Here is a 288358-nt window from a genome sequence, read left to right on the forward strand (position 1 = left end):
ATCTTTACCAGCTTAGGTCAAAACTTCCCCTAGGTACAAAATATTCCACCCTTTGTCCTTGGATTGGCCGCTACCACCACCAAACAAATACTGGTTACTGGGGAAGAGCTGTTTGGAAACGTCTTTACCCCCAAAATACTTCCCAAAACCTTGCACCCCACTTCCCGGACAAGGTTTGGTAAAAAGCCTCACCAATTTGCCTAGGTGACTACAGACCCAGACCCTTGGATCTTAAGAACAATGAACAATCCTCCCAACACTTGTACCCCCCACCCCTTTCCTGGGGAATGTTGGATAAAAAGCCTCACCAATTTGCACAGGTGACCACAGACCCAAACCCTTGGATCTGAGAACAATGAAAAAGCATTCAGTTTTCTTACAAGAAGACTTTTAATAGAGATAGAAGTAAATAGAAGTAAAGAAATCCCCCCGGTAACATCAGGATGGTAGATACCTTACAGGGTAATTAGATTCAAAACAGAGAACCCCTCTAGGCAAAACCTTAATTTATAAAAAGATACACAGACAGAAATAGTTATTCTATTCAGCACAATTCTTTTCTCAGCCATTTAAAGAAATCATAATCTAACGCATACCTAGCTAGATTACTTAGTAAAAGTTCTAAGACTCCATTCCGGTCTATCCCCGGTAAAGCAGCATATAGACAGACAGACCAGACCCTCTGTTTCTCTCCCTCCTCCCAGCTTCTGAAAGTATCTTGTCTCCTCATTGGTCATTTTGGTCAGGTGCCAGCGAGGTTACCTTTAGCTTCTTAACCCTTTACAGGTGAGAGGATTTTTTTCTCTGGCCAGGAGGGATTTTAAAGGGGTTTACCCTTCCCTTTATATTTATGACAGTCCCGTTGGACTTGAGACCTGGAGCAGCCTTTGACCAGCCAGTTGTTGAGATACGGGTATATTTGAATACCTTGATGCCTGAGGTAAGCTGCTACCACCGACATGCATTCGGTAAACACCCTTGGTGCTGTCGCTAGGCTGAAAGGGAGGACCAGTAACTGGTAGTGGTCCGATCCCACCATGAAAAACAGGAAGCGTCTGTGTCCTTGGAAGATTGCTATAGGACAGTACGCATCCTTCAAGTTGAGGGCAGCATACCAGTCTACCAGATCCAGGAAGAGGATGATGGAGGCCAGCGCTGACATCTCCTACGATGGAGAGCAGTGCTGCTGAGATGGGGGCCTATAGAAAAGCCCCAAGGCGGGTTTACCCCTAGACTGGGGTACCGTTGTAGGTGGTGTGGGTGGTACCAGTAGCACCAGGATATCCTGTGCTGCCTGCAGGGCCTCAGGTGTCGACAGGACCTCTAACTGATGAAGGCCCTCGTCCCTGTCTGGTGTGGCTGGCATGCGTCGGGGTGGGCTGGACCACTCGACCTGAGCTGGGACCCGACTCCTGGTAGGAGGTATTGAACCGCCCTCCTCAGGGCCTTGGCTCCCCTCCTGCCCTCTCCTTCCCCTTGCAGGATGCAGGAGATCTTTCTCTCCAAGTTTTCTTTTGCTGCTTGGCAGGTTCCGGGGAGGGGGATCGGCGCCAGTCCATCAACAGCACCGGTGGGGCACTCCACACAAACGCTGCAGTGCTCGGGTCAGAGTTGGATCTCGACTGCTCTGCCAGAGTTACAGCCGACTCCATTAGGAGCACTTTGAGATGGAAGTTTCTCTCCTTCTTAGTCTGAGGTTTGAAGGACTTGCAAATACAGCACGTCGCTTAGATGCGACTCGCCGAGACACCTTAAACAACTATTATGCAGATCGCTGATGGACATCAGTTTCTTGCAGCGATCACAGGGCTTAAAGCCTGGGGACCGGGACATGCCCCATCCCTAAGCTAAGTCCTGTTCGGGATCAAGTAAAACACTAACACACTAAGGGAAACTTAACTATGTACAACTATTTTACAAGAAAAGTTCAAAACACTGAACAAAGCGAAAAAAGCTAGCCAAAGCAGCAGACGTTCCAGCACCATCTGATGGCAAGAAGGAACTGAGGGTGGGGGGGAGTTAGCGGTGCCTCTTATACCACAGCATGTGCATACCACTCCAGAAGGCGCCAGAGCCGGTCCACTATGGATACCACTGAGGGAAAAACTTCCGGCACCAGTGCATGTGGTGAGCGCACACACCTAATATGGAATAGACATGAGCAAGCATTCCCCATGTTGGTCATTTGGGGCCCAGGTGTGGGAAAGTCCTTGATCAGGATGCTGGAGGTTTCAGGGATGATGATCCCAATTCAATCAAAGCAGCATTCTAATATTATTCATGCACTCCCTCTCACTGACTATATACACACACAATTCCTCCCAGTTACTGCTGGTTGGGCCCTCCCAAGGAGTAGAGAGGCCTGTGAGAGGAAGAGAGCTACCCAGGTGCCAACAGGAGATTGAAGGTAGATAAGGAAAGGTGGGAACAAAATTGATAACATTTTCACAGGAAGGGAAAAAAGGGATCAGAAAGAGAGCAACAGCTAAGGACCAGTTCCTGAGAAAGTGGTATTGGCTCCATTCTGTTTCATTTCTCCCCTGCTTGAAACCTCCTGGCAGTTCATCATCTTCCCTCACAAGCTCTCTCTCTTCCACTCTCTTCCTCTTTCCCAACCAAAAAAAAAAGGGAGGAGAATTTCATCTCCCTCCACCTACCCAATACAATGTGGTATGTACTGCATAATGCAGTACAGTTAAGAACTATAAGCAAAATGAAAGGTGCTTGTGATATAGTTATTCTTTACAAGCTGCCAGCAGATTGTACTGCATCAGTGCTACCTGAGTTCCTGCTACTGTACTGCCTAGTATAAATGTTTTCCTATTATAAAGAATTTTTTAATTGCCATTGTTCTTGGAGATGGTCAATATTTGTTTTATTTACTCCTTTTTTACTTTGTTTACTGTAATGATCATTTATCTTGGAGCATTTTAGGATGAGAGAAGGGTGGCCTTGATGTCTTATCATCCTTAATATGCGTAATCTTGGCTCAGGCTTGTTCTCTTGTCCCTTCATTACTTATCCTTTTCTTTGGTAAAGATTGTCGTGGGGTTGGGAGACAACTACAGTTGTCAAAATAACAAACAAGGTACATTTTGTGATGTGATGTCCTTGCTTTTTAATGTCTTCACTTACAGATTCATTAGATTCAGAATTTGCAGTGGGAGGCACAGTCATTCATTAGTGCAAATGAATAAGGTTCAATTTTACTATACTTAACTCTCTTAGATGTCATTTAGGCAAATCACACATACTTAGTTCTCCAGCCTCTGAAATAATTTTTAGCTCCCTCCAATTTAATTGGCATAAATCACTTATAATTTAGGTGAACTCAAACCTTTAATTTATTAATGTACCACATAAATTCATGAAAATAGCTCATGTTACTTTGTGTAGAGTGGCAGAGTAACTTAAGTGATGAAAAGTCCTGATTCACGTAGGAGTAGTAAATAATATATGATAGAAGTACATTGAGCCAATCAGATCACAGCTTTTATCAAAGCCATTTACAATTAACAGCTCCCCAGTAAATTGTGCATTTTGAATAACAAAGCATAACACAATCCAATATATAGAAAAATAAAATTTTGGTAGAATTCAATTGCTATATTGATAACATACAAGAACAGATATAGCAATATTTTTCTGCTTTTACCAGTGCAATACGATAGATATGTTACAGAAATGTTTAAATCACATTTTAAGAAATCGGTTTTGTGTGTGTACAAAATTTTGTATAAGTTAAATTTAATGGAATTTACAGTGAATATTGAAAGCATGATACAAATGGTAATTTTTAAAATGTTCTTACTCTATAATAAGGAAGCACAGTTTGCTAAAAGTAGCATTTAATATAATTCACATCAATAAGATTTTATAATTTGTTACATCTTTGCAGTTCAGAAAATGCCCTCAATACTGGAAAAAAAATAAAAATCATTTTATATTATTGTGCATTTAGAACAAAAAAATCCAAAACGTTGCCTATGAAAAAGAATGACAAGATCTAGGTATACTTATTTAATTCATGTACACATGAATTTTTACATGAACTTAAAGGGGATGAAAATATTTAATACTAATAGAAAATTATTAGTTTAATGTGCAAAGCTTATGTAACTGTCATTCCATTTGGGTTCTCTAGATCCATAACTAAAACTGAACATGAACATAAAAGCAGCAAAAATTCACATTACCTTTCATGTATTCTTAAATCTCAAATTACATTAGTTTACCTTATGAAATTTTAAAATACACAGATTAAAACAAAACAAAACTGTAAGACACCAGACCAAGAGAGAATGTGTTAGAGTTTCTCTTTTATTCTTTAAAGATTACCCAACATTCTCTTGGTAATAATCCAAGATATTATGTAAACAAATTTCAATGCTGCTCACGAATTAAAATATTCTGTTCAGTTCCTACAATAAGTCAGAATAGTGGCACCAACTGTTTTAACATTAATCACATTCATCTTACTGTACATGACTCTTGTGCAAGTAATCAAGGCATTATTCATGACCTTGGCTACATCAATGTAGTAGTGAGGATATCAGCTATTGTAAGTATTTAAAAAACAAAACAAAAACCTGAACAGACAGAATTTGGCATTCTGTCATCTCAAAAAGCCAGCAGCATTTTTCTACATACTTAGGATACATTTGGCCTAAGCTTGTAACACCTTTTAGAACAGCCATGCAATAAAACAATCTTGGAGATGTTGCATAAAGTGAGAAGACAGAGCAATTTGTACATTTTTCTCTATAATAAAGCCAAGATAAAGCAAATTCCAAGGTCCTTTTGAATGACTGCTATGTTTCATACACTTATAGCTCTATAAAACTAGAGCCCACTAGAGAGAGAGAGTGAGTGTGTGTGTGTGTATATATATTTTATATATATATATATATTTAATATATTTTTAAATAAAGTCATTTGTCTGCTTTCAAAATTTATGGTTTGTTTGTTTTTTCCTGGTCAGTCTTTTGAAGGGGCAATAAATAAACTAGACACGGCTGAACTGTTTTGCATATCTCTGTGGAAGAACGGAGAACATTTATACTTTAGAGTTCCAGAAACATGACTGTACAGAACAAACAGCTTATATACAACTCAGTGTGCAATTTTAGTTGGCTGGGCATTTTAATAATGCAATATATCCTCTTGACAAGAAGCCACTTCTACTCTTGACCAAATCCCTCTGTTTCTTCAATTGCGAAGAGGAGCTTCTCTTTTAGCTGTTCATAGCTTTTATATGGAGGCAGATCCAAACGATTAAAACTGAACAAAACAGAAGAGGTGGTGGGGGAAGAGGAGGAAAAATAACATTTTTATAAATTTGTCTAAATCCCATTTACAATATTTTGTGTAATTACATTTTTGCTTTTAAGAATATTGCAAAACTAAACTGTTACAGACAGAAGTTTTACATACTCTGATCTATGGGTCAGAACACAGGAATGGGAATCAGGAGTTTGGCTCTCACTGACTGTGTAATATTGGGCAAGTCACTTACACACTCTGCTTTACTAGGGATTATTCGTTTTTAAGTGCTTTTGGATACTTGATGAAACCCCCCTACAGATGCAATGATTATATTTCCCCAAAAATTATCTTCACCTTTATAAAGGGTATATGGTTCAAGTGCATACAACCCCAGTTTGGTTAATGAAACCAAATGAGTTAATGAGTATATTTAGAGCACAGTATATACTCATGTGAACCATTCTTCCTGAAAAGGGGTGATTTATTTAGTCATGGGGGGTTCTTTGAAAGCTAAACTATACCCATAGCTATATTATAGAATTAAAAGTATCTGGAAGCTTTTATTCAATCTTTTTGCAACGTCTGAAGTTAAACTGTTAGCTAATCCTCATGTCACCCTAATGTTCTTTCAATGGAGAAATTATAATCTGATCAAATACTTCCTATTTCATATAACATATAGAAAAGCTCATAAGAAAATATGTATAATTACAGCCATATGCCCATTTCTACTGTACAGTCTTGTGCAGACTATGTGAAGGATTCTCACATTTTTTGGATAGAGAAGGTTCACTAAAAAGTGGATAAAAGAATGATTTTAAGATAATCAAGTCTGAAAAGTAAAATGGATGAGTCTACACTGAAAATCCCAAGTGCCATAGCTATGCCGACCTAGCCCCTGATGTAGATGCAGCTAAATCAACAGGAGAATGCTTCTGTTGGCCTGGCTACCATTGCTCAGGGAGGTGGTGTTCCTACAGTAACAGATAAAACCCTTCTTTCGCTGTAGGCTGCGTCTACGCTACGGAGGTATGATGGCATAGCTACAGCATGGTGATAATTCCCCTATTATCCTCATAGTGTAGACAGGGCCTTACTGAACCTTTGGAGAAGAAAAAGGGAAGACGATAGAGGGACTCTAATAAATCCATTTAAAACATCTGTTATGAAAAGCTGATGTCTTCTTCATCTGATATCTCTATTAATAATTCTGGCATAAGTGGGAAAAACTCCTATTTTCCTCCTCTATTTCATGTAGTTGCACCTGGAAACACTTCTCCTGAAATTCTCACCTCTGATCATTAGAGACTGTTGCTGGCAATGCTAAGACTGCTTCTTCTGCTCTACTTCAGGGACCCTGTTGGCTACCACAAGCAGGGAGGAAACATCTTCAACTTCAGCACAGATCCATTCAAGGAAATAATACCACACAGGGAAAAATAATAGGATGGGGGAGCCTCACAACAAGTGACAGAAAAAACTGGATATGCTCCCACCAAGATGCCAGAAGAAGAAACAATCCTACTGGCTGCCCACAATCACTCTCTCTACCGCAGAAGTATAACAGGTACAGGGAGCCTGGGTCCGCATGGGGTAGAGCAGTGAGGACTGAAGAGAGCCATTTGGATAGGCAATTCAGATTCTAGGATGCTATTTGAAGTTCTGAATGTTTGTGGGGGTTCCAATCACTTTATAAGGTTCTTGGTGGCATTTTGCACACATATTTTCAGAAAGTTACACTGTAATGAAATATCACATGACAACTGACTCCAATACTAACTTAGCTGTGTAGCAGAAACAATGACTTGCTCTTTGAAGCAAAAATAGCCTGGGTGCATGTAAAATAAGGGATTTTATCTTACAACTCTAGAGTATCTGACACTATCCAAAATAAAAACAATATAAATACAGATAGAATACAAAACTGAAATTAAAAAGAAGGGAAAATAGAGACCTTTTCAGTAATGGGAAAGTCACTAGCCCAGCCATTCTAAATCAAGCAACAGGTGGGAGTCAGGGACAGAAATTGTAGGTTGAGACAAGTAACCCAAACTAGCTTACAACTGAATCAACTGTTATGGTATAACTTAGGTGCAAGACAGATGGTCTAAAACTACATTAATGAAGATCAACAACAGATACAAAGTTAGTTTACATTTACTCACTGTTTCAATATTAAAACTTACCAAGTATGACTTCTCGGTAACCAGGTTTCCTTGCCAACTTTTTCAATGCAGAATTTCTGAGGACCGTTACTTCCTGAATCAAGAAAACATACAAGATTAAATTAAATGTTGTTTTTAAACCAGTAATAGTGTAGTGTATTTATTAATGTATGCTTATGCTAGATGAAACGTAGGATTAAGAAATGAGCAAAAGATTGCCACTTGTTCAGAATAAACATAATACCTATAGATTGCGGTAGTATACTTCAGGGGCATTATACTTACCCATGAGCTCAGCAAAACCTCCCAGTGGTAACCGACAAGTACCAGTGACAAATTGCAGCAGTCGCATACGAACCTCATTGTCTGTGTCTTTTACAAACTAGGCAACAGAAATTCAGAATTACTTTAAAACAAAACTGAATACTACTATGCTAATACGGCTAGAGAAAAATAATACAAAACATGTAGGAACAAGATACTTGGAAAGCTGTGATTCCATAACAAACCTGAAGAGAATAACTTACAGTAAATTATATATGATCTTGCACAGTGATATGGTGGCAAACATAAAAGCACTGATTTTGGGCTGCATGCACAAAGGTATCACATCACACTATGCACTGAAGGCTGGCAACACTTGTGAGTAGACAGGCTAATACATTAGATCAATTTATACCACATTTTAAAAAAATCTCAAAGGACAGGTTATTTATCATGTACAGTAACTGGATTCTCAGAGATGTTTGTCCCTGTGGGTGCTCCACTTCAGGTGCATATACGCCCTGTGCGCCTTTGATTGGGCGCTTTCGGTAGCAGTGCCTGTTTGATCCGCATATATGTCCTAGCTATCCTGATGCCCTGCGTATAGCACAGTGTTGGGCAAACCACCTTCAGCAGTTCCTTCTCTATCACCAAGTCTAGACTCCAAAATGGAAGGGAAGAAAGGTGGGTAGTGGAACACTACAGAGACAAACATCTTGAAGAACTCCAGTTACTGTACAAGACAGGTAACCTCTCCTACTTCAAAGTCTGATCTAAAACTGTTTGCAGAACTGTTTGCAATACCACCAAGGCAGTGTCTTCGCTAGAGGTGTGTACCCTAAGGCATAGTGTTTTGAGAAGGTGTGTACCGAAGCCCATGTGGCAGCTTTGAATATTTCCATAATAGGAAAATTCTTCAGCAGGGTGATGGAAACAGACTGAGTTCTGAAAGAATGGGCTATCATCCTAGCAGGTTGAGTATTTGCAGCCTTATATCAGGAATGGATACAACTGGAAACCCATTCGGAGAGTCTTTGGGTAGAAAGAGAGGCCCCTTTAATTCTGTCTGTGAAAGAGAACAAACAGCCTGAGGGTCCCTAAAAGGTTTAGCCCTTTCCAAACAAAAAGCCAATGCCCTCTTAAAGTCTAAGATGTGAAGGGCAACTTCCTCCCTAGTCAGATGAAGTTAAGAGTGAAAAACTGGCCCAAGTTATATGAAAGTCCGAGTTCACCTTGGGTAAAAGCTTGGGTGAAACAGCCAGAGAGATCTTCTCTTTATAGAAAACTGGAAGGGGGACTTGGCCATTGCAGTACCTAGCTCACCAATTCACCTAGCAGAGGTGACAGCCACTAAAATGCAGTCTTCATAGACAAGTAGAAGGGAACACTTTGTTAGTGGCTCAAAGGGAGGCTTCATCAGAAAGTTGAAGACCAAATTAAAGTCCCACACAGGAGTGGGTTCTCTGACTTGGAAAAAGTTAGCTAACCCTTTGATGAATCTGGAAGTGGTGGGGTCAGCAGGGAAATGGAAATCTGTGATAGCTGCTAAATTAACATCTATGGAACTCGGAGAGATCTGAATTCTTTAAACCCAACAGATAATCTAAAACATCCAAAAGGGAAAAATTGAAGGGACAGTGTCACTGGATATACCAATGGTGGAATCTCTTCCATTTCTATGGGTAGGTTTTTGTAGTCGATGCTTTTCTGCTATTCAACAAAACCTCTCACACAGGAGACCTCTACCGCAGACACACATCTAGAAAACAAGACTTGAGCTGCAGTGTGAAGCTCAGATGAAGAATGTATCCTGAATTTTGAGTTAAGGGATCAGGAATAGTTGGCAGGTGCAGTGCTGGACAAGATGGCAGGAAAAATCAGGCAGGGGAACCAAATTTGCATTGGCCCAAGTCAGTGCAATTAGAATGACCATGGCTCTATTCTGCTGATTTTGTTTAGGACTCTGAGGCTCAGCTGTGTCAGAAGATAGGAGTAGAGGACATGAGTAAGGCTACATTTTAGTCACGGGTATTTTTAGTAGAAGTCATGGACAGGTCATGGGCAGTAAAAAAATGATTACTCACTTTCTCGTAACTGTTGTTCTTCGAGATGTGTTGTTCACGTCCATTCCAAGCAGGTGTGTGTGCGCCTCGTGCACACCAGCCGGAAGATTTTTCCCCTAGCAGCGTCCATAGGGTGGGCCTGGGCGCCCCCTGGGCGGGGCCCCAATATCGGGCCCCACCGACTCCCCACCCCCTCAGTTCCTTCTTGTCGACTATTCTGACAGAGGGGTAGGAGGGTGGGTATTGGAATGGACATGAACAACACATCTCGAAGAACAGTTACGAGAAAGTGAGTAACCGTTTTTTCTTCGAGTGATTGTTCATGTCCATTCCAAGCAGGTGATTCACAAGCTAGAGCTCAGGAGGTGGGGTTGGAGTTATCCACAGAAAGGAGCATGGCTTGCCCAAAAGCTGCATCGTCCCTGGACTGTTGCATAATTGCATAGTGAGACGTAAATGTATGTATCGAGGACCACGTAGCTGCCCTGCACATTTCCTGAATAGTGACTTGAGCCAGGAACGCCGCAGAGGAAGCCTGGGCCCTGGTAGAGAGGGCAGTGATCTGCGGAGTGGGCTCCTTTGCCAGGGTGTAGCACTCCCTAATGCAGGACGTGATCCATGATGATAATGCATTGAGAGGATACCGGGAGGCCCTTCATTCTGTCCGCCATGGCTACAAGGAGTTGGACGGACTTCCGGAACAACTTAGTTCTCTCTATGTAGAACTACGCATGTCCAGTGAGTGCAGCCTGCACTCCCTATCAGAGGAGTGTGGCTTGGGATAAAACACTGGGAGGAAGATGTCCTGGGTCATGTGAAAATGGGAGACGACCTTTGGGAGAAAAGCCGGATGAGGCCTGAGCTGGATCTTATCCTTATGAAAAACTGTGTAAGGGGGCTCAGACGTGAGGGCCCTGAGCTCCGAAACCCGTTGAGTTGAGGTAATTTCCACGAGGAAAGCAACCTTGAACGAAAGATATAACAGGGAGCAGGTGGCCAGAGGTTCAAATGGTGGGCCTGTAACCCTGAAGAGGACTAAATTGAGGTCCCAGGCAGGGACAGGCTGACGCATGTGTGGGAAGAGCCTGTCCAAACCCTTGAGAAAACGACTGACTATAGGGTTTCCAAAGACCGAGAGACCATCGGAGCCCAGATGGAAGGCAGAGATAGTGGCTAAGGGGACCCTTATTGATGACCGGGACAAGTCTTGATATTTTAGGTGAAGGAGGTAGTCCAGTATAAATGGTATGGAGGCGAGGAGCGGTGACTGACTACGTTGCTCTGCCCAGATAGAAAACCTTTTCCACTTGGCCAGGTAAGTAGCCCTGGTGGAGGGCTTTCTACTACACCCAGGAGGACTTGTCTGACCTGGTCCGAACAAGACAACTCTGCGGCACTTAACCATGGAACATCCAGGCCGTAATGTGGAGCGATTCCAGATTCGGGTGCCGGAGTCGGCCCTGGTCCTGCATGATAAGGTCGGTGACCAGCGGTAAGGTGAGTGGGGCTGCTATGGACATTTCCAGGAGCGAGGTGAACCAGTGCTGACGTGGCCACGCCGGCGCTATTAGTATAACTTGGGCACAGTCCCTGCGGATCTTGAGGAGCACCCTGTGGACTAGCGGGATGGGTGGGAAAGCATATAAGCAGGTAGCCCTCCCAAGAAAGAAGGAACGCGTCCCCGATGGACCCTGAGCTGTGGCTCCCAAGGGAACAAAATGTCTGACATTTCCTGTTGCCCGGAGTGGCAAACAGGTCTATCTGGGATGAGCCCCAGAACCGGAAGATTGAGCTCACCGCGTCTAGCCGAAGGGACCACTTGTGGCCATTGAAGGTCTGGCTGAGGCTGTCCGTCAGCATGTTTCGCACCCCTGGGAGGTATGAAGCCTGCAGATGGATCGAGTGGTCTATGCATAAGTCCCACAGAACAAGAACTTCTTGGCACAGGGGAGAGGAGCGTGCACCCCCCCCGTTTGTTGCTATAAAACATCACTGAGGTGTTGTCCATGAGGATTGAAACACATCTGCCCATTATGTGCGTTTTGAAAGCGTAGCATGCCAGACGCACTGCCCTCAGCTCTTTGACATTGATGTGAAGAACGAGGTCCACCGGAGACCTTGGGTCTTGAGGTCCCCCAGGTGAGCCCCCCAACCCAGATCCGAGGCATCTGACACCAAGGTGAGTGAGGGCTGAGGGCTGGCAAAAGGCACCCCTGCGCAAACCATTCGAGGGTCGAGCCATCATAGGAGGGAGTCCAGCACCAGGCGGGGCACGGTTACGATCCTGTCCAACGCATCTTGGGCTGGTCAGTACACCGACACTAGCCAAGACTGCAGTGGGCGCAGCCTGAGCCTGGCATGCTGCACCACATATGTGCAGGAAGCCACGTGTCCCAGCAGCTTTAGATAGTTTCTTGCCAACATCGTGGGGAACTGTCTGAGGCTCTGTATGATGTCCTGGAGTGAGTGAAACCTGGCCTCCAGGAGGTACGCCCTGGCTTGGGTAGAGTCCAGGATCGTGCCTATGAACTCCTACTCTGTCACCGGTGACAGAGTAGATTTTTCCTCGTTCAGGAGGAGACTTAAGTTGAGGATGGTCCTCCTTATAAACTCGATCTGAGCCTCCACCTGGGCTCTTGAGCGACCTTTGATCAGCCAGTCGTCAAGGTATGGAAAAACCTGTATCTGGTGCTTGCACAGGAACGCTGCGACGACTGCCATGCATTTTGTGAATACTCGACAGTCCGAACGGGAGGACGGCAAACTGGTACTCTGTTCACCACAAATCTGAGGTAGCGTCTGTGGTGTGTGACTATTGCGATATGAAAATACGCATCCTTCAAGTTGAGGGCAGCGTACCAGTCTCCTGGATCCAATGAGGCGATAATGGAGGTTAGTGAGACCATGCAAAACTTGAGTTTCTTTACGTATTTGTTCAGCTGTCGCAGGTCCAGTATGGGTCTGAGGTCCCCTCTTGGCCTTCAGTATTAGGAAATACCAGGAGTAGAAACCCTTGCCCCTTAGGTCCTTAGTAACCTCCTCCGCTGCCCCTACCGAGAGGAGGGACTGAACCTCTTGAATTAGAAGTTGCTCGTGAGAGGGGTCCCTGAAGAGGGACGGGCAAAGGAGTTGGGGGGGGCGGGAGGGTACAGAATTGGATGGAATTGGACTCTCTACTGTGTGGAGCACCCATCGGTCTGAAGTAATTTGAGACCAGGCATGGTTGAAAGGGGATAGATAGGACGAGAAAGTAAGATGGGAAGGATCCAAAGGTCGTACTGGCAAGCCGTCCTTGACTGTACTCTCAAAAGGGTGGTCTAGAGTCCGGTGGGGCCCTGGGCTGGCCAGAGCTTTGTCCAGAGGGAGGTTGTTGCCTCCTCCGAGTGCTCCTGTTCCGCCTACATGGAGCGTCCTGGCGGTTTTGGGGTTGGTAAAGATGAGGGGCAGGTTGAGGCCTAAAATATCTGCGCTGGGTAGCAGGCATGTGAAGCCCCAGCGAACGAAGGGTAGCCCTCGAGTCCTTCAAGCTGTGAAGTCTCTTATCCGTCTTACCGGAGAAGAGAACTACACCCTCGAAGGGAAGGTCTTGAATGGTCTGCTGGACCTCGTGGGGAAGATCAGATACCTGTAGCCAGGAGCCTCTCCTCATAACCACCCCTGTGGCCTAAGTGCAGGAGGCCGCATCCGCCGCAGTCCAAGGCAGCTTGCGAAGACGCTTGGGAGACCAATTTTTCCTCCTCCATGAGCACAGAGAACTCCCCCCGAGCTTCCTGGGGCAGAAGTTCTGTAAACTTAGCCATAGACGAGCAGGTGTTATGCCCGTAGTGGCTTACTATGGCCTGCTGGTTGGCTATACGAAGTTGCAGGCCTCCTGTCGAGTAGACCTTTCGGCCAAATAGGTCCAGTTTCTTGGCATCCCTGTTTTTACGGGTGGATCATTGAAACCCTTGACGTTCTCTCTGATTGGCCGTGTTGACCACAAAGAGTCCGGAGGAGGGTGGGTGTAAAGATGTTCATACCCTCTAGAGGGAACAAAGTAGCAGTGCTCTAATTTCTTGGCCGTATGTGCCAGAGAAGCAGGGGTTTGCCACAAGTTTTTAGATGTTTCTGTTATCGACTTGATAAATGGCAATGCAACCCTGGATGGGCCAGAGGGAGCCAGGATGTCTATGACAGGGTCTAAATCCTCTTCCACTTCCTCTGACTGAATCCCCAGGCTTTGGGCAGCCCAACTCAAAAGCTATTGAAGAACCCGGTTGTCCTCCAAAGCTGGGGCCGTCGAAGTCCCCACGACCGCTTCATCAGGTGAGGATGAGGATTGAGAACAGGAGGTGGGCCCAGTTCACTGACCTCAGCCCCCCTGGGGTCCCTTGGCATGCAGTACTCAGACTGTGGAGCCAGTACTGATGAAGAACTCTGCACTGCAACTGGTGCTGGGGCAGACAAATCTGGCGGGACCGAGACTGTCGGGGTCAGTAGGGACGGAGCTGAGGCTTCCACCAGTGCCGTCACCTGGAGAGCCTGTGCCGGAGCTGGCTGAGGTACTGGTGCCGAAACCATGTGAGTTGGCGGAACCACTCCCCCCAAGGGCGGTGCCATCATCAGCGGCGATTGTGGCACGAACGATGCTCAAGACACCAACACCGTTCTGGAGCATGGGCCGTAGACTTGACCCTGGCTCTGATGGTAAGCGTAGGGAGTCCAGAAAGGCCATTGAGCAAGTGGTTGCTACTGTTGCTGCCACGGTGCCAGGTATGGTTGGTGACTGCACCAGAACCTGGACCTTCTGCTCCGCGATCTCCTAGATCGAGCTGAGTCCACCTCCGACTCCGAGGTCTCCGAATAAGATGACCACGGAGGAGCAGTCCCCTGGGTCACCAACGAATGACGACTTGACTCCAGGGAGCAGTGTGCTTCCTGCGTCTGTGCAGGCGATGCTGGAGATGGAGACTGACGGGCCATCATGGTTGGCTTATCCTTGGAGTGGAACAGGGGGAGTGCGGTCACTGGGGATTTGTCCCTCCTTTGGGGGGAGGGCGGCACTGGGAGGTGCATCAGGTCCATTGCCACCTCAAACACCTCCGGCGTTGACGGTGGTTGTATGTCCACCAGATGGTCCGGGGACCGAGGAGGGTTCGGACTTGACGAAACCCTGGGTGAAAGCGAGGCAGAGGCGGTCTGCCCTGAGCCACTCGCACATGCCGCTGGCCCCTTAGCTTTCAAGGGAGGTGATCGGTCCCTCACCGGCCTCTCTTCTTTACCGGCACTGGAGACGGACAGCAGTGCTGAACTGAGGCCGACGCCCTATGTCCCGAGCAGTGGCAGTGCTGGTGGGCTTTAGAGTCTTTAGCTGAGCCCATTTCGCGTGCCGTTGGCGCTGGAGTCCTATACACCGAAGAGGATGTGCTTGGTGCCGGGTCGTTAGGTCCCGGGTCAGATTGCAGTCTCAATGCTGCCTCCATGAGCAGGAGTTTGAGTCTCTGCTCTCTGTCCTTATGGGTTCTTGGGCGGAAACCCTTGCAAATGCGGCACTTGTCCTCTTGGTGAGTCTCACCAAGGCACCGCAAGCAAGACGAGTGAGGATCACTCTTGGGCATAAACTTTCCACAGGACACTCAGAGTTTAAATCCCGGAAACCCAGGCATACCCCTGAAGGGAAACAAACTATTTAACAAACCACTAGTAACTATATGAAAAAAGCATAACTATAGAGAACAACTATTGAACTATGAACAAAAGACACTGTTAAGGCACTTGCTGTAAGAGTGAACAAAGTTCCAGCTTGCCGTCCTGGGCGGTAAGAAGGAACTGAGGGGGTGGGGTGTCAGTGGGACCCTATATTGGGCGCCATGAAGGCGCCTATACACGACTTGTACTATATACCCATGACTAAATCTTGAGGGGAAAGGGGCAGCTTGGAGGTGTCGCAGGTGCTCGGGAGGTAAGTGGGGGCAGGGCTAGCAGGCTCCCTACCTGGCTCCACGCCTCCCTGGAAGGGCAGGGCTAGCGGCCCCTCCCTCAGCTCCTAGGCAGAGGCGCGGCCAGGCAGCTCTGCACACTGCCTCTGCCCTGAGTGCAGGCTCCGCAGCTCCCATTGGCCAGGAACTGTGGCTAATGAGAGCTGTGGGGGCAGTGCCTGCAGGCAAAGGAAAGTCCCAGAAAGTCAGGTGACTTCCATGACCTCCCTGAAAAAATCACAGCCTTAGACATGAGGAAAGAATCTCCCAGAGACTGATGCCCTAGACTCCCTCTTGAGCAGAACTTTCAACTCTTTCTGTTGATGGTGGTAGCAAACAGATCTATTTCTGGAAAACCTAATGTGCGGAATGTATGCTTGAGAATCAGGTTGTTGATTTTCTACTTGTGGTCCTGGCAGAAGTATCTGCTCGAACTATTGGCTATGGTGTTCTACAGACCTGTTAAGCATGAGGCAAAATGAAAATCTGATGAGCTATGAACCAGTTCCATAGTTATATTGCTTCTTCCCAAAGGGTGACTCTTGTATCATCAAGGAGAAGCATATAGTACACATTGACTCTTGACCATAGCAAGGAAACTGCTGCAGACAACTCTGACTGCCCTGAGTTCCAGGAGGTTGATATGGAGAATGGACTCTTTGCAGTCCATTTGCCTTGTATGGTATACAATCAAAAGATTGTGCAGAATCCTTACTATTCTTAGCACCAAGATTGTGACTGGGTGGTACCAAGGCCGGTTTCAGGACTGAGTGATGCTAGTACCACAGGACTCAAATTCCTGAAGCCTTAGCTGAGGGGTTCTTGGTATTGGCAGAGCTTGGAGTCTCTTTCTGGGACAGGAGCTCTCCAAAACAGCATGTCACTGTGGTGACCTAGGTTTCTTGGCACTGACTTCTTAAAAGGATCTGGAGTTTCTCTTTCTGCAAGTCTTTCTCTCACATGACTATCTGGGGGTGGCTGCACAGGTCAATGGGGCACTGTGCTCCTTGGAAGACCGCTGTACAGGGGCGGGGCGTATCAGGGCCTGGGTGTGACGCAGATTGACCGGAGCACTAATGAGGAGCCTAAGATTAATCTCCCTGTTTTTTCTGGACCTACTCTTAAACCCTGAACAAATTTTACACTTTGATGGCACATGGGTATCCCCTAAGTAGTGGATACAGTGAGAATGACCATTGCTAACTGGGACAGAATCCCAGCAAGTGAGGCAATGTTTAGATCCAGAGGATCTAGGCATAACTTGAGAATAAAATCTTTCAAAGAAGGAAAGGCCCCTGGCGGATTGTGGGGAGGGAAATAATGAGTCGCTCAAAAAAGTCCCCTCAAAAACATTACTCTAACTAGTAAAAACTAAAAAGGGGACTAATACCTAAACAACAAAGTAAAACCTTGAAGCTATTCCCTAAGGGAAAAAAAAACCAACTAAGTATGAAGTAGCCAGTGCAAGATATTTTAAGGATCCGGGGACTAGAGCCTGGGTCTGCGGAGCCTGGGACAGCTGACGTTCCCACAGTGCCACCAGCAGGACATTCAGAGCCAGAGTCAGGGAGCACTGTGATTAGGAGGCGCCCCAGGAAGTACTGCCCAAGAAACCCAGACTGAAAGCACCTTGAAGCCCTCTGATTGGCCAAGCACTGTATTTAACCTTGGAGGGTGCCCCAGGAAGTTGTCTGGACAACAGGACAGACTTTGGACCTGCTACAACTCCAGACCTCACCTCATCTCCTGATCTCTGGCCTCTGATCCCTGCCAGACTCTGCTCCTGCCTCCTGATTCTATCCTGGTATGGTACTACCTCTGATCTAGTCTCCGACCACAGTCTGACTTTCACCCTGACTCGCGCTCATTGAACCTGGCTCCAGCGATTATTCTGACCCCTGCTCACTGACTACCATTCTGATGTGTAGACCCCCAGCCCAGTTATGACTGCTAGGCCAGGCTACCTATGCTCCAGCTTCCCTACAGATGCTCAGTCTCAAACGCAAGGTGGTTGAGAAGGAAACGAAGGTGGTTTGTTCAACACTGCTCTATATACCTTTGGTTCAGGGTACAAGGATAGCTAGGGTGCACGTGTGGACCAAATGGGCAATGCTACAAAAAGTGTCTGATCAAAGGGGCAGTTGAAATGGAGTACGCATAGGACATTACATGCATAGGGCATGTCCCTCAGAATATTTTTGCTATTTTGATTGAGTGTGGTAATAATCTTTTAAATACCAATCAAGGCAGAGTAGTTATAGTTTTTAAAGGCTGCACTTTTATCCTAATATAACAGGATGTGCTGAGTCAGCTCCTGACTTGGCACCCAGTCACTCAAATCCTCACCAATATAGATTAAGTAGGACCTAACTGAAAGACCATTTATCTTCATCATTCTTATTGGAGCTATGAAGGCTTCTACCATGAAAATACTGAGCATGTGTCGTGCTGAAGGCAACATATTAACTAAATGTAGTTCATAGACCATCCCAGATTGGGCTACTTGTCAAAGTCTAAATCATAATGGTGAAAATTATCCACTCTGCCTGCACGAAGCTCAACTGCAGTCAAGAGGTGAGTTGCAGTGATGCAGTCGCATGTACATAATCTTTAGCCACTAATCTCTGACACAAGTTAGATCTCCACAGGAGAAGCTTTCTCTGACACTACTGCATACAGTCCCTTAGGATTGTCACAACAGTGAAGGATCAGGTGTAGTAGAGCTTCGCTCCACCATGCTCCTTCTCCCTCTCCATCCTGTCCACAGAATGCCCCAACATGCTTCCTATCACCTATTATGACCATAGAAGGAAAGATGGGGTACAGCTTGTGTAGAAGCACTTCCACCACCTTTCCTCCCAATGGAAAGTTCCCTTGAAGGATGACAATTTTCTGCTGGCCATCTCTGGTCACTTTAAGGCTTACATGATACAAAGTGGCCTTAGTAGACTGGCGAATCCAAGCCAAGAAGCCTTTATTAGTTAGAAGGGGGATAAAGTAAAAGTAACTTTTTTCTTGTATGAGTGAGATAGCATAGGCATTACTTTAATCTTGTCTTTCTTAGAGACATGTGCAACTGAAAGACATCAGTGCTCTGTAAATGTTGAAACACTATTCAGTTATTTTACCATTTGCTAGGAATCTTTCAATAATTAGTTTCTTGTAAATTGACAAAGTTGTAGCATATGAATCAATGGCCCTTGAAATAGTTCAAATAGTTCACACTAAATAGTTCAAATCAGTCTTAGAGGATTGGGGATGTCTGACTTTTCCTGCTGGCATTCTTAAGCAGATCACTAAGCCAAAGTGACATAGAACACAGTAGAAAATGTACTGGCTGTGACTGCTGGTTTTAATCTCCTGGGTGAATTCTTGGTACATTTTTGGAGAGTATAGGATATTTCTCTTCTCTTCACATTCTAAGACAGGCTCAAACCTGAAAATAACTTTACAGCAGTCATTATTACAAATGTCAATATTTTTCAACAGTTACCACTATCTAAAAAACCCCACAGTTTATCATATTCTTAACATAGGAAGTAACTGTGTCAGATAAATGTCTACATTTAACAGAACAATGTAACGAAGACTACTGTTAACTAATGCTAAAAATACAAGCTCTTCAGTCTTAACTACAGTGTAACAATCAAACCTAAAAAGTAAAATATAATACAGAAAATAAGAACAAACTATTAAACCCAAAAAGCTATGTGCTATGTGGATAACTCCCCAAACAATTTATAAAAGTAACTAGTAGTCCCTCTTTTGACACTGGGGGATGGTGGGGAGTGGGACGAACAGAAAACTGGAAGCCTGGACACAGCTTATGTTCCCTCACCCCAGCCATATAACTACTATCTAAAGTAGAGAATTAGACAGAAATTACTAGAGGTTTAAAAAAACCTCTTAGGCATATACCAGAAGTAAAACAGTCTAAAATGGAGATTAATACATTACAATAGTATACCAAGAAAGTCTCTGAAAATAAGTATTCCTTTTCTAACAATAAAAAAAAAGGCCAGATTTTTTAACAGGTTTTGAACAGGAATATAACTGTTTCCATAACTTTTGTCTAAAAGAGAACAGGAAAATAAAAAAATTTATGAGCATCATACCTGCCAGAACCATATGATCTGCTTGCTATTTCTTGTATAATGACGATAAACGGTGTTCCTTTGCCAATCTGCTAAATCAACCTCTTGCATGCCACAGAGCATAACCTGGAAAATAAACAACCATTTAACTACTTCTCCATCATATCATTATAGATGCACTGTACTAACTTTTAATTATTATGTACTCTAGATGAAAGACATCTGCACAATGAAGAGGAGTCAAAAAGTTTGGTCTGAACACAGAACCAAGAACTCCTGCATTCTAATCCAACTCTTCTCTACTCTTTACTTACCTCATAGGGCACCATGAAGCTTTATTAGTTCTTGTTTGTTAAGTGCTCTGAAGAGTACTCTCACCCGGGGCCCAATCCTGTGAGGTGTTCAGCACACAATACTATCACTAAATTCAACGGAAGTCTATGGTGCTCAGGTATGTTAGCAACAAGGAGGTGGTCAGGGAAAGTGTGGAACTCTTACTGAATGGGGGAGGCAACCTAGTGACAGATGATGTGGAAAAAGCTGAAGTACTCAATGCTTTTTTTGCCTCAGTCTTCACAGACAAGGTCAGCTCCCAGACTGCTGCACTGGACAGCACAGTATGGGGAGGAGGTGAGCAGCCCTCAGTGGTGAAAGAACAGGTTAAGGACTATTTAGAAAAGCTGGACATGGACAAGTCCATGGCGCTGGATCTAATGCATCTGAGGGCGCTGAGGGAGTTGGCTGATTGCAGAGCCATTGGCCATTATCTTTGAAAACTTGTGATGATCGGGGGAGGTCCCAGACGATGGGAAAAAAGCAAATATAGTGCCCATCTCTTAAAAATGGAAGGAGAATCCGGGGAAACTACAGACTGGTGAGCATCAGCTCAGTCCCTGAAAAAATCATGGAACAGGTCCTCAAGGAATCTATTTTGAAGCACTTGGAGAAGAGGAAGGTGATCAGGAACAGTCAATATGGATTCACCAAGAGCAAGTCATGCCTGACCAACCTGACTGCCTTCTATGATAAGATAACTGGCTCTATGGATATGGGGAAAGCGGTGGACGTGATGTATCTTGTTTGATACGGTCTCCCATAGTATTCTTGCCAGCAAGTTAAAAAAGTATGGATTGGTTGAATGGACTATAATGTGGATAGAAAGCTGGCTAGATTGTCAGGATCAACAGGTAGGGAACAACGGCTCCATGTCCAGATGGCAGCCAATATCAAGCGGAGTGCCCCAGTGGTCTGTCCTGGGGCTGGTTTTGTTCAACATCTTCATTAATGATCTGAATGATGGGCTGGATTGTACCCTAAGCAAGTTCGCAGATGACACTAAGCTAGGGGAAGAGGTATATACGCGGAAGGGTAGGGATAGGGTCCAGAGTGACCTAAACAAATTGGAGGATTGGGCTAAAAGAGATCTGATGAGGTTCAACAAGAACAAATGCAGAGTCCAGCACTTAGGACAGAAGAATCCCATGCACTCCTAGAGGCTGGGGACTGACTGGCTAAGTGGCAGTTCTGGGGATTACAGTGGACAAGAAACTGGATATGAGTCAACAGTGTGCCCTTGTTAACTAGAAGGCTAATGGCATTTTGGGCTGCATTAGTAGGAGCATTGCCAGGAGATTGAGGGAATTGATTATTCCCCTCTATTCAGCACTGGTGAGGCCACATCTGGAGTATTGTGTACAGTTTTGGGCCCCCCACTACAGAAAGGATGTGGACAAATTGGAGAGAGTCCAGTGGAGGGCAACGAAAATTATCAGGGGGCTGGGGCACATGACTTATGAGGAGAGGCTGAGGGAACTGGGCTTATTTAGTCTGCAGAAGAGAAGAGTGAGGAGAGATTTGATAGCAGCCTTCAACTACCTGAAGGGGGGTTCCAAAGAGGATGGAGCTAGGCTGTTCTCAGTGGTGGCAGATGACCAAACAAGGAGTAATGGTCTCAAGTTGCAGTGGGGGAGGTCTAGGTTGGATATTAGGGAAAAACTATTTCACTAGGAAGGTAGTGAAGCACTGGAATGGGTTACCTAGGAAAGTAGTGGAATCTCCATCCCTAGAGGTTTTTAAGGCCTGGCTTGACAAAGCCCTGGCTGGGATGATTTAGTTGGGGTTGGTCCTGCTTTGTGCAGGGCGTTGGACTAGATGACCTCCTGAGGTCTCTTCCAACCCTAATCTTCTATGATTTCACCAGAAGCAGTTAGCAGTCTGTAGAAATGAGCACTATATAAGGACCCAATTCAGAAGTCCTTACTCAGACAAAAATGAAGATTACTTACCTGTAACCAGAGTTCAAGATCATTCTGAATAGTCACACTTGTGGGATACTGCACCACCTTGTGGTGCCTTGCAGTAGAACTCTCTTCCAGGAGCATCAGCTAAAGCAGGGTTTATTTCGGGTACCGTCAGAGCTGGGCTGACAAGTCCAGGTAGGCCAAATTTGAATGAGTGGCACTGCATTCCCATGAGCCAGGTCACAACAACTCCACTCACACAGAGGAACTGGCTCTTTGACTGGAGAATGGAGACAAAGAAGCCCTTTTAAGAATCTTGTTACCTTGACATTGGAAAAAAGTGATCTTCCATGAATGGGGGGATGAAATGCTGAAAATCGCCACTAGGAGCACACTCATTGAGCTAAAGGCCCGATGACTGAAGATGCAGCAAGTACTCCAAGATGTCCTGGATAGAGGTCAGCATCAGCTGAACTCTGCAGGCCAATCCATTTTGCCGAATAGGTGATTCTGGTAGAGGGCTTTCTGCTTTTGAGTAGTACCTGTTGAATGCCCACTGATAACACACTTCCTCCTCATTCAACCAAGCAACCACCCGGTGAGATGCAGGGAGCTGAATGCAAGATGCAAGGTGCAACCGTGATTCTACATGAGGTCTGGATGGTGAGGAAGGGATATTGGAGGCTGAACTGACAGCGTGAGAAGGTCAGAACCAATACTGCCTCAGTCACGTCTGGGGAATGAGGTAAGCTTGTCTCGACCCACTTTCAGCTTTGGAGGAATTCAGCTTCAGAACTGGAGGAAAAGGGTACAGAAGAACTGACTGCCACCTGAGATGGAAGGTGTTGGTCAGGGAGTCTGGACTGAGCAGGACAGCCTTTCTTGTTGTCCCTTGTAGCAAACAGGTCGATCGTCAGAATACCCCACGCTGCAAAGACGACCTGCAAGACTCTCCTCTTCGGGGACCACTCGTGATTCAGGGAACAATTCTTGCAAGATGATTTTGGGCCCCAGACAAGTGATCAGCCGTCAGGGTGATACTCTCCTCAAGGCAGAACTCACACAACCTGATCGCCTCTTGGCAGAGCATCCTGAAGTGAGTCACCCCTGGCCTGTTCACATAATATATTGGAGTGATATTGTTGGTAAGTACGTGAACAACTCAGCCCCTGATGTGGTTCAGAGAGGCCAGGCAAGCCTCATAGATGGCCTGAAACTCCATTTATGTTAATATGCAGTGAGGACTCCTGCTCAGACCATAGATCCTGAACTTTCAGCAACCCCAGATGTGCTCCCCAGCCCATCAGGGAGATGTCAGTGACCAAAAGGCAGCACCATGTACTGAAAATGGCACTTCGCCACAATGAATTGGAGGAATTTTTTGTGGCTCAGCAAAATCGCCACATGAAAACAGGCATTCTGAAGGTCCAGGGCACCAAAACAGTCATTCTGAGACAATGTGGGGAGGTCAGTTGATAGGGTGACCATTCAGAACCTCACGTACCTGATATATTTGTTGAGGTTGTGAAGGCCAAGAATGGGTCTTACCCCCCCTTTGGATTTGGGAACCAGAAAGTACTGGGAATAGTAGCCCTGAAGCCAGTGTTCTGGAGGAACATCCTCCACCAAAGCCAGTAGAGAGTGGACCTGCTCGAGGAGTATCTTGTGAGGGGGTCCCTGAAGAGGGATGGAGAGGGAAAGTGGGAATGAGGAGTGGAGAGGAACTGGATAGCATAGCCTGATCTGATAATGCTTAAGACGCAGCTGTTGGTTGTGATCGAGCCCCACAAGGCCAACACCCATAAAAGCAAGCCAACCTGTCTCTGAACAGAAGTGGTGTAAAGAGTGATGACTGGACCACTGCTCTGAATAAAGGAGTCAAAATGGGCACTCAGAAGATACTGTGGGAAGGTGTGTTGATTGGCCAAACCCCGACTAAAATGCCTCCTACTCTGGGACCTATGTATCTTTCTGGGTTCCCGCTGACTTGCAGGAGGAAAAGGCTGTCCAAAGATGTATTGCGGACAGTACTGCTACTGCTATTGGCCACCATGTGGTGCCTTTGCACTGTCAGTATATACACTCCCAAAGGACGTAAGGCAGCCTAGAATCCTTGAAGGAATGCAGCCGAGACTCTGCATTGTCTGAAAATAGCATCCAGCCTTCAAAGAGCAAATCCTCTATAGCATGGTGCATATCAGGAGCAATGCCTGATTTCTGCCACCAGGGTGCCTTCTTCATGGTCCCCATAGAGGCCATAACTCTGGCCAAAGTGTCCACAACGTCTTGTGCAGATTGCAATAATGTCTTGGAGTGGACTTAAATTTGCCTTGCTGGGCTCTATCATTCATCATGATTATAATCAGAGAATTTGGGACCAGATGGGAGTAAAAGCCTTCAAATCCCTGCACCAGGACAAAACAGCATTTCCTCCACATGCTTTGCAGTATGTGGTACTGAAGCCAACATGCTACAAAGAAACTTTGAAGGCTCTAGGAGCCCATCATTAATAGAAAGGGACATTCTCCCAGGAGCTGATAGTTGCAGGACATCCAACAACTTATGGGTATTCTCCTTCAGAAACTCTGTCTGAATGCCCACAGACATGCTGCAACAGGTCCTGGTAGGCTTTGAAATCCTCAGGCACTGAAAGAGAGGAAGAATTGGGCACTGCTGAATCATCTGGGGACGACGAAGAGGTGGTTAACTGGGCCAAAGCCCAATCTTGCTCCTCGACAGTTGGAAGTGGAAAGGACAACTCCATCGGCCGCACAGGGGGAAGACTCACTGTTGCCTTAGCCTGCGGTGGATCATCAGTCCCCACCACTGACCTGCCTGATGATCTCACCTTAGAACAAGATGAAGAGTGCAAACTCTGTGACAGATTCCATAGAGGTCACTGGGCATAAGGACAGCATTGGTGACCAGTAGGCGCCAGGCCAGGGCCCCCCCGTCCTGACTGCAAGATGAATGCTAATCTTGATATCCAGGGTGCTCCATAAATGGCCCCTGATGTGAGCCAGGTGATGGAGAGTGGGAGGAGGAAGATCCCGATCTCGACACCGAGGAGCCTCGGGTTTCCGGGGATAAAGGTGGAGCTAGTCCTGAGGGGACGAGTAAAGAATCTGATTTATCCATTGCCCAGAATGAACAAGGGACTGGCACCAATGGTGGAAACAGTAGCGCCGGCACTCACTATGCCCCCCATTTTTCCCGGAGCCAGGTACCGAAGTAGCTAACGGTGCCAAAGTGGAGAGCAGTGAGCTGCCATGGTAACATCGGCGGAGCTGAATGCAATGGTGCCTTGGAGTTTCCCAGGGCCAAGGAAGTCCCTTATGCCAAGGCCAACACCCATCCCACTTCTGCAAACTGCGGAAGGAGAACACTGGGGTGTGGTGCAGACAGACCCAAGGGTTCAGCAGCCCACCCAGCCAATATCACTATAAATGATGTAGCCCTCGCAAAGTCCTGGACCAACAGGTGTTGGGATGGAAAAACAGTGGAGGTCCATTGCTGCCAGCGTGGAAACAGCTGGTGCTGGCATCACCATCATTGGTACCAGACTCAACAGACGTCCAGGGCCAAAACTGGAGTTGATGATGCAGGGTCTCTGACAACCCTGAGTAGTACTGGAGAGCGGTCAGAGGCACCTGTACCATCCCATGCGACAGCGCTAGCACTGTGCAGGTCCATGTTCTCTCTGGAGGAGAGAAAAGTCCCTGTGAGAACTGGAGTGGTCTCAACTGGTCTTATGTAACCTTTTCCTTGGTGCACTCGACAGGGAACAGCTCCTCCATCTCTTAAGAGAGTCACCAGCCCTAGAGCACAAAACAGCAGCACTCTCAGAACTCAAGGGCGACCTCTGAAGTGACAAGGACCTTGGTGCTGAAGCAGGCTGAATCACCTGTTCAAGCAGGTGCTGCTTTAGGTGAAGGTCCCTAGCCACCTGAGTCCGTTGTGTGAACAATCTACAAATCGAACACTGCTCCTTGATGTGGGCCTCACCCAAGCACAGCAAACACCACACGGGGGATCTTTGTCTCCCCCACGATGGACAATGTTTAAACCATGGTGAGGTAAATACTTATGTAAGTCTAACACTAAATCTAACTAATACTAAGGGTACTAACTAAATTATATACAACTAGAAAAAACACTAAGAGATAGAGAGAGATTGTGAAGAACCACACAGATCTCTGACTCTAGCCACAGGCAATGAGAAGGAACTAAGGAGGGTTGAGGTGGCGCTCCCTCAGATAGCCAGTGGTAGGGCAATGAGCATGAGATGCAAGTGCCACCTCCTAGGGGTACAGCTCGGCAAAATTCTCCAGCTCTGGTGCACTGGGCGTACACACGCATAAATGGAATACACGGCTGCATCTACTCAAAGAACAACATGTCACTCCTTCCTCCATCTAAAACCATTAGCCTATTGACTAATAATGTCATGTCCATCTGTTATTTGTACTGCAATAGCTTTTGGGAACACTATTCAAGAATCAGGGGCCCACTATGCTAGGTGCTGTGAAGAAACAGTCCCCCTCCTGAACAGCTCTCAAGGTAGGTTCTTGTTATCCAATTCCCACAATCTTTTTATACCACAACCCCAATTCCTTTGTGGCTGCAGAGGACTGTTTGACTGGAATCAAGGAAAGTAACCATGACTGGTTTGGGTGGAGGTGCTGTTTGAGAGATGCCTGATGGCAGTAGTTTCTGGTGGTGGGTGGGTGGGTGCTCTGTGCTAGATGGGTTGAAGTGGCACCTGGTAAAGGAGTGAGGGGGCGAGGAGGCAGCAGCTGAGGACTGCTGGCCAAGTGGAATTAAGGGTGGTGTTTTAGCTCCTACTCTCTACCCTGACATCACAGTCCACTACAAGAAAATGCCACTTAACTATGGTGAAAAACTAGCTGAATTCTGTGACTGGCAGGGTCCAGGTAGCCAGCTCCTTTTCATCTTCAAATATTGCTTCATTGGAGAATAGCTTTGTGCGTGTAGACTGGGGAGAACGTAAAAAAAATAATAGCTGTACATGGGACTCAGTAGTAGGGAGTAGAGCTTTTCATTACATCCTCTTAATACACTGCCCCTGGATCTAGCAGTCACCATGTTTTGGCAATTTGCTATGACACCCCCCTCATCAGACTATCTAATGGCAGTAGCTGGAGGTCCTGACCCCGTTTGATAGAAATTATATTTCTATTTTAACAGTACATTATAGATATCGGATTCATAATGACCTTTTCATTAATCAAGCCATATACCAGATAGTCAATCTTCCTTAGAATATCAAAATGTTAACATAAAAAATAAAGATATAAAACAAAATAAATCCTCACCTCCAACTCCTTTTCATCAAAATACTGTAGCCACTGAAGGGGAACAACTTCATTAAAACCATCAAGGAAAGCTTTGGTTTGTTCTCTTACTCCCCGAGAAAAACGCCATTCTGCCATTAGGCTGGAAAAAAAGAAATTTTAGAGAAAAGAATTAATGTGTTGGGAAGGTTACCCCTTTTATACATATTAGGGCCTGATTCTACTCTCTTTTACACTGGTGCAACTCCACAAACTACAATGGCGTTACTACTGATTTAAACCAGTATAGAGCAGAATCAGGTCCACAATGTTGTAAACACTAACTTCAGAGCAGTATCTTGATCTTGAGTTCCTTTCCCTATCCAGAGTTATACTCTTTATTACTGCTAGTCTGCAATCTGAACTATCAATTTTTCAAGTGCTGTGATGCCATCCTTCAGGATGAAAACTCTTAATTGAAAGGAACACTATCAATCTGTTTAGGAACAACATTTGAGCTACATCAAAATTACTATAATCTTGGTGTGCAGATGGTGTCCATTAATTCTGAAAAAATACTTGCCCCTCCAAAAAAGTATTATAGGCAGATCTGATCGTTCCCCAGAAGTTCAGCCTGCCCAACACTTCCCATTATAAGACCCTGTTTTCAGTTGCTTTTAACTTAGTCAAACTGCAGACATCTTCCATTCAGGATGTCTGCCTCATGCTGTTTTATTTTTGTGCGGGGGGGGGGGGGGAAGAGGAGGAGGAGAAGGAGGAGGAGACGAGATTTCAGCTGAAATAGTCTATCTTTTCTAAATGCAAAGATTAGGGGAAAATACATTGTTTAGCAAATGTTAATAAAAAAAACATACAATCATTTAACTAAGAAACTTCAAGCTTTGGAGCAGCGATTTTATATCTAGCAGGAGCGGGGGGAGGGGAATCATTCTAGTGTCAGAGGTGACTTTTGTTATCCCCATGAAAATTTGCTAAATTAAGCCAAGTTAAGAACCTCAAAAAAAAAATCTCAATTCACACATGCTCAGAGACTTGTTAGTTTGACAGACAAAAATCTCTGAAGACTGTCTGCCTGAATGTGCTCCAGAACTTCTAAGCTCCAATGTGCTGACTGACTACGCATATGTCATCCCCACAAAGCAACTCGCCATGCTCCAGCCCAGGACTGCAGAACTGAGCACACAGGAACTGAGCAGGTGACGCTGTGCTGTGCTCTTAGTGGTCCCCGTGTTGGCATCCAGGTAATGAGAGGGAGAATGAGGAACAGCTACATTGGAACGCACAATTTGGGGAGTAGGGGGGATGTATAGATGGACAGACAAGGAGAGAAGGAGCTGCAGGACCTGGGTGGCACAGCATCAGAGGAAGGAGAACACTAGCCTGTCGGTGGGAACAGATAGGGCAAATAGGTGTAGAGGAGGAAAGGGATGTTAGTTAAGGTAGGGGAGGTTTAATAGAAGCAGGTGGAAGAGGGCTTGGATAGGATCAGAGGGGGAAAAGGGCAAAAGCTTGGGTGGGTAGCTAAGAATAGAGGGACAGAGACAGGAAGGGGTTACAGGGGCAGAAGAGCCTACAAATAGGGCTCTGTGTTTGTCACAGAGATTGTGGAAGTCATGGATTCTGTGACGTTCTGTGACCTCCGTGACTTCTGCAGAGGCCAATGTGGCTGACCCCAGGGCCACCCAATCAGCTGGCTCCGAGGCCTGCTGCTCAGGTGGCCCTGGGGACAGCCACACCAGTCGCTGCTGGAGTGGCTCTGCAGCAAGCTGCTAGGGCAGCCCCAGGGCCAGTCACACCAGCTGCTAGTCAGGTCCCGCTGGCCCCCCGGGTTGCCCCACCCCCCAGCAGCAGGTCCCCCAGATTGTCCGCCCCCAAGATTTAGTGAGGGGTATTTATAGTATAAGTCATGGACAGGTCACAGGCTGTGATTTTTTGTTTTTTGCCTGTGATCTGTCTGTGACTTTTACTAAAAATACCCGGGACTAACCCATAGCCTTACCTGTAATCACTGAAGCATATTGCTCTATTAAACCTGGATTTGAATCCAGGAGTGCTCAAGTCTTTACATTTCTTTACTGTCAGAGAACAGCTGTGAACCCATTGTCAAAATGTCTCTCTCCCCCCTACACACACACTTGAATTTGAAACCCTAAAATGTTTTTAAACTTGTATACAGTTCATATTATACACCCAGACACTCTATACACTACTCAGGTCATGAGTACCTAGGAAATTAAAAACAAAACAAAAAATATGCTATTTGGTAAGATATACAAAGTTATCATGTGTGAACTCTCCATTCAGTAAAGCTCTCCAAGACTATATAAGGAAGAAGGGGGAGAAAGCAAACAGGTTGGCTTCTGCTTCTTAAATATGTAGGGAAAAATATTCATAAATTTGCCAAATAAAGACTGACTAAAGCAACAGAAGAAAATTAAAAAATATTTGGCATTCTTTTAAACTCCTGTAATTGCCTACCCAATGTATTCTTCTTTGTTGTCCTCAGTTACCAAGATATTTGAGCCTCCTGATTTCAGTTCATGAGAAGTAACTTTTCCCAAAAGTTCCATGTCAACACAAAAGTACATTTCTAAATTACACTCTTCAATGTTGTTGTCCCTGTGGAAAGAAACAAGCAAAAGAAAAATCAAACAAATATAAACATTTAACTATTTTTTAAAACTATAAACATCTGAAAAAAATCTACAAACCTTATCCAAATTAGGGAATTATAAAATTCAGTATCAATAGATTCCAAATCTTTAATAGTAAGTTTCTTACTTAGCATGCGCTTGTAGAATGGCAGAGAAAAACCCGTGTCAATAAATTTGCCATGAAACAATGCCTGTAGAGGGGAGGAAGAAAAAAGTTTAAATGACAATTTCTTCAACTCATTTTTGCATGGCTCAAGTAATCTTTGGGAAAAGAAGTTATGAAAATAGCAGATGAAAAAAAATTGTCCACCAAGAGTAGCACTTAGATGTCTCAAAAAACCGCAACAGAAACAAAACAAAACAAAACAACCCCCGCCCCATAAAATGGCAAGTATAAAGAAACGAATATAAATTTTTGATAGATATTTGGTTTGGCAATGATTCTTTATAATTACATAAGTTGTAAAATCTTAGGTATATTATTTTTCTATGTAACAGTAAGCCTGACAGAAAACATCTAACATGTCTTCCTAAGCTGTATTGGCATGTGTGCTTAAAAGCAATGGTCACTTGATGCTCCTAACGTACTACTGCTCTATCTAGAAAAAAAAAAAATTAGTATTACAGCATGTAAAAAAGATTTTTAAAAGTCAATCATTGAAATACTTCTGAAAGAGATTCCTCATGGGTCAATTAAATAGACTTTGGAAATGTGACCCTTTGATTGAAATATTTTTACTGTCATCCCTATTTTCTGAGTGTGTGCGCAGACATATGCATATGCACACACACAGGATCTGTTCTGGTTATTAATTTTATTTGTTCTTTACATAGCAGTAACACTAACTATGCGCCAAGCACTTGACAAACATAAAAGAACACAATCTCTCTTCTGTGAGACCCTTAGCTTTGCTCAGTTCTGATCCACTGCATTTTACTCACTAAGGGGATTAATTTCCCCCCTTTTAGATTAAAGTCTATGTTGTATGTCACTTTCTAGATATTTAATACTACTTTTTATTTTTAGTGAATTTTTCCTATCTTATGTGTATAGTCTTTTTATAAGAAAATCCCAAATTGCATTGACCATCAATCTCTTTTTTGTTCATTTCTCTGATCTTTGTTCTACAATAGGATTGTAAACTGTGTTGCTTATATTTACTTGGCACTGAGAGAACGCTCTTAAAAAACAAAAAAAATAGTTGGGATTTCATTACTGATAAAAATATGTATGACCAAAAGTTAAGAAGCTCTCTGGACCTGCCAGATGGCTAAAAGCTACATTTCAACTTATGCAGGCTTTTAAAAAGTACTCATCCTATTATTACATGCCTGAGAAGTAAAGTTTTGATGAACATTTCACTACTCACTTTTGATTACAAATTACTTGCCTTTCAATATCCGTCAGCTCTTACCTTTCACCTTGTTTCTTTTTATTTTCTGCGCCTAGTCTGCCAATGATCCCCGCCTTATTATCCCTAACATCTCTTCTCACAAATGTCTGCATTTCTTTCAGAATGACTCTTACGTGTGGAGTGACCTTCAAAAATGGTATGCTCTACCGTTACCTCATTCAAAATCACTTCTAACAAACTACTTTTGCACCACAACCTACCAAGCCAGAAATGTTTAATTTCAGAAAAAAAACCCCCTAACAATTAAGTAGACTGCCATCTTGGATTAGTATCTATATATTACAGTTGGGACTGGTAGCGCTACCTATTAAGGTTGCCTCACATTTCCCACTATAAGACACTGTTTTCAGTTGCATTTACTTTGTCAAGCAAGCACCTCACAGGCTGCTTACTTGGCTTTGTGTAGGTATGCATTGTTCAGATTTCTCAAGCAGCAGGATTGATCAAGAGTGTCCACATTGTGGTCATCAGTGATTCCAAACCTTTATCTTTGGTTTGAACTTAGTTTGATTCTTGCACGCAAGATAATACACTCTGAATCAGAGTTATGAGGAATTACAAGGATTGCTTTCATTACCCTAATCAGAACATTGTATGCTGTAGTTGGTCACATCTGGTGCACTTCAGAACATATAGTGGCATGTAGAGGGAGACAAACTGACAGGGAGCCCAATCCTGAAGAGTGGAGACTGAGATGGTGTGGGAAATGAAAATGGGACTGGGACCAGGAGACAATGATAGGGAAAAGACAGAACAGGGACTTTAATGAGATGGGACAGACGGGTTCCAGCATAGGGGGAGCGTACACATAGGTCTGTGACTACTAGGACTTACTCCCCTTCACAGTCTAGAATGGAAGCCAAGTTTTTTGAGTCTCACCATTCCTCTGCTGTCAGCAAATACTTGTGAATTCTACTGGCACATGTCTCTCTCTCTAATGCATTCCATGTAGAGGATGATAACCTACTATTGCTATCAGTTATATCATTAGCTCAAGTAGCAGAGGTCTTTACGGTGAACCTAAAGATTCCAGATTTGCTGATGACTCATGCAGGTGTCAGTATGATGCCAGATGGAATTTGCTTTTTTGAAAATCTATGAAATTACACAACCACCGCTGCCAGCTAAAAAAATCATCTTATGTTGAAACAACATTAAGGTTGCAAAGTCAAGCCCTCAAAATTTAGGAAATGACAGAGTTAAGATTGCCTGTGCAAACTTAATTCAGCCATATGTATTATGACACAGTTTTTAAAAACACATATTACGTTTTTCCACAGCATCCCTGCCTCATTTATGGAATGGGTAGTTATTCAATCATTCTTTTTACCCTTCACATGTGTTGCGTGGCCCTAAGCCTTATTTACCTAACGCTATTCAAACCATGTACGGAATACAAAATTGTTAATTTCCTCCAATATATTTTTATGGTGCCCTCACCAAAGTATCAGAGTGCTTCAAAGCACTAATGAACTTATCTACACAAAACCCGTGTGAAAGTAGATGATGATTTTCCCATTTTATGCCTAGAGAATTGAGGGACAGATGGATTAAAACCCAAATTGTCAAACACGTCCACTAATTTTGGGTGCTTAACTTCAGACACCTAGAGCCCGATTTTTTTAAGAGTATGTTTTAAATATTCAAAGCAGAGCTCTACTTGACTTTAGTTGCTGTTGTGAGTGCTCAACATTTCTGCAAATCTGGTCCCAGATGTCTTGCACTTGACACCCAAAACATGAACACCACACTATTAGTGACCACCTGTGAAAATTCTGGTTTTAAGCAACTTTCCATCCATTACAAAGGAACTTCAAGACATAGTCAGGAGTAGAATCTGTTCTCCAGGGTGGCATTTAACTGCCTTCACCAGGAGACCACTGTGACAGAGGTCCATTGGTACCAACTGGCAAAGGATTGATTGTTATTTACAAGCCTGTCTCAGACATGACAAATTCACTACACCTAATGAACTGCTTTCATGTATTTATTCATAAAGGGTAGCGTGTGAAAGCTTGTAACTTACTCATAATCATTGGGAAGTGTGTGTACAGGTCATATTTAAGGAATAATGTAACTACACTGAAAATTATGCCCATATGATCTTGGAGTGAAAGTGAATCACCAGGGAATAATGTGTCTTGATGATGGCCCATTTACATAGAAGGGAGTTGTCATGACTCTCTGCCTAATCCATTATGTAACATATTGCTTCAATTGTCTACCTTTGCACCAACTCAGAAAAGCCAATGGAAAACCATCAAAGACAAAATATAGCAAGGGGATTGCTCTGTCTATGAATAAAGACAAAAGACTGATTTAATATACTACATGGTGGAGAAAAAGACACTCTGGATCCATTCACTGAGGAGGTACCTTGATGATTGGGATTGCTTCGTGAAAGACTGCGTCCTATCTCCTTCGGGCTATCAAGCACTGCAAAAAACTGAACTTTGCAGTGAGAATCTACTTTAAGAGATAGAAAAGGTAACTATTAATAAGCATGGGCCCTAGTTCGCATTTTATGATTTTGTTTTATATGTAATCATCTGTTTACATCACTTGCACTTGTTTCTATTTGAAACTATTCTTTCCTAAATCAATTTTCTTTTGTTTGCTATCACTGAACTCAAGTGCTGTGTGTAATACAGGAGCAGTGGGGTAAAGCAAATCTGGTAAACTGGGGTACACTTCTTCCTTTGGGAACAAAGGATCTGGGATTTCTTTGGGTATCCAGTAATCAGTGGCTGGATACCACAGGGTGACACTGTGAAGGGACTCTGGGCTTGAGCAAAGGCAGGGCTGGTATAGCCCAGAGAAGAGTACTGAGTGGCTGACAGGCTGCTTGCTTTAGGGAGCTAACACCCAGCTAGTACAAACAGGACTCCCTCACGCTGGAGGTAGGTGGCAACAAGGTAATTCACAGCGCTAAAAGCTTCAAGAAGCATCACCATCATCTTTTCTTTTCCTGAAATCCCCTATCTTCAAACTTCTGCAGCAAATGAATCAGGGTCCTACAGACAACAGCCTCATTCACTATACAACCCTGATTCAGCCCCACAGCACTGTCCCACCCTCTGTCCTGAATGAGGCAAGGATCATGTAGAAAAAAAGTAGCATGTGATCATGTAATTATAATACATATGTACAAGGGTACTGAATTAGACATTTTAAAATCAGCAGGTCTGGATAATTTGCATCAAAAAGTTTTAAATGAGCTGGCTGAAGAGCTTGCTAGATCACAAATGCTAGCTTTCAATAAGTCTTGGAACACTGGATACATTCCAGAAGACTGGAAGAAAGCTAAAGTTGTGCAACTATTTAAAAAGAGTAAATGGGATTACCTGGATAATTATATGCCTCTCAGTCTGACAATGAACCTGAGCAAGATAATGAAGCAGCTGATACCTGACTTGATTAATAAAGAATTCAAAGAGGGCAAATATAATTAATGCCATCAACCTAGGTCTATGGAAAACAGATTGTGTCAAACTAACTTGATTTTTTAAAAATAAGATTACAAGTTTAGCTGATAAAGGTAATAGAGTTGATGCAATATACTTAGATTCCTGTAAAGCATTTGACTTGGTACCACATAACCATTTAATTAAAAAACTGGAATGATAGAAAATTAATATTGCACATATTTAATGGATTAAAAGCTGGCTAAGTGATCTCAAAGCCCTGGTCTACACTAGGACTTTAGGTCGAATTTAGCAGCGTTAAATTGATTTAAACCTGCACCCGTCCACACAATGAAGCCCTTTATTTCGACTTAAAGGGCTCTTAAAATCGATTTCCTTACTCCACCCCTGACAAGTGGATTAGCGCTTAAATCGACGTTGCCGGCTCGAATTTGGGGTACTGTGGACACAATTCGATGGTATTGGCCTCCGGGAGCTATCCCAGAGTGCTCCATTCTGACCGCTCTGGACAGCACTCTCAACTCAGATGCACTGGCCAGGTAGACAGGAAAAGAACCGCGAACTTTTGAATCTCATTTCCTGTTTGGCCAGCGTGGCAAGCTGCAGGTGACCATGCAGAGCTCATCAGCACAGGTGACCATGATGGAGTCCCAGAATCGCAAAAGAGCTCCAGCATGGACCGAATGGGAGGTACGGGATCTGATCGCTGTTTGGGGAGAGGAATCCGTGCTATCAGAACTCCGTTCCAGTTTTCGAAATGCCAAAACCTTTGTCAAAATCTCCCAGGGCATGAAGGACAGAGGCCATAACAGGGACCCGAAGCAGTGCCGCGTGAAACTGAAGGAGCTGAGGCAAGCCTACCAGAAAACCAGAGAGGCGAACAGCCGCTCTGGGTCAGAGCTCCAAACATGCCGCTTCTATGATGAGCTGCATGCCATTTTAGGGGGTTCAGCCACCACTACCCCAGCCGTGTTGTTTGACTCCTTCAATGGAGATGGAGGCAATACGGAAGTAGGTTTTGGGGACGAAGAAGATGATGATGAGGAGGAGGTTGTAGATAGCTCACAGCAAGCAAGCGGAGAAACCGGTTTTCCCGACAGCCAGGAACTGTTTCTCACCCTAGACCTGGAGCCACTACCCCCCGAACCCACCCAAGGCTGCCTCCTGGACCCAGCAGGCGGAGAAGGGACCTCTGGTGAGTGTACCTTTTAAAATGCTATACATGGTTTAAAAGCAAGCATGTGAAAGGATTACTTTGCCCTGGCATTTGCGGTTCTCCTAGATGTAGTCCTAAAGCCTTTGCAAAAGGTTTCTGGGGAGGGCAGCCTTATTTCGTCCTTCATGGTAGGACACTTTACCACTCCAGGCCAGTAACACGTACTCGGGAATCACTGTAGAACAAAGCATTGCAGTGTATGTTTGCTGGCATTCAACCAAAATCCGTTCTTTCTCTCTCTGTGTTATCCTCAGGAGAGTGAGATATAATTCATCGTCACCTGGTTGAAATAGAGTGCTTTTCTTCAGGGGACACTCAGAGGAGCCCGTTCCTGCTGGGCTGTTTGCCTGTGGCTAAACAGAAATGTTCCCCGCTGTTAGCCACAGGGAGGGGGGAAGGTTGAGGGGGTAGTCACGCGGTGGGAGGAGGCAAAATGCGACCTTGTAACGAAAGCACATGTGCTATGTATGTAATGTTAACAGCAAGGTTTACCCTGAAAGAGTGTAGCCACTGTTTTATAAAATGTGTCTTTTTAAATACCGCTGTCCCTTTTTTTTTCTCCACCAGCTGCATGTGTTTCAATGATCACAGGATCTTCTCCTTCCCAGAGGCTAGTGAAGCTTAGAAAGAAAAAAAACGCACTCGCGATGAAATGTTCTCCGAGCTCATGCTGTCCTCCCACACTGACAGAGCACAGACGAATGCGTGGAGGCAAATAATGTCAGAGTGCAGGAAAGCACAAAATGACCGGGAGGAGAGGTGGAGGGCTGAAGAGAGTAAGTGGCGGGCTGAAGAGAGTAAGTGGCGGGCTGAAGACAGGGCTGAAGCTCAAATGTGGCGGCAGCGTGATGAGAGGAGGCAGGATTCAATGCTGAGGCTGCTGCAGGACCAAACCAGTATGCTCCAGTGTATGGTTGAGCTGCAGCAAAGGCAGCTGGAGCACAGACTGCCACTGCTGCCCCTTTGTAACCAACCGCCCTCCTCCCCAAGTTCCATAGCCTCCACACCCAGACGCCCAAGAACGTGGTGGGGGGGCCTCCGGCCACCCAGCCACTCCACCACAGAGGATTGCCCAAAAAAAAGAAGGCTGTCATTCAATAAATTTTAAAGTTGTAAACTTTTAAAGTGCTGTGCTTAAAGTGCTGTGTGGCATTTTCCTTCCCTCCTCCACCACCCCTCCTGGGATACCTTGGTAGTCATCTCCCTATTTGTGTGATGAATGAATAACGAATGCATGACTGTGAAGCAGCAATGACTTTATTGCCTCTGCAAGCAATGATTAAAGGGAGGAGGGGAGGGTGGTTAGCTTACAGGGAAGTAGAGTGAACCAAGGGGCGGGGGGTTTCATCAAGGAGAAACAAACAGAACTTTCACACCGTAGCCTGGCCAGTCATGAAACTGGTTTTCAAAGCTTCTCTGATGCGTACCGCGCCCTCCTGTGCTCTTCTAACCGCCCTGGTGTCTGGCTGCGCGTAACCAGCAGCTAGGCGATTTGCCTCAGCCTCCCACCCCGCCATAAACGTCTCCCCCTTACTCTCACAGATATTGTGGAGCACACAGCAAGCAGTAATAACAGTGGGAATATTGGTTTCGCTGAGGTCTAAGCGAGTCAGTAAACTGCACCAGCGCGCCTTTAAACGTCCAAATGCACATTCTACCACCATTCTGCACTTGCTCAGCCTGTAGTTGAACAGCTCCTGACTACTGTCCAGGCTGCCTGTGTACGGCTTCATGAGCCATGGCATTAAGGGGTAGGCTGGGTCCCCAAGGATACATATAGGCATTTCAACATCCCCAACAGTTATTTTCTGGTCTAGGAATAAAGTCCCTTCCTGCAGCTTTTGAAACAGACCAGAGTTCCTGAAGATGCGAGCATCATGCACCTTTCCCGGCCATCCCACGTTGATGTTGGTGAAACGTCCCTTGTGATCCACCAGAGCTTGCAGCACTATCGAAAAGTACCCCTTGCGGTTTATGTACTCGGCGGCTTGGTGCTCCGGTGCCAAGATAGGGATATGGGTTCCGTCTATAGCCCCACCACAGTTAGGGAATCCCATTGCAGCAAAGCCATCCACTATGACCTGCACATTTCCCAGGGTCACTACCCTTGATATCAGCATATCTTTGATTGCGTGAGCTACTTGCATCACAGCAGCCCACACAGTAGATTTGCCCACTCCAAATTGATTCCCAACTGACCGGTAGCTGTCTGGCGTTGCAAGCTTCCACAGGGCTATCGTCACTCGCTTCTCAACTGTGAGGGCTGCTCTCATCTTGGTATTCATGCGCTTCAGGGCAGGGGAAAGCAAGTCACAAAGTTCCATGAAAGTGCCCTTACGCATGCGAAAGTTTCGCAGCCACTGGGAATCGTCCCAGACCTGCAACACTATGCGGTCCCACCAGTCTGTGCTTGTTTCCCGAGCCCAGAATCGGCGTTCCACAGCATGAACCTGCCCCATTAGCATCATGATGCATGCATTGTCAGGGCCCATGCTTTCAGAGAAATCTGTGTCCATGTCCTGATCACTCACGGGACCGCGCTGACGTCGCCTCCTCGCCCGGTATCGCGTTGCCATGTTCTGGTGCTGCATATACTGCTGGATAATGCGTGTGGTGGTTGATGTGCTCCTAATTGCCAAAATGAGCTCAGCGGCCTCCATGCTTGCCTTGGTATGGCGTCCGCACAGAAAAAAGGCGCGGAACGATCGTCTGCCGTTGCTCTGACGGAGGGAGGGGCAACTGACGACACGGCTTACAGGGTTGGCTTCAGGGAGCTAAAATCAACAAAGGGTGTGCCTGTACATCAAGGAGTATTTCAGGCAGGACTGCACGGAGGGTTCCAATAAGAAATGGTGCACCTAAGTTATCGTTGTTATTGGAACAAGGAGGTTAGCCTGGCCTCTGATTGATACATGGCTAGATTTACCTCGCTGCACCTTCTCTGTGAGTGACTGCAGTGTGATCTAGACAGGGGAGGAGGCAAATGAGTACAAAACAAATCTGGTCTATTTCTTGTTCTGACCCACTCCATCTATCTTTTACATCTTTGGCTGGCAGCAGACGGTGCAGAAGGACTGCATGCCATCCACATCTCATGGCTGCTCGGCAGAAGATGGTACAGTACGACTGCTAGCCATCTTCATCTCTTGCCTGCCTGGCATAAGATGGTACAATACGACTGCTAGCAATCCTCATCTCTTGCCTGCCTGGCAGAAGATGGTACAGTACGACTGCTAGCAGTCCGTATCGCCTGCCCGCTCACCATAAGACGGTTCAATAGGACTGCAGGACTAAAGAGAATGACCTGGTCAAGTCACTCCAAATTTAGTCCCTGCGCCCATGTCTGCCCAGGCGCTCCCAGCCGACGTGGCCAGGAGCACCTCGGACACGACGAGGACGACTACCAATCGTATTGCACCGTCTGCTGCCAGAATTCAATGGGTTGCTGCTACTGTGCAGCAAAGCCGTACCGCATCTGCCAGCGCCCAGGAGACATAGGGTGACGGTTACCTGAGCTGGCTCCATGCTTGCCGTGGTATGGCGTCTGCACAGGTAACTCATGAAAAAAGGCGCGAAACGATTGTCTGCCCTTGCTTTCACGGAGGGAGGGAGGCAGGGAACGGGGGGGGCCTGACGACATGTACCCAGAACCACCCGCGACAATGTTTTAGCCCCATCAGAGTGCTCCATTGTGAGTGCTCTGGACAGCACTCTCAGATGCCCGATTGTTTGCCATTGCTCTGACGCTGGGAGGGGCGCTTACAGGGTTGGCTTCAGGGAGCTAAAATCAACAAAGGGGGTGGCTTTACATCAAGGAGTATTTCAGGCAGGACTTCACGGAGGGTTCCAATAAGAAATGGTGCACCTAAGTTATTGTCCTTATTGGAACAAGAAGGTTAGCCTGGCCTCTGATTGATACATGGCTAGATTTACCTCGCTGCACCTTCTCTGTAAGTGACTGCAGTGTGATCTAGAAGAATGAGTCCCCTAGACAGCGGAGGGGGGGAAGCAAATGAGTACAAAACAAATCTGGTCTATTTCTTGTTTTGATCCACTCCATCTATCTTTTACATCTTTGGCTGGCAGCAGATGGTGCAGAAGGACTGCATGCCATCCACATCTCATGGCTGCTCGGCAGAAGATGGTACAGTACGACTGCTAGCAGTCCGTATCGCCTGCCCGCTCACCATAAGACGGTTCAATAGGACTGACTGCAGGACTACACGACCTCACAGAGGCGACCAGGAGCACCTCAGACATGACGATGACGGCTACCAGTCGTACTGTACCGTCTGCTGCCACAAGGCAAGGGGTTGCTGCTACTGTGTAGCAATGCCGTACCGCGTCTGCCAGCACCCAGGAGACATAGGGTGACGGTTACCTGAACGGGCTCCATGCTTGCCGTGGTATGGCGTCTGCACAGGTAACTCAGGAAAAAAGGCACGAAATGATTGTCTGCCCTTGCTTTCACGGGGGGAGGGAGGGAACGGGGCCCTGACGATATGTACCCAGAACCACCCGCGACGATGTTTTAGCCCCATCAGGCATTGGGATCTCAACCCAGAATTCCAATGGGCAGCGGAGACTGCGGGAACTGTGGGATAGCTACCCACAGTGCAATGCTCTGGAAGTCGACGCTTGCCTCGGTACTGTGGAAGCGCTCCGCCGAGTTAATGCACTTAGAGCATTTTCTGTGGGGACACACACACTCGAATATATAAAACCGATTTCTAAAAAACCGACTTCTATAAATTCGACCTAATTTCGTAGTGTAGACATACCCAAAGTGTAATTGTAAATGAGCAATCATTGAACCGGTGTGTTCCTGGGGAGAGCCAACTGTGCTTGGTCTTATGCTATTTGACATAGTTATCAATGACCTGGAAGAAAAAATTACTACTGATAAAATTTGCAGATGACATAAAAATTGGGAGAGTGGGAAAGAATGAGGACAGGCCACTAATACAGAGTACTCTGGATCGCTTGGTAAGTGGGGAGTAAACAAGTAATATATATTTTAATACTGCCAAATGTAAATGTATACATCTAGGAACAAAGAATATAGACCATATTTACAGGATGAGGGACTCTATTCTGGGAAGCACTGACTGAAAAAGATTTGTGGGCTCTGGTGGATAATCAGCTGAACACGCGCTCCTGTGGCTAAAAGGGTTAATGTGATCCTTGGATGAATAAACAGGAGAATCACAAGTAGGAGTAGAGAGATTATTTTAGCTCTATATTGGCACTGGAATACTGAGTCCAGCTCTGATGTCCACAATTCAAGAAGGATGTTGATAAATTGAAGAGGGTTCAGAGAAGAGCCATGAAAGTGATTAAATGTTTAGAAAGCCTCCACTATAGTGATAAACACAAGGAGCTCAATTATTTAGCTTAACAACAAGAAGATTAAGTGTTGACTTGATTAAAGCCTTTAAGTACCTACATGGTGAATAAATATTTAAACTATGGGCTCTTCAGTCTAGCAGACAAAGGTATAACACAATTCAATGGCTGGAAGTTGAAGCTAGATAAATTCAGACTGGAAATATGGCACACATTTTTAATAGTGAGGGTAATTAACCACTGGAACAATTTATCACAGGTCGTGATGGATTCTCCAACAGCAGCAATTTTTAAATCAAGATAGGCTTTAAACATTATTTTGGGGAAGTGCTATGGCTGTGCTACACAGAAGGTCAGATCACATGATCACAATCGTCCCATCTTGCCTTGGAAACTATGAAACCATGAAAACTAAGGTTGCACAGCCAATCTTAATTTTCACATTTTCTAATTTTTTTGAATGCTTGACTCTGCAACCATAACATTTTACTAGTGTTTTTGGATGGAATTTAAAAAAAAAAAAACCAAACACCCTAAACTAAAAAGAACACAACAAAAATTCTTTCATGTGGAATCATATTAAGCTCCATGTCAGTTCACCAGTTGGGTTCAGACCTGTAGATCAATAGCAGACCTCTACTGCTTGAGCTAAAGGAATAAACAGCTGCTTACTACTACATGGACCAATACACACAGTTTGCCTGAGGGTTTCCCAGGTATTTGCTAATAGCAAGGAAATGTATGACTCAGGACTCTTGGTTCAGTTCAAGGATCTGTAGGGCATTGCATCTAGTATTATAGAGCCTTCCTCCCATGTGCTCCACCCTGTTCTTCCCAGCAGAAGGCATGATGGTGATGTGGAAAGGAGGGCATGTCAATAGAGGAAGGGAAGGAGCATGGCAGAGTAGAACTCCATTACAGCCAAATTTTAAGACATTAGGTGCATAAGGGACCTTATGCCAGCAGCATATGTTAAAATGACCCTTTTAATTTAAGGAGGGTGTGGGTGACTGAGAATCAAGGAATGGTGTGATCAGCTCCCTGTCATCCTCCATTACACCTAAGCTCCGTCCAGGTTCAGTGAGAATCAAGCTCGAGATGATTTACAGTGTACAGTAAACAATATTTCAGTAGTTTTTGACTAGTCTTTTGTAAAAATTAAATTAATGTATACTTTTGCTGTAGCCTACATAGTTTGGAGAGTCTTCCTATGAAGATTGTGGATAGATTTTTAAGAAGATACTAATTTAGACAGCCAAATGAGGTATATGAAAAAAATCAAATCAACATTCTGTATCAAGTACCTGTATCAAACTTAGACTAACATTTTGACACTTCTTTTCTGCTCACAAACTTTATCATCCTCCTCAGGAATCTTATGAATGTAAGAGACTTTTATTGTTAATGAATTATCCTGGATAAACTGCCGTACATACTTAAATCTCCTATTTAGCAAGAGCTGAACTAATCTTGGGGAAAAAATGTAAGCAGGTAAATATATTTTATTGTTTCTGTAACATATTTAAAACTAACCATAACAACAAAAAAATAACACTTTTAGAATTCAACTTACCATAGCAATAAAGCGCCCAATGAAACAGAAATATGAAAGATGATCTGGATTAATCGTTGATGCTGGATTTATCTGCAGACAGTAGTTGCTCTTGCCAGCATACTCAAATAGACAGTACATAGGGTTTAGAACTTCATGGGAAAGCAAGAAAAACCATTCTCTAAACAAAACAAAACACAGAGATAATCCATAACAAACACAGATTTTTATCACAGCTTCCTACAAATGGATGAGCAAAATAGTTTAAACATGGGTAAACCAACAAAAATATTGTTCACACAACTGTGAAAGAAAGAACATGATACATGGCATTGTATATGTACTACAAAAAAAAAAGCAATAAAAAAATTAAGTCTAGAAAGTCAAGTTCTCAAAAGGTAGGAAATGTCAGAATTAAAGTTCCTGTGCAGCCTTAACTCAGCTCACTTCTGAGTCTGCATTATGATATAATCTTTAACTATATGACTACATATTATATTTTTTTCCCCACAGGACCGTTGCCTCAATCAGCGCACAGGATAGACAGTGTTCATCAAATGAGCAAGTATTCAATACTTCATTTTTCCTCATCATTCAACGTGTGGCCCCATGCCTTATTTACTGCACACCATTCACACCCTATGCTGAAGAGGAATAAGACACGCACTTTGCCTGTGAGTTTCACAGCTATTGAGACTCAGGAAACCTCAGTTGTATTCCATGCTTTAGAAGGGTGTGTAGGGTTACAGACCTTTTTGCCCGTCCCTTCTGTTCCTTTCTGCCCTGCTCCTATCAACTCCCAGCCTGTTGCTCTAATTCCTCTGCTCCTAATCTCCATGCATTTAAGTAGTGCTGCTTCTTCTTCTTCCTCCTCCTCCATATTGCCTGAATATATGCAGCAAGTGGAGCACTGAGAGCACAAGCAAAACACATTCTGTTCTCATTTAAGGGTCCTGGCATCATAGTAGCACCCAGCTGTCAGGACAAGGAATTGCAGGGAAAGGAGAGGTTACTCACCTTGTGCAGTAACTAGAGTTCTTTTAAAATATGTGTCTGTGGTTGTTCCACTTTAGGGACACGTGCCCCTGGGCCTCTGATTAGAGATTTTTAGTAGCAGTGCCCGTTCTGGTCACACACGCGCCCTGCACATCCTTGTGCCCTGTACCAAGTCTATATAGGGCTACAAGGGCAAACTGCCCTCAGTTCCTTCTCTACCGCAAAACCCACAGAGGCAGTTCTGAAGCAGGGGAGGAGGGTGGGTTGCAGAGCACCCACAGGGATACACATCTCAAAGAACTCCAGTTACTGCACAAGTTGAATCACTGCTCCTTGTTTGAGTAGTGTCCCTGTGGGTACTCCACTTTAGGTGACTTCTTAGCAGTAACCCTTTAAGGAGGTGGGAGTTTTGGAACAGAGTCTATCACTGAAGAAAGAACTGCATTGCCTACTGCATCTGATCTTGCAGCATAAATTAGGGCATAGTGGTCAGAAAATGTGTGCACAAAGGACCATGTTGCTGCCCTGCAGATTTCAGTAACTGGAACGTCTTTGAATATAGATACAGATATAGCAGTAGAGTATCCAGTCACTCTTAGGAGATATGTAACGTCAGTGAAACCATAGTAGGCAATAATATTCAGAGAGCTACTTAAAAAGACTGAGGGAGATAGGTTTAAAGGAGTGCTTATCTGCGGTAGAAACAACGTCTAGGGGTTTTCCTAAATGGTCTTGTCCTGTCCAAATAAAAGGTTAAGACCCTCTTAACATCTAGTATATGAAAAGCAGACATTTGTGAAAACTGATGTGGCTTTGGAAAAATAAACAAAAGGTGAATAGTTTGGCTGACTTAAATTTCAGAGTACACTCTAGCTAAGAACTTAGGATGAAGTCATAAAGACACTTTCTCCTTGGAGAACAAAGTAAAGGGAAGATCTGCCATTTAGAGCCCTTTAAGCAGAAGTGATTGTCCCCAAGAAGGCCATCTTCATAGACAGAAGTAGCAGTGAACACATAACTAATGGCTTAGACAGTTGTTCTGTGAGATAGTTAAGACCCAGGTTAAGATCCCAAAGCCACATAGGGGGTATACAATCTGCGGTAAAATCCTTCTAGGAATCTTGTTGTCATCAGATAAGAACCAAAAAAAAAAGGGTCAGAAAAAAAACGGGTCAGACCAAAGGTCCATCTAGCCCAGCATCCTGTTTTCCAACAGTGGCCAATGTCAGGAGCTCCAGAGGGAATGAACAGAACAGGTAATCATCAAGTGATCCATCCCCTGTTGCCCATTCCCAGCTTCTGGCAAACAGAGGTTAGGGACACCATCCTTGCCCATCCTGGCTAATAGCCATTAATGAACCTATCCTCAATGAATTTATCTAGTTCTTTTTTGAACCATGTTGTAGACTTGACTTTCACAACATCCTCTGGCAAAGAGTTCCAGGGGTTGACTGTGCATTGTGTGAAGAAATACTTCCTTTTGTTTGTTTTAAACCTGATGCCTACTAATTTCATTTGGTGGCCCCTAGTTCTTGTGTTATGAGAAGGAGTAAACAACACTTCCTTATTTACTTTCTCCACACTGGTCATGATTTTATAGATCTCTATTGTATCGCCCCTTAGTCGTCTATTTTCCATGATGAAAAGTCCCAATTTTATTAATCTCTCCTCATATGAAAGCAGTTCCATACCCCTAATCATTTTTGTTGCTCTTTTCTGAACCTTTTCCAATTCCAATACATCTTTTTTGAGATGGGGTGACCACATCTGCACACAGTATTCAAGATGTGGGCATACCATAGATTTATATAGAGGCAATATGATATTTTCTGTTACCTAGCTATATTATCTATCCCTTTCTAATGAGCAAACACCAAGAAATATTCTACTGGCACACAGAAAGCTGTTATTGCCACTAAAGAAACCCTAATAGAAATCATAGAAAAGCCTGCATTTTTCAATTCCAACAGGTAATCCAAGACTGAGGAAAGAGATGACTGGATCGGAGAAAGGGCGCCAGTTACACCAAAGGTTATATCGTCCTCAGAACATAAGAACGGCCATACTGGGTCAGACCAAAGGTCCATCCAGCCCAGTATCCTGTCCACCTACAGAGTCAATGTCAGATGCCCCAGAGGGAGTAAACTTTACAGGTAATGATCAAATGATCTCTCTCCTGCCATCCTTCTCTACCCTCTGACAAACAGAGGTTAGGGACACCATTCCTTATTTCATTTCTGAAGGTATGTTTACTAGATTCCTTTCTGTTATTTAACAGTATCTCTTGTACTTCTCATGAATATGTTGTGTCTATTCCAGAGAACCATTCAGAACTAAACTTGTAGTTATAGGACATTCAGATGGGGGTGAAGCATTTGATACACATCCTGAGAGAACAATCGAGATCTGATCGGAGCCGCCATGGAGGACAAGAGGTGAGTTTAATGAGGTAAGGTTTAATGTCAAGTTGGTGCAATCAATCTCACTTTGGCTTGGTCCTTTCTAATCTTGATAAAGACCTTAAAGAGCAATGGAGCTGGAGAATATGCATAGAAGAGATCCCTTGTCCATGTAATGAGGAAAGCATCTCCTAGAGATTAGGGATCAAGCCCACCTCAGGACCAAAACTTCCTGCAGTTTGTGTTGGTTGCTGTGGCAAAAAGGTCGATCTCTGGAAATCCCCAAGTTCTGAATATTTTGTTGAGGACTCAGGAATCCAACTCCCATTTATAGTTTAGGGAGAGATGTCTGCTCAGGTCATCTGCCATGGTGTTTTGTCCATCTAGGAGGTAAGAAGCTAAGATGACTATCTGATTAGCTATGCACCAGTTCCAAAGCTTTATCACTTCAGTGCAATGAGGTGAAAAGCGCTCCACCACCACGACAGATATAATACATGTACGCTATGTTATTTGTCATGATCTTGATGGACTTGTTTTTGAGTAGGAGAAAAAAGTGGAGGCAAGCATTTCTGACTGCACTTAATTCCAACAGTTTGATGTGCCAGTGCTGTTCCTCTTGTGACCATTTGCCTTGGACTGTGAGAGGACCTAAACATGCTCCCCATCCCAGGAGGGAAGCATCCTTTGTTAATATGACTGTATGGGGATTCTGTTAAAATGACTGTAGGATTCCTGCACAAACTTTAGATGGATTAATTCACCAGGTGAGTGACTGTAGGACCAGACTGGGTAAAATACCTGCTTGTTGAGACTATTTACTGGGTAGATAAACAATCCTGAGCCACCTCTGGAGACATTGAAGATACAACCTGGTGTTTTGTGTCACAAAAATGCAGCTCAGTCCTCAAGTTCCAGAAGCTGCAGACATGTCCTTGCTGGAACTTGAGGACTGAGCCGCACCTTTTGTATAAGGTTCTTCAGACAAATGAACCTGTCAAGAGGGAAATAAGTTCTGCCCATTATCAAATCCAGAAGCATTCCTATGAAGAAAATTTGTTGTATAGGGATCAAGATTGATTTCTCAAGAATTATCTGCAGGGCTAGACTTTGAAATAGTGAAGCTGTTGTTTGAACTGCCAACCATACTCCCAAAATGACTGCCCTTGAAGAGCCAGACGTCCAGGTACGGAAAGAGAGTTATTCCCAGACAACAGAGGCAGGTAGCTATGACCACCATGATTTCTGAGAATACCCTTGGGGCGGATGACAAGCCGAAAGGTAGGACCCAGTACTGATAACATTTGTGATTAAAATTGAAACAAAGAAATCTTTTGTGAGAAGGCTGAAGTCAGCATCTTTGAGGTTGAGGGTTGCAAACCAGTCTCCTAATTCCAGGGAGGATATTGTAGCTCATAGAGACACCATCTTGAATTTCAGATATCTGACATGCTTGTTCAGTTGTCTGAGAGCTAGCATCAGCATCCAACCCGTTTTCCCTGAATATCATAAAAAAAACTTGTATAGATATTTTTCCCCTGTAATGTAGTGGGACTGGCCATATGACTCTTAGATTTAGGAATGACGAGATCTCCTGTGTCAGCAATTGCTCATGAGAGGGGTCCTGTGAGAAGGTTTGGCACAAGCGGAACAGTGCGTAGTGTACATACCGTCATCCGCAACAGGTACAAGTACCAAGTTTGTCTGGGCCATGTGGGGGCTATCAAGATGACTTTGGCCTTGTTGGTTCTTATTTTGTATATAACCCTCGACGGTAAGGGGAACAGGGGAAACGTTTATAGCAGAGATGCATCCCGTTTGAGGAAGAAGGCATCGCCCAGTGATCGGAAACCCAACCCTGCTCTCAAGCAGAATTATGGGCATTTGTAATTCTGGGATCTTGTGAAGAGGTCTATGGATGGGTGACCCCAGTGTTTGAATATGTTCTGTAGGCCTTTGTTGTTTAGGTCCCACTTGTGGTTCTGAGAGAATTCTCTGCTCAGCATATCCACTGTAGTATTCAGACATCCTGGGAGATATGAGGCCGACATGTTGACATTGTGCCAGATATACCAGTTCCATAGTTTCATGGCTTTGGCACATAGGGAGTGTGATCTTGCTCCTCCCTGCCAGTTTATATAAAACATGCAGGTAATGTTGCCCATCATTACCCTTATGGTCTCATTCCTGATCAAGGGCAGGATGTACAAGCACACATCGTGAACCACACTCAGTTCCAGAATGTTTATATGTAAATATGTCTCGGAAGGAGACTGTCTGCCCTGAACTGTGTGGTGCTGTAGGTAAGCACCCCCTCACCCCCCAACCTATCAAGGATGCGTCTGATGTGACTATGATTGAAGGCTAAGTCTGTGTGAACGGGACTCCCAAACACACGTTGTGGGGTTGGATCCACCAGTGTAGAGTGCCTGACTTTGAGCGGCATGGTGAGGCGCTTGTTTAGGCTGTGTCTGTGTGGAATGTAGCTGGCGCTTAGCCAACCTTGGATGCAGAACATTTGAAGTCATGCATGTTGTACCACGAATGTGGTTGCTGCCATATGGCCAAATAGTTGGAGGCAGGTCCATGCTCATATGCATGCGCTGTTCAGTACAGTGGAGATCAGACTGACTATAGTGACAACTCTGTCCAGCGGTAGTGATGTTTTGGCCTCCAGAGCATCGAGATGGGCCCCAATGATGTTTAGTTTCTGCACCGGTATCAGTACTGATTTTTGTATGTTTAGCTGTAATCCCAGTTGCGAAAAAAGGGTGATTTTCTTGTAAGTAATGTCTAAGGTATCTGCCCAGGTGGATGCTTTTAGTAGGAAATGGTTCAAGTAGGTAATCATCAATCCCTGCTTGTGGACGTGTGCCACCAGTACGTCAAGAATTTTAGAAAACACCTGTGGTGCTGTCAAAGTCCAAAAGGTAGAGCTTTGTATTGATATGTTCTGTCCCCACAGTAAATCTGAGGAACCTCCTGTGAGTGGGATATATGGTGAAAATAGGCATCTTAGAGGTTGAGGGCCAAGAATCAGTCCCTCTGTTCCTGTGCTGGTGGTATTGTTGCTAATGTGACCATCCTGCACTGTTGGACCCTTACAAATTTGTTGAGTTTTCTGAGGTCTAGAATAGGTCTTCATCCTCCATTTTCTGGGTTAAGTAGTAGTAGGAATAAAAGCCTTTCCCTCTGTGTTAGGATGGTACCAGTTCCTTAGCGCCCAGACACAGAAGGTGGGTTACTTCTTGCTGTAAAAGTTGTTCATAAGAGGGGTCCCTGAAGTGGGATGGAGAGGGAGGGTGGTGAGGTGGGATGGAGGTTAATGGTATCAAATAGCCTGGGTAGATTATTTCTTGAACCCATTTGACTGTGGTGATGGATTTCCAAGCTGAATAGAAAGGGATCAAACGGTGTCCAAAAAGGGGATGGTCAATGATGGTGTCAGCACTGAGGAATGAGGGAGGTCTCTTGGGTTCTTGACCGAACCCTCAAACTTCTTGTTTTGCTGATGGCTGTTGAGATGCCAATGATTGAGCTGGAGGAGGTGAACACCTTGAAAGTCTCCGTCTGCTTGTGTGTGTCATACTGCCTCTGTTGTTGGACGTATGGGGCAGACCTTGTACACTGAGTGGGATAGTATTTACCCTGTTTTTTCTTGATGCAGGAGTGTATATCCCAAGAGAGCGAAGGGTCACCGAGAGTCCTTCAGTGTGTTGAAGGGACTCATCAGTCTTTGCTGCAAATAGCTTCTGGCCATCAAAGGAGAGGTCCTCCCATAGTGGATTGCACCTCCCTAGGGAAGCCAGACAGGTGAAGCCATGAAGCACTGTATGTAACTATGGCTGTGGAGCGTGCTGCTGTGTCTGCTGCATCTAAAGACACCTGTAAGGTGGTTCTAGCTTGGAGATAGCCCTCTGAGATGATGGCTTTAATTTCGTTCCTTATGTTCTCTGGTTTGTGGTCATTAAAGTCTGTCAATTTGAAATAATTAGTGTGGTGGTATTTCGCCCACAGTGCGGCATAAGTGGCAATACAAAATTGCAGAATGGCTGATGAATAGGCCTTCCCAAAAATCTCTAACCATTTCCACTCTTTGTCATATGGGGCGTATCTGGGTTGGTGTTCTCTGCCTTATTGATTGACGGCATCTCTTCTTCACTGTCTTGGCAGTGGGAGGCAGAGACGAAGAGGTCTCCTATGAAATCTTGACAGGATCCAGGATAGCCTCATTAATAGGGAGAGCTACCCTAGAGGGTCCCGCAGAGGCTAAAATGCCTACAAGCCTACGTGTCCTTTCCTGTACCTCTTCTGACTGGATATCTAGAGCTACAGCCACCTCCTCAACAAGTCTTCATGAGCTCTAAAATCATTATGAAGGGGAGAAGTAGATTCAATCACTACTGCCTCATCAAGTGACAATGAAGAAGAGGCCAAAGATTGTTGAGAAGTTCCCTCCTCCAATGCCTCTACAAGGGAATCCTAAGCATGCAGCTCTGCCTGCACTGTACAGAGCCTGGTACCAGAGGAAGGAAGATGGTGACCTTCCTGCAGATACTCCAGGTGTCTGGCTGAGGTAGAAGTGCAAGAAAGGAGCAGAGAGGTTTGGGAAGTCCTAAAGAGTAGAGGATGGTCACTGGTATGGAGGTTGGACCCAGTATTGCATAGGCCCCTTGCTCTAAGGACGCTGAGACCGTGGATGGTACCACTGCTGGCAGGTACCCCACTGGGGCTAGTGGGCAGGGGTCAGCAACGTGTCCATACATGGACACAAGTGTCCGTGGTAAAAATTTTGAGGTCCGTGGTAATTTTTCAAAAAACTGAATGACTGAATGACAACTCCCCCCACCCATGTCCATCACTAAGTATGGAAATTTTGTCAAATGTCCGTTGCACAACATGGTGGTGCTGACCTCTACTGGTGGCATGCTCAGGTCAAGACACAACAGATCCGACTTCTGAGTCCACTGCAAAGTCTGTTTCCTCCGACCACGGGGGGAGCTGAATGTGTCAGTACCAGGGACAGAGGTTCCAACCGTGGTGAAGAGGGCATCAGTGAAATCATTGCTGCCTTACCTCTGGGTGCAATCCTACAAAAAGGTGCTGCAAGAGTGGAAGTGGCTGGTACCAAGTAGTGCTCTGGGGCTGGGTCCAACCTCCATACCAGTGACCATCCTCTACTCTTTAGGGCTTCCCAAACCTCTCTGCTCCTTTCTTGCACTTCTACATCAGCCAGACACCTGGAGCATCTGCAGGAAAGTCACCATCTTCCTTCCTCTGGTACCAGGCCCATAGGAGTACATGGTTCCAATACTGTTACTATACAAGGCTCTTGAATCACAGGAGAAGTTGGTACCAAGTTAAGCAACTCTCTGGCTGCCTTGAAAGCCACAGGTGTCAATGTCACCGGAAAGGGCTCCTTGAGCCTGCAATAGTGAAAGGTATGCCAATTCTTCAGGGTTTGGTCCTAATAGACCCTTCCTGGGTTCCAGAGTCAGCAGTCCCTCCTGGCTCACAGACTGCTTGAAGGGGTGTGACTTTTTTGAGTGCCCCGAGGCCTTTTGAACACTCAGTGCCTTCTTTTTAGAAGGTCTTGGTACCAAGTTTTTAGCAGACTTATGCAGTCTGTTAGGCACCAGCGACAAAGTTCAGCCTGAGGACGCTGTCAGAACAGGAAGAGAACTCCTAACAGACTCAGAATTGCTTGGTACCCATTTGAAGCAGGAGGGTTCCGATGGCAGAAGAACCACAGACACCATGAGCAAGTACTTGAGTCTGGCAGCCCTGTCGTTTTTCAAGCAGGGTTGAACCCTCTACAAATGTGACATCTGTCACTAACATGCACCTCTCCCAGACACTTAAGGAGCTGTGGTGTGGGTCACTCACTGTCATAGATCGGTAACATGAATGACAGGCCTTGAATCCAGGAGAACAGGGTATCAGTCCGGTAACGAGCCCAGTACCCAACCGAGACACCAGTAACCCTACACTAAAAAGGTACTATACTTAACGTAATCCTATAACTAACTCTTCAGATATACTATAAGAGACTAAAAACTAATGCTACAGGTACTATTTACACTAAGGAATGGAAGATATGAACAAAGAAAGATGGCAGCTCCAACCACCACCGTCATTGGTACTAGGAAACAACTGAGTGGAGTCAGGGGCAGAGTGGTCCCCTTTATGGCTGCATGAAATGTCATGAAGCAAAAGAGAATGCTCACGATGCCCTGACAAGTACTGCTAAGGAAAAAATCTCCAACAACTGTGCACGAGATGCACACGCCCACCTACAGTAGAAAGGACGTGTAATCACTCAAAGAAGAACTCTGTTTTGCTCTTCTTATCCTCTTCCTTATCCCTGGAATGGGAAGCTCTCGTTATTGGCAGTGCGGTTGTTGGTATGTCAGTCAAGGAGAAAATTTTGGGAATCGCAGTTTTGGTACCGTCTTCCCCTTGGAAGCTATCAGTGACTGTGATCTCATTGACAACAGGGCATTGACAGATATGAAGGGTCCCCATACGGGGGATAGGGAAGTGTCTCTATACTCAGGTCTGAAGCCAGTTTTAAAGCTTGCTCCATCATTAATAGCCTATACTCAATATCCTTGTTTTTATGGGCTCATCCCTTTAAAAAAGAGTGGATTTTACACTTGCTGGGAACGTGAGAGTCTTCCAGGCAACAAGTTATTTATTGGAGGGAGGGATAGCTCAGTGGTTTGAGCATTGGCCTGCTAACCCTAGGGTTCTGAGTTCAATCTTTGAGGGGGCCATTTAGGGATCTGGGGCAAAAATTGGGGATTGGTCCTGCTTTGAGCAGGGGGTTGGACTAGATGATCTCCTGAGGTCCCTTTCAACCCTGATATTCTATGAGGGCAGCAACTATGCTGTAAGAAGCTTTGGGCCAGGTATGAAATCATTCTAAGTCAAGTCACAGTGCTAGTCACTAAAAGGGACTGCTTCTCGACAAGAGAAGTACCTGTTAAATCCTGATGAGGCCATCATCCCTGACAAGAAAAAGTTTTTCAAGCCCTCATTAGTGGAAAAAGAAAACCGAGAGAGAGAGAGAGAGAGTGTGTGTGTGTGTATGGTTTTTGTTGTTGTTGTTAGAAAAGGAAAGGGGAACACATGTTCCAATTATAAGGTACTAAACCTACTACTACTCGGAACTCACTACAAAGCTAAAACACTAATACAAGGGGGAAAACAGATACACAGTAAACAGGCATGCAGTAGACTCCATCTCTGGCCAAAGGCAGTTGAGAAGGAATTGAGGGCGATTTGCTCACATAGCCCTATAAAGTTTCAATCCAGAACATGAGGATGTGTAGGGCACATGTGCAGGCACTGCTACCAAAAATCTGCGATCAAAGGTGCACATGTGCTCCTCAGACGGAACACCCGTGAGGACACTAATCAAAGTAGTCACCCTGCTTGGCCCCTCAGAATGTTGGAAGAATTTTCCTGCCAGCCTCTAACAAACCTCTACAGAACACGTGCAAACTGCAATTTTTAGAGGCTTATAACTGAGCCTTATTTGGGTTGACTTTCAGAGAGACCGTAAAAACCTCTTGGGTCTCAGGCCGACCTACTGAAAGTGGCTAAAAAGGTTACCTAGGTCACAACAATAGAATATGCAAAGTGAGTGGGCCTCTTTCCACAAGTTACAACCCTATTTTGCTAAGAGTGCAATCTTCTAATTTAAAAATAAAATCTACAAGTATTTGAAACAAGATTTATAAGGAATTTCCTTTACCTTGCCAAACCACCATAATCCAATCCTTCTTCACCTCTGAATATAACATATAATCGCCTCCTTAAGTCATAGGGTTTTAAAGCCATGATCTATGAAACAATTTTAAACACAAATTTAAAAAAATACAAAGGCTAATTTAATTTACTTTCAACCTATTAAACAAACTGATTGTTTCACATTCAGACTTATTATTATTAATTATATGCATTATGGAAACATCTAAGGACCCAGTTGGGGATCACGACATTTTACCTTAAACAGAGGTACAAATATTCATTTAATAGCTTTGTTAAATGATTTTAGTTTACAAATTTTGTATTGAACAGGGAAAGTATTGAACAAATTATTTCAATATATTAGGCAACTCCTCTTTAATGGGTAAGTATAATTTTGGCCCAAACTAATTGATATTTTTCCTGATGCCTCTGAAGTGGTATTTTTGGTGGGATGAGAGGAAGCAGTTTTAGACTGGGAATATTTTTTAACACAGAAGACAGCATATTCATCTGTGAAGTATAGAATGCTATAGGTTAAGAATTGTAAATCCTAGTTAATGGTTTAATCTTTGAAGGGGAGAAGTTTAATGGTTTAATCTTTGAAGTAGTAGTTATGGTAGAACAATAGATTTTTAAAATCAAGGTTTTCCCTATTAACGATTGCATAGTCATATAAACTAGAGCAGCATATTGTAACACTGTCATACTTCAATGTACGTATTTAATACAGCAGATATCATAGCCTTACTTGTTGGAAGGAATCCTCAAACAGTGTCTGTCTGGATACATTAATCTTTACATGGCTCGGCAATGCATTTGACTGTAAGCATAAAAACAACAACATATAAGTGGTAGCACACACTAAATGAACACTGTAATGAGGTCTACAAATCCCATATAGTAAAGACGGGGTTAAGCAGCTGTGCTGATCCTAGGTGGCCCCAATCCCTGCTACATTCACAAAGCATGCATGGATTGGAGGAGTCACTCAAAAGGAGACAAGACCAACTCATTAGGCATGCAAGCAGCAGAAGTGAACTGACCTATACTCAGAGCTCCTGGGAAGGAGCACTGTAGGAGCTCCTTCTGCCCGGGGCCAGGCTGCAGTCACTTTCCCAAACCCACAGAGAAGAGACTCAAGACACTCAGAAGGTCTGACATATCTTTGATTTCAATTATTTAATGTCTTTATTTTCTCCTTTGGGGAAGAGGGGACTGGTAGGAAATGATCCAGGGAGGTAGCAAACAGCACTTTAATGCGGAGGATGTAGCCGCCTATCACTGGGCCCTGGATCAGAACCTGGTGGAAAGAGTGGTCTTCTGTTTCCCCCACCAGCTGCTAGAGAATACAGAAGGCAGAAAGCCTACTCCTGAGATAGGAAATCTAGCCGAGAGAGTGCCTTGAAGACAGAAGGATCAGACTCCGACATCTCTGTTCAGGAGAGGCCTAGACCCCCTCATCTAACCACCAGAGCCATCCGTTGCTGAACTCTTTATATATCCCAAAAGAGGTGGACATAAATGCATGACCTGGCCAGAGGGCCAAGTTATGTGAGGGTTGAAGCAACTGTCAACAAAGGGTGCCAGGAAAAATGAGCAGGCTATGCCCAAACCCAGCCACAAGGGGGCGTCTAAGTCAGTGAAACCCCAGCACAAACACAAATTCAAATTTTCAAAGATAGATTTAATTACTACTACAGTACCTGACACAAGTAACGGAAATGAGCAAGTTTCCACCTAAAGCTACGTTCATAAGCAATTTGTGGGCCTTTATTTCTGTAAAACAATATATTTGAAGTTTTAAATAAATACAACATATAACGAACAGTAAAATCAGCTCCCAGTATTTTAACCACTAGACCAAGTTTGTGCATTTCAATAAAAAAACCAATTCGAGCTCACAAGAAATGGCCACATAAAAAGACTAACATATACTCCAGTTTTATTTTCTGGTGTTGGTTCAAAATCTCCCAGCCAACTTTCAAATGTAACCTAATTTTTGTAACCTGTTAACTCCTTGAATTAATGAAAGACCACCTACAATGTCATCAGAAGTCAGTCTTAACTCTTTATGTAAATTGCTGTTCAGAGCACTATCAACATGTGGGCGTCTATATTCACTGACCTATAAAAAAGTATTCATTGATCTGTAAATTGTTTTGAAACACTGGGTATCAAGAGTTACTTTGTTTAGCTACCAATATATTTGATATAGCAATATTTTAAGCTAAAAGAATACTTTATTACCAGTGTTTGAATATTCTTTATTTTCTTCAAACTTTGTATTAATAATTATGATCTAGCGAATATTCAAATTTTACTGCTCTTCCTCAATCTATTTCTACTGCATTTATAGACATGGTATAAGAGCACTTGACAATAATTATATCAAATGAACAAAGAAGGGCTGTCAAACAATTAAAAAAATTAATCGCAATTAATTGTGAAATTAAAAAAATAGACACGATTAATTACAGTGTTAATTTAATCACTGTTAAACAATAGATACCATTTATTTAAATCTTTTTTGGATGTTTGTCTACATTCTCAAATATATTGATTTCAGTTACAACACAGAATACAAGGTGTACAGTGCTCAGTTTATATTATTTTTTATTACAAATATCTGCACTGTAAAAAAGATAAACAAAAGATATAGTATTTTTCATTTCACCTCATACAAGTACTGTATTGCAATCACTTTATCGTGAAAGTGTAATTTACAAATGTAGACTTCAGACAGCATGGTCCATATCTCGGCCCTCTCAGATTTTGAAAGGCACTTCAGATTCTTAAACCTTGGGTTGAGTGCTGTACCTATCTTTAGAAATCTCCTATTGGTACCTTCTTGGCATTTTGTCAAATATGCAGTGAAAGTGTCCTTAAATCGAACAACATATGCTGGGTCATCATCCAAGACTGCTATAACATGACATATATGGCAGAATGCAGGTAAAATACAGCAGGAGACATACAATTCTCCCCCAAGGAGTTCAGTCACAAATTTAATTAATGCATTATTTTTGTAAGGAGCATCATCAGCATGAAAGCATGTCCTCTGGAATGGTGGTCGAAGCATGAAGGGGCTTACGAATGGTTAGCATACCTGGCACATAAATACCTTGCAACATCGGCTACATCAGTGCCATGCGAATACCTGTTCTCACTTTCAAGCGACAGTGTAAATAAGAAGCGAGCAGCATTATCTCCCATAAATGTAAAGAAACTTGTTTGTCTGAGCAATTGGCTGAAAAAAATAGGACTGAGTGGACTTGTAGGTTCTAAAGTTTCACATTGTTTTATTTTTGAGTACAGTTACGTAAAAAAAAAAATTCTACATTTGTAAGTTGCACCCACATGATAAAGAGATTGTACTACAGTACTTGTACGAGGAGAATTGAAAAATACAATTTCTGTTTATATTTTTACAGTGTAAATATTTGTAATAAAAATAATATAAAGTGAGCACTGTACACTTTGTTTTCTGTGTTGTAACTGAAATAAATATCTTTGAAAAAGTAGACAAACATCCAAAATATTTATGAATTTAAATTGATATTTTATTAAACAGTGCAATTAAAACAATTAATTGTGACAAATTTTTTTAATCTAGTTCATTTGTTTTTGCTTGAGTTAACTGTGATTAATTGAGAGCCCTAGAACAAAGTTATATCACTGAACGTTTCAATGAGAAAGGTAAGGTTGGTAGTTACATCTCCAAAATAGAAAATACTTACAAGGCAGCAACTTGTTCTGCACTTAATGTTGAGATCCCAGATAAAATATTAACCATTCATTAATATGTGGAATACTATTCACTATTAAACAGTGAATAATCAACATCTTTTAAAAAAACAAACTATTAGCTGCACACTTACACAGAGGATTTTCCAGTACGAGGATCATTGAAGGTTGTTGTCCTTGTGTTATGATCAACAAAATATCTGACACCTTCTCTAGTGTACCTGATTTCCCAGCCCTCAGGAAGTGGGTCCTCATTTTGTAAACTGTAAAACAATTGAAAACAGTACACTTTTTTCACATGAAGAAACGTACAACAATGTTTAAGCATGATCATTTGATCTGCACACATCAATATAGACATTATATACACCAACCCTTGAGTTCGGGGGTCTTCCCACTGTGTTGTCTTGGTGTTGTGATTCACAAAGTACACCCTATCATTTGAATCCACTCTCCTTTCTGAAAAGAACAAAAATTATTAAAGAACAAATTTCAATTACAGTCACATTACTAAATTAATAGCTTATCATCTTACCCCAGCCTGGTGGTAAAGGCCCAAGTGGATCATTTTCTGCTGACAACATAGAAGCCTAGTTATAAAGAACAAACCAGACACACATTTATATTAAACAACAAATATAGATAAATAATTCTATCTAATGAAGATACTTTTTAAAATACACAAGTTATGTGTTCTGTCAATTCTTATAAACAAGATCATGTTCTGTCAAATCTTATAAACAAGATCATGTCTTTTTCTATAAAGATAGTCTCCATCAAAGAATCAACATATGAATTGCTTAGACTGTCCTCTCCAGCATCCCTTGAACAATAGTTTTGCTAACAACAGTACAGGAAAACGTAAGGTATAGTAACATCTGAAAGATCTGCATCAAAAATACATTATCCTGATGCCCAAGGAAAAATAAAAATTCAATACTAAGTATACAGTATTAGTTTTTTTACGTTACCCCTGGTAAGTAATACCATCTAACTAAATGAAGAATGAAGTATGTTATCAATCATTACCAAGTCCTTTTGATATTTTTCTCTTCATTGCCATTTGGATTTCAAAGCCATTTATCTTACTTGAAAGGACCTTTAAGCACATGAATAAACTCTTTAGACATACTAGTGTTTTAAAGTTAGTCAATCCTAAAATTTCTATACAACTGGCTTCAACCTTACATTTAAAACCATTAAATCAGGCACCATTTATGGCAAATGCATTTTTGATTGAGTTACTGATTCTTTATTTCGAGAATATGGTTCTTTGACGACACTATTTCAACACAAAATTTACATAGCTTAATAATTATATAATTTAGTGTTATGTTAAAGTAATATTGTAGTTTAGGCAAAACTAAAAAAAGTAAGGAGAATTTAAAGTCTGTGTCCTTAGATCTTTGTACTAAATTTATAGTTAGTCATTATAAAACATCTATAGTTTTCAACATCGTTTACACCCTCTTAGATTTAAGACATTCTGTCAGTTATCTTGCTTTAATTTATATCAAAGTAAAATGAAAGTTCCATGTATCCTAACATCTTCAAAGTATTGTAATTTGCACACTGGTCAGAGGGGAAATGAAAGAGCAATTAAAATCATCTTTAATATAGTCAACTGCTTCCTTTAAGGCTTTGTACTAGGGATACTAGGTGCTTCAAAATATTATTATTAATAGTGTCAATGGAGGCCCTAATCAGCATGCAAATACCAGTCATACTTAAAAGGGCTTTAAGGTTACCGTGTACTATACTACCATCTTGTCTTATAGAACCATTACAAAAATATAGAAGAAATACTGAAACAGTTGTTTGTACAGTAGTGTCAAACCTCATAACAAGGCTCATAATAGAAATGTTCTCACAATCCTTTCTTAACAGAATATGTCTAATCTTTACAGAAGTATCTTGGTGAGCTTATTGCTAAAAAGAAACAAAATTAAGTTGTGGGAAAATGCATCCTTGGAAGAATATAGTAATTTTTACCTTTAAATTTTGTTTCTAGGTCTTAAATATATCAATCTGAATTGATGGAGTTACCCACTTTATAGTCTGTAAACGGGAAAGCGGGATTTGTGCCACCTTGGGTCATCATTATATATCCTTCCAACTGCTTGCCCATGTCACTCAGCTATAAATAAAAATGAGAGTGACACACCTTATGGTCACCTGTTTCTGAACTAAATACCAGGCCCCAACCCGTGCTATACACAGCCTTTTAAAATAGTTATTAAGCACAGTTCTCTTTCTTGTGGCTTGATCCATGTGCAAGCCAGTGGGAAGCACAAATGAGCTGAAGCATCCAAAAAACATGTGGTTGAGTTTGGATGTGGTTGGGTGTGTGGAGCACATTTTGACATGGGATCCTCAAGATAGGATTTTTTTTATTTCCGCTGTACAAACGATGTAGTTTGCCTAGGTTTGGGGCCATTGGCAGAACCATTTTGTGAACACGTTCCTTCCCTGAAGAACTGGACAAACACCCATGTTTCATTAAAATGGTTACACTTACTCTATGCTAGCTACTATGCAGAGCTATACCAAGGTTGTAACAAAATTTGTAACAATATTGGCTGTTGTTACTAGGCATATTAGTAATTGCACTGGCTACTGTTACTAACTGTTTTAGATCTGGACTAGGTTGCAAACTTTAATAAATGGGTTTGAAAAATTAGATTAAACTCTCATATAGACAGCACCTAAAAGTGAAGAGAGGGCAATAGTCTCCAGACTGGTGGATCTGAGACTCTGAATCTTAATTCACAAGTGAAAAAAATTACTATTTCAGATCTTAAAATCCACCAATCCAGTCTGTATTCCAATCTGTTTGTATACACAATGAGATTTGTATACACAATGAGATTTTGAGGGATGGGAACCAATGTAGGAGTATCTACCACTTTATCTATCCAAAGGATCATATTAATGATAAAACTTCCCTACTAGTGCAAAGTATTGATACTAAGATCTCAAATCCACTTATTTTACAGATGGGGAAACCAAGACACAGAAATGTTAAAAATATTTTCCCACATTCACACAGTGAGCCAGAGGCAGAACAAGGACCAAAACATGTGAACCCTGACTCCTATTCTCTAACTGCTTACATATCTGGCTTCCAGGCAACAAAATACTGCCTTTTCTGAGATGGACATACACAAAATGATAGTTGTGTTGCTAAAGCGTTAGCTTTCCTAGAATGACTTGAGGAGTTTTAAGTATCTTCCACCCTGACCATTAAAAATACAGCTCCTTCCTTATGATGACAGCCTTTCCCTTTTTCTGTTTAGGTGAGAGAACAAATGTAAATTTATGCCCTGATAAGAACTGCTTGACTATTTAACAATTCTCTGAAGTAACAAGAGACTTTGCTTAATTACTTTATGATTTAGAGAACATGAGTGGTCACTTTATTTTTATTCCCAAAATAAGTTTTTTCAGAAAGCATTAATCTAACAGAAACTGAATAAATTTAACTCTGGAGACAATTAATAACTAGAATTAGAATTGTTGATCCAATATATCCTAAATGTAAAAGTGCTGAAAAGGATGAACAATACCCTAAGAACTGGATGTATGACTGGCATCAGTAAACGGAGAAAAGCCCTCAATTTCTTGGCTAAGATCACCTTAAGTTTCTGAATTTTGAGAAACACTGCTAATGTACTTATTATCTGGTGAAAACTGTATTTGCCACCAAGGTGTCACAAAAGATCTTATAAATGTAACTCCTGTGACCAAGAAAGGACAATCTTTAGTACAAAATCAAGTTGAGAATTTTTTAAAAACTGCAACACCGTGGCCACCAGGTCTTGAACAGAGGTAACTGTAACTATACATAGTAACAGGCTTCAGAGTAGCAGCCGTCTTAGTCTGTATTCGCAAAAAGAAAAGGAGGACTTGTGGCACCTTAGAGACTAACAAATTTATTTGAGCATAAGGTTTTGTGAGCTACAGCTCACTTCATCGGATGCTATAGCTCACGAAAGCTTATGCTCAAATAAATTTGTTAGTCTCTAAGGTGCCACAAGTCCTCCTTTTCTTTTTATATAATCACAATCATCCCGTCAGACAACAATGCCAGTAGGATGGTGAGAGTAAAGGAGAACAGTTGGCAACGGACATAAAACATGCCAAAAATTAGACATCAAAAGGTGATTGAGAGGTCCACAGAGTCTTCTGAATCAACAGATAGTAGAATCTAGGATTTATGGTTGATATACTTTATCAACAGAAAGAGGTGATTCTACAGATGAAAATGTTGAGCCAATTAAGGTATAAAACAAATTTGATCCGATTTAGCAACAAGCCTAAATCCTTTCAAATATTTAGAGAAGACTTTCTGAATTGTTCTTACAGATACCAAGGGCTGAACTGTCTAAATCATGAAATATTCTTTGCAGGGACACTGTGACTCTTCACCTAGTCAAGTGCTGCTATTTTCATCCAGGGTTGTTGTTTTTTTACGAGTCATGTTAGAAACATGTTAGGTAACATGTTTTAGCAAACACATTGTTAAACATCACTTGGCACGCAGTACAGAGTAAGTATAGTGTTTAAAAATCCATTAGTTGGTCATTGTCAACCTAACACATTTTTAAATACAACAGTCTACTCTACATTGGGTGCAAAGTAGTGTAACTTGCATTTCTAACATGACTCATTTTCCCAGTGTAGACAAACAGCAAGATGCACAGATACAGATTGAGATAGTTTTTCTATTTTCTGACTGCATCTTTGAGTGCACAATGTTGAAGTGAGCAAACTACATCTAATGAAGAACTGGATTGTCCAAGAACATTCAATGGCAGTTGAACTGTAAAACAGAAGTTAAATGGATTAAGAGGTATTCTGAAGATCAGTAAGACAAATATGCAAAAACAAACAAGAAATTCTTTAAGTATGTCAGAAGCAGGAAGCTGCAAAAGAATCAGTGGTTCTTTAGACTACAAAGGTATGAAGGGAACAATTAAGGAGAATAAAGAACACTGAAGAGAAGTGAAGCCCCTGATCCCGCAAAAGTGTGTTTAACTTTATAACATGAATGAAGTTAATGCAATTACTCACATGCATAAAAAATTAAGCACATGACCTTGCAGGATGAGGGCCTAAATGATTACTTTCCCTAGATCTCCTCTTTTTAGGTAATAAAGAGGAGACACAATCAGAGATTAAGATGTTTGTAAAAAGACATGCTGGAACAAACTGATGATACAAAACCACTACAGATCTCCAGACTGGATGGCATGTATGCAGCCAAGATTTTTGAAGGAACATAAGAATGAAGTGTCTGAGCTGATAACAAAAACATGCAACCTCTCCTTAAAATCAGCTACAAACCTGGAGGAGCAAATATTGTAAATAGCTTTAAAAAGGCACTAAAGATGATCCTGGAAGTTACAAATTAGAGAGCTTTATTTCAGTTCAAGGCAAAATAGGTGAAATGATAAACAGAGCCTTAAAACATCTATGACACAGACAAACCAACATAGCTTGTGTAAAAGAAAACTGTGCATCTCCCGCCCGGGCTTCTAACTAACATATATAATTATGTATATATCATAATGTATATCATAGTTCTCCATTATCTACTATTTTGTTGAGTCTCAAACAATTAACAGACTGGGGAGGCTCAATTTTCTTTCACAGAAGCTGCATTGGATTGTCTTTTTTGTTATTTTTTATATAATTTTTTGTTACAGAGATGATGTAATAATTCCAAAACCAACCACTACAAACGCAGCAAATTCAGTTAAGGTTACATTTAAAGGAAATCCAAACCTGTTAAGCTAAGAAATGCAGAGTTAAGGCACCTAAACCACCTTAACTCTGGTCTATACTAATGTTATGCAATAACCATATGGAAAAAAGAAAAGGAGTACTTGTGGCACCTTAGAGACTAACCAATTTATTTGAGCATAGTTCAATAAAATGCTCAAATAAATTGGTTCGTCTCTAAGGTGCCACAAGTCCTCCTTTTCTTTTTGCGAATACAGACTAACACGGCTGTTACTCTGAAAAAAATAACCATATGATTATGACTAACACATGTTAGTGTTAGTGGTCCCAGAATAGAGTAAACTGATTTTTTTTTAATGAGATCTATTTTTTCTTCTCATGGTATCACTACAAGGAGGAGTTAAAATTGTTTGGTTACCCTGACTGCACTTCTTATCTTAAGATGATGTCGTTTTGGCCACTCAGTCAACAGATAGGTTCTTTTACCACTAAGGGAGAGTTAATCCAATCCTTTGGGTAACAAAATCCACCATCAAACATCTCACTTCAGCTTTTCTATAATTTATCTGCAAATAGCTTCCTCTTCCTTTCAGAGGCAAACTCAGAGCACTAAATTGTTCTAATCTGTATGTAGATTAATTGTACTTACTCTGTAATAGAAAAACATACAGCAGCGCTGTAGCCAACAAATGTGTGCTCCTTAATATTTTTTCTTGTTTTATTATCATTCTTCAATGTTTTTGTTTTACTATTAATGGGAACTGTAGCTAATGCCACTGAACTATCTACCAAACATGACAAATATATGGAAAGCAGTTGTAAAGAGAAGCAAGTAAACCATCAAACACCCAATTTCTCTTTCCTTTTTGAATATTGGTGTCTGACTGACCAATCATAAAGTGGGTCACCAAATTAGGACTGGTGAATATAAGGTCAGAGAGGACACATTGTAACAGTTGTCTAATGCATTCTGAAGAGAAAAAAGTAAACATGTTTCAAGTTGGCCTGAAAATCAGTGATAATGGTAAAAGATATCATTAAAGCAAAGGCAGGCCATATTTTAGATGAAGGTGGTATAATTCCATGAACACAGAGCACAAATATTGTACTTTGATTAGTAAACAGAAAAGTGCAATTACGTATAATTATACTGTTTTCCTATTTCTGTTTTAAGAAATAATTGCACCTGTTATAAAAATTTGAAATACATTGTACTTACAACAGACAATCCTGCCAACTTAACATTTTCTACATTTCTCTTCTCTCTCTTTTTTTGAGCACTAAGATTAATGGCTTTCAAACAGTATCTTTGTTTCCTAAGAGTGCATCAGTATTTTTAATTATATACTACTTGAAATCATAATTATGCTGATCACATTTTGGTATTATAAACAATGATTTTTGCCTCAGATGAACCCCTAGAACCTATCAACTCTTAAGGATTCTGCATATAAGCAGACATCTTTAGCAATAAAGAATACAGAGCAAAAAGTGATAGATGAACATATTTGTTTGAAAATAGAATGTTTTTTCAAAGTGTCTCAAAGCATCAGCTGCTATTAGGATCACGAAGAGAAAAATTACTTGCTGTATATTTCTGCTTCTCTGATATATTGCAAGATTCTCATTCCTGAGACTCCACAGCTCTCATAGCACAAAACAAGCAGAACACCCCAAGTTCTTAAGACATTTTGGTACCTAAGTACATCCTTAGCATAGGAAAGTACCAGATCACTCCCTTAGAGATGACTGCACACCATTGCTGCACATCAAGAAAGACTGAAAAAAGAATGGGGTCCTTTTCCTTAAAAGGGGGATGAGCAAAAGAGGACATGATAAAAAAATATACAAAATAAGGAATGGTTACTTACCTTATGCAGGAAATGGAATTCTTTTAGATGCATATTCGTCTGGGTGCTCTATTTCAAGGGAGCACGTGCCCCATGTGCCTTCAATTCGATTTTTTGGTAACAGTGCCCATATGGCCCACACAGGAGCCCTACACATCCTTATGCCCCGCACTGAGACTATATAGGGCTATATGGGCAAACCACCCTCAGTTCCTTCTCCACCGCATAGCCCCGGAGAGGAAATTCTGAAGAGGGGAAAGAGAGTGGGTAATGGAGTAGCCATAGGGGACACATCTCAAAACTCCAGTTACTGCACAAGGTGAGTAACCTCTCATTCTTCAAGTAGTGTTTCACTGGGTACTCACTTCAGGTAATTACAAAGCATTATCCCCAGCTGGAAAGAGGATCTTCAGAGTCGAGTCAAAGACTAAAGACAAGACTGCATTTCTAAGGGCAGCATCCAATCTAGAAGACCGGACCACCGCAAGTTTGGACCGAGTTGGGAGTGGAGTGAGAAAACAAAAATTCTGTCCCTTTGGCTGGCACAAAGTAACCCCCATCCTCTGGGTGGGAATGCAAGTGGACAGTTTGGCACACCCCTAACTGTCTCCAGTATGGCTTCATTAACAGGAACCAATTCAAGATACATCTGTAGTTCTCCAGAAACTCTGTGAAGAAGGTCCTGGATCCGTCTGAAGTCATCAGGGGGAGACGGAGACATAGGATTCTCCATTTCGTTTGGAGATGAAGATGGCAGTCTTACTGGTTACGGCAGAACTGCCAGATCCATGTGTAATGTACCTCCTCCACTGTAGGATCCAGGGGCAGATCTGAGTGATCCCTTAAAAGGGGAGGCAAGGGATGACTCCCTAGCAGATCAGACCAACTCTGCAAGGAGGTGCTGGTCCCCACAATCCCAATATATCCAGTAAGAGGGATCAACAAGTGGTTGTAGAGGCCTCCAAGGAATGGAGTACCAATAGATCTGAGTTAGATGAGGCAGAGGTTAATCCCAAACTGATGTAGGTCTTTTGGGTGTTGGAAGATATGTAGGATGGGATTCATCAGCTGGTTCAGAATCTCCTTATGAAGTGAAGGCCGATTCCGGCTCCAGAGGCAGTACTGTCGGTGCATCTGGAGGAGAGTTGACAAAGACACTGTGTGTTGCTTCTGTCCAATCCAGAGGTCGTCTCCCTTGATGGTGTTATCTCTCTGGAAACAGAGAGGCCTTATGGAGGGAATTCCGGATCCAGAAAAGCAAAAACATCCTGTGGAACAGCAACAGATTTAGATCTCCCCAGTGAGAGAAAGGTTCTACTTATCTGAGCCGCTGGAATCAGAGGAGATTGTGTAGCTGCCAAGGAAGACCGTGCCATGGATAGGAGAAGTTGACCGTGATCAGTCTTTGTCACTGCTGGCAGATCCTGGAGTTTAGGAAGTAATGCAAATGATGGTACTGATGGATAGTGGTTGGGTACTGATGTAGCCCAATGCTTTTGGGCTTTATTGTCTTGTCTCTGGGACTTAAGGACATCCTAAGTCCTCACACACCAAGCTGATGGGCTTGCTCGAGATGAATTTGACTTCTCCGAAGTGAATTTAGAGCAAGACTTAGTCTCATGCTTATGAGAGTGCTTCCTAGATTTCCGACAAGATCCCACTGGGAGGGATCTCTGAGGGTAGATTCTCCTGCACCAGAGGTGGACTTTACAGCAGTAGGTGCACTCCTTGTTGAATCAGACCGATGTATGAGAGGGGAGGGGTTTCCCTGGCCAGGGTCTAATTGAGGCCTCATGGCCTTCTCCATGAGGTATTTCTGGAGATGAAGTTCCCGCCCTTCTCAGGTACGGCTGGGGAACTATTGGCAGATACTGCACCTCGCCATGATGTGGGCTTCCCCAAGGCAGTACAGGCAGAGCTGGTGGTCGTTGCTAACTGACAAGGATCCCGGGCAGGAAACAAAGTGTTTGAAGCCCAGAATCCTGGGCATAGTTCAGTACTCGAACAGGGTATGGGTGTTTCCCCAGACAGAGTACACAAACCGTTAAAATTATTTACAAAGCTAAATCTAAATCTTATTTTGTAGGCTGAAGCTACAGACACTGGAGGTTCTGATCCAAATTGTGTGGCAGTGAAAAGGAACTAGAAAGATTGTCAGTCCACCCTGCCCTTTATCCCTGGATGGAGGCACAAGGTGAGCCAGGGTACACACACAGGCCAGCAGACACTACTTTAAAATTCTCTGGCTTTGGACGTGTGCGTAAACCCACAGTGGAATACAATAGGATTCCCACAATGACAGGTGGGAGAGCTTTATACTGAGATGTGAGAGATTGAGGAAAGGTCCTCTTCAACATCAAAAGGGGCATCTCCACCAGAAAACGATGGAGAATCAGGAGGTACCAAGGAGAGGTGTAATTCTGGTGACCGTATAGATCTCAGTACCAAGAGGTACTCAGTACCCATCAAGAGAGGAGACTTCAGCTCATCCAACACAAACAGGTCTCTGGAATATCTAAATCCCTATGGTATCTGATGAACTAATGGTACTGCAGGTAAAGCTCTACTTAGGTAGGTCCCTTGCAATGGAATTTGATGGTACCAATGATGCTGACTGCTTCAAAGTGATTGTTGGCTGAGGTGTATGGTTGGATTTTTGCAGTACTGAAGGAATCATAATGTTGGGTACCGAAAAAGGTGGTGGGAGGTCCATTGACACCTACCTGCTAGAAGTAGGCTGTTTCTCCCAGCTGCTCTGATCATGCTTTGATAGCACTGAAGCATGCTTCGGGTCATGTCCCGTAGAGGAGCTCAGAGTCTTAGGAGCATGGAGTCTTAACACTACCCAGACTGGTACCTGAGGGCTGGAACACTGTTAATCTTTCCAGAGATTGAGATCTTTTAGATGTAGGTTATTTATGAGAACTAGAACTCTTTTTAGAGAGCTTTCCCAGAACCTTCCAACTTCTTCCCTGAAGGTTTGGGTGACTGCAATGCCAAGGCAGACCGAGCATCGTTCTCAATCAGAGACTGATATATGGCAGTGGGTTGGGAGGGGAGAGCCACCTGACCTGAATCTGAGGCCAGGAAAAGAGATCATTTCATCACAGGAGTTTGAGCTTACTTGCCTGGGATAGAATTTTGGGTTTGATTTTTGATTCTCTTATATCCTTACTAATATATGTGAACAAAGACACTGTGTGTTGCTTCTGCCCAACCAGACGGGTTTGTCAGTATAATGAGAAAAGATAGGAATAGAGCTAAAGTATTACTGTGTATGGTGGGAGTGTAATATATGAGCATACACTGGAAGGCTGCCTGGCTCCTCTCTAGCCAAGGTCAAGCAACCACTAAGAATGTGGGGAAGGTATAAGAAACAGTACAAGCCAAAGAAATGCCCGTCTTTCACCCAAACACAACATCACTCCTTACCCGCCCATGGGATACAAAAGAGGCAGTACAAAGCCCTCAGCCTCATGACCCTCCAAAACGGAACATGACCATAAATTGTAAGGGGTGGGATCAAGGGTGTGCACTACAGCATAATTATGCCTGCTAAGAACGAGGAGTGGGGAACGGAACACTGGGAAAAGGCTCTGTGGTGTCAGAGCTTGCCTGAAACTAACCCCAATAAACATTACATTGCCTGCACTTTGGACTTCTGGTACTCTGCTTTCTGTTTGGGTGACAAGAACGATGGGAAGCAGTGAAGGGAAAAGTCCTTAACACCTGTCTCACCACATAAAAACAAGTTTGATCCTCTATGGGAATACCCATGTTAACCAATGGCCTTAGAATATTCCAGTCAATATCTGAGTTAGCAGGAACTACAGGTTCCTTAAAGAAAAACTGGACATTTGGTTCTCACAAAGGGACTTATGCTACTAAGCCAGAGCGCCCTTGGGACCAACCTTCAATGTGAAAGCAAGGTTTAAGTACAACGTTCCTTTCCCTACACCACAGGTAGGGCCCAGAGGATGGGACTCAGGTACAAAGAACACAGGATGACTGTCAAATCTTTCACTTTCTCTCAAGAGGCCTCCATCTCTTCCTGAAAAAGGTTATTCTTCTGTAGAGTACATGCTCAAGTTCTTCTTTTTAACATTCTGTCAGAAGCTAGAGGCCTGCAGACAAGCTCTGCTCTTACTACTATCTCTCCTGCATCAAAGGCCCCGTACACCTAATGCTGGGACAGGCCCACACACCTTTCCTCTACTCATTTAAGTTCATGATACTTGTCATGAGGAAGGAATCTGATGAGACCAAAGGCCTATTTTCCCTAAGGCTATACCTGCTCTTTGACCGGGCAGGTCACCACATTAATGGCTCCAGCCATTGACTGGTAACCTCTTAGTACAAATGAATTCTAGCATCAGAGTTCAAGTTCTGGGGCACAATACTGTATGTTTCCTTAGTCTTCCCTCTGGCCACATCCAAAGCTAGCATGACCACCAAGCTCATAACAACATAAGAGCGGCCATACTGGGTCAGACCAAAGGTCCATCAAGCCCAGTATCCTGTCCTCTGACAGTGGCCAATGGCAGATGCCCCAAAGGGAATGATCCGACAGGTTATCATCAAGTGATCCATGCCCTGTCACCCAATCCCAGCTTCTGGCAAACAGAGGCTAGGGACACCATTCCTGCCCATCCTGGCTAATAGCCATTGATGGACCTATCATCCATAAATCTATCTAGCTCCCTTTTGAACCCCACGGTTCACATGGGAAAATAGTGGATGACCTTGAAAAGAACGAAACTTTTCCTGAAAAATCTCAGAGACAGGACAGATGAGGTGTCCTGATATATCTTCACGAAATGGTCTGAAATAGGGTGCAATGGTGCAGAAACCTTCTGAGAGTAATTGTGATCTGTGTAGATTGCTGGAGTGACACTATTTCAAAATCTGCCAATTTAGTCAGCTTTTAAAGAAATTAGGGGGAAACAGAAATATATTAGGCATCAGAAGTTTCATCCCAGTCCAAACAACAGCCATCTCCCTGATCATCACCTTGCATCCATTCAGGTGACAATTGATTAGAGTGCCAGAAGCTTCAAGACAGTGTCTCAGAAGGTGTCAGCCCTGGTTGCACTAAGAACTTAGGCACAAGATACCAGGAATACCAGCACCAGGGCCAATGCTTTGTACATCAACAGAGCAAAACGCACTCCAACTGTGTTGAGAAGTCTGATAAGTGTCAAAGATGATACTGCATCCCTCAAGACAGTCTTGGAGATAACCTGGGGCAACTTGGCAAGGTCCCTGAATACACATTGCAGAGAGTCACACTGGTTCTGTCTCCTAATCCTGAAAGCTAAACAGAGCAAAAAAACAGAGGCTTTGATGCAGAGCAGCCAGGAGTCAAGGGCGTCACCAGAGATGCATCTTTCTATGCCTATTCCTGACTCTTCTTATGTGGTGCCTCATCAGGCAAACTGGGGCTGAGTACAGTCAACTTTAAGTGCATAGTTGAATCCTCTGTTTCAGACAGGATGTCACAGGATGCTTTGGTGATGAAAGCTAACCCAGTGAGTTCAGAGCAAAGCTGTACTAATGCAGGAAGTGTCAACCCTGAATCCCAGTGCTCAGAGGCTGAAATTGGCTCAGACTTACACTTCAAAGATTTCTCCTTTGAAGCATCCAGTGCATCCTCATACAGAGACAATGTGTAACTCTTGATGGTGTGGGGACAATATTTAAATGTTGGTGGTGGGGGCAATGTGATCATCTCACGTGTTGCCTCTGAGCTGAAGAGCAGCAGCAAAGTCTTAAGCACCAAGGCAGCAGTGAGCGAGTGCCTCAGGGAGCATCTCATGGCAGCCGGGCCCCACGGGCAGGGACCTACTCTAGGGGGTGTTGCCAGCCAGCGCCGGGCTCCTTTGGGGACGAGGCACGAGCATGTCAGGGGCGTGGCTCGGACCTGTGTCGCCCACCCTGCCTAGGGAACACCCAGCCATGCACCCCACAATTTGAAAACCTCTGTGGTAAATGGAAGGCAGAAATTTGGGGAGGTACATGACCCTGTGTCCCCACCACCACACACACACACACACACACACCCCGCCTCTGGCCTCATACCAACCTTATGAGGGTCTCCAAGAGGGGTCCCTCAGTAAGAGTCTGGACATGATCCCTGTAATATTTGACTGCTTAGGTGGTATACGTAGACAGTTTAACACTCCTGCACACTATTCTTGACTCCCAATTAGAGGATACAGTGAATCTGTTCATTAATGTCTTTCCCCATCTCAGAACTGGCGTTTCTTGAAGCTGATCAGCTATAAAATTGAAGGAATGAATGACAACCTGAGAGAAAACACAGAAACCATGCAAGAAGTTTCACAGTTGAACAAAAGCAGATACTTCAAAACAGGCCCCAAAGTAAGAAAGCCGAACTACCAAAATGTTGACGAAAAGCTGAGTGATTAAAAGAAAATCAAGAGCACCTAAGTACCAAACCAACACCCTAAGACAAGTGTGCCAAAGAACTCAATGCTCAAAGAAGAGGCTGAGCTGCAGAACTGAAGTTTCCCCTAAGGTCAGAAGGTGTACACTTGTACCAGTTACTATTGCCCTTAGGGAACGAAAACCTTAAGTACTTGGGAAGTAGACTGGTCTTGAGCTGGAGAGTGGAGACCCAGCAGTGAGAATCCTGCACCGGTAGTAGCTTTAGAAGTAAAGGTTCTAAAATAGAATCCATTATTCAAGTTAGTGATGCTAACCATCTTTCTAGATGAACATCTCACAATATATACAGTTGTGTAATTTTGAAGCCACTGGGGAACAGTAAAGTTAAAAATATCTGAAAAAATATTTCTTAACATTTCATAGCTTGCTAAAAGTTACCGAATAGAGGTATCGTTGGTTAAATTGTTGCATAGCTCCCTGTAGTTGGTTACGTTGAGACTGCCACTGCTCGAAGTTCCTGACCGATTCCATGGTTGGTCGCTGCCATGTTGTTGTTCTCGTGTTATGATCCACATAGTAAACTCTTCCACGATCATCAACCCTTCTTTCCCAGCTAACAAACAAAAATACTAATGTTAAGAGCTATATAATTTTCAGTAAAAAGTACAAAACTAATTTTCTGTGGTACACTAAATTCTTAGCTAACGTTTCAGTTCCAACATAGAGATGAGAGATAGGCAGAAATTTTAATTTCTGCTGTATATAACACATTGGTGTTCTGTTTCTGAGACTTTATGTAAATTTCTAGAAACAACTATTAGCCTTCCAAAGGAAACAGTCTCAACTATTCTTCTGCACAGCTAGACCAAAAAGGTCATAAAATAAGTACCCTTTAAATTTAAACATTAAATAAAAGGATAAATAATTCAACGTTATTAGCAGCAAAAGATAAGCACAGGCAATAGATGTAACACTAACATTCACATAAAAGTAGCTATGATGATCCTGATCATTATCTGGTAAAGATTTATGCTGTTTTATTTTGTTTTGGGGAAAGAGGGGTGTTGCAATATATGTGTGGTATTGCTTTTATGAACTTCTGATTTCAAAAAATACTACTTGTATAATTATACTTTTTTCATGTAATAACAAAATGTAATAAAAATACTTTTTGGTACTAACGTAAGTAAAACATTCATAGTAGTATATAAACTTTCATTACCCTGGCGGTAAAGGCTGTGGTCTTTCCCATGTCGTAGTTCGTGTGTTGTGATCAACATAATAGGTTCTACCATGAGGATCCTTTCTCTGTTCCCATCTTAAACAAAAGACATGTCTTTAAACAACACAAAAACGTTGTCTTCTGATTAAATTTTCAGACAAGCAAAAAAAAAAAAAATGTCTGGTAGTGAACAAATGGGTTATCCAATCCTAGTCCTTACTCTAAAGGCTAAGGGTCAAATTTGCCCACTCAGAAAAGGCTTGTGTGCCACATTATGTCCTATCTTACGTTAATTCTTTTTACCCTCTACTCCTAGGTGGATTCTGCACCAAAAAGTTAAAAATTATGCAAATTGCTGCATATTTTATTTGTCAAAATAATACAATATAATCGCACCACTTACAATTGTTTTGATAATTTATTTAAACTACAATACAGAAAAAAGTCACAATAACTATTCAGCGTTTCTTAAACACATGGTAACTAATACCCTGCATTCCAGTTATAATCCTGGATTTTAATTTAAATTACATTACAGAACACCAAACAGCGCATGCGTGCACACACACACACACAAAAGTAGAATGTCATTTTAACTTGCTCAGACTTTCACACATGAAAGTCATACAGTTTTGCTAATTATTGTCCTGGACCTGGCTGGGTACTTTGGGAAGTACTTGCTTCTGATTGTCCTGACATTTTATTGATCTTGTAGGTTTTTGTAGAGTCCAGACACACGGATTGTGTGGAAGGTTGGTTTTGTATGAGAGAGTCTCCAGTTTTAAGAGCTCATTCTTGATCTTCTCCTGTTTGCTGTACCTGCTACCCAAGATCCATAAACCTGGAAATCCTGGACGCCCCATCATCTCAGGCATTGTCACTCTTACAGCAGGATTATCTGGCTATTCAGACTCTTTCCTCAGACCCTACACTACCAGAAATCCTAGCTATCTTCGAGACACCACCGACTTCCTGAGGAAACTACAATGCACTGATGATCTTGAAAACACCATCCTGGCCACCATGGATGTAGAAGCTCTTTACACCAATATTCTAAAGAATACTGGCCATACTTACAAAATGTGAGGCTGCATCCTAGAAAGCAGTGACTCTGAAAAGGATTAAGGGGTCATAGTGGACAAACATCATGATGATGTGGCAAAAAAGACTAATGTGATCCCTGGTTGTAAATACAGGGGCTTAGCACAAGTAGGAGTAGAGAGACTATTTTACTTCTGTAAATGGCATTGGTGAGACCGATACTAGAACACTGCATTCAGTACTGGTGAGCATTTTAAAAATTATATTGAAAAAAATGGAGAGGGTACTATAAAGAGCCATAAAAGTGATTTGAGGGCTGGATAAAATGCCTTACAGTGAGAGACCTAAAGAGTAAAATCTGTTTAGATTATCAAAAAAGAAACTGAGAGGCGACTTGATTACAGTATATAAGTACATTCACAGGGAGAACATACCAGGTACCAAAAGGCTCTTTAGCTGAGAAAGATGTAAGAACCACCAATGACTGGAAGCTAAAGTCAGATAAATAAGGCACAAATTTAAAAGTGAAGGTTGATTAACCATTGCAACTAACTAACAATCCAAGCGTTGGATTCGTCAACTCTTGAAGTCTTCAGATCAACACTAGATACTTTTTTGGAAGGCATGCTTTAGTCAACACACAAATTATTAGACTCAATACAGGGCTAACTGGGTGGAATTTAAGGGCCTGTAGTATAAAGGGATCAGATTAGATAATCTCATGGTCTCTTCTGGCCTTAAAATCTATTTATGGAATTCTCACCTCCAACCAGCAGTAGCTAGCATTTAGGCCACTTCAAAACCAATACTAATGCCTTTGTAGATCAGTGGCTGCAGTTATCCTCTTTCTCCCCACCCCACACACACAGAGTGTTTTGGGGCCAGTGGATATGACCAGTGCATTGATCCCCTGGACACATCCCTACCGTTCCACCAGCTCACACAACCCTTCTTTCTCCTACCACTAGTGTGCAAAGCTTCAGTGGAGTTCGATCCCCCTAAACAGGGTCATCCCCAAAACTGTGGCAGTAGTCATACTGCTAGAGAAAGAGCATGAGAATGACTCTGTAGCCTTGTGGTTAGGGTTCTCACCTAAGGTGTGGGAAATGCAAGTTCAAGTCCGTGTTCCAATGACTATTTATTTATAAAATGTGGAACAACTCCAACAGGACAGACTGAAAAAGACCACAACAGAGCATCCCATCCCATCACTCAGCCCAGTAGCTAGGTTTCAGAGTAGCAGCCATGTTAGTCTGTATCCACAAAAAGAACAGGAGTACTTGTGGCACCTTAGAAACTAACAAATTTATTAGAGCATAAGCTTTCATGGGCTACAGCTCACTTCATCGGATGCCTCTAAGGTCCCAGTAGCTAGGACACTATCCTGTAATGTGAGAGACTCACGTTCAAATCCTCTCTCTAGCATTCCATGAGAGTACTCTAACTACTGGGCTAAAGGTTATAAAAGGGAGATCCCCCTCATACCCACTGGCATTTCATGAATCTAGCCCATTGATATTCTGAAAATTGAAACTCAAACTTAAACTAACTCATTTCTCCACATTAAAAAAAGAGTCTAGAGGACCAAGCTGTGGCCATGTTTTTTTAGCCACAGCATTAGAAGTTTTATGTTAACATATATTAAGAAGCGTGGCAGAGGTTCAATTCAGGAGTACAGGAAGAATGTCTTTGAGCACCCAAACCCCTGGGATTTGATGTGCCACCTGTTTCATGTAAAAGTGAAAAAGCGTTAGCTGGAGATGGGGCTTTCAATGGAAGCACCCCCGTCCCAGTGGAAGCATTGTGCAAAGAGGAACAAGTAGTCCCTCTGTAGCTTACTAAAGCACCAAACACAGGAAGCAGGGGATAAGGTAGCAATGAAACTGGCTAAGCGCAAGGGACAGAGTGCCCTTGTAAGTACAAGTCTAAGTTCCACTGAAGCAGTGATCAATAGATCAGGCAACAGTAAATAAACATTGCCACTGAAGTAATGTTTTCCACTCAAGGAGACAACATATTTCCAAAAAAGTTAAAAAGTCCAGTCAACCTATGTTTTAGTATACCCTTAAAATGTGCTTCAGTTTCTGTTAACTTCAGTAAGCACCTCTCAATTCTAGTTTGCAAAGTCATGTGACAGCTAATAGGACAGCTTCAGTGTTAATGCTGTAGTTGCAAGCACCATGACTACCTTGGAATTTTATAATTTCTATCCTTTTTACACACACATGCACCCCCTTTACAATTTCATTTGTATTCAGCACATTTTTGGGACACAACTCCAGATACCCCTGTTAGTGTCAAAGTATTTTCAATACATTTTTACTGCATTCTTCTCCCCCACACAAACACTATTTTTGATCCCTACATATGTAACAAGCTTCAAAAGTAGATGAGCAAGGAACTATGCCCCAAGTATGGAATAAGTTTAAATATCTCAAATGAAGATTCTTTCTGCCCAGAATGTCTTGAGGCTCTTCTATAAGGTCATATCACTGTCTCAGCAAACAAGCAGCCTGTTATTAGTTTCTGGCACCAAAAGCTTCCACCCAGTTAGGACTGCAATACTGCAAAACTATTTTAGATCAAATAACTATGTCTCAGCCAACTGGACTGTATTTGGCAATCCAGAGCCATAATAAAATCTCTGTGTCTATATATAAATGTGTTCAGGCCAGACAGGATTAGAACATATTATTAATTAAAACCAAGCCCACATACCCTGGTGGCAAAGGTTCTGTACTGGTACTACCAGGCTGCTGTCTCACAGGTTCCCCAGATGCACTTGAAGATTCCCTTGGTTTTGCTGCTTCTGCAGTGGTGCTGCTTCTGGTATTAGAGGATGCAGGGTCTGTGGTAGTTACAGCTTCAAGTCCAGCAGACACAATGGGGACTGTAGAAGATGTGCTGTTTTCAGAATAACTAACTGTTTCCGTTGTTGATAGAGGTTCTGTAATTGTGTTAGTGCAATCTGTAGACATGGGGGTTTCTACAGAACCCATAAAAGCCTCAGAGGCAGAATTATCAGCTTCCGGTGCAGTTGACGATGACTCACCATTAACTGGGAAGCACAAAGTAAGAACATTTTATACAACAGATAGCTTTTTGATACAATTTATTTTTTAAATGATAAACATGAAGTAAATTTCATCCACTGAAAGAAGATATACTTTTTAAGATTACACCTTCTAGATTCTAATGAGCTATGTTCCATGTTGCCGAAGACTTACAAGTAAAATGGCACAAGAGGCAGCTTCTTCAATTAAGGCTGTGCTTCCCCTACCTCTATTACAGACCTTTAGCCAATCTCCAATCCATTGTGAACATAAGATAATTTACTTAAACTCTAGTTTATATATGTAAATAAACGAAGGGTGGGTACTTGCAACCAGAGTTCAAGATGACTCTGTATATTCACAATATGGGTAACGCGCCAACGAGTGAAGCGTAATGGTGGAACATTCTCCAACCAGTACCTGTTGGAGTGAGTGCATGTGTATCCTCTACTCCTTCCCTCAGTGTCTTTAAATGTTCTGATGGCAAGGCTATATAAGGAGGCATTGTGCACCCTACCACCTCAGTTTCTTCCAACTGCTGACCAGGAGAAAGCAAAATAGGAACGAGGAAGAAGGGAGGGTGAGCAGGAAGTGTGAATGTGCAGAGTCATCTGAAAGAAATAACGGTTACCTGCCTTTTGTAACTGTTGTTCTTCGAGATGTGTTGCTCATGTCCATTCCAAGTAAGATGTGTGGGCACGCCGGACTTGGAATGGATATGAGCAAGCACTCGAAGAACAACTCTGGTTAGAAGTAACCTTCATTTCTTCTTTGAGTGACTCTACATATTCCCACTTAGGAACAGTTTCGTAAGGAGTGCTGAAAAACTCAGGAGGAGGGAACAGACTTGAGCAGGGGGTTGGACTAGATGACCTCCTGAGGTCTCTTCCAACCCTAATCTTCTATGATTATTAAAAACAATTGAAGTGCTACTCCACCAAATCTAGCATCCACTCTTGAAGCCAAATCCAAAGCATAATGTTTAGTAAACATAAAGTGACTTCCAAGTAGCAGCCTTACAGATTTCCCCAACAGGAACATGTTTAAGACGAGCAAAAGATCCTGCCATGGCCCTTGTTGAATGAGATGTCACAACTTTAGGCACAGTGACTACTGCTAACTTGTGGCATTCAAGGAAACACTGTTTTACCCAACTGGAAATCTGTATTTTAGCATATAAATTATAACCCATATGATTCTTAGTAGAATAAACAAATAACCAGAAGACCTCCTAAAATCTTTAGTTCTATTTAAACAACATGCTAATACCCTTCTAGCATCTGAAGTACATATAGCAGATTGCCCTTTATTAAAACATGGCTTTTGGAAAAAGCAGTGGCAAATTAATTGTATGTTGTGAAACTCTGATAATATTATTGGTAAAAACGTGGGATCAGGTCTAAGACCACCATGTCTTTTTGAAAAATAGTAAATGGAGGGTTTGTCATCAAGGTGTGTAACTTGCTCACCCTTCTCCCCAATGTGATAACAACAATAAACTAATAATAGATAAATAAAGAACACTCACCAAGGAATCAAAGGACAGCATTGTAAGCCTAGCCTCCACAATTCCCTCGCTTTCAATTATGGACTGGTTCCTAACCCTTAGTTTAAAAGATGCATATTTCCATATTTTTATCTGGCCAAATCATCAGAAGCACCTCCATATAGTGGCAGCACGAAGATATTATCAGTACAAGGTCTTGCAATTTGGCCTTTCTACAGAGCCAAGTGTTTTTACGAAGTGCCGTCCTGCAGTAGTGAGACAACTTAGAAGACAGGGTATTTTTGTTTATACATACTTAGACACTGACTGCTGAAGCCTTATTCACAAGAAGTTCTGCTAGATTGTACAGATTTAGGATTGCTTCTGAATATCACATTCAACAAAAAGTGTCCTCTCTTCAGTTCAGGAGCAGGAAACAACAGCCCCCCAGTACAGTCCAGCTTTTACCTCAAAGGGACTTGTCATTTCAGAAAATGTTCGGATCACTGTTTTAAATTCTCAGACACAACATATTTCCTCAGCACTGGTATGAGCATCCTTCCAGCCACTTAACTATATGTCTTTTCTAAATCTACAAAAACTCAGAAACTATCCTGTTAATACTCTAGCCACAAGGGCCACATGAGGACTAGTAGATTGACCCGAGGGCCGCATCACTGACCCCCACCCCCGCTGCCCCGGCCCCACCCCCACTCCCCCCCTTCCATGAGGCCCTACCCCGCCCCACCTCTTCCCACCCCTTCCCTGCCCTCATTCCAACCCCTTCCCCAAAATCCCCAACTCATCTCCGCCTCCTCCCTGCCCCCAAGGGGTACAGGAGGGGTGCAGGGTGCTCAGGGCAGGGGTTTGGGGTGCAGGAGTGTGGGATACAGCAGGGGGCTCAGGAGGGGTGCGGTGGGGTTCAGCAGGGGGCTCAGGGCAGGGGGTTGAGGTGCAGGAGGGGTGCAGCAGGGGGCTCAAGGCAGGGGGGTCTGGGTGCCGGGTGCAGCGGGTCGAGGTGAAGGAGGGGTGCGGCGGGGGCTCAGGGCAGGGGGTCCAGGTGAAGGAGGGGTGCGGCGGGGGCTCAGGGCAGGGGGTCCAGGTGAAGGAGCGGTGCGGCGGAGGCTCAGGGCAGGGGGTCCAGGTGAAGGAGGACCAGTCGAGTTGTAGGAGCAGGATTTTATAATTCTACTATAAGAATTGATGTAAACTTTGATTTCATTCTGCCAGCCACCCTTTTTGAATAACAGAAAGGAATGACTGTCTGAGCCTGGGATCCTGTTTCCCATATGTATTACAATTAGGACCTGTTATAAAGTTTAGTTAGTAAAAGACCGGATTTTGTATTGTGTCTATGATAAATAGATTAGAGAAATGTTGAGGGCCTAAAGCCCCGATGTGAATTGTTTTAGTTATAAGATTTAGCAAGACTTAATTTACAATGTATTCTGTATACCTTTGAAGGTTTCTGTGAGAGACTGTTTGTGTGAATGAGGAATGCATGCATCAGGAAAAGATAAGGTGTGAAAGCCATCACAAATGTTCAGATGGTCAAGAAAAAGTGAGAGACTTGGAAACACCAGGAGACAATCAGAAAATATCCTTTGTATCCAAGGCTAAACATGTTAGCAGCATTGATGACCTCAGAGGAGAAGCAGGCACCCCTGAAGGCGAGACAACAAATAGGATATAACGATGGAAAGCCCAACAATAACCATCAAATGATAACAGCAGAAAACCCCAAGATTAACACTACTTAAGGACTAATGATTACAGGATGACACTGCAAAATGCATGGACTCAAATGGGAATTTACAACTATAAAGCTGGGGTGTTTTGCCATGGAACTCTGGGTTCAGCACTGCAAAGCCTCACAGCATCGGATCGTGACCGACAGAGCCTAGCTCCTCACTCGTGCTCAATCTAACTGGCCATTAGATTAACTTCAGCTACAACAGGATTGGTAACTATAAAGACCACCTGCAGGACTTGTGTGTATGTTGTGTGACTGAAAAACATATGCTAACTGCTGTATTTTCAATAAATATGGCCTATTTGCCTTCTCTCTTATAAAAGATCCCGTGTGCTTTGTATAGCATAACAGAGTGGGGCAAGTGATGGAGTGGGCCTGGATGATAAGTGGGTGGGCCACGGCCCACCCGTGGCTACGCCCCTGGTGCAGCATTTATCAAGAGAGCATCACAGTGTTTGAAGAGTAAAATTTTAATCGCCGTTTTTCAATGCAACATCCTAATTATGGCAGCAATTTAACAACTGAGGAAAGGGCAAGAAACGCTGAGAAATTCACCATAAACTTAAAAGCTCAGCAAAATATTTATGTACGACAATCTACAGTTCCGGAAGCCACTACAAAAGCAAGTTATGTTCTAGCATTTAAAATCGCTAAACAAAATAAGCCTTTTGCTGAAGGGGAGTTTTTGAAAGAATGCATGGTTGATGTTGCTGGCATGCTGTGCCCGGAATACCAAAACAAAATTGAGAACATTCGTTTGTCATGAAGAACAGTTACTCATCGAGTAGAAGTGATTCATGAACATTTAGCTTCTGTGTTGAACAAGAAAGCACAGGGCTTTATGTTGTTTTCAGTAGCTCTCGATGACAGCATTAACATTAAGGTCACAGCACAGTTATTGATTTTTGTCAGAGGAATTGAGGACAAATTTGAAACCACAGAGGAATTTTTATCAATGGAATCAATCAAATGCACAACTAAGGGACTGGATTTATACGACACAGTGTCTGGCTGCCTTGAACAGCTGAAGCTCCCCTGGAGTAAACTGGCAAACGTAACCAAAGATGGATCTCCAAATTTAACTGGGAAAAACGTAGGACTTTTAAAAAGAATTCAGGACAAAGTAAAAAGACGATGTTGATAAAGAGGTGATTTTTCTGCATTGTATCATACATCAGGAGGCCCTCTGCAAAAATGTCCTGGACATCGATCCTGTTGTTCGCACTGTAGTGAAAATAGTGAACTACATAAGAGAGAGGGGACTTAATCATTGGCCATTCATTTCTCTTCTTGAAGACACTGTTGCTGAACACCAGGACTTAATCATACAAATATCTGCTGACTCAGCTTAGGAAAGGTATTGCAATGAGTGTGGGAGTTCAGAGATGAAATTTGCACTTTTCTGGAGATGCAGGAGAAAGAAAATGATTTCCCTGAATTAAAGAATTCAAACTGTGCGTGTGACCTCGCTTTTGGTGCGGATATGTTGGCACATTTAAATGAACTTAATGTGAAGCTGCAAGGAAAGAATGTGTTTGTACACTAATTGTATTCTAGTGTGACAACTTTCGAAGTCAAGTTAGTCTTGTTTTCAAAGTGTTTGCTCATTTTCCAACACTGAAATACCTGAAAGTGTCACCAGAGCAGAGAGAAAAGTACAGCAAAATTTTGAGTGACTTGCAGGGAGAATTTTCTCACCAATTCTTTAACTGAGAAGATAGAGAAGACACTGGAGCTGGTGTCATGCCCACTGTCATTTGACTACGAGAAAGCCCCACAAGAATTACAACTGATCAATTACACTGATCTCCAGTGCAATTCCACCTTGAAGTAAAAGTACAATTCAGAAAAACTGGACAAGTTTTATGCCTCCTTGAGTGAAACAAAGTCCCAAATATCTGTAAGGTAGCACAGAAAATCCTGGTTTTGTTCAGCTCCACCTATGTGTGTGAACAAACTTTTTCCCTACTGAATTACAACAAATCTCAATACAGATCCCAGTTAACTGACCAGCATCTCAGCTCGGTATTGTGGATTTCCACAATGAGAATGACATCAGACTTTGATGCCATTGTAAAGAAGGGCGAGCAGCTGTATTGTTCACATTAATCAAAGAAGGAGTGGAAAGGAGGTAAGTTTGGTTTAAATATTGTAGTACATTGTTATGATGGTATATTTATACCATAAAATAGTAAGTAAGGTTTTATGTTTATTTCCACTAAACTGTATCTTTATGAAATAAAATTTTATTTTAATAAGTCTTCTTCAGAGTTAAATTGTTTAACAACAACATTGCTTAATTGGTGTGGATATGTTGGCACATGTTGCTACTTTGAAGCTAAAATAGTTTGAATATATTTTGGTTATTGCCACGGTCAAATGGAGAAACACTGATGATTCAACAAAGCTAATTACAGATCGTAAAGAAGTCAGCAATAAACATGAAAACTACCAGACTTTTATGTAGTGCAGTACACTGAAAAGTTTTAGCTAACATACAATTTGTGTTCAAACAGGAGCAAAATTGTGTGGTAAAATCAGCAAACAGCTCGGTAATGTATTTTTCTAACAGCGTATTGTTCAACAGAATTATTTTAATTGTGCTGATTCTGAAACAAACTTGTGTTGTTCCTGTTTGAACATGAATTGTTAATTTTGTGAGCATTCATGGCCTGCCATACAATTTCCACCCAGATGTTGCCCTCAGGCCAAAAAGTTTGCCCACCCCTGCTATAGGATGAGGAAGCACAAACTGTCCAAAAGACTGAGGACAGTCAAATTTAAGTAGCATAAATCTGGACAATTCAGGTCTTTCGACTCCTCCTCTAACCTTGTCTAACTGTGGATCCAACCCTGGATCGGCTATGGATCTCACCAGAGGATGTTGAGACAAGAAAGGTAAGAAGGATCTGCCTGGAAGTCCTGTTGGAGTCTTAGGAAGAGGGGGTAAAGATGGATCTGGAAAAAGACTCACAATATCTTCTATTCTACTCCTCTTTCTAGGTGAAGGGGATTTAAAACTCTGAACAGATGAAATCTTTCTCTTCCTCTCCCCCAATGATCTCTCACTCAGGTCTGATGATCAGATGCTGAACAGTGAACATCTGCCATGACAGTAATGGTCTTCAGATTAAACATCAGCATTGGAATAGGAATGGGCAATAGTGGCAGTTTTATAGGCTTAGGCATCACTGGATCCAGAGAGAGGTTCAATTCCATAACCCTTGAACATGGAGTCTAATGCAGAGCTGACTAAGGTCTGCAGACGCCATATCCTAATCAGACAGATACATTAAATCAGACGCACAGGATCTGGCACTTCTAAACAGTGGCCATCTTCTCCCTCGCTTTTTTCCTTTGGAACCTAGGCAGTGAGAACTGATGGCTTAATCACAGAGTCCTTAGCGGCCAACTGAAAAGATGGCATCTTTGACACCCTAGCAGCAGGAGCTGATGAAAGCAGGAACAGGAGCTGAAACCAAAAAATACACAGATCCCCAGGATCCTTTAGGCACCTTAGCCTTACAAGTCAAGGCACTCAGAGCTGAAACAGGCCCCTAGTCTTTGGATCTGATGATCTTCTGAAGCCAGACGGTTTAGCAGCAAGAACTTTCTTAAGCAGGAGCACCTGCAGTCTATTCTGTATCTCCTTGCGTACTGGGTGAGAAACTCCAACAAACAGAACACCGAGAAGGAGAGACTGACCTTCACCAAGGCACTTAAGGTGCCTAATGTGGGGTCATCTGATACCAGGAAGATGGCTGGCAGAAGCGCATCCCTTAATGCTGGTTTTTACTTTTTCTTCAGTTCCACCATCACTCAGAACTGAACTTAAAATTAAACTAACTATAACTACAAACTCTCAAACTAAACTAACTCTACATGCTACAACAACAATTATCTAAGGCACTAGTACAGGAGAAAAAAATCCTAACCTGAACGACCAAGGCAGTTCACTTTGACCTGGTGCAGGTTGTGGAAGAACTGAAGCAGTAGGGGATGCAGCGCGCCTTTATACAGCCTTTCGCTCAGCATGTTTGAAGACGCTGAGGAGAGGAGTAGGATGAGATACATATGCGCTCTAACAGGCATTGCTTGGAGAAGGTTCTGTTAAGACTGCACTGGTTGTTTTTTTGCTCACAAGTGGGAATATGAAGAGCCACTTGAAGTAGTAGTAACTTTTCAGTTTACTGGCAGGTTGTAATAGACGTGGGATAGTAAGATGTGCTCTGTAAGCTAGCAGAGGGTGGGCATCTTGCTTCCAGTCCGCAAAGGAACATACGCATGATTTGCTCTTGAAACTTCCAAGTGGCATTGGTTTTAAAAGAGAATCTTTAACACTGTGAGACTGTAAGAGAATTTTAAAGGAAGAATAAAAGAAGGCTGAGTATGAAAGATACAATTGATAACAGCGTTTAATGTACACTTGGATAATCTTCCGGGCTCATTCCGCTTGCTTTGTGGCCAAAAAATATTTAAAAATTTTTTTAAATTACTAACTCGGCAATTAAACAAAAATCCACTCTTCGAAGGATTTAATAATGAAAACACAAGCCTTTAAAAATATATTAAGTTAAATGTGTATTTACCTGACAAACACAAGCTACATAGAACAAGAATCATATTTTTTACAGTTGCTGTTAGACGTATACATATTTTTGCCTGTGTAGAAACTACATGGAAATGTCCTATCAGGTAAACAAGCAGAAGCTAATATAATGGTTACAGACACCACTTTTTCTTTTATCAATTAGTTAGCCCAGCAGAGCACATTAAATGCAAAATATATAAGCAAAAATTTACTACTGCAATAAGATCTTCCTGACCTCCCCTTACTGAATCTGCATTTCTGGTAACAGAACCTCCTGTCTCCTTTCCTTACTAAAGGAAAGCATTGCCAAAAGGAAAAAGGTAATGTGGTCTGGTAGAAGCGAATAGCACCAACAGTTCTTGTAAAACTTTTAAGTAGAAAAACTATTTCAAAACTGCCCTTGCCGCAAGTGAGAAAACAGGAAAGGAAACTTGAGAAAACCTAATTATGGTAGACCTAAAAATTACTTGTGAATCCTTCCAGTTCAAATAAGAAGTTCATTAAATATTTGGCTGAGGATAAGACTACAAAAATAATTGCTGATTTCTTATAGTGGTTTCGAAGTAAAATATTAAGAGCTGCACCGATACACAACTTAAATTAAATTAACCTTGCCTTCCTCCACCCAAAATCATAATGAAATCTGACTACATCCACCTTACAATTTTGGGTTTATATAGTTTAATGTTATAAAATAAAAATAGTAATTTATATCCTTGAGACTAATGTAATTTTTTGTTCTGTTCAGTTACACATAAATGTGACATCGTATTCTGCTACAGTATGTCGTATTTCAATAAGTCATTTTTAACCAGAAAATTTAAAAAATCTTATCAAGCTCATGTACAAGGCAATGCTGGTGTAGCTAAGCCAAAGGATCTCAATAGAAATTATAGATATTGACTTCATAAATCAATACAGACGTTTTCTTTGGCATATTTTTTATTCATGTTGGTAGATCTGTTACAGAGACAAAGTTACTATTCACAAGAGAAATCCAGTGATCTAGTAATTATGCATCACATACATAATAAAATGCAACATCAAAATATTGTATCATTTCTGGATTATTGCCATGTTAGAGCAATCTATCACATCAATGGGAATTTTGATTTAAGATCTTCAATTTATAAGCTCTCTAGAACAGGAAGTATATTTTTGTGTGTTTGTACAGTGACTAGCGCAAAAGGATAGTCTATGAAGACCTGATTCAGAAAATTCTAAGTTTAATGGACACTATTAGGTTAAAATTCATATATAATTTTAAAATATTCCTTCATCTCTGCTACTAAAACCTTAGATTATTCAAAAAAAGAATTTGTTTTACTTTTCACCATTTGTGCTGTCTGTTAATTTTCTGCACTATGTGTAAGCTTAGACAATAAAAACAGACAAGACAATTTTACTTTTGCTTATAGTCACTTTCTAGTCAATTTCACACTATGGTTCACTACCATAATTCTGCAACATCTGGATCACAAACACTGCATGGGAATGGTATGCTTTTGAATTCAAATCTATTGTGTGTAGGGTTTTAAAAATTTCATTAACATGTTTCTACTTAGGTTAAATTTTATGCAAGTTTATTTACAGGAAATTTGAGGTTCAGATACTACAAATAATTATGCCTATAACCTTACTCACATGCATATGTGTAGGATTGAGTTTTAAATTGGGGTCTAAAATGAGGTGACAGCACCTCTTTAAGAAACCAGCATTCACTTTAATGCTTTACATCTGTTTGTCCTTAAATTATCAGTCAGAATCTGCCCTCTACTTCTTATATCTAACTTATGCCAGTCTATCTTCCCAAGAAGGCTAGAAATACAGGCCAGGAAAGTGGGAAGTTATTACATTACGAAACAAAGAACTTAGCAGGAGTGCATATGCACAAGGGAACACAGCTAATGTGTAGAGGGACTAATTAAGCTGGCCCATATGTAAAGCCTGGGTAGAGAAATGAGGGGCTCAGGTTGCTTTTGGAACACCTTTTTGCTTGTTCACTGTGCCACAATGTATAGCATGCAGGGAGTCAAAGGCGTTTCAGAATAACTACACTCCCCTACTTGGACAGGAGTGAGAAGGGGGCTTCAACCCTCTCAATGCACCTGGCAGCATACCTACAACTGCAGTACTGGGGTTTGTATCCTGCAAAGGTATAGACGAGGCACAGCATACTTTCTCCCTGGCGCAACAGGAAAACTGGGAAGGGGACTGTGATCGGGGAAGTCAATCTCCCTTTCAGGCTTCTCCAAAGGCAGCACAATGAGCTGCCCCTAACACAGGGCTTGTAATAATGCCACAATTGACCCACAAGGAATCAGGAAAGGAACTGATGTCAGATGAGATATAATTATTTATATACCCTAATATCAAACATTTGGATCTGCAAAGACACAAGAGTATAGCTGCAATGATCACAAATATCCTAATGGTTATGAGCTCACAGCTGCTGTGATGCATGCTGCACAAGAGAATTAGATCTGCAGAATTCAGATAGCATATTTATCTTTCACATCATCAGACAATTTCACCAATTTCCTTCACACTTGCCAATTTTTTTTAAAATTACCTTTTTCTTAAAAGTAGCCCAACTAATTAACTAAAGAGGAATTTCAACCCCCACAAAAATAGTTGAATGGGATGAGAAAAGGGAGCTCTAAGTAGTAAAATAATTGGGGCAGATGTTCAGCTGGTGTCAGCTATCATAGCTCCACAATAGAGCTATGAAAGTTTACATCAGCCGAGAATCTGCCTCAATGAGAATTTTGGCAGCATCTCTATGGAATTATTATCCAACACTGTCTAAGAGTGACAAAATGTTACCTTTTATATTGTAATAACACTTGTAATTAATTTTATACCACAAGCAGTAAGGACCTCCATTTTATGTCTAACTCAGGAAAAGTCACATCCAGCAAAACTGCATCTTCTACCACTATGCTAGAATATGACTCACTACAGACGTGAGAGATTTCTACCAACTCCACTTCCTGTATCAACTAAGCACTCTTTAGAGGTTCCTTATCTCATTTAGCAACAACAGCACAAGAAAGCAAATGAAATTTTATAGTATCTATGACATTTGGACCTCAGCTTAAAGGTACAGAGTCAACTTGGATTTTCTTTATTTTTTTAAGATCTGTTTTCTAATAGAGGACCCTTTACATAGTATACCCCTTAAATACTAAGTCCTGAATGGTTTTGTTTTTTTTAATAACTTTAAAAAACCGAGGGTTTTTCTGTTCCCCTGTGATGTTTATAAAGGTCTTTTGGGAAAGCCCGAGAATAACACCGCTGCTTTCTGTCGGTTCACCTTCACTTGTTCCTGTTACTCAGACACACTTTCATGGGACTTGAGGAAGGGCATGCACCATTGACAAAATGGAAACACTGATTATATGTAAAATTCATTCAAATGCACGAAGTAAATAAAATGAAAAAAAAATCTCTAATATCTTTCCACTATATTACTCTTAGGGGTTACTTGCAACAATAGTCAGTACAACAACATTTCTAGATGGAAATCAGATTTAAAAATTAATGTCCCTTTAGAAATAATTAGCACTTTTAAGTGATCCTGGGCTGAGAATTCTAAAATATATTTCATCCCAGAGCAGATTCGTTACCTGATTTGCATATCACTGGAAAATAGGTTATATAAATGGCAACAGAAATGCTGAACTACAGTGACACAAGCAGGTCCTGCTACTAGAGAAATGTAAAGTCCTCAAACATTGTTTCTATCTTTGCAGATTTTTGTTGGAAAGCACTTCTTGTAGGGAAACGTACTTCCAATTCTTTGCAGTCAGGAAATCCACTTACTATCTCCCACCTCCACTAGAAAAGCATTTTTGAAATGAGCCAGTAAAGGAAGTCAGACTCTTTCCTCTAGACTATCTATGTTATGATTCAATGGTCTGGTTCAGGCATAGAGGCCTTACTTGATGACAAGATGTCTCTTAAGAAAAATAAAACAGGTAAAATATTGTTCTCCAAATTGATGTGTTCTGGAATGACTCAAGGAAGTGGAGAAATTCTAAGATTTATATTCATCATGCAGAAGTGAAAATATTACAGGTTTTATCTCAGATGTATATAGTAAAAGGCAGATAAACAATCAGAAGTTGGACTACATGATTTTAATTAACTAGAAAGTCCTTATCGAACAGCATTTTATAACATGCTCATTCTTACCACTGTTGTTGGCAGGCTGGGTTGAAAGTGGTTTTGGTACTGGTGTATTTTTGGGACTGGCTGCAACATGAGAAGGAGATGAAGTGCTGTCTCCATTAACAGCATGTATACAGAATGCATTCTGTATTACAGAGTTTGAAGGAGCTTGATTGTCTATTCCATTAGACATGTCACAGGTAGATCTTGGCAAAATAAAGAGGATTTTGATTAATACAAACAGTATGTTAAACAGAACTATAGAAAACAAAGGCCTACACTGAAACATGCTTAAAGATCTAAATCAAAAGACAACAAAGTAAACTCAGTGGCAAGGTTTCAATATTATTCCGTTGGTGAGTGAAGATAACTGTTCATATAAGTAAAACTAAACCAATTATGGGGACATGGGGGCTTATTTTTGTAATTTTAATTCAGATACTTATCAACTGGATTTTTAAGTTCCATTTATTTGTCCCCCAATATGGCATTATAACTGAGTTGGGCAGGCTAGTTTGGCTACTAGAGTTCCCAAAAAATGGCCGCAGCTGCTTCTCTGGAGAGAACCCCATCTTGTCAGATGAGCTTCTTTCCTCCTCTAGGCATGCTGAACAGCTGCTTTTGTCAGTCACATCTCTAGAAATTACTTCAGAGTAGTTACCGTCTAACAAATGAGGTAGCAAAGATTTCTCTTAGTAAGAGGCAAATAAATACTTAAGGACCCCTACAGGAAAACACCATATGTTGAGATGCTGTTCCACTCTTCCTGACCCCTAAATATTGTTTTAGCCTTTTCTGCTCAAGTGACAAATGGCAGTCACAGAGGTCACCTTCATGCATGCTGCGCTGAAGCAGAAATCAAGCAGATGAGGGAGCCCTAGAGACAGAAAAATGCTGGACAAGGTGGTTAATCATCCTGCCTACTAGGGTTAGGCAGGAAGACCCAAAGTGCCTGTGCTGTCACAGACCAAGTCACAGAAAAGTAGGCTTAGCAGAGAATAGTTAAAACACACATTTCTTTGTTATAAAACAGCAAACATCAATTCACTTAAGTTACTGATAAACCAAACAACAACAGAGACAGCTTTTGTTTTTGGTTATTTTTTATTCTAACCTAGAAATCTTATTTGATTTTGCTGGCATCAACAGAATACAGCTAAACCAAGGTCAAAAGAATTGGTTTGTTTTTAAATCAGTGAAGCTAAGCTGTATTTATTTTTCAGTGAAGAGCTTTGTAATCAGAATGTTATTTTTAAAATTATGTTAGAATTTTTTTTTCAAGTGTTATTAGCAATTTTCCTTTTTAATGTAAGCTAAGTTAATACATCAACAGGGTATGGCCAGGTACAAAAGCAGCATCAGGGACAAAATGAATTGTTTGAAGAGAAGGGAATACTGCTGCCGCAAAGATCAAACATCCAGAGAGATCAGGACGGAGGACTGTGAAGGTATAGCTGACCCATCTTCAAAAAATCTGGGGCAATATTTTGTGGAAAGGAAGGAGGAGGAAGAAAATTATAGTCCCCAAGATGTTAGAGAAAACTGGGGAATAATATTTTGAGTGTTCACCCCAATAATATTTAGTGGCCAAGGGGATCCAGAAGCAAACCTCCACATATAAAGAGGACAGTACCTGGGATGGGCAGGGAAGAACGACTTGTGTCCATCCCCCAGATCTGTAGCAGCTGAGAGGGAGCAAAACCATACACATGGAAGGAAAGTAGCAGGGTAAGGAAAGCACTGCAAGGTTGCTGGGTGGTCCAGTAACAATAAAGCTAGTTTTAGTAATGAACTCCTTGCTTCTCTTCTACTGCTGTTTGAGGACCAGGTGTGCCCTGTTTCTATTATTCTTCTGGCAACCCTTTGTTCTCCTACATAATAAATAGAGAGATGAAGCTTGTGGGTCTCTGTACATTAAACTCAAGGCTCTCTTCCCCATTTCAGGTTTAGGTGGGCAAGTTCTTTGATTTGAAGGCTTGATTCAATAACCATTGAAATCAGTGGGAGTCCTTCCATTGATTTCAATGTGCACGAGATCAGGCTTTGAAAGAGAGCTAATGGAGGTGGGGGGGGGGCAGAGAAGAGAAGACAGGATGGGGGACACAGGCCCTTTTCTTCCCTCCTCTCTTGCAATAGCATTTTAAAGGAGGAAGGTAGTAGAGAGACACTATGCCTGGCTCTTACAGAGCAGCAGTAGGTAGCAAGGAGCTCAGCACTCAATACCACATTCACAGTTCCTGGTCCACTGAGCTCCACTGCAGTACTTCACAGATTTCAAGGCCAGGTGGACTCTATGTTTGGTCTGATGGACTTATACGTTTATCCAGAAGACAAAACTAAACCATCAAGAGGTTGACCACTTACCTGGAGAACAAGGCACAAGCTACCCGACTACCAGCAGAAGAAAAGAGATGTAAGCTGAACACCTACATTCCCCTAACCTAAGTAATCCACATGAACGCAATGGAACACCTGCATGAATAAACTTACTCGTGCAAATTTACAGCACTGGGCCCTTGGTGCTGCAATCCTTCCTTACTCAAGCAACACAGTAAGCAGAGTCCATGGGAATGTAGGCCTGAAGTAGTTAAGGCCTGAAAGTCAAAACTGATCACCTGTGCAAAATTCAATTATCTAATTGTAAATGAAACAATGGCCATTACACTTCAAATACTGCAAAAAGTAAAAAATAATAATTCCAACCTCGATGTAGTTCTTGCCAAAATCTCTCTGTTTTCGTGTACAGCATCACCATTTTGCTGGACTTCTACTAAATAACAAGAAATACATTAAATAGATTTTTCCTTCTTTTAAAATGTTAACAAAAACATGTGGGGTTTATTTTACTAATTGAACTTACTGGCTGCTGGTGAACTGCAGTTTGTAAGAGATTCTTGTTCAACAACCAGACCATCGAGCACAACTGTCAGTTCACCTGTTTGCACCATGCCACTCTTGTTTTCTAAGGAGAGTTTCAATTGTTCTTTCACCCCCTCCACTACAAGGGGAAAAAGAATAAATTCAGCATTAAATAGTTTCTCCCACAAAAACATACTAAAAATATTTTGTACAAAATTATATTACATATAAAAATGCTACATAGTTGATATATATATACACATACAGTTTTCTCTCCTACTTAAAGAAAGAAGTTCTATAAAGATTTATTCCAATATATATGACGGATACATCTATTTTCTTCTAAGTCTTCAGGTTTTGCTAATTTGTATTTTTAGAACTAGCTTGTTGAATAAAGTAATTGATTAACATTTTATTTAAATAAGCCGTATTTCTATTATTTTGCTGCTTTCTATTCCCTCAGAGCAGGGAACCCTAAAATCTCACGGGTTACAACATCATCATGTTTGATTATGTACACTGTTTAGTATGTAGAGTCCATAAATAGGAGTCCAGCTTTACATACAACTTTTGCTAATATGAGCCATGCTGTAAATTGCTAGGACGGGGATAGGTCAGCAAAAGACATCTGGAATATGGCAAACGTTTATGGAACTCTGCTGTTGCAACCTCAGGACAGATTGATGACAGATAAATGGTGAAATCCTGGCCTCACTGAGTCAATGGCAAAACTCCCATTCACTTCAACAGAGCCAGGATTTTACTCCAAGAATCTCCATGTGTCAGTGCAACTTCAGAGTAGGTAGTGGACAGCTAAACATTTGCATGGTTTGACAGAAAATCAGGGATTCTAATTAAGGGTGTGTGAGGTTTTGAACAACTATGTAGTTCAGAGGTGGGCAAACTACGACCCGCAGGACCATTCTGCCTGGCCCCTGAGCTCCTGGCCCGGGAGGCTAGCTCCCCTTCCCTGCAGGCAGCGCTCTGGGCAGTGGGGCTGTGCACTCATGCAGGGCAGCGTAGTAGCATGTCTGGCTCCGGCGCAGCGGCCAGACATGCTGCTCTGAGCAGCATGGTAAAGGGGCCGGGGCATTGGATAAGGGGCAAAGGGTCCCGGAGGGCAGTCAGGGGACAGTTGGATGGGGCAGAGGTTGTGGGGGGGGGCTGTCAGGGGACGGGGAGGGGGGGCGTTAGGCAGGGGGTAGGGTCCTGGGGGGCGGTTAGGGGCGGGGGTCCCAGGAGAGGGTGGTTGGATGGGTCGGGGGTTTTGAAGGGGGCAGGCAGGGGGTGGGAAGTGGGAGGGGGTGGATAGGAGGCAGGGGCCAGGCTGTTTGGGAAGGCACAGCCTTCCCTATCCGGCCCTCCATACAGTTTCACACCCTATGTGGCCCTCAGGCCAAAAAGTTTGCCCACCCCGATGTACTTTGTTGGAGAAGAAACATAAGGCCAGATCCTCAGCTGGTTATCAATCAGCAGAGCACCCACTCAAGTCAATGGATTTATATCAATTTACACTGAGGTTACAGATTCCTAACACCTACTGCAAAAGAAATGGTTAGATTAGGTAGTTTCTAGAACATATACTATTGGCTCCATACAGGTTTAGTGCTTCAGACAGATTATTTACTTGGATTTCTCCAAGCTTATTGTTCCCATGGCGCATTTTTGGAATCTTGTGCCAGTTTTAGAAACCCAAAATGTTTAAAGCAGCTAGAACTAAATTCTGGATTGTGAATCCTGAAACATGCTTTACAAGGTACAGGGAGGTAAAACTATTAGATACACAAAACTTGTGTGCTCAATTCTTGACTATCTCCCAAAATCACTAAATTCCAAAGACCAGTAGGAAGGAGGAAAAATGTGGATCTAACTAGGTAGTAAATACAAAACAATAAATAAAAAAAATAAAGTCCCTGCTAATTTTCTGTCACTAACATAAAGATCCCAACTCTGAAGATTATTAAGTAGTAAGAGTATTACTAGACTAGTTAAAAAGAAACAAAACCAAAAAACCCTGCCCTACATTTTGACCCATTTATCAGAGTCTAAAAAATAATTCCAATTAAACATCTGCATTGAACTCAATATGACTGTCAGGCATATCAGAAAAAAGATTGAGCAAAAGTATGTTTCAGTAAATGACATCACTAGTGGGATATATAGGTATTTTTTCAAAAAAAGGCTGGCCTCTTCATAACAGGTGTATTCTACTATTCCAGTACCAATAACTATATTAAACTGGCATTAAAAATTGAGTGTATGTATCAGTAATTTAGGAGAAAAAACACTAAGGGGATGTTATGATTAAACCGAAAAAGACAGTTACCTTTTTTCGTAACTGATGTTCTTAGTGGTGTGTTGCTAATGGACATTCCACGGTAGGCATGTGTGCTCACCACATGCAACAGTGCCAGAAGTTTTTCCGTCAGTAGTATCCATAGGGGACTGGCTCTGGTGCCCTCTGGAGTGGCGTGAGTATGCCACGGTATAAGGAGTGCTGCCGGCTCCCTGCACCGTCAGTTCCTTCTTCCCAGAAACTCCAACAGCGGGGAAGCAGGGCAGGTCATGGAATGGACATGAGCAACAGATCTCAAAGAACACCAGTAGCGAAAAAACGGTAATTGTCTTTTCTTCTTGAGTGCCTGCTGATATCCATTCCATTGTAGGTGACTCCCAAGCAGTACCACCGAAGGCGGGCAGGAGTTCATAGACATGTCGACTGCAACACAGCTCTGCCAAATCCAGCATGGTCTCTTGCCTGCTGGGTGATGACGTAGTGCTCCGTGAATGTGTGCGTACCAAAGACCACATTGTGGCTCTGCAGCTATCTGGGACAGGGACATGCGCCAAGAAGGCTGCCGAGGATGCTTGAGCCCTAGCAGAGTGGGCCATCACTACAGGTGGCAGCTCAACCTAAGTCAGCTCATAACAGGTCCAGATGCAGGTGGTGATCCAATTTGAAATCCTCTGCAAGGACACCAGGAGGCCTGCTACTATCTACTGTTGCCATAAAGAGTAGGGTCAACCTGTGAAAGGCTTTGGTATGTTCCAGGTAGAACACTAGGGTGCCCTGGACATCCAAAGTGTGTAGCCACCTCTCCTCTTTGGTGGAGAGAAGCTTCAGACAGAACATTGGGAGGAAGATATTCTGGTTGACGTGAAAAGGGGACACCACTTTAGGCAGGAAAGCTGGATCGGGTCGCAGCTGGACCTTGTCCTTGTAGAATATCATATACGGAGGCTCCGCCATGAGGGCCTTAATCTAGGATACGCGCCTCACCAAGGTAATGGCTACAAGGAACTCAACTTTCCACAACAGATGGGAGATGGAACAAGAAGCCATAGGCTTGAAGGGCGGGCCCATTAGCCTAGAGAGGAGCAGGTTGAGGTCCCATTGGGGAACCAGATCCCGGATCGGCAGGAAGAACCTTTCAAGGCCCTTTAGGAACCTCATCGACATCCCATGCGAGAAGACTGATTGGCCCTGGACGCGCGGGTGGAAGGCTGATATGGCTGCCCAGTGCACTCTGATGGACGAAAGCGCAATGCCTTGGTGCTTTAGGTGGAGCAGGTAATCCCGGTTGGGAACTAAATTCCCGCCTAAACTGCACGGCTGGGTGGCCATCCAGCAGGCTATCAAGTGCCACACACTTCAGGTGTCCCTCCCCACATTGCCCTACTGCTCCTGCCCTCTGCCTTGGAGCTGTTCTAGGAGCCTCCTTCTTGCTGTGCAAAGGGAGAAAGGGGAACACTGATGTCAGAGTGTCCCTCTCCTCCCGCCCCTGTATCCCATCTCCACAGAGCAGAGGAGGGGGGACACAACAGGGCTCAAGACAGAGGGAGCTTGCTTGCAGCTGCTGTGTCTGAACACGTGCTGATCTACTTTAAAAGGCAGCGTACTTAAAGTGGGGGCAGCATACTTAAAGGAGCAATGCCCCCCACACACACACACGCACACACACTTGTATTGTTGTTGCTGTTGTTACCTCTTGATACTTCTTTCACAGTGTGTTTTAGTTTTTGATTGGTCTATTCATTTCATAATTTTTATTTCTTTCTTACGCTTAAATTTAATTCTTTGAGCAGTGAGTTCTAAAATGACTTTACCTGTCCTGGCTGGAGTAATTATCCCTATGGTAACTTTTAAAAATATATATTATATCTAAGTTTTTGGTTCCTACTGGTGGCGAACATCTGCACGTTACCTTGATATGGTGCACATAACAAAATTAATTCCGCACATGCGTGGAAACAATTAGAAGGAACGCTGATTGGAGACATGCTACATGCCAATGCCCAGCAGGAGAACCTGGTGAGTCACTCTGGTGGAGGGCTTTCTGCTTTCAAGAGAACCTGCTGTACCTGGCTAGAGCAGGCCTGTTCCTCTGGGTTCAGCCACTCAGCAGCCAAGCCGTGAGACGAAGCGAGGGAAGGTTTGGGTGCAGGAGCCGACTGTGGTATCATGCAGCTGGGCAATGACCATGGTGCAGCCATGGCCAGATCCATGAGCATGCCAAACCAGTGCTAGCAAGGCCACGCTGCGGTGATCATAATGACTTGCATCTTTTGATTTTTCAATAGGACCTCGCTGATCAACGGAATCGGCAGGAAAGCATACATCAAATCTCCCGCCCATGACAGGAAAAGGGCATTGGAAAGGACGTCCCTGCCGAGGCATTGGAGAGAGCAGAACTGATGGCACTTCCTGTTCTGTCTGGTGGCAAAACAGGTCCACCCGGGGAGGCCCCTCCCACCCCACTTCTGGAAGAGCACCCAGGTGACCTCCGAGTGGAGCGACCACTCGTGGTGAGAGAAATAGGACCTGCTGAGGAAATCCACCAGCACGTTCCAGACACCAGGGAGATGTGAAGCTTCCAGACAGATCACGCACTGGATGCAAAAGTCCCACAGGCAAAGTGCTTCCTGACAGATGGCCGAGCAGCAAGCTCCCCCCTGCCTGTTGATATAGAACATCGACTTCCTGAGATATTTGTTGAGATCTCGCACGTCCAGGATGGGTCTTAGACTCCCCTTGGCCTTTGGGATTAAAAAAAATAACAGGAGTAAAACCTCTTACCCCTGAAATTTAGGGGGACTTCCTCCACAGCTCCCACCTGCAGAAGGCCGTGCACCTCCTGAGCAAGCAGGTTCTCGTGAGAGGGGTCCCTGAGTAGGGACAGGGAGGAGAGTTGAGTGGGGGGACAGGACAGAAATAAACTGAAGAGTATAACCATAAGCCACAGTTCTAATGACACATTGGTCAGATGTTATAGAGGCCCAGGCAGTGAGGAAAGGGGACAGGTGGTTGGATAAAAAACGGGAAGCAGAATCCAGGACACAGGCTGGAAGGTCACCCTCCAGCGAACCCTCAAAACACCCATTTACCACCCTGTTGATTGCGGGTGGAGCTCGAGTGAACAGAGGACGTCGGGTGGTGGCCCTTCTGGCGCTTATAGGTCTTGCCCTACTTATGGAAGGACTCGGACCGAGGCTGACTGCCCAATCTCTGGAACTGTTGTGGCTTAAATCGCTTCCTTGCCAGCCCTAAGGTGTACAGGCTCAGTGTCCGCAGGGTTTCCCTCAAGTCTTTTAGACTGTGCAACTTGGCATCTGTTTGTTCAGAGAACAGCGCCAGGCCATCGAATGGGAGGTTCTGGATCAACTGCTGAACCTCTGTGGAAAGGCCCAAGGATTGCAACCAGGATGCTCATTGTGACATTGCACTCTATACGATTTTATGAAAATATGTTAATGAGTGTGAATATAATGTAAGTGGAATATGCCTCATGCAAAAGATCTCTTGTAAGGTATCATTACAAAGCTTATAATCTACTGAATGTGGTCATCCTATTTGTATAAATGTATCACTCTTGTATCTGAAACTAGAAATATGAAATATAACCCATAGGTCCAATTGTAGTTATGCAAAGTGTGGGCCATTAGTGGTGGTTTCGAATCTTGATGGCTCCCATCAACCAGGACAATTGAATGTGGATGGCTTTGTTTGCTTGCAGGCCTTCTGTGTATCAGGCTGGGAGGAATGAAGGCTTGGGGTCACACAGGATATGTGACCATGTCACCCGTTACTGAAATCCATCTTAAACCTGGTGCTTTTCCATTTAGAAGGAGGGGTGGGAACCATGAGGGACAAAAGATTCCCGCCTTGTGCCAAAGCTATATAAGGTGGTGAAACAGAACAAAGGGGGCTGCAGTCATGAGAAATCCCCTAGCTACCACCTGAGCTGGAACAAGGACTGTACCAGGAGAAAGAATTGTGCCCAGACTAGGAAGCATCCAGTCTGTGATCGAAGCTTATTGAAACATCTCTGAGGGTAAGATTTTGTCTGTATTCAGCTTTCTTACTGTATTAGGCATAGACTTGCATGTTTTATTTTATTTTGCTTGGTAATTCACTTTGTTCTGTCTGTTACTACTTGGAACCACTTAAACCCTACTTTTTGTATTTAATAAAATCACTTTTTACTTATTGATTAACCCAGAGTATGTATGAATACCTAGGAGGGGCGGGTAAACAGCTGTGCATCTCTCTCTATCAGTGTTATGGAGGGCAAACAATTTATGAGTTTATCCTGTATAAGCTTTATACAGGGTAAAAACAGATTTATTTGGGGTTTGGCCCCCATTGGGAACTGAGCATCTGAGTGTTAGAGACAGAAACACTTCTTAAGCTGTTTTCAGTTAAGCCTGCAGCTGTTGGGGGATGTGGTTCAGACCTGGGTCTGGGTTTGCAGCAGGCTAGTGTGTCCGGCTCAAACCAGGCAGGGCACTGAAGTCCCAAGCTGCCAAAGGAAATAGGCTCAGGGGTAGTCTCAGCACATCAGTTGGCAGTTCCCAAGGAGTTTTCTGTGATCCAACCCGTCACACTCGGCTCAGTGCTATAGCCGAGGCCATGGTTCAGGCTGCAGAGTCCGCTGCATCTGAGACCACTTGGAGGGCTGTCCTCACACCACCTTGCCCTCATCGAGGATCGCCAGGAATTCTTTCCTGGGGTCCTCAGGCTGCGAGTTCGAAGACTTAGCCATGGATGCCAGATGTTAAAGTCATAGAGGCCGAGCAAGTCCTGATGGTTCGCTACTCATAGCTGGAGGCTGGAAGATGAATAAATTTTTCTTCCGAAGAGATCGAGCCTTTTGCCTCTTTATTATTTTTAGGCATCGCACCTAGCTGACCCTACCTTTTGTGCTCATTAAAGGCCGACACCACCAGTGAGCTTGGGGCAGGATGGGTGTAAAGTATTCATAACCTCTAGCCGGCACATAATATTTGCGTATTGCCCACTTGGACATGGGGGGCAGCGACAAGGGCGTCTGCCACAGGGACTGGGTAATTTTTGCCACTCCCTCATGCATTGGCAGTGCCACCATAGCAGGGGCAGCCGAACTCAGCAAGTCAAAGAGGAAGTCTGAGGGCTCCTCCAGCTCATCGGCTTCTAGCTGCTGGTTTGAGGCAACGCTCTTCAGAAGATCTTGATGAACCTTGGCATCAACCTGGGGACCGGGTGAGAAGACCCGTAATTGCCTCATTGAGCGAGGATGAAGAGGTGGTGGATACTGGCAGGTCTGCCACCACCGACGCCTCCTCCACGAGCACCTCCATTAGGACCGAGAGACCCTGAGGGGTCCTCTCCAGTGTCACCTCCATGTCGGGGGCAGGGGGGCGGACGGGGCAGGCAGATCATCACCGACTGCTTATCCAAAGCCCCCGAGGTTGACCTACACCCTTGTGAAGGCTGCAGGAACCCCCCGGGAGGTGCCAGGGGGCAGGCCAGTGGTCTTGTGGGGAATGCCGATACCCCCGATGAGTGACCCTGGCCCGCTGGCAGGGACTCCTTGCTAATGGAGCCCGAGGCGGACGGGTCACGTCCGGTGGGGATCAGGACAGTGCCAAGGCCAACTGTTTACCCTGGTCACGTCGGTGCTGGCCCTGAGGCTCCGCTGGGGATCTGCACAAGGGCAATGACTTTCTGTGCCGTGACACAGGGGATCAGTGGCGGTGTTAGGCAGGTCGGCAACAGGAACTCGGCGATCTACACCTAACACTCAGCAAGCGTTGCCGGTCCGTTGAGCTGGAGCGAGTAGGTCGCCGTGCCAGGGTACATTGGAGTGACCATGACACTCTGTACCGGCGCTCCGGTGACAAGTAATAGGGCTTCCAAGACCAGCAGTGCTGCACACTGGGAGAGCGGCTAGGGCACTCTCGCCACTGGAGGTGCAGGGACGGGCACACCTCTGCTGGTCTGCACTGTTCCACTGGCGATCGCCGCTTCGAGCCTGAAGAGTGCCGCCTGGCATCCAGGGACTGACGCGGGGGACTCTGACGGGTGGGCTGACCTGTGTTCGGGGCATGGTGGCTCTGCACAAGTGAGTGCTGGCGGGACACTCCTTGGGGTGAGGAGCAGTGCCACACTGATGGGGACTGTTGGAAGGATCCCAAGTCAGGTTTATTCCTGCAGCGGGGTACGGCTGTAACCGGCATGGGCGGCACCAGTAGGGACAGGATGTCCTTAGCAGCATGCAGGGCCTCCAGTGTAGATGGCACTGCCAGGTGCCGAATGCCCATGCCACTTTCTAGGGTGGCGGGTGCTTCCTGAAGTGGACTAGCCCACTCGGCGGAAGCTGGGGACCGACCTCCATCCGGAGGCGAAGAGCTGCCCTTCACAGGTCTTTGCTCTCCTCCAGCCCTCTCCTTCCCCTTCAGGATGCAGAAAAAGGTCCCACCCTGGCCTTTCTTTGCCGGTACCAAGGACGGGGATCAGCCACGGTGCTAGAAGCAGAGTCTGATCTGGACAGCTCTTGTGCCGGTGCAAGTGCCGACTCCATAAGGAGTGCTTTGAGACAAATGTCCTGCTCCTTCTTGGTCCGAGGTTTAAAACTCCTACAAATGCGACACTTGTCGCTAACATGAGTGTCCTCCAAGCACCTTAGACAGCTACTGTGGGGGGTCACTGGCATAGGTTTTTTGCAGCAGTCGTAGGGTTTGAAGCCCAGGGACCGGCGCATGCCCCGTCCCTAGGCTAAGTCCCATCTGGGACTATGAACTAACACTAGCTACACTAATGGAACTAAACTAACGACTTTTAACAACAATATGCAGTAAAATAGCTCACAACGAGCAGTTGAGACACAGGTTAGCTGAGGCAAGGAAATGGTCTAGCACCATCACTGGCAGTAAGAAGGAACTGAGGGTGGGGGGAGCCAGCAGTGCCCCTCATACCACGGCATACACACTCCACTGGAGAGGGCGCCAGAGCTGGTCCCCTATGGATATCACTGAGGGAAAAACTTCTGGCATCAGTACATGTAGCAGAATGGAATGGACATGAGCAAGCACTCAAAGAAAAACCAAACACTACCAATCCAGAAAATTTGGACTTATACTTAAGTTATCCTTAAAAAAAAATCCAAACTCATTAAGGATGAAAATAAAGAATTTTAACAGTCATCTGTAGCAAAGTCATGCAATAACAAACTTAAATTGTAGGGATTTTAGTGTTTGTGGTCTCAGATTAGCTGCATCTTTAAAAATAGTTTTCATTAGTTCCCCTCTTACAGGGCAGCTTTAATGTTGTTTGTGTGCCTTAACTACATTTCAAATCTTGCTGTTGTCCTTTTGTCTTAGAATTTCCCTTTTTTTATTACAAAAATGTCATACACAAACACTAAACAAGAAACCCAAAGCAAACGCTCCCATAAGATATTTCTAATTGTTTTAAGATATGTATTATCAGCCTTTTTTAAAATTTTATTTTCTCTATATGGAAAGTTTAAAGATTGTGCTATTATGTTACTAAGATTTGGGACAAAAACAATCTAACATGCTAAATTACTTAAAGAACCCATTTTTAAATTAATTATAACTCAATTCTGAATACACTTGAATTTTCTGAGCTCAAAGTGGAAGCACTAAGTTTTGGAGAGGATATTCTGTATATTTAACACATAAACAAGGTTGAATCTCTGCTCGAAGTGCAGAACAGAAAACATGTCTAACTATGGAGCCACGTCTGGCATCTTCATAATACGAATGAAGACATTCCACTTAGAGGTGGGTTCCCCTTTGGATGTCTTCTAATAAGTAAGAAAAATGTAAAGAAACGTTTTTTACATTCTCAGTTTTCCCTCATTATAAATTCTGAGGTTTTGTATGACATCTATAGATTGGGAAAAATGAGATTGAGCTATTGGTTTAGCTGGGATTTCAATGCCATTTGGGGGTGAAATTTAAAAGTATGAATCACCCCTTTCATGTTCTAATGAAAAAATTAAAAAAGGAGAAGACAACATAAAAATCTTGTAGCTCATTAACTCTTCTGGCAGGGGCAATAGGCATCAGGGAGGTTTCCTTATGCAAGAGAAAATGTAGGTGATAATCACTAATGTACTATGTTATTATGATCTATTAAAATCATTTAAACTAAATACAAAGATATTTAGTATATGTTTACCATAAGTTTTAAAGAAAGTCACACCACTGAACTGGTGGAAGTCACTGGCTAAGCACCTGGAACCAGAATTTGTTGAAGTACTAAACCAGCTTTTGACACCAGTAGCCTCTACTGCTGGTGCAGAGAGAATAATTTCTTCATTACACTTTATTCAACTAGTTAAGCTTAATGACTAATTAATTCGAAGCTAAGAAGCCAACAGGGAGTTGAAAAACCAGGAAAACTTGTTTTCCTCATCCAATGAATAAAAACCAAGTGTGAGAGGATGAGACTTACAAATTTTAAAATCCTAAAGGACACAGTGACCCAAAATAATCTGTTCAATTGACTAACTACAGATACTTTTTTTGTTGAATAAATCAGTTAGTTTTAATGCAAAACATGTTTTGATAAACTTTTGTTAAACTTTCTTATGTAGTCATCACTTTTAAACTCATTATGTACTAAAATAATTTATGATGGTTTTGTTTTTTAATTTAATTTAATTTGAATTTCCATCCAAACAGAGCTTCACACAAGTCACAAATAAAAATAATCTAGTAAATAAGAAATACATCATTCACTGTTTTCTAACGTAATAAAATAATGTAAAAATTAAGAATTTGAATAAACATAATATAAGCTATATAACTGCTTACATAAATGTGTATAACTATAGCGCATCCTCCTCATTAGCAAAGAGAGACACTGAATTTAGTGTGAAGTCTATATTTAGTTGCAAATCTACATGTTTTAATGGTTACCAACAAATGAGAATCAATCATCCTTCAAGAAAATAACTAAGCAGTACAAATGCAAAACATGATTAAAATCAATTATTTAAATCAAGATTTCCAGCATGCGGATTTAAATCATGTTTAAAATCAGTGATTTATAATCAATCCATCCTGAAGGAAGGGTCAATAATTTTGTTCGACATTGGAGTCTAATACTATCTATCACAGTGGTGTGAAAGTTGGCCTGTTAAGTTATTAATCCAGGGAAGACTAGAGAGCCTTGTACATGGCTAAACATTTTTTCATTTGGGGGGTTGCATGAAATGTTTGGCCATTTGGGGGGGTTGCAATAGATCCTGCTACACAATGGAAATTCTGTAACTAATCAGAGAAAAAATATATCCTCATATCTTTATTTAATAGTTTCCTCTCACTTTTTTCAGTAGTTCATAGATTCATAGATATTAAGGTCAGAAGGGACCACTATGATCATCTAGTCTGACCTCCTGCACAACGCAGACCACAGAATCTCACCCACCCACTCCTGCGATAAACCTCTCACCTATGTCTGTGTTACTGAAGTCCTCAAATCGTGGTTTCAAGACTTCAAGGAGCAGACAATCCTCCAGCAACTGACCCGTGCCCCATGCTACAGAGGAAGGCAAAAAAACCTCCAAGGCCTCTTCCAATCTGCCCAAAACTCCTTCCCGACCCCAAATATGGCAATCAGCTAAACCCTGAGCATATGGGCAAGATTCACCAGCCAGATACCCAGGAAAGAATTCTCTGTAGTAACTCAGATCCCAGCCCATCTAACATCCCATCACAGGCCATTGGGCCTATTTACCATGAATATTTAAAGATCAATTAATTGCCAAAACCATGTTATCCCATCATACCATCTCCTCCATAAACTTATCGAGTTTAATCAAAGCCAGATAGGTCTTTTGCCCCCACCGCTTCCCTTGGAAGGCTATTCCAAAACTTCACTCCTCTGATGGTTAGAAACCTTTGTCTAATTTCAAGTCTAAACTTCCCAATGACCAGTTTATATCCATATCATATACTATTATTTGAAATCATTTCTCTCTCACTATAAATTTAAATCTCTCTCTATAACTCAGAGTCAGGCCCTGAAGGTCTGTTTTAAATTACATGACAATTTTTTGTCATTACATCAAAACTACCAAAATTAATATAACTGAAATAATCTATTTTTTTTTCCTTAATCAATAGGCCATCCATGAAAACTTACATTTTCTATTGTGCATTTCCAAAGCTTGTCTTAAGTCTACAGTGGCTCTTCCTAGTAAAGCATCAGCTTTTAAAGTGTGATGGCTCCACACTCGAAATTCCAACGTAGTCTGTGGAGTCACATTCCTGTATATAAAATATTTTTTTTAAAAAAAAATTAAGGTGTAGGTACTCCTCTTTCACTATTATAAATGTATTATCTATTTTAATCAGTTTCCCCATAACTACTGTAATTTTTGGTAGTGAAAAGTTTTGGTTTCTTTTTTAAACTATATCACAAAAGCACTGTGAAACAGAAAAATCAACGTAACATCTTTCAGGCACAGATCAGGACTAAGGTATGTTATTACAATAGTGTGAAAATACTTGGGAACATAACTACTTACATCAAACTCAGATTTCAATTATTGAGATCGTTTTCCCCCATACATAATTTTAAATACAAACTTCCTATTTTTTTCTATTAACAAATATTTGATTTTCAGCTTGTATCATTAGAGAGACCGCTGAATAGCCACCACTGATCAAGAATACTGAAATTAACTGCTCAGATGCCCTCAAACATATTAATTTAAGAATTGCACACACATAGAATATACAATATTAAAAACAATTTTTAAAAATGCTCTTAAAATTAAAACAAAAAAAACCCACGCCAAGTGATGAGACTAAAATACACCACTGGGAGGAAAGAGGCAAGGTAACCAAAATGGAACAAAACAGTGGTTATATTACAAATACTTTTTGGGGAAAAGTTTTCGGTTTTTTTAAGAGTTGGGAAGCAAACTTTGCACTTTAGGGGCTACTGCTACAAAGGCATAATTGCCTGCCAATTAAAGACAATGTAGGAGCCTGAGAATAGGTATCCTTCAAAACAAGATCTCAACTACAGCATGGGCCAACATTGTTCAAAACCTTAAACTATCTCTATTGATTTTCTTTAAAGTAATGTAAATAAGTAATGTAAAGTAATTCTTTAATAGATGACTTTATTATAGGCAGACAACATAGATCATGGTTACTCAAACTAATGAGCAAATATGTTGCTTCATTCACAACAAACTGTAAGTAACACAGATGATCTACTAAAAACCCAGCTAAAAGAAAATGACAACAGTGTAAGCTTGTCATCACAATGGTCTATAGTGTTTACACAAGGCCATATGAGTGAAGCTGCTCTCAACACAAATTGTGAAATTAAAGCACCTTGATATTGTGACCCAAACCACCCTTGGATTCACACCTTGCACATTATTCTAATAATCTTTGTACAAAATATGCCTTGTAAGGTATCATTTGAAAACTAACTCCTCCCTGGTCAATATCATCATGATAAAAAGTATGTTGCAACTTTACATATAAAGTCATGAATTCCCCCTCTATAATGTTATTAGCACAGGTTCAAAACCAGACAGCCCTTCCAGGGAAAAAATTATCAGACAGGACTACCCTAAACAAAGGGGTGTGTGTTTACCCCATTTTACATATAAGTAGTAAACTGACTCATCAAGACAGCAGAGAGAAGAGATGGCAAGAAATAGAACAATTTTCATTTCAGCAAACACAAATGGGGGATGAAAGAGCACAGTGCTTCCTTCTCCACCAGACTCCATATCACTTTCCCAACAGCTAGAATAGCCTTTACTTTGAGGGGTATCCTTCAGAAGAATTCACTTCCAAGATTCACTGGACTATAAAAGAAAGGGGCATAGACCCCCAAATTATCTCTTTTACCTACAAAGACACCAGCACCTTTGGACCTCTGACTAAGGAGAAGGTCGATCACTATCTTGCTGGAAGACTGTGGGAGAGAAAGACCATCTTGAACAAAGTCTTGAACCAAAACTTACTAGATGAAGTTTTAGACTTTTCATGTGTGCTCTTACTTTTATTTGTTTGTAACCATCTATAACTTTATCACTTGTACTTGAACTCACTTAAAATCATACCTTCTTTTGCTAATCAACTTGTTTTACAATTAAACTAACAGTGCTGTGTTGTACCAAAGTTAATGTCAACTCCAGTTAATGTGGCAAACTGGTGTGTTTGGTCTTCTTATTCCTCTGAATATTGCAGGAGAGGGCTGGACATATCAGAGCACACAGGTTTGTGGAAGTTCAGGACTGGAGTTGTGTTGGGATCACCTGCTAACATTAACCATGTCTAATAAAGACAGAAGTGTGTCTATGATAACTGCTGGCTGGCTGTTGGATTCAGATCGGTTGAATCAGAGCTGTACAGCATACAGAACATGAAGTGGATGCTGTCTGTATGTATGTCCCAGACACGGAGCCACAAGTATCAGAAGCATTTTGGGGCATTCAGGGTTGAAATACAAGTGATGACTCTACTTCTCATTGATATTAACTGCACCCTAGAACATGGCAGATACCACATCATTGGCTTTCCATGAAATGTTTGTGGTCAAAAGCAATATCAAGATTCTCAATTTGATGAAGTACCTCTGACTGTACCTCTCGAAGGATAACACAAAGAAAGAATGACCCTCCTCAAAACAATCTCTATCCAGCAACAGGATTTCTGTTTTCCTATGGGTGAGAACAAGATTACTGATGCATCCAGCTGGCAACATCCTGTAAGCATTCCTACACAGCATGGACTGAGCTGAACAGAGTCCACAGTGCAAGAGATATACAGTCGTGCATCAAGCGTATATAAAGATATCCCACTCCTGTTTAGAAATAAACTTGCCAAGACACCTCATATACACACTGAGCAACAATAGTTATTTTAGGGCAAATATTGCCATTAGATACATGCAACTTTCAATGAAGTTAAAGGAAGTTGTGTGTATGCAGCCAACGGCAGAGTTTGGTAACTATTTGTCTCTAATGTTTGATTAATAAATTATATTTTACGAAGTTAGAAAAAGCTTTTCTACTTACAGAGTCAACTGTTCATCCCATTTTGGATTTGAAGAACTATTTGATTTTGCTGTTTTCTTGATTTCTCCATCTGCAACTAATTCTGTATAAATGGCTGTTCCAAACCAGTTCTTTTTCCTTTTCAGTTTGGCACTAGAAACTAACAAACAAACAAAAACAGATTGATTGTTTATAATTACTGGAGCACACTTCTTGCTGAAAAACAACAAAATTACTATCTAAAGGTTTGATTCAGTAGAAATTCCATGGAAGAACAACCTGACTTCTTCTCTTTTTCAACCTCTGCTTAGTGCTGAACAAATCTAGCTGCTCAACTGAACCCTTTAAAGTCTACCCACAGGACACTTTCAGAGAAGTACAGAAAGGACTTGAAGTCATTGCATCCCAACTGTCTACCAAAGCACTAATCATATTTCAAAGATCAAACTCATTTTGGTAGGTAACAGCGATATGGTTTCCAACAATATCCTAGATGTAGCTAAGATAGATGAGGCATGTCCCCTTAACCACAGGAAGGAAATTTTAAGATAGGCATTCTGTGCAACTACTATGAGAGAGAAAAAAAAAATCAGTCTTCTGGGTTTTTCTTTGTTTATTCCCCCCTTTGTACTTTCCTTTTTTCTCTTCCAGCTCTTCTTTTAAGTGCAAACTATTAAGTATGACATGTATCAGTAACTGAATTGACCTGGGCAAGTTTGACACTGTTAGGATATAGATATTCAGGCCTGTCTGCAAAGGCCTATACTTTAAGAATTTAGGTGTATTCTTATCACTTGGCTAGTTAGAGGTATAAAAGAAAGAATCAAAATCACTGTCTGCCAGTGTAAGGTCCTTCTCTTATTGTGACAGTCTGAGGCCCTGTTCTTAGGCTAAGGCCTTTGGCTAAGCAACAGAGGCAGCCATAAGCTGGGAAGCGACCAGTCACATGCTCACATTCCAAACTAGTCCCATTGAAATAAGGTGCTATTGGGCTGTTAGGAATACAATCCTGTCCTGATAATGCCTGTCACTTCCAGAGAAAGGGAAGTGCCTAGAAGATGTAAAAGGAAACTTAGTTTGATAGCATCCTGTCTGGCAAGAACTCACTTATCAATAGCTGGGATGTGAAATCCTCACTTCTGTATTGTTTTGTCATTATAGTTCCCACTTTGCCATTGTTTGTCTGTATAATCTCTGTCTGGTTCTGTGATTGTTTCTGTCTGCTGTATAATTAATTATGCTGGGTGTAAACTAATTAAGGTGCTGGGATATAATTGGTTACATGATCATGTTACAATATGTTAGGACTGGTTAGTTAAATTTCAGGAAAATGACTGGTTAAGGTATAGCTAAGCAGAACTCAAGTTTTACTATATAGAGAATGGGGGAGGGGAAATTGGAATCATGTTTGGCTAAGGGCAGGAATGGGAACAGGGACACAGGTGTAACGCTCTGTGGTGTCAGAGCTGGGAAGGGGGACACTAAGGAAGGAAACTGGAATCATGCTTGCTGGAAGTTCACCCCAATAAACATTTAATTGTTTGCACCTTTGGACTTCGGGTATTGTTGCTCTCTGTTCATGGGAGAAGGACCAGGGAAGTAAGTGGGTGAAGGAATAAGCCCCCTAACGTCTTGGTGCCGGTGACTCAGATGCATCTCATTGGATAGGTGAGTGGCAGCCTGTAAGTTCCCCTCCCCAACAGTCCGCGCAGCTGCTTGGAGGAGGTATCGCGAACTCTCATGATGGTAGTTGCAGGTTCTGGCAAGCCAGGGTAAAGGATTTTTTGGATAAATGGGTAAGGAAGAACTAGGACCCATACCAGGTGCAGGGGTCAACCTGGGATGAGATTAAAAAGGAAATGGAGGAAGTGTTAGGGGACCCAGAGGGACAGGGGGTGGCTGAGGAGCCCACCCTCCTTGGTATATGGGTAGTGGAAGAAGGTCCCTGCCCATGGGGACTGAATGCCTTCCATGGAAAGGAGGCACTTCAGTCTGCTTGTGAGAGGTTTGAAGCAAGGGCAGCATTATGGGAAGCTGCCAGTAATCTTTCAAGTTTGGTGCTGCTTCAGCAAGGGCTGCTGAAGGGTAGTAAATTAAGTAGTGAAAGGTGATTTGGCACAACAGGGTTTAAAGTCAAAAGCAGAGTTAACAGACTACCTTTAGAGACTGGAGCTGGGACTTGGTCCTGGGGGAGTGGAGAGAAAGAAGGGGGGGAAAAAAAGTTTCAAAGTGCAACCTGCCTTTCCACACTCTTTTGTTTTAATGGAGGGTACTTTGGACACTTATGTGAGATGTCAAGAAGAAAGTTTCTGTTTAATGATAAAACCCAGTTATATAAATGTAACTGTATGTGCAACTCTGTGCAGTCACATTGGATGGAAGCTTGGTAATTAAATTTTCCAAGGGGGTCAGGTAGAGTGGCTACTACCACCACTATGCTTCTGTCCCCAGAAGCCTTTACAGCTATTCTGAGGGAAAATGGGCCCTTTTCCCACAGAAATGGTCTATGAGGGACTGCTGCAGGCAGCAGGCAGAGAGAGAATCTGATCAAAATTATTTGACTTTTCGGTAATGTAATCAAAATCAATAAAGGATGTAAGGGGTTTCTATTGGAACTTAACTTGGCTGCCCCTGGTTGTGTCTAGTTGTACAAGATGGAAGTGTAATCGGGGTACAGTTGTGTAAAAGAGAGTAATCACAGTGCAAGAAATGTTAGGCAAAAGAATTTTGTGTGGTAAAAGAAAAGGAAAAGGGGAAGAATGATGGGAACACTGAGCCTTGGGGTGGCTCTGGGGGATCAGATTGTTGCTTTGGTGGGTGTGCATGAAAACTGTGTGGGCATGGGGGAGGCAGTTACACCTTGTGTAAAATTATTATGGCTAATATAATGTTATGGAGGTTAAACTATATGGAAGGAATATGCATTTTCCCAGGACGTGTGCAGTGTATATTGGGGAAGGGGTAAAAGAAATGCAAATAAAACATGGTACTTAATTAAAATCCTATTAGGGCTCCAAAAGGGACCACAATAGGTTGTGCTTTCTTTTTCAGATCTGTGTGTGTTTTGGAGCAGGAGATGAAAGTGGAAAGTAATCAGAACTCTAGTGGAAGTAAAATGTTTCCCTTTTAAGACAGTGTCTGAGCTGCTAAAAGCTTTGGATCCAAAAGCAAGCTAGTAAGCCTCTGTGTGTAAATGCAAATTACCTAGCTGATGGGCACAAAGGAGCTGCAAATAATGAATACATCTGGTCAGCAAACAAGCTACTAGAAGACTCAGATTATGGCCCTCTAGGAAAGGGAGGTGAAAAAACAAGTCAAGCCTGAAAATAAGGGGGACAGGTTAACCTTACGAGGGGGTGTGTGTGTGTGCGCGTGTGTGTGTGCGCGCGCAGTGCTAAAATCTGAAGCTGTGTCTCAGCTATTACCTGAGAATAAACTTAAAGCTTGGTACAGCAGAGAAACTATTGCAAAAATGGTCTGTTGTACAAGAGGGGAAACTGAGGTACGCCACCTCATGAATTTCATAAATGACCAGTGAGTGGGATAATTCACTAGCCTGACTATAGAACAAAATCAGTACAGCCTGGAGGTAATTCTTCTGTTTTTCCTGCAATTAGCAAGGAAATTTGTAAAAGAAAGTGGTATTATTATTAAGCAATAGTCTGTCCCCACCAGGGTTGTAGAGCCTTGATGATGCGTTGGAGAGGTTTTAGTTGGGGGATGAAGATGACGGCTAGTGGCATTCTGTTATTATCTTTGTTGGGCCTGTCCTGTAGTAGGTACTTCTGGGTACTCTTCTGGCTCTGTCAATTTGTTTCTTCACTTCAGCAGGTAGCTATTGTAGTTGTAAGAATGCTTGATAGAGCTCTTGCAGTTGTTTGTCTCTGTCTGAGGGGTTGGAGCAAATGCGGTCGTATCGTAGAGCTTGGCTGTAGACGATGGATCGTGTGGTGTGGTCTGGGTGAAAGCTGGAGGCATGTAGGTAGGAATAGTTGTCAGTAGGTTTCCGGTATAAGGTAGTGTTTATGTGACCATCGCTTATTAGCACCGTAGTCTCCAGGAAATGGATCTCTAGTGTGGACTGGACCAGGCTGAAGTTGATGTTGGGATGGAAATTGTTGAAATCATGGTGGAATTCCTCAAGGGCTTCTTTTCCATGGGTCCAGATGATGAAGATGTCATCAATATAGCGCAAGTAGAGTAGGGACATTAGGGGACGAGAGCTGAGGAAGCGTTGTTCCAAGTCAGCCATAAAAATGTTGGTATACTGTGGGGCCATGCGGGTACCCATAGCAGCGCCGCTGATTTGAAGGTATACATTCTCCTCAAATGTGAAATAGTTATGGGTGAGGACAAAGTCACAAAGTTCAGTCACCAGGTTTGCCGTAACATTATCGGGGATACTGTTCCTGACAGCTTGTAGTCCATCTTTGTGTGGAATGTTGGTGTAGAGGGCTTCTACATCCATAGTGTCCAGGATGGTGTTATCAGAAAGATCACCGATGGATTGTAGTTTCCTCAGGAAGTCAGTGGTGTCTCGAAGATAGCTGGGAGTGCTGGTAGCGTAGGGCCTGATGAGGGAGTCTACACAGCCAGACAAACCTGCTGTCGGGGTGCCAATGCCTGAGATGATGGAGCATCCAGGATTTCCAGGTTTATGGATCTTGGGTAGCAGACAGAATACCCCAGGTCAGGGTTCCAGGGGTGTGTCTATGCGGAATTGACAGAACCAGAAGAGTACCCAGAAGTCACCTACTACAGAACAGGCCCAACAAAGAAAGTAACAGAATGCCACTAGCTGTCACCTTCATCCCCCAACCTCTCCAACGCATCATCAAGGATCTACAACCTATCCTGAAGGACGACCCATCACTCTCACAGATCTTGGGAGACAGGCCAGTCCTTGCTTACAGACAGCCCCCACAACCTGAAGCAAATACTCACCAACAACCACACACCACACAACAGAACCACTAACCCAGGAACCTATCCTTGCAACAAAGCCTGTTGCCAACTGTGTCCACATATCTATTCAGGGGACACCATCATGGGGCCTAATCACATCAGCCACACTATCAGAGGCTCGTTCACCTGCACATCTACCAATGTGATATATGCCATGTGCCAGCAATGCCCCTCTGCCATGTACATTGGTCAAACTGGACAGTCTCTACGTAAAAGAATAAATGGACACAAATCAGATGTCGGGAATTATAACATTCAAAAACCAGTCGGAGAACACTTCAATCTCTCTGGTCACTTGATTACAGACCTAAAGGTCGCAATATTACAACAAAAAGACTTCAAAAACAGACTCCAACGAGAGACTGCTGAATTGGAATTAATTTGAAAACTGGATACAATTAACTTAGGCTTGAATAGAGACTGGGAGTGGATGTGTCATTACACAAAGTAAAACTATTTCCCCATGTTTATCCCCTCCCACCCCCCCACCCCCATTCCTCAGATGTTCCTGTTAACTGCTGGAAATGGCCCACCTTGATTATCACTACAAAAGGTTCGTCCCCTCCCCCTCCTCCTCCCCCCCCCCGCTCTCCTGCTGGTAATAGCTCATCTGAAGTGATCACTCTCCTTACAGTGTGTATGATAACACCCATTTTTTCATGTTGTGTGTATATAAATCTCCTCACTGTATTTTCCACTGAATGCATCCGACGAAGTGGGCTGTAGCCCACGAAAGCTTATGCTCAGATAAATTGGTTAGTCTCTAAGGTGCCACTAGTACTCCTTTTCTTTTTTCTAGTGGATATAGTGTACTTGGACTCTCAGAAAGCCTTTGACAAGATTCCTCACCAAAGGCTCTTAAACTAAGTAAGCCATCATGGCATAAGAGGGAAGGTCTTCTTGTGGATCAGTAACTGGTTAAAAGATAGGAAATAAAGCGTAGGAATAAATGGTCAGTTTTCAGAATGGAGTGAGGTAAATAGCCATGTCCCCGAGGGATCTGTCTTGGGACCAATGCTGTTCAATATATTAATAAATAGTCTGGAAAAAGGGTAAACAGCGAGGTGGCAGAGTTTGCAGATGGCACAAAATTGTTTGAGATAGTTAAATCCAAAGCAGAATCCAAAGCGATATCACAAAAATGGGTGAACTGGGCAACAAAATGGCAAATGAAATTCAATGTTGATAAATGCAAAGTAATGCACATCGGAAAACATAATCCCAACTACACATACACAGTGATGGGGTCTAAATTAGCTGTTACCGCTCAAGAAAGAGATCTTAGAATCATTATGGATAGTTCTCGCAAACCATCCACTCAATGTGCAGCAGTTAAAAAAGCTAACAACGTTAGGATCCATTAGGAAAGGGATACATAATAAAATAGAAAATATCATAATGCCACTATATTAATCCATGGTATTCCCACACTTTGAATACTGCATGCAGTTCTGGTTGCCCCAGCTCAAAAAAGATTATTAGAAATGGAAAAAGTTCAAAGGGCAAAAAATATGATTCAGCATATAAAACAGCTTCCATATGAGGAAAGATTAAAAAGATTGGGATTGTTCAGCATAGAAAAGAGACAACTAAGGTGTTAGGACATAGATATTCAGGCCTGTCTGTAAAGGCCTATACTCTAAGAATTTAGGTGTATTCTTATCACTTGGCTAGTTATAGAGGTATAAAAGAAAGAATAAAAATCACTGTCTGCCGGTGTAAGGTCCTTCTCTTATTGTGACAGTCTGAGGCCCTGTTCTCAGGCTGAGATCTCTGGCTAAGCAACAGAGGCAGCCATAAGCTGGGAAGCGACCAGTCACATGCTCACATTCCAAACTAGTCCCATTGAAATAAGGTGCTATTGGGCTGTTAGGAATACAATCCTGTCCTGATAATGCCTGTCACTTCCAGAGAAAGGGAAGTGCCTAGAAGATGTAAAAGGAAACTTAGTTTGATAGCATCCTGTCTGGCAAGAACTCACTTATCAATAGCTGGGATGTGAAATCCTCACTTCTGTATTGTTTTGTCATTATAGTTCCCACTTTGCCATTGTTTGTCTGTATAATCTCTGTCTGGTTCTGTGATTGTTTCTGTCTGCTGTATAATTAATTATGCTGGGTGTAAACTAATTAAGGTGCTGGGATATAATTGGTTACATGATCATGTTACAATATGTTAGGACTGGTTAGTTAAATTTCAGGAAAATGACTGGTTAAGGTATAGCTAAGCAGAACTCAAGTTTTACTATATAGTCTGCAGTGAATCAGGAAGTGAGTGGGTGGGTGGGTGTGTGTGTGGGGGAAATGGGAACGGAGAATGGGGGAGGGGAAATTGGAATCATGTTTGGCTAAGGGCAGGAATGGGAACAGGGACACAGATGTAAGGCTCTGTGGTGTCAGAGCTGGGAAGGGGGACATTAAAGAAGGAAACTGGAATCATGCTTGCTGGAAGTTCACCCCAATAAACATTGAATTGTTTGCACCTTTGGACTTCGGGTATTGTTGCTCTCTGTTCATGAGAGAAGGACCAGGGAAGCAAGTGGGTGAAGGAATAAGCTCCCTAACATAAGGGAGAATGTGATAGAGGTCTATAAAATTATGAATGGTGTGGAGAAAGTAAGGGTTATTTAACCCTTCACATAGCACAAGAACCAGAGGTCACCGAATGAAATTAACAGGCAACAGGTTTAAAACAAACAAAAGGAAGTACTTCTTTGCACAACACTCAGCTAACCTGTGGCACTCGCTGCCAGGGGATGCTGTGCAGACCAAAACTATAACTGGATTCAAAACAGAATTAGAAAAGTTCATGGAGGATAGCTATTAGCCATGATGATCAGGGATGCAACCCCATGCTGTGGGTGTCCCCAAGACTTTGACTGCCAAATGCCGGGACTGGACAACTGGGGATGGATCACTGGATGATGGCCCTTGTGCTGTTCATTCCCTTTCAAGCATCTTGCATTGGCCACTGTCAGAAGACAGGATAGTGGGCTAGACACGCCATTGGTCTGGCCATTCATATGTTTTTTAGAACTTGCCCAAAATAATTCCTAGAGCATACTGTTTGTTTCTATCCATCTTACCAAGCAATCCAGATCGCTCAGTGATCTGAACTCTTCATTCTTGCACATTCCCCCAATTTTTGTGTCACCTGCAAACTTTATCAGTGATGATTTGATGTTTTTTTCCAAATCATGATAAAAATGTTTAAATAGTCTAGGGCTAAGACCCAATTCCTGCAGGACTTCACTAAAAACACATTCGCTCAATGACGATTCTCCTTTTAAAATTACATTTTGAGACCTACTACTGCAGTTTCCACGGTATGCATCCGATGAAGTGAGCTGTAGTTCACGAAAGCTCATGCTCAAATAAATTGGTTAGTCTCTAAGGTGCCACAAGTACTCCTTTTCTTTTTGCAAAGACAGACTAACACGGCTGTTACTCTGAAACCTGTCATTCTGAGACCTATCAGTTAACCAGCTTTAACCCATTTAATGTGTGCCATGTTAATTTTATATTGTTCTGGGATTTTTTTTTTTAAATCAAAATGTCATGCAGTATCAAGTCAAATCCCTTACAGAATTCTAAGTATATTAGAACACCATTATCACCTTTATCAACTAAACTTGTAATCCCATAAAAAAAAGTATCTAGTTATATCCTGTGAAACTATATTCCATAAACCCAGCTTGACTGGCATTAGTTATATTACTCTACTTTAATTCTTTATTAATTGAGTCCTGTATCAGACACTCCATTATCCTGCCTGAAATTGAGGTCAGACTGACAAGCCTATAATTACCCAGGTCAGGGTCATCCCATTTATCCTTTTTAAACACTGGCACAACTGTAGCTTTTTTCCAGTCTTTTGTAGCGTCCCCAGTGTTCCAAGACGTCCAGCAAGCTCCTCAACCAACTCTAACCTGCTTTAATAGTTGCTGTTTAACATCCTCCTGAGATGCTAGTAGAATCAAAAGAATGTTCTCAGGCGTGACTACATCTGTTCCCCGCACCTCTGATACAGAGCAGAAATATTTATTTTCGTTATCTTTTCTCCCCAATTATGTTTTTGGCCAATACACTTTAATTAATATTGCAAACAGCAGTGGGAAGACAAGATTAATTTGCCAGTTTTCAGTACGGTTTCCTCCTTTTTCATCCTAATAATTATTTCATCATTTTGTGACTTCTGCAATAGGAGGGTATACTACTACAGAAGATTGTATACTACTCACAATCACCTTGTTACTAGAGCTGGGCAAAAAAAATTTTGACAGATTTTTCGCTGAAAAATTCTGTTTTGATACTTGAAAACTACTCACAAATATGGATAACATTAGACAAATAGCCCAGACCAAGGCAAAAATTGAGGAAAAAACAAAAACAAAAAACTTTTTATTTATACTACGTCAAAACATTTAGAAACAGCATTTCAAACTCAAACTTGGCCAATTTTTACACCCTCCCCCCCAAAAAAGATGACCACCACTTGAAAACTGCCTAAATGAACCAAAATGATGAAAAAATGTGTTTTGGACTGACCTGAAACATCTGGGTAAATTTAATTCCCCCCACCCAAATTTTTCAGTTTCAGGAAAAATTTGTTTCAATTCAAATTGAACTTGGTCCCCCCGGCCCGTTTCTTCCCCACTGGATTTTGTGGTTCAGTCCCTCAAGCAAAAAAATCCATTATTTTCTCAGTTCTACTTACCACTATTAGTCTTCCGGTTAAAAAGGAAAAATATCAAAATAATTCAGCCCCAAAATGTCTTAATAAGTAAGCTCATTGTATATGGTTCTCTATAATATTTAATTACGCAAATATTAGGCCTAGCAAACCCAAATACACCACTGCTTGTGATGTTATGGTGTATATATGTGAAAAAACTTCCACAGAAGGAAGAGTTCTCTTGACTCAAACGTATGAGTTTGAAAAACAACTCAAACTTACTTCTGTTAATGTAGGAATTAGAATTCTTATCTATGTGTATGTTCTTCATACAAATCTTTCAGATTGCTCCGCTCTAGACTACAGACTATACAAACAGGATTATGGACATCAGCATATGAAAAAGTCTGTGTTTAATGACCAACTGCAGTCACATGAAAATAAGATTGATTTATTTTTCTGGAATTTAAATCCCAACCCAAAACCCTTAATGCCACAGAAATCACAATTTCATCAATAAAGCTGCATTAAGACAGAGATCCCAAGTTTAGACATAGGTGAAGGAAAGTGTGGGCCCCTTACTGAATGAGGGAGGCAACCTAGTGACAGAGGATGTGGAAAAAGCTAATGTACTCAATGCTTTTTTTGCCTCTGTCTTCACGAACAAGGTCAGCTCCCAGACTGCTGCGCTGGGCATCACAGCATGGGGAGTAGATGGCCAGCCCTCTGTGGAGAAAGAGGTGGTTAGGGACTATTTAGAAAAGCTGGACGTGCACAAGTCCATGGGGCCGGACGTGTTGCATCCGAGAGTGCTAAAGGAATTGGCGGCTGTGATTGCAGAGTCATTGTCCATTATCTTTGAAAACTCATGGCGAACGGGGGAAGTCCCAGATGACTGGAAAAAGGCTAATGTAGTGCCAATCTTTAAAAAAGGGAAGGAGGAGGATCCTGGGAACTACAGGCCAGTCAGCCTCATCTCAGTCCCCGGAAAAATCATGGAGCAGGTCCTCAAAGAATCAATCCTAAAGCACTTACATGAGAGGAAAGTGATCAGGAACAGTCAGCATGGATTCACCAAGGGAAGGTCATGCCTGACTAATCTAATCGCCTTCTATGATGAGATTACTGGTCCTGTGGATGAAGGGAAAGCAGTGGATGTATTGTTTCTTGACTTTAGCAAAGCTTTTGACTCCCAGTCTTCTTGTCAGCAAGTTAAAGAAGTATGGGCTGGATGAATGCACTATAAGGTAGGTAGAAAGTTGGCTAGATTGTCGGGCTCAATGGGTAGTGATCAATGGCTCCATGTCTAGTTGGCAGCCGGTGTCAAGTGGAGTGCCCCAGGGGTCAGTCCTGGGGCCGGTTTTGTTCAATATCTTCATAAATGATCTGGAGGATGGTGTGGATTGCACTCTCAGCAAATTTGCGGATGATACTAAACTGGGAGGAGTGGTAGATACGCTGGAGGGCAGGGATAGGATACGGAGGGACCTAGACAAATTGGAGGATTGGGCCAAAAGAAATCTGATGAGGTTCAAGAAGGATAAGTGCAGGGTCCTGCACTTAGGACGGAAGAACCCAATGCACAGCTACAGACTAGGGACCGAATGGCTAGGCAGCAGTTCTGCGGAAAAGGACCTAGGGGTGACAGTGGACGAGAAGCTGGATATGAGTCAGCAGTGTGACCTTGTTGCCAAGAAGGCTGATGGCATTTTGGGATGTATAAGTAGGGGCATAGCCAGCAGATCGAGGGACATGATCGTCCCCATCTATTTGACATTGGTGAGGCCTCATCTGGAGTATTGTGTCCACTTTTGGGCCCCACACTACAAGAAGGATGTGGATACATTAGAGAGAGTCCAGCGAAGGGCAACAAAAATGATTAGGGGTCTGGAACACATGACTTATGAGGAGAGGCTGAGGGAACTGGGATTGTTTAGTCTGCAGAAGAGAAGAACGAGGGGGGATTTGATAGCTGCTTTCAACTACCTGAGAGCTGGTTCCAGAGAGGATGGTTCTAGACTATTCTCAGTGGTAGAAGAGGACAGAACAAGGAGTAATGGTCTCAAGTTGCAGTGGGGGAGGATTAGGTTGGATATTAGGAAAAACTTTTTCACTAAGAGGGTGGTGAAACACTGGAATGCGTTACCTAGGGAGGTGGTAGAATCTCCTTCTTTAGAAGTTTTTAAGGTCAGGCTTGACAAAGCCCTGGCTGGGATGATTTAATTGGGGATTGGTCCTGCTTTTAGCAAGGGGTTGGACTACATGACCTCCTGAGGTCCCTTCCAACCCTGATATTCTATGATTCTAAGCACAAGGCACTTTTGCAGCTCCTCTACATCCAGCTCTTTTTCTGTGGTTGCTAGCAAGGAATCCTTGCTGGTCTTCCCTTCTCTCTTTTCGGGGCATTTTCAAGCATATGCTACTGACACTCAACCTATTTTGGCCCCATTCAGATCACAAGATTGTGCTGAGTCTTGAGACTCTTGGCTGTAAGGGGGAATCATCATGCCAGGGAACACCTGCTATGTAGATTCTGTGACATTGCACTCCATGTGATTTTACGAAAATATGTTAACGAGTGTGAATATAACATAACTGGAATATGCTTCATGGAAAAGGTCTTTTGTAAGGTATCATTACAAAGCTTATAATCTACTGAGTGTGGCCATCTTATTTGTATAGATGTATCATTCTTGCATCTGAAACTAGAAATATGAAAATATAACTCTGAGGTCCTACTAAAAGAACAGGAGTACTTGTGACACCTTAGAGACTAACAAATTTATTTGAGCATAAGCTTTCATGGGCTACAGCCCACTTCATCGGATGCATGCAGTGGAAAATACAGTAGGACGATTTTATATACACATAGAACATGGAACAATGGGTGTTACCATGCACACTATAAGGAGAGTGATCAGTTAAGGTGAGCTATTACCAGCAGGAGGGGAAAAAAAACCTTTTGTAGTGATAATCAAGATGAGCCATTTCCAGAAGTTGACAAGAACATGTGAGGAACAGTGTGGGGATGGGGGGGAACAAATATGGGGAAGTAGTTTTATTTTGTGTAATGATTACTTGATTACAGACCTAAAAGTCGCAATATTACAACAAAAAAACCTTCAAAAACAGACTCCAACGAGAGACTGCTGAATTAGAATTAATTTGCAAACTGGACACTATTAAATTAGGCTTGAATAAAGACTGGGAGCAGATGTGTCATTACACAAAGTAAAACTATTTCCCCATGTTTATTTTTCCCCCCTACTGTTCCTCACACGTTCTTGTCAACTGCTGGAAATGGCCCATCTTGATTATCACTACAAAAGGTTTTTTTTCCCCTCCTGCTGATAATAGCTCACCTTAACTGATCACTCTCGTTATACTGTGCATGGTAACACCCATTGTTTCATGTTCTTTGTGTATATAAAATCGTTCTACTGCATTTTCCACTGCATGCATCCGATGAAGTGGGCTGTAGCCCACGAAAGCTTATGCTCAAATAAATTTGTTAGTCTCTAAGGTGCCACAAGTACTCCTGTTCTTTTTAAAGATACAGACGAACACGGCTGCTACTCTGAAACCTGAGGTCCTACTGTAATTATGCAAAGTGTAGGCCATTAATGGTGGTTTGGAATCTTGATGGCTTCCATCAACTAGGACAATTGGTTGTCAATGGCTGTTTACTTGCAAGCCTTCCTTTGAGTCAGGCCAGGAAGAATGAAGACCTGGGGTCTCACAGGACACATGACCATGTCACCTGGTACTGGAATCTATCTTAAACCTGGTGCTTTTCCATTTAGGAGGAGGGATGGGAACCCAGAAAGACAAAAGATTCCTGCCTTGTTCCAAAGCTCTATAAGGGGGTGGAACTGAACAAAATGGGTTCCAGCCATGAAAAATGCCCTATTTACTACCAGAGCTGGAGCTAACAAGAACTGTACCAGGGGAAAGGATTGGGCCCAATCTAGGAGGAAGTCCAGTCTGTGAAAGAAGCTTATTGGAACATCCCTGAGGGTGGGATTTTATCTGTAATCAGTTTCTTAATGTATTAGGCTTAGACTTGCATGTTTTGTTTTATTTTGCTTGGTAACTTACTTTGTTCGGTCTGTTATTACTTGAAACCACTTAAAACCTACTTTTTATACTTAATAAAATCACTTTTTCTTATTAATTAACCCAAAGTAATTAATACCTGGGGGAGCAAACAGCTGTGCATATCTCTCTCTGTGTTATAGACGGCGGACAATTCATGAGTTTATCCTGTATAAACTTTATACAGAGTGTAAAGGATTCATTTAGGGTTTGGATCCCATTGGGAGCTGGGTGTCTGGGTGCTGGAAACAGGAGCACTTCTTAAGCTGTTTTCAGTTAAGTCTGCAGCTCTGGGGCGCGTGGTTCAGACTCTGGGTCTGTGTTGGAGCAGACTGGCATGTCTGGCTCAACAAGGCAGGGTTCTGGAGGCCCAAACTGGCAGAGAAAACGGGCTCAGAGGTAGTGTCAGCACATCAGGTGGCAGTCCCAAAGGGGTTTCTGTGATCGAACCCGTCACAGACTCCATAAAGAAACTGATGCAGTGTTGCTATGATAAAACTGGCCCCTTTCCAAGCTTAAATGCTAGATTTAAGAAAGTGGCACCAGTTCGAAGAACTTCTCAAAAGCTGTCTGAAATGACCCTTGCCTTTAGTGGCTCCTGTACTGGCTAAAGTTCTAGAGTGTTTAAGACATCAGAGTTTTCTTCAAGCCTGGAGCCATCTTGACTGCTGGCATCAGATTTGACACATTGGGATTAAGGCCTCAATCACCAAGATCCTCAAATGCTTGGTACTGGGAAAAAAGGCCTTCGTGGCTCCCTCCAACAGTTGCAGTTTGAGGTAGCTCTTGAATTCAACATGTGCATTTGGAAAAAGCCCAACATATGGAGCAGCATTCAGGATCATGCCTCTGCCCCAGCTGAATCAGCAGATACTGCACTCGTTTCAACCAAGACATGGTGACCTCACTGAAAGGACATGGTTTAATACTGGACTTCGTACATGCCTTGAAACAAGAAGGAAGGCCCAACCCTAAGCAGGAGAGGCTCAAAGAAAAAAGGCCTAACAAGGCTCAAGTTGTGGGCACATTTATTGCCATCTTTTAACACTATTAAAATTAGACAAACTAGCTAATTAGTTAAAATGAAAAAGACATACCTAGAAATTCCCTACATGGGACGCAACAGGGTAACTTAACACCACTGAGTTCTTGCTCAAGGTCTATGGTAGTCGGAAGGAACTGAGTGACAGCTGTGGCTAAGCTCCCTAATATAATAAGTTTGGAGGTGGGGCACATGAAATTAAGCAGGGTCTGCACACAATCTTGATGGACACCACTGTCAAAGTTCTGATGGTGTATGCATAACTTACAGAGGAAATGAATACATCCAATGGATGAAGAACAGATTCAGAATCTAACCTTTTATGGAAGGTCATTATTGCTATAATATTTGGGGTGTAGACTACCCCTGCATAGTCTTCCTGTGGACTTTTTTCTCATGTGCAGTGAAATCTCAGTGGTTCTGCTGCTGTTTGAAACTTATATGCCTGTGGAAGACTGATTATGGCTAAGGCTCCGATTCTTTAACGGAGGTAGCAGAAGTTACAGATTCCATGACTTTCTGTGACTTCCGCAGAGGCTGGTGTGGCTGCCTCTAGAGCCACCCGAGCAGTTGGCATGACTGGCAGCCCCCATGGCCAGCCGCACTGATCACTGCTCAGAAGGCTCGGGGCCAACTAGCTCTGGGAACCGCCCGAGCAGTGGCTGGTGCAGCTGGTCCCATCGACCACTCGAGCATTGGTCCTGGGGGCCAAACCAGAACCAGCTGCACTGGCCACTGCTTGGGCAGCCCTGGGCAGTTGGCTGTGGGGACCGCCTGAGCAGCGGCTGGTGCGACTGGCTCCGGGGACCGCCCAAGCAGCGGTCCTTGGGGGAGGCCCCACGGAGCATTTGAGCATTGGTCCCTGGGACTGCCCCGGGCCAGCCGCACCAGCTGCTGCTCGGGCGGCCCCAGGCAGATGGCTCCAGGGACGGCTGGAACAGCAGCCAGTGTGGCTGACTCTGGGAAGCTCCCGAGCAGTGGCCTGGGGGGTGCCTGGGAACCGCCGGAGCAGCAGTGGTTCCAGGGCAGCTGGAGGCCATCTGGAGAGTGGTTCCCCAGGAACCGTGGCCAGGGGCAGTCAACCAGCATTGGAGCAGCCCTCCCCGCCCCCCAGCTGGGGTCCCCAGAAGTAGAGATTTAGTCAGAGATATATTTAGTCAGAGATATTTTTAGTAAAAGTCATGGACGGGTCACGGGCCATGAATTTTTATTTATTGCCCATGACCTGTCCATGACTTTTACCAAAAATACCTGTGACTACATCTTAGCCTTAAGTATGGCTGATTTGTTATTCAAAATAATCTTTTCGTTTAGTTATGCCTTAGCTTGGGAAAGAGTGAGAATGAGAGAGATCAGGGGCCCCCTCACTTTCCTGTGGGCCTCCTAAGGTCTGTATGGAAGTGAGAATCTCCATGTAGCCTTAGGAATTTCACTGGCCCTCCCTGCAAACCTTCTGGTAGGTTTTTGCATAGCATCCTCAGTTTCCATTTTGGACACCTATTTCTGCAAGGAAAAGACTAAAGATTTACTTTGTTTTTAAATGATAGAATAGTCACTTAGCTTACAATAACTGGTTCTTCCAGATGTGGTATCCTTATGTATATATTTTACTTTTGGTGTGCATGTACCCCATGCACTCAGTTGGAACTTTTTGGCCAGATGCATCTGTTGGGGCAGCACTCAATACCTTGAGTGCCTTCATGCCCCGCACCCAAGGGAGTACAAAGTGCAGTAAGGCCAACCAACCCTCAATTCATTGACAACAGAGAATCCATGTGGTACTAGACTCTGCAGTAGAAGAAAAGGAGGGAAGGTAATGGAATATATATGGACAACATCTCTAAAAGCCACAGCTACTGTAAGATCAATAATCCTTCTTTGAGTGCTTACCCAAATACATTCCACTCTACGAGACTCGCAAGCTTTACTTTGATATATCAGAGGTGGGTGATTCGTGTCTATATGAATAAAGATGAAGACAGCTGTACAAAAACAGGCAACTGACCTAGATGCCTCTACAAAAGAATATTTAGTAAAAGTATGTATTGATCCCCAAGCAGCAGCTCTACATGTATTGGAGGTAGGAACATTTCTAAAAGAAGCCTCAGAAGCTGCTTGTGCTCAAGTGGAAAGAGGCTTGATCTGCCCAGAAGGTTCTAAACTAACTAGCCGATAACAGGAGTTTAAAGTAATCCAAGACCCATTTTGATAATCTTTGGGAAGACATCGCTTGAACCTTCATTCTCTTTGCAAAGGCAGTAAATAGTTTCAGGGAAAGAATTTAGTTCTACCCAGGTAGAATGACAAGTATCTGAGTACATCCAAGGTGTGACCTCCTAAATCCCCCTTGGCTAGAGTAGGGCTTAGGAAAGAAAACAGGGTAAGTATAATCAAGTTTAAGTGGAAGTTGGAAATCAGTTTGGGAAGAAATGTAAGCTAGGGTGTGAACATGACCTTGTCTTTACAGAAAATAGTATAAAAAGGGTCCACCATGAGTGCTTATAATTTACCTACCCTGCAGGCTGAAATAACTGTCACTAAGAGGCCTGTTTGCATTGGCAGATATGTAAGAAGCATGATGCCAAAAACTAGAAAAGGGGGACTCAATCAACCCAGCTAGAGCCACACTGTGATTCCATAACAGAGGGGGTTCCTGCACTGGGAATACATACATTAAATCCATAGGGAATCCAACTATGAAAAATACCAAGTGATCTTGGACAGGGGGAGAGTAGACTGATATAATCAGCAGGTGCACTGTTATAGAACTGATCAAAAGTCCTGAATTTTTCAATGACAGGAAGTCATCCAAAATATGAGGAACATCAGACTCTGTGAGAGAGGGGTGACGTTATTCTGCCCAGACGGAGAACCTTTTCCATTTCACTACTCAAATCCTCTTGCAGAAATTTTCCCGCTTTGGATGAGACTGTTCAGAACATTTTAGATCAAAATCTCTCTACTGTAATTAACCAACCAGCATCCAGGCTTTGGATGTTAGAAGGTCCCATTCTGGGAAGTTATGTCTGGAGCCACAAGAAGTGTTACTGGAGATTGAACCAAGAGCCTCAAGAGATTTGGGTACTAGAATTGCCTGGACCAAACTGGTGCTATGAGGATCATTATATCAGCCTCTTGCCTGAATTTCCTAAATTCACGTACATTACTCCAGGTGCCCAAGAGACAAGGAATACATCCGAGGATGATATAGTGCTTAGTCCCGCCCTCTGCCCAAGAATGATAAACAAAAAGTATGTCTGTGGCAAATATTACTTTCGGGTGACTCCACCTATGAAAAACCCTCTGAATAACAGAATCCTTTACTGCCACTTGGAGTTGTATAAAAATTGCCTCCTCAGGTGATTTGTTAATGTGTTCTGCAATCTTAACGGATGTATGGCTTTTGGAGTGATCTGATGACAGATGTACTAATTCCACAGGCATTGCCATGAGCTCTGGGATATTTATGTGCAGACGAGATTCCTCACACAACCTTGAGTTTGATGCTGGTGTAAATGTTGGAGGCATATGTTCCTACGATCTTTGTGGGTAGAATTAGAGAGAATCCTGCATACCTGAACAGCATTCTTCCACCAATTTAATGGCATTAGGGGTTCGAGTAATTTGAGCTCACATGTCAACGTGGAACTTTTTCAGCAGGTATATGGACTTCAGTGACCCCTACATACACCAGAGGTGAAAACTGACATGTTCTGTGGTGAATATGCATGAGGCCAGCTGACCCAGCAACCTTGGATATATCCTCACTATTGTCTGAGAATGACTTTCTAACTGATCTATGAGATCTGCCATAGCCTGGAATCTGGTCTAAATAGAGTATTCTCTTGCTGCCATAAGACTCTAGAAGTGCCCCTATAAATTCCGTCTTCTGGGTTGTCACTAAGGTTTACTTTTTCTTGATGAATTTGAGCCCCAATGTGGTGAAGAGCTATATGATGAATGCTGTCTGTGACCTGCTGAGAAGAGCTCCCTCAAAGAAGTCTGTTGTTTAGGTAAGAGCAAACTTGTATGTCTTGTCTCCTTAAATGTTCTGCCAGTATAGCAAGCCATTATGAAGACTACAGAGGCTACTGATAACTTGAATGGTAGGACTCAGTACTGGAAATATGAAGCCCCGATTATACATCTTTGGAATATCCTGTGGGCTGGGTGGATTGAAATATGCATCCTAGAGATCAACAGATGCAGTCCTGTGGATTTAGAGATAAGATTATTGAGGTAAGGGTTATCATTCTGAACGTGAACTGATGTATGAATGCACTGAATTTCCTCAAGCCCAGAAGAGGTGGTTACTCCCCTGTGCTGTAACGGAGGTTCTTCGAGATGGGTGTCCCTCTGGGTGCTCCACTTCAGGTGAATGTGTGTCCCTGGGCCTTTAATAAGAGAATTTCAGCAGCAGTGCTCGTCTGAGAGAGCACATGCACGACCCAGTCTTGCGCCTCTGTCAGCGTCTATCTAGCACCGTGCAACCAGACCCCCTTCAGTTCCTTCTCTACTGCACAGTCCAGAAATTGAATTCTAAAGTAGAGGCCAAGATGGTGAGTAGTGGAGCACCCACAGGGACACCCATCTCAAAGAACCTCAGTTATTGCTCACGGTTATTGCTTTTCTTCTTTGAGGAGTGTCTCTGTGGGTGCTGCTCCTCAGTGGCAAAAGGGGCTTTGAAGTTGCATGGATAATTGATGACAATATAAGAAGTCATAACAATGCACCCAATCTCAAGCTCTGGTTGATTGTGTAGTGTTCTGCGAAGGTGTGTGCAGATGCCCAGGTGGCCGCTTTGCATATGTCCATGATCAGTACATTGTTTAGAAAGGCTGAGGTTTATAAGAATCTAGTGGAGTGGGTTCAGATCCCCGCTGGGGGTTGTAAATCTTTCTGTCGGTAACAAAGTTGGATGCACCCAGAAATCCATTTAGATTGTCTCTGTTTGGAAATAGCAGAATACTTAGATAGTTCCAAAGTCAAAATAAAAAGCCTCGGTGACTTTCTGAAGGGCTTAGTTCTTTCAAGGTAGAATGCTAGTGTGCGTCAGACGTCCAGAGAGTGTAGTATTGAATCCCATTTGCTCCCATGAGGTTTAAGGAAGAAGGTGGTATTTGGGATAAAAATTTAGGATGAGGTCTTAGGGTGACATTGTCCATGAAAAAGATGATGTATGGTGGGTGTGCCATGAGGACCCCTAGCTCTCCCACTTGGCAGGAAGACATGATAGCGACTAAGAAGACTACCTTCATCGATAGATGTGCCAGAGAACATGTTTCTAACGATTGGAATGGGGCCCCATTAAGGCAGCGTAGTACCAAGTTCAAGTCCCAAGGTGAGGTGGGTACTCGTATTTCAGGATAGACATTTCTGATACGCTTATGAAAGCATTTGGGAAGAGTATGGGCAAATATAGATATCTTGTCCACCTTGCAGTGAAAAGCGGTAATAGCTGCAAGGTGTACTCTGATTGAACTAAGGGATAGTCCAGATTTCTTTAGCTCTAAGATGTAGTCTAATATCATAAGTAAGGGAGCGGTAACAGCCCTGGATTGTTTATTTTGAATCACTTCCATTTGTGCAGATATGTTCCAAGCAGGTCAGTTTGTCATGATGGAACCATGTTCTCAGGTGAAGCCTCTCCAGGTTCGGGTGGTAAACCTGTCTGACATCCTGCAATAGAGGGTTCGATAGTAGAGGAAGAATGCACGGTATACATACTGTCATCTGCAACAGGTACAAGTACCAAGTTTGTCTGGGCCATTGGGGGCTAACGATGACTTTGGCCTTGTTGGTCTTTATTTTGTGTATTACCATAGATAGCAGGGAGATGGGGGGAAACACGTATAGCAGAGGTGCATCCCATTTGATGAGAAAGGCATTGCCTAAGGATCAGGACCCCCAACTCTCGAGCAGAACTGCAGGCATTTGTAATTCTGGAATGTCGCTAAGAGATCTATAGATGGGTGACCCCAGTGCCTAAATATGCTTATCAGGACTGTGTGGTTTAGTTACCACTCGTGGTCTTGAGAGAATTCTCTGCTCAGTGTATCCGCTGTGGGAGATACAAGGCTGCTATGTTGACATAGTGCCGGACACACCAGTTCCATAGTTTCATAGCTTCAGTTCATAGGGAGTAATCTTGCTCCTCCCTGCTGGTTTACACAAACATGTAGGCAATATTATCTGTCATTACCCTTATGGTCTTGTTCCTGATTAAGAGCAGGAAATGAAAGCACTCATAGCAAATTGTACACAGTTCTAGGAGGTTCTCCGTAATAGTGTCTCGGAAGGAGACCATCTGCCCTGAACTGTGTGGTGTCAGAGGTGAGCCCCCAGCCTATCAAGGAGGCATCTGTTGTGAGAATCATGAAGGTGAAGTCTGTGTGAAAGGTACTCCCACACACATACATTATGGAGTTTGACTTTGAGCAGCAAGGTGAGACACTCGTTCAGGCTGTGTCTTTGTAGAATGTAGATGGTTCCTAGCCAACCCTGAATACAGCACATGTGAAATCATACATGTCGTACCATGAATGTGGTTGCTGCCATATGGCCTAATAATTAGAGGCATGTCCATGCCGATATCTGTGCACTGTTCAGTACTATAGAGATCAGAATGACTACAGTGACAAATCTGTTCGTTAGTAGTGATGCTTTGAGATGGGTGCCGATGAAATCCAGTTTCTGTACAGGTGTCACTGTTCATTTTTGTATGTTTAGTTGTAATACCAGTTGTAAAAAGAGGGTGATTGTCCTAAGAGGAGTGTCTAGGGCATCTACCGGGTGGATGACTTTGGGAGGTAATCGTCTAGATAGGGAAAGATTATCACTTCCTGCTGGCGGTGGTGTGCCGCCACTACCGCAAGAATTTTGGAAAACACCAAATTTTGGAATTTTGGTGCTGTCAAAAGGCCAAAAGGTAGAACTTTGTATAGATAATCTTCTGTCCACAAAGTAAATCCGAGGGACCTCCTCAGAGCAGTATGCATGGTTACGTGAAAATAGGTGTCTTAGAGGTCGAGGGCAGAGAACCGGTCCCCCCTATTCCAGTGCTGATATTATTGTTGCTGATGTGACCATCCTGAACCATTGGAGCCTTATGAATGCGTTGAGTTTTCTAAGGTCTAGAATAGGTCTCCATACTCCATTTTTTTTCTGGGTTCAGAAGTAGCTGGAATAAAAACCCTTCTTTCTACGTTGGGATGACACCAGTTCCACAGCACCCAGATGTAGGAGCTGTTTTACTTCTTGCCATATAAGGTTTTTGTGAGAGGAGTCCCTGAAGAGGGATGAGGAGGGATGGTGGTAGGAGGGATGGGGGTTAATGGTATCAAATAGCCTGTGTGGATTATTTCTAGAATCCATTCGTCCATGGTGATGGATTTCCATGCTAAACAGAAAGGGGTCAAATGGTGTCCAAAACTGGGGAGGTCTTTTAGGCCCTTGACCAAACGCTCAAAACTGTTTTGCAGAGGGTTCCTGGGACGGCAACAATTGAGCCAGAGGTGGCTGACGCTTTGGTCTCCGTGCTTTTGTGTCTCATATTGCCTCTGTTGTTGGGTGTATGGAACAGACCTTGTATGCTGGGTGGGATAGTATTTACCGTGGTTTTTTTTTTAATGCAGGTATGTATATTCCAAGGGTATGAAGGGACTCGCCAGTCTTTGCTGCAAACAGCTTCTGGCCATCAAAAGGGAGGTCCTCCATAGTGAATTGTACCTCCCGGCTCATAACTATGGCAGTGGCCATATAGCATGCCGTCGTGTCTGCTGTATCTAAAGACACCAGTAAGGAGCTTCTAGCTAGGAGATGGCCTCTGAGATGATGGTTGTAAATTAATCTCTTTTGTCCTCCGGTATGGGTAGTCAATAGTCTGTCAGTTTGGAATAATGAGTGTGGTCGTATTTCGCAATCAGTGTGGTGTAACTGGCAGTTCAAAATTGCAGAGTGACTGAGGAATAAGGCCTTGAGGCCAAAAAGATGTAACTATTTCCAATCTTTGTCATATGGGGTGGATCTGGTTTGGTGTTATCCGCCTCACTGATTGACAGCATCAACCACTAAGGAGTTTGGTGTGGGTTGAAAAAATAAAAAGTCCATCCCCTTTGAGAGGATGAAATATTTTTTATTCGGTCTCTTTCAAGTGGGCGGCATTGCTGCTGGGGTCTGCCATATGTTTTTAGCCGGCTCCATAACCGCTTCATTTATTGGAAGTGCAATTTTCGACGAAGATGACATTTAGAGAATGTCCAATAATTTGTGTTGGGATTCTAGGACTTCCTCTGGAGCAGGGTTTTCCAAACTTGGTTCGCGGCTTGTTTAGGGTAAGCCCCTGGCGGGCCATGAGACGCTTTGTTTACCTGAGCGTCCGCAGGTACGGCTGTTCGCAGCTCCAAGTTGCCACAGTTTGCCGTTCCCGGCCAATGGGAGCTGTGGCAAGAAGTGCAGGCTGGGCCACCGCTTCCCACAGCTCTCATTGGCTGGGAACGACGAACTGTGGCCACTTGGAGCTCCAAGTGGCCGTACCTGCGGACACTCAGGTAAACAAAGCATCTCACGGCCCGCCAGGGGCTTACCCTGAACAAGCCGTGAACCAAGTTTGGAAACCCCTGCTCTAGAGGGATCTCTAGGGAATCAGCGATTCTTCTGAAGTACTCCTGGAAATGTTTGAAGCCATCTTCAGCTATGAGTGGGGGAAACATTATGGCTTCATCTGGGGAAGAGGAGGAAATGTTGGTTGTTGGTGTAGTTTCCTGTTGCAGGGCCTCCTCCTGTTCTTCAAAGCTTTCCTCAGGGAGTTCTGATGGTGCAGCCCCTGAAGGTGGTGGAGGAAATCTAATTCTCTCCCTGTAGGAGCTCAGAACCCTGGCGTATTGCCTCCTGTATGCCCCCGGGGTCCCAACAGGGCCACTGCAGGGGAATGGCTTAGGCAGTGGCATCCATGGTTGGCCATACCAGGTCTAAATGTCATCCCTGTGGTGAGATTTAGGCTGTACAGGTGGGCTTAATGCTGAAGTAGTTTGGATGAGAGAGGAACGGTGTGATGCAAAAGCGGCCTTCTCCTCATCATCTTCCTCCTCACTGGGAAATTGAGAGGTCAGAGTTGAGGTAGGTAGACATGGTACTGTGAGTACTGGAGATACGTCGGTACTGAAGAGGGTTGATTCCAGCGTCGCTGAGACAAGTCTTTGTGGTGCAGGAAATGCTGCCGTGCTGGTAATTTTAGCATGAAAAGGTTAGTGCCAACGATGCCATTGTAATTCCAGGTGTTGGTGCTGACATGGGAGCACTCTGCGCTATGGGAGCTGAAGGTGGCACCATAGCCCGTGGAGAGTGGAGTGGTGCTGCATCTTTAGGCGGCTCCATCGGTGCCATGGCAGAGGAGGTAGGCTTCTGTTTGCCTCTCGACTCCGAGTCTGCCTGCTTGAGGTCACTGACTTTCATGGTATATGCAGTACCAGAGGATCCCGGTGCCTCATATGTACTCAGCCGTGGTGTGGTTGGTACTGAGGATATAGAATGAGCCAGAGACAGTTTCTTTTTTGGTGGCTCTTTAAGAGGGGAAGTTGATGCTCTTTTTCTCACTGCCTTTTTGGGGGAGTGAGCCTTGCTGTGTGGAGGGTGAAAACTTTCAGAAGGGGTCTTAGGAGACCATTGTCCAGAGAGGGTCTGCTGTTGGGGATTGGATGCCAGGTGCAGTGACTTCTCCATCGGGATAAGTTTAAGACGTAGGGCTCTGTCCTTCCTGGCACGACCCTTTAAGTTGCTGCAATGAGAGCACTTTTGTGAGACGTCTCTCAGCTAGGCACCAGACGCACTGAGGGTGTCAATCAGAGACCAGGATCGCCTCCCAGCAGGAAAGACAGCACTTAACGCCTGGTGAACTGGGCATGGCCCAAACTGTAGAGGTTCAGCCCTAAGGGGTATTCAAACTTGACGGAAAGGAAAGTGAAAAGGGGAGAAAGGGATAACTAAATCTAATTAGCGTATTAAAGACCATTCTAATCCTAAAAGATAACTATCAATTTTAATACTGCGGGGAGCTCTGTCTCAGGCTGAGGATGGTTGAGGGGAGTCTGGTTGCGTGGCCCTAGATAGGCGTCAACAGCAGCACAAGACGGGGAGAGTGTATGCACAACCCAGAAGAGCACTGTGTCTGAAATTCTCCAATCAAAGGCGCAGGGACACACATTCACCTCAAGTGGAGCACCCACAGAGACACTTCTCAAAGAAGAACTGGGTTCCTTCTTCTGGTTCCAGGTTCTTAGCCCTTAGTGACTTCCACCAGTTCAGTAATTTGAATTTCTTTAAAATTTTGTCAGCAAACATGTACTGTTTGATTATTATTTTTATTTAATTTAAATGATTTTAAGAGATTATAAATTAAGGAGAGGTTGTCAATTCAAATTTTATTTTAAAAGAGGTTTATTTCTTGAAAAGAAAAAAAGCATTTAATTTTTTGAAAAGATTGATTTTTATTCACCATGGGAAGTATGAGGGCACTTGGGACACAGAGACAACTCCAACAGACACTGCTGGCCAACATATTCTGAAGTTCATGCACCAAGAATGGAATTTATATGGAAAAAATCACTCAAAGAAGAAAGTTTAGATCTCCAACTCATCTGATGCTCTATGTATTAAATTAATTGGAGATGATGTTCTATAGCAATGTCACAAATTCAGAAGCTATCAACTTTTCAAATTAGACTAAATTATGGTCCTGAGCAGTAGATCACACCTGAGTCCAGGAAAATAAGTTTTTTTTATTTGCTACGTTATGCCTTAATATCCTGCAAATAAATATCACCATGCTACAATCATCATCTCATCCTCCTCACTGCAGTTTCTCCCACCATAATTCTGCATACAACCCAGTTTCCTCCACATTTCTCCCCACATTTGCTCTCCCCACCCCGAACCCAATACAAATAATCCAACTCCATGCCACCATGGCCTCTTCCCCAAGGCCTACGCAACACAAAATATCCTTCTTGCCCAAGACACACACTTCCCACCACACAGTGTCGCCCCATCGAAAACTAGACTACTCCATATTTACGTTATTCACATAATCATGCAACAACCCTTTTTATCCTGCCCAAATCCATGTCCCCCAGAAAACAAAACCTACTGCCTCACAGTTAACACCACACCCATTTAAAAAAAATTGAACTCCCCCATTCAAAACGTGGCTGTGTAAGGGCTAGGATTGCTCAAATGCACTTCCCACTAACTCACTCATTAAAAGTCAGAGTAAACACCAGGTAAGGGAGTATTAATATCTGCAATAATCACAGTCCTTATGGCTTTAACACCTAAACTTCATTACACCCACACATTCGAAGATTACACAGCACCATAACACACTTTCAATGTCAAAGAGAAAAATACAATTCATATACCAAATTATCAATCACAAACAAAAAACCCTGTGATCTATGAACAGCACATTACACACATCTCCATGTTCATCTGGTTGAGATCAGAATTGAGGCTTTTTGTTTGAGCACGAATGTGAAGAATTGGATGTGTGCACTGTGTGTTTGCATATTGAGACTGGAGTACTGTGCAATATGTGAGTGTATGTGGGTGTTAAGACATGTGAATTGCAGTGAATGGTAAGTTACTTCAATTAGTGATTTCCCTGAACCTTTAATAAATAAGGGATGGAAGATAACTTGATCGCCTTAAGGCCTGGTCTGCACTTAAAAGTTAGGTCAAATTCCCTGAGCGCTGTAGCTATGTTGACCTAACTCCCAGAGTAGAAGCTACATCCTGTGGCATCATTTGGGGAGGTGGAGTTCCTACAACGATGGAAAAACCCCTTCTGTTGCTTTAGAAAGTGTATGCGCTACAGCAGCATAGTTATGTCACTGTAGCTGTGCCATTGTATCACCTGTACTGCAGACATGGCTACTTCTTACACAGAAAAGTTTGTGTGGAGGAATATTAGTATACACAAGCACATACTTTTAAAAAGATTCTTGTTTTATGGTTTTAGTTTTGATTTCTGAGGCCAAAATTAGTATGGTCTATGTTCACAAATGAATGTATCAAACCAAACAGTTCATCTAATGTTAGTACTCATATTCCCATGTCCTTATATCTCGTCTAAAAGCAAATGGCCCATTTTAACAGAACAGGGAACCAGTAACTTCCTTATTTCTACTGCTAAAAAAAGCAGATTTTTTTTTTAAATGCAGCTCAATGTGACGTAAGTGCAAAACAAAATCCAGACACATTATTTTACAAAGAAAGAACTGCAACAAGGAAGCATAAACTTAAAAAAAGTTAGTAAATTCTCATGTTTCACCTAGTTTAACTATTAAAGCATTAACCGCTTCTATTGTGAATCTCCATCCTAAAGATTTAGCTGACAATTTGTCAGTACTTTATGTCACACTAGAGACTAATAGCAGCGAACTAACTCTGTATTTAGAGATCCATGATATTCTGCTATTGACTCCACACTTAATTTCTGATGTCCTATAATCTACAGATACACATCAGAAATGTTAAACAATTCAAAGCAAATTCAGTAAAAAAGCACAGAACCCATAAAGATGTCATGTTTGATGAAGATTTCAAGATTTAAATCAGGCATGAGAACCAATTTTAAATTACCTAAGGTGTTTCTGAACATTTGAAACAAAAAGGTGCATGAGGCAGAAAAAAAACCCTCATCTTTCAGAAACATGAATTTAAACTCAAAAGGACATAATTTATATCAATATCAAATTGCAGATTAAAATTCACAGCTAGTTATTCATCAATACAACCATGAAAAGGAACGCAGAACATATGAAGCAAAACATAATTTAAAGTGCCCTGCATTTTCTTTTGAAAAATGTTCTTAAAGGAACAGAAATTGAACATTTTAGGAACAAATAAAATCAGGAGGACAATTTGCTATAGCAGAAACCACAGTGAACACGCTTGTTAATAAGATTACAGCCTTCTCCATGCAACACTCATTCTAAAATGTGCATAAAGTATTCCCTTTTAAAGCAAACCTGCACCCTTAAAACTAGTTATGAGTGGATTAGAAATATGACACATTGTTTCTTTGAGTGGCCACAAACCTGGAATGAGTGTAAAATTATGCTTCACATGAATAAAAAAAACAAAACAAAGGAAGACAAGCCAAACAATAGCCATTCACCCACCTCAGAAAAACCAGCTAATCCATATAAAAAGCACTCTCTCAGGAAACTACAAAATTGCAAGCTTCTGTATCGCCTCATTTTTGCTGACCTTACAAAAAGACAGCACACTTTGAACTTTACAAGTGTGTAATCAAACCCTGCTAAAAATAATCAAAATATCCTGATTTATGTTACAATACTTTATGAAGTGTGTTGCTTTATGCTTTCCTTTTTATCCCCAGTTTTCTTTTTAAACACCTTGGAAATAATACAAATTAGTTTCACAAGATATTTATACAATAGTTGCAAGTTTAAGTAAGAATAAGTTTGAATGACATGGGGTAATATTTTCTGGTACTGCCCTCAAACTCAGTCTATATCAATAAAGGTTACACAGATTTTATGCTACAAAGGATTATTTACCGTGAAAAAGAATACTTTCTGGACTAATGGCCACATATTACTATATGTAATACACAGATTATTACTTACCAGTTACTTGCATCTGTAATCTTCCATTATGGTTGCTACTGGTATCAGATCTTGGTGAGGCTGTGGCCATGTCAGAAGCTACAGCTTTAGCCTATAAAAAAGAAAACGATAAATATGTCTGTACACATATCCATTTAATTTACTTAAAAATATCCAACTTCACATGTTGTCCACAAGTATAAACTACAATAAACTGAGAAACTAAAACAGTGAGTTTCTTTCCGTCACTGAGGTATACCAGAACATGATATATTATTTTATAACCAAATTAAAGTAATGGTTTTACATTTCTATTGTGTCTTCTAGCTGAGGACCTCAAAGCACTTTACAAATGTTAAATGAAGTAGCTTCAGAATACCCATCTGAATTAGGGAAGTATTACCTTCATTTTATAGATGGAGAAAGTGATGTAGAAGACTCATAGAACAATAATAAAACATAGGGCTGGAAGGGACTGCAAAGAGAACACCTAATCCTGCCCAAGATAAGGCAGGATTAACTATACCTAGACCATCCCTTCCAGGTGTTTATCCAACTTGTTATTAAAAACCTCCAATTACGGGGATTTCACAGCCTCCCTAAATAACTTGTTGAAATGCTTATCTATCCTTAAAGTTAGATATTAGGAAATACTTTCTATCCTAAAGTTTCCCTGTGGCAAACTAAGTCGATTACTTCTTGTCCAGCTCTCAGTGGACATGGAGAACAACTAATCACTGTCTTCTTTATACCAACCTTTTACGTATTTGAAGACTTATCATAACCCCTCCACCCCCCCCCCCAACTTCTTTTCTGTAGATGAAACATGCCCAATTCTTTCAACCTTTCCTCAGAGGTTCAGTTTTCTAAATCTCTTACCATTTTTGTTACTTTCCTCTGGACTCTGACTAATTTGTCCACATCTTTAAGTGTTGTACCCAAAACTGGACACATTACTCCAGCTGAGGCTTCACCAGTACTGAGTAGAATGGAACAATTACATCCCTTGTCTTACATACAACGATACTGTTAATACATCCCAGAATGACATTTGCCTTTTTCACAACAGCACCCCCAGTGCTGTTTCAATTTGTGATCCATTATCGTAACTTCCAAGATCCTTTTCTGCAATACTACTGCTTAGACGGTCATTTCCCACTGTGTTTGTGATTTTTCCATCTGTTCCTACTTTGCAGCTGTCTTTATTGAATGTCATCATATTGATTTCATACCAATTATTCAGTTTATCAAGATCATTCTAAATTCTAATTCTGTCCTCAAAGTGCTTGCAATCCCTCAACCTGATGTTATCTGCAAATGTTATAAGCATACTCTCCACTCCATCATCCAAGTCATTAACGAAAATATTTAGTCCCTGCTGAACTCTACTTGATATATGCACTCAGTTTGACAGCTAATTCTTACTAATTATTTTGAGTGCATTTGTTCAACCAGTTATGCACCCACCTTACAATAATTTGAACTAGACTAAGATTCCCTAGTTTGAGAATGTCATGTGGGACCATGTCAAAAACCTTTCTGAAGTCAAGATACATGTCTACTGCTCCCCCCATCCACTGGGCCAGTTGACCTTTTAAAGAAGGAAGTTAGGTTGAAAAAAATTAGGTTGTCTCTTTCTCTTTAGATGATAAGTACTCTGGTGCAGGGACTGTCTCTTCCTGTTTGTTCAGTGCCTACAACAATGAGGTCCTGCTCTCAGATGAGATGTTACAGTACTGTCTGGAAACAAGATAAATAACTTGTCTGCAGAAGAGCCAGAAAAAGAACATAGCTCTGACTCCATGTCCTAGGGTTTAGTCACAAAAATATATAATTTAAAATGTATCTGCCAAAACTTGGATATGTGCATATGTAACTAATTTATGTTTGTAACTTGAACAAGTATGACAACAACAAGTAAGACATTTATATAGGAGCAAAGAGATATACAGGATCCTGTGAAGTCTGCAGGACAGAGAGATCAAATTCTGTGGCAAGCAACTCTAAATTCTATGGTAAGAACTCCTACATTCTCCAGCACTGTTAATTTATTGTAGTTCCATGAAATACTCTTCATTCTAGCCATCCCACCCCCAAACACACAATACTATGGATCAGTTAAAAATATTAATTTACATACAATTTGTAAATAAAGGCTTTCAGCAACTATTTCTGATGAAGTATTTTGTCCACTGCATTCTCCAGATGACCCAACTCAGCGGGGACCAGAAGTTATGACTTTAACTGGGCACTTGAGTTTAGTATCTCCATCTCCCACTTTGTACATGCCAGGGAAGCAAGCCTCAAGCCTCAGCTGTTGCTGTATTCCCTAGGCAGCCTACCTGCCCAGCCTGACTTCTGGTTCCTCCTTCTCCCTGTCTGCAAACAGAACTCTAGCACTTGCTCCCTCTGCACGTATCTTTGCCTTATTCTACAGAACAGTGAAGAGAGAATTTACTGCAATTCAATGAATTTCCCCTTGTGGAGAAAGGTCCAGAGTATGCAGCAGCTCCAGGCAACTAGATAAAACAAAGTGCTGGATACACTGCCGCAATGAAATAATGAATTGTGCAGGAAAAACACTGAATTCTGTGTTATCTTGGAAAAATACCAAATATACCATTGCTGCAGAATCATAGAGTCCATACAGCCCTGTGTAAGGTGGCCTAGGCAATTCACCCTTCTCAGAACTATTGTTTCAGCCTGTTTACAGACTCAAATGGGTATCAGTTATACACAGTTCACATTTTCAAGGTTATCTTTGCAACCATAAGGACTAGTCATTTTTTAAAAAATGAATGCCAAGTTTCTGGACACAATTCTGTAGCAAAGAATACATTGGACTCTGGGAATACAGATACCGCAGACATTGGGAGGCTGGGGGAGTGGGAGAGAGAATGAGTGAAATTACTGCTTCAAACACCTAACCACTATTTTTGTCCCTCAAATCTCAAGCAATTTTGTATACACAATTAAGTCTAACATCCCAAATTAAATGCCTGCAGATTGCTTTTGGGGCAGATATGACCTACGCATGCTGAACAGCTTATATCAAAAATGTAAAAAGCATTATGTTATTTTAAAAGTTTAAAAATAGGCAAGTGCTTTTTTACTCCATGAACACTAGATTTTCCATTATAAGACTGAAAACAATGTAGCCAGTACAATATATTGCCACATTTATAAAGCTTGAATTGATCTCAAATTAAATGTCCTCACACCTCTTGTCTATATAATTAAAAAAGCTGCACCTTTTAGCTCATTAAAATTTGATGGAGGGAGTTATTGATGCAGTTTTTTTTATTTAAAGTATTTGCATATATTATAGTTCGTTTAGGCCTCAGCATATTGTGTTATAGTTTCCAATGTAAAATTAAACAGGTTTACTTTTAAAACGAAAAATGAATTTACATAAGAACATTTTAAACCCACTATACACCTGCCTCATTTACCGCAATTGTTCTATGATGTGTTGTGAAAGGCTGTGCTTCCTCCAAATGTATGTCACCTGCTGTACGTACAGAAGCCATATCCACCTTCATTTATACCATGCAAAAAGCCAGAACTCCCTCTGAACCCTACTCTTCATTATGCATTTGCGCATATCATCTCAGTTTATATTTGAATGCATGTGCATTACTAATAAAACACATAATTTTATCAGATATAAGTCAGTGTACATGCCATGAAGTTTTAAAAAACATATTTCATGAAATTAAATCAAATAAGGTTCTAAGTTGCTGCCACTTTTCTATCTTCACCTAAGGTGCTAGGTCTTACACCCACACCCGACACACTGCACTTTTTTTCATTCCTTCCATGCTCAGAAATAATGGATCAACTATTTGATGAAATTTTATGAAAAAAAAAATCATACTTTGACTCCAAAGTAATCATATCAATTTTCACCTGAAGAGATAAAACTTGGAAATTTATAAGCAACTGAAAACGTCCCTTCTTAAGAGATACACATGGGGAACCTTAGCTATGAGAATTACCAACAATAGAAATAGTAATTACATTTAAAATAATCTGGAATACAGGTGTCCAGTAATCAACACCACACAAAAAAAGTCTGGAGAATTTAGAAGTAAGTTTTCAGATCAAAAGGGGTCATTAATAAAAGTTAACTACTAGCAGGAGAGCCAGAAAATCAGTCATGAAATTCATGGCTTGCAGAATCAACTTGTAAGTGGGAATTCAGCTGGTGAAGTGGGCTTTAATATCAATTTGTGCAAACTTTTAAATTTAAAGTATCTAGTCTTTATAGATACATAAAATATACACCAACATAGTGTTTTCCTGAGTCTGCAGACTGTACTGAATGGCCCTGCTACTTATCGCTTTGACTGACAACAGCCGAGGATGGGGATTGAGTAGAGTAGTAAAAACAACTTTTTTTCCTTCCTCCTACCCCACATCCTAACAGAAGCCAGGACATTGAGACACAGGTCCCCTTCCCCAATGCCCTCTTCATAGTAGCTAAGCATCTAAATAAGGTCCAGGAACAGCATCCTGATTCAAATGTCAATATACTCTCCCTTCTCAGAAGCTTGGGGTAACCAGGGGTCTGGGCTTCTCACTTCAGCATTTCTCCTGGACTGAATAGGAGAATTGAGCCTGTGGTCACAGCTGTATTCATAGTACATATCTACATGAAACAACCTTGGACTGAATCCCAGTGGAAGCAAACAACACATGGACTTTCACATCACACATGGGTCATTTGCACCCTGTGGTCTCTGACAGGGCTATCCAGGGGACAATGCATAGGATAGTGATGAACTTTCAAATTCCTTCCATCCAACTTTTAATGACATTGGATGTGTCCAATATTTTATGAGAGAACAATTCCTTCTGATCTCCACATGCCCCCTCATGGCTGGGCACCCTAAGCCAGGGGGCATGCTGTCCTATTTCCCTCCTCTTGAGCCCCTAACGACTCCACAAAAAAGCTTTATTCCCTCAACAACACTCCTCCTTGGGGCTGGTTATTACAAAAAATGTAGTGCAAACATTAAGTAACAAAAGTCCCACAAAACAGTCCATTTATAACCCCCACGGATATAATCCTTAAAATCCATGACATCTAATCCGTTGATATAAACATACCACACTCCAGCAGCTTTCACTACACCTGGTCTTTTCTTTAATCTTCTTCCATCCTTCTGCCAGAACAGGTACCCCAGCTCTTCCTGCTGGAGTGCAACCCCACTCTTCCCAGCCATAACCCCACCCCGCCTCTCTGCTGGGAATTCATTCTCATCATGGGAGTATTCACTACTCTCCCTTTTCCCTTAACTTCTCATCTCAGACTGGCCAGCAGGTAGGCCCAACTACTGTTCCCTGTCCCTCAGCCTTCTGTTTCTCTGGTTCCAGCTCTCCAGCATGGAGATATCAGCGGGTAAGCCCCTTTGCTGCTCTTGCCTTCAGCCCACTCTGGCCCTCAGCTCCATCTGGGAAATCAGCAGGCAATTAACTCTATTTTCCTGCTTTCACCCCCTCCAGCCTGAGGTCTCTTATAGATTTCTTCAGGGACCTCTCCCCTCTCTAATTCTCCCTCATCCTTTATAGCCCCAGTGTTGCCCCACCCATTTAACTGGCCAAACTTGGAGCACCTGTTCTGGCACAGGGATGCTAGACCTGCTTTACTTAAAGGGGCCAGTCACCCTGTGACAATGAAGGTTTCAGACTTGATTTCTCCAGCATCAGCTGCACGTAATCCAGTGCACATGCGAAGGAAGTTTCCTATACCCTTGTAACGAGTCCAATTCAGATTTCCATTCCCTGGCAGTGCTATATGTACCAAAAACTTTCAAAGCCCTAACATCCCGAAGAGTGACTGTGGTTCAGACAGACATCAGGCCACCATGTTTTCTTTAACAAGCAGGATGGCTCCAGATACTGCCCTTTCTGCCACGAAACATCTGTCCCACATGACATTTCTACTTACCATGTACCTGGCCAGAAAGGACAGACAGACAGACAGACTTGGCCAACTTACGACATATTTTCATGAGTGCTTATCTTTAGATCAGTGAGGCACAGATCACGTCTTTCTCCAGTAATGACCACTAGCTTAGTTCACCAGCAACCTACAAAGGAGTCTTTTGTTTATGGCTCTGAGAACAGATCATATTAGCAAGGGATGCCTTCTCTAGCCACTGGTGAAGGAGGATTCTTTATGACTTTCCTCTGGTAACGAGAGTGCTGGTACAGCTCAGAAGAGAAAGGGTTTATCCTAAAGTCTCCACATTGACCTAGAACAAAAAGGTTCTCAATTTTGTTGCAAACGTCAAAGCTGATCCTATTAGGAGGAGCATCTGGTCTCAGATGACCACTTAGACCCAGGTACTTTGTTTCAACTTGGGAGACCTCTCCACAACAGCTTGGCTTCTGACAAGAAAGAGCTCTTTAGCTATTGTGTCTCCAAGCAGATTGTTCATATTTTCTTGCAACAGCCACTGGAAAGCCTTAAAATAGAAATGGGGGGAAGTGTAGGGGGTGGGGAGAGGAGAGTCTGTGGTGAGTGGTGAATGTTGACTGATTCAGGAATGTTTCTTTCACTGCATAAACTTACAGTGGACTATTTTTGGATGCAGACTCAAGGAAAGACTCCTGATTTGATTTTTGTCATGCAAAATCTGCTTCTGATGCAGGGGAACCCAGACTCTCTTTCCTGCTCCAGGGAGAAAGCATCAGGCTTCTAACGGCAACAAACAGCAGGATTCAGACTCTAATTTGGAGCAAGAATCCAAGAAGTTACCCACCTAGAATTTTCATTCCCCATACATCTTAAGGATACGTTCGTTTTCATCAACATTTCCTATACTCTGCAGTTAAAAACAACCATTCACTTCATAAGACATAAGAACGGCCATACTGGGTCAGACCAAAGGTCCATCTAGCCCAGTACCCTGTCTTCCGACAGTGGCAAATGCCAGGTGCCCCACAGGGAATGAACAGAACAAGTAATCAAGTGATCCATTCCCTGTCGCGCATTCCCAGCTTCTGGCAAACAGAGGCTAGGGACACTATCCCTGCCCATCCGGGCTAACAGCCACTGATGGACCTATCCTTCATTAATTTATTTTATTCTTTCTTGAACCCTGTTATAGTCTTGGCCTTCACAACATCCTCTGGCAAAGAGTTCCACAGGTTGACTGTGCGCTGTGTGAAGAAATACTTCCTTTGGTTTTAAACCTGCTGCCCATTAATTTTATTTGGTGACCCTTAGTTCTTGTGTTATGAGATGGAATAAATAACACTTTCTTATTTATTTTTTCCACACCTTGCATAAGGACAGGTTTCAGAGTAGTAGCCATGTTAGTCTGTATCCCCCAAAAGAAAAGGAGTACTTGTGGCACCTTAGAGACTAACAAATAAGTGAGCTGTAGCTCACAAAAGCTTATGCTCAAATAAATTTGTTAGTCTCTAAGGTGCCACAAGTACTCCTTTTCTTTTTCCACACCATTCATGATTTTATAGACCTCAATCATATCCCCTCTTAGTAGTCTCTATTCCAAGCTGAAAAGTCCCAGTCTTATTAATCTTTCCTTGTATGGAAATCGTTCCATACCCCTAATAATTTTTGTTGCCCTTTTATGAACCTTTTCCAATTCTAATATATCTTTTTTCAGATTGGGCGACTACTACTACTACTATTGGGCAGTATACAGGATGTGGGCGTACCATGGATTTATATAGTGGCAATATATTTTCTGTCTTATTATCTATCCCTTTCCTAATGATTCCCAACATTCTGTTCGCTTTTTTGAACGCCGCTGCACATTGAGTGAATGTTTTCAGAGAACTATCCACAATAACTCCAAGATCTCTTTCTTGAGAGGTAACAGCCAATTTAGACCCCATAATTTTAATGTATAGTTGGAATGTGTGCCAATGTGCATTACTTTGCATTTATCAACATTGAATTTCATCTGCCATTTTGCTGCCCAGTCACCTAGTTTTGAGAGATCCTTTTGTAGCTCTTCGCAGTTTGCCTGGGACTTAACTATCTTAATTAGTTTTGTATCATCTGCAAATTTTGCCACCTCACTGTTTACCCCTTTTTTCAAATCATTTACGAATATGCTGAATAGGACTGGTCCGTCCCCCTGGGGGACACCACTATTTACCTCTCTCCATTCTGAAAACTGACCATATATTCCTACCCTTTGTTTCTTATCTTTTAATCAGTTACCAATCCATGAGAGGACCTTCCCTCTTATCCCATGACAGCTTACTCTGCTTAGGAGCCTTTGGTGAAAGACCTTGTCTAAGGCTTTCTGACAATATAAGTACACTATATCCACTGGATCCCCCTTGTCCACATGCTTGTAGATCCCCTCAAAGAATTCTAGTAGATTGGTGAGGCATGATTTCCCTTTACTAAAACGATGTTGACTCTTCCCCAACAAATTATGTTCATCTATGTGTCTGACAATTTTATTCTTTACTATAGTTTCAACCAGCTTGCCCGGTACTGAAGTCAGGCTTACTGGCTTGTAATTGCCAGGATCATTGCTGGAGCCCTTTTTAAAAATTAGCATCACATTAGTTATCCTCCAGTCATTTGGTACAGAAGCTCATTTAAATGATAGGTTACAGACTATAGTTAGTAGTTCTGCAATTTCACATTTGAATTCCTTCAGAACTCTTGGGTGAATACCGTCTGGTCCTGGTGACTTACTGTTTAGTTTATCAATTTGTTCCAAAACCTCCTCTAACAACATCTCAATCTGGGACAATTCCTCAGATTTGTCACCTAAAAAGAATGGCTCAGTTTTGGGAATCTCCCTCACATCCTCAGCCGTGAAGACAGATGCAAAGAATTCATTTAGTTTCTCTGAAATGACTTTATCGTCCTTGAACGCTCCTTTAGCAACTCGACTGTCCAGTGGCCCCACTGGCTGTTTAGCAGGCTTCCTGCTTCTAGTGTACCTGAAAAAATTTTTGCTATTACTTTTTGCATCTTTGGCTACCTGTCCTTCAAATTCTTTTTTGGCCTTCCTAATTATATGTTCACACTTCATTTGCCAGAGTTTATGCTCCTTTCTATTTTCCTCACTAGGATTTAACTTCCACTTTTTAAAGGATGTCTTTTTGCCTTTCCCTTTGTTGTTAGTGGTAGCAGGTTTTTGGTCATCTTACTATGTTTTTTAATTTGGGGTATACATGTAAGTTGAGCCTCTATTATGGTGTCTTTAAAAAGTTTCTATTCTGCTTGCAGGGATTTCACTTTTTGTGCTGTACCTTTTAATTTCTCAAAAAGAAAAGGAGTACTTGTGGCACCTTAGAGACTAACAAATATATTTGAGCATAAGCTTTTGAGAGCTACAGCTCACAATAAATTCGTTAGTCTCTAAGGTGCCACAAGTACTCCTTTTCTTTTTGTAAATACAGACTAACACGGGTGCTACTCTGAAACCTTTTAATTTCTGTTTCACTAACCTCCTCATTTTTGTGTAGTCCCTCTTTCTGAAATTAAATACTACAGCGTTGGGCTGCTGTGGTGTTTTCCTCACCACGTGGATGTTAAATTTAATTGTATAATGGTCAGTATTACCAAGCAGTCCAGTTATAGTCACCTCTTGGACCAGACCCTGTGCTCCACTTAGGACTAAATCAAGAATTGCCTCTCCTCTTGTGGGTTCCAGGACTAGGTGCTCCAAGAAGCAGTCATTTAAGCTGTCAAACTTGATTTCTGCATCCCATCCTGAGGTGACAGAAATCCCCCATTATTACTGAGCTTTTTATTTTAATAGCCTCTCTAATCTCCCTGAGCATTTCACAGTCACTACAGCCATCCTGGTCAAGTGGTCAGTAATATATCAATACTGCTATATTCTTATTATTAGAGTATGGAATTACTATCCATAGAGATTCTACGATACAGTTTGGTTCATTTAAGATTTTTACTTCATTTGATTCTACTCTTTCACATATAGTGCCACTTCCCCACCAGCATGACCTATTCTTCCATGCAGTGTCTTTTGGCCTGTCATACACACCTCTGGTATGTACAAAGTTGGTAGTTTTCTTGGTGGGTCATCTGAGATAAGAGGGCATATCCAGATTTACCACTGCCTAGATGATATACTACTGAGGATACAGCTGTGATACATGAGACCTAGCTAAATCACTGAGTTGCTGAAACACAATGGCTTCATTAGCAATCAAAGTTTGCTTTTTTTCCCCTTCTCTCAGAATCTCTTACAGAGGGAGCTCAATTTAAAACAGTGGGAGGTATGTGGTGAGTCTGAGGTGAAACTGCATAAAATTCAAGCCTTCATCAAGCAATTCCTCATCAGCATATCAATGACTTCAATTGTACGGAAACAGTTCCCATGGCAATAAGTGATCCATCTCTGCCTCTTCGTAACATAAATGATCTGGCGAAAGAGGTAAACAGTTAAGTGGCAAAGTTTGCAGATGATACTAAACTGCTCAAGATAGTTAAGACCAAAGCAGACTGTGAAGAACTTCAAAAAGATCTCACAAAACTAAGTGATTGGGCAACAAAATGGCAAATGAAATTTAATGTGGATAAATGTAAAGTAATGCACATTGGAAAAAATAACCCCAACTATACATAGAATCTGATGGGGACTAATTTAGCTACAACTAATCAGGAGAAAGATCTTGGTGTCATCGTGGATAGTTCTCTGAAGACATCCACACAGTGTGCAGTGGCAGTCAAAAAAGCGAACAGGGATGTTAGGAATCATTATAAAAGGGACAGAAAATAAGACGGAGAATATTTCATTGCCCTTATATAAATCCTGGTAAGCACTATTCAAGATGTGGGCGTCAGATGTGGTCCCCTCATCTCAAAAAAGATATACTGGCATTAGAAAAGGTTCCGAAAATGATTAGGGGTTTGGAACAGGTCCCATATGAGGAGAGATTAAAGACGCTAGGACTTTTCAGTTTGGAAAAGAGAAGACTACGGGGGATATGACAGAGGTATATAAAATCATGAGTGGTGTTCAGAAAGTGAATAAGGAAAAGTTATTTACTTGTTCCCATAATATAAGAACTAGGGGCCACCAAATGAAATGAATGGGCAGCAGGTTTAAAACAAATAAAAGGAAGTTCTTCTTCACACAGTGCACAGTCAACCTGTGGAACTCCTTGCCTGAGGAGGCTGTAAAAGCTAGGACTATAACAGGGTTTAAAAGAGAACTGGATAAATTCATGGAGATTAAGTACATTAATGGCTATTAGACAGGATGCATAAGGAATGGCGTCCCTAGCCTGTGTGTGTCAGAGGGTGGAGATGGATGGCAGGAGAGAGATTACCTGTTAGGTTCACACCCTGTGGGGCACCTGGAATTGGCCAGTGTCGCTAGACAGGATACTGGGCTGGATGGACCTTTGGTCTGACCCAGTATGGCCATTCTTATGTTCTTAACTTCCACAACAGGCTTTACAACAACCAGACTCAAGATACGGACCACATATTTAACAACTCCTGTGTAGATGTGGTCCATTCAGTGGTTGAGAGCACCCATTACCTATTCAAAGGCACACCTTTGATGGCAGATTTACTCATCTGCCTGACTGATTTCAGTCTTTTGGGAGGGGGAGCTCAGATGGGACCTCATATAGCTTAGGGCAAATGGTTTCTCGCAAAATCACAGCTTGGTATCAAGCTGGAGTTTGGGGGCTATGGAGAATGTAATAAATAGCTGGTCTTCTCTCCCTCCTGGAGTCACAGCCATTCATGCAAAGACAACTGAAGAGAGGATCCCAATGGGTGCTCCATTGTAGGTGTGGTAGCATCCATGTGCCTGGGATCAGAGATCTTCTGTAGCAGTGCCCAATGGGGTAGTGGAGCACTCATAGGGACAGACATCTCAGTTACTGCACAGGGTGAGTAACCCTCTCTTCTTCAAGTAGTGTCCCCATGGTTGCTCCACTGTAGCTAACTATAGAGCAGTGCCCTTAGATGGAAGGCTGGGGCTTTGGAGTGACATCTGCTAAGGAGAATAGGACAGTGCGTCCCAGTAGAGCATCTGATGCCGCGTTGTGTATGATCGCATAATGTTGACTAAAGGTGTCTGTGGACCTCCAGGTGGCTACCTTACAAAAATCAGTAATCAGCACATTACACCTCTACCCCAATATAACAGTCCTCAGAAGCCAAAAAATCTTACCGCGTTATAGGTGAAACCGTGTTATATCGAGCTTGCTTTGGCCTTGAGCATTTCCATTATTAATAGTCACTTCCCGCCCCCTGACCCATCCAACCCCCCCCCCACCGCTTTGTCCCCTGACCATCCCCTCCAGAGAGCCCCCCATCCCTAATCACTCCCCGGACCCCACCCCCTACCCAACACCCCTGCCTGTCCCGACCCCATCCACACCCCTGCCCCGACAGGCCCCCCGGGACTCACACGCCCTATCCAACATCCCTGTTCCCCATCCCTGACCGCCCCGACCCCAGAACCATCTAACCCCCCCTGCTCCCTGTCCCCTGACCGCCACCCCCGGAGATCCTCTGCCCCTTATCCAACCCCTTAGCCCCGGCCCGGCACCCTTAACACGCTGCTCAGAGGAGCGCATCAGAGCCAGACACACTAACGCACTGATCCACAGCAGCGCGCAGCCCCGCCCCCTAGAGTGCTGCTTTACCGCGTTATATCTGAATTAGAGTTATATCGGGTTGCGTTATGTCGGGGTAGAGGTGTATTTAGAAAAGCTATTGAGGCGGACAGCAAGCAAGTGGAATGCATACAAGTTCCAGGTAGGAGCCGAAGTTTGTGGTGTTGGTAGCAAAGTTGGATGCACTCTAACATCCATTTTGACAAACGTTGTTTGGATACAGCGGATTCCTTTGATCTTTCAGCAATAGAGAGGAATAAGCGTAGCAACCCTGTGAACGATTTAGTTCTATAAAGGTAAAAGGATAGTAGTTGTCTTACATCCAAGGTGTGTAGCATGGCCTCATACTGGTTGCCATGTGATTTAGGGAAAAAGGAAGGAAGGTGGATAGGTTGGTTTAGATGGAGAGGAGGATGGTACTTTGGGTGAAAACTTTGGGTGTGGTCGTAACGTGACCTTATCTTTGTAAAAGATTTTGTGCAGAGGATACACCAAGAGGCCACCTATTTCTCCTACCCATTGGGCAGATGTGATGACTATGAGAAAAAAGTTGTTTTCATGGACAGAGGTATGTAAGAGCAAGTCGCCATAGATTCAAATGGTGGGTGGAGTGTAAAATTAGGCTGAGATCCCAAGATGGGGTGGGATCTCGTACCTCAGAGTAAAGATTTTGAAGGACCTTCAGGAAACTTTTTGTCATTGCATGGGTGAATACCGAATGACCTTCTATCTTAGAGCGGAATGCAGTAATGGCGGCCAAACATACACGAATGGAGTTTGCGGATAGTCCTGATCTTTTTAGCTCCAGGGTGTAATTCAGGATGAGTGGCAAAGGAGCTCTCATTGATGAGACATGTTTTGTGCCACACCAAGTCCAGAATCTTTTCCATTTACGTAGGTAAGTATAGCACATTGTTGAACACCAGCTATTTAAAAGAATCTCCTTTACCTCTTCTTAGCAAGTCATCTCCATATCTTGGAACCATGAAGGAGTCATGCTTCAGATGGAGAAGTCCTAGATCTGAGTGGACAATTTGGCCTGCATCCAACTGCAGGGTGGCTGATGGACAGACCACCAGGCGTAAGAGGTAAGGATACCATATTTGTCGTGACCATGTTGGGGCTATGAGAATGACTCTGGCTTGTTCCACTAGTATCCTGTGAAGCTCCTTGAATAGTAGGGGAAATGGTGGAAAGGCATAGAGGAGAGGTGCATCCCATGAAATGAGAAAGGCGGCCCGCAGAGATTCGTGACGTAGACCCACGCTTGAGCAAAATTGTGGGCATCTGGCGTTCTTCAGTGTGGCCAATAGATCTATGTTGGGAAATCCCTAGTGATTGAATATGTGCTGTAGGGTTCTTGTGTCTACCTCCCACTCATATTCTTTGAGAACTTCCTGCTCAGTGAGTCGCTGTGGTGTTCTGGTAGGTATACAGCCGAGATGTTGATACCATGTTGGATGCACCAGTTCCACAATTTTAGTGCTTCTGTAGACAGAAACTGAGACCTCGCTCCCTCCGTCTGTTGATAAAACATGCAAGCGATGTTATCGTTACCTTTATGGTCTTTTATCCGATTATTGGTAGAAAGCATAGGAATGTGTTGCAGACTGCACATAATTCTAGGAGGTTGACATGCAATGTGAATTCCAAAGGGGACCACTTGCCCTGTACCATGTAGGTCTGTAGATGTGCTCCCCAACCTAATAGAGAGGCATCAGTCATACGTATCAAGGATGGTGGAGGAAGGGAACCCTTATGCAGATATTCTGGGGTTGTGTCTACCAGTCTAATAAGTCCTTGACCTTGATTGGTATCAAGAGCAGTTTATTCAGGCTGTGTCAGTGGGGTTTGTACACTGTTCGTAGCCATTCCTGGAGGCAGCGCATATATAATCTGGCATGTTTTACCACAAATGTGATCACTGCCATATGACCAAGCAACAACCGTAGCTAAATTCTGGCCCTCACAATGGAAATGAGATTGACTATTGCGGAAAATCTGTGAGCTGGGAAGGCGGCTCTGGCCTTTATAGCATCTAGTTGGGGCCCAATAAACTCAAGTTGTTGTACTGGTGTCAGTGTTGATTTTTGTATATTTATCTGGAGGACAAGTTTCAAGAAAAGGTCCGTCGTTTTTGTTATGGCTTGGAGTGCATCAACTCTGGATGGAGCCTTGATGAAGCAGTCATCTAGGTATGGGAATATTATAAGCCTTTGTTTGCAGCATCACTGCCAGGACTTTGGAAAAATACTCTTGATGCCATAGAGAGGCCAAACGGTAGTACCTTGCATTGATAATGGTTGAACTCCAGAACAAATCTGAGGAACCTCCTATGGGAAGTGTGTATGGCAATATGAAAGTACACATCTTGGAGACTGAGGCCTGAGAACCAGTCTCCCTGTTCTAGTACTAGGATTATTATTGATAGTGTGACCACCTTGAACTGTTCTAGTTTGACAAACTTGTTGAGGTCCCTCAAGTCTAAGGTAAGTGTGGTGGGTGGAGACCTCTTTTGGATTAGAAAATAGAGGGAATAAAAGCCTTTCCTTCTTTGTTGGAACGGAACCCGCTCTACAGCTCCCACTCGCACAATATGGTTTATTAGAGCTGTCGATTAATTGCAGTTAACTCATGCAATTAACTCAAAAAAATTATTCACGATTAAAAAAAACTGATTTAATTGCACTGTTAAACAATAGAAAAACAACTGAAATCAAATCCCCGTTGCTGATGATTTCCAGTACCCACTTGTCAGAGGTGATCTGCCACCACATCGGGTAGAATGAAATCAAACAGTCACCAAACTGATGGATTAATTCAGGTGGCTACAGCATCTGGACCAGGGGAGGCATCTCGGGGCCTCAACCAAATTTTCAAAATTGTTGTTTGGAGGCAGATGGGTGGGGTGTAAACACCTGTATTGATGTCTGTTTGCATTTGGGAGGTCACTGTTTCCTATGTTGTGCATCATAATGCTGTTGAGGAATGAAATATGGAGGGCAAGATCTCGGAGTAGATTGATATCTCCCCTGTCTTCTCTTTGGTGTATAGATGCCAAGTGAATAGAGTCTCGTTCTGGAATCCTTTAATGAATGAAGGGATTCATCTGTGTACTCAGCAAAACGTTTAGATCCTTCAAATGGGAGATCTTCCACAGTAGTCTGCACCTCCTGGACAACCTTGAAAGGTGAAGCCATGAGACTCGTCTCATTAGCATAGAAGTCGCAATGGACTGGGCCACCGTACTTGTAGCATCCAGAGAGGCTTGCAGCACCATGCACACCAGGAGCAGTTGTTCTGTCACTAGTGCTTGGAACTTCTCTTTTTTATCTGGGAGAGACTGAGTGAATTCACTGAATTTGGAATAGTTCATATGATTATACTTGGATAAAAGTACATTGTAGTTATCTATTCGAAAATGGAGCATGGCTGAAAAATATGTCTTGAGACCGAAGAGGTCTTGTCTCTTCCAGTCCTTGTCATATGGGATTGTCCTGAGGTGGTGTTATCATAATCTCTCGTCGACTGCATTGACCACGAGGGAGTTCGTAGTAGGATAAGAGAATGAGAACTCCATGTCCTTGGTGGGCACATAACGCTTCTTGTCTGCTCGCTTGCTGGTAGATGGTATTGATACAGGGGTCTGCCAGATCACCTTAGCTAGGTCCAACAAGGCCTCATTGATTGGAAGTACCATCATTGCAGATGTGGAGGCCTGCAATATGTCAAGGAACTTGTATTGTTGCTCTCTAACTTCCTCCAGTGGGATCAGGAGAGTCTGCAATGCTACAGAAAAGTTCTTCAAAGTGCTTAAAATTTCTTCCTCATGCTCTTCTAACAATTCTGGCTCTGGTTCAGGAGGCCTAGATACCAATGAGGATGGAGAGCGTATGTGTTTCTGATCGTTGGGCGGTTTGGGTGAGTGTGACCTATATGCAGCCCAAGGGTCTCAACAGTGCACATATGGGGGAATAGGAACATGGGGCTGCATACACAGGTACCCGTACCAAGGATCTGGTTTGCTTTTGCCCTCGATAGCCAAAGACCTGGAGTATGATTCTCTGTGTGGAGCCTCTGGATATGATGGGGGAGTATGAGGTGCAACCAAGTACTTCTCTTTATCTCACTGGAAAAGGGTGGCATGGTCATGGACGGTGAAGGAGAGTGGTGTGGTATAAGTTGCATCTCTGGGGGAGAGGCATGAATCATTGGGAGCAGTGATTCTGGGGGTCAGAAGAGAGTTACTTTTTTTCATTACTGGTGTTCTTTGAGAAGTGTTGCTCATGTCTATTCCATTGTGGTGTGTGTGCTCACCACATGCACCGGTGCCAGAAGTTTTTCCCTCAGTGGTATCCGTATGGGACCGGCTCTGGTGCCCTTTGGAGTGGCGTGCATATGCCACGGTATAAAGGCTCCCCCCACCCTCACTTCCTTCTTGCCGGAAACTCCAACAGTGGGGAAGGAGGGTGGATCAAGGAACGGACATGAGTAACACATCTCGAAGAACACCAGTTGCGAAAAAAAGATAACTGTCTTTTCTTCTTCGAGTGCTTGCTCATGTCCATTCCATTGTAAGTGACTCCCAAGCAGTACCACCGGATGCGAATAGGAGTTCAGGGACGTACCAACTGCAACACAGCTCTGCCAAATCCAGCATTGTCTCTTCCCTGCTGGGTGATGGCATAGTCCATTGTGAACGTGTGTGTATCAAAGACCATGCTGCAGCTCTGCAGATCTCTGGGATAGGGACATGCGCCAAGAAGGCTGCCGAGGATGCTTGAGCCCTAATCGAGTGGGTCTTCACTATAGGTGGCGGCTTGGCCTGAGCCAGCTCATAACAGGTCCAGATGCAGATGGTGATCCAATTCGAAGCCCTTCATCCTATCCGCTGTCGCGATAAAGAGTTGGGTCGACCTGTGAAAGGCTTTGGTATGCTCCAGGTAGAACACTAGGGCATGCCAGACATCCAAAGTGTGTAGCCGCCTCTCCTCATTGGTGGAGTGTGGCTTTGGACAGACCACCAGAAGGAAGATATCCTGGTTGACATGAAAAGGGGACACCACCTTAGGCAGGAAAGCCAGATGGGGTCACAGCTGGACCTTGTCCTTGTAGAATACCATATACGGAGACTCCACGGTGAGAGCCTTAATCTTGGATACGCGCCTCACTGAGGTAATGGCTACAAAGAACTTTCCACCACAGATGGAGATGGAACAAGAAGCCACAGAGTGAAAGAGCAGGCCCGTGAGTCTAGAGGACGAGGTTGAGGGCCCACTGGGGAACCAGGTTCTGGACCAGGGGGAAGAGCCATTCAATGCCCTTTAGGAACCTCATTGACATCTCATGCGAGAATACCAATTGGCCCAGGATGCGTGTATGGAAGGTCAATATAGCTGCCAAGTGCACCTTGATGGACAGAAGTGTGAGGCCTTGGTGCTTTAGGTGGAGCAGGTAATCCAGGATAGACTACAGACAACATATGTGCACACTGTCATGTGACCCAATAATCTAAGGCAGACCCAGGCCATAGTGAGCGGGTGTGCTGAGATGCTGGCAATGAGATTTCACATGGTCTTCAAATTGTCATGTGGTAGAAATGCCTTGGCTTGGGTAGAGTCGAGTACCACTCTGATAAATTCTATCCTTTGGACTGGGATTAACATTGATTTTTGCTCATTTATCAACAGGCCCAGGGCGCAGCACGTAGTTTGCAGCACAGTGACACTGTGCTGGACTTGGGTCCTTGAGCGTCCTTTGATGAGCCAGTTGTCGAGGTATAGGTAAATCTTGATACCCTGACGTCTGAGGTAAGCTGCCATTACCAACATGCACTTGGTAAACACCATTGGGATGGTTGCTAGGCCGAAAGGGAGCATCGCAAACAGGTAGTGGGTGGTCTCCACCATAAAGCACATGAAACGTCTGTGTCCACGGAATATCTATACATGGAAGTAAGCATCCTTTAAATCAAGGGTGCCAGATCAGTCTCCTGGATCCAGGGAAGGGATGATGGAAGCCAGGGAGACCATGCAAAACTTCAAACTTCCTGAGATATTTGCTGAAGTCTTGTAGGTCCAGGATGGGTCTTGGACCCCCCTTTGCCTTTGGGGTTAAAAAAATAACAGGAGTAAACCCCTTGCCCCTGAAATTTAGGAGAACTTCCTCCACAGCTCCCACCTGCAGAAGGCCCCGTACCTCCTGAGCAAGCAGGCTCTCATGAGAGGGATCCCTGAAGAGGGACAGGGAGGGGGAATTAAAGGCTGGGGGGCAGAGAACAGAAATAAACTGAAGGGTATAACCATGAGCCACAGTAGTGAGGACGCATTGGTCTGACGTTATAGATGCTCAGGACAGGGAGGAAAGGGGACAGGCGGTTGGAGAAAAGCCGGAAAGCAGGATCCAGGACACAGGCTGGAAGAAAAGCCGGAAAGCAGGATCCAGGACACAGGCTGGAAGGTCGCCTTTGAGCATACCCTCAAAATGCCAGTTTACCACCCTGCTAATTGCGGGTGGAGCTCGAATGAGCTGAGGACATTGGCTGGTGGCCCTGCCGGCACTTATAGGTCTTGCCCTTCTTGCAGAAGAGCTCTGACTGAGGCTAACTGCTCAACCTCTGGGACTGTTGTGGCTTAAACCGCTTCCTTGCCAGCCCTCAGGGTTTGCAGGGTTGCCCTCGAGTCTGACTGTGTAACTTGACACCTGTTTGTTCAGAGAACAGTGCCAGGCCATCGAATGGGAGGTCCTGGATCGACTGCTGAACCTGCATGGAAAGGCCCGAGGATTGCAACTAGGATGCTCACCTCATGGAGATGGCCGAGGCCATGGTTTGGGCCACAAAGTCCGTCACATCTGAGGCTGCTTAGAGGGCTGCCCTTGCCACTGCCTGGCCCTTGTCGAGAATCACCAGGAATTCCTTCCGGGGGCCCTCAGGCAGCGAGTCCGAGGACTTAGCCATGGACTGCCAGATGTTAAAGTCATAGCAGCCCAGCAAATCCTGATGGTTGGCCACTCGCAGCTGGAGGCTGAATACATTTTTCTTTCAAAGAAATCAAGCATTTTTGCCTCTATTTTTGGGTGTCACACCTACTTTGCACACTCATTAAAGGCCAACACCAGCAGTGAGTTTGGGACAGGGTGTGTGTATAGGTATTCATAACCTCTAGCAAGCACATAATATTTACATTCTGCCCACTTGGAAATGGAGAGCAGTGACAAAGGCATCTGCCACATGGACTTAGTAATTTTTGCCACTCCATCGTGCACTGGCAATGCCATTCTTGCAGGGCCACTGAGTTCAGCATGTCAAAGAGAAAGTGTGAGGGCTCCACCAATTCCTCGTCTTCTAGTCCCAGGTTTGAGGTGACCCTCTTCAAAAGCTCTTGGTGAGCCTGGGCATCATCCTGGGGGACTGGGTGAGGATGAAGAGGAGGTGGGTTCCAGCAGGTCTGCCACAACTGATGCCACCTCCACAGGCACCTCCATTGGGGCCAGGTGACCCTGAGAGATCCTCTCCCGTGTCACCTCCGTGTCAGGGGCGGGGCAGGCACGAGATCGTTGCCGACCATTTGTCTGATGCCCTCAACCGACCTATGCCCTTGTGAAGGGTGAGGGAACCCCCAGGGATTCCAGAAATGCCAGGGGGCAGGCCACTGCCTATGAGGCCACACTGTTCCAGGAGGTGCCACAGGGAATGTTAGCGCCCCCGAAGAGTGACTCTGGCCTGCTGGCAGGGACTCTCCCTCATTAGCGGACCCCAGGGAGGAGGAACCGCCTCCAGGGAACCAGGACGGTGCTGAGGCCAACTATCTACCCCAGTCCTGGCCCCGAGGCTCTGCTGGGGATCTGCACGAGGGTGACGACTTTCTGTGCTGCAATCCCAGAGACGGCATTTGGCTGATTGGCGATGGGAACCTGGCAATCTACGCCTAACACTCAGCAAGCGGTGTTGGTCCATCAAGCAGGAGGGAGTAGGCCGCCATGCAGTGAACATCGGCGTGCCTGTGGTGATCCGTACCGGCACTCCGGTGACCAGTAACGGGGCTCCCGGGTCCGGCACTTGAATTGCTGGAGCGGTGCTGTATGCTGGGAGAGCCGATAGGGTGCTTCCGGCACTGGGGCTGCAGGAACGGGTGCACCTCTGCAGGTCTGTTCCAATTCACTGGCGATCGCCGCTTCTAGCCCAAAGAGCGCCAGCTGGAGTCGGGACTGATGCCAGAGACTCTGACCATATTAATCCAAGAAATGTAGGATAATCTGTAGGACTGTATTAAAGTTTCTGACTATATTTGGTGGTGTCAGACCACAGGCTGACCCATGTCCAAGGCATGGTGGCTCTACACAGGTGAGCGCTGGCGGGACACTCCTTCTGGTGAGGAGTGATGCCACACTGATGGGGACTGTTGGAAGGGTCCCAAGGCAGGTTTACCCCTGGAGTAGGGTACCGGCGTGGGTGGTACTGGTAGGGACAAGATGTCCTTTGTGGCCTGCAGGGCCTACAGTGTAGACAATACCATCACGTACCGAATGCCCGTGCTACTTTTCAGGGTGGCAGGCAGGTCCTGGAGTGGGATAGCCCGCTCTGCAGGAGCTGGGGCCCAACCTCCGTCTGGAGGTGAAGAGCCACCCTGCATGGGTTATTGCTCTCCTCTGGTCCTCACCTTCCATTTATGGGATGCAGGAGAAAATCCCCTCTTGGGCTTTCTTTGTTTTCTAGCTGGTGCTGGGGATCGACGCCGATCCGCAGCCGGTGCAAGCGGCATGCTCCACACTGAGGCCATGGTGCTAAGAGCAGAGTCCGATCTGGACAGCTCTTGTGCTGGTGTAAGTGCTGACTCCATAAGGAGTGCTCAGAGACAAATGTCCCACTGCTTTTTGGTTCAAGGTTTGAAACTCTTACAAATGCAACATTTGTTGCTAACATGGGTTTCCCCCAAGCACCTCTGACAGCTACTATGGTGGTCGCTGACTGGCACAGGCTTTTTGCAGCAGTCACGGGGTTTGAAGCCCAGGGACCGGGGCATACTCCGTCCCTAGGCTAAGTCCCATCCAGGACTACAAACTACATTACGTGAACTAAACTAAACTATATAGAGTAAAAAGTTCACAACGAGCAGTTGAGAGAGTAAACTTGCCGAGGCAAAGGGACGTTCCAGCACTGTCACTGGCGGTAAGAATGAGCTGAGGGTGGGGGGAGCCAGCAGTGCCCCTTATACTGCAGCATACATGCGCCACTCCAGAGGGTACCAGAGTTGGTCCCCTACGGGTACCACTGAGAGAAAAACTTCCGGCACCAGTGCACGTGTCGAGCACACACATTTACAATAGAATGGACATAAGCAAGCGCTCAAAGAAGAAACTAGTCCCTTAGAAAGTGGAACTATTGAAGTACCGGCATGACCATCATCAGTACCCGTGGTTGCATGTTTACCAGTGCAGACAGTTTGAATGTTGACAGTGCCAAAGTTAGAGTGCATTCCATCAAATGACCAGTAGATGGCACCAAGGTCTGTGTCGGTGCCAAAGGCTTCACTAATGCCAATACACTCTAAATCGTGTGTTTCACTGAGGCAGTCAGTACAGATTTTGAGATCTTTGATTTGTCCTTATCAGCGCCAAGCAACGGTGTCCCCTTATGTGGTCCTGCCCTGTTAGGGTCCTTGGACTTCTCAACAGTGCCAGTACCGGAGGTACCCAGATGGTCAAAGGAGTTAAGTCCCCCTCGAAAAGATGTTGAGGCTACCAACCTCACAGGGAATGCCCTTTTTTGAGGTGGCTACTTGGTGGGTGAGCTCAGTGCCCATTTCTTGTCATCTTGACAAGAGTGTAGATTTTCTCTTCATGGTGCATGGCCAGCTGGGATCAGCAAATGACAGTGCTGATGGACTTTAATGAGTGTGAAAAGTAGGGTCAACCACTGCAGAGGAGAGGTATCAGGGTCAGGGTCTGAGGCTGGTCGCAATGAGCTCTCTATTAGTAAAAGTTTTAGTCTCAATTCACAATCCTTTCTAACTCATGCCTACAATTTGAGACAGTGAGTGCACTTCTATGACATGAGTCTCTCCCCTAAACAGCATATGCACCGTCAGTGGCTGTCGCTCATGAGGATGGCCTCATGACAAGAGAGGCAGTGCTTAAACCCAGGGGATCCGAGCATAACCCTGAGTAGGGAAAATTTCCCAGTAGGGAAAGGCTTAGATAAGTGTACCTGAGCTAAACTAAAGAGTAACAGAGAGGCAAGAGTAAAGAAAAAAACATTTTTTAAAGGGGTAAAGGGAAAAAAAATATAAAGGAAAGAGATACTAACTAAGAACTTGCCACAGAAGTACTAATATTACTAAAGGCACTACAGGCATACGAAGGGCTCCGCAAGGGATTCTAACCCAGACAAAGAGTGGTTGAGAAGGAACTGAGGGTTGTTAGACCGCACAATACTATATAGCCACTGCTCACAGCGTGAGACGGGGAGGAGTGCATGTGCGGCACAACGGACACTGGGATCTCCAATCCCAGGTGCAGGGGAGCTACCACACCCAGTGGAGCACCCAGAGGGACTCTACTCGAAAGAAGAACCTTTGGTTTGTCTCATATCAAGATAGGGGAGGGAAGCAAAAGCCTGAATGAAGGCCAAAAATATTCTTTTCCACATCTGTCCCTCAGAGCCACATGCATCCAGAGCAAGACAAATGGTCAGGCCAACTCACTCAAACACTGTCAGCTGAATGTGGGAGAACGGGGGCTAAACCAGCAAGTCTTCAGATTGCACCGAGATGATTCCTTCCATAAGTGAAACTGTTTGCAACTTAGTCCAAGAGCAAACCAAATTTTATTCCTGTCCTCAGCACCCACAGGCCTGGAAAACATGGACCTCCACAGGCTGGGTCTTTAGGAATATGCCTTTCACCTCTTTCTCTACAAGTCCATGGAGGCCTCTTAGACCATCCCAGAATTGAATTTAAGTAATCCTAACCACCCTTTTCTGACCCAGATTTCAGGATATACCGCATTGATTTGAATGTCAGGATGCTGAGGGTGGATACCACCAATTTCCCATGACATTCATCAGGGCTCCTCAACACACACCCAAGACAGAATTCTGAGGGTTCACCAAATGGTGATACCTCCTACAACATGATCATTCTTGAGCTGGTGAAATTCCTTCTTAAATACAAAAATATCTTTCTTCAGATGAGTTTATATCGTCATTGGAGAATATGGTATTCATGATATAAGAGAAGGAAGGTAAATTAATTACATTTCACACAGGTATGTCTTGGTCGACTTCTCTAAACTACTGTGTAGTTTAAGGGCTTTTCTACACTAGAAACGCTTCAGTGGCACCTCCCCAAAAGGCAGTAGCTAGATCGATGGAAGAATTCTTCCATCAAAGCAGTACTGTTTACCCAGGAACTTGGGTCAGTTTACCTACATCGCTCAGGGGTGTGGATTTTTCATACAGCTGAGCAATGTAGCTGGGTTGATTTAATTTTCCCATATAGACCAGCCCTAAGCTATTCCTGGTCAGCAGCCTTTTAAGTAGGAAGAACTATACAAATGTTTCTAACAACTCCTTTCCCCAAAATACCCTACAAAACCATCACGTGAGACATAAAAGAAGCCAGCAAAACGTCTTCTACTCAGCAACCTCATGAAAAACCAATCAGTATATTCAACTTTCCAGATCCATTCTCTGTACCAATATTATATATGTCCTCTACCCCTTACCTAGTCAAACCAAGATATCTTCTAAAACTTCATCTGTTTTCTTAGTATTATTTTTAAAAATTTCCAAATATTACTCTGGCAAACAAGCCTATCAGCAGCCATTTCACTTGTGGTATTTGTGGCAAGGTTTACTCTTAGCTGAAAGATTTTTTAAAAAATATTTAAATTACACAGACTGCATTTATACCATTTTAAATATTTAAATGAGTTAATCTTTTAAATTCATAAGTCTAGAGGGTTTCAAGTAAAATGTTACTCTATTTTTAAAAGTTAGTCTGTAAATGTGGTTCCATATCAAATCTGCTCAATTTACAATCTTTTGCCTTGCAGACGAAACCAGGATTCCTTTTTCTCCATATAACACCAGCAACAAAGATACTGCAGGCCAGATAAGCTTCTCAATTAAAGGTGTGCTGACCTGAAATGCCATTTTAGTCACCCTCCTGAGCAGAACTACTCTTTAAAGGCACAATTGTCCATAATCATTTACACCTATGCAAAGTGAATGAAAAATGCTAACATTTCAGAAGGGTGGTATTTTACACTCACTTTGCACATGGATAAAGCACTACACAATGTGCAAGTCAGCGGCCGATCAGATTTTCTAAGCGCTTGTCTACACTGGCAATTTACAGCACTGCAACTTTCTCGCTCAGGGGTGTGAAAAAACACCCGAGTGCAGCAAGTTTCAGTGCTGTAAAGCACCAGTGTAAACAGTGCGCCAGGGCTGGGAGCCGTGCTCCCAGAGCTGGTAGTTATGCCCCTTGTGTAGGTGGGTTTTTTTTAAAAGCGCTGGGAGAGCTCTCTCCCAGTACTCTGCCGCAAGCACACAAGCCACGTTAAAGCGCTGCCGTGGTCGCACTTTAGCATTGCCAGTGTAGACTAGCCCTAAGTCTCTCTTAGGAGTGAATGGCAGTGAACTAAAGTAGGAATTTGTTTGCCATAGTTCATATCAGAAAAATAATAGCCAGGGAAGCCTGGCTGTTTAAAAATAGCCAGAGCTCCGCTAACCAACTGAGCGGGGGCGAACCAGCTGAGCAGTGGGGAACAGCAGAGCAGCACACAGCAGGAGTTTGCCTGGGAGTTCGCCTGGAGTGAGCCCAGTGAGGCTTACATCTTGCCAACTTCTCTGAGGAAGCTCATAGTAGGAAGGTGATATGGAAGAGGGCGGGGGGGGGTCAGCTATTGTGACCTGCACTGGATGTGCCATGTTTGTCTTTCTTCCACAGGACAGAAGCGACTTTGTCTGTACAAAGTGCAAGCTAGTATCCATATTGGAAGAGAAGATCGAAGGTCTGGAGCTACAGATATCAACCCTGCGTTGCATACGAGAATCTGAGGATTTTCTGGATAAAAGTCAGGATATGCTTCTACGGGCACAAAGCTCTAAAGATTTAGAGCAGGTTGCACAGCGGAGCCAAGAGGCCAGTGAGGAAGCTTGGCAACATGTGACCTCCAGAAGAAGAAGGGGGAATGTCCGGGTACCAGCAACGCGGATACAGGTAAGTAACCGTTTTCATGTTCTTTCCACAGGTACCATTGCGGAGAATGGACCAGATGATACATCTGGGGGGAGGAAGCAGAAGGAGACTCCGCTGGTTGGAAGGCATGAGATGCGCTGTCCTGAGGTTGGGAGTTTCACGACCACCACTCCCAAGAGAAGGAGGCGGTTGGTGGTGGTCGGGGACACTCTCCTCAGGGGGACTGAGTCATCTATCTGCCGCCCTGACCGGGAAAACAGAGAAGACTGCCGCTTGCCAGGGGCTAAGATTCGTGATGTGACGGAGAGACTGCCGAGACTCATCAAGCCCTCGGATCGCTACCCCTTCCTGCTTCTCCACGTGGGCACCAATGATACTGCCAAGAATGACCTTGAGCGGATCACTGCGGACTACGTGGCTCTCAGAAGAAGGATAAAGAAGTTTGAGGCGCAAGTGGTGTTCTCGTCCATCCTCCCCATGGAAGGGAAAGGCTGGAGTAGGGACCGTCGAATCGTGGAAGTCAACGAATGGCTACGCATGTGGTGTCGGAGAGAAGGCTTTGGATTCTTTGACCATGGGATGGTGTTCCATGAAGGAGGAGTGCTGGGCAGAGACGGGCTCCACCTAACGAAGAGAGGGAAGAGCATCTTTGCGAGCAGGCTGGCTAACCTAGTGAGGAGGGCTTTAAACTAGGTTCACCGGGGGAAGGAGACCAAAGCCCTGAGGTAAGTGAGCAAGCGGGATACCGGGAGGAAGCACAGGCAGGAACGTCTGTGAGGGGAGGGCTCCTACCTCATACTGAGAATGAGGTGCGATCAGCAGGTTATCTCAAGTGCCTATATACAAATGCACAAAGCCTTGAAACAAGCAGGGAGAACTGGAGGTCCTGGTGATGTCAAGGAATTATGACATGATTGGAATAACAGAGACTTGGTGGGATAACTCACATGACTGGAGTACTGTCATGGATGGTTATAAACTGTTCAGGAAGCAGAGGCAGGGCAGAAAAGGTGGGGGAGTAGCACTGTATGTAAGGGAGCAGTATGACTGCTCAGAGCTCCAGTATGAAACTGCAGAAAAATCTGAGTGTCTCTGGATTAAATTTAGAAGCGTGAGCAACAAGGGTGATGTAGTGGTGGGAGTCTGCTATAGACCACCGTATCGGGGGATGAGGTGGATGAGGCTTTCTTCCGGCAACTCGCAGAAGCTACTAGATCGCACGCCCTGGTTCTCATGGGCGACTCTGATCTTCCTGATATCTGCTGGGAGAGCAATACAGCGGTGCATAGACAATCCAGGAAGTTTTTGGAAAATGTAGGACAATTTCCTGGTGCAAGTGCTGGAGGAGCCAACTAGGGGGGGAGCTTTTCTTGACCTGCTGCTCACAAACTGGGAAGAATTAGTGGGGGAAGCAAAAGTGGATGGGAATCTGGGAGGCAGTGACCATGAGTTGGTTGAGTTCAGGATCCCGACACAGGGAAGAAAGGTAAGCAGCAGAATACGGACCCTGGACTTCAGGAAAGCAGACTTCGACTCCCTCAGGGAACTGATGGGTAGGATCCCCTGGGGGACTAACATGAAGGGGAAAGGAGTCCAGGAGAGCTGGCTGTATTTCAAGGAATCCCTATTGAGGTTAGAAGGACAAACCATCCCGATGTGTCGAAAGAATAGTAAATAAGGCAGGCGACCAGCTTGGCTTAACAGGTGAAATCCTTGCAGATCTTAAACATAAAAAAGAAGCTCACAAGAAGTGGAAGGTTGGACATATGACCAGGGAAGAGTATAAAAATATTGCTCGGGCATGTAGGAATGAAATCAGGAGGGCCAAATTGCACCTGGAGCTGCAGCTAGCGAGAGATGTCAAGAGTAACAAGAAGGGTTTCTTCAGGTATGTTGGCAACAAGAAGAAAGCCAAGGAAAGTGTGGGCCCCTTACTGAATGAGGGAGGCAACCTAGTGACAGAGGATGTGGAAAAAGCTAATGTACTCAATGCTTTTTTTGCCTCTGTCTTCATGAACAAGGTCAGCTCCCAGACTGCTGCGCTGGGCAACACAGCATGGGGTGTAGGTGGCCAGCCCTCTGTGGAGAAAGAGGTGGTTAGGGACTATTTAGAAAAGCTGGACGTGCACAAATCCATGGGGCCGGACGCGTTGCATCCGAGAGTGCTAAAGGAATTGGCGGCTGTGATTGCAGAGCCATTGGCCATTATCTTTGAAAACTCATGGCAAACGGGGGAAGTCCCGGATGACTGGAAAAAGTCTAATGTAGTGCCCATCTTTAAAGGGAAGGAGGATGATCCTGGGAACTACAGGCCAGTCAGTCTCACCTCAGTCCCCGGAAAAATCATGGAGCAGGTCCTCAAAGAATCAATCCTAAAGCACTTACATGAGAGGAAAGTGATCAGGAACAGTCAGCATGGATTCACCAAGGGAACGTCATGCCTGACTAATTTAATTGCCTTCTATGATGAGATTACTGGTTCTGTGGATGAAGGGAAAGCAGTGGATGTATTGTTTCTTGACTTTAGCAAAGCTTTTGACACGGTCTCCCACAGTATTCTTGTCAGCAAGTTAAAGAAGTATGGGCTGGATGAATACACTGTAAGGTGGGTAGAAAGTTGGCTAGATTGTCAGGCTCAATGGGTAGTGATCAATGGCTCCATGTCTAGTTGGCAGCCGGTGTCAAGTGGAGTGCCCCAAGGGTCGGTCCTGAGGCCGGTTTTGTTCAATATCTTCATAAATGATCTGGAGGATGGTGTGGATTGCACTCTCAGCAAATTTGCGGATGATACTAAACTAGGAGGAGTGGTAGATACACTGGAGGGCAGGGATAGGATACAGAGGGCCCTGGACAAATTGGAGGATTGGGCCAAAAGAAATCTGGTGAGGTTCAACAATGGTAAGTGCAGGGTCCTGCACTTAGGACGGAAGAACCCAATGCACCGCTACAGACTAGGGACCGAATGGCTAGGCAGCAGTTCTGCAGATAAGGACCTAGGGGTGACAGTGGACGAGAGGCTGGATATGAGTTAACAGTGTGCCCTTGTTTCCAAGAAGGCCAATGGCATTTTGGGATATATAAGTAGGGGCATAGCCAGCAGATCGAGGGATGCGATCGTTCCCCTCTGTTCAACATTGGTGAGGCCTCATCTGGAGTACTGTGTCCAGTTTTGGGCCCCGCACTACAAGAAGGATGTGGATAAATTGGAGAGAGTCCAGCAAAAGGCAACAAAAATGATTAGGGGTCTAGAACACATGACTTATGAGGAGAGGCTGAGGGAACTGGGATTGTTTAGTCTGCAGAAGAGAAGAATGAGGGGGGATTTGATAGCTGCTTTCAACTACCTGAGAGGTGGTTCCAGAGAGGATGGTTCTTGACTATTCTCATTGGTAGAAGAGGACAGGACAAGGAGTAATAGTCTCAAGTTGCAGTGGGGGAGGTTTAGGTTGGATATCAGGAAAAACTTTTTCACTAGGAGGGTGGTGAAACACTGGAATGCGTTACCTAGGGAGGTGGTGGAATCTCCTTCGTTAGAGGTTTTTAAGGTCAGGCTTGACAGAGCTCTGGCTGGGATGATTTAGTTGGGGATTGGTCCTGCTTTGAGCAGGGGGTTGGACTACATGACCTCCTGAGGTCCCTTCCAACCCTGATATTCTATGATTCCATGAACCCACTACAGCCCACAATGGGATTAATATGAATTTTGAAACTAAAAAAAAAACAAAAAATAAGAACATTCATGTCATTCTTTCACTTCCTTAATTTTATTAATTAAAAATATTTAAACAAGTCTTTATGGAAGAAAAACAGATTGGAACTCACTGCTGCCTTGATATTAGAAGAAGAAAAATACCTATGGAACTAGCACTTAATGCTAGTCTGTGTAAGAGCTCATTATATCTAATCTCAGAGCTGTACTAGAGTTTGTTTTTTATACTGGAAATTTAGCATTTCAAAAATTTTTTTTACAACCATCTGCATAGTTGTATTTATTTACAACTGTTTCAGAAAAATGGTGCATCTCCAATACACAAAACGTTGCTTTTGAAGAAATGAAAGTATTTATGCAATGATATTGACTTCATTGGTAACTGTTCATTTTACATATTTCAGTTCTGTTTAACTTTGTACCAGTATTGCATATTTACCACACTTTGCCAGTTGACCACATCTCCTTGGGAAAGACCTAGATTGCAATAGCAGAAGAGTGGCAATTCAGAATGAAGGAACACTCACTTGTTCTCACTGCTACTCTATCCAATGCTAAAATACTTAGTCTCAAGAAAATACCAAAAAAGTGTGTGGGGGTAGGTGGGGCGGGAGGGAGGGTTGTGAATGCCTTAAATAACTGGAGTAAGGATACCTGGCATGTTTTCATCTGCTTTTAAATTTTAATTTATTTTTTTAAACCATAAATCTGTTTGTATTAACCAAAACACCTTGCCATTCCTACTTCATATACTTTTAATGTTAAAAATGATAATATTCTGAACCTTGCCATTCTTGTATAGGTTTTACTTGGAGACTAGAGAATTACCTGGCCTTGAAATTATTTGTACTGGAAGTTAAAAAAACATTCTTGAATTGGATAGTATTAGGATTCCTGGTGAATTTCTGCCCTAAACGGTGAAGTTGTTAGCTAAATTTCTATTAGTATGTGTAAGTGTGTTCATTCAAATTAATAGTTTTGTTACTGAATCTAGTTTTTGTAACTAGCCTGCTGTTACTGTAATTAGACAATCTTGCTATCAGACAGGATTGTAACAACTTCAGGGCTGTCACTTCTAAGATATGACACCACAAAATATAGTCAGGGACTTTAATACAGTCCTACAGATTATCCTACATCTCTTGGATTAATACTCCAATTATATTTTTCCCTATTTCAAGTTCATAAACTCTAATTTTTTTAGATAATCCAGTTTATGTCCTTGCTGAAGATAAGTACCTTTTTTCTTCTGTTTTACCATGTCCAAGAGATGGAATTTGCAGCACATCACACGGGAAATGGGACCAAAAAAACAGATTTCGCTGTCATAAAATTCTTTTCAATAGTCAGTGCAATTTTTTCCACCATTACTCCTAGTTTTCCCTCATTATACACCTGTTCTATGGTGTTTGCCTATCTAATCAGTTGTCTCTAAATCTCCCTTGCTTGAGTTCTGATTGTTTTCTTAAACAGTTTCACTGTGCATGTTTAAATAACTACAAGTGATGTACCAAAATCATTATCCATGTCCTTACTATTTACCACACCATCTGCCAGCTTTACCAGCAATGTTAAGATGAGCTAATTAAAAAATATTTAACTGTCATTAATGCTGTTAAACATCACCTCTCTTTACTGTTAGAATAAAAAGTATTTCATTATTACTGTAAGAAATGAATACAACATCCACCTTCTTTCCAAATATAGAATAGAAATTAAATAGCAAAATACTTAGTTAACACAGTAAACTTGCCTGGTGATAGCTCATGTTAGTCAATGGGACTACTCAGAGTAGTAATGTGAAGCACATGCACGTTTGCAAGATCAGGTCTGTGATATGTAATAGAAATTGTACAAAGCATGAATTACATTTTTGAAATTCCAATATAACTCTCAGTTATGAGAAATTTAATATCTAAAATTCTCCATTATTGAGAGATGAATTCTTTCAGCAGGATAATCTCTATCTACTTCAGTCTTTGTGTTGCTGGAAGACTGGAAAACACTTGTTTCAACATTTAGGGCTACATTATTGATTATGATTATGAGGGTCTCAATTGTTTGTGCAACTTGTCAGTGTAAGGAGGGCAGGGTGCTAAGCACTTTCTGAAAAAGTAAAAAATTGTTTAAGGTGTCTCAAATTCGACAACCCAAAATTGAGGCACCCCCAAAACAGTAGTCACTTTTGAAAATTTAAGTTGTAAAACTACAGTATATCTGCAATAACTATATAATTGTCATCCCAAACTTCAAAAACAACACTCTTCCAGGTTTACTGCATACATACTTTCTAACTGCAGATTAACCAAAAAAAAAAAAAAATCTTGTTTCATTTGTATACTAGTATTAGTTAAATCTTCTACAGTACTTCTGCTGTGGCATATATTGATCTCAAAAGCATGCTGTAACTGCATTAATTTTTCTTCCACAACTGCAACTTGCATATACCATCATTACTGAAGGCCCTGTGTGCTTTGCAGTAAGTTGGACCTAATTTCTGTGTCATTTTTGTGTGGCAACATACAACTTACGTAGGGTTCAACTAAGATCAAAGGGAGGCTTCCATTGAATTAAATATGGCTACTACCATCACAGTAATATTTTGTTATTACAATCAATTTATTCTATGCTGCTCCAAGTTTTCAAATATTAAACGATAACATTTGCACTGACTATACAAAATTGCACTTATAAGTTTTAATAAGGAAGCTGGAACACTTGGCAGATTAGTGGACAGTTAAGGCCAGGAAACCACTAGAGTGCTCTAGACCAGACAAATTTATCATTTTAGTCAGTCCAATTTGTACATTGAATGAAACAAGGAACTAATGGATAGAGCCCTGCGCGGATACAAATCTATATCAGCAGATGCGGATATAAATCTGAGCCCTGCACCTCTGCGGATACCGCCAGGAACCACAGAGACGAAAGGAGCAGCATGTCAGGCCACCACTCCCAGAAGCCAGCGCCCTGCGCCAGCAGCTCCTCTGGTGTGGCTGTATCACCCACAGCCCTGCCCACTGGGGTTGGGCACCAGGCTTACCAGCAGCTGTCTCTGGTCACGCTTGCGTGTTCAAGCAGCTCGCATGCCCCCAAACAGGAGAGACAGATTGCTGCGTGGAAGGGACTCCTGTCTCAGAGCGTGCAAGCCACTTGAACTCCCACAGAGCACTTTTCAGTGTCTGCCATCTCTCTAGAAGCATGGAGCCTGCAGCACTCAGCACAGTTCTCCTCTGCATTGCTAATACAGGACACACAATTCTCCAGTATTTGCACAGCTTAAGGGAGTACTGATACAACAGGGACTACCAATACAACAGGGACTACCATGCAAAGATGTTTGAGCACAATAACTGAATGCTGATAGTGAAAAAACAATCCCAGATCGTAGCTGGCGTTCATGGAGCAGTATCACATAGCGGAGAGCAAGTACTGGGCCTGACAAATAAGCACTGACTGGTAGGATCGCATTGTAATGCAGAGTTTGGATGATAAGCAGTGGTTGCAGAACTTGCGGATGCAAAAGGCCACATTCCTGGGCCTTCCAGTCTTCCAGCACAGGTGTACCAAAATGGGAGATGCAGTGAGAGTGGAGAAGTGAGTGGCGATCAAGCTCTGGAAACTTGGAACACTGAACTGCTACTGGTCAGCAGGCAATAATTTGGGAGTTGAAAAATCCACAGTGTGGGCCAAGTATGTAAGGCCATTAACTTAGTGAAGTATAGGAAACACTGGACAAACAAGCAGCAATAGGGTTATCTGTGATGGGGAGATAGATGGTATGCATACCCCTATTTTGGCACTGGCTCACCTTACCACAGACTACATCAACAGAAAGGGCTGCTTTTCTTTAGTAATGTAAGCACTAGTGGATCATGTGGGGAGCTTCACTGATATCAATGTAAGCTGGTCAGGGAAGGTATAGGACACTTGCATCTTTAAGAACACAGGACTTTTCAAAAAGCTGTAAACAGAGACAGTCTTTCCCAATTCGTGGATTACCACTGCTGATGTTGAAATGCCAAAAAAGTGATTCTGGGGGAATCACCTGCATATGCATCTGTACACTGGCCACCTCAAAAGAGCCAAAGAAAGGTTTTACTACCAGCTCTGCTGGTGTGAAATGACTGTTGAGTGTACCTTTGGTAAACTGAAGAGACACTGGTGTTGCTTACTTGCTTAATTCAATCTCACTGAGAAAATCATCCCAAGGGTTGTAGCTGCATGTTGTGTACTTTGCATAACATCTATGAGGCAAGGGTGGAAAAACTGCTGCCAGGGTGAAGGAGTTTAGGTTGACCATCTGTCCGCTAAATTTGAACAGCCAGACGACACAAGGGCTACTAGAAGAGCCAACCATGGTGCTGTGTGGCTGAGGGAGCCTTTAAAAGAGCATTTTACTGGTTAGCCACAAGAGAGTTCTCTGTTGCTTTTATGAAATAGTGTCTGTTCTCTGGTTTCAGAGTGGTAGCCGTGTTAGTCTGTATCAGCAAAAAGAACGAGGAGTACTTGTGGCACCTTAGAGACTAACTAGTCTCTAAGGTGCCACAAGTACTCGTTCTTTTTGTCTGTTCTCTGTACTTAGTGTATATTTATGAATTTGACTGGCACTCTGCCTCCCACTACATACTCTAATGCTTGATGTGAACTAATAAAGATAGTCTGGATTTACAAAAATAGAACTTTATTGTGCGCAAAACAGCTGTTAACAAAATTAAAGTGCAAATACACACATAGCATGTTAAATACTTTTGCAACAATCCCAAATGAAAACGAAAGTAAGCAGTAAACATGTATGTCCATATATGTAAATGGTTCAGTGCAGTGCATTGTGGCTACATACACATTGACCTGTGGTTTCAACAGGTTAGTGTAATGTGTATCAGTAGTTCTCCTTGTTGTTCCCCGGCATGGAGTAATAGGGGTAAGAATGTGCAGTACAGCGCCACATGGAATATTGGGAGTTGTAGGAAGCAGCAGCCATGGCATTCTCCAAGGACTGCGAAGATCTTTGGTACTGTAGATCAGCCATACTCTGCAACATTTATGTTTGTTTCCTGAGCAATCCTTTTATGCCTGGTGCATTTCCTGATGCGCCTCTTGGTCCTTTTGCCTGTCCTGCAGTCACGGCTTTCTCCATTCACTTTCTCCTTGTTTGCCTTGTGAAGGGCACCCCAACACCTCTGATCACTGTGAAAGGAAACTGTGGCTTGGAGGATCTCGTGGAACATATCCTCCCTACTTTTCTTCCTTTTCCTGAGGATCAGCATCAGACATTTAGTGGACGCGAAGGGGTGACCCCTTTAGGCCAGCACACAAAAAGTTACTGATAAAAACAAATAGATATACCATTAGATTTAGTCACAGAAGAAAGGAAAAGGTAAGTCTCAAAACTTCCTTGACATTATTCAACAAATACCTTTAATATATGCTTATTGACACGTTAGCTTTAGAGTGCCTCGCTACAGCACCGCTCTCTAGCTCAAACTATAGTGAGTATGGCATCACGGGGGAAGGAGGAGGAGGAAGAGTGTTCCTCTGCACTTTGTTATTAAGTTAGGCACCCTCCCTAGGTATGATATAGGGAAATGGCAATGAACATATTGGCACTATTTTCATAAGCAATGATTTTGCCTGATATCTCACTCCTGAGGGTGACAAAGGCACCGAGAGCCCAGCTGCTACTGGCATCCCGAAGTCACCCAGGCCTAAACACGGACAGGCAGTTTACCACAATGGTGCCTCCCTAACTCATCACAGAGTGGCATGGAAAAGTGTCCTATTGTGATGAAAGAAACAAGGCTGCCATCCCTAGAAATCTCATGGAAATAGTCTGTAAGCCTCTCCTGAAAAGTTTTATCAAGATCTCTCAAGAGGATAAGAGACACATCCCTACTCTGGTAAACAGTATTCTGCACCCCCCTGCCTAGCCCAACATGCCAAAAAAATTGAAAAACAGATCCTGATTCTACCCCATTTATTCTACATCTACCTGAGTACAGGGCACAGATCTGAAATGGACTGTTTAATGGACGGTTGCCATACAACCGTTTTTATTTTTTAACATTATACCAGTAAAGCAATGAAAAGTCAATACCACTTGAATTGTCTGACCCATTCGTATGTTGCCATTTTTAAATAGCAAACAAAAGCATGGGGAGGGGACGTGAAGGAACAGATGAAGTTTGAGTGAAAGGAAAAATAAAAATAATAAAAAAAAACATTGCAAGGAATAAAGTACACACACACTTACCTGAGTTCCCTTCCCTTTTGTCAGTAGGCTCATCTGGCTAGACTCCTGCAGAACGTCAAATAGTTCCTAGCTTGCAGCATGGTTTGAGTCCCCTGCTTACTTCCCTCCACCCACCATCACCACCACCGTTGTTCATGGCAGGGGTCACTCATGATCTTGGGTTCCTCTCAGGTACCCATCATCACTGGTGAATGTTGGTGGGTTAACTGCCAAGTACAGCATGCAGTTCATTGTAAAAGTAGCAGATCTGCAGGGCAGCACCACATTGCTTGTTGCCTTCCCTCGCTTTGCGATATTACTAGCAGACTTCTTTTGCTTTCATGTTGCACTCCTGCTGATCCCTGTTGTGCCCCTTTGTCATCATCCCCTGTACAATCTGCTCATAGATGATGATGTTTCTATGGTTGGTCCATAGCTGTGCTTGCAGAGCCTCTTTTCCCCTCAAGCCAAGCAGATCCAATACTTCTTGCCTATTCCAGGCAGGAGCGCATCTAGTAGCTTTCTGTGTAGGGGGAGCTGGCATGGTCAGTCGGGCAGCTGGATCCACACAACAAAAGGAGAGCTGCTAGATATGCTCACTCAGATGGGCAATGAGAAAAGGCATTTCAAAAGACACAAGAATTTTAAAGGGGTAGGTGGACTTCTGGACTCTGGGGCCCCGGTGGAGTTCAAAATTGTGACCAGAGGAGTCATCGTCTCAGGGACAGGGTCATTGAGGGACAGGTGCTGGAAGATTGTTAGGGTCAACACAACTAAGGCACCACCTACACTCACACTCCTGAGAAGGTCAACCATGGCTCTGTACTGCTTTCGGGGGTAGTGTTAGTGCATCACTGTAATAGGCCGCTTACATGGACAGAAGACAAATTTAAGCATAGACATGTGCATAGCAAGGTTGACACAAGTGGACTTACGTCAACCTAACTTTGTAGTGCAGACCAGGCTTCAGTATTGCATGCCTATAGTTTTCAATCATACCTATTCCCAGCTCCCAGTACTGACCTGCCCCATCATGCCTAGTGTGACATGGCAGGAATTCAGTGAACCTCTCCTGGCATATAACTGATTTGTCTTGTCTGGGACTCTTGCACTAGCCTCTCTGTGGCAGTTAGTCCCTTCCATGACAGCTCATCCCACACAACCATATGAAGTTTCACATCCCAGATAGTACTGCCCAAACTGTCCTAGAGTGCCACTTAGGCAGACAGGTAGATCGTAGAGGGTACTTAACTTTTTCAATATTGCACTCACCACTCACACTTCCAAAAGGAGGCCCTATGTGGCCCTACACCAAGCAAAAAGTCAATGTGAGAGCATTAATGTACACAGCATGCATAATTCCCAAGGAGAGGATTCAGTTCAAGAGTCAATGCCTGTTCCCCTGAGCCACTATATGAATATGTTGCTCAGCAAGCATCACTCAAAAATATTCCAGAGGAAGCAATGGCTCATAGATTGCTTGCAGACATGCACACTGATATAGCAAAGTATTTGTAGTACAGTAACTTTTGAAATATGTGTAAACTGGTTCTAGTTACCACTGCGTATCTAAACTTGGCATAATCCAGCTATTCACTACATGATGATCAGCCACCTTAGGTTTCAGCTCTGCAGTAAGAAAGTTATAGAATCTGAAGATTTTAAAAGCAGCTCAATCTGGGGGGAACCTCTGTCTCAGAAACTCCTTGAACAAATGACAGCAAAATTTAAACCACAATCTCTATCCCAGTCTCTGCTTCAGTATACCAATTTTCAAGGTAATTTATCTATATAAATTAATTTTAAAGCACTCTGAAAATTAAAGACAGTTCATATTGGGGTGAGGAGAAGGAGGGAAGGATGAAGTATCTCAGGAATCCCTTGACGAAGTTATTCCTAATTTATATCACAAGGTCAAACCACCATTTTTGCTGCATGCCATTTTTCAAGACATTCCATATGCAGAAGGGTTTTAGAGCACTCTGAATATTAAAATCAACTACTTACTGTGGATGTGGGGTGTTATTTATGAAGAAATTCTTGACCAAATGATCCCACACTTACTCCTATGTCTGTACCCCAGATCTTATGTGGAGTGAGTTTGGAAAAGAATCTGAATATGCATGTGGATTTTAGAGCATTTTGAATTATCAGCTTTTAAACAAAAAGTTCCAACTTCAGGGCCAAACAGTGACATGCAGGAATCACTATAAGAGATTAGATCAATGCTGTCTGATAGCAGAAATGCAAGATATCCTGTACAACTGTGGAATAACTTGGCGACAGGAAAGATTTTCTTCCTCACCCCATAAGAGGCTGGCCTATCCCGTGAAACAGCAGGGCACTATATTCGTAATTTTTTTAATTATATTTTATGTAACTCACAGGTTCTCATTATCTATATAAAACTCTAATTCTTATTTTTAACCCTAGTAGGTCTATTGAGCTCATTATCTTGTAGCAATAAGTTTCACAGGTTACATAAAACAGTTTTAAGTTAGTTGTCTTTCAATTTCATTGAATATCCCTTTTCATAATTCTATGAGAAAGAGTAAGGAAACATGGACAACGTACTGTCTCCATTCCGCTCATTGTTCTGTATACTTCTATCATGTCCTCTCTTATTTAGCTCCCCCCTAAACTAAAAACTAACAATATTTTCACTCGGGGAAATCTTCATTTTTTTAATCATTTTCTGGGCTACTACTGTTTTTTCCTCTAACTGGAGCCAGGGAAAGGGGCTTAATTCTAGAAGCATTTCTCAAATGCAGCCACCGGGTGCTTTTCTTGCGGCCACAGCCTTCTGAGTTGTGACTGGGGGGCAAAGTGGGAGCAAAGCAGCAGCCCCCTACCCCCACCCCCCATCGCTCCTGGATGCACTGCCTTAGTGTTGATTGCTGGGGCCACCAGCAGGGGTTGGATCCTGCCCGCCTCTGGAGACACCTGGAATACAACTCTGGAGGAGCCAGCAGTCAGTGGGTTCCCCATCTTCCCAGGGGCGTTGGGCCTTAGGCTTTGGACTTCAGCCCTGGGGCAGAGGGATGGCAGGCGCTGGCTGCAGGGCTTCAGGCTCTAGCCCTGGGCTCCGGCTGCATGGCGGTGGGCACCAGGCTCCATCCCGCCACAGGGTTTCAGTCTCCAGCCCCCTACTGCCTCCACCACCCACATAGCCCCTGGCCCCCACTGCCACCCCCGGTCCCCCATCCAGGGCTTAATTTGTCCCCAGGCTTGCCAGGGCTAAGTAATTCTGCTGTGAAAAATTATATTCGTATATTTGGTAATATCACTTTTCACAACAGACTTACTAATTAGCAATAAATAAATTACAATGATTGGGACATATAAGTGCATATTTATGTTTTTTCCTAAAGCTAATTAAATATTTTAGGAAAAAGTGTGAAAGCAGCCACTACCAAGAGTCGGTGGCCACACACCAAATAATTTCTCTTGAGAACCCATAGTAGTGGCTGATCCTGGTACAAGAGGCAAAAGAGTATCAGGATGACATAATTGTTCGGCAGCAATCAACTTCTTCTCTGCTAATAAAGAGGTACCCAGGGTGGTTCAGAAAGAATGTGTCATATTCTGCTTGCTGCCTAGTTAAATTTAACAAGGCCCCAAGTGCTGAACATGGAATACAAGCAATATCAGAAAAGCTGTGTCTCCTGAATACTTTCATGAAAAAAGAAAAATGATAGTAACAGTGGGGGGGGGGGCCTGAGGGGGGACGGACGGACGGGCCACAAAGCAGATAAACAATTTTAGCAAACATATGCTTGACTTCAGGGTTTTTTAAAGTTTTTCTATCAAACGTCTCGGTAAGAGCATCACTGCTATCTTAATAATGGTAGTTGCATCCAGAAAAGTTAAGTCTGAAGAAAAACTCTGCGGCAAAGTGCACATCAGTTCACGTTCTGCAGATTTGATTTTGTTGGCATTTTTATAATTGAAAAAATAGTGCTTTACTCAAACCAAAAAGTGCTTTCACAATTACAGTGCCTCACGATCACTGTTCCCTCTAAGGTGTGTGCACGTGCACACAGATCCTAAACCACGCACATACGGCAAAATACAGCATGCACAGAAGAAATTTTTTGCGCACACAGCCAGTCAAGAATTAGAGGGAACATTGCTCACGATGCAGAGACCAGATGAAGGAGCTTATCTGAAACACGAGTAAGTGGGGGTGAAGAAAGTTGTTATACTTCTATGGTTGCAGGGATCACACTGGTACAGGTGGTCACCTATTCCTGTAATCATTAATTAATGAAGGTCAAATGCCATCTGGCCCTGAGCTTCCTAAAGACTAATTATTCATAAATAACAGGAGGATAAAAGGTTTCTCTTAAGAATCTTTTTCAAAACACTAATTTTTCCTCTTCACTTAATCCTAGCACTTCTCTCCCGGTAGAACAGTAGTGCTCTTATGTATGAGTACAGACAGTTTCCCTGGGATCAGTAGTGCTGTTGTATAGATAAACACTCATGGTTATGACATGGCGATAAACTGAAATATGGTTTAGTTAATTTGTTAGAAATAGCAGTTTCTCCCTTATCTGGCCATAAAAGCAATGATAAACTCTAATTAAGTCATATATTAAAACAGGTCTAAAAAACATGACAGACACCTACTAGCCAGAGACTGATACAGAAAATGAAGGGAATCCTCCACCTAGCAGGGCCAATGGCAAAGTCCTGGAGAGAAGCTCAGTCACTCCTTTCTACTGGGAAGGAGGAAGGTGCAGGGATTCCTATGAGGATGCTCTCAAAGCATACGTATAGGCTCCACCTTTCCTATAGGTCTTTGACTACTAGATGCTGAACACCTCTCCTAGAGCAGGGGTTCTTAACTTTTTTCTTTCTGAGGGCCCCCTCATCATGCTATAAAAACTTCACAACCCACCTGTGCCACAATAACTGGTTTTCTGCATATAAAAGCCAGGGCCAGCATTAGGGGTAGCAAGCAGGGCAACTGCCTGGGGCCCCATGCCACAAAAGCTCCACGAAGCTACATTGCTCAGGCTTCAGCTACAATTCCAGGGCCCTGACAAGTCTCAGGGCCACAGGCTTCAGACCCATGTGGTGGGGCTTTGGCTTTCTGCCCTAGGCCCCAGCGAGTCTAATGCTGGCCCTGCTTGACGGCCCCCCGAAAACCTGCTTGCAGCTCCACAGGGGGCTCCAGGCCACTGGTTGAGAACCATTGTCCTACAGTACCTCTTTTCTGGTAGGAAGAAGGAGCTTTCTTTCCCATTTCTCTCAAGGTGATGTGGTGGAGTGTCCACTACCTGTGCCAGTGCTCCCTTGAAAATGCCACCTCTTTTTATAGCAGGCTTACAAGTCATGACAATTTATTTAAAACAAAAACAAAAAATTGTATCACTTAAGAAAAAAGTTTTGAGATGGGGTGGAGGGGTGGCTTTCCAAATATGAGCTGAGTGTAATTAATGCAGTGCTGCCTTTGAGAGTCTGCAGACACCACAAAATAATGACTGAGATGTGAACTCCCCTGCTGCCATTTGTTACACACAGCAGTTAATGCCAATGCACAATAATCATGGCACTTTAAAAGTCAGCATTAACTAGTCCACTGCTGATCAGCTGAGCTGATAGGAAGAGAAATGGGGTGAGATTTTGAAAGACAGAAGAAAAATGAGGGACGACAGGGAACAGAAAAGGAAAGGAGGACGAAGAAGACAGGAAAAAAAGAACAAGAACAGTGGTAATCCTAAAGGAGAGTATAAAATCGTTCTTACTCAATATGACAATAAAAAAAAAAAACACAGAAGTTTATTTACTACACAGGGCCATATTCCATGGTGGTTCTTTGTAAAAATCTCCCGCAGCCATCTGTGGGAGTTTGGCTGTGGATTTTGGATAATACATAGTCCTAAATTTATATTCTGATTCACTAATCATAATTAAACATGAAATTCAGCCTCCTGAATAGAATGAATTTGGCAGCTCTGGTTTATGGCTTTCACAAAATGCAGCAGAGTAAAAATGACAGTATTCTTGTTAGTTTAATTGCTGCTATTTAGAACACTGTGACCAGCAATGAAACTAGTGAAACTGACCACAGCTCTATTACTTTCATTCCACTGTTTGGAAAAGCTATAAACAGCAGTCATAACACTGGTGCTGCCTGTCGGCAAACTTGGAAAGACTGCACTGCATCAGTTGCATAAGAAAACATAAGGGCTAGAAATTTAATTTTTATTAATAAAAAGGTTACATTTTGCCAAAGCTGATAGGTTAGGATCCCACTTGGCCCAGAAAATGTCCAATATATAACTGGCAACTAGATTTTTCAAGCCCTGTCTTAACTACCCAGTGAAAATCTCTGAATTTCTGAAAACGTCAGTTGTTAAAGAGTGGAGTGGTTAACAGAACACTGAGTAACATGACTGATATTTCTGGAGAACAAGAGAACGGGAAGAGAGACTTTGAAGGAAAGGCATGCAAAGAGTTACACACAGTACAGCTGGGTTTTAAAAGGAGATTTAACTTATAATTTACATACTTTAAGGTAATACGAGTAAAAAATTGTAACAGTATTCCTATTAACAGAGTTCATATTTTGGTGCAATCATTGCTTTGTTTTCAGCTTGAATGGAAAAGTGGAGTACTTGTTTACCAAGTTGGTCAAGTAAAGTACTGAAATTACAACTAAGCAGTTTGGGGTTTTTAAAAGTTTTTTGCCTTTTTTCTGTTGGCTTCATTTTCTGCATCCTAGTTTTAGGATGGATATCTTAAAGGCGCACTCAACACCTAGTTTTGGTTCTAAATTTATATCCATTTTTATTTTGTAAAGTCTGTTTAATTTATTAATTTCTAAATATTAAAACAAGTTTATTAATTTATTGGAGGTGTTATATAACTTGTTATGTAACTGCCATGTGCTATAAAATAGCAACTGTTGGGATTCTGTGGTTCCCAATAGAGGAAAGAGCAAAGAAGTGGGAGGAAAAATCACCTCCTGGCCCCCTGGTTTGGCCATAATAAGAGAAACAGTGGAAAGGTTAAGAGGACCTGTCTCAGCCTCCACCATTTTCTTTTCAGGAGAGAGGGAGGAAGGTGATTGGGAGGGTGTTCCAACTCAGCATTCATGCATGGAACACTGAGAAGGAGGAAGGGGTAACAAGGCAGGTATTTCTCCCTCCTCTTTCAGTGTGTTCCACAGAGCCAGGAAAGCAATTAAGGACAAGGCTAGTGAAGAACAACAGGATCACTACGTCTCCATGACTCTTTCCAGGATCTGGGGAGCAGCAGGTCACCTCTATCTGGGATCCTTCCGCAGTGACCTGCTAGCACAGGCAGCAAAACAGAGTTCATTTTAAGTCTAGTCTCAAATTGGTGTCCAAGTTAGCTGACATTTTGTTTCGTTAACATATTTTTAGTATCAGACTCTAAAAACCATTACTTTTACTACCTCAAAATATCCATTAAACTTCAAAGATACAAACTGAGGCCTACAATCGGCAAGTTGTTCCAAGTGGGCAGACTCTAGATCCTGCAAATTCTTACACATATGAATAACTGCATAATCCTAAAAACATTACAGGGCATAGGAACGACCCTCAAAGCACTACAGTATCCAGTAGCATTTTCAGGATCAGACCATTATAATGAAGTCTAATGTATTGTATACACCACCACATGGGGAAGAGAGGAATTGGCATAAGGGTGCTAAAAATTCAACTTAAAGCAACAGACGTATAACGTATCTTGGTTCTCTCATTTCACTCATGTCTTAGGAACGAGATGAAGTAAGCTATTGTGATTTTGAAAGGTGTTTGCACCTGCCACCTCTTCCCCAAAAATAAATAAAAAACCATGAGAAGCTTTCATTCTGTGCAAACCCTCACACCTCATTTGATCATAAGTTAGTAAAACACTGAAATACATAAACTGAGTTCATATGTAGATTAACCTGAGTGGCTCACATTAGTTTATCAAACTCCATTTAATGAAAATCTCAAGGAGTTTGTGAAAAATTATAACAGGTCATCAACAGTCAATTTATTCCTTCCCTAACTAAAGTGTTAGTATCACAAGAGAAATGTAAGGTTGAATTATTTTTATTGAAAGTGCTATCCATCCATTCATATGTTAACTATACTAAATATATGACAGCAAAATCTAGTGAGCTAATTGTAGTATAATTGTGTAACCTGGATAACTACCCAAGAATACCATTGTGGTGATTTTCTATATGAATACGGGATCACCATTGAAATATGAAAATAACTTTTGGGAGTATTTGTAGAACTTTGTCAAAGATTTAAGCACTCTGTAACAAATTCATGTTCTATTTTTGTCCATATCTTATTTTGATAGATTGTTTTAACTAAATGCCTGTGTAATGGGATATACAGACAGAAAGATGAATGCCTTTACAATGTAGTTCAATTTAGATACCTATTTTTTTTAAATAAAGATAGGTATATAGAAAGGAGTCAGTAAGTGGAACACTGTAGTAGCTCACTATAGCATTTATGCTAAAACCACTTAATTGGTGCATGTTCTGTTAAACGACTGAGATTTTAAAATCAAAATATTCAACGAATTAGACGTTAAACAGCACCACAAAGATTCTCAGGCCAATTCTAACCTGGGCAGTAACTGCAATTAACTCTCTCTTCAGCCCCACCACGCGCTGCACAGGAGCCCTATACCTCCCCTGCCAATGGGGCGCAGGGTGGGGAAGACAGGTTGCAGGGTCACAGTCCTTCGCAGGGGAGGTGTGGGGTGTCCCCTGCCCCGGTTGCGCGGAGGGAAGCCAAACAGACATGTAACAATCACCCTCTCCTCCTCTTTCACCTCTCTAGGTAAAGAAACATGGGCCGCCTCCGCGACTGCCCTACTGCTTCCCATACGCTCAGCACGGACTCGGGTCAGGGCTCAGCCGCATCTACCCCCATGGCCAGGCCCAGGAAAAGAACAAGGTTACGCGCCTGACACAGGATATCACAGCGACCCTCCCCCTGCGCGCCCAGTGGTGCAGGGGCCCTGGGGCCAACGGCCACCCCCGCCGCGCTCCCAGCAGGGGCCAAGGGGGGCAGCCCTGGTACGGCTCCCCTTCGCCATTTTGACCTGAGCCTCCCCACTGAGAGGGGCAGCGCCTGTGGGCCCAGAGACACCCTCTCTCTCCCCCCTCACAGCTGTGGGAGGAGAAAGTGTCCGCTCCGCGTCCCTCTCCCAGAGCGGGCGAGAAGGGGCCCCGCAGCCGCCCGTCTACTCGCCCAGCCGGGCTGGCAGAGCCTGTTTGTGCCCTTACCGTGGCCCGAAAGCCGCCACCGCTGCCCCCTCTCCGCCGAGGCGCCTCACCCCTCCGCCGCACAGAATGATGCCATCTCACGGCGGAGGCATCGGCGGCTCGCGCACAACAACCCCCTCCCCCACGCCAGCCGTCGCGCGCCCCCAACTGCCAGCGCCGACCGAGCCGGACGCTGAGCGCGTGCGTTTCTGCGCGCGCGCCCGCCCGCCCGCCAGGGGAACAGGAACTTGTAGGAGCAGGAGCTTCTGCCTCCTCGGCCTGAACCAACTTCTCTACGGCGGGGGGGGGACTAGGCCAACCGCTCCAGCGAAAGAAAGGGGCAAGGGCTTACGCTGCAAGGGGTTGAACCAACTGAGTGCCCCGAACTGAACCAACCTCTGTAGAGGCGGGAGCTGGAGGTCGGTGGGTTTCCTCCTGATCACCCTGGCGTGCTCCAGTTGGGGAGGGGTGAACGTGGCATGGGGCAGCGATGCCGTTTAGAGGCACTGAACCGAAGCAGCTTCTGTGCTGGGCGAGGCATTAAGCCAGCGGGCCCTGGTACCCTGTACGTGGTTCACCAGGTAATAGCTACCTGCTTCTGCCTTCGCGCTCTTTGGATAAGGTTCAACCCCATCGCCATTTCCACCCACTCAGTGATTCTAGGGCTTGGTTGTTGGAGGAGGGGCTGCAGCGGCTGTGGTGTGTTAGAGAGAGTGAGTGAGAGAGAGTGGGGAGGAGGGTTATATATGAAGGAAAAGTTATTCTGTGCCCTGCAAGTTACTAGTGAACTAGTCACAGCACAGAAGAGTGAAAGCTGAGCCCCAGGGAAGGGCAGGGGCTGGATTTAGCTTAGACCTAGTCTGCACATACATTTTGTATCAGGTTTCCAATTTTGGTTGAGGGGTTTGACTTTTTACCAAGCATTACTGGACTGGCACTTCAGCCCCAGATGACTGTGCTACGTAGGCACTGTAGAAACACAGAATAAAGAGACAGTCCCCATAGTTACACCAGTACAGCCCCTAGCGCAGATGTAGTTATTATGGCATGAGTGCTTACACCAGTACAGCTTATTCCACTTCCCCTAAGGGAAGCAGTTATACTAGTATAAGTACATGTACTGATAGAACTGCACCTGCAGCAGTGAAGACGATTGTACTACTTTAAAAAGAACAGGAGGACTTGTGGCACCTTAGAGACGAACCAATTTATTTGAGCATAAGCTTTCGTGAGCTACAGCTCACTTCATAAGCTCACGAAAGCTTATGCTCAAATAAATTGGTTCGTCTCTAAGGTGCCACAAGTCCTCCTTTTCTTTTTGCGAATACAGACTAACACGGCTGTTATTCTGAAACCTGTACTACTTTAACTTCTGTATTTAGACAAGGCCTTTGGAATGGACTCATTCATTAGAGATTTGACACCCTGCTCTTTAAATTAGGGAACAAGACCCCGGCCCCAGCATTTACCATTAGACATTTGTAACTTCTAATTTTTTTTTAAAAAGACACACACACTTTAAAGCCTTTTTTTAGGCATAATGAAGAATCAATTTGAAAAATAAGCCACAGACTGTTAAAAAAAATCCTTTGCTGGTCACCTTTAAGAAATGTTTTAGACTAAGCTTTTCGAGAAGATAGAACAGAAAAGTAGGGTCTCTCTTAACCAGATACAGTGGTAGGAATTTCTGTAAACTGAAAATAGTGGGTATTTATATGAATTTTAACACAGTAATTGTAGCACAGGAGATGTGGGCTGTAGACTCAAACTCAGAAATCGGTTGTAGGCAGTAAAAAATAGCAAACTTTACTTAAAAATCTAATAAATTGATTTGACTTACAAAGTTCAGCAACTATAGCCACCTTTTTATAAATTCCAGCCTTAAGTTAAAGAAAGTAGCAGGCAACCTTCTGACCTTAAGTTTAAGTATAAAATCCTGTTTTGAATTGACTTCTTTCTTCTTCTTTATGCTTTATGGCAAAGCAGACTCATCTACTGAGTGGTTTCAGAGTAGCAGCCTGTATATTCCCCATACATTCATGCCACTACACTCTCTTACCCTGCATCCGATGAAGTGAGCTGTAGCTCACGAAAGCTTATGCTCAAATAAATTTGTTAGTCTCTAAGGTGCCACAAGTACTCCTTTTCTTTTTTACCCTGCTCTATATCCTTAAAAAAGTAGTAGAGATTTTTTCCAAATAGTGTCACTAAACCCCTCATACTATATTCTATCACCTGAAAGCATCTAAATTCTTCACAAAGAAGTTTCTGTGAACACTCCCTCCATTCCCATATCATGTGATCAGTGGTGCCTTTACATGTGTTACATAACCCATCTTTGTGTCTATTCTGTAAATATAAATTATTATTCAAACCACAGTGACCAGTTAGCAGTCTAAATATGAGTACTTCACTGATTCTTTCATAACTGGAGCAGTGCATTATCCTCTATGTTGGGACATACTTCATAGCATAGTCTTCCTCTTTTCCCCTGGGTCCATAATTCTTGCCATTCCTTTTTTTTAGTTTAATCCTTTTTAACTAAACTTTTAATTCTTGCTTACTCAACGGAATCTTTATATCAATTTCCCCATGCTCTAAAGTGGTTTTTTGCTTCTCTATCTGCCATTTCATTGCCAGATATCCTGGCTTGTGCTGGAATCCCCGTTAGAACTATGTACATGCTTGAACATACTAATTCTGTTGTCAAAAACAATATCTCATTTATTAGATCACTCCTGCTTTCTGAGATAACTCTTTTAATTGCCAATATACTTAATAATCCAAAAAGATAACAGCTAAGGTAGCCCTTATGTCCCAGATCCAGTTTAAAGTTAACATTATTCCCAGCAATTCTGCTGTCGTAATGGCTACAAAATTAGATGTTCTCTTAGATTTCTTAACTCTACTGTCAGGGATGCAAAAGGTTACAACCACTCTTCTTGTTTTTTTCCATCTTTAGATTCACCAGTGCATATTCATATTCCATTTACCATTACGTGAACTCAAACTTTAGCTGTCATATATAGGATGGCTTTCTTTCCCTTTATTTTATTATATAATTCCTGCACACTGCACCCCCTCCCACACCCTGCACTGCCTCCCGCACCCCAACCCCCTGCCCCGGTCCTGCATACAATTTCCCCACCCAGATGTGGCCCTTGGCCCAAAAAGTTTGCCCACCCATGATCTAGTGTAAACAGGCCAAATTGTTCACACACACATAATACACTAAGTAGTACATACAAATAGTATTGTTGGTAGGCTGCCCGTGCTAGCCCTTTGCAACACAGGGTATGTTTAGATTTGGAATAAAACTTTATGCACAGTTCTGGGTATCGCCTGTCTATCCCTTCCCCACTTTCACCTTTCCCAGTTACATAGACATCTGCCGCACTCTGGAGAGTATATACAGCCAAAGTATAGCCCATGTGTGGCCTTTAAAAGTGATGTTTAATGAACTCTTAAAAGGTAGGCTTGTGACATTTTGTTTTCATATGATGTATAAAAAGAACCTGAATACCACTTCTTTTTTCCTATGTGTTTTTGAGACTCTGTGTAGCTAGTGAAGTTAGGTGTGCATGTAAGTGTTTTGCAAGCTGGGAGCCTTACATGTAAAACAAACTAAAAAAAATTCAGGAGTTCATTATGCTTCATACCAATGTAAAATATTGAATATCCCTCATTTTTCCCCCTTTGAAGGTCATCTTTAATTTCTATATTGTTCTGTGACCTACAGAGACTACCAGTTCCAGCATGCAATGCTCCCAGCTGATGGAATGGAGATGAAACACTGTGTGCTGTTGCCTGTACTCTGAGCTGCTTGTGTTTCCTAATTAAAAATGAGAGCAGCTGTAATCTGCTTCATGCAGCTCTCTTGGATGTGAACCTTGAAAACTATTGCTAGGTGAAGCTCTGGTTTTGATCTGCAGGTTCAGTTTTGATTTGCAAGTGTTTTTAAAGTTTCAGTTTGAGTTTGGGGGTTGAACATATACAAAAATCTAATGCTAAACTCAAATAAGTTGTACATATTTAGACATGTAACCATAAATGTACAGCTGTCTCTCAGTTTTATTTGAAATACAACTCAGAAATATAGGTGGATAGGAAAATATATATAACAAAAGTGGCCTCTAGTATACATTATTGACCTTCCAAAGCTTATTTAACCCTATCCAACAAGCTCTGGTTTTGTGTATTAGATTTTTGTACAAAGCTCTATAGCAGTGTTTCCCAAACTTGGGACGCCGCTTGGTCAGGGAAAGCCCCTGGTGGGCCCGGCCAGTTTATCTACCTGCCGCATCCACAGGTTCGGCCGATCGCGGCTCCCACTGGCCATGGTTCGCTGTGCTCGACCAATGGGGTCTGCGGGAAGTGGCGCGGGCCGAGGGATGTACTGGCCGCCGCTTCCCACACCCCCCATTGGCCGGGCACAGCGAACCGCGGCCAGTGGGAGCCGTGATCAGCCGAACCTGCGGACGTGGTAGGTAAACAAACCGGCTGGGCCCGCCAGGGGCTTTCCCTGAACAAGCGGTTTCCCAAGTTTGAGGAACACTGCTCTAAAGGCTTGACAGCCTTGAGGAATTCAAAGTCAAACAAGGAACATACAAAATAGGTACTTAATGTGCTGCTTTTCTTATGGGTTCATAGCGCTCTCCTTGATTGCCAATGGTTGAACAAAATTAGATTATTGAACATTTTTCTGTATCCTTCCAAAAAACTATAATAGCATTCTGCTTTCACACTCAAGGATAACGTATCAAGAGCACAGAGAGAAGAAATGGGATTACCACATTGAAACGACCACCCAGAAGTCCATGGTCAAGGCCCTCTTCCCCATCAGCAAAGCAATTGATATTTTCTGCCCCTAGGCAATTTTGAAATGTCTCTAGAATGGGCATTATGTGACTGTTGCTTGGAACAGAACCGCCCCTTTTCACTTCAGTGAACAATTCAACTCTTCTCTGCATATAGTGATCACCAAGATGAGGGAGTGCTCACATTCTTTTAGCTCAGATTGTGCTATTGATCAGAAACTCTGTTACGGAAATGTCTTCTAGAATTTAATAGAGATTAAACCAGTAGGAGTCTACAGAAATTACTGTAGAAACCTATAGAATTTAATAAAGAATAAAATCCAGTTTCTTAAATTTTTGAACCGTCCCATATAATACTGTGGTAAAGCTATTATCTTCTCATTCTATAGGATGTTTCAAAAATTCTGTACAAGGGATCTCATCTATCCAATTCTGTAGGACTCTTCCAGAAAGAAGAAGCATGACTGCTGAACCTTCTTATTGTGTGCTGTTGTTAATATCAGCAGGCCAAATCTTTCAATATTTAATCAAACAAAATGCAAGCTAAATACATTTCACCTGATTTGAGGATTGCAGAATTAAGACAAGTATCTGTTATGTTTGGTTTTTGGTTGGGGTTTAGGGTCCAGTATAATGAAGTTTTAAGTGCAACTGTCTGTTTGTTGGTTATGTCATGCTGACCTCTTTTTCCAGCTGTGTGAAATTTAATTATAAAAAGCAGAGTTTAACAAAGTTAAAGTGAAGATTTCTCCAGCCAACTTCTATAAAGGTTCATTTCCAGCAGGGGCTTGTTACTCAGAGCTCATAGAATATAAAAGATACAACACCCAGTTCAGTCATTTTGTCTATTCATTGCTTTTCCGCCACCTCATCACATTGCAGACTCATCTGATTTGTTTTGTGCAGTATTGCTTCTTCGGCCTTTTTGCACATACACTTTTCCAAATAGCTCCCTCCCATTGAAAATCTGAGCTTCAGATAATTCTTCCTCAGACATATTGTCCTGCATTTTTCCAGGAAAATGTATATTTGTTGGGTTTTGGCTATATTTCTAAACTCCCCATCAGAGCTTTTTTATTCCCCTCCGCCCCCATCTTCACTGTTGATTGTAACACCTTTCAATATTGTATCTGAATTTCATTAACTTGCTATTTATCTCTTCCAGATTTAACAACTATGGTAACTGAAATCAGACCTATAGAAGTATATACAAGTGCATTACAAATCAGAATGTCTTCTAATGTCTTCTTTCTTACATTAGAAATAAATGGTAGCTTTTTGGTTGCGTGCATTTTTGTGTGTGTTAGTTGAAGTGGAATCCCCCCTCAATCCTCCTCCTATCGGATAAAGTGTAAAATGTTACAAGTTTTACAGTGGTTAGGCAGCTGGTGTACTGTGACTTCTGCATATTACACTAATCCATACTGTTTCATTGTTTGTTACTTTGGGTTTCCCCTCTGCCATCTGTTTAGTGTACCCACCTGTGTGGATCATCCTATGGCTGGACATTAGGTCGTTCAGACAGGGACCATGTTTTTGTTATGCATGCTTTTCCTAGCACAATGATGCCCTTAATTCTTGATTTGGGCTTCTAGGCACCACTGTAATTTAAACAATAGTAAATGCCCAAGGGTATTCCCTGATATTATGTTGTGACCTAGTGAGAATTTGTAACCTAGTGAGTCAAAGTGCATAACTATGATTACATTTTGTGGAGAAATGCATTTGTGACAAACAATGAAGATCTGATTGTGCCCTATAGAAATCAATGAGATTGCCTTAATCTGGTTTTGCCTGGAGTTGTTTGGTTATATTTGTTGTGGGATAATGGTTTCCCATGCTAAAAGTTTGGAAACGAAGGGAGAAACAGCTTCCTTACATGCTTTCCCTCCTTCTCTTCTCTCCCCACCCCACCTTAAAAACCGCAACCTGCTTAATTGGGAATATATATGTTTGGGTGGAGGGTGGGTAAGTGAATGAGAATTGAATTTTATTCATATGTTTACATAAAACCTATGGTCTCTTTTCTTCAAATCTCTCTCCCCCAAATGCTGTCATGCTTAGAGAATACACCAAATTCAAATCCACTGAGTGTTGCAGTCTTTCAGATTTGCTGTTCATGGTGGGTGTACTAATGAAGCAGCAATGAGTTTGCAAGTTTTTTTTGTTTTTTTTTCCCCATGTAAGGCTGGGGGGATTGTGTGCCAGATCTTGAAATAATGTGAAAATGCTTGTGGTTTATGCTTTAGAGGTAGGAGTTTGAGCTGGTAGGATATCTGTTGACAGCAGTAGAAATAAAACTTTATTTTTGTCAAACTAAATCGTGCACAAACCAGTCCATATTCATTAAAGTGAGAGACGGTACAAACATATTTGATTGCTTTTAAATACAGTAGTCCAAGGTATCTTTCTAAATTCAACAGATAGGTCCTTTTATATGACTGTATTTGAAATGCAGACAAAGTCTAACTGAATCTTCTTCCAATAACTTGTTTTCACACTTAAAGTAGCATGGATCAGCTCTCCTTTGGAACTCTGGGAGGTAGACAGTGAGACACTCTTTAAAGCTTAGTACATTCATTTTCTGTCCTAATTCTTAATGATGCTACTTAATGTAGTTCTCACTCTCCTTTTGCTTCTGCTCTTAGTAAGGAGTACTCATTTGTTGGTGAGCCTGGTCAGCCTCTCTCCAAAGGCAAAGAGGTTCCTATAAATACACTTACAACAGTTATTCCAGGACAAAAATTGTTTCCCTCCTCTCATCCGCACCCTGCCGCCCCGTGTTTTCTGATTGGAGCACTAATTACTGGGAGATAAAATTGCCATAGCAAAGAGAGTTCATATCTTTAATAAGTGGTGAGTGTAGGCTGAAAAAGGCCGTTATAATAGTGATGGCACTTTAGGTGACACTGCAGTTTAAAAAAAAAAGAAAAAAAAAAGACACCAAAGGCTCCAATCGGTGAATCACAGTCCTGTTGTTCTGTGCTAGGTTATCTGTCCTTTAACCTACCTTAAGTTGTTTTGGCAATGCAATGCAGCTGAAAACACAGCAGATCTAACCAGCGAAGATTTTTGCAGTACAGGAGCATTCTCCAGATGGCATGGAGGTTGGAAGTCACTCTATGCTACCTCTCACCTTCTGTTCCTTGAGCACGGGGGTATTCTTGGGAGCAAAAGTTAGAGCATCTCTCCTCTCTGGTGATCCTGGTTGCTGGAATGGCCCCTTGGGTCTATGGGCCGCTGAGTATACATTAGAGTAGCCCAGAATTGGAGAGCTGCAAAAAGGTCAAAGTTACTTTTGCCTCCTTCTTTTCGTGGTCCTGTACTCAACAGAAGATCTGGTCCCTTAACTTTTGTATTTTGACTTTTGAATGTTTAAAATAGTTATCTTAACATTACAGTAATGCATATGTTGTATTAAATATCCTAATGATAGGTCACTGTAAAAAGGCTGAGGGCCAGCTCTGCTTTGAATACTGAACACATACACACTAGATTAATGTTCAAAACTCACACCAGGATTTCCCTTTATGCTTAAGAACAATAAGTATAAATCTTAGTGCGTGCTTACTTCTGAGGTGGCTGTTTACAGGGTTTTTCACTGTATGACTTCCTTTCCTAACCCCTAGCCCCTCTCTTGCATTAATAACTCTTCACTTCTTTTCCTTCTGAATTGGAGCTCATGAGACCAACTTAATGTAGCTGCCAGATGAACCAGTAAAATAAACTTTTAGCTCTCTGCAGGGTCCTTCAAGATCTTGATAGCCTATTACAGGCCTTATTCATCAAATATGAAGAAGGTCATGTCATTTTGTCAAAGTGTGGATTATGCATTTTTATGTATAATTTAAATATATATGTAATTCTTAAAATTTATAAATTTAACTAATACCCTTCTTTGCCAATACAGAGTAATCTTGGTGAAAAGATCTTGCTATGTTATCTGAAGCTGTTAATACTAAAAGGGATTAGAGAATGTTTGACTCAGGAATCAGAGTGCAACTTTTGACTTGTTAATTATTGTGTCCTGTTTACTAGTAATCTTGGAAAGATATTGTATAAATGTTTTAGTGAAGGTCACTATTAACTTTATATATGCTTGTAAAGTATATGTAAAGTTTAAATCTTGTTATGTTATAGTTTTTAAAATATTTTATTAGGCAAAATAGACAACCTTAGGAAAATGTTTTGTTATTTTTATTAGTGAAAATAGAACTTTCTTGCTGTGACTTCCACAGAAGCACTGCTCATATATATTTCTCCTCAACTATACAATCTTATGGGTATTCTCTGTTAGATCATGATATTTTCAATCAGGTTTACTTGGGACAATATTTGAACATTCATTAAATCTTTTAGTGTGCTGATACCATTTTTAAAATTTGCCTTCCAAAATTTCTGTTTTAGGTTTAAAATATGTAAGATTCACAATCAGTGCATACCTGCATATATAAATGAGACATAACATTTGAAATAGAGCTGCTCTTCTCTCTCCTGTCTTCTCCCTTCTTCTATATATCACTTAGGGTTGTGCCTTCCTCACTAGTATGGTGATGACATCATAATTAAATCAGCTATCTGCTCTTCTGTCTACCATATGGATTATAATGAGGGAATATTGTCTAGAGGTTAAAGTCCACAACTAGTGGTCAGAAAATCTGAGCTCTATGGTTCTTTCACTGACTTGATGTGATACTTTAGACAAGTGACTTTGCCAAATTTTCAAAAACCTTGCACAAGAGTAAATGTAAATGTATTTTAGGGACACAAATAGCAGGTTATCTTGAATGGGGTGGTTGTTGTTGTTTTTTTAAGGTGAGGTTAGTCATGCACACAGAGTGTGTGTGCATGCCCTCAGGGGACCTCTCCATTGGCTCGCCACGAAGCATGGAGTGAGTCACTGAGTTGCAATGGTGCAAGTACGGCGGTACAGTCCAGTACGCCGTAGCAGTAAGATATTTATAGCCAGTACGCTGTACTGGAAAAAACACAGGAGGAGCAGAACATGTGGCTGCCGGCAGCTCCTCTGGCGCACCTGTACCGCCCCCAGCCCTTCCACGCAGCTGCATCTCCTCTCTGGGGTCTGTACAGCAGCCCTACTGGAGGACAGGGCTGGGGCAGTCCAGCCGCACCGTCCTCCAGCAGGGATGCTGTACAGACGCTAGACAGGACTCGGGAGATGAAGCTGTGTGGAAAAGCTGGGGGCGGTACAGCCGCACCAGAGGAGCTGCTGGTGTGGGGCCGCCCAGCAGCCCACTCTTCTGCTCCTTCTGTTGCTGTGGTTCCAGAGAGTCCTGCGGTTCAGAAGCCTCCGGCACAGCGGGAGGACAGACACCCTGCCCCCAGGTAATGTGAGATGGATCATGGGAAGGGGATGGGGAGAGCGTGGGGGCCCTGGGCTGGGAGGTCACATGCTCCCCCCTTTGTGTCCCTCCCATGAGTGTATCGTACTGGTAAGAAATGAATTATGCTTTTACCACTGCTGATCTGAGTGTGTACTAAGGACTTGATTATGAACCCAGCTTCAGAGATAGGTCTGTACAGCTTATTTGGGGAGGGAAGATAGGAAATAAGGTAGGCAAGGTTAAGGCGAGAAGGAAGGACCACTGGGGACACCAGTGGAGTCAGCAAAGTCATTATCCACATGCCTTTTTCCTGTTACACTTTGCTCAGGGTGCTCTTGAAAGAGGAGTAGCATTTAGCATATGGCAATGACATGAGGAAGAAGCACAACTGAGTGGTGCACAGTTTTTTTTCCAATTTTTCTCTAGAATCTAGAGGCAAGACTTACGCTGGTCTTTGTGAGAAGGAGTGAATGACAATTAAACTCAAAATTAAAATGCGCTATACTACTCCCTCCTCACCAATCCCTTCCAAATGAGAAAAAAAATCCAATTTACCCTGCCATGGCACTCCAGGAGCCAGTTGCTTACTTGAATACTATACAGGCAGGGAATTGGCTGACCCTGCAGGAGTCACTCCATGGCACCTATTCCTGTTCAAAATAAAATCTTAGATTTCTATAGAACAGGGGTCGGCAACCTTTCAGAAGTGGTGTGCCGAGTCTTCATTTATTCACTCTAATTTAAGGTTTCGCATGCCAGTAATACATTTTAATGTTTTTAGAAGGTCTCTTTCTATAAGTCTTTAATATATAACTAAACTATTGTTGTATGTAAAGTAAATAAGGTTTTTAAAATTTTAAAAAGCTTCATTTAAATTTAAATTAAATTGCAGAGTGCCCCCTCCCTCCCTCGACCGGTGGCCAGGACCCAGGCAGTGTGAGTGCCACTGAAAATCAGCTCACATGCCGCAGGTTGCCTACCCCTGCTATAGCAACACATTATTAGACATTCACAATACGTGGTCCTGGATATAATTCATATTTCATCTTTCATTGGCTTTCTTCTCAACTATTGGAAAATTAATCTCCCACATCACTAAAATAAGTGAAAGTGAATTTAGCCTATTCTGAAAATGCTGAAATGTGCCAACTTGTGTTGCATGTCTGTAATGTGGACATGCTCACTAGTGACACTACACTTTCCAATAACATTATATTTGTGACTATGGCTCAGTGAAAATTAGGTTTGGGGTTTTTTAACTTGATTTAACAAAAGGAAAAATCCTTCACTTTGGGTAACTTTTTCCAAGACCTATCACATGGTTATTGAAAATGAGATGTCTATTTTGCCAGTGTTCAGAACTGGAAAATTATAGGCCAATTTTGTTGCTCTCTTGACATATAAGATTCTGATCACTAGACTTAATGTATTATAGTAAAATGAACACTATGCTTAAAAAAAGGGAAGTTAACAGAGTGTGGTAATCAACAAAAGAGAAGTGAAGGAAAAAGGCTGAAGTCAGGAAAACTAAAATCACTGCCACCCATTTCCTGTACACTTTAAAAAGCCTCAGCTTTTTCTGATGTCACATATCTGCTTTTGTCCATACCACCATGTGGTGAGAAGTCATCAGTTTTTGTAAACTGATGAAGGTCAAAAACCGGTCAATATTTGGATGGGAAACCTTCCAGAACAGCTGCAATAAGTGGTGGTTTGTTGGATGGAATGGGTGATATTCTTCTTTGAGTCAGTCCTGCAACCATGTTATAGGGCTCTGTGCTGCTGGAGGGACTGTAAAACTAGGAACCTGACCACTTGGAGTCTTTAAAGATCCCATGGCATTCTACATCAATGTAGGGGAATTAGTCCAACTAAGTTACCCCTTTGGTTATAATCTGATATGGCTTTCTTTTTTTCTATCCTAAATTGTTGTATACCATAGTGCAGTGGTTTTCAATCTTTTTCATTTGCAAACCCCTAAAACATTTCAAATGGAGGTACCAATCCCTTTGGAAATTTTAGACATAGTCTGCAGACCATAGATTGAAAACTACTGCCATAGTGGTACTATGCCTTGTTATATAGTTTCCATGTTCCACATTGTGATGAATACAGGAAGTGAACATGTTGCTTTACCACTGTTTTCTGGGTGTTCTTTTTCTCCTTTCTCATTAACTAATTGTGTTGGGCATCTCTTAGCTGCCCCCGTGTCTGTACAGGCAGCAAACTCAGGCCCTGAACAACAACTTTACTGTTCAAATGGAATCTTCTGTTAATTAGAAATTTTCTGTAATAAGGATGAGAGACCATCTCCTAGAACATCTGGATGAAAAGGTTTCTGCTGTATATGACAGTGGACATAATTATATGAGAAAACACTATAATGCACAAGAATAGTCTGTTCTCCTTTAATGCTACCTTCCCAGTTACTTTAAATTCAACTAAGGTGTATTCTCAAAGGCATTAGTAACCACAATATTATAGTTATGCAGCCCATTGTAAAGCACAGATGAACAGAAGTGCTACATTTGCATCCTGAGCCAACATACCAAATTTAAAATACAAAAAACAAAACAAGTACTGTAATAAGAGGGTCAGCTATACGAGGCAGTGGACCAGAGAAAGTAATAGTAGGGGAGTGTTTCCATTGACTTCAGTGCGTACTAGATCAGTCCCTCAGTGAGGGAAAAGTAAGTGATGAAGAAACTATGACAAAATGTGGCAAAAACCAAAGCCATAGCTTCTTTGTGGCACATTTCTTTGTGAATGTAGTTAATGGAATGGACTGTTGACACTTAAAAGTGATCTATAAGGTTTTTTAAAAAGTGTCTTTTATTGCTGTGTTAGGGTGTATAAAGATGGTGTTTCGCCTTCTTTTAATTTATTTATTTATTTATTGTTTGTCTTTAGTATTAGAAATATTAGGTTCTGGTTTTCTGTTTTTACCAAAGGACTTGTATGTTAGTTAGACTGGGATGATGATACCACAGTGAAGTGAATCTTGAGTTTATAGCTTTCTAAATAGAGTGATCATACATCCCGTTTCAGCCGGGGCAGTCCCTTTTTCAAGGCTGTCAGCCTTGCCCCATAACCTCAGCCATGCGGAACGCAATGCCATCCACAGCCTCAGAAACAACTCTGACATCATAATCAAAAAGGCTGACAAAGGAGGTGCTGTTGTCATCATGAATAGGTCGGAATATGAACAAGAGGCTGCTCGGCAGCTCTCCAACACGAGTTTCTACAAGCCATTACCCTATGATCCCACTGAGAGTTACCAAAAGCAACTACAGCATTTGCTCAAGAAACTTCCTGAAAAAGCACAAGATCAAATCCGCACAGACACACCCCTGGAACCCCGACCTGGGATATTCTATACACTACCCAAGATCCATAAACCTGGAAATCCTGGGCGCCCCATCATCTCAGGCATTGGCACCCTGACAGCAGGATTGTCTGGCTATGTAGACTCCCTCCTCAGGCCCTACGCTACCAGCACTCCCAGCTACCTTCGAGACACCACTGACTTCCATCGGTGATCTTCCTGATAACACCATCCTGGCCACTATGGATGTAGAAGCCCTCTACACCAACATTCCACACAAAGATGGACTACAAGCCGTCAGGAACACTATCCCCGATAATGTCACGGCTAACCTGGTGGCTGAACTTTGTGACTTTGTCCTTACCCATAACTATTTCACATTTGGGGACAATGTATACCTTCAGATCAGCGGCACTGCTATGGGTACCCGCATGGCCCCACAGTATGCCAACATTTTTATGGCTGATTTAGAACAACGCTTCCTCAGCTCTCGTCCCCTAAAGCCCCTACTCTACTTGCGCTATATTGATGACATCTTCATCATCTGGACCCATGGAAAAGAAGCCCTTGAGGAATTCCACCATGATTTCAACAATTTCCATCCCACCACCAACCTCAGCCTGGTCCAGTCCACACAAGAGATCCACTTCCTGGACACTACAGTGCTAATAAACAATGGTCACATAAACACCACCCTATACCGGAAACCTGCTGACCGCTATTCCTACCTGCATGCCTCCAGCTTTCACCCTGACCACACCACACGATCCATCGTCTACAGCCAAGCTCTACGATACAACCGCATTTGCTCCAACCCCTCAGACAGAGACAAACACCTACAAGATCTCTGTCAAGCTTTCTTACAACTACAATACCCACCTGCGGAAGTAAAGAAACAGATTGATAGAGCCAGAAGAGTTCCCAGAAGTTACCTACTACAGGACAGGCCTAACAAAGAAAATAACAGAACGCCACTAGCCGTCACCTTCAGCCCCCAACTAAAACCCCTCCAACGCATTATTAAGGATCTACAACCTATCCTAAAGGATGACCCAACACTCTCACAAATCTTGGGAGACAGGCCAGTCCTTGCCTACAGACAGCTCCGCAACCTGAAGCAAATACTCACCAACAACCACACCACACAACAGAACCACTAACCCAGGAACCTATCCTTGCAACAAAGCCCATTGCCAATTGTGCCCACATATCTATTCAGGGGACACCATCACAGGGCCTAATAACATCAGCCACACTATCAGAGGCTCGTTCACCTGCACATCCACCAATGTGATATATGCCATCATGTGCCAGCAATGCCCCTCTACCATTTACATTGGTCAAACTGGACAGTCTCTACGTAAAGGAATAAATGGACACAAATCAGATGTCAAGAATTATAACATTCATAAACCAGTCGGAGAACACTTCAATCTCTCTGGTCACGCAATCACAGACATGAAGGTCGCTATCTTAAAACAAAAAAACTTCAAATCCAGACTCCAGCGAGAAACTGCTGAATTGGAATTCATTTGCAAATTGGATACTATTAATTTAGGCTTAAATAGAGACTGGGAGTGGCTAAGTCATTATGCAAGGTAGCCTATTTCCCCTTGTTTTTTCCTACCCCCCCCCCCCCGATGTTCTGGTTTAACTTGGATTTAAACTTGGAGAGTGGTCAGTTTGGATGAGCTATTACCAGCAGGAGAGTGAGTTTGTGTGTGTATGGGGGTGGGGCGGGTGTGAGAAAACCTGGATTTGTGCTGGAAATGGCCCACCTTGATTATCATGCACATTGTAGGGAGAGTGGTCACTTTGGATGAGCTATTACCAGCAGGATAGTGAGTTTGTGTGTGTGGTTTTTGGGAGGGGGGTGAGGGGGTGAGAGAACCTGGATTTGTGCAGGAAATGGCCCAACTTGATTATCATGCACATTGTGTAAAGAGTTGTCACTTTGGATGGGCTATCACCAGCAGGAGAGTGAATTTGTGTGAGGGGGTGGAGGGTGAGAAAACCTGGATTTGTGCTGGAAATGGCCCAACCTGATGATCACTTTAGATAAGCTATTACCAGCAGGACAGTGGGATGGGAGGAGGTATTGTTTCATATTCTCTGTGTGTATATAAAGTCTGCTGCAGTTTCCACGGTATGCATCCGATGAAGTGAGCTGTAGCTCACGAAAGCTCATGCTCAAATAAATTGGTTAGTCTCTAAGGTGCCACAAGTGCTCCTTTTCTTTTTGCGAATACAGACTAACACGGCTGTTACTCTGAAACCAATTATTTTTGGCAAAAGTGGGCTTTTCTCCCATTTGCTCCTGCCACTTGATCAGTTGGCAAGAGCAAGTGGGACAAATGCCAATTTTTGTCAAAAAAGGGGGATGCAGAGGAACATGCAGGGGGGTGAGTGGCAATGCCAGCCCCAGACAGGGGGAGAGGCAGGGCTCGAGCTAGCAGTGATGTCAGCCCTAGCTTCACGCAGGAGGGCAGGCAGTGCTTGGGCGAGCAGCAACACCAGCCCTGTACAGGGAAGGGGACTCCCGGGGGCTCAGGCTAGCTACATATGGTGTCCCATTTTCCCTTTGGGAAATATTGTCACCCTATTTCTAAATCTTCAACTGGGGTTGGGATGGTTTAGACTCACCAAGAGTTACGTCCATATTTGTTCACCTGTATTTCTAAATTCACTCATCATTTGTCACTTGTTGCAGGATTTGGCCAAATACGGGATTGTTGAAAGATGCTAAATTAACTTCATGCCTTGTCATCACTTTGTGGAGACCAACTTGAAGAGTCCTTTTCTGTTTTCTTCAGGATTTCAATTGCATCTTGACAAATATATTTTTCCTATAGTTTAGTTATTCTGTTGAGAGTTAATAATATTGTTACTGGCTACCTTTGTTTTTTTTAAAAAGGCTCATATTAGAATATTACCCTCAGTGTTGAGATAAGGTTCAGGGCAGAAGGGGGAGGAGAGAGAGACATTCTTTTTTACCTTCTCTTTCTGGGTCAGATCCTCAGCTGGTATAAATTGTAATAGCTCCATGTACATGTGATATTTTATACCAGCTGAGGATCTGGTCCTTGATTGTCACAAGGAATTGATCAGATGCATGTTACAGAAATGCAGTCGAATTAAGCATTAGACCTTCAGTTGCACAATTAAAAATTGTGGCCAAGCAAATGTACTGGATAGAAAAGACTTTGCTCATATTGCTTATCTTGTTGTCTCTGGTCCTTGAGGTGGTCTTTCAGGGGGAGTGGGGATGGTGGTGGGGGTCTCTACTGCCCCGTGACTGGCCTTTTTTTTTTTTGTTAGCCCCTGGTCAGGACAGCTCTTGGCTGTGGCCTCTACTTAGGCCTAGTGGTCTGTTTAAGTCCCTTTGGGACATTTTTCTGGAGGCAGCCTGGTGCAGGAGCATTGTCCCTTCACTGTCCAAGGCATTTCTGCCTCCCTTCCTTCTCTGAGCTTTCTAATTTTATAGCTGGCCTTGTTTTCCCTATTGGTTGCAGCTGAGAGTGTCTGCCTTCATGATTGGGAGTTGTAGCAGCAGCATAGGGCTGTGGTCAGGCTGCTCACCTGTAGTCAGGAGCGGCACGGCTCCCCTCCTTCTGCTCAGTATGGGGTTTGTAGACCCGATTACGTATCCACCCCCTCAAGGCCGAGGCCCCACCTTGGCTGGCATATACTACCTCTCTGGACAGGAAATCGGCGTTATGGTGCAACCTTCCTGCCCACCGTTGTTGTATCCAAAAGGCACAAGGCTGTAGTGACAGGTACCACCTCATGATCCTTGGGTTTCTCTTCTTCATCACATTTAGCCAGACATGGGGTGCATGGTCTGTAACTAGTGTGAACTTACTTCCTAGGAGATAGAGAACCTATGGTACTATAACCCATTTGGCAGGCAACCACTCTTCTATCATAGAATACAATTTGTCCCAGGGAAAGAGTTTCTGGATGATATATATTATTGTGTGTTCTTTTCCATTGATATCTTGAGAAAGTACTGCCCCTAGCCGAACCTCTAATGCTCCGTTTGTAATATGAACTCTTTCAAAGTTCAGGCTATATAGCACTGGGTGTCTGCAGACTGTGGTCTTGAGTTCTTGGAAGGCCCTTTCACAGGTGGTTGTCCATAACACCCGTCTTGAGGCAGCATCCTTAGTCAAATCTGTTAACGAGGCTGCTACAGTTGCAAAATGAGGTATGAATCTGTGGTAGTAGCCAGCTAAGCCAAGGAAGGCACGCACTTGCCTTTTGGTCATGGTAGTATTGTATCCATGTAAGGCATGAACCTTGTCCATCAAGGGGCGGACTTGTCCTCCACCAACTCTGTGTCCCAGATAACAGGCTTCTTCCTTCCCTATTGCACATTTGTAGGGTGTGCTGTTAATCCAGGTTCTATCAGTGATCAGAGGATAGCAGATACCTTGTCCATATGGCAATCCCAATCTCTGCTGTAGATAACTATGTCATCCAAGTATGCCGCTGCATATTGGCTGTGTTGTTGGAGCACTCGGTCCATCAAATGTTCAAAGGTGGCTGCTGCGCCATGCAACCCGAAGGGCATGGTCTTAAAATGGAATAAACTGAGCATCGTAGAAAAGGCTGTCTTCTCCTGAAACTGGTGTTAAAGGGCCAATACCCCATTGTCAAATCTAAAGTGGTGATCTATTGGGCTTCTCCCAGTTGATCTAAGAGTTCACCCACTTGGGGCATGGTGTAGGCGTCAAATTTAAAACTTGTGTTTACCTTCCTGAAATCTCTGTAGAAATGTAGTGAGCCATCTGGCTTTGGGACCAGCACAATAGGACTCCCCCATTCACTCTGGGACTCTGTCACTCCGAGTTCCAGCATGGTCCTGATCTCTTTCTCGATGGCTCCCCTCAACTTGTTCTTCTCATATTACCTCAATCTCTTCTCGTATTACCTTACCAGCTTCTCTATTAATACAGTGTTGTGTTAGAAACATCTTTCCAGGTAGGGCTGAGAATACTTGTAGGCCACCAGCTGAAGTGCCTGTTCCCTTTGCTTATCATTTAATTTCTTCTCAAGGATCACCAAGCCTTCTTTCAGGCAGTCTTTACCTTGGGGTCCTAGTTCCGGTTCCTCTGGGTGTGAAAAAAGGTTTTTCCTGGCTTTTCAGGGCTTCAATAAGTTTACGTGGCAGATTTTTTTTTTGTTCCTTTTTTCCTGGTTGTCTGAACAAGTAGTCCAGTCCCCACTTCCTTTATTACTTCATAAGGGCCTTGTCACTTGGCCATTAGCTTTGATTCCAAGCTTGGAAGAACCAACAGGACTCGGTCGCTTGGTTGAAAGACATGTATCCCTGCCCCTTAGTTATACTGTCATTGTTGTTCCAGTGCTTCCTTGAGGTTTTCTCTAGCATATGCCTCCATGGCCACCAGTCTGCAATGCAACTTTAACACATACTGTGCCACATTTTCAGCTCTCAGTGTTTTGGCTTTCCCAGGTTTCCCATACCAGGTCGAATATGTCCTTCGGTTGTCATTCTTATAGCAGTTCGAAGGGTGAAAAGCCAGTAGAAGCTTGGGGTGCAACTCAGAGTGAAAAGTAAGGCCAGGAATAGTTGGTCCCAGTATCTGGGGTCCTGGGCAATGAACTTCTTGACCATCCTCTTAACGTCTGGTTGAATTTTTCTACTAAGCCATTTGTTTGAGGGTGGTACATGAATGTGTGCAGGGCCTTGGTTTTTAATAGTTCACATACTTCCTTCATCAGCCAGGATGTGAAATTCATCCCCTGATCTGTCCGGACCTTTCTGGGAAACCTGAATTGTGCAAAGACTTTTAGCAGCTCATAGCTTCGCATTCATAGAATGTAATGGTATGGTCTTTGAGTACCTGGTTGCATAGTCCATAATGATGAGTATGTGCTGATGCCCTGAGGCGCTTTTTTCTAGAGGACCTATGTCAAGGTTCCTTCCCCACTCTGAACTCTAGGGCACAGATGTGGGGACCTGCATGAAAGACCCCCTAAGCTTATTCTTACCAGCTTCAGTTAAAAACTTCCCCAAGGTACAAACTTTGCCTTGTCCTTGAACTGTATGCTGCCACCACCAAGCATGTTAACAAAGAACAGGGAAAGAGCCCACTTGGAGACGTCTTCTCCCAAAATATCCCCCCAAGCCCTACCCCCCCTTTCCTGGGGAAGGCTTGATAAAAATCCTCACCAATTTGTACAGGTGAACACAGACCCAAACCCTTGGATCTTAAGAACAATGAAAAAGCAATCAGGTTCTTAAAAGAAGAATTTTAATTAAAGAAAAGGTAAAAGAATCACCTCTGTAAAAAGCAGGATGGTAAATACCTTACAGGGTAATCAGATTCAAAACATAGAGAATCTTTCTAGGCAAAACTTTAAGTTACAAAAAGACACAAAAACAGGAGTATACCTTCCATTCAGCACAGCCAATTTTACCAGCCATTAAGCAAAAGAAAATCTAACGCATTTTGAGCTAGATTACTTACTAACTTAACAGAGTTTCTGAGACTGAATTCCTGATCTGTTCCCGGCAAAAGCATCACACAGACAGACAGACCCTTTGTTTTCCCCCCTCCAACTTTGAAAGTATCTTGTCTCCTCATTGGTCATTTTGGTCAGGTACCAGCGAGGTTACCTTAGCTCCTTAACCCTTTACAGGTGAAAAGGTTTTGCCTCTGGCCAGGAGATATTTTATAGCACTGTATACAGAAAGGTGGTTACCCTTCCCTTTATTTTTATGACAACCTGTAAGGTCAATTCCCACTCTTTCAAAGCGGGTCTCCACCAAGGGGAGAGATACTAATGAGGCCCATGGGATTCCCTTGGGGACGTCAACTGGCATTCAGGACAGGAGTTGCAGAAATTCTCAACTTACTTTTAGCCAGGAGTCTTCAAGGCTCAGGTCAGGATCCTAGACTGCATCTTTTCTTTCCCTAGATGCCCTGTGCATGGGGTCGTGTCTGCCAGGTGCAGCAAGTCACAGCGATATATGTGAGGTGCTAGCAGTTGCGTCCTTATCTCTTGTGTCTGCTTGTCTTGGTCTATGTGGTATAATAAGCCTGCCTTGAGGGCAAAGTGTGGATACTGCCAGGCATTTAGGGGGTCTACCTCTTCTTCATCCACCATGGCTGTTACCTGGGAAAGCCCACACTGAAAATACCAAGGGCAGGGCAGAATGCAAAAAGGAGAGCAGATTCTCCCAAAACTGGTGGTTAACGCTGAAGTTAGACTCACCAACCAGTCACAAACTGTGCTCCCAATTTCCTATACTGGTTATCAGGAAGCTGAAAAAAGAAATCACATGGCTTCCTTTATTGCATTCCAGTTCTCTGATTCCCAATCAGCACATAGGTCCAGTAAAGTGATAAGTTATTAAAAACTCTGCTCACTATACAAAATGTTCTTCTGACTCCAAAGGACAAACTACATTACCAGATCAGTATTGATTTGGCTCTTAACCAAAATACCATACTGACAACCAATCCTTTAGTATCTAAAACTAAAGGTTTATTATAAAAGAAAAGAACAATAGGGAATTGTTAAATGGTAAAGCAATCAGATACATACATAAGATTTCAGAGTCCATATATCAGATTCTTAGCAGCACTGGTGAGTTTGCTGGGTTGAAAGTCCCCCTGGAACATATTCACAGCTTGGATGGGTCATTCAGTCCTTTTTTCAATGCTTCAGTTTGTAGAGAAGTTGATCCAGAGGTAGGAAGCAGGATTGAAGACAAAATGGAGATGATGCAGCTGCCTTTTTATATCCTTTGTCAGGTGACTTATATTTCCTTTATCCCAAACACAAGGTTTGCAGCACATGGCATGGAAAAGCCTTAGAGTTCTCTGTTGACAAGCATGCCCCTACATGTTTCGCTGACTCATAAAGTGTAGCCCCTGGCTTTTTTCAATGGGTTCATTGTACAGCTGATTTCCCTTGATGGGCCATCAAGCAGGCTTAATGCTGATGCGTGCCACCCAGACACACTGCACAAGTTTGAAATACAAATATACCACACATATTTATAACTTACAATACAAAGATGATGCAAACATATAAACAAGATTATCATACTTGGTAAATCATAACATTTTCACTGATACCTTACATGGCATAACTAGGAAGATTCATTGCAACTTTATAATGTTGGTATCAATAATATCATAAAGCGTCTCACATATTCCGTACAGCATCACAATGGCTACCCGCTTGAAGGTTCAGCACATGGTCTCATAGTTCCTTTGTCCCACTCGGAACTACAAGAATACAGTTAGCTTTTCCGAATCCAATTGCAGTGGGGTCGGTGTGGATGGCCTTTTTCCAGGATCATCAGCATCATTGGTGTCAGCTCCAGCATATGTGGACCTATTACGGCCACAGAGGGGCTCGCCTCTGCCACCTCCCTCCACTCTCTCTCCTAACTACCCATTTTTCCTTCTGAGATTTTCTTTCCTCTGGTTAGGAGGTAGAAAGGTCAGGATCCTTTAAAGGGGAATAGGATGCTTAACACTTCTTCTGGGGTGTCTTCCTTGAGTTCCAGGGCTAGGGGAAGCTTCTGAAAGAGCTCGGGGAAATATGGGCAGTCTCAACCTAATATAATGGGGTACGAGTAGGTCTGTAGAGACGCATACCTTCATCTGGTCTTGGTGCCCATCACACTCAGTCTTATTGTCCTGGTGGGATACCATAAAACATCACCATGGATACATTTAATAGGGCTTTTTCGCTTCTCAGGTTTCCTTGTCACCTCAGCTATCCATTCTCAGACGAATGTCTGGTCACATCCCGAGTCTACAAGTGCTGGAGTCTGTTGGCCCTCTGCTTCAACTGGGATTGTGAGTTTCTCTGAACTTTTCATGCAGGCCCTATTCTTGCCAGTCCAGACCTGCCTGAAGTTAGACTCCATGTAGGGCAGTCTCGAAATAGGTGCCCCTGTGGTCCACAGGAGCAACAAGTTATCACTTCTGCCCCTTGTTTTCTAGTGGCTCTGTCACCTTCTTTCTGGGTTTCGGTGGGTCCTTGCACCTGTGCAGGTATGGGACAAGGAGTTGGCAGGGTATTTAAGGGTGCGGGTTTCTTGTCACAGGGGAATCTTACCCTGAGGTGCACCTCTGTCTCTTTTGCTACCCATTGACCAGCCAGTTGCCTGGGCTTTCCTGGGATTTATCCAAGAGGGACCACCACTTTTGGATCCCTGGCCCATCTCCGTCCCTGGTGTATCTAGAGCTGTCATTTCCTCCATGGCAGGTCCTCTAATGGCTTAAGTAACCATATGGTCTTCCATGAGGCTGGTGGCCTCAGCTAGGGTGACCGGCTGGTGCCTACAAGCCTAATCTTGGCATCGGGCGGAAGGATCTGTATGAATTGTTTTAGGACCGCGAGTTCGGCTATCTGGGGTCCCATGTGGGTTTCTGGTTTTAAGCAATGCCAATAGAAATCCTTAACCCTTTGAGCGACTGTCCGAGGTCGTGCCTTGTGGGGGTAGCTTTCACTGCTAAAACACTGGCAGTAGGCTTCTTTGTCTAGGCCTAGCCTGTTTAATGTGGCTCCCTTCACCTGATTGTAATCTTGGGCTGCTGTGTTGTCGAGTTCCTGTTATGCAGTTTGGGCATCCCTGATGGGTGGGGTGGCAAGGCAAATCACCCACTGAGCCTGGGTCCAGTGTGAAGCTGTGGCCACCCTCTCAAAGGTTATCAGGAATGATTCTGGGTCATTGTTGTCATCTTAGGGATAATCAGGGCTGGAGCACTTCCCTGATTAACGATGACACATTTCCCATAATAGCGGGACTCTGAGGGGTAGTGACTGGTACTAGCCCTGCAACCTGTTGTAACGACTTGCTGATGGGTTGCCATCTGCTCAAACAGCTGTTGTTGCCTCTGTTGTTGGGTTTGTGACTCTGCCAACCATTCCAGTATCTGATTCATCTCCATAGTCATCTGGCATATACAGGAGAAGAAAGAATGAATTTTAAAAAATTATTTTTCTTTCCTTCTCTGCAGGGACAGTCCAGAGCACAAACCCTACTTCTAGTACCACGTTGTCACGGGTTCTTGAGGTTGTCTTTCAGGGGATCTCTACCACCCCCTGACTGGCTATCTTTGGTTAGCCCCTGGTCAGGACAGCTTTTGGTCCCTGGCCTCTAATTAGGTCTGGTGATCTGTTTCAATCTCTTTGGGCCATGCTTCTGGAGACAGCCTGGTGCAGGGACATTTCCCCTTTGCAGTCCTAGGCCTTCCTACCTTCCTTCTCTGAGTGCTCTCCTTTTATAGCAGACCTTGTTTCCCCTATTTGTTGCAGCTGAGGGTGTCTGCCTTCATGATTGGCAACTGGGTGGAGACATGCTCAGGCTGCTTGCCTATAGGCAGGAGAGTCTCCCCTCCCCCTTCTGCCTCTGCTAATTATGGGGTTTGTAGACCCCCACTACCCTGTCAAAATCATCCTTATGCTATCTAGTGCTTGTCCTATGCATATTTGTATGCAACTGCTGATAAGGAGTGTTGTTTTTTTTTAGGGATGGTCAACTTATTTGAAACAAAGAGGATAGTATACAGAAATAAAAAGTTGGACAATTCTAAGTAGGAATATTCAGAGTAGCAATAGGCTATGGCATTTAATTTTTCAGGCTTCATGACCGCTTTCAGGATTTGTGTATATATACCTTTTCTTTGATTCCATGCAGACAGACTGTTTTCTTCCAATGGTATGAGATCATTGTCTCCTTTCTGAATAATATCTGACTTTGCCAGAATAACAGTTTTGTCAGTTTGCTCTTTCTAAGGCTTTTGCCTCTCCAAATGCTATCTTAATAGTACAACAGGCTTTATTCATTGATTTTTAGAGAAAGATATGGAATATGAATTGGTATTCTTTTGAAGCTTTGATCTTCAGAGAGGTTTTCCCCCCACTTTCATGCACTGTACTTGGTAGATGCACAGATTCAGGTTATTTGAAAGGATTTTTAACATTTTTTCATCTTCTTACACACAAGGATCATTTTCCCCTAATACTTTGAGAAAATATGGATAACGAGGCACTGTTGGTCATATAGTTGGGTAATGTCACTGGATTCAAACTTTTGGAAAGAGGGATTTGACTAGGTTTCTCATAGTTTTCTTAGATGCATAGTCTTGTGATTAAGTCATTGGACTGAAAGAAATCTGTGTTCAGTTCTTAGCTCTGTTTTTTTTCTGCTGTAACCTTGTGCATGTCATTTAATCTCTCTATGCCTTGATTCTCCAGCTGTAAAATATATATTATAATTCCTTCCTCCCTCCCTTTCTTGTTTATTTAGCCTGTAAGCTCTTTGGGGCAAAGATTATCTCTTACTTTGCAAATGCACAGTACCTTACACAGTGGGGCACTGATCTCAGATGAGGGCTGTAGACACTACTGTAATACAGGTAAGTAGACTGTGCTATACCTACCTCTCCTATTTTGCAAGTAGAGACAGAGAGTAGAAGAGGTTTCACAGGTGTGTGTGGGTGTTAGGGATGTAAAATATTAAACGGTCAAACGGTTAACTGGTAAGCATCAGTCTTACCAGTTAACGCACCTTAACCATTAACCCTCAGCTCCGGGCATGGCCGGACCAGCCCTGGGATGGCCCACCAACCCCAACCCCAGGCCAGCCGGAGCAGCCCCAGCCCCTCTCCCTTTAATCGGTTAGCCCGTTAAACTATATAATTTTAATCATTTAAGCAGTTAACTTTTTAAACAATATTTACATCCCTAGTGGGTGTGTGTATTTTAAACATCTCCTCATTAACCACTTGTAGTTCTAATCAAGTATCACTTTGTAGGTGTTTTGTCTGTAGTATTGAGCCCATATTATCACCTTGGATTTTGTGCCGGGAGGGGGAGGGGGGCACAAAAGTAGAAAAAGACAAACTTCAGTTGCTCAAATCTGTTAGAGGGAGGAAAGTTGAGCCAACTTCATCCTCTCTCAGCATCCCACCCCTTGTCTACACTACAAAATTAAATCGACTTAAGTTATGCTGACCTACAGTCACCACAGTAATGAAATCGGCTCTTCCTGTCCACACTATGCTCCTTCTGTCGGCAGTATTCATCCTCACCAGGAGGGGTTACAGTAACTTAAGTGGGACATTGTGGACCACTGACAGCCGGAGCCCCACCACCCCAGGGCTGACAGCCCAAGCTGTCAATCTCGTGCAAGGCAGCAGGGCTCAGGCTGTCAAAGCCAGGAATGGGTGATGTAAGCAATGCAGTGTCTACACGGACACTGCATCAACCTAACTACATTGACTTAAGAGCTACACCTCTTGTGGAGGTAGAGTTATTAGGTCAGCATAGCAGGCAATTTAAATCGGCGGGAGGAACATTGTGTAAAGGCTTACACAGTTAGGATGACGTAAGCTGCCTAACGTCCACCAAACCCTGTAATGTAGACCAGGCCCCAGACTCCATCTTGCGATTATCCTATTACCTATGTGAAATCAGCACATGGATGAAGAGGAGTGAAGTTTTGGAATAGCCTTCCAAGGGAAGCAGTGGGGTCAAAAGATCTATCTGGCTTTAAGATTAAACTCGATAAGTTTATGGAGGAGATGGTATGATGGGATAACATGGTTTTGGTAATTAAATATTCATGGTAAATAGGCCCAATGGCCTGTGATGGGATATTAGATGGGGTGGGATCTAAGTTACCCAGGAAAGAATTTTCTGTAGTATCTGGCTGATGAATCTTGCCCATATGCTCAGGGTTTAGCTGATCGCCATGTTTGGGGTCGGGAAGGAATTTTCCTCCAGGGCAGATTGGAAGAGGCCCTGGAGGTTTTTCGCCTTCCTCTGTAGCATGGGGCACGGGTCACTTGCTGGAGGATTCTCTGCTCCTTGAAGTCTTTAAACCACGATTTGAGGACTTCAATAGCACAGACATAGGTGAGAGGTTTTTTGCAGGAATGGTGGGTGAAATTCTGTGGCCTGCGTTGTGCAGGAGGTCAGACTAGATGGTCATAATGGTCCCTTCTGACCTAAATATCTATGAATCTATGAATAGGCTGAAATGGAACTGTACAGGGTGCTCATGATAAGTGTCTAGTGCAGTGGTGCCCAGACTTTTCCTATTGAGCACCCCTTACCAGTAATGGAATCTGTCCACACCCAGTGGGCTCAGCAAAGGAATTTGGGCTGAAGATAGAGCTGTGGGAAGAACTGGGGATGGGTGAGGTGCTGGAGCTAAAGGCAGAGTTGACCTGGGGGCGGAGAGGGAATGAGGGCAGAGCTGGCCTGGGGGCGAGTGCAGCTGGAGCTGGACTGGGGGCGGAACAGGCTGGGTGAAGCTCCCTCCCTGCCCCTCATGGGGCCTGGCCTGGGCCCCCCTCTGAACATTCCTCTGCACCTCCCTAGGGGAGTGCACCCCACAGTTTGAGGACCACTAGTGTAGTAAATCAATTTTTGTATGGATACTGTAACTTTAAGATTCTTGCCCCTCCTTCTGGGACCACCTTTCTTAGGATGTGCAGCCAGAGGTGGGACTGAGAGCAGGAGCAACAGCTCAGAGAACATCTCTTGTTTAGAACATTTTCTGGGCTGTCTGGCAATAACCTCAAGCTGAGATTATTGCACTGAGCTGCCTTTGTACAATTTAAGTGTCTTTCTTCTCATAAGATGAGGTTCACTGACCATTCTGGTGTCCGAGAACCTCAGAAGTTTGGGGCAAGCTTTATCGACCCCTGGGGCTCAAGTATGTAATGTTCTAGCTTTGTGTGAGAACAGGTGATGATGCCTTTAATGGATGGCCCACAGAAAGAACATCGGCCCACTACTAACAATTTAAAGGAGTCTTCCTTCACCTCAAGTGTTAGAGTCTTGTTAAGGAGTTGAAGTCCTAGCTCTCTGTATGGTGATTGCTATAATAACCTTCAATAGCATATGGATTCATTATGAGGGGAAGGCATTTAAGGAACTAGCAAGCACCAGACCATATCCACCATGAGGGAGTTCACCTGCAGATCATCCAATTTGCTTGCAGCCTACTTGTGAATACTATAGATCCAATTAATAATATCCACTGGGAAGGCATTCTTCCTCTTGCAGCTGGCCAGCAGTCTGCACCTACATACTGAACCATGGTAATCTCTGCAGTAATTAAGCCTGAAGATCACAAAAGCAGTGTCCCATACCCACAAATGCATATTCAATCCTTGAAAATGGTCCAAAGTGCAGCAATTTGCCTGCTAAACAACACTGAGAGGAAAAAAATATATCACTTATTCTCTGTGATCTGGTTCTAGGTCATGGTATTAATATTCAAAGCTCTTCATGTGCTGGTTCCAACCAACTTTAAGAACTAGTTTTCTCTGAGCTGGCTTCAGTAATAGTGGAGCTGCCTACAATAAGGATAAGACTTAACAGGTAAAGGGAGAGCTCTTCCAGTGTCCACCTATCTTCAGTAAAATACTTGATTTTGTTTTATTGTGAAGCACTTGGCATTTATTAACATTCAGTCCAAGTATAAATGAGCAAGAATCTCTCTGATTGGAAAGCCAGACTGCAAGGTTTTCTGATCAGTTGGTATAAAGGTTACTCCTGTTTAATTACATATTTACTTATATAAACACAAAATATGGCTTCAGCATTAACCTACAGTATCAAGTCCTGAGAGCTCAAGGCACACCATTAAGTCCAACTGGGTAAGAAATCCATTTGTCATTATTTGATATCTAGGTATGGTCTACACACCATAGGAGAATAAGCTATACCAGTGTAAGCAAATTAATACTGGTACTATTGCTCGCACTAAGGTATGTACTGGAAAACATCGTTAAAAAGTAACACCCCTAACTGACATAGCTATATTAGTACAAAAACTATGTGGACAAGGCCTAGATATCAAATCATGACAAATGAATTTCTTACCCTGTTGTACTTCATGTTATGCCTAAAGGTTCCCAGATGGCTGGAGATGGGACACTAGATGGGGAGGGCTCTGAGTTACTTTGGAGAATTCTTTCCCAGGTATCTGGCTGGTGGGTCTTGCCCACATGCTCAGGAACTAACTGATTGTCATATTTGGGGTTGGGAAGGAATTTTCCCCGAGGTCGAATTGGCAGAGACCCTTGGTGTTTTTCGCCTTCCTCTGCAGCATGGGGCATGGGTCACTTACAGGTTTAAACTAGTGTAAACAATTAATTCTCTGTAACTTGAAGTCTTTAAACCATGATTTGAGTCCTTCAGTAACTCAGCCAGAGGTTGGGGTCTATTTCAGGAGTGGGTGGGGGAGGTTCTGTGGCTGACACTAGAGTTGCCAACTGTCTAATCACAACAAGGAGTCCGGTGGCACTTTAAAGACTAACAGATTTATTTGGGCATAAGCTTTTGTGAGTAAAAAAAACACTTCTACAGATGCATGGAGTGAAAATTACAGATGCAGGCATTATATACTGATGCATGTAGAGAAGGGAGTTACCTGTGAGGCAACTTGTCTCCACTTGTGTGGTAACTCCTTTCTCTTCATGCGTCAGTATATAATGCCTGCATCTGTAATTTTCACTCCATGCATCTGAAGAAGTGGTTTTTTACCCACGAAAGCTTATACCCAAATAAATCTGTTAGTCTTTAAGGTGCCACCGGACTCCTCGTTGTTTTTGCAAAAAAAACCAGGAGTACTTGTGGCACCTTAGAGACTAACAAATTTATTAGAGCATAAGCTTTCGTGGGCTACATCAGATGCATTGAATGGAACATATAGTAAGAAAATATATACACATACAGAAAAGGTGGAATTTGCCATACAAACTCTTACAGTTTTTTTTGCGGATACAGACTAACACGGTTGCTACTCTGAAACTTCTTGTTTTTGTGGATACAGACTAACACGGTTACCCCTGATACTTGTCTAATCATACAAACCCAAAAACCCGTGCCCCTTCCTCGAGCCCCCACCCCTTCTCTGAGGCCATGCCCTGCTCACTCCATCCCCCCTCTCTCCATCGCTTACTCTCCCCCACTCTCTCTCACTTTCATTGGGCTGGAGCAAGGAGTTGGGGTGTGGGAAGGGGTGCAGGCTCTGGGGTGAGGGGTTCGGAGTGTGGAAGCGGGCTCTGGGGTGAGCCTGGGACAGGGGGTTGGGGTGCAGGAGGGGATGTGAGGTGCAAGCTGGGGTAGGGGGGTTGGGGTGCAGGCTCTGAGAAGGAGTTTAGGTGCAGGAGGGGGATCAGGGCTGGGATTGGGGTGCGGGAGGAGGTGAGGGGTACAGACTCTGGGAGAAAGTTTAGGTGTGGAAGGGGGCTCAGGGCTGGGGCAGGGGGTTGGGGTGCAGGAGGGGGTGCAGGGTGCAGGCTCTGGCCGGGGGCGGCTCCCTGGTAGTGGCACAGTGGGGCTAAGGCAGGCTCCTTGCCTGCTGTGGCCCCATGCCACTCCTGGAAGCAACCAGCCTGTCCCTGCAGCCGCTAGGTGCATGGGTGGCCAGGAAGGCTTCGCACACTGCCTACACCTGCAAACGCCACCCCCGCAGTTCCCATTGGCCGCAGTTCCCAGCCAATGGGAGCTACAGAGTTGGCACTCAGGGCAGGGGCAGGGCACGGAGACATTTCCCCCCCACCCTCCCCAGTGGCTGCAGAGACATGCTAGCCACTTCTTGAAGTAGCACGGGGCCAGGGCAAGCTGTGCTGCTAGACTTTTAATGCCTAAAATCTCCTGGTTTGGTGTCAGTAGCCTCTGGGAGATAGGGCCTGATTATAGGAGACTCCAGGCGAAACTGGGAGAGTTGACAACCCTAGGTCAGACTAGATGATCACAATGCTCCCTTCTGACCTTAAAGCCTATGAGTCAATGAGACTTGATTCTATAGGCTGATGGTGAAAGAAGTGTGGAAAACCAAAGTGCTAGCAACTCAGCTTTTGCTGGGTATTTGCAGAAACATTTGTTGCTTAGCAGTATGGGCAAACGACTACCCCCATGCCAAAATGAGCACTTGTAACTAGGGCGAATAGTGAATTAGAAGTGATAAGGTGATAAGGAGGGCTGGCAGCACATAGGTGGCTAAGTGCAGTCCCCTGAATGAAAATTCTAGGTAGCAGCCATTCTTATTTACTCCTCCTGCCAACCAGAAGCTGTTAGGAGCTGCATTAGAAGAAATTGATTACATCAGCCATTGACACTAATATGTCTAAGGGTTATAAGAAAACATTCTGTCTCTTAGCTAGCCGTTCAGTGTTTCATGATATATGCTGGGTCCAGTGAGCTCACTGGCCCACCAGCCTCTACTAGCAGTTCCCCTCCATGTTGGGCTATGTATAGGAGAACACCTTGCTCCGCAGCCCTACCTGAGGTTCAGTTCAGCTGTTAGAGCTCTCTTTTGTACATCCTGCAGGAACACAGCATCGATCTCACAAAGGCCTGCTCCCATTAAAGCCAATGAGAGTTTTGCCCTTTACTTCAATAGGAGCAGGAGTAGAATTTTATCTTGAATAGTTCTTAATTGAGCTTCATTAAAACATTTGTTATGTTTCATCCTATATTACAATTTTTATGACTGGTATTTTACAGCAATTTGCATTTTGTTCATGGTTATCATGCAGTTGCATAAGTCATAATATTTTCCATAAATATACTGCTTCAGCTGTTTCATTTTGGCTCCTACAGAATCACAGTACATTTTAACAATTTTGGTATCTTCCCCACAGGTAATAAAGTGCTTCAGTTGTCCTTTAGTTTTGTGGCAATTGTAATGGTTCAGTCCTGTCTTAGTTTCTCATATCTTTTTAATAATTTCTTTCTAAGCTCTATTATTGGCTTCATAAGGGGAGAAGATTATAAATAAATAAATAAACCTTCTACACCTGACATTATCCACAGGAAGGAGAACGTGCAGCCCGTCGTGTTTCTTTTATTTGGTCTGTCTGACTAACAAAGTTTTGAGTGAAGTTCTATTGTATTTGAATATTTTCTGTTTAATTGCAGTCACATAGTTTGAGTTTTGCTTATATAAGGCCCTATCCAACTCTCTCTGAATTTGGATGCTTTTAAATAAAAGATATGCTTTAGTTCAAACAAGAATTAATCCAGTGAAGTTCTATAGCCTGTTTTATACAGGAGGTCAGACTAGATTATCACAATGGTGCCTTTTGACCTTATAAATCTATGAAATCACTCCACTGGAATCTACTTCAGTGGGAGTTGGATCAGGCCTTTAATTAACAGAGTACTGTTGAGGGCTTTTGTTGTACACAATACAAATTGCCCCAAGGTGTCTATAATCTAAATCATAAGTAGAGTTTTGATCATAACACAAATAATTGAGGGCTTTTTAATATATTTGTCAAAGAATAAAATAAAGCTGGCTTTAGTTCATTAAAGATCTTAAACATTAAGCCTTTTAAAATTTGCAGTTCTGTGATTTTGTGATTCCCATAAAATTCTGAGAATTAATTGTAAAATCATAGATTAGTAAAACCTCTCAACTCTGTACAACTATAAGTGTATTGTACAAATATCTGAACATGTTCATGTTCCCCCACCATGTTACCTCATCTTGTATTGAAAGGGGCCAAGTAAGCACGAACCTATTTTGGTAGCATCCAGAGCAGACATTCTATTAAACAAGGTGAAATTGTACCCCAAATTAGGCATATTGAGATTGTCCATTAATGGATTGTCATTCCTTCATTTTCTAGTAGTACCTAGGTTTGCCAAGGATATTAACATGAATCTTGGTTTATATCCTCTATAATTTCCAAAGTATCTCAAAAAAGGAAAGTTGTTTTTCTAGATATAGAGACACACTAGCTGCAAATAGACATTTTTGCTTTACAAGTCTTTTAGTGCAAAAATATTGTAGAACATTTGTGAATTTGTCCCAAAGTGATACTTCCATTTGATGGCAGAGAAGAGATGTCAAGGCAATGCCTTGGCCCAAAGAAATTCATGAATAGAACTTTTGAGGGCCTTCCCTTCTGTAAGCTCTACGTGTTCACTAGGTGGTTAATAAGTAGACAACTGTCTTGGAGTTTCAGTTGAAAGAACTACATCTTTTACTCCTGAGGGCAGTCTGCAACAAAAAAATAAAAATTCTGCGCACAATATTTTAAAATTCTGCCAATTTTATTTGTAAAATAAACGTGGAGGCTCCAGCATGTCAGTGGGGAGCACAGGCCACTGGCTGCACAGAGATGGGAGATCACTGTGCAGCTAGCCCCCCTCTGGGACACAAACTCAGCGGTGAGGCTGCACCCAACCCTGACACAGCGCAAGGACTGGGCCTGCCCGAGAAACACCCCAGGGCTCTGCCCCTCTGTGTGGGCAGACAGGCTCAGCGAGGCAGGATTGAAGTGTGGAGGGGCTTAATGTGGGTTGAGAGGGTTTTGTGTGGGCAGCTCAGTGGGGGATCTGGGTGCAGGGGAAATCTGGATGCACAGTGGCTTGTTGTGGGGTTCTGGGTGCAGTGGTAATGGGACTCTGCAGGGGGGTCCAGGTGAAGGTGGTTGGGGCTCAGTGGGGGAGAGGGGGTCTGAGTAATACTCAGTGGGAGGGATGCATGGGGGTTGGGCAGATGGGGGTGCAGTTCCCTGTACAGGGATCCCTCTCCATGCAGGTGAGGAGTGATGGGTGCAGGAAGCAGGGAGATGGGGAGTGTGCAGAGCTTCATGAAGCCAGAGGAGAAATCTGGGGTGGGTCTGACCCGGCCCCAAATGCCAGGCAGGGGAACAGGAAGTCCTGTCCTCCCCAACCCAGCCGGGACTAGCAGCTGAGCCCGGCGCAGGGTAGGTGCCACCAGCCAGGTCTTCCCCAGTCCCACCTCCTGCCCCACAATGATTTACCTCTCTGCTAGCTGCTCTGGGCACCATACTGGGAAACATAGTGCTGGGGAGCATCTCATGATGGCTCTTGTGGCTTCCCTTTTCTTCCCCATCAGCAAGTCATTTTTCTGCGGGGGAGCAAAGAAATCTGCAAGGGACATAAAGTCTGCACATATACAGTGAAATAGAATTCCCCCAAATGGTATTTTCCTAATCAGATCTTTTCCCTGCCTTTATTATAATTCCTCACTGCTTACCTTAATGGCAGTTAGTTTTCCTTCTTTTTACTCCTGTTAGCTCTGCAGAACTCCTATAGCTATGGGAGAGTAACATGGATTTTGTTCTGGCTTACATACCTATCAACTGAATCATCAATTAAGTTCCAAATGCAGAATTGTTATTTGATGTCTTCTAACCTGACCGAACAGTTTGACTTTCTGTGGCTCGTAGTAACAAACACTTTTATTTGTAAACTGAGCAAATTTGATCTGAAAGTCACAACAAATATGAAACTCCATAATATTTGTCATGAATATTTCTCAAAGTGTATTCTCAATTTAAGAATTTTAGCTGGTTTCTTTGAGGTTTTTCTTACTCTTCCTGTGGTTCTGCAGTGTGGATTTTTCTTCTTGCTATCAGAGAATGTTCATTCTATCTTACTGAACAACTATTTCTGTCTCTGAAATCAGTTTGTTCCAATGTCCTATCACCTGATCCAAGCTGCCTGTAAGTATTATTGCCATCTTTTTTTTTTTCCGATTTACTTTTCCTCAGTTTCTGCCCACTCCCTGTGCGGAAGATGAAGAACTGGTGGCTTGTGCTTGATCTCAGCTGCTTTTGCTTCTGAAATCATTGCAGAAGAATCTAACTTTTAGTGTTGGAGGCTTCATAATGCTGCTGTAAGGTCAAATGTGTGGCCAGTTACTACCTCCATTCAAACAACATGGATTTGCTAGCTCAGCAAACTTCTCTGCGTTTTAGGTCTTGAATTTGGACATTCTGAGACTGACAAACTCGGCCTATTTAAGCCAGGTAATTCTGCCCTATCTTACAATAATTGTCCAATGGAAAACATCCTTTCAGTTTTAACTATAGTCATAGGTTAGTCTATATGCTTGCCATAAAGATCAGTCCTGCTTTCATTTAGAGATTGCATTAAAAAAGAGAGAGAGAAATACTGATCTTGGAACGGAAGGTGGTTTGATCTCACTTAATTAAAAGTGGACAAATTTAGTCCAAGTACAAAACTACTTATGTAAGCAATATTCAACAGCTGTTATTATTTTAACTCTAGCCCCCACCCAACCCTAAAATAAAAAAAAAATGAGTTAACACAGCTGCATCTATCCATACACTGCTTTAGCAGCTGAGTATTGCCTCTACTGGCACCCAATGGCTTGAAGTAGAGAGGGGATTCTTTCCTCTCCAACCTCCTCAGAGAAACCTTGGCACAAAGCCTGTTCACTCAGTTTGTACAAATAGGGAGGATTTGAGTATTAGTGCAGACTCATTTGCTTTTAGTTCCTGTGTGATGAGCCTGTTAATTTTGTCCTCTGCATTTTTTATCCTTCATTATAAAATGATAAATAAACTCCTTAATTCCCATTAGCAAAAGAGTTTTGAGAGACATTTTAGTCTTCTTTTTTCCTATATTACTTATAATGTAGCTGCAGACTAGAAAGACTAGAAAGTTTTGGTCATAGCATAATGTGGGAAATAGAAATTTAGAAAAACAAGATAGTAAAAATAATGCAAGCAAGCAATTATATATACCAAAAATAGAATAATAATTCTACAAAACCCTAACCTGTCAGTATATTGTCCTTTTATAGTACTAATTTGTTTCCTGATTGAAGGGCTAAAATCCATATGCTGTTTATGTTACAACCTGATATATAGACTGTGTAGGCTCTTTTTACAGGCTCCAAAATCCAGAGTTTGGTCAAGAAGACCAAGGCCTAGCAAATAGTGAATAATATTAGCAAAGAAGCAGAACAAACAAAGGACAACCTTGTTTTTTGCTAAGATAAGCTTGGTCAGCAAGAAGCCAGGTGGAAATTATAATTGGTGGCTTTATCTCAAAGTTACAAACAGACCAAAGGAATGAAACGGGCCCTGTTTCTTCTGTAGAAGAGGTGCCTTCCTACACACCAGCCTTGAGTTTATGGAAGAGGTTAAAACATGTCAGTATGAGATATGATATCCTCCCTCTCACAGATGTACACCTCTCCTCCAAGCCACTGCCAGTGCCTGCCTTAGAAACACAAATGAACAACTAAAAGACTATCCTTATTGCTATATACTTTACATTTGTCCCTTTGCTTTAACTCCTAGGTGTGTACCTGTCGGACAATCAGGGGAGCTACTTCATTCCTATGGATCCCAAATCAGAATTCAACGTATATATTTTATACTAACACACTCTATGTATTGTTTAAAGGAAAACACCTGTGTACTAATTAAGTGTCATGTGTTAACCTGAAACCATGGGCGAAAACATTATGTAATCTTTGACTATTGGCTACTGTGCTTATCTTGTCTTGCTGTTGGACCTATCCAGGGGTCTGGGACTGCCTACCCCGTCATTTCCCTCCGCCCATGGACAATCCATATAATCTATTGTAATCAGTTGTTTGGCAGTGTCTCTGAGCCTAATAAGCAAGGTGACACTCCACCAGTGCTGTGCGTAATAAACCCATGTGCTTGATTCTACATGGTGTCCATATTTTGTTCCTTCACTGATAATGTAGGGTTACAAGATAAGGTGGTTCAGAGATACCAAATAGACTTACAGTGTAGTGAATTTCTTTTAAACAGTGACTTATATTTCCTCATTAATTACAAGCTTTTAAAAAATTCCTAATGCTGTAATATGTTCCTAAAGAAAATTGTCAACTGAAGTTATTACAAAATAATTTAAAGCACTAGTATTCTTCTGTACAATGATTCATGCAGTACATTAACATCTTTGGTTTTCCGTACAATTCATAAGTATCCAAAACAGCATGGGAAGTTCTGGTATTTAACTCATCAGTTACATCTGAAATTTAAGAGATGTTTATCTAAGTTGTGGCTTTCAAAGGAATTTATTTTTTCTGAAGTTTGAATTTATATAATCATCTTGATTCTCCTATGGTACTTAAAACATGGTATCTGAGTGCCTCCCATGGTTACAGTCTCTTGACCTCTACACCACTGGCTCCATGACTATGGAATTTGGTGAAGTTTAGTGCTCACATCCTAGATGTAGGGTTGCCAGGCGTCTGGTTTTCTACCAAAACGCTCGGTCGAAAAAGGACCCTGGCGGCTCTGGTCAGCACCGCTGACCAGTCCATTAAAGGTCCGGTTGGTGGCGCAGTGGGGCTAAGGCAGGCTCTCTGCCTGTTCTGGCCCTGCACAGCTCCCAGAAGTGGCCAGCATGTCCCTGCGGCCCGTAGGTCCAGGGGCAATCAGGGAAGCTCCACATATGCCCTGCACTCTCAGTGCCTGCTCCGCAGCTCCCATTGGCTAACCGTGACCAATGGGAGCTGTGGGGGGCAGCACCTGGGGGTGCAAGCAATGCACCCTGCACAGAGCCACTTGGCCATGCCTCCGCCTAGGGGCCAAACATGCTGGCCACTTCCAGGAGCAGCGCGAAGCTAGGGCAGACCCTAGCCCCACTGCACTGCTGATCAGGAGCTGCCTGAGGCAAGCACCGCGCAGCCAGAGTCCACATCCTGAATCCTCTGCCCTAGGTCGGAACCCCCTTGCGCACCCAAACTGCCTCCCAGACCCTGCACCCCAACCTTCTGCCCCAGGTCGGAACCCCCACCCTCACCCAAACTCCCTCCCAGAGCCCACACTCCCTCCTGCACCCCAATCCTCTACCCCAGCCCTAAGCCCCCTCCCAGAGCCTGCACCCCCTCCCACACCCAAACCCCTGCCACAGCCCTGAGGCCCCTCCTGCACCCCAAACTGCTCATTCCCAGCCCCACCCCAGAGCCCACACCCCCATCTGGAGCCCGCACTGCTACCCCAGCCCAAAGCCCGCTCGCACACCCTGAACCCCTCATGTTTGGTCCCACTCTGGAGCCCTCACCCCCTCCTGCATTTCAGCCCCCTGCCGCAGCCCAATGAAAGTGAGTGAGGGTGGGGGAGAGCAAGTGATGGAGAGAGGGGGGCTGGAGTGAGTGGGGGTGGGGCCTCAGAGAAGAGACAGGGTGAAGTTGTTCAGTTTTGTGCCATTAGAAAGTTGGCAACCCTAGCTAGAAGGAAGAAAGTGGTGGAAGAGCTGCAAGGGGACCGTCACAGGTTTTGTCTGTCTCGCTATTCCCCCAGTTAGTCCTTCTTGTCCCTTGTAACAGCAGCGTTAAGAGATCCTTAACTTTCACTTAACTATGATCTTCTAGGACTGAAATGGTGGTTCTACTGGCATGTATCAAACCATGTCCTTTGAGAAAACTGCTAGTTAGTTTCTCAAATTAAATCTTCTGATGAGACTTCCAAAAACCACTAGTGCAAAACAGACGTGACACTTATATTGGCATGGGAGGCAAAGAAGAAACAAACAGGAACCTGTAGGCAATTTTTATTGACCAACTAAATTAAAATGAGCATTTGAGGGGGGAAAAACAGCTAAAAATAAGATTCAGTCAATTATTATCTGATAAAGGGGAAAATACTTGTATCTATGATCTTAGTTTTTGTTTTGTTTCCATTGTGCTATGTATAAAGGTGACCATTAATACATTTTGTAAAATCTGTGAAAAACTTTTTAAAAATGTTCTTCTTCAGTATTCACAAATTGTTTCTGTTTGTGCACTCTAGAACTATAAATTAACTGAATTAGAAAATAGGAATGTAGTTGTTAATTTTTGTTCTATGTCTCTGGGAAATGCACTCAGCAATCCAGACAATATTTCTGCTTTCTTGTTCCTTCAGCTTGACATAAGCGTAGAACACTCCAAAATGGAACTGGTTATTGAAGGCAAGCACATTCATTTTTACCTAAGGAAAAACATTAAATCAGAACTATCTTTAAAATGATGCATTAAAGAAGAATAGGATTCTTAAGCACTTTACAAATTTAACTAACTATAACGAGGGATCTGCCCACTAAAAGCATGATCAAAATGCAGCAATGTCTGGTTTAATTGCGGCAACTCTTTAACAGATCACAGAAACATCATCCAAGAATTTAGGGCAGGAAATAAATGCTGTCTCCTATGGATATTGCAGAGGAAATTTCAGTAACTGGTTTATAATTGCTTGAGATGGAATTTGGCCATACCATGAGGCTTTAAACCTGCAATCACACACTTTCAAAGGGTGCCCTGGCATTTGTTTTACTTAGAAAGTGAAGCCTTCTGTTTTGTCTCCTCCAAATATACCAATTATAATAGTGCAGTGTGTCCTAACACAATGTTGGGTTATTGGGTCAGTATAGACTCAGAAGAAATAGCACTATCTACTGAATGACGACCACCACTCCCTGTCACAGATGAGTAAAATTGTTTTGATAGTAATACATTTAGAGGTGGAACGTCTTACCTCATGTTCAAAAAATGCATCTTCCAGTGTCTTTTCTCCCGTACCATTTCCTACCCCTTCAAACATAGCCTTGTATTCCTAGAAGCACAAACCATCACCAATGAGAAATAATATGTTAATTCATCCTATTTATCAAAATCAAACAAACCTTCTCTACATTAAGTAATCTTTCTGTAAATAGGAACCCATGCAGACTGTACTTGATTGTCTAGAATGCATGGACCATGCAAATATGCACTGAAGGAGAAAAATAGTGGCATTTGCCCTTGCTTGTCCTCCCCTTTTCCCTCTGAACTTCACAATTTAAATAAGAGAACTGTAAGGGGTTTGCTATTGCATGAGTACAACTACCCCATTTACTTCAGGACTTCTTCAGTGACTTAGAAACACATTTTCAGAAAGGCAGCCTCCATCTTGTGAATGCAGGTCAAGTAGCTAGAAGCACAAAAATCATGCTTGCATTCACAGTTCGTTTAGCAGATGCAAAATATGGGTGCAATCTGTATGTATTAATTTGTGATGCAACTTGTGTTGTAGAAGGGAGGCTGAACCACAAAATTCACTACAAAGATCTGATAGAAAGATCTGATGTTTTTTTTTTTTTTTGTGAAAGGAGGGCACCAATGTAGCGCATCTGGTGAAGATGCATTACATCGACAGGAGAGCGTCTTCTGCTGACATAGCACAGTGTAGACACCGATCAAGACTGCTGCAAGTAGCATTCGCTTAGTCTCTGTTGCTTCACCCTCCTCACAGAGAACGTTTGTGTGTGCATGTGTGACATGCCTCTCCAGTGGCAGTGCAACTTGTGTAGGAGCCATGCTGCCAGTGGACAGGGAGGTCCTATGGGGGCTTGGACCCCTTTTCTGTAAATCCCTATGATCTGTAGGTTTGGAAGAATACAGCCTGCATTTTCATGGCTGCCTAAACCCCTCTTCCCTGAGGTAACAACTGAGAAGCAGCGGTGCCAGTTAGGTGAGGGCTCTAGATGCGGAGGCAGCCCCACACACCAAGGTTTTTGCACTTACTCAAAGTACCATGGGCTGTGGAACTGGAGAGGGATATCCCAATCACTTTTAAGCAGTGATCCTGTGCTAAATCAGTACAGCTGCTGCCGGAGCAGTCTGGAGCATCACTCCAGCTGAGTGGTCACAACACCAGTGAAATTTGTCCCCACCACTGCTCTGTTCAAACAGAGGGGCGACTGGGCTAAATGATGTGGCAGCCCGGCACATGGGGAGCTTGTTTCTGTACAGAGTGCAGAAGAATCTACTGAGAACTTGACTGCTGGCGGTACTGGCTCATGCACTGTGCAGGTAAAAGAGAGGGGAAACTCTCCGGCTGAGGGAGGCCTGGGTCCCAGGGTCCCTACAGGATGGGGGTGGATACATGGGGACCAGAACTACCTTGGGACAAGGGGGAACCATAATCTGCCAAGAAATGTCAGACTTGTCTTCACTGCCAAAAAATGAACCTGAGTTTCTTGGGACCTTTGTGGTATGGGAACAGTTTTGCTTGTAGGAAGGTATGATTTGGCCCTACTTTCATGTCTCTGTGATGGGCATTTGTACTACACTAATGCAATAACTTCAATGTTCTCAATTTCCTGTACTGAAAGCCTTTGATTCAATATACCGTCATTTTGGATCCTTTGAATTTGATACTTGGGTTGGATACTTGACTTTTTAAAAAATGTTTTCATCTTGTAGTGCAGGGCTTTTCTTGGAAGCCAACATCCTGGAATATTGAAAGACATTTGAAACATCTTACATACTGCATAGTAATCTGCCACACACTTCACTTGCTCATAGTCCTCTGCGTTGGCCAGGAGATGTAAGCCTTCTGGATAAAGTTTTCCACAAGTTGGATATAGTTTCTCTCTGTCGTCTTTACTCAGCTCCGTGCCAAATGAATTAATGGTGATGATAAAGGCACGTCGGTCTGCTTCAAACTTAATTCATAAAACAAAACAGGTAACAGACTTAATTAGATGTCTTGATTCTAAAAAACAGCATAATAATGAGTGCTAGTGTTTAATGCCATGAGTAGTCCCATTAAAGTCTAACAGGACTACTCAAATCAGTAAGTGCTACACTTGGTAGAAAGTGTTTGCAAGAAGTAGGCCCTATGATTTTTGATACTACGTATTGGATGACTGCTCTATGTCATCTCAAAAGCTTGTCTCTCTCCCCAACAGAAATTCATCCAATAAAAGATATTACCTCGCTCCCCCTTGTCTCTCTAACGAGAAATTAAGAAAGTTAAGCTTTCATTCTATGACTCTTGCACTGACGTCTCATCCCATCCACTGCCCACCCCCTCATTTCCCTACTTGCTTCTCAAAACATTTAATTCTGCAGACTACTAGGAAATCTTTTCCCTTTCCCCCTTGTAGATTTAAGTAACATTGCTCAACACATTTAAACAAAAAAAAAAAAAAAAAAAGAGAGAGAGAGAGAGATCAAAAGTAGACCGCATTTATTTCAGTAACTTCAGGTCTCTGGAGAGCTGCTATTGAGATTAAAGGTGAAATGGAAAAGTTTAAAAATAATTGCTACATGTGCAGAGGACTTAAAACAACAGATAAGGACGTAGGAGAGGTGAACTGAAACATTTTGCCTGCCAGGTTCTAGCCTCCAGGTTTCTGTGTTTTCTCTGCACTAAATGATTACTAACACCTAAAGCAGAGGGCTATGTTTCTTCTGACAGCTTTAGATGTCAGTTCTATCTACTGCTGCAGGGAAAACTGTAAAATTCATGCCAACATATAGGCCTTGTTTTGTTCCTCTGCACAAGAGAAAATTTCACTTATCACCCTGAGGGATTTAATTCATATTTTAAAGATAAGTGAAAGTTTAAATGATCTTTAAGTTTACCAATTCTTTTAATGACTTGGGACCAAAATAGCTTTTTTTCCTTTCTTCTTTTTTTAAAGCACAGTACCTTTTTAAAAAAAGTTATGGCTCAGCTAATTACTGGGCTTGCTTGAGAATTATCCAGATCAAAATACAGCCAGCATGAGCAGAATTTAAGCAGTGTGAAGTGCTTCCGAGTGTGTGAACTTTCAGAATGCTTTGGTGAGCAGAGAATTACAGTTTTCTATTGAGCAATATAATTTGTTTACATTTTAGCAGTTGCAACATTGTTTTGCAAATTTAAGAACAGATTTACATTCTTAGATTCTGAGCATGGACTAGAACAAGTTCTAACAGTGACCTGATTGCACTGGCATGACTTCAGCATAGGGAAAGAGAATAAACAATGGGGAAATGATTAGAAAATAAGTGTGCATGAAAAGATTTCTGGTTAATAAGTAATAGAGCCAAATCCTACTTGCCTTACTAATGTGAGTAGGCACATCAACTCCAGTAGGTCTACTTTCATAAGTAGAGAAAGCAGGAGGATTTGACCTATAATGTCTATATAGGGTGACGTTTAGCCATTATATCTATAGTATTTTGAGGACAATGTACATTTAAATTATATTTAAATATGGTAACTTCTTTAGTTTGGGGAATGATCATGCAACCCTTTCTTATGGTTATAGTTCCATTGACTGCAGAATGGCTGCACGTTTGAGTAAGGTTTGCAGGGTGAGACCTGAGCATATGTATGAAAGTACGGTATAAATGGCAACTTCTTCTTCATCCGTATAATTAAACTTCTTTATTAGATGTCTTTATAAAAAGACAGACGTTTCAACACATATCCTTAGATTAGTTTAATGTTATGGGGGCTAATGCTTCTATAAAGAACTCTACACTGATAGCCGGCTGATCTATATGCAAAAATGCTTAGCATGGGCATACTCTTGTTCCCACTGAAGTCACTGGTAAAACTCCCATTGACTTCAACTAGAGCCGGTCGAGAATTTTGTATCTGAATTATTTTCTCATGGAAAATGCTATTTCTGCAAAATGGAAACTTTCCACAAGAAAATCTCAGTTTGTGCAGAAAGTGGAAATGAAATATTTTATTTCGGATCAGACCAACCCAAATAGGAATATTTTGTTTTTTATTCTGTTGTTTCATTCTGAATCAGTTCAATAAAACATTAAATTGCATTTCCATATCAACTCATAGGCCTCCATTCTCTCCAATAGTCTGAGCTCCCTGGAGGACTACATCTCCCATAATGACAGGTTTCAGAGTAGCAGCCGTGTTAGTCTGTATTCGCAAAAAGAAAAGGAAGTCTTGTGGCACCTTAGAGACTAACCAATTTATTTGAGCATAAGCTTTCGTGAACTACAGCTCACTTCATCAGATGCATAATGCTGTAGCTCACGAAAGCTTATGCTCAAATAAATTGGTTAGTCTCTAAGGTGCCACAAGTACTCCATCTCCCACAATGCAACACAGATTTCACTCTAACCAAGCTCTGTATGGCACATCATGGGAGATGTAGGGCAGTCTCCCTGCCTGGCCTACCATAGATGAAAATGGGGGCATCAAGCTTCTGAGATGCCTTATGGGAGTTGTAATGTAGTATAATGGGAAATGCAGTTGAAAATTATTTTAAACAAAGCACTTTGCTTCATTACAACAAATGAAACATTTCAGTTTTGTGAATGTCAAACTGTTTCATTTGAAAACTGTCAAAACAAAACATTTCAACATTTCTGAATCAGTTATTCTGGAATTTCTGTTCCACAGAAAAATTCAAAATTTCTACTGTGTGCCAATTTGGGGTGAAAACAAATGTGTTGAAATGTCTGGATTTCCTGCAGGATGGAAATTTCAAAAGTCACTCAGTTCTGACTTGGAGAATTAACTTCAAGGGGACCAGAATTAGACCAACAATAAGCACTTTTGAAAATCAAAGCTCTACGACACTGTATTTCTGCCAGTTAATACCCTTTAAAAATCAGTGATTTGAGACCTTCAATATCAAGACCTAATGTCAGGGGGAAAGGTGTTAGAAAAATCTAAATCAGCTTTTTTCCTTCCTTATACCAAGTGTATTAACAAATGTAAGAGATCTCCGATACTACTGCACAGGTTGGTAACTCTTCTACTGTGGCAGTTATAGAAAAATACTAACTGAGGCTGACTCCTCTCTTGAAATGGAATGGCTACTTTTGTAAGTAATTGTTGAATTTGGACCTGAAACAAGTGTTTTCATCAGATCCTAGTAAACCAGTTGTCACTCAGAGAAAAGTTGAATGTCAGGCAAAGTAGTTTCACAAATCGGGAAAAGAAGGAAGGAGCAGGAAAAGCACTTTAAATAATTGAGCTAGAAAAGCCTCATGGAATACTTAGATGCGTAAGGTCTGCACTCTTCTTACCTCAAGAACAGGGCACATTATTTCTGCTGTGGTGCCTCCTTGTTTTTCACAGAACTTATAAAAAGCCTCGAGATAAGACTAGGAGAAAAGAGGGAGAAAAAGACACATTTTATATAGAACTTCATTAAGGCCCCAGTCCATCAAAGCACATAAGCATGTGGGTATTCCAGTTGAAATTGATGGGATACTTACATACTTAAAGGTAAGCATGCGTTTAAATGCTTTACTAGATTGAGCCTGAAAAATTAAAATGTCTTCCTCTTAAAATGTTAGCCCTGGTCTACACTAGGACTTTAGGTCGAATTTAGCAGCGTTAAATCGATTTAAACCTGCACCCGTCCACACAGTGAAGCCCTTTATTTCGACTTAAAGGGCTCTTAAAATCGATTTCCTTACTCCACCCCTGACAAGTGGATTAGTGCTTAAATCGACGTTCCCAGCTCGAATTTGGGGTACTGTGGACACAATTCGATGTTATTGGCCTCCGGGAGCTATCCCAGAGTGCTCCATTCTGACCGCTCTGGACAGCACTCTCAACTCAGATGCACTGGCCAGGTAGACAGGAAAAGAACTGCGAACTTTTGAATCTCATTTCCTGTTTGGCCAGCGTGGCAAGCTGCAGGTGACCATGCAGAACTCATCAGCACAGGTGACCATGATGGAGTCCCAGAATCGCAAAAGAGCTCCAGCATGGACCGAACGGGAGGTACGGGATCTGATCGCTGTTTGGGGAGAGGAATCCGTGCTATCAGAACTCCGTTCCAGTTTTCGAAATGCCAAAACCTTTGTGAAAATCTCCCAGGGCATGAAGGACAGAGGCCATAACAGGGACCCGAAGCAGTGCCGCGTGAACCTGAAGGAGCTGAGGCAAGCCTACCAGAAAACCAGAGAGGCGAACAGCCGCTCTGGGTCAGAGCCCCAAACATGCCGCTTCTATGATGAGCTGCATGCCATTTTAGGGGGTTCAGCCACCACTACCCCAGCCGTGTTGTTTGACTCCTTCAATGGAGATGGAGGCAATACGAAAGCAGGTTTTGGGGACGAAGAAGATGAGGAGGAGGAGGAGGTTGTAGATAGCTCACAGCAAGCAAGCGGAGAAACCGGTTTTCCCGACAGCCAGGAACTGTTTCTCACCCTAGACCTGGAGCCACTACCCCCCGAACCCACCCAAGGCTGCCTCCTGGACCCAGCAGGCGGAGAAGGGACCTCTGGTGAGTGTACCTTTTAAAATGCTATACATGGTTTAAAAGCAAGCATGTGAAAGGATTACTTTGCCCTGGCATTTGCGGTTCTCCTAGATGTAGTCCTAAAGCCTTTGCAAAAGGTTTCTGGGGAGGGCAGCCTTATTTCGTCCTTCATGGTAGGACACTTTTATCACTCCAGGCCAGTAACACATACTCGGGAATCACTGTAGAACAAAGCATTGCAGTGTATGTTTGCTGGCATTCAACCAAAATCCGTTCTTTCTCTCTCTGTGTTATCCTCAGGAGAGTGAGATATAATTCATGGTCACCTGGTTGAAATAGGGTGCTTTTCTTCAGGGACACATTCCTGCTGTGCTGTTTGCCTGTGGCTGAACAGAAATGTTCCCCGCTGTTAGCCACGGGGAGGGGGGAGGGTTGAGGGGGTAGTCACGCGGTGGGAGGAGGCAAAATGCGACCTTGTAACGAAAGCACATGTGCTATGTATGTAATGTTAACAGCAAGGTTTACCCTGAAAGAGTGTAGCCACTGTTTTATAAAATGTGTCTTTTTAAATACCGCTGTCCCTTTTTTTTTCTCCACCAGCTGCATGTGTTTCAATGATCACAGGATCTTCTCCTTCCCAGAGGCTAGTGAAGCTTAGAAAGAAAAAAAAACGCACTCGAGATGAAATGTTCTCCGAGCTAATGCTGTCCTCCCACACTGACAGAGCACAGACGAATGCGTGGAGGCAAATAATGTCAGAGTGCAGGAAAGCACAAAATGACCGGGAGGAGAGGTGGAGGGCTGAAGAGAGTAAGTGGCGGGCAGAAGACAGGGCTGAAGCTCAAATGTGGCGGCAGCGTGATGAGAGAAGGCAGGATTCAATGCTGAGGCTGCTGCAGGACCAAACCAGAATGCTCCAGTGTATGGTTGAGCTGCAGCAAAGGCAGCTGGAGCACAGACTGCCACTGCTGCCCCTCTGTAACCAACCGCCCTCCTCCCCAAGTTCCATAGCCTCCACACCCAGACGCCCAAGAACGCGGTGGGGGGGCCTCCGGCCAACCAGCGACTCCACAACAGAGGATTGCCCAAAAAAAAGAAGGCTGTCATTCAATAAATTTTAAAGTTGTAAACTTTTAAAGTGCTGTGCTTAAAGTGCTGTGTGGCATTTTCCTTCCCTCCTCCACCACCCCTCCTGGGATACCTTGGTAGTCATCCCCCTATTTGTGTGATGAATGAATAACGAATGCATGACTGTGAAGCAGCAATGACTTTATTGCCTCTGCAAGCGGTGATTAAAGGGAGGAGGGGAGGGTGGTTAGCTTACAGGGAAGTAGAGTGAACCAAGGGGCGGGGGGTTTCAGCAAGGAGAAACAAACAGAACTTTCACACTGTAGCCTGGCCAGTCATGAAACTGGTTTTCAAAGCTTCTCTGATGCGTACCGCGCCCTCCTGAGCTCTTCTAACCGCCCTGGTGTCTGGCTGCGCGTAACCAGCAGCCAGGCGATTTGCCTCAATCTCCCACGCCGCCATAAACGTCTCCCCCTTACTCTCACAGATATTGTGGAGCACACAGCAAGCAGTAATAACAGTGGGAATATTGGTTTCGCTGAGGTCTAAGCGAGTCAGTAAACTGCGCCAGCGCGCCTTTAAACGTCCAAATGCACATTCTACCACCATTCTGCACTTGCTCAGCCTGTAGTTGAACAGCTCCTGACTACTGTCCAGGCTGCCTGTGTACGGCTTCATGAGCCATGGCATTAAGGGGTAGGCTGGGTCCCCAAGGATACATATAGGCATTTCAACATCCCCAACAGTTATTTTCTGGTCTGGGAAGAAAGTCCCTTCCTGCAGCTTTTGAAACAGACCAGAGTTCCTGAAGATGCGAGCGTCATGCACCTTTCCCGGCCATCCCACGTTGATGTTGGTGAAACGTCCCTTGTGATCCACCAGAGCTTGCAGCACTATCGAAAAGTACCCCTTGCGGTTTATGTACTCGCCGGCTTGGTGCTCTGGTGCCAAGATAGGGATATGGGTTCCGTCTATAGCCCCACCACAGTTAGGGAATCCCATTGCAGCAAAGCCATCCACTATGACCTGCACATTTCCCAGGGTCACTACACTTGATATCAGCAGATCTTTGATTGCGTGAGCTACTTGCATCACAGCAGCCCCCACAGTAGATTTGCCCACTCCAAATTGATTCCCAACTGACCGGTAGCTGTCTGGCATTGCAAGCTTCCACAGGGCTATCGCCACTCGCTTCTCAACTGTGAGGGCTGCTCTCATCCTGGTATTCATGCGCTTCAGGGCAGGGGAAAGCAAGTCACAAAGTTCCATGAAAGTGCCCTTACGCATGCAAAAGTTTCGCAGCCACTGGGAATCGTCCCAGACCTGCAACACTATGCGGTCCCACCAGTCTGTGCTTGTTTCCCGAGCCCAGAATCGGCGTTCCACAGCATGAACCTGCCCCATTAGCACCATGATGCATGCATTGGCAGGGCCCATGCTTTCAGAGAAATCTGTGTCCATGTCCTGATCACTCACGGGACCGCGCTGACGTCGCCTCCTCGCCCGGTATCGCTTTGCCATGTTCTGGTGCTGCATATACTGCTGGATAATGCGTGTGGTGGTTGATGTGCTCCTAATTGCCAAAATGAGCTCAGCGGCCTCCATGCTTGCCTTGGTATGGCGTCCGCACAGAAAGAAGGCGCGGAACGATTGTCTGCCGTTGCTCTGACGGAGGGAGGGGCGACTGACGACACGGCTTACAGGGTTGGCTTCAGGGAGCTAAAATCAACAAAGGGTGTGCCTGTACATCAAGGAGTATTTCAGGCAGGACTGCACGGAGGGTTCCAATAAGAAATGGTGCACCAAAGTTATCGTTGTTATTGGAACAAGGAGGTTAGCCTGGCCTCTGATTGATACATGGCTAGATTAACCTCGCTGCGCCTTCTCTGTGACTGACTGCAGTGTGATCTAGACAGGGGAGGAGGAAAATGAGTCCAAAACAAATCTGGTCTATGTCTTGTTCTGACCCACTCCATCGAGCCTTTACATCTTTGGCTGGCAGCAGACAAAAAAGGCGCGAAATGATTGTCTGCCCTTGCTTTCACGGGGGGAGGGAGGGTGGGAATGGGGTCCTGACGATATGTACCCAGAACCACCCGCGACAATGTTTTAGCCCCATCAGGCATTGGGATATCAACCCAGAATTCCAATGGGCAGCAGAGACTGCGGGAACTGTGGGATAGCTACCCACAGTGCAACGCTCCAGAAGTCGACGCTTGCCTCGGTACTGTGGAAGCGCTCCGCCGAGTTAATGCACTTAATGCACTTAGAGCATTTTCTGTGGGGACACACACACTCGAATATATAAAACCGATTTCAAAAAAACCGACTTCTATAAATTCGACCTAATTTCGTAGTGTAGACATACCCTTAGTAACGTCTAAAGGATGTAATGGACAAATACTGCACTCTCCCTGCTCTCCAAAGAGGGTGCTGAAGGCCTCTGGACTCCAGATCCAATGAACTGCCACTGCACAGGAAGCAAATGGCTGAGGGAAACTCAGCAGTCCAATGCAGAGGAGGGGTTTGGGGACAGGTGCTACAGCTGTGAGTCTGTAACTAGGCGGATACATGAGCTAATCTCTGCCCCATGCCTCTCAAAACCCTGAGTTAGGTCACATCAGCCAACAAAGCTACTGCAGCTTGGGGCTGTACAGCACATCCACTGCCACTGTGACCTGGTGAGGAGTCTCACTCCAATTGCCTTGGAACTTTCTCAGCACATGATCTGTTTAGTGAAACCCCTGTGTGCCCGAGAAGTAAACTTTGTGTTAGTAAATATTTTTCTGAGTTACATGCTGTTTTTCCTATGATCCCCTCTGAGGGCATTGTTACTTTTAAGTTGTGGAAAGACATTTGCTACAACATCACAGAATCTTATTAAAGGAAGCAGTCTCTAGCTCCACATAATAAACAGCTAACCATAAATGGAGGCAACCTATTGAGAATCTGTCTGTGGGGTTCCATGATGGACCCAGGACAATACCATCTGGAGGAAGGGCTAAACAATTCATTGATAAAATTCAGAGCTGACATTAATCTGAAGGCAGGGAAAGCGGAAATTCTTAATAATTTAGAAGATATTGAATGATCCCCCAATAATTTGGAGGAGTGAGAAGAGAGGGATATAAAGAGATTTAACAAGGATAATTTAACAAGCATTGCACATAGGATATAAAAATTAAAGCTATATGTTATAAGAAATGAGTGGCTGGACAGTAGTAATGTGGGAGAATAAAAACCCTGGGTGTAATTGTTGATGAAAATGTAAATATGAATGGTAATAATGCACTGAATATTTAAAAAGCAAATGCAGACTTGGGAGGTATAAATAATACTTGTAAGACCAAATGAATAGTTTTTCCCTTTTGCACTATTACAGGAATATTGCATACAATTTGGGGCATCAGCTGTGAAAGGAAGAAAGAAAATAGCTGAACAAATAGGATACTAAAAGGTTTGAAGAGAATGGATTAGGACGAAAATTTATGGGAATGAAATATGTATAGTCTGGAAATAGCCTATGATATGATATGGTCCTATGTACTAATTAATATTCGTAAAGCACTGAGAAGATGTAAATCACTATGCTACAGTATCACTGCATGCTACAGTAAACATCCAATAAGTGCAGAATGAGATACTACAAAGAAGAAATTGTTCTCACAAGCTGCTGTAGCAATGCTACAGACTAGAAAAAGCAGGATTAAAATTAAGCAAAACACTTAGTTTAAATGTAGAGCTGGTTGAAAAAATTAACACACTTCATCAATTTTTCCCTTTTGTCAACATTCAAAAATGTACACTAAAACTTCAAAATTTGAAAAAATTCAATCAACTCTACTGATCATAGACAATGTCAATAATGAACTCTACTAAATGGAATTTAAAGTGGTAGAATCGAAGTAATTAGAAATCTTCAAGTTATTTACCTTTTGTAAATAAGAGAAAGGTTAGTCATGCCAAAAATTGTGGGAGTCTAGAAAACCTATTATGGATGTCTTAAGATCCAACAATGCTGTGATGTTTGGTTGACAACTTAAAATGACTTTTAGTTAATCGTAAGCAAATGGATTAAGACACTAGTTTACACCCACAGCATTTTCATTTTAAAAAATAGAACATGATGATAGTTCTCAAATTCCAGATGTTCTATCATTTTCTTGTGATTTTTTTTCACTTTTATAGGAAGTTTACAGTATAGTATTCTAAGAAGCATTTACCTTGTACAGTTTGTTTCGCATTATTTCAATGTTCATTTCATCCAAGTCATTTTCAGACAAGCAGTCTTGAAAGAAAGGAGCTGAAAGCAGAAATTGTTAAATTACAGAATAAATTCATATGGAGATATGTGAGTATCCCTGACCAGTAGCAATCTACAAACTCTGTGGTAGCGATCAAGGAGTTGTGGTTTCAATAAAAGGTAATTTGAGGGGGAAGTGGGAGGAGAAACAGAAAGGTAAATATGTGAAATCCTCTTAATTTTTCTCTATATGCTGGGATTTTGCTACAAGGGAAATCAATCTAGCTGTCAGTGCCCAAATCTCCAGAGAGCATCAGATGGGGATGCCTAACAGAGTAATTATTTTAAGGCCCTAACCTACTCCCTAGCACTTAGCACAAGTAGTTGGGCTGGGCTTTGGGGAGATTTCCAGAGTGGAATGAAGAGAAGAATCTTCCTTCCCAGGTCATGGAGCTGCTCTGCAGAGGGTACTCCAGCCCAATTGGTGGTGTAGCCTCCCTTCCCTAGCCATACCTCTTCCATGTGTGTTTTTGTATATGGGGAAGGACCAGAGGCTCCATATAACAAAGGATCCTCCAGCCCCAATCTTTCCCCAGTCTATCCCTGCTCTAGCTCCTTTACGCAGGGAATGCCTACAGAGTGGGGCTCAACATAGCACATAGGGTGCACACAAAATCCTATCCCACTTTGCGCAGTTGAATAACTTAAAATTACTGTAAGTGTAACTAACAAAGCTATGCCAATTGTTCACCATATTCTTTTGCTTGTATATTATATCCACAACCTCATTCCTTGGTCTGTTTTATCTTTTGATTGTAAACCATTCAATGCAGGGATCGGCTCTTTCTGTGTTTGCACTGTGCCAAGCACAATGGGTGCCCACACGCAGCTGGGGCTTTTGGGCACTGCCATAAAATAAATATTTAATAATAATAACTGGTGCCATTACCAGGGACCTTGGCGCCTAAAGAGACATGGGCAGGAGTTGTCCTAAATGATTCATTTATGGAAACAGCTGTTGGCATATGTTTACAGTACACTTCTGAAATAAGAATTCAAACATTATCAGAGTCCCTTGATATTTCTGAAAGTAAGCTATAAAAATTTGATCTAGAGTAGCATATTTTCTATATGTGACTTCTATTCGGGTTAAATAAAAATTGTTAATCAACTGACTTATTTTAAAATTGTTTTGTGAAATGCACAAAATACCACTTTAAAAAATGCATCTTGTCCTGCAATTCACTTGCCAATTACTCATAGGTTAAATTATCAAATCATATAATATCTGGTGAAACAACTGCTGGTGTGTTCTGAAATGAAATTATCAGGAATATGTGAAGAGGAGCATCTGCAGACAGATCATTACATTTTCATACCTAATGGTGTGTCAACCAAAATTGCATTGAATAGCTCTGCAGGGTTTGGGGCAATGCTGACTGCTTCCATTTGCTCAAAACTGCCCAAAGGGTGGCACTTGGGAACAAGTTCAGCTATGGGTCGCTGATGCAGTGTACCAGTTATCAACAGAATCACGTTGTCAATCATATAGCTGTACCTGAGTTTGAAAAAAAGGTTACAAAACAACATTATTTATTTCTTAAATATAAAAAAAACCCCTACAGACCATAAACCACCAAAGGACTTGCTCTGTTTTCATCTATTCAAATATCAACATCTCACAGACAGAAAAATGGCTGCTAGATAACCTTAATTTTGAATGCTGGTGTTGCTTTGACATATAAGTGCTTTTGGACTTGTTCTAAAGAAAGGAGTAAGCATGAATGTATGGTAAGTCTTCTTATGCAGCATTGCAGCCTCAGGATGTGATTCTGATTTAAGATCTACTAATATATTGCATCAAAAGTACATCTGATGAACTAGAAGCTGTTGCTATTTGGGGATACTGCTGTTTCCCATGGGGAACATAAGGATAACTGCAAGTATCTAACGTGCCTGTATTCAAAGTTCCTCTAGAACCACTTCTGCTGATGGAGTTATTCTTTTAAGTGAGCTATCATGACTGGTGGACACTATAACTACAGAGCTCAGGGGAAGATCCTGGCCTCCTGCAGATCCCTCAGCATCCTTGAGACCAGCCCCATGGCTATAGGGATCCTCACAGAGATTTCTTCCCTCTTAGCAGTCTTCTGTGGGTTTACTATGAGAGTGAATGATCTGGACCTTTTCAGTAACTCTGAAATTGAAATGCAAAACCTATCATTCATGGACATCATGTTGCTATGACCCTGAGGAACTTTGGGGCTGTAACACATGTGGACAGAATAGATTTCCATAGTGTTTTACCTGTGACATTTAAAGAATGGATATTACTCTTCAGTTTTGTTTCGCTGATTCTGAATTTCCTATGCAAATTTTGAAAGGAGATTAAAGGATTTTGGACATGTAGCTTAGTGAAGTGAAAGGTATGTGATGTACTACGAAAGTACTATCCCTACTGCAAAACACCACAGTGTATGCTGATGGGGGAGGGGAATGTGTGCATGCAAAACTGTGAAATGAAAACAGCAATAATTTTTGAATGAAATTCTGTAAAATAAGAATTGTGAATTTTGCATGGTTCTAGTGCATAACTGTCCTAGTGCGGTCTTTCAGAATCACCATGTTTATTAGTCCATGCACAAAATTAACTCAGCAATCTTTATGATGATACTGAGGAAAAAATTAATGATACTTTACTTTTGTGTCAGGAAAAAATATTACTACCCCAAACTAAGCTGGGAAGTAAAGTCTTGCAAGTTTGTCACAGTCACCATGTATTAAAAGATAAGATAAGAATGTGTACTGAAGTGTTTACTACAGAGAAGAGGTGATTTTGCTAAAGCATCCAAACCAACATAAATCAGGTCTATGTTCTCTCAGTAATATGTTGTTAAAGTCAAGACCAGATCAAATAGCACTTAGATCTTTCAAAAATAAAGCTACTAGGATCTAAACATCTCACTAAAGACCACAGAAATTCATATTTAGATTGCCACCTTGAAACAAGATGCAGAGTTTGCTATCTGGATGGAAATATAGAGTATGTACTCTGCATTAGAACTCCTATCTTCTATATCATTAGTTTCTTCATCTTGCCCCAAAAATCCAAACCCTAATTTAAAAACAATTATCTTTTGAAAAATGTAAATTTCTCCTCCCCATCTCACCTCCTCCACGCCAAACAAGTAATACAACTTTGAAACTGTTAGTTCATGATGTAACAAATAAGAACAGACTTTTATTTAGATTTCTAAACACTGAGTTACACTTTTTAAAAATGGTACAGTATTAAATAAATTTCACTTATTGGCCAGCTGTGTGTAAATTGCGAGAACAAGAAATTTACCCTGACTTACTTTGAATAATGTGGCAATTGAAATAAAGAGGTAACTTAACTTACGTGATAAAGTTCAGAAACATGGCAAGTGGCTCAAAGGCATGGTTTCTAAAGTATTGAAATTCTGTGAGTAATTTGTCTTTCAGTTTGTCATCAATGGTGGAAATGGTGAGAGGGCCAGTTTCATTGGCCAAGAAGTTGCCATAGTCTGTGGTCTGTAGATGTAACTTCAAGTCTACAAATAGATTCAGAAGAGACCATGAGGATAAACTGTCACAACACTAGAAATAGATCCAACTGGAATAACTTTACATATTTCGGTGTTTTTACCCTATATTTCCATATTAAGACTTGATCATCTTCCAGTGAAGTCAAAGGGAATTTTGTCATTATCTTCATTTAGAGCAAGTGCAGGGCTAGCACAGATTTGCACCTTCCTTTCCTAACCAGGCTTTTTTACATATTATAGGAGATGCAAATTGTACGTAGCTCCTCAGAGGTTGTCTTAGGGCAGGGCTGCCGTAATCTCCATAGAGTCCCACCAGTGACACTGCAGTGGTGATGGGGTGAAACAGCACATTCTCCCACCTGCTCTATCTCACCTCTTCTCCAGTCAGCTTTATTCACTACCCACATCCTAAGCGTGCGGTTGCACCACCGTAACCTGCCTCCAGTTGACTATCTGTCCCCAGAGCTCCTGATTTATGTGGGTAGAAGCTGGGATAAATCAGGAGTGAATCTGGCCCTATAACTTTATTAGAGAATTCTTCCATTGTTCAGATTGATTATTTATATCTCCAGGAGGACTATGGTCTTATATATATGAAGATATATCAGCACTCAGATGTATACTTGTAATGGTACTGCTTAGCCCAGAAACAGGCTCCAGCCAAGTTCTGTACAGCACAGCTCAAGAAAAGTCACTCTGATGCTCTTCTGACATTTGGGCCCTGACATTTGGACTTTTCTAACTTCTGCTGTTAGCAACTCCAAAGGGCTATTCTAGAAGCTGGGTCATAGACATAGGAAAATCCTGTCCATGCTTCCTGCACTGGGAGGGTCTGCGGAAGTCACTACAGAAACCCTATGCCACCAAAGGATTCCCAATATGAGTTCCCTTAACTATTGTCCCCTGGCTTTATGACCATTTTCCAATACTGATGGTAGAACAAGGGATTTGGATTTATTTTTAGTATTCAGACCTGTTCAGCATTCATTCCCTTTTAAAAAAAAAAGCCACTGACATATTCTAAAATAATAGCTTCATATGCTCTAGTGGCACTATTGTAAGTGATAGGGTTTGGGATAATATCTTTTTTGTGATTCACAATTATTACATTTACAAATGAATTCCAAAGTGGCAGTTAGCAAAAAGTAGTAGACTTGCTATAGTGCCTTGATAACAAAGACTTTCTGAATACTGTACAAATGTTCTGTTGCGCTCAATAACATACACAGAGTAACCACCCGACTGGGCCCATTATAGTGATTGCATTCAACACACTCCTTTTGTCAAACTAACTCACTCCAGTTAGTACCTGTGCATCTGCTAGTGTTTCTCTAGGTCTTCCTGCACCAGACTGAATGCTGCCAGTATTAACTAATTCCTTATGAAGGAAATCATGTTAAACAAGTCTTTACAATATTAAACACAAGATTCTGTTGACAAAACATTTGTAAAGGTTATGTCCTTTCAAGCACATAGACAATGGAGTCAGATAACTGGAAGTATCCAGAGTGGTGCAGTACAGGTTTCTTTTCTAACTGAAAAAATACTCAGCTTAATCTCGCTAGATCAAGGAAAAATATAAGCACGATAAAACAATCCAACATAAATATAATTATGCTTAAAAACAAGTCTAAATATATTAAAAATCTTTTTATACTCACCCATATTTTGTATCACATACGTACATTTTCTATGAAGATGAAAAGTGATAATTTAGCTTTTTTTTTTTTTTAAATATATCAAACTAATATGTAGAGGTTAGAGTACATTACTGCGTCATCAGAGAGGAATAGGAGTCAAGCTTCCTGTGATCTATTTCCAACTGTGCCACTGACTCATTTGCCTTGATTTACTCCTCACAAATGCACTCCTAGCATCTTGGGATACAGCTACTCTACATTGTATTCCACTGAATGCATCTGATGACATGAGCTGTAGCTCACGAAAGCTTACGCTCAAATAAATTGGTTAGTCTCTAAGGTGCCACTAGTACTCCTTTTCTTTTTGCGAATACAGACTAACACGGCTGCTACTCTGAAACCAGACACTCTTAAGGGGCCTTCCTCTCTGGAGTGAGGTGGCTAGTCAATCCATACTGCATAATCCAGACACCAGTCTCAAGTATCAAGCTCTGCAAAGAGCTGTTAACATGCTCCCCTGATAAGATCATCAAAATATGTATTGTATGCAGTGTTGTAGCCATGTTAGTCCCAGGATATTAAAGAGACAAGGTGAGTGAAGTAATATTTTTTATTGGACCAACTTATGTTGGTGAGAGAGACAAGCTTTTGAGCTTACACAGAGCTCTTCAGGTCTGGGAAACTAAGAAGTGTCAGTGCTAAATACAAGGTTTGAACAGAATGTTTAGCGTAAGTAATTATCACATATTTCAAGGTGAAGTGGCCTCTTAACACCCCATCAGTCATAGGGAGGAAAGGGGAGGGGAGAAGCTGCTGGGGGAGTTGTTAGTGGGTTACAGATTGCTGCAATAAACCATAAATCCAGTGTTTCTAATTAGTCCATGATTTTCAGTGTCTAGCAAAGTTATGAATGTAAGCTCTCAGGCTTGTCTTTTGAAAGTGTTGTGAAGGTTTCCTTTGAGGAGCAGGACTGATAGGTCAGATATAGAGTGATCACTTTTGCTACAAGTGTTCGCCTACAGGCGATAGTGTGTTTTTGGCTATGACTACACTAGAGACCTAATAGCAGCACAGCTGTACTGCTGCAGCTGCACCACTGTAAGGTCTCCCATGTAGCCGCTCTATGTCAACAGCAGAGAGCTCTCCTGTCAGCATAATTAAACTACCCCAATGAGTGGCGGTAGTTATGCTGGTGGGAGAGTGTCTCCTGCTGACATAGCACTGTCCACACGGGCATTGCTGTCAGTGAAACTTACGTCTGTCTGGGTTTTTTTAACCACACCCCGACCAACAAGTTTTACTGACAAAAGTACTAGTGTAGACATAGTCTTTGCCTTCTATCATTTTCCTGTAAGAGTTCATTAAAGAGTGTAGTGATTGTCTGGTTTCTCTCACATCATTGCTATTGGAGCATTTAGTGCATTGGATAAGGTACATCACAGGTTGTGACAAGGATGGTTAGGACTCATGGATTGTCAAAGGTGTGTTGTGGTGGGAGGGTGTTGCAGTGAAGATATGTTTGCAGGTTTTGCATCTGTTGTTCTGGCAGGGTTTGGTGCTGCTTTTGAGGTAGTGTGTTCTGGTCTACGGGGAGCTTGCTTCTGATGATTAGCTTGGAGAGGCAAGGGAGTTGTTTGAAGGGCAGAAAAACTTTTTTCAGGATGTGGTCCCTGTCAAGTAATGGTTGTAGTTGTAGAATATGTATTGAGCTAACTGGGAAAGAAAATTCCACCTGTGACCAGCTTGTATTATCTGCCCCATCACTGCTGACTGAGTTTGGCCTCATCACACATGCCAAAGATGAAGAAACTCTGAAAAATTATTAAAGTAACAAACCTATTAAATAGATCCCTGCTCCTCTTGCTGGTAAAAGCCAGAGAACAGTAGCTATGCCCACTACTAATGGAAATAGTGACTCCTTCAGAGAAGCACATTAACCAAATTACTTGAAAAAATTACATCGTTCATCCAGTCCTCAAGAAGCCAACGCTTGACCCTGAGGAGCTCTCCACTATTGTCCAGTCTCCAACTTCCAGTTCCTGGTCAAAATAATTGAGCAAGTAGTAACCACCAAGCTCCAACAACATGTGACATCAGCCAACATCTTTGTTGCCTCACAATCAATGTTTAGACTGGGGAGAGCAAGGAGACTGCTCTCACAACATTAAAAAACTGTCTCCTCATGGCCATGGACACAAGGTAAGATCTCAGTGCCCATACTGCTGGACATCCCTTCAGCTTTGACACAGTGGACCCAAAGTATTACTAATACACCTACATGATATAACAGGAGTAAATGGCCCATCACTACAGAGACGCCAATCATTCCACTCCAGCAGAACTCAGAGTGATGATGAGTAACTGCTCCTTCTTCTAAAACCCCTTACCTGCAGGATCTCATGGGAACCCACATCATTTATTCCTTTCAGTATCTACATGAGACCGTTGGGGGAGAGAGAGAGAGGGAGATGCCATGCCTTTAGCTGCCAATAAGTTTCCACCATAAGTGATGCTCACAGTTCAAACACCTGTTTTTATTTTCATACCTCTTGCAACCTCCCACCTCCCCCCAAAAACCTGTGCCTCAAGCAGAGTTTAACCCCGTAAAGAAAGAAGTGTCAGACTCCACAAAGTCCACAAGGGACTTTGCTATTGCTATTGATTTTTATGCTGAAGGCACTCATATGCTATGGTGATGGTGAGCAGTATAAAACTCTAAGATAGCTAGGGACAGCAAAGGCAGTAGCATTTCCTTCCTATGGAGGTCTACCTTCAGCTGCAGCTGGGACTCCATCGAAGAGGATTCCCTGGGAACTGCTCCCAAAAAGCACTGAATCAGCCCATCTGTTTATCTTCTGTATTTTATATTGCCCCCACTACTGTAGCATCTGAGCACCTCACACTCTTGAATGTGTTTGTTGTCCCAACTCCCTTGTGAGATCGGAAAGTGCTATTATCCCTATTTTACAGATGGGGAACTGAGGTACATACTGAGTGATATGCTCAAGGTCACACAGGAAGTCTGTGGTGGAGCAAGAAATTGAACCAGGTCTCCTGAGTCCTAGGATAGCAATCTAACCACTGAAACACCCTTCATCTCTCTACCATATCCCCCAGTGCTTTGTCCCTGCATCATGCCTTATGGACATCATCTAGCTCTGGCTGGACTTTCCACTGCTAGGGTCACAGCCTATATTGGGACAGGTAAGGGCCTACTTAGAGGGCCTACTCTCACTGATGTTAATGGTAGCAGAATTGGGCCTCTAATTCTTCTGTGACTTAGCTACCTACCTAAGAAATAAGAAATTAGTACTATCCTCTTTGCACATTGGTGTTATGAGGGTAAAATATTGAGGGTGAGACCCTCACCAATGTGCCAGCTCCTAACTTTGTGTAAAAGGGCCAGAATGGCATAAGGGGACCCTAAAAGCCCCAGCTGAGGCTGAAAGAGGATTTCCCTCAGCACACGTACTGTGGAGACAACCATAAGGCTTCCTTTCAATAACCCCATCACAGGTCCTGATGTATGGACTGTGTTGTGGGCAGGGAAGCAGTACACTGATGCAGAGATTCCTGGCTGTGTGGCAGCCCCTCAAAAATTGCAGTAACTTAGACAGGAGGCCTCTCCTGCACTTGGAGCAGCCCATGACCCCCCATATTAGCCCCTTCTCCCTCTGGGCTGAGTATTCACTGCCACTCTTGACTCATCCTAAGATTTTCAAGGAAGTGCAAAGTTCTAACCTACAGTCTTGTAGTTATTATTATTAGGATATAGTGCATGTAAATCAGGGGTGGGCAAAATACAGCTCACGGGCCGGATCCAGCCCATCTAACATTTCTGTCCAGCCCGCCAGGTTCTTTGGCTGCCCCCTCGCAATCTCTGGGCCACTAAAAGTTCCGCAGTGCAGCGGGGCACTCAGGCAGGCTGCGTGCCTGCCGTGGCCCCACACAACTCCCGGAAGTGACTGGCTACTACTGGCATGTCTCTGCGTGCCCCTGGCTGGGGGGAAGGGGGAGACAGCTCTGCGCACTGCCCCCGCCCCCAGCACCATCCTCACAGCTCCCATTGGCTGGAAACCAGCGAATGGGAACTGTGGGGGTGGTGCTTGCAGGCGCAGGCACAGGCAGCGCACAGAGACCTGCTACCCCCTCCCCACAAGGGGCACGCAGAGACTGCCAGCAGCAGATAGCTGCAGCTGCTTCCAGGAGGGGACACAGTAGGCAAGTAAGCAGTCTGTCTGAGCCCTGCTGCACTGCCGGCCAGGAGCCACCTGTGGTACGTGCCTCCCGGCCAGAGCCTCCACCTCGCACCACCTCCTGCACCCCAACCCCCTTCCCCAGGTCAGAACCCCCTCCTGCAACCTCCCAGACCCTACACCACAACCCCCTGCCCCAGCCCAGAGCCCTCTCCTGCACCAAACTTCCTCCCAGACCCCACACCTCCTCCATTAATATAGTAGAAATGTGCGGCCTGTGACAATTTACCAAAATTTGTGGAGTGGCGAAAATTATTGCCCACACCTAATGTAAATAGTAATGGGTGTAATTCTGACACTCTGGTTTTGGTTGTCACTGTTAAATTTGGGGTATATGAGGGAATCTAGTATTATTTTTTTAAACTGCCAAATGCTACTAAGGAAGAAAACACTGAAGAGTTAAATGGGGAGAATACAATTATACAAAAGCCCATGACAGAAGGGGGATTGCTACAGACTACGGCTCTAATGTGTGTGGATTCTAAAGTAAAGTTAAGATTAGGAAGCAAGATTTAAAAAAAAAATCCTCATTAGAATTAATTTATACTGCAAAGCTCATTTAGAGAAGGATCTTGGCTTCTTACACTTATCTGTCTGTAAAACATCATGAACACATACAGTACTTTTGAAAGGCAGATACATTTTTAATAATTGTTTTCTCTTTAACAATATCTTAATTTTTAAATGAACCAGAATTTCTTTAGTGTTGTTTCTGTTTTTCCAGAACCCCATTAAGTATTTTCTTGAATGATCACTTTTTGAAAAGATGGGGTATTTTTTTAAATGTATGAAAAATAAGATTTTTCTCAAAGTGAGGAATTTCTTCACTCTTTGAGAAAACAGCTATGGAGCTAATTTATACTCTGAGGAGACTCAGGGAACATCACCTGTTTGTCTCCTGGAGAGCACAGAAGACATAAAGGAAGAAAGATCACTGTGTTTAATAACTCAGTCACTCTGTCAGTTATTTCTCTCAGCATTTTGAAGTAGAGCTTGTACATTCATTGAGCAGGAGATATTTGTTTCATGGAAATTACCTGCTGTAGCTGGAATATATCTGTAGAATTGATAAGTTCCTTAGGCCATATTCACTAGTACAGAAAGGTTACAGGAACTGGTCACACTTCCAAGCTATTGTAAGATCCACTAGTCCAGCCTTGTAAGGAGGGAGGGATGAGTGTTGTGGGCAAGTTTCAGCTTCCTACCGATTCTGCTACCATCACTGCAGAAGCAAAGCTGCTAATTTTCCAGACACAATGAACTTGCATTTCTAGTCATTATGCTGATAATTTTACCTAATACAATTCCTAAGTGTAAAAGATTTTGGTTAAATAATTGCTGTTATTACTCTCAGATACAGAAGAAAGTCTGTGTTCATTTACTTGCAAAAGAAGGTTTCTGCTTGTAAGTTGTTTTTTCAGAAATGCCTGGAGAAGGATCATCTCCTTATCTATTCTCACAAATCTGCATGATCTAGTCTGTGGCCAGTCTGACCCGCAGAAAAGCTGCTTTGGAAACAACTGCATGTTCCCGTCTCCTCTGCAACAAAGTCACCTTCACAAAAGCCTTTCTTCGTTTAATAGTAATACAACTTTATCTCCCTAAAACCCAGTTTTTCCCTCACTTTAAATGGAAACTCTCTTAATGATCTAAAAACCATGCAGTAACACAGTCCTAAATCCTATGGGAAAATCCTATGGATTTAGTACCAAATGATAAGCTTTTTCCAGGTTTTTGTGAACCATCCTATACAGATATATAATTCTGTGTAGTATGGTGAAAAAACTGTAAGTAGGGTATCAATCCCTTTGAAAATCTCAGCCTATAGATTCATTGAGTAACTTCTATAGAACCATATTGACTTCACTCCTATTAAATAGGATGAGGAGTAATGGTCTCAAGTTGCAGTGGGGGAGGTTTAGGTTGGATATTTGGAAAAACTTTTTCACTAGGAGGGTGGTGAAACACTGGAATGCGTTACCTAGGGAGGTGGTGGAATCTCCTTCCTTAGAAGTTTTTAAGGTCAGGCTTGACAAAGCCCTGGCTGGGATGATTTTGCTGGGGATTGGTCCTGCTTTGAGCAGGGGGTTGGACTAGATGACCTCCTGAGGTCCCTTCCAACCCTGATATTCTATGATTCTATATTCTCTAGCATGTTTCCAAAAGGGAAAAACAGGATTACTACTTGTTTTCAATTACATTATCCCTTATCATCTTTCTTTTTCTCACCTTTCTCTTTTTTAACTTTCATCAGTGATCTAGCCAACAGTATTTGTCTCTCGATAAGGTAAACGAACAGACTCACCTTCCAGTGTTTCACACTGCACTAGGTTGATGTAGTCTGCATTCGTCAAGATCCCAGCTTTAAAACCTCGGACCAGCCCCTCCAGGTAGCCATGGTCCACATTGAAGTAAAACTCTGAGTACCCCAGCATGGTGATGAAAAGGGCTTAATCTCTGTGCTGTTCTGTGGAAGTGACAGCCTTGAGTACTAAGTCTTGTGCTTCTCTTTTGAAGGTGATGACGAATAGTCACTAATTTCCAGTCAGCTCGTGGTTGGGTTTTCTGACTTGTTTCTTCCTGTTTATTGCTCCCAGTGTAGTTTGGCTATACTTTGCTTGATGCTTACAAAACACCAGCTAATCAGCCAGACAACAAATATAACTCCTTCCTGTCAGAATCAGAGCTGGGATCTGCTATGGGCTAAGGAGAGACAGAAGAAGGGGCAAAGGATTTAACCACTTTTTACATAAAGTGATTTGGAGCTGGACTTAGAATGTACAATTAAACTTGAATTGGATTTTCATACTTCTTGAATATATTAGGGTCAGGTTTTTTTAGGTCATCTCTGATCAGATATTGAAGAATGATTGCACTCAATTGCCTGAATGCAGATGCTGCTATTCAAGAAACTCATATAATTTGTAAATGTCTGGTTTTTACAAAAGAAAAAATTGTCTTTTGCACTCCTGTGTAGAAAGCAATGTGTAAAAAATGCAAGATTACTACCCTGATGTCCTACCTCATCCTGAAGTGTGATGGGGTATACAAAGCCTGCATTGGTGAGGAAAGGGTTAATGACCTTCTTTGGGCTTAATCAGTCCTGCCCTGCTACACCTGCCGTAGGTTTCAGGCTTGGAGAGAGTAGTTAAAAGGGAAGAACACAACTTAGCTGGGGGCTGACTGGGAAGAAGATCAAATCTCCAGCTCTCACTCAGAGAGAGAAGCCTGTCTGGGTTCAGGAAATGTGAGAGACACTGCTGCCTTCCAGAGCCTCCCTAAAGGAAGTAAGGCCTGGCATGTCATTATTGTCTCTTACCTGTGCCTGGCTTGTTCATGTGTGGTAAGACTGTGACAGCCAGATAAACACTATCTGCCCAAGACCTTGGTAGTTGTTTGTCCCGACACCTGGAGTGACTTACCTTACAATACTTCTTGATTTTTTTCCCCATCAGTCCTTCCCTCTGGCTGATTCTGTCACAGTCCAGGAGAACAGAATGCAAAAATTGAGACAAATACTGAATACTTCTGGTGTGTACTAAGAGATGGAGTCAGCACCTCATCCCTCTTTGTGTCAGGCCTGATCCAGAACACACTGACTTCAATGAGAATCTTTCCATTGATTTCAATGGGCATTGGATCAGGCCCAAACATTCCAGCCAAGAAAGGATCCTCAGCGAAGTTCCTGACCTTCATAGGCCTTGGGAATGAGCATCTAGAGGTCACCTCCAAGATACGACTTCCCCAAAACTGTGTCAGGATACTCAAGCTCTGGTCATTCAAATGTCAAAGTACCTTATTAAAATACAGATCTTACAAGAACAATCTCATTGATGTAAATTCAATGGTCTTTTTAGGCTTCCCCCTTTTGATTTGGACTCAAAATAAAATTTCAACTTGTGTGAACTTGATCAGTAATGTGTTAAGCTTAATTGATATAAGAATGATGACTGTCTGACTTGGTCATTTCCTGTGGTGTTTCACAGCTGCTGTTGAAAGGCATTTTCTAAAATTAAAATGTGTATGTGCTAATTATCATCAAATTGATCTCTTGGATCAGAAGTGGCTGCACACTTGGCCTTAAGCTAAAAAAGGGGAGGAAAAGGACTTTAATGCCTGTTAGATGAGACTTGTGTGTATACTTGATTAGTGCTCAGCTGCATTGAGATCAGGTGCATAGCACCTCCCTTGTGGTGTCAGGGAGAGGGTTAAGCCAACAGCAAAAACTACAATAGCTGTCTGCCCTCTGCATTTAAACACTCAGCTTCATTTTCAGCGCTTTGAATGGCTTCAATGTAGTATATAAATGGAACATAGGCTGTGATCAATTACATTGAAATGTGGCTGTAGTCAGAAAAGTAACTATCTAAGATGGCACTCTCTTGGGCAGCACCTCTTCCCTGTGAGCCAGATGCTAAAGGGCCTCAATCTGATCTCCAATTTTGTGTCTATAACAGGGATCGGCAAATGATTATATTTACATCTCTACCACCTAATATGTTTGATGTTTAAATGGTGTGTCCTTTCACCTGCAATTGGTTGTAGACCAGGGATCTGCAATCTTTGGCACGCAGCCTGTCAGGGAAATCCACTGGCAGGATGGGGCGGTTTGTTTACCTACAGCGTCCACACGTTCAGCCGATCGCAGCTCCCACTGTCCGCGGTTCACCGTTCCAGGCCAATGGGGGCTGCGGGAAGCGGCAGCCAGCACATCCCTCGGTCCGTGCTGCTTCCCGTAGCCCCCATTGGACTCGAATGGCGATTTCTTGAAAATCAAAATGTGTTTTGGGTCAAGTTTGTAAGCAGAGCTCATCCAACTATGGAAGAGAGAGATAGATTCTGTTCTGTCTTGTACATATTAAAAAAACAACCCCCACATCCACCCACAGGCAAATTGAGAAAAGTGGATATGTCACTGAAAGAAAATACTTGTCCTTCCCGCTATCATCCTTACAGCACTTTAAATTTAACCTTTCAAAGGAGAGCTGTCACAGAAAAGCCGCTTTGAGGTGCAATGTGAGATGCAGGGTAACTAGGTGCTACCTATCTATTGCGGGATGTTCTGTAGTGCTCTCACCACTGTATCTAATCACTTACAGGTATTGCAGTGGCTGTCTAAACAATACTCTTCACTTAGGCAAATACAATGAGTTTCTAATACTTACTACAGGACAGCCTGCCTTTCATTTTTATAGGCAATGTCTGTACAGATGCAAATCTCTTTAGTGTCCCTGGAAACCACGTGTAACATTTTGTCAGTCCTTTTTCGCTCTGTCCTAAACTTCCTTTAGGTTGAACATCATTATATGTCTAAAGCATAGATGCCAGCTTCCTCATTTCCCCAGGGGTGCTCGACCCCCTCCCTGCCCCAGGCCCTGCCCCCACTTCACCCTTTCCCCAAAGGCCCCTCCGACACTCCACCCCCACTCCATCTCTTTCTGCCCCATTCCACCCCTCCCCAAGTGCATCCTGCGCTCGCACCACCCCTTACCCCCAGCGCCTCTTACAAGCCACTGAACAGCTGATCTGCAGCAGGCAGGAGGCACTGGGAAAGAGGGGGAGGAGCTGATCCATGGGGCCATTGGTGGGTGCTGAGCACCCACTATTTTTTTTCCATGGATGCTCCAGCCCTGGAGCACCCACGGAGTCGGCGCGTATGGTCTAAAGGAGTGGGAAATCACTTGGCAAATCTTTCAATGCTAATTCCACAAAACAAAATAAAACTCACAAACTTCGTGAAGGCTTGGCTTTCTATCATGTATGCTTATGTATGTGATAGTGCTGTGCAAATATATTATCATACTATCAGTGTTGAAGGGTCACTTTCTCATGTGATACTTCTTACTGAATTATATCCAAGGGACCTTGTGTGAGTAAATGAGCAGGATTTGGCCATTTAATAAGTTCCTCGACACATCCTCTTTCCTGCAGTGTAAAATGCTAACACCTCTGGTGCTTCTATAGGGCCACTCTGTGAACTCCTTACTCCTGCTGTTGACTAGTTATTGCCAAGTGTAGCACTTTGAACTAGATGTGTCTGTCTATTTGCGTAACTCTGATTAAGGGATTCACAGTGTAGAGCATAATAAGTAAGGAAAAAAGAACTTGTGCTCTTGGTATCCACATAGTCATTGCCTTGATATGCTGCCCTACTGCTAAAAGACACACACAAACCCCCATTTTAACTTAAACCTGCTATTTTTTGTTTGGCTCAACAGACAATGACATTTTTTAAGAAAAACAAATAGAGAAAAAAATACAAACATGAGATTCCACCATTGCTTTCACCAAAAGCAAGTATTTTTGTTACATACATCTCTGAGGTTGTATTATATCAACAAGTAATACCTCAGAGCAGGTAAACTCTGGTCTACCCCAGTCACATTAGTACTTGAATAGGGAACAAATCTAACTTGTGGCCACAGAAGGTTATATTGCTGAGGCTCTTTCAAAACTCTGTGAAGAGAAAGCCTGTGCAGAAGTGTTTTTTGCAAAATGTCCTTACGGTAGTAAGGTTTGGGCTCATATGGATCCTTGACTGAAGCAAATTCCACAATCAAGGATCCTCCACTGAAAAACTTCTGCCCCTTATCCCCACAAGCTCTACTGTGGGGACTATAAGCCAAAAGTGTCCTCACTGATCTTGGATGTTGTGGTGGTGTAGAGAGAAGCAGTCTCTTGAGATATATATGGGTCCCATATTGGGCTCAAAATGGCCTTAAAAAATAAGGGCTAGGATCTTGAATTGGACCATACAATACATGTAGATGAATTACATTCAGCAAAAGACTTAATTGATTTTTGGTACAAGGAACATTTATAAAAAGAGACTGCCTTGGCAATGGGTCAGAATGGATTTATGTCACAATTTAGCTAATTAACAAACATTTTTAGTATTGCCTTTATAAATAGAAGACTTTTTTTCTAATTAAATGAAAGTTGCCAAAACACTGCAGCAGTCAGCTAAAACAGTGACTTGATTGTTCCCTCATTTTGGTTAACTTGTCTTTTTATAGAAACGTCTTTTTGGTCTACACCCAAAAGAATGGCCTTGCTCAATACCTACTGTTGCAACTTCTGGGTAGTAGTGGCTAGAATAGTACATGTCTCTTATATTTTGTGGTTGACTAGAAGTATATGTAAAATTCTATGAGTATGTACTCTGGTTATTTATACACAGATGTCATTCAGCATAAACAAGTTTCCATGAAAGAAAATGACACTGTTGCCTATTAACTTTGTTGGGGGTATAAGGGTAAAGGTTGAGATTTTTCAAAAGAACGTATAGCCAGACAGCTTCCTAGTGGTGAAACAAATACAGATAGCATGTAGATCATGTTTATGAGGGTAAGTTAGTTGAGGCCAAACAGAATTAACATGAAAAGATAGTGCAGATCTAAGGTCAGAATTTAGCCTTTGACATAAAAAGGTTCAGAGTAACTCTTTATGAAACAGCATATTTAGTTTTTACCACAAGGGGTCATCATAACACTGCAATAAACTACCGTTAGTCCAATCTACCAACTTCCATAGCCAGAAATAAATACACAAAGGAAAGACAATTTTTTTCCTTTTTTAAAAAAGAACTAAGTGAACTAAAGTTAAAAATGAAAAGAAAAATGAAAATAGGAGTACAAGATACTGTATATCCATTCAAGTAAACAGTTCTATTTTCCTTGTACGTGCATATTAGTCTTCCTCCCATGTTGTTGTCCTTTAAATATTTTCCTTTCTCTTATTTTCCTCTCTTGTTATAATGTCTGTAACCCCAATAAGAGCTAGTATTACAAAGCCTGAATAACAGATGACAAAGAATCAGCTGATAGGAAGCACTGAGTAATTGGTTCTCTTTCACTTAAACTGATCTTAAAGAATATGAATTCAAAGCATTTTATTTAGATGGAAATAATTAAAGGTACCATTTTTACAGAGCTCTATTTATCACTCTTTATTCATGCAGGCAAAACTCTGTCTAACTTGTACTTTGCTAAACCAGAAATGAAATAATTCACAAAAGCCCTGTTCCTGCAAGCACTTAGGGATGTGGCTAACTTTGCGCACGTCAGAGTCTCACTAATGTCATGACATACAGTTGCTTTCTAATGTATAGGATACATATCTTTTTTGAAAGTACAGTACAGTTCTGTACAGGTCTGTATGGGAGATTTTTTGACCTATGGCTGACTCTACCCCTCCTGCCCTGCTAATAAAACAATATCGCCTCCATTATCTACTCAATCTCTGTCTATAGTGTAAAGAGCATAATCCTTTCTCTGGTCTCTGACTTTTCTTCATGGTAATGTTACCTTGCTGCTGCTTAGCCCGAAAAAAGTGAAGTGGATTTTCTTTGAAGCAAGCTGGGCAGTTTAGTTGGGAAGTTGTGCACTAAACCAGATGATATTCATCTTAATTTCATAACATTTGAACTCAGCTAGAGAGAATTTGGAATGCCATGTTTCTAATATTCTGCTGACACATGCTTGTGATGGCTTTGAAAACCAATTACACCAAAGTCCTTTAATTACATGCTCAGCATAGCTTTGGCTGAATCCCAAATTTAAGATGTATTTATCGGGCTGTAAACATCTGAAGAAAGTATGAGATCCTCCCTAGGAGTCTTTCTTAACCACTAACAGTTGGAATGCCTCATCCACTGAAATACTGGTAGGAGACTTCTGGTTGCAAGAATGTCTGGCAACAGGTCAATGGTCTCTTGTTCAGAAGTGCTGAGCACTTACTACCCCCATTGAATGTACTGGGAGCTGCAGATGCTCAGCACATATGGAAATCTAGAGCAGTGATTCTTAGCTGGTGGCTCAAGAACCACAAAAAACTCTTTATGATGTGTTGTACAGATCTCACTTTGTAGGATTTTGATCAATGCTTTCAGAAGGGCAGGTAGCAGTGAGCAAACAAATTGGCATTGCAGCATGTTGCTGAGATTCCCTTCTCACATAAGGGTTGGGGCAGCAGGAAAAAAATCGCTGGGATTCTATCATAGGTAAGAATGGAGCTTACCGCTGAAAAAGCAAAATCATATTCCCCTTCCTCAACTGCTGGGATGAATGGGTTTGAGTAGATGATGATGCACCATCATTATACCTTGACTGCATAAATATGAAGTGATTGCAGGTGGTGGTTGAACATTATCCTATATTAATGCAGTATCATGGCCTGTTTATTCTGTGGTTTTCCAATTCTTAATCTAATGACTTAAATAGTTTACCACTATATTAGAGGAAGCATGTTTTTATGTCTGAGCCAGCATTTTCTACCTGGTCACTCACTTCTTTTTACAGATTCACTGTCCCCTAGGCATTGCACTGACCTCACTCTTTTTGCATCTTATCACCATGTGACTTCATCTGGTCACATGATGGCTTCAGCTAGCAAATCTGCATTGATGACTTGCAGACTGACCTCTCTACTTGTCTTCTCCTACATCGTTCAGTTTGCAGCTGCCTCTGTGGATGTCTCGATGCCGATTCAAACTAACATGATCAAGACTGAACTCTTTTCTGCTTCCAAATCCTCCTCTCCTGGTTACAGATGAGAATGCCACTCTTTCCTGTCCTTCAGGCTCCCAACCTCAGTGTCATTTCTTCTCCTCGCTTCACGCATATATTGTTGCAAACCACTTACTAGTGGTTGTTTAACAACATATCCAGGATCCATTCATTTCTCTGTCTCCACTGCCAAACTCTTTGTTCAGGCCCTGACTATTTCTCACCTCCTGGGTTGTCCTCATGGCCACAGAAATAATCTAACTTGCTTGCCTTTTGGACTGTGTTCAGCCCTCCTTCAGATCCCTTAATTGTAGTCTTTATTTCTGCTTCCAATTTAAGCCCCTTATCTTGACCTTTAAGGCTCTATATAGCTACCTCTGTACTGCTTTCTCCTTCTTCGTCATCCGCTGCTCCCCAAGACATTGTCTTTCTCCCACTTTCATCTCTAGGCCTTTTTCCATGTGTCCCCATATACATGGATCCCACATCCTCCCTTACCCAGTCCACTTTTTAACAAGGTGGAGCAGCCACATAATCTTGTCATCATGTTGAAGCTGTGGCTGTGATTATAGATCCCTCAGAGACCCTTGTTTTTTACTGGAAAAATGTTGAACATTGTTTAGCAGATAGGGAGGCCAGGTGTATACTTGTGCCTCTCTATGTACTGATCCAGAAGACCGCTAGCTGGCTTCTGATAGCAGATAGTTACAAAGTCCATTAGAGGTCTGAGATGGCATGGAAAGAAGATATTGCAGTAATATGAAGTAGCAGTTCCTTCAACAGACTAAGTTACAAAATGTAACCTTTTTAGATACCATTCAAATAGGATTTATGCACTCCCTACCCTCTACCCCTTTGACAGACTGGCTGATGCCACGAGATGAATTCAGGGTTAAATATTAAGTGCATGGGGAACTCTTGATGCCTTCCTACTGACCTTTAGCTCCTCTGTAACACTTTTAGATTTCTTAAAGGCTGATGTAAAATATTTCACTTAATTCTTAGCTACACTCTCATCCTTGTTATAAATTAACCTTAGCCTTCCTGACAGGTGCCATCACATCAAGGTAGGTTCTTGTGCCTATGGAAAGATTCCGGGTAAGGGGACAAATAGACTTGCAATCTTGAGATATAGCTGGAACCTTATGGTGACTTGGTTTACGCCCTCCCACCCCCCGCCCACCCAGAACATATTAAACACATTGTGTGTTCAGAGTGAGAATGAAAGAATTCAGAAATAGGAGTAACAGTGTGACATAGCAGGGTGCAATCCAGTCCAGTGGGAGACTGTCTCCCCTGCCCTGCAACTGGAGTGCCTAGCAATGCCTTCCTATTGTAGCTCCCAACCTGTACTGCTCACAGACAGCTTGCCAGCATGCAGGTCCCTCCCGGAAGTGCTTGTGTAACAGCTATCTGCCAGTCACTCTGGCTTTCACTAGCCTTGGTTATACTGCAGGATGACCCCAACAGACTCCTAGTCCCAGATTTTACCCCAGAAATGTAGGTCTTGTACTACCCAGCCCTCACCTGGTCAGTTCAAATATATTAAGACCATTATTCATTTCAGGGAATAATATACATCAACTTGCCATCTTAAATGGAGTTATCCAGACATTTCAATTTAAACACATGGGATTAGCTAAAACAATAAAACAAGTTTATTAACTACACAGAGAGAAATTTTAAGTGAGAGTAAGCAGAGGCAATGCAGTCAGAAATGGTTACAAGAAAAATAAAGATAAAATGCTTTCCGGTGCTAAACTTGACAGATTAAACTTTATTCAAGGTAAAGCTCTTACCCACATGCTCCCAACAGCATTACTGACCAAAATCTCAGGTCAGGACCTCTCCCCCAGAGTCCATCGGCTGCTTTTTTGTCTTCTCAGCTGTCAAGTGTGAGATGGACAGGAAGAGAGAGGAGAGGTCCCTTGGGGGTGTTTGCCCCCCCTTTTATAGTTTGTCTCCCTTTGAAAAGCATTTCCAGCTGAGAACCCGGGGACAAAGTCTGTGTGGAAGGATGTTTTCTGGATTTTTTCACCTGGGAGAGCTTCCTTTTTCTCCCTTCCCCCTTTCTGCTTAAATGCAAATTAAGATAAGCATACACTCCTTCGTTCAAGATGGGTCTGTTTGATCAGTGTGGGGCTAGGTGAGTCTGAACATGTATTTTTAACACCATGCAGGGGGAAATTTGCCACTTGATACATAATACTGCTGCATACATTTCAGCACGATATTACTTACGAATAAGTTATGAGTTTTCACAAGGCGTGTCTTGTACAAAGATTACTACAGTAGTGTGGAAGGTTTGAATGCAGGGGTGCTTTCTGTCACACAGACTGGCTGATTTTTCCCCACTGCGTTGCACTTTGTGAGGTCATTTACCCTTTATAAAAGCAGATGTAAAATGCTGCCATCCTCAGTTGATAGCATTTTGCACCTATTTTGTACAAGTATAAACAAATACACAAGATGCAAGTCAGCTGGAGAATCGGGACCAGATTCTTCATTAGCAATGAGAAAGGCAATGATACAGCATATAAAATTCAGAGATAGATCCCCTGCCTATTTATGGCAGATGTCTTTTAGTTAATGTCCCAAATGATTGTTTCCTCTGACAAAAAATATTGCCATCTCTAAGACAAATTAAACTTCTATTGTATTAATCCATACTCTTAACATTTTTCTCTCATTTGAGGAGTCTAGCATCCATGAATAGAATCAAAAAGAAACGTACTCTCAGTCTTTATAAAACTATTGCTGTTCTGATGTTAAAACTATTCTCTGGTGGTCAAATGCTGTACCATAGACTACCTTGAGCTTGCACTAAGGATGGGTGGACCAGTTGGGCTAAAATAAGTACCTGCAACCTCCACTCACTTTTTAAACAGAACTTGAACCTTTTGGAAAATATTTGGTCAACTTTTTTTGCAGAACGTTCGGTCAACTTTTTTTACTGTCAGTATTATTCATTTTTGCCAATCTTTGGACTTCCTAAATCAAGCTGGAATTGGAATTAGATGTGGCAAAATACCACAGGAAAAGCTATTCTGAAAGAATTCCTGAAGCAGCAAGGAATAATAATAATAATAATAATTAATAAAACCTCACAGGAGAGTCTGGGTCTCATGAGACTTCTAGCTCAGTTTTGCAGTCCAAAGATGGTTGTATAGTTTTGGACTACAGAAAAGTAGTCCAAACTTCTGAATACTCATGTCAACTGCACCAAATGTCCAACTCTCCATCTGTTCATCCTTTTTGATTCTCTCATTCCCTGATAGATAAAGGCTATATGGAAGTGGATAACTGACAGTGCTAAATGCTGTTGAGAGATGGAGGAAAAATGAATATGGAGAAGAGACCCGGTCTTGGAAAGGGGCTTTAGAGACCACTCAGGGGTTGAGGAGCACCTTCAAAGTACTGCCCCTTTGCCTTACTAGTTACTGTTCTGTTGTCCACCTGTGACTCCAATCTACCTCACTCATCTGCGAGTTAATTATTAAAGCCATGGGTGTATTGCTAATACATTTATATTTTAACTAAAGTATGAATAGAATATCGTCTACAATTACATGAATCCAATATATGCCATAAAAATGAATCAATCTTTTTTTCCCCTTTGGCTCAAATCTAATGTCTGATGTGTTAAGATTTTTTCACTAGATGGAGCTATAAGATACTACTATACATGGTGGTAATTTACTGAGTCAGTGAGTCCACTTAGTAATCATACAGGAAACAGCCTGACCAAAATCATTCTAAGTTGTAAAAGGAATGTTTAAAACCTGTACATTTACTATTTTAGACATAAATTACGTTCCTTTTCCAATATGAATCCTTTTCTAATGCCTTACAGAATTTTGCCTGCTGGTTTTCTGATACTAAAAGAATTTTTCAGATTTACACATATGATCTTGGTAATTATATTATTTACCTTTGTTCTCAGACGAACTGCAGAACTGTTTCTTAAGATAGTGTGGGCTAACCTGAGAGTTAATAATTTTGGTGTGGCACTTAAATATTTCTTATTTTCGAGTAAGCAATATCAAAGTGACAAAATTTGATATATTTATTACAACTAGTCTAGTTAAGATTCGGCATAACAGTTCTCTGAATAAATGCAAGTCTAAATACAGCATTTTCCTATTTCTATGTGTAAGTGGTCCCTTTGCAGCAGACTTCTATGAAAAAAATTGAATGTATTTTTAGAAGCCCTTTAAAATCTATGGTATCGATACTACTGAAATGTGCCTACTGGTGGCCTTTTATGCCAATGTTTTGTCAGCAGTGAAATTCAGAGCTCTTCAAGTTATGATATTTGCTGCAACCATAGGTGCTGACTGTGTGAGTGCTCCAGGACTCAAGCACTCACAGGGAAAAATATAGTGGGTGCTCAGCACCCACCAGCCACAGCTGTTAGGTGCCGCCGATCAGTTGTTTGGCCACTGGGGGAGGGCGGAGAGCAGTGAGCAGGGGCGGACAGGGACCTCTAGGGAGGCGGTGAAGTGGGGGCAGGAAGAGATGGAATGAGGACGGGGCCTTGGGGGAAGAGGCAGAGTGTGGGCAGGGCCTCGGGCCGGAGCGGGGGTGGAGTATCCCTGGGGAAAAATAAAGTCGGTGCCTATGGCGGCAAGGCAGTCTTTGATAACTGGATCAGTTATGACTCTCCATATAAAGCTCCCTTTGGCTGAGGGGCTATATTTTCACAGACAAACTTATATTCTGAAAAAAGGTGGCAATCTCCTTTGACAGCAAACAAAATACAGTAATGTATTTAATTCAGGAATCAATATTCAATTTGTTCCTTGTTTACATTATTTTTATGCTTCAGCTCGCAGCTGGATTTGTTCTAGGTGTCTGTAAATCATAGAGAACTTGATCCTAGTCCCTTTGACTTCAATAGGCGCAAAATCAGGCTGACTGTAGTATTTAGGAGTGTGCTTGTCACTTTATTGAGTTATGCAATGGCAGTAATGCTTTTCAGTGTTTTCTTTCCAGATATTTTCTATTTCAAAACTAAATTGATCAGAATAATTGACAAAAAAAATGAAATTATAAAATGTAAAATAATAAGGATATATAGGATGTTGGTATGAAGAAAAGCAAGTCTTAATTAAGAATCATTTTGGTTTGCTTAGTTGCCTCCTTTGTAGCAGGATTAAAACAGATTTATATTGACAGTGTTCAACCAATTATTTAAGTGGTGAGTTGTGTATAAAGCAAGTAATTATAGACATCTTCTGAAAAAAATGTAAGTGGTGCTGAACTGAGACAATTGTGTGATATTGTCCTGAGTTTAAAAAGAAAACCTAATAAGTAGAGCCCTGCACGGATACAAAAACGTGGATCCACATCTGAAAGGATCAGCTTGTATCCAACCCACGATCTGCACTCCGTCTTTTATCTTTATCCACATCGGCACCGCACCTGCAGCAGCATGCTAACTCATAGTGCCTCTCAGAAGGAGCGTCTGGGTGCGTGCATGTATATTGTATAAGAAAACTATATGGCTTAATAAATGTGCACGCGATTATTGTTATTTTTATTTTAAACATCAATCTTATTATACAATAGGCATCAGGACAAATAGCCTTTTACATTAAAAATAATAAAACAAACGTCTCTAGTCAATAATGCTCAAAATCACAAACTAAACTATAAAATAAAAAAGTCTGCCACCTATTTAGCTTGTGGTTTATAAAGTCATCACACTTAGAACTCAGCATTCCCAGTTTCTTTGCAGCAGCCACTGTTCTCCCTGTGGAAGCATTCAAGGGGAATACTATTGCAGGGCTACCATGCTTAAAAGGAGCTGAGCCCCAGCACCTCTTGGCTTGGCAGGTCGCCATCCTAGAGGGCCTGAGAGAGGGAAGCAAGGCGCTCTGTGACTCCAGGTCAGTTTCCCCAGGTGGGCGGCGGGAGGGGAGAGTTAGGGCAAAGGGGGTACAGTGCAGGGGTGAGAGGCACAGGAGGAGGATTGAAGGTCTAGGGGTACTGGAGGTGGGTGCTGGGGTTAAGGGTACAGAACAGGGTGAAGGTGTGCTCCGATTGCCCAGCCAGTGTTTAATTTCTGCCCTATCAGGTCAGTTGAAAAGAGAGGCAACTGCTTCTGCAAAGTAAGTTAGTATTCCTTCATGATACAGCAAGTCATGAGAGGATTCCTAAATTACTTTTATGCTTAAACTGCAGTGATAGGTGCATGGGGGATTTTGCTGCCTGTCTTGATCTATCAACTCCCCTTTCTCTGTATGGGGTGGAGGAGAGGGAATATAAACTCTGGAAGGCAGGGAAGCAGCCTCATAGGCTATGAGCTTCAGACAGCAGCTTCCCCACCTTTGAGATCCTATATTTAGAGTCCTGCACCAATACAAAATTTGTATCTGCATCTGATCTGCTATCCGCAAAAATGGTCCATGGATATAAAGTGAATATCTGCAGATTTGCAGGGCTCTACTCATCGGAAAGATGCTACACTTTGACGTTTTTTTCCTAAGTGCCTTACTAGATGTATAAATACTTTTTGTTGCTAGATTCCATGATGTCAGGAATAGGACATTCACGACTGCTGAATTAAACTTGAAGCTGGCCTCCCTTCAGCAAATTACAGACATTATTTTTCAATATTCACATTGTAGTTTTAGAAGACTATACACAGTGTTTTTAATTGTTTCCCTTTTATACCATCCCTTATACAAAAATTCCAGCTGTTGATGAGTATTAGCAATTCTGCAGAATAATGGGTGATTGAAGTGCCAGAGCTCACAGTCAGAAAGAGAACTCAAATACAAGTAAGAGTACAAGTACCACTCAGGGTACAAGTTTTGAATACCACATTATTCTTTGAACAGAAACAGAAGCAAAAATCACACAAGAGGTCATTTCAGAACTGGAATGCTGTATTTTTTTCTTGGCAGAGAGCCATACACATTAATGGGGATATTTACAAATATTTAATAGTAATATAGTAGAACCTCAGAGTTATGAACACCTCGGGAATGGAGGTTGTTTGTAATTCTGAAATGTTCATAACTCTGAACAAAACATTAGGGTTGTTCTTTTGAAAGTTTACAACCGAACATTGATTTAATACAACTTTGAAACTTTACTGTGCAGAAGAAAAATACTGCTTTCTCTTTATTTTTTTAGTGTTTACGTTTAACACAGTACAGTACTGTGTTTTCTCCCCCCACCCTTTTTTTTTTTTTTGGTCTCTGCTGCTGCCTGATTGCTTCCGGTTCCAAATGGGGTGTGTGGTTGACTGGTCAGTTTGTAAGTCTGAGAGTCTACAATACAATACAGTCTACTCTCAGAGTCTACTGTATTACTACTAGAAAGCATAATATTATGATACAATAAATAATTTGGAGCAACCCCACCTCTTTTGTCATGATAGTGCCAAAAAACCATCTAAACCTCTTGAATTCCAGGGCCTGATTTTTTGTGCTAAGTGCAGGACCTGAGAGATGAGGAACTAAGGTGATTTACACCACCTTTTCTGGGACCCTATTTCATGAGCCAGTTGGAAGCTGATTTGGCATTAAATGGTATAAACATGGCTTCCTATGGTCCCAAGGTGCTATTCTGGCTACCAAGAATAGCCAGAGTGTAGAGAGGTTCTGTAGATCCGTGCCTCTTATAGCTATCCCATTTAGGCCATGGGGGTGGGAGAAGGAATAGTTTGGGGCTGCTATGCCAGTTCTACACCATCTGGGAATTTTCCATACACACCTGTAGAATTTCCAGCTGGCCAAAGCTGTCAATTTTGCCCTCTTGCAAAATTGGAATAGTGCACAGGGGCTAGAGCAAAGCAGTTAGAGTTGTAGTGAGGAACTATGCCAAAATATCTAAGGTCTGGCTTGGTGAGACTAAAAGGTGTTATATGGTGCTGTGGAGGCGGAGAGAAGTAGTGATGGCACAACAGAAACCATAACAGAGGTGGCATGGGGCAAATGGATCCAAATGTTTTACAGTCTTTTGGGGAGGGTCAGTAGCTGGAACAGCATGAGAATTGATTTGTTGTTGTACAAGGAAATCAAATATTAACCTGTAAGGCACCTAATTACTGGTTTTTTTTAATTTTATATAATAATTTTATGACCTGAGAGCAGAAAACAATTGACCAGCATGTAACTTAAATTGTCAAGGCAATGAACAATAAAACACATATAAACTTATCAGCAAGTCCCCAAAATGCCTTGAACAATACATATCTATTAGACAAAATATTAATAATCAAGAAGCAGTTCCTGTTTCAAAAAGAAAAATCAAATTCATGTTTGTAATGCTTACAGCAAAACTCTAATTACTTTTATACAAAACAGTTATGAAAGACTAAGTTAAGAGTATGTTTTCATGCAATCTCTAACTAATTCAGAGATCTACATCTATTTTTTATTTTTATCTTGAACAAATTCTAGCAGTTCCTTAGCAGCTCCTATTGTCGTTTTTCATAGTAAAATCAAAAGCAAAGAACATGTTGACATTTTAAGCTGGTACAGTAAATAAAGCCTTTTCAATCTGCTTGGTATGGCGGTGGACAAACATTTAGATAAGAAAATTTCTCATAACTGTATTCCAGATAATTTACTGACCAAAAGACTCCAGTAAATTGGCCACAGTGAAAACTGCTTTTAAATATATTGTTCCAGATCCTCAGTTGTTGCAAATCAGTATAATTCCACTGAAGTCAATGGAGCCACACTAATTTACACCAAATAAGGATGTGGCCTACAGTACTTCTATGTACCACTCACAAACTGATGCTTTCTGGAGGGCTTTAATACACGTAAGACTATGAAGCAAAGCACCACTCTGGAAAGCTTACAGATAATTGCTACTAGCTTTACAAAGTATTGTGAAATATGTATTTTACAAAAATCTTCATTTACTTCTCCTTTTTCCTTCCTGGCTTCTCCCAAGTAGATGGATTTTGTGGCATTTTGTGTTGCTTTAGAACGGTAGGTATCTTTTCTACAGTATGTGGGAGCTCCTTCATACTTGGGCATAATCTCTCTGGCAGGTTTGGTTTCACTGAATTTTTCTAATTTGTGTTGTTATATTAATGCATTGAAGGAATCTGTAGATCTGTCTAGTTCTACTCCTGCAATGATTATATCACTGCATCTGAGCAGATCTATAATCATATAAATCCTTATAGAATAGCAGAGGAAAATCTGGATTACTGTCAATGCTTGCTTGCCACAGTGCCCCCTCTTAGCTAGGATGACCCTAGTCCTAGCTGACCCTGTTCCTATTGAAGTGTTTAATCTCCTCTGTTGCTTAGTAGGACTCAGAGTTTGTGATATTTGCAGCTACATCTGTAACTCAGAAGACAGGGTGGCAAAATATTCAACTACAGTAATACTTCTTGATGTGGTGTTTTAAATGCTGAACAAATTTTGCTTGCTCTCTGGGATTTCACATCACTACCAACTGCTGAAAGATTCTCCAGTTTAACAGTTAAGATTTTCTCTCCTCTGCCCTCAGCCCTTATTGTTAGTGGCTATGAGGAATGGAAGAACAGCATTACTAATAGAAGACAATTTTAACTAAAGGGAATTCTGGCTTGAACACATTCGTTCTTGAATGAGTTATTTGATTTTTCTGTGTACTTAACATGCAGAGCATATTAAGTTTTAGGGCCTAATCCTGTAAACACTTATTCATGTGAACAATTTTCCACCAGTGAGTAGTTCTCTTGAAGCCAACGGGAGTAGTCGCTAATATAAAGTTACTCCATATATGTAAGTTTTTGCAGGATTGGGCCTTAGACTTTTTGCCAAATGGGATAAAATGATGAACAAATCATTTGAGACTGATAATTTACTAATTAAATAGGACTACTCTGAACGTCATGGGCTGAAAATTATTAAAGATAGTTTGTGATATGACCCCCATTTACTTTAACATGTAAAGTTGGAAATTGGAAATTTTAAATGGCTATTTTAAAAGATGTTCGTAAGATCTTATGGTTAAATAAACAGATCTTGCTTTAGGTTTTCCTTAGAGTGGAGCATGGACTCTATAAATACATAATGTTTTAGAATGAATGAGAACCATAATGGATGCCTTTACAATTATTTTTAATAGAAAATCAAAATTTCTGGAGAGATGAGCTGGGTTATCAAATAGGTCCTTTCCATCTCTAGCATCTCTGCATTTTCCACAATGGCTACTGATTTTGTATTCCTCAAAGCTTTTATGTGCCCTACTTCATTATAGACAATGGGAGCTCTAAATTTTGAACACCTCTGAAAATCAGACCCAGGGGAGACTCTCAAGGAACAAATGGGAGTTAGGTACATAATTTCACTGACTTTCAATGGCAGTTGGGTGCCTTTGAAAATCTCTCTCGTGGCTGAAACTGCAATCTGGGTACCTAAAATCAGTGGCCATTTTTGTGAAGTTTGCCATATGGGCCTATGAAAATACCTGCTGGTTCCCAGTGGTTACCTGTGCAACCAACTAAAAGTTGAGTCAAATATTCAGACCATAATTAGTTAGCTGTACACAATTGGCAGCATTATATGTTCGATCCAGGAAAGAAAACCACCACAACAACGTGAAGATAAATGTTTAACTGTACTATGGATGTTTTCGCTTCAATAGATTTCCTCCTGATGCTAGCCTAAGCAAAGCAAGAACTTTGCAAACAGAACTAGTGATTACTCATTAAATGGCACAGTTACTTTACAGGCACGGAGCACATATCTAGTTCAGTTTGATTCTGCCAGCTAAGCAGCAGCTGCCACCATATTTTGTGAAGGGCGTGGAGGAGAGCAGGGGATAGGAGGCGAGGGGGAATTCCTCCTGCACTGATTACATATAAAGTGAAAAATCGAGTGTTTCACATTCTCTCCCCTTTTTTTTTTGAAATAGGAAAATGAAAAAATGGCATGGAACTGGCCAAAATACTTCTTGGTTCCACATGCATGAGATTTTGGTTATTGTTATAAATAAGGCTTTAACCTTTTTTAAAAATAGGTAATTTACATTTCTGTTCCTATGAAGATAACGGTGAGTAGTTGACTTCAGTGGGAGCAGGTGAATAAAAGTTTAGATGTATATAATTTACCATCCACTGCTGATCATATTTACGGCATACATATTTAACTATCATCCACTGCTGTTCATATTTACAGGGTACATATTTAACTTTTAACAGTCTCTACAACAATTCAATGCTTTCTTCATGCAAGGTATACTCTATCAGTTTATTCATAGGATGATGAATGGACAATGGGCCCTCTGTGTTGTTTGTTTGTGTTAATACTATGGTCAATCCTACTTTCTTTTTATCTTGTTTTCACTGGTGATTTTTCTCCATTACAGTGATAGGAAGCCCTATTGCAATAGCTACATCAGTGCAAACCCTTAATGTAGACAGACGAAGTTACTGTTTGCACAAGTGGAGCTCTCCCCTGCTTAAAACCAGAGTAAACTGCATTGTTGCAAATTGTAGCTTGTAGCAATTTAGCCTGTATACTCTAGTGGCTTGCATCATAGAATCATAGACTTTAAGGTCAGAAGGGACCATTAGGCTCGTCTAGTCTGATCTGCACAACGCAGGCCACAGAATCTCACCCACCCACTCCTGTAACAAACCTCTAACCTATGTCTGAGCTATTGAACTCCTCAAATTGTGGTTTAAAGACTTTGAGGTGCAGAGAATCCTCCAGCAAATGACCTGTGCACCACGCTGCAGAGGAAGGCGAAACCCCACCAAGGCCTCTGCCAATCTGCCCTGGAGGAAAATTCCTTCCTGATCCCAAATATGGTGATCAGCTAAACCCTGAGCATGTGTGCCAGACTCACCAGCCAGACACCCAGGAAAGAATTCTCTGTAGTAACTCAGATCCCACCCCATCTAACATCCCATCACAGGCCATTGGGCATATCTACCGCTAATAGTTGAAGATCAATTAATTGCCAAAATTAGGCTAGTCCATCATATCATCCCTTCCATAAACTTATCAAGCTTAGTCTTGAAGCCAGATATGTCTTTTGCCCCCACTGCTTCCCTTGGAAGGCTGTTCCAGAACCTCACTCCTCTGATGGTTAGAAACCGTTGTCTAATTTCAAATCGAAACTTCCTGATGGCCAGTCTATATCCATTTGTTCTTGTGTCCACACTGCTACTGAGCTTAAATAATTCTTCTCCCTCCATGGTATTTATCCTTCTGATGTATTTATAGAGAGAAATCATATCTCCCCTCAGCCTTTTTTTGGTTAGACTAAACAAGCCAAGCTCTTTGAGTCTCCTTTCATAAGACAGGTTTTCCATTCCTCGGATCATCCTAGTAGCCCTTCTCTGTACCTGTTCCAGTTTGAATTCATCTTTCTTAAACATGAGAGACCAGAACTGCACACAATATTCCAGATGAGGTCTCACCAAGTCCTTGTATAATAGTACTAACACCTCCTTATCTCTACTGGAAATACCTCGCCTGATGCATCCCAAGTCCGCGTTAGATTTTTTCACACCCATATCAAATTCGCGGCTCATAGTCATCCTGTGATCAACCAATACTCCGAGGTCCTTCTCCTCTGTTACTTCCAAGTGATGCGTCTGGGACTGGCTAGGTGAGGAGAATGGGAATTAGGGAATCCAGGGTGGGGAAGAGATTGGACAGGGACAGGTTGGAGGGAATGGGGTAGAAGGGGTCAAGTATGAGAGGAACAAGCAGAAAAGTCTGTGCCCACTGGAGCACACTCCCCTCCAGATCATGGAATGAAATCCAAGATTCCTTAGTCTTAAGATTCCTCAACTGTCGGCAAATATCTGTGAAACCCACTGACAAAGAATGTCTCATTGCCCTAGATACATTTGCTGGTGCAAACAGAGGATAACAACGTACTACTGCTATCAGTTACTCCATTTGTTCAAGTGGCAGAGGTTTGTGTGGTAAATATAAAGCATCCTGCTTATGACCCATGTGGATGTCAATATGATGCCACATGATTGAAAAATCAGAAAATCTGTTTTTCTGCATTTTAAAAAAAGCAATTCAGCACACAAAAACTATGTTAAAAGAACATTTCTGTAGGACCTCTGCCTCTAGGCTATTCTATGGCACTCCTGAATGAACAGGAGTTCTGTGGGGGGAAAATAGTATGTGATCATGTAATTAAAGACTGTATCCTAATGCATATGCACAGGAGGCCAAATTAAGCTTGCACAGGTAACCTTAATTCTGGCATTTCCTAACTTTTGAGTGCTTGACTTTGCAACATTAAAGTTCTATTAAAATTGATTTTTTATTATATGTTTGATGAGGTCATGTGAAAAGATATACTTTTGAGTTTATATATTTTCAAATAATTCTAAGTGTAATAACACACGCCAGGGTAGGAAACTGCAGTGAGGTACATGCTTATCTCAGGAGTCTGAAGATCCTTAGCTGTGGACTCATCTCACAATACATAACAGCTATTGGATGGATATATATTTGCTATGGATGTACTCTGTTCATTATTGTTTTGAGACACAATTCTGGTATGCCATATGCCAGCAGTGGGGACTATGAACTGCAGTCAGTTACTTTGAGTTCTATACCTCAAATCATTCAACTGTGGGAATAGGCCCTTCAAGGCAGATGTCTAGGAGTTGTCAGATCTGTTAGGCATGTCACACTCTGGATTGTTATTTTTTGTTGGTTGAGAGTAGCATGTACAGTAGTTCTAGATGAGAGAACAAAGGAAAATACGATGACCGTGGGGTTTTTAGAAGATGATGTTTGTGTCTCCTTTGCTCTTTCTAACTGAGAGAACTGAGTTGATTCTGAAGATTTCTGTAGTACAACAGTACAAGCATTAGCATCAGGAATTTTATGTCTGTGTGCTATTTATAGAGTAAAATAACAAGGAAATTAGATACATTAGATAGGCTAAATATATAGTAGCGATAATGAAATATCAGGTTTCAGAATACAAGCCAACCATCAACTGCCTGGGTTTAGGAACACACCTTCCTTATGGGCAGATTATTCCATAATGATCCATTATAGAATTTTTATCTTCTTCTGATGCGTCTGACACTGGCCACTGTTAGAGACAAGATACTGGTTAGATTGGCCATGGGTCTGATCCAATATGGCAATTACAATTCTAGACAGAGTAAAAATAACATTCTGAAAAGCCATCTTTCTGTTTCCAAAGGTTTTAAAATAATGGATTTCAGATTAGTCTGTCTCCTTCACTCTCTTCAGATAATTTCAGTCATAATTCCTGGCCACATTCTGAACACTGCACTGCTGTATAATTTAGAAAACAGTACTACTTTAAAATGTTTGTTTAGTTTTTGTTGCTTTAATTGGTTCTTGAGGCAAGACATAACTGTTCAGGTAAAATTATTTTTTGTCTGATGTCAGACTTTTCGAGTGAAGCATCTTTTCCCACAATCTTGGCAGTATTGCTTCTTGTAACTTGCTTCTGAGTCCTCCTTTGAGGTGTGCTTGGCATATTGTTATGCATTAACTCAAGCAGAAAAAATTGAATTATTCCCTGCTGTGAACCTTATGGTTAGATGACAGATGTGCTGTACAGTGAAACCAGTTTGCCCGTAAACTATATAGTTAACATTCATCTCACCATCTCTGAAGGGCTGAGGTTTATAAAGTGCTTAGCACTTATATGACTCTTTACTTTTTCAAAATGCTGTATAGGCATTAACTAATTCGCTTCCACACCACCACTTTGAGGCAATTAATTATTAGCATTCCCATTTGACATCCGGAGATAGTAAGTGGTAAAGAGCTAAATAATTTAGCAAAAATCACACAGTGAATCACTGGTAGAGTTGGAATTAGAGAGCAAGGAGTAGATGCACAGCTGGTCTAAATTGTTATAGCTCCACTGACTTCAGTGAAGCTATGACAATTTACACCACCTGAGGATCTGCCCCCAGGAGTTCCCAGTCCCAGGTTTAATCTAGTACTTGCCTTAGCTTGTAACTGCCATTCCCCCCTTTCTGTGATAAACATTCTGCTGTTAATTTTACAATCATCCTTGAAGATGCAGGAGTTCAACCTCCCTAACCCTTCAGAGGGCTTGAGAGCTGTATGAATCATGGGTCATCTACAGAGGACAGTGGCCCAGGTCTCAACACAGCTGGGTAGAAACATAGAAATATAGGGCTGGGAGGGACCTCTAGAGGTCATCAAGTACAGCCCCCTATGCTGAGGCAGGACCAAGTAAACCTAGACCATCCTGACAGGTGTTTGTCCAACCTGTTGGTAGAAACCTCCAGTGATGGAGATTCCACATCCTCCCTTGGAAAGCCTATTCCAGAACTTAACTACCCTTATAATTAGAAAGTTTTTCCTAATATCTAATCTAAATCTCCCTTGCTGCATATTAAACCCATTACTACTTGTTCTGCCTTCAGTGGACATGGAGAACAACTGATCACTGTCCTCTTTAAAACAGGTCTTAACATCTTTGAAGACTGTTATCAGGTCCACCCTCAGTCTTCTTTTCTCAAGACTAAACATGCCCAGTTTTTAAATTTTTCCTCAAGGACAGGTTTTCTAAACCTTTTAATAATTTTTTTTTGCTTTCCTCTGGAGTCTCTCTCCAATTTGTCCACATCTTTCCTTAAGTGTGACACCCAGAATTGGACACAGTACTCCAGCTGAGCCCTCACCTGTGCTGAGTAAAGGAGGACAATTACCTCCCTTGTTGTACATACAACACTGTTGATAATACACCCCAGAATATTAGCATTTTTGCAACTGCATCACATTGTTGACTCTCATTCAGCATGTGATCCACTGTACCTCCTGGATCTTTTTCAGCAGTATTATGACCTAGCCAGCTATTCCTGTTTTGTAGTTGTGCATTTGATTTTTTCCTTTCTAAGTGTAGTACTTGTTGCTGATTTCAGACCAGTTCTCTAATTGGTCAAGAACTTTTTAAATTCTACCTCTGTTCTCCAAAGTGCTTGCAACCCTCCCAGCTTAGTGTCATCCTCAAATTTTATATGCATACTCCACATTCCATTATGTTACTCTTTGATAAAAACATTGAATAGTACCAGACCCAGGATTCTTCCTTGCAGAACCCCACTAGGTACTCCTCCCAGTTTGACAATGAACCCTTGATAACTACTCTTTGAGTATGGCCTTTCAACCAGCTATGTGCCTTGCTTATAGTAATTTCATCTAGATCACATTTCTCTAGTTTGCTTATGGGACTGTGTCAAAAGCCTTACTAAAATCAAGAGATATCATGGCTACTGCTTTGCCCCTATCCAGTAAGCCAGAAACCCTGTCAAAGAAGGAAGTTAGGTTGGTTTGACGTGATTTGTTCTTGGCAAATCCATTCTGGCTATTTCTTATAACCCAATTATCCTCTAGGTGCTTACAAAATGATGCATAGTCTTTCCCATGGCTGCCAAGTAGTCCCCTTATAAAGGCTTTGAAGCTGCACAGTGTTGTCAACAGCAATAACTCCTGGGCATACTTCCATATTGGAGGGTGTACCACAGAGAGTACTCCCCCAGCTTTCTTACTGACCTTTTCCCACCAAAGCTGTGGAGCTTAATGCTGGAGAAAGGCTTCTATGAGCACCAAGGCACCAAAGCACCCAAAAGGGGGAGGAGAGCTACATTCTACCCATTTTGTCACAGTTTGCAACTGTGCACTACACCTTGTAGCAGAAGGTAGCACATGGCCCACTGCGTATTGTGTCCATTGTTACTATCGGCTAAACATTATTGTTCCTACATGGAAGATAGTATGCAGAGGGAAAGAGGGCAGGAAAGGTGAACCAGGAAGTGAGAAATGTATGACTATTGTTAGCTGATGTAATTTGGTTGGGAGATGGGACAGGAAAAGAGAAACAGGAAGTGGCAGCGGTTTGAAAGTTATAGTTCAGTGTTAGTTGATTCCTAGGCATCTCTGGTCAGGCATCTTGCTTTATTTAAGTAGGTCAGAAAACCCTTCAGACAGTCAACTTTGCCCACCAATTTGTACAAATTACAGTATGAAGGCCAGCATGACAGGTATGTTGCCACTTGCAGGACAGAGTTTTATACTATAGGCAATATCACTTTCAGATACTGTATTTTATTTGGTATTGTATCTGCCTGGGTGCTGAGTCTGTCAGCATTTTGGGGCAGGGTCTTGTTATTCATTTGCCACATTGGATTTGCTGAAATGGCATGCACATTTGTGATACAGGGTAAATAATTTGCTTGTGTTTCAGCACTAAGTGTAAGAATGCTGTCTCACAAGAACATTTGATGGGTACTCGGGGTGTTAAAAATACTGCCTACTATCTGTGCTAGTTATTGCTAGTAGTTAGATAGGGAACAGAGTCTTAGAACATCTATGTGTAAGCAGGGTCTGAATGAATGCTTCCCTGACAGCTAGCTGGGAGGGGGAGAGACTTTGGGTGTGTTTATGTAAATACAGTTTGCTCCTGCTCTGCTTAGATATCCAGCAGATGGAGCGGTGTTTTGCTCAAAGTAATCAATTTTGGCTGATGTTGGGTTACAAATCACTTTAGTACTGAATGCAGGGGTAGTGAAAGGCTGTTTCCAATATTGTAATTATTGTAGGAATACAGGGAAGCAGGACTGTGCTTAACCTGTCCGAAATGAGGAGGGTCACCCTTAGCTGAAAGGACCTCACCTGAAAAGACCTCATTAAGCCAGGGACTTGAATACCAGAGGGTATCTTAGTCAGGAAGCTGTGAACCCTCCCCAAGGGTCCTCACTAGACTGGTTTGACTTGTTCCTCTCCACTGTTCAAAGAAAGAGCTAAACAGGCTTCATTAGGAGCCTCTTTTGTTATTTTAAATGCTCAATCAGAGTTGAAATCAATTGTGGTGGGACTGTGTTTCTACCCAGATTCATAAGAGCTAAAAAAATAACTGAGAACTGAAATCACTTGAGATAGGGCAGTGTTTTTGCCCAGTATGCAAAGAGCTGAAAATCACTAAGAGACTGATGTGCAGAGGTCACAGCAGAGAGGCAGGTTGCAGCAGAAGGTGACTGACAGTCAGTTGGCAAACGAGTGGTTGGTGAGGTGGTGAGCAGAGCGAGTGGCCAGCAGGGCAGCTGGTGGAGAGGGGTAACAGATGAGTGCCTGAGCAGCAGAGTGAGTAAGGTACCTCCTTACCTCCACCCAGGGTGGGAGGTGAACTCTGCAGATGCATCTCTGAACTCTGGGTCTGCACTGACAAAGGACAGCAACTGTGAGTTGGGTGCAGAGAAGGGACGGGCACATTTAAGGGACTTTTGGGTTGCTGGACTTAAGACCCTGAGGAGAAAAGGACACTGCCCAGCTTATATGGGCCTTTTGCTCATGATTTATGTTTATGAACCCTGTTTGCCGTGTTTTCCCAAATTAACGCTGAGTTACTTCCCTCCTTTAATGAAACATTTCTTTTCTACATTTAGACTCTGTGCTTGTGGGTGGGGAAGTACTGGCTCTCAGAGGTGCATAGGGATGGTGTGTAATTTTCCCAGGTTACTGGGTGGGGGCTTGAGCCGCTTCTGTGTTGTATGGATGGAAAGGAACCCCTAGATATTGAACCCAGCCCTGGTTGCTGCCGGCTTTGCTGGGCAGAAAGTTACATATGTCCTTGTTCCTGCTCTGCCACCGGCTTCCTGTGTGGCCTGGGCAGATCATTTATGTCCGTGCTTTAGTGTATTCATTCTGCAAAATGGGTTTAAAAGACACTCCACTTAAATGGGACACACTTAACTGGGAGCACCAAGGGAGCTGATTTAAGGCAAATGATAATACAGTGATTCATACTTAATGAGTCTTAGGTGGAATTATGTTACCATGGCAAGAGTAAAGGTTAACGTAGTGGTAAACCATCACACTTGGTATCAGACATATGTAAAGGCACTTTTTGTTGTTCCATCTACAAAGAGGAGAAGATAAGAGGCAGGCATCTCTACAGGAGAAGAATTAGGCTGGTTTGGTTACATTATCTCTAAAGTTCCATACTTTGAAAGGTTTAGGTTTTTTTAAAATTTAGTCTCAACTTTGAATTTCCTGCCTTTTAATTTTTTCTTACTAACTATATCTCAGTCTCTCATTCACACTCTTTCATTAACATTAACAAAATAGTGGTTCTGTTAAACTCAAACTTCCCACACTGTCCTTTTCTGAAGTCGATTAGGATAGGCTTATGAATTGTATTAAATATTCTTTATCATGGTTAGATTTCCTAATCTTCCAGAAGATAAAAGTTGCTCCCACCTACAGTTCAACACACAGGATATTAATAACTATGGCTCCGTAGTCCAGGGTGAAGTGGCTGATCATAGAATAAAACTCACCTCAACCTCTGTTCATACTGATATTTAGCAAAGCAAGGTGTCACGTAACTCAGTGGAACCTTTCCAATAAACTATTTGAGTCCATCTTAAAGATTTTAATTGCAGTCTGTAGTAAATAATCACTTTTATTTACTCAGCTACTTTAGCATTATTACAAGTTTCTGGTCCCAATTATATGGAAGTATTGAGAGCCCCAGTGGCTGTGAGATAAAAGTGTCTCTATTTTTTAGTTAGAAGGTCTACTCAGTGCAAACAATTTAATTTTCTGCTCCTGAAATCAGATTCAATGATACTGTTCATAAGAAAGTGGCTAGACTGAGGGTTATCATCAGGACAAGCCTCAATGAACTAAAATTCAATAACCAGGCTCTCATTTGTCTGCTCAAATATGACATTGTATTTAAGGTTCATTTTATTTTGGAAAGTTTGATGCTAATAAAATGAGACAGTTTTGGCCAGAACCATACTTGTATGGTACTGGGAGGTGCAGCTTGCCCCAGGCACCAGAGAAAAGATTCATGCTTGTGGAAGGACAGGCAATGTTTGGCCTTCATCAGTGAAACTTTAAATGGGGGCTTCACGCAGAGGCGATGAGTGATGGGGGCACGTGGGGTCACCTGCCTCCCAGATTTCTGCCTTCTATTTAACAACAGTTTCTACCCAGAGGTTTTCAAACTGTGGGGCATGCCTGTTTGAAAACCTCTCTGTTAGATCCAGATGTGACACATGGCTCAATCATATTCCTTCCCCCACCCCCGAACCTTTAAATTGTGCCTCCCCACTTTCAACAGTTATGTGTCACCTCTGGCTTTGCAAGAGCCTTAATGATGGCAGCTTATCCCCAACCATTTTTCTAGCTGTGTGGGTTGCCTGTGGGTCCTCCATTAGAAGGAGGTTTATGTCCGCTTTCAGCCCCTAGTGCCCTCCTTGGTGTACTTCTGGGACAGATTTATTCCAGAGTCTGTTCTGACAGAAGCTGGTCAGAAAATGAGATGGGGTCAGGAAGGAGGGAAACTAGTTGTGAAAACATTATCCCGCACAGGATGGGGACTAGCGGTACAGGGTGTCTAAAGTCTTCCTCAGCTGGGGGACCTTGTGCTAACCAGCAAAGCCTCAAAACCAGCTGGCTACAGCAGTGATGGATAGGACTCCTGGGGATGCACTAGTTCAGCAGCCATTTCTTGCAGATCTCCAAGTTTAACTTAAAGGTGCCTTTCCCTGATGTGACCTCCACACTATAGATCCATAACATAAACGTAAAAGAGGGACTGCAGAGCTGCGAACTGTTATAGTCTGTGGCCATTAGCAGTGGGAAGCTTACTTAGCCACTCCTCCTCCCCAGATTGTTGGATTGGTGAAGGACCAATATCCTCAATCCTCCTTAAGGCCTCTGCACAAACCCATGCTTTATGTGGGTTGGGTGTGGGGACGCCCTTTGGCCTTTATTATGAAAATTAGGAAGAATACATTGCACAGATAATACTAAATGCTGTTGTACACCTATGCCATTAAATAGTTTTAGTTGTGGTTTATTAAAGCTAGTTGAGAAATGGGGAAAACTTTTGAAAAAAAATTATCATATGTTTTCTGTGTATAAAAATAAAAATTTGGAAAACCGTGACTAACTTTCTTGTTTCTAAATCATATATATGCTCTCACATTCACATATTGTATGTGCTGTGTGATGGTGATACTTGTGATAAATCACATTTATCATACAGCTGTGATCATCTCACATGTACTCTGCCCACTAATCTCTCTCTCCCAGGACTACTACTAACATCCCAAACTTCTGAGTAGCATCAAACGGCTAACATTTTGGGGAGGGAAATTGTCAGAGAAATGTTTTCTTCTTTCCCTAACAAAATGATGTCCAGGACAGGAAATGTAGAGGAAACATTTAGTCCAAGACTAGATATCTAACAATTGTTCATGATTAGAAATGGGCATGTTATAGGGGATATAACCAACTTTCTAGTGAGTCACACCACTGGAAGGTTTAGAAATATCAAACCTTAGAATCACCACATCACTCCTGCAGAGAAAAATTATATTCAGTAATATTTGAAGGTTACCAAATTTTTTTGTTCTTTTGTCCCCCTCCCTCTTATCTTTGTACATTTGGAATCCTGGTACTAAAGGCTTTTCAGAAGAAATGTTATAAAATAGTGTCAATAGCATTTTTAAAAACATTTCTAAAATAGTCTTTCTGTAATATATACAGAATACATGATGCTGTGGTGTGACAAAAAGAACAGGAGGACTTGTGGCACCTTAGAGACTAACCAATTTATTTGAGCATAAGCTTTCGTGAGCTACAGCTCACTTCATCGGATGCATAAGAAAGCTTATGCTCAAATAAATTGGTTAGTCTCTAACGTGCCACAAGTCCTCCTTTTCTTTTTGCGAATACAAACTATCACGGCTGCTTCTCTGAAACCTGTGGTGTGACAGTGGCGTTCTTGGTACTTACTCAGGATGACCTGCATTACTTACATTTGGATTTACCACTAATAATTTTTTTTTTTAAATCCCATCATCCATATGTTTTCTCTCTGTGACTTCTGATAAAAGAAAAATGTAATATGTAACTATAGGAATAGTCTGACAGCATACAAGTATAATATTATCACTTGCATTGTATTTGGCACTTCAGCAATATATTAACATACATTTCAGAGCCCTATGGACTAAAAAAATACCATATAACAGGCCCAAAATGTATGTTGTTTATTTACAGTCAAATATGTTCTGAAAATACATTGGTGACCTCCCAAATTAGCAAAGATGGTATAAAAAGATTCCATCTTTTTGTAGAAAAATTCTAAAACCCCTCTTTCCTACACAGCAGTTAAGACAAAATTCATTTTAACACAAAATGAAAAGTGTACCTATTGTAGCAGTCTCTAGTTTACATAATCATTTTACTCTACTATAATTATTTCCATTTTAATCACAGACTTTTAAGGCCTGATTTTCAGTGGTGCTGAGGACCAAAACTCTCATTGATTTCAATTGAAACTGTCTATTTGTAACATCATTTTTCCGTCACTAGTGAAAAATATAATTGTCTATAGTGGGGCAATTCTCCAGTGCCCTGCAACCTGTGTAGTAACTTACACCCATGGAAAATGTTGCTTTTCTGGTTGGCACTATATATACCCCCATTTTGCATTCACTATGCTCTGGTGTAATTGACTGCTGTAGGTGTACCGCAATGGTGAATCTGCCCCCTTATAATATTATAAAAGTTGAAACACAATTTGCAAAAAGATGCCTACTATCCATACCTTTGCTCATGGCTTTCTGGATCAGCACCCACTATGCATCAGGGTTCCAGACACACTTCTATTGCTAAAAAACTGCACCTATTGTATCTGATCAGAGGCTCCGTAATCTGGGGGCCCACTGGAACAGATGAAATTCAGTGTTGATAAATGCAAAGTAAAGCACACTGGAAAACATAATCCCAACTATACATATAAAATACTGGGGTCTAAATTAGCTGTTACCACTCAAGAAAGAGATCTTGGAGCCAATGTGGATAGTTCTCTGAAAACATTCACTCAATGTGCAGCAGCAGTCAAAAAAGTGAACAGAATGTCGGGAATCATTAATAAAGGGATAGATAATAAGACAGAAAATATCATGTTGCCTCTATATAAATCCATGGTATGCCCACATCTTGAATACTGTGTGCAGATGTGGTTGTCCCATGTCAAAAAACATATATTGGGAAAAGGGAAACAAAAATGCTTAGGGGTATGGAACGGCTTACATATGAGGAGAGATTAATAAGACTGGGACTTTTCAGCTTGGAAAAGAGATGACTAATGGGGGCTACGATAGAGGTCTATAAAATCATGACTGGTGTAGAGAACATGTTTGCCAGAAGCTGGGAATGGGCAACAGGGGATGGATCATTTGATTATTACCTGTTCTGTTCATTCCCTGTGGGGCACCTGGCATTGGCCACTGTCGGAAGACAGGGTACTGGGCTAGATGGACCTTTGGTGTGACCTAGTATGTCCATTCTTATGTTCTTACGTAACTGAAGGGATTAGATCTGGGATAGTCAATTAGTTTTTGTCAAGGTCCAAATTTTTTGGTCCAGATATAGTCAAGGTCCATACTCCAGAGAAACATTTATGAACACTGCAATAACAATAATGATAATAATAAGGGCAAGTCTACACTACATAATTAAGTCAACCTAGATTAGGCTGACATACAGCCACCGCAGTAATTACTGTGGTTTTTCATGTTCACAATACGTCCCCTCTGTTGGCGATGCGTGTCCTCACCAGGAGCGCTTCCACCAATTTAAATGACAGTATGGGGCATTGTGGAGTCCTGATGGCCTGGAGGTCCACCGCCCAGCAGGGCTCCAACAGTCAGCCCCAGATGGCAGGACTCCAGGACATCAGCCCATTGGGGCTGACAGTTTGGCCTGTCAAAGGCAGCAACAGATGGTAAAAGCATAATTAAATAAAAAGATTTTACAGTCCCTTCAAAAGCACCTGGTGGTCTGGAGTTGGCTCACAGTCCGCCTATTGACTACCCCTGGATTAGATAATTTTATCTATTGGATTCTCCCTTAGTCCATCACTGTCCCTCTGTCTAATTGGTAACTAGAATACCAAGAAAGAAGATTAAAAAAATGTTCAGAAATCTGCAGGTATGCACACTTTGCTACCTGTCTGTCCCTGATTTTTGAACAGCAGTGGACAGTGGTTGCTTCTATATTTCTGATATACTAGTAACTCAAAAATACTTCCTCAGGAGTGATATTTCCTCTTAATGTGACCTTGTTAGCCAAGCTTAGATTGTCTAGCATTATAAAAGTGCTATTCATCTGGAATTAAATCACAGAACCATTGTCCATAGTTATGCAAATGTTAACAAATGTTTTAAGGTTTTATTTCCAGTTCATCTTTATTTAAGAGGCATACTCAATCCTCTAACCTTTACCATTTGTTCTACCATCTGAATATTGAGTCAGTGTTTGGATTTTATTAAACAAAGGCTTGTAAACCACACACAATTCAATGTGCAAAACATGAATTACTCCTTTGCCTGGCATCAGCTTAAAAAACTCTTATCAAATTTCCTTTATTATGCTAGAAATCCTAATTTGAGAACGTATGTGACATCGTTCACATAGAGATGTAGAAACAGTATCTGGGATTCTAAGACGTGGCTTCTGTGAACAGTTGGTCAGTTGACATTTAATTTGTATTTCTTTAATAATCATGAAGAACGCCCCAAAGTCTTTTATTCAGCCCTTAACAAAACAGTGGCTTTTAAATGTCCTTCTCAAACCTGAGTTAAAATACCTGAACCCTGAGCTTTGCTATGTTAGATCTTGGTCTGGCTCTTTTGTGCTTTATTAGTGGCAATTTTTCATGTTCCCAATCACATGCCAGTTCCTATATAGTGTGTAGAGAGAGAATTTCCCAGTGATCTGCTCTTCCTCATTGCAACAGAGAGAGGACTGTTTTTATTCTAGTGCTCACACAGGACTAAATCTACTTAAGTTTGTGTGCAAATTAGTGGACATTTAGTAGAAATCTGATTACTAAGGGGTCAAGATCACCTTAGCTAAGTCTTGAATGAATTATTTATTGTTTTACTTGTTGCATGAAAAGCTGTTTTTCCATCATTTATACAGTTAAGACATTATACACACAATGCCTGTTTTTCTTTGCTGTGAAGTGAAATTATCTACAGAAAATCATATTTCACCAGTTGTATCATACAAAGATTGTTAACTAGCAGGGCAAGGTGTCTAAATTATGACTGCTTTAAAAATTAAGAAAAAAAATGATGGCAGAGACTGTTCCATTACTGTAGAATATCTTCTCTTTAAGAATTTTCAAAATAATTTCTTTATGTAGTAGCATAAAAGGATTGATTGACAACCCACTGTGATGCTTCATTCTTAATGTAGTTGGTGCATCTAACAGTATTTTAGGAAGATATACTAATGCAAATAAATGCCAGACTGATAAATTCTTAAGTATATTGTCTTTACTTAAAAAAAATAATTAACTCAGCCTATGGGCAGAGACTGAGGAGAAGGGTGTGGAGGACGCAGAACAGCTTAATGAGCATTGGGACATTCAAATTGCAGTTAGTGGCTCATCAATTCCAGCAACTGATTGACATTTTATGGTACAGATGTACTGCAATTTACTATAAATTTATCTGTTCTGGTGAAAACCAGATAAATAAATACTACTAAATATACTGCTGTGTAGTGTGCCATATGCTCTGTTTTACATAATGTCAACCTACTCCAAACATATTGGACCAATGCATTCCTGATATGATTTTATATTACCTGTGGCAAAATACCTGGTTCGCCTCAGTAGGCTCTGTCCTATTTAGCCTTGGAGGCTCAGGTTTGGGGCAAGGTGAATCCTTATAGGTGGCACAGGGTCCTGCTACTCCTCTCCTCTGTCAGTCCCTTGTGCTTATTTTCCTTCCCTCCTGGGGAGTGAGTGCAGCCTCCCTACTAGGAAGGTCTGGTGTCTTGCTGTAAACAGCTTACCGGCAACTTCCCTGCTCCTCTCACTCCTTCACTCTCTCTCTCCTACCATCCAGTGGAGGATTTAAAAAGGTCCCAAGTAGTTGGAGTCAGCTGAACCTAATTGGTTCCCTAGCAACCCCTTTTCCAGCTGAACCTTATTGTCCCCTGGTTCTCTCTCCTCAGTGGACAGGGAGGGGCCTTTTAAACCCCTGGGACTAATTACTACCCCTCTTTTATAGCTGTTTGTCCTGGGTTTACCACATACCCTATTCACAAAGATCTAAAGAAGTTTACGTGTAAAGTCTGGAGCTCTTAAAAATTTATCAGCTCAGAACCTGTGGCCAAAATATCATGATGACACTAGGAAAAAAATGTAAACAATTTTTTGACCAAATAACATGTAAATATCTTAATCCTACATTTTCCAAATTCCTAAGGGCGAAAAATGTTCTCTTATGCTATTGTAAGCATCCTGGTTTGCAAACATATTGGTTACTTCAACCAAAAATTTGAAAGAGGTTGAAAATAGGATTTAGAATGAAAATCTAGACTCATTCTTAAGTATGGCATCACTACCAATACCTCTGTAATAATATTGTATTTGCGTTCTTTACCTGTCTACAACATAACAATTTTAGGAGTTTTGTCTTCTGGCTTTGTAGAGTGAGAACTATATATAAGCAAAATGACTATTTAACATGATATCCTCTATTAGTTATATAGTGCAAATACCTTCAAAACTGTAATGAGTGACAATTAAATTCTCAGGTGACATTTTAATATGTCGAGTTTTTGCCAGGCTTATTTCCATTTCCAGTTAATCCTCACATGCTAATTCTTAAACTCCTCACATAATTTTCCATTAGGCATTGCTGAATGTCATAATTTTCTGTACTATGCAACCCATGGAACAGTGGGTCATACCATAATCACCAGCTGGAATACAATGTACTCTATCCAGGTAGATTGAGATTCAACAGGTATATATTAAGGCTCCAATCCTGCAATTTACAACTCGCAAGCAGGCTGTTATGGCTACAGGGAACTGCACCGAAGCCATAATCTTCATGATGTGCAGGTGGACTGTGGTGCTCATAAATTGCAAAATCAGGCCCTAAACTGTTATACCTCAAGATTCATGTCCAAAGAGCAAGATATAATGTGTGTCTGATAAATAGCCTTTACTCACAGAGTAGGCTTTAGGGGTATTTGCATGTTTAGGCAGCTGAGTACATTGGCATAGTCCCAACCCCTTATTTTTAGCAGATAATATTTTCCTGTACTGTATTGAACATAGGATATTCTATCTATTGTGGGGATATTACTACCACTTAAAAGCTTTTTTCAGCAAATGTTTTGTGCTTAAATAAGCTGTGTTAAATAACTAAGCCTTTTGTTGAAGTACTCTTTGCAAAGGTAAAATGCTACTGAATAGGTAGCAGCTAACATCTGTGTTGCGATTTGTGTGATAAATGTCTGGTTTGAATATCTTTGTTTTAAGCCATTTTCAGTAATGCTAGATTAAAATGAATTTTATATTAAAGTAGATATTTTAGGATTTACAAAAGAATAGGGTGAGATATTCAAAAGCACTTAGTATTCATCTAATTTTCCTTCTACTGAAGTCAATGGTACCATTAGGTCAGTGCTGAGAACTTTTGAAAATCCTACCCCTAGTATTTTAACACTTTAAAATGTATAGGTTTGGATAAGTGTTTTAGTAAAACCCAGTATCTCTGGAGGAAGGTGTGAGCCACAAAATACAGCACAGTGTTCAAGTTTTTCCAATGTTCAGTGATGGCCACATGAGGCATTTCTTCTGCTTCAGTAAGGGGCAAGTTCTAAATCAGTACAAAATCCGCAGGTCCTTTTCAAAGAGGACCTAGCATTCGAGGGAGTCTGACTTGAAGGCCTGTCTTCCGGAGTGGTCCATGCATCTGGATTTGGACCCTGTTCCCCGGGCCTTCAGACCGTCGGGGGATCAGAGGTCCTTTAGATCCTCAAGATCTGTGCCCAACACATCTTCAAAATGCTCTGAGGTGTCCTCTAATTTGGTATTGATGCCCAGGAAACAGTGGGATCAGTCGGTCACCAAGCAGAGGATCCTCAGAAGAGAAGGCTTGGACACTAAGCCTCATAAGACCACAAGGCTGTCTCAGATTAAGGGTGCCTCAAAGTTGGGGAAAAAAAGCTCCCTGAGCACCGGAGCAAGCACTAGCCAAGATGACTCAGTTGTCCTGCCGGCCTTGCCTAGCACCATCTCAGCCAAACTGGCTTCTGTGGTATCAAGAGTGGCTAAGCATCTGCTGATATCAGGGCCACCCCACCTCATGAGGCACCGACAAGCAGCAAGGCAGCCTCAGTCTGCCTCAGAGGCCCAAGGATCAGGGCCTTCTCTCCCTCATACACAGGGGAGCCTCCTGGCCCCTTTTGGTGTTCCAGACCATGACCAATGCCACCATCCACGCTCCTGGATCTAGGGTTGCCTGCAGGGTGATCACAGTACCCTTGGGGCTGATATCAGGGGTGCTGCTGATGCCAGGGAGAACTCTGCCACTCCTGGAAGAATGTTCCTGGTCATCCTCTGATTTGGAGGATGGCCCACAATTATCCCCAACCAGATCCAGGAGATCTTTAGGATAAGGAGAAAAAGTGTATGGTCTTATTTTGAAGAAAAGCTTTGAGCCTCCAACTGAGGATTTCCAGTTACCAGGCTGTCCTGGTGAAAAGTGACCATGTCAACTGGTGTGTGCTGAAGGGTAGTTTGTGGATAGGCTCCCACAAGAATTCAGAGTTTCAGACTTTGGCATCAAAAGCACAGCTAGTCACTAAAACAGCCCTCCAGGTGGCCTTTAGATGCTATAGAGACAGCCTCATGGTCTCTGTGTCTTCTTCAGAAATATTATGGGAGTACTTTCAGCTTGTGTCGTTGGAGTTAGTTGTATGTGCGTATTTGAAGTCAGAATTTACCCTCAGTAAGTAGTGTAACCTGACTCATTTTGGAGTACTATGGTGGAGTGGTTCATGGTAAAGTTAAAACTTCCCTTCAGAAACAAACATCAGGAATAGAGATTAACAAAAGAAAATAAAGGATTTGTGTTATAAAATCTTGAATTGCTTTTGTATACTACTGAGACTATGCTATATAAGCAAGCATCCCTGCTGTCTTAATCTTTATTGAAAGACAGTGGCAAGGGCATGAGTTGTGCATCCTAAGATGAAAGCAAGCATATAGACTACTTGGCATGATTCTCTGCTGCCTTGTACCTTCTGTAGTCATTCACACTGTGCAAAATTCCATCGTTCTGATTGGTAGAATTTTGCACCCACTCTTCACTCTCTTTATATGTGTATTAACGACTATATAAGATGCAGGGCAGTGGAGAATCAGGCCCTCTATTTCTAGATGAAGCTTGCAAAATAACAAAAAGACTATTTATATTTGGCCATTCTGTTGAAAGATTATAAAATAACGTTTAAAATCCATATTTATATTACTATTACTTATTTTGAATCTAGGCAGTTGCCAGTTCTTAAAGAACAAATAATTTGCTCCAAAATTAATGCTCATTATGTAACCAGAGGCTAACAAGTTTCACTGGTGACCATGTGCAGTCTAAAAAAAACGAAAAAAACCCAATGACAATGTACAACCTGGACTTTCCAGCAAGCTTCCAACATGCATTAAAGCTCCTGCTGGGAAACAATTTGACTGGTGGCATCTACTGTGTTTCTTGTACACTTAGTGCCTGGGATTTATACTCCACCATTCTCTTCTTTTACTAATGTTGTAATCATCATTTTGGTGATTAATTCAGCCACACAAGTCCAGAAATGTAGCCGATACTCATTTTCCTATCCCACTTTCCTACTGAAATGCTGCTGTGCCACCAACATAGTTAATTAGATAAACAAAAGGAAGAATGCCCTGAATTAATATGCTGGTATTTATTGATGGAACTCCATGTAGTAAATCCACTCTGGTCTTAAAATCCCCTCCTTGCTGAACTAAAGGATCATGGACGAGTACCAGAAGAACTCATACTGGAGTGCAAAATATCCAGTGAGGTGTTCAAACATCTGAGTTCTGCTTTTGCTTCAGAAACAGTAGCAGCTTAGAACACCCACAATAATCCTTTTGTGCAGTGAAATTCTCTCACACTGTCTTTGTATTCTGAATCAATAGCTGTCCTGTAGCCAAGGTTACTATGACGCAACATTGAAGCCAGGGAGAAATAGAATCCCAGTACTGAAGTTGGTGGAAACTAATACACAAATTACCCTAGGAGATATTCAGTAATACTTCAGGTCATTTATTTTCTTAAAAAAAAGAAGAGGCTTAAAACACCACTACAGTTATAAACCAAAGCCACAGCAACAATTTGACTTCTTGTCATGAATGCAATGCTTCATCATCATTGTGGAGAAAATTAAAATAATGTTCAGTTTTCCAAAATGTAACAACTTTAGGTAGAAGAGGTGCAGGCAAAATATTAGGGGAGAATATTCTAAAAGGTGGCCTTGAGTTTTCAGTTGGTTTTGTTACAACATTAGCTTCATGCAAGTGTGGTTCAGTTAGAATAGTTAGAATAGAATAGGTAATCCTTTCGTGATCTCTCAAAGTGGAGGGTGTCTCCAATGTGGTGTTGCACTGGGAAAGCCTGATGGAAGACTAAGAAGGGAATGCTCATGAGGATGCCTGCTATTGTCCATGCACTTTTCTTCTAACGCAAAGAAAACTCATGAGTTGTTATGTTCATACATTTTTCATAACTGATGTGTAAGCATATAAAATATGCTTGATGTGTAAGCATATGTGTAAACTTATGATGTGTAAGCATATAAAATAATAAAACTGTGAACATTTATAGTTCCTTTCATCAAAGATCTCAAAGCACTTTGCAGACACTAAGTAAGTAGGCCTCTGAGACCAGAGGGACATTAATGGGAGATGGACATTCATTATCACATTTGACAGTTGGGTAAACTGAGGCACAGAACAGTTATGTGACTGGCTAAAGCAAATCAGTATCAGATATGGAAGAATACTCAGGTCTCTGACTTCCATTTCTGTGTTCCAGCTACTGATCTCATTGTGTTTGATTTTCTGATGAATAACATATCTGGTAAAATTCTTTACTTATCTTTCAAGAGTATTCTCCTCTCAAATATTTTCCCAGGAGAGAAGCCAAACTCATTCAGGTACTGTAATATGTTTTTCCTTGTACTCACAGTGGAAGTGAACAAAAGTGAAGGAAAAGTTAAATCTAAACCACATTTGTGTGCAGGTTACTAACAAATGCATACCATTCATGAAGCAGGGAAACAAATTAAATTGATGAAACTTAAATTCAGTTTCCACTCAAGGGACCACATATTTCTTTCTACTGGGGTACAAAGAAATGAGGGGACCTCATGGTGACCCGAGGTGAGTAAAACCATAGACTATTGCTTAATTTAACTTGGAATTGACATGGTATATTTGTTCTCTAAATTGTGTCCTTGAGGAGAATTTGAGTAATTTCTCTGGTAGTGTCTTTTGTGTGTGTGAGTGATAAATTGCTCAGGTGTTAATTATCTGAGTGCTTATAGTGTTCTCGGTATGAAACAAGCACAAGGCCTACTTCTGCTGTGTACTCTGGCTCTAGAGAAGTAGAAGTAGGTTCCCTCTATGACTTTGCCTGCTTATTTTTGAAGACAGTTGGCAGTTTTTCAAAGAGACATTATTAAGGGCACAAGAGCAACCTATCCCACTGCATAGGAAAGATAGGAAGTATGGCAAGAGACTACCCTCCTTTAACCAGGAGATCTTCAATGATCTAAAATTAAAAAAAAGTGTCCTACAAAAAGTGGAAACTTGGTCAAATTACAAAGGATGAATGTAAACAAATAACACAACTATGTAGGGACAAAATTAGAAAAGCCAAGGCACAAAACGAGATCAAACTAGCTAGGGACATAAAAGGAAATAAGAAAACATTCTACAAATACATTAGCAACAAGAGGAAGACCAAGGACAGAGTAGGCCAGTTACTCAATGAGGGGGGAAAGACAATAACAGAAAATGTGGAAATGGCAGAGGTGCTTAATGATTTCTTTGTTTTGGTTTTCACAAGGAAGGTTGGTGGTGATTGGACATCTAACATAGTGAATGCTGGTGAAAATGAGGTAGGATCAGAGTCTAAAATAAGGAAAGAACAAGTCAAAAATTACTTAGACAAGTTAGATGTCGTCAAATCACCAAGGCCTGATGAAATGCATCCTAGAATACTCAAGGAGCTGACTGAGGAGATATCTGAGCCATTAGCGATTATCTTTGAAAACTCATGGAAGATGGGAGACATTCCAGAAGACTGGAAAAGGGCAAATATAGTGCCCAACTATAAAAAGGGAAATAAGGACAACCCAGGGAATTACAGACCAGTCAGCTTAACTTTTGTACCCGGAAAGATAATGGAGCAAATAAAAAAGCAATCAATTTGCAAACACCTAGAAGACAATAAGGTGATAAATAACAGTCAGTATGGATTTGTCGAGAACAAATCATGTCAAACCAACCTGATAGCTTTCTTTGACAGGGTAACAAGCCTTGTAGATGGGGGGAAGCAGTAGATGTGGTATTTCTTGACTTTAATAAGGCTTTTGATACTGTCTCGCATGACCTTCTGATAAACGAACTAGGGAAATATAACCTAGATGGAGCTACTATAAGGTGGGTGCATAACTGCTTGAAAAATCATTCCCAGAGAGTACTTATCCATGGTTCACAGTCATGCTGGAAGGGCATAATGAGTGGGGTCCCGCAGGGATTGGTCCTGGGTCCAGTTGTGTTCAACATCTTCATTGAAGTTTTAGATAATGGCATAGAAACTACATTTATAAAGTTTGCGGACGATACCAAGGTGGGAGGGGTTGCAAGTGCTTTGGAGGATAGGATTAAAATTAAAAATGATCTGGACAAACTGGAGAAATGGTCTGAAGTAAATAGTATGAAATTCAATAAGGACAGATGCAAAGTTCTCCACTTAGGAAGGAACAATCAGTTGCACACATACAAAATGAGAAATGACTGCCTAGGAAGGAGTACTATGGAAAGGGATCTGGGGGTTATAGTGGATCACAAGCTAAATATGAGTCATCAGTGTAATGCTGTTGCAAAAAAAGCAAACATCATTCTGGGATGTATTAGCAGGAGTATTGTAAGCAAGACTCAAGAAGAAATTCTTCCGCTCTACTCGGCAGTGATTAGGCCTCCACTGGAGTACTGTGTCTAGTTCTGGGCGCCACATTTCAGGAAAGATGTGGATAAATTGGAGAAAGTCCAGAGAAGAGCAACAAAAATAATTAAAGTTCTAGAAAACATGACCTATGAGGGAAGACTGAAAAAATTGGGTTTATTTAGTCTGAAGAAGAGAAGACTGAGATGGGACATGATAACAGTTTTCAAGTACATAAAAGCTTGTTACAAGGAGGAGGGAGAAAAGTTGTTCTTCTTAACCTCTGAGGCTAGGACAAGAAGCAAGGGGCTTAAATTGCAGCGAGGGCGGTTTAGGTTGGACATTAGGAAAAACTTCCTGTCAGGATGGTTAAGCACTGGAATAAATTGCCCAGGGAGGTTGTGGAATCTCCATCTTTGGGGATTTTTAAGAGCAGGTTGGACAAACACCTGTCAGGGATGGTCTAGATAACACTTAGTCCTGCCATGCGTACAGGGGACTGGACTACATGACCTCTCGAGGTCCCTTCCAGTTCTATGATTCCTGCAGTCACACCAGAGGACACATTTCTCCATCTTCTCTCCATGGAGTTATTGTTCACATTAGCCCTTCCTTCAGAGAAGCCTGCTGAAGGGGCTCAAATAAATTTGCAAGATGAAACTAAGTGTTTCCAGTGTATTTTCTCCTCAGGGGTGTGTGTGTGGAGGGTGCAGCTCCTCAGAGAGTGAGAAAGGGATACTGTCGCTCTTTGAACCACAGGGTGCTGGTTCTGCAGAAGTGGCTCTCCCTTGTGTGTGTACAGGAGGATTTGGGCATATGGAAGCTTCCCTTTGCATGCACACACAGAGGGCAAAGTGCAGGCCCAATCCTTGATGTTTCCCCAGCTTACTGCCCCCCTTCTTGATGCCTCAGCCCTTAACTTTTATTTCATACATCTTTGTCTCTTCTCCCACATTTCTTGCTCCCTTCCATCTTCCTCAATTATTTGTCCCCTTCCTTTCCCTCTTGCAAAGTCTCAGGGTGGCAGAGGGACTACTCAGAGAACATTTGCTCCTTTCAGTGAGCTCTGGTGGTACCTCTCAATGTTCTACTTCTCTCTGGCTTCCCTGGCAACAAAAACAACAGTCACCAACCAGACTAGCTGCTGCATTCAGTGAGATACCATATTACTGAGCACAAGTTTACAGCAGCACAGACTTATTGATGGTCCCAAGCATCCCATTTACCCTTCAATGCTGGACCCAGGAAAACTTCTCCTGCCCTCTCACTCTGGCAGCACCCTGTGAGCAATTCAACTCCTGTTGGCTTCAATGGGAACTGAGTGCTCAGCGCCTCTCAGAATTGGACAGTTCATTAGGTAATGGGTGTTTCTTCAGCTCTCTATATAATTGCATTTGGAGTTTGCCGATTCTGTTTGGCTGATAAAGGTAGTGAACTTTGCCATGATGTTATTTTTGTCTTTAGTGACAAATTTTGGAGACTGTCTCCAATGGTTGTATTTCTATAAAACTGATTTAGCTGTAGAACAAAGTTGCTTGAAAGCATTCCACTTTTACCCAAGGAAGGACTGGAGCAGTGTGTGAAGCTACTGATGTATGCTTGACACAATTTTCAACACAAAACCTGAAATATGTATAGAGAGCTGGGAGTTGCAAACACTTTGCACTGCTTTCCAGGTGCTGACATTTTATGGTAGTTCTATTTTATGGTAACTTTAGGTATGATTTTGCAAATCATTATGCACACTTTCACCGGGGAAAACAGAATTTTTTACTAGGGAAAAGGTTATAAAAACTAGAAGATGCTTTTTCTTCTTCTTAGAAAAGGGCAGGATGGGGGGCTTTTCCTCAGTGGACAAGGCAAAACATCCCGTGTGAGACTGACAAACAATTTTCTAATTATACAGTTTGGGCTCTTTGTTTTTTGGACAAGTTGTCAGAGGAACAGTTTATTTTGCAAGACCAAGTCCAAAACAACTTTCCACTACTCATCCTTAGTTTGTAATAGCACATCCATCATTCACCAAGGGCCTGCATTTATAAGTTACTGGGTGAAGGTGCTTGACACTTTGCAGGCCTGGGCCTTAACAGTCTCCAGTAGGCCCCTTTAGAAAATCTCAGGCTTGGTATTTTAAGGATCTAATTCTCTCGGTCTGTGGAGTGCTTTGAAATTCTTGGATGAAAGATAATATGAAGTGTAGTGGAATTTTGTGTGTGGGGAGTGACAGTGATTGCTACACTTATGACTACAATAAGGGGTTTCATTCTAAACCTTTGTAGTTTATAGCTTTAAGCTATCACCTCTGGAGTAGAATTTATGGGGATTTCAACTTTGCCAGAGGGTTTGAGTAAAAGTAGTTTTGTTTTTTTCTCCAAATTAAAAAATAGCTACTTTCCCATTTTTAAGTTGAGTAGTACAAGGCCTTCCATAAATTAAAATTTTTACTAATGTGGTCTGGTGACTAGAGTATGGGGAAAGGAGCCAGAGTTGACAAGGCATTCAGAGGGAGTATGCTGTATCCCCTGCGGGGTCCTAGCAGTGAGTTTATTCCTTCTGCATACTGGGTAGCAGTAGAAGAAGTCTTCCTGTGGCAGAATTTTTCCCAGAGCTTTCCTGGGGTCACGTGACCTCAAAGCACTCATCATGTGGAACTTTTAAGGCATAGATGACCCTTCAGTGAATGATAAAATCCTCATTCAGGGTGAAATAGTAGATGGAAAAAGAACAGTCCTGTTTTCCTTCTTATTTTAGGGAAGCTTCACATAAATATTTGTATTTTGGCATATTCCATAATGCCACTCTAATCTCAACCATTGGTGTGAGTTATGCATCATAGGGGAGCTATAACTCAAAGTATCCTTAGTTGCGTGTGCTTATATAAATATGTCTGACACTTAATGTTATCCAAACAATTTTTTAAATTTAAAATGTTGGCTGTTTTCAGAAATTTGTTAATGAGCCTTCTTCTGCATCTCTTTTTTTTGTTTGTTTTTATTGTGTGAGAACTGTGAAGCTGAGCAGCTTTGCTTTCCTCAGGGAAAATAGGTAACATTCTTAATGCTCCCTGTCTCCTTCCTCAGGTGCAGCCTGGGCAGTTAATTGGCCTGCCTAGCCACTCTTATCCCTCGAACACACTGGTATTAATGTTATTGTAAAATGCATTCTATGGGAGGTTGTGACTTCCCTCTGTATGATGCTACTAGAACATGTTTAAGACAAGCCAGTCTAACTTAGGTAAAGATGATGAGCAGGTCTGTCCTAGACAAAGGCATGTGGATTTACCTCAATTTACATATTAGCGGTAAACAAAGTGTTGAGCTAAACTAAAAGGGGTTATCCTGTTCCTCAGTTTGAGAGAAGAGAATTAACATGACTCCTGTACTCCAGAGAGACAGAGGAGACTGGATCCCTAGGAGGCCTTCCTGACTTGTAAAACAGAGACAATCCCTTTGGGTGTGTGTGTGGGTGAGTGAGAGTGAGAGAGAGAGAGAGACACACACGCACACACCATCTTTATCCTTCACCTCAGGAGACAAAGAAACCAAGCCATTTGACCTCTGTGACGAGTCCTGGCCAGGCCAGCCAGTAAAAAGCTGGAAAGGAGACCTGGGGTGAGAAAAACCATCTTGAGCACATCTTGTATCTTTGTAGGTTAAGTTTTAGTCTTTTAGAAGCATGTTTTCACTTTTAATTCCTTGTAACCATCACTACCTTTATCTCTTACTTGGTCTCACTTAATCCATGCTCTTTTGTTAATAAATTTGTTTTACTTTTACTATAAACCTATTCAGTGCTGTGTTTGAAAGGAAGAGTGTATTTACCCCAGTCAGAGTCAGTACATTATAGTTTATTAATTTAACAGAGCAGCAAACTTAATATCTTTTATGAATGTACAGTGATAGGTGCTGTGTATTGCATAGAAATGTCTCTGAGGAGCCTGGGGGCTGGAGTTCACCAATTGGGCTGGGAAAGCAAGATTTGGGTTGGAAGAGCCTTGAGGAGTTTGCTGGTGAGGAAGACAGATGGGTCCCGGAGGGAGATGACATACTATCTAATCTCTAGAAAAGCTTATGCTTGCTGGGGCAGGGATGTATCTCACAGCTCAGGGTATCCCCAGCAGTGCGTTAAAGGTATCAGGCACATTATGCTGTAATGTAGTTATTAGAATGTAGCAATTGTCTAAACTGCTAGAACTTGTCCTGTAGTGCTTGTTTACATGCTACATGAGTTATACAAGTTTAATTAAAGGTATGATTTTAAATTGATCTTGTTAAACTGTTACAAAAAGTTGTGTGGGCAATTTTATTTCAGTTTAAACCAGGTTTATTTTAGATTTGGTAAAGCTAGTTTAAAATAAATTGAAATAAGCCACCCTTAAAACAAAATAAGTGTGTCCATACATAAACTGGTACAAATTTGTGTGTTGCCAGCTCCATAGTTTACATGACATGAATTCTGGATTGAGTTCCAAATGGGGATGGGCAAATTTATGCAGATTGAATTTATCAAAATTCAGTGTTTTAAAATTTTAAACATTCTCTAGAAACTTGCTTGGAATTAAACAAATGCCATGTGTAGAATATATGATCATGCATGGTATAAAGGTGTTCTTGGCTTTTGTTTGGAATGTCCTGCCAAACACAATCATGGTGTTTCCAGTTATGAGGGGGTGTTTCCAGTTATGTGCTCATGCCCATAAAGCCTTTATTGGTTCCACCAGCAAAAGCAAGATGCTGCTTTGGATTTTGAATCTCTCCAAGTTATTGCCCCAGATCTATGTAAGGCGGCTTTTGGTCCCTTACTGAAACATAGGTTTTTTTGTTTGGCCTTCTCCCAATACCAGGAGATATGGGAAGAGCTGAATAGGAGTCAGGATCCTGGGACTGACAAGTCCCCAGGGCTGACAGGGAGAGGCCAAAGCTCCAAGTCATCCAGATTGACAGAGCTGGCAAGCCAATGAGGGAGTCAAGAGCCTGTCCTCTGCATGAGCTG

At 42.6% G+C, this 288358-nt stretch overlaps 4 protein-coding genes and 1 long non-coding RNA gene across 8 annotated transcripts; 3 read left to right on the forward strand and 2 right to left on the reverse strand.

Moving 5' to 3' along the window:
• Positions 1–378: 378 nt before the first annotated feature.
• WWP1 (WW domain containing E3 ubiquitin protein ligase 1) lies at positions 379–180965 on the reverse strand. 4 transcript variants are annotated; one of them, XM_073330652.1, is made up of 25 exons: positions 180803–180885; positions 135792–135882; positions 107388–107526; positions 106944–107030; positions 104483–104607; positions 92048–92185; positions 91891–91954; positions 89212–89393; positions 76850–77189; positions 73091–73186; positions 72307–72481; positions 58401–58455; positions 58240–58324; positions 58000–58128; positions 55825–55897; positions 54870–54941; positions 54126–54214; positions 42993–43152; positions 30075–30208; positions 29842–29982; positions 27385–27505; positions 19830–19934; positions 7716–7812; positions 7452–7524; positions 380–5280 (listed from the first exon to the last, which is right to left on the reverse strand). In XM_073330652.1, the coding sequence occupies exons 2-25, from the start codon at positions 135859–135861 to the stop codon at positions 5181–5183; spliced, it is 2850 nt and encodes a 949-aa protein (XP_073186753.1). In that variant the 5' UTR covers positions 135862–135882; positions 180803–180885; the 3' UTR covers positions 380–5180. The 4 variants fall into 4 exon arrangements, with proteins under 4 accessions (XP_073186755.1, XP_073186753.1, XP_073186754.1 ...); XM_073330653.1 differs by having other exon boundaries at positions 382–5280; positions 91891–91957; positions 180803–180965; XM_073330655.1 differs by lacking the exon at positions 106944–107030 and having other exon boundaries at positions 385–5280; positions 91891–91957; positions 180803–180964.
• On the forward strand, positions 34923–37301 carry LOC140906546 (uncharacterized). Its single transcript, XM_073330656.1, has 2 exons — positions 34923–36052; positions 36641–37301. The coding sequence occupies exons 1-2, from the start codon at positions 35470–35472 to the stop codon at positions 36790–36792; spliced, it is 735 nt and encodes a 244-aa protein (XP_073186757.1). The 5' UTR covers positions 34923–35469; the 3' UTR covers positions 36793–37301.
• LOC140906547 (uncharacterized) lies at positions 43507–46563 on the forward strand. The gene is made up of 3 exons (XR_012157146.1): positions 43507–43645; positions 45938–46120; positions 46287–46563. It is a non-coding gene; the product is annotated as an uncharacterized lncRNA (long non-coding RNA).
• Positions 180966–218598: 37633 nt separating the features above from the next.
• Positions 218599–243320, reverse strand: ATP6V0D2 (ATPase H+ transporting V0 subunit d2). Its single transcript, XM_073329370.1, has 8 exons — positions 243123–243320; positions 234756–234927; positions 232732–232910; positions 231333–231412; positions 224855–224932; positions 221344–221520; positions 219570–219647; positions 218599–219026 (listed from the first exon to the last, which is right to left on the reverse strand). Exons 1-8 carry the CDS (start codon positions 243250–243252, stop codon positions 218865–218867), a joined length of 1056 nt encoding a protein of 351 aa, XP_073185471.1. The 5' UTR covers positions 243253–243320; the 3' UTR covers positions 218599–218864.
• Positions 225317–227182, forward strand: LOC140905875 (uncharacterized). The gene is made up of 2 exons (XM_073329368.1): positions 225317–226065; positions 226642–227182. Exons 1-2 carry the CDS (start codon positions 225483–225485, stop codon positions 227160–227162), a joined length of 1104 nt encoding a protein of 367 aa, XP_073185469.1. The 5' UTR covers positions 225317–225482; the 3' UTR covers positions 227163–227182.
• Positions 243321–288358: the final 45038 nt, after the last annotated feature.

The sequence above is a fragment of the Lepidochelys kempii genome, chromosome 2 (assembly GCF_965140265.1).
Source record: "Lepidochelys kempii isolate rLepKem1 chromosome 2, rLepKem1.hap2, whole genome shotgun sequence".
NCBI lineage: Eukaryota > Metazoa > Chordata > Testudines > Cheloniidae > Lepidochelys > Lepidochelys kempii.

Excerpts from the sequence above, each read along its gene's own strand:
- LOC140906546 (XM_073330656.1), top strand. The coding sequence starts at position 35,470 with ATGCAGAGCTCATCAGCACAGGTGACCATGATGGAGTCCCAGAATCGC. Across the intron at positions 36,053-36,640 it reads AGGCGGAGAAGGGACCTCTG|CTGCATGTGTTTCAATGATC; the intron begins GTGAGTGTACCT and ends TTTCTCCACCAG.
- WWP1 (XM_073330653.1), bottom strand. The coding sequence starts at position 135,861 with ATGGCCACAGCCTCACCAAGATCTGATACCAGTAGCAACCATAATGGA. Across the intron at positions 72,482-73,090 it reads CCACAGCCTTTACCGCCAGG|CTGGGAAAGAAGGGTTGATG; the intron begins GTAATGAAAGTT and ends TTTGTTTGTTAG. Across the intron at positions 7,813-19,829 it reads AGATCATATGGTTCTGGCAG|TTTGTAAAAGACACAGACAA; the intron begins GTATGATGCTCA and ends TCTGTTGCCTAG.
- LOC140905875 (XM_073329368.1), top strand. The coding sequence starts at position 225,483 with ATGCAGAACTCATCAGCACAGGTGACCATGATGGAGTCCCAGAATCGC. Across the intron at positions 226,066-226,641 it reads AGGCGGAGAAGGGACCTCTG|CTGCATGTGTTTCAATGATC; the intron begins GTGAGTGTACCT and ends TTTCTCCACCAG.
- ATP6V0D2 (XM_073329370.1), bottom strand. The coding sequence starts at position 243,252 with ATGCTGGGGTACTCAGAGTTTTACTTCAATGTGGACCATGGCTACCTG. Across the intron at positions 232,911-234,755 it reads ATGTTTCTGAACTTTATCAC|GTACAGCTATATGATTGACA; the intron begins GTAAGTTAAGTT and ends TTTCAAACTCAG. Across the intron at positions 221,521-224,854 it reads TAATGTGCCCTGTTCTTGAG|TTTGAAGCAGACCGACGTGC; the intron begins GTAAGAAGAGTG and ends TTATGAATTAAG.